Here is a 259,598-nt window from a genome sequence, read left to right on the forward strand (position 1 = left end):
ACCGCACAGCACAAACAAAGCTGGAATGGAGGTCCTTGTGATCTTGTCTTTCCTTAAGGAGCTTAGTCCCAAACAAATTCTGGTAATGGAAGCATGGTGCTTGCTGTGGTACTAAAGTATTCACTGTGAACTGCACAAAATGGCATGCCGCTACACTATTCCTCCAGCTAAACAAATGAGTCAGTCAAACTCTCTACAACATCATTCTCAGACACGCTACTGGAACTTAACTCGCCACAAAACTGAAGCATTATTGTGCATTTAATTTACTTGTTTTATTCAGGATGCATTTTCCCTGACACTGGCATAAGGCAGGGAATGTGAAGGAGGTAGGAAATGTTTTAGGCCCTCTACTTTTTCACAGCTTTGGATGCAAATTGAAGATCAGCATTTCCCTAAATTGCAAGACTAGGACATGGTACAAACCAAACTTGTCTCATAGAATCAACTTACTATACCAATTTTTTTTGAAAAAAAATGGCTCTTTGCGTATATCACAGCAGTTTCAGTTTATTTTACTTTTCGCCCTTTTCCTGACACAAACCTGTCTTATTACATAAAACACTTTTACTATAGCATATGACTTGCATAACATCAGCTACTACATTTAGAAGCTTTTTCGACTGCAATGAAATTGCATGATAGAGCATTGCATTTACCCTGCAAATAACCGAAGTACGAGTCCTAAAATGCATGTATGTCGACATGTGATCCAAAAGAGTTATAGAAGTGCTACAAAATGACATGGTTGTTTCAGCAATCAGTCACATTTGCTTTTTATGACATGATCAGTTAGGTTTACCTTTAAGATTTAGGGTGGAGAAATTGGTTTTATAGAATTAAAACTGGATAGAGCATTAACCTTAAAAACATCATCTGTTTGGGAGAATATTTAACTCGCTTTTAGCGCCACACAGTGGACATTTCACCTCAAAACTCATTTAGCAAAAATGTCACCACGGTCACAGCATTTTCATGAGATTAGGCTTGTACCAACACACAATGCACTCAGTACAAACACATGCAGTAACCGCAAAAATTATTTGTACACTATTAAAATCAAGTTTTTTACATACAATTTTAAACCCATTTTGAAGAAAAATATCACAAACACTTTCAGCTAAATATTTGACAAGTTTTTTGATTTAATATTATAAAACAATTGATATATTGTTCAAAAGACCAAAAGTATTTGGACACTTTCTGGTTGTCAACCGTTGGTGGAATTTCTTCATAGTTAATGTGATGGCCTACAGCTGTGGTTACTCTGCAAGACACCTGTGTGACCTTGAGGGGAACTGACTTCATACTGCTCAGCAACTAAAAACATCCACTCATAATCTTTCTTGTGCTCCTCCTGCCTCCCTTATTCACATTCATGGATCTAGCATGCTCCTTGGCCTGGTGTAAAATAATGTGGAACCTATGGTTAAACATGCCAGTCATGCAGAATACTTTGGTTAAGGTTTTATGTTTAATTCATACAGATGAGGATGCAAACATTACTGAAGTATTGTTATTATTATATAGTGTTACAAATATAACACAATGCTAATGGACTGATCCCTCTCAGAGAATGTCATCATACTGTAGCATTAGACTGTAATCAACAGCAAAGTATAACCTCAGCCATAAAGGGCAATAGTATCAATCAAATGCCCTTGTCTCTTTTCTACTCTCCCCTCCCCAATTTTCTCTCCTCCCTTCCCTCATTTCTCTCTAAGTAGACTGGCAAAGACCTGTGTATTGAGTAAAAAAGTTTCCATCGAGACCAAAGCTGTTTATATATATATATACATATATATTTTTCCCCAATACCATCTGAAGCTCAGCATTTGCTAAAAGGATTGAGCTGATTTTGTGAATCTCACCCATTATCTCACTCAAGGGTCAGGGGCATAGATTCCAGGGGGATGAGAGGGTGGTAACCCAATCAAAACAAGTAAGTTCAACCCCCCCAAATGTTCAAGCCAAATCTACGCCCCTGATCTCGCTGCAGGTTGGGATGCTAAACTGGCCAGTCATGTGACACAATCCAGACATCTCTCCACTCCGTTCATCAGGCACAGGGTCCAAGTTACTACATACGCACACATAAATTCTTAGCACAAAGAATTTCCGAAATCATCTGAATAGGGAAAAAGTACCCATGTTCCATATTGGAATAATTAGTAACCTTGCCTATATGGTCTGCAGGTTCATTAATTAGCAGTGGACCATATGCTAGATACATATTCCAGAATGCAAGCACTGATTAGTCACAGGGTCAGGTACTTTTTGAAACTATAAAGATTATAAATGTATTATTATCATGTAATAATACAATTATTATATATTTGTTGAATCTTTTCATTAAATGTCACATAACAATTCAATTATGTCTTAAAATATAAATAAGTCTTTGCTCCACCAACATCAGTAAATTACTTAATGAAATATTCCATGTTTAATACAAGTTGCATTCAATCAACAGCATTCATGGCATAATGTTGATTACCACAGAACAACTCATCCCTACTTTTTTAAATAAAAAATAAAATAAAATGTGGTGTAGCCATAGGTGTGCCAGGGTTTGTATATATACCACCCAAAATATTGATATGATGCTAAAATTTTGATACGCCTATAACAGAATTTGATAATCAGTTGTAATTAATATGTAGTTACTATAATGGGTTACAAAGGTCATCTCAGATTATATGCACACTTTTGCAACAAGTACGGACCATGAGACTGAGGAAACAAACACACACATTTGTATTTTCTTATCGTTATTAATACTGTAGCTGCATGCATCCAAATGCTAATTGTTGTTCCCTATTATGATATGTTATCCTATATTATGCATATTAAAAATTATAGGAAGAATAAACTTGGAAAAGTACTGTAACGTGCCTTTTAATCACTATTTGTTCATAACATGTTATAGGCCTGTGTCATTAAGTTCTTAATTCTGTGACCCTGCTTCATTTAAAGAAGAGATTGAACTGCTTATATGGCAGATTTCATTTATATTTCAATTATTGTTTAAGTAAATATTTCAATGTAAACATAGTATTATTTTTCTGTTTGCATCTGCTGTCGTTTTGTGTTTGTTTGTTTGTTTTTCCACTGATGTTCATCTGAACATGTTTCAAAAGAGATACAGACTAAAGGACCGGTTCAGCAAGCTACTGACAGATTTACTTGTAGAGATTGAATGGCAGCCAGAGAAATAATAGTTTGAGATTTTAAAAATCAGCATTTAATATGTTTAATAACTGTATGTATAGTGTCTAATAATGCACTGCAATGTACACTTGAGTTTCTCTTGCCAACAAAGATTGATATGAATTGAATCTGCCCATTTTATTCTGTTATTTAAAAAAGTCCACTGGAAAATGGCAGAAGATTTTGCCCAAATTGTAATTACAAAATGTCCACTAATTTTTGGCAAGTATACATATGCTTGTATAAAAATAAATACCTGTAAAACCTTGTCTAACAAAAAAACAAAACAATTACATTTTAATATGTACACTTTTAAATAATTAAAAGAAATTATGACTAAAATTTTGTTCTTTTTTAAGGAGGAACAATTCAAAATTAATTTTGTAGTAATCAACATTATGCCACAAATGCTGCCGATTGAGTTTAACCAGAGACTTTGGTTTTACTTTTATTGAACCTGGAATATTCCTTTAATCTGCAAAGGTGACAGAATGAATAAAGATTATATTTATTAAAATAGCTAATAATAATGGTTGCATCTTGCTGCCAGAATACATACTTTTTTTATTCAGGAATCAAATAGTTATTGTATTTCTTAACTGTACTACCTTAGGCACTAATATATCTGCATTAATACGTTTCCTTTAGATCTTTTTTGTTTTCATTTCAGAGCAGAAGGTGGTGGGTAGCATTGTTTTCCCATCTTTCTTATTATTTCTTATTATTCTACCAGAGACTCTCCTTTTATTCTGTCTTACACTCTTCTCCTCACGACTAGCACCACGGAGGCAACTGTGTTTCTGCCGCCCTACTTCAGCGTGCTAACCTGAAGTGCTTGAAACATTTCTTTAATTCATGAAGTCTTTAATTCATACTGTGCACCTCCAAGAAACCACCAAAAATGTTAAGAGAGAAAATCAGGTTTTAAAGGCATGCTATTAAAAACATATATGCACAGTATGTTGCATTGTGTAGAACTCTGCTGTATGAAGACATATTACAGACAAGGGGCGTGTCCACAAGGGTGGCACGGGGTGGCAGCTGCCACCCTAAAAAATAGCTTTGCCACCCCATTTGCCACCCCAGATGACAGCTCGGATACGGAGGGGCGTCGGCTTAACTTCCCCCATCTTAGGCTACTTCAATCGATTGGGTCACGAAAAGTACTTATCAAATATGATCTATAATTCACAATAGTTTTAGTTTTAAGTCTGATGTCTTTATTATGTAGATAAAGTGCATTTCTGCCCCTGCAGCAGGCTAGTGTAAACAGCAGATCAGTAAATCCACGGGTGACGGAGCGCAGCGAGCGCTGCTGCAGTAGCCTAACTGGAGTGCGCGCGGACTCGTCTCGGAGGAAGAATGCGCTCGTCTTGTCCAGAGTGGACTCCGAGTAGCCTATAGTTGTGAGAATCTCCACGAATACGAAAGCAAATTTTCCATTTGAATCGCATATTCTGACAGGTGTAATGGTATTGAAATTGTCATTCAAATCACAGTGATTTCAGGAGACAAAACTTGACAAAAAAAGCATGTGGAGAAATTATATGTGTTAACTATATAAATGTTTTTAAATTAATATATTAAAAGCTTTTTATTTAATTTTACATAAACATAATTAAAACATATATTCAACATTTAACATATCTCCAAGATGATCTTACTTGGTTTGGGATTAATTACTAATTGCTATTAAAATGTAAATGTATCAAAAGCAAATATAGCCTAAGCAAATATTAAAATGGCAAAGCAATAAAATGTCTGTGCAAACTAAATAATATTTATTGGGACAGTGTTCGTCATATAGTGATGTCACTGGCATATCTTAAGTTCACCCCTCCCCCATTCTTTAATCATTTCACCGAAACTACAACATGTAGCAGGCCCGCGACCACCAGGCTGAAGCCGTTTAGACTGTTCTCTTTTTAATGCACAGAAACAGGTAAAGTCAATCATGTGTCTATCTTGCTCGTTAATCTACAAAAGTTACCTGAGTGGTGGTTGTTATAATGACTTATGTAAATTTTCAATCAATGCAAAGTTGCTATCGTTAGCTCATTAGGCCTACGACGACATTGTCCGCGGCGACACAAGTGGATTTTTTTGAAAGGGCAAGTAAGTAAAAGACATTTACTTGCCTGACCGGACAAGTAGCCTGATTAAAACTTCAGTGAGAAAAATAACTAGGAGAAAAGCGAGAACGGTTCTGATTTTATTACATTTAATGTTAGACAGCGATTACAAATGGATAACAGTGTATTTCTGGTAAAGCTGAGGCCAGCGCAGCCTGTCTCTTTGTGAGAGACTTTAGTGGAGAAATCAAACCAAATGAGCATAACAAAACTCACAGAAGAAACATACATTCTAAATGTTGAGTTTATTATTAATAACATGACTATGTTTTGCCGAATATTATTACGATTGCAAATGTTACATTGATTTAAGTTAAATAAACAAGTAGTTCATATTAATTACTTGCATTTTAGACACATTATTAACTGTTTTTGTTCTATTTTACCATCGAAAATAGTTCTAAACAAAGAAAAACAGCACTCAACGGTGTTTTACTAAATGATTCATCGTTTTGAATGAATCGGGTGAATCAATGACTCAGTTATTAGACTAAGTGACTTGCTGCCACCTACTGGCAGTTTAGTTTGATGTTCAAAAGTATCATACATTTTTTCCCAAAATGTCTTATTTGTATATTCAAAGGTTAAATTAAAACATTAATCTTATAAAATTATTTATTGCATTTGTAATTTCGAAGTATACATTATTTAATTTGATTGGTATATTGCTATAGTGTGTTACTATTAACACGTGATTTATTGATCAAATGTAAACATTTGACATGAAAGATAATGCATACATTAAATAAGGTTTTAAAACTGGCCTTCATAAAAATAATTACCGCCATTGGATAAATATAAAAAATATGCACATTTTCAGAAGTAAAAGCTGATAGAATACTGATGGGGATATTGCTTTAGAAAAAATTATATTTACACCACCAAAAATACCCCGTTACTTTAATGGAATTCACCAGGTTTCTTGAACCTTTTAAAGAAGTCTTCTTTGAGCTTTTCCGTCTTGCAAAAATAGCTGTTGTGCTACCTGTGAGTAGTGCCTCATGTGAGCGCAGTTTCTCTACGCTGAATCTTGTTAGAAGTAAACACACTTGCGCTCCACTATGTCAGATGGTAGGTAGATTGAGCAATTTGTCAATACTTAGTATTGAGTCTGAGCGGTCAAAGGCTATAGACATAGATGTTTTCCTTAAACGTTTTTGTGCACAGCATGGTAACCGGCGAATTCAGCTCTTCTGATTTTTTGGGTTCTCATTTTTGACTATTTGTCTGAGTCAGTCTGACTAGTTTAACTGATTAACATAATCATTTACAGTAGTATTTCTACTTCTCTGTGTCATATTCAGATTTTTTTGTACAGATAATGAGTTAATGGCTGCTGCCTTACATGTTTGACTATTTCATATTTGAGTCTGATACTGTTTTGCTACTCTGGTTGCTCTTAGCTTTGCTGTTTTTATTTGTGTTTTATGTGATGTTATGCAGGTATTATTTTCGCATTATTTAGGCTATCTGGTTGTTCTGTAAAGAACTTTGGTCCGCCTAGTGGCTGTTGTAAATCAGTTATCAGTAACTGTTGTAATCAGTTACAGTAGTATACTGCATCTTGCAGAATATGCATAATTTAATTTAATTTAATTTAATGCAAGTTTTATTGTTTGGTAATCAAAATATTCTGGATTCCTTATCTTTTTGATCAATATGAATAAATAAATGCACTTTGAGTACAAATTAAGGAATCAATTTATTTTAATTACAAGTGTTTGTTTCTACCAGTAATCTCCACTAAAGCAAGGGCATTTTTTCCATGATTACCCCATTAATATGCTTACACACACATTTTCATGCACACACATTATCACACATACACTCATACACACTCTCTCACTCTCTCTCTCTCTCTCTCTCACACACACACACACACACACACACACACACACTCAAAAACATACTCCTACACACAATGTTAGAAACAGATTGAAAACGATTGTACTTTAAAGATTTCTTATCCAACGTTAGTATTACAGCCTTCATCTTTCAGTTGAAATGGCTGATAGTTCAGTATTTACTGTTAGCCCTCTCTGAACATCAGAAATTCATTAAAATAAGCACATGTCCCTCATAACCAGTATAAATATTTTTTTTTTTTACATATATCATGGTAAGCCTAGTTGCCACCCCTCATTCAGCTCTTGCCCCCCCCCCTTTGCCACCCCAAATATAAAATCCTGGACACGCCACTGATTACAGACATGAAGGAAAAGGGAAAAGGGAGACACCTTAATCAGAGAACTATTCTGGAAATGTAAGTGCAGCATAGTTCTAGCGGGAAGACTCGCTGCTGTACATCATCGCACCATTATCTAGGTAACTCCTAGCCAATCAAGTCTGCTTACAATCTATCACATTGCTGTTTCAGTGTGCCAACACAGCAACCTCCACTTCCCCACCGCCTCAGGTTGAGTCCTGTCCTGCACGGGGGTAGGCTCCTCATCCCTACCTCCTATCTCCGGCAGGATCTGATGGTTCTGAGTATAACTTCTTCAGACCGCAATACAGGGCTTCCGCCAAAAAAAGACATTACATTCCTGTTTCATATAAATGTTATCTTAAACTCTAGTCTGCAAGTCTTCGTGATAGAAATTTAATTTCCACAGTCACACTGAATGTAAGATGCCATGCCCATACAACAGTAAAAGGAAAAGGACAGAAATAGTTTTTCTTGTTAATCACTGTGCCACTCTTACTGAAAGAGGTAGTTTGGCATGCAAATGCAAGGGAATGAAACATCTCTTAAAATATTTATAATAATAATTACATATTTCAATATGACAACTTAAAACTCATTTATATTGCACTTACGTCTTTAATATAATGCTAAACTACTATTTCCTTAAATTGAGTGTATCCTCTGTTGTATACATGTGCCCTGTTTTTTGTTTTAGAATATCTGAATATCTGAAGCCGGTTCAGTCCTTGCCAGGTCAGCAGTGCCATGCCACAGTGGATCTGACAGGATAAAAAAATGAGAATGAGGTGCCTGAACCACACAGCACATAATGACAAGATCAAACATGAAAGATGCAGAGGAGAGTGGAACGAAACCTCAGGGCCCATGTTTCTCTGTCTAATATTTCTAAACTGAATGTTAAATAAATTCCTCAGTACAGTGCAGTGGAACCGCGTCAATAGAGCAGATGGAAGGGATGGCAGCTGGAATGTGGTTTGGCTAAGAGGGACAATGAGGAGGAAAACAACGTCCTTACACTTTCATGCCGTTCATATTCTCTGATACACTGCTCATGAAGTGTTCTGCATCTGTGTACTGTGTGTAAGTCAAAATAAAGCACTAACCTTTTTTTAAAGCAACTACTCCACCTTGGATAAACCTACTGTTGTCCATAAACAAAGTGTCTAGACTCCCAACTCAAAATATTGGTCTCTTAGGTACGTTTTCTGTACTCTAGACTATACAATGGCAAATACGCAGGAATCATGTGAGATGCCTATGTCCGTTTGCCAAATGTTTTCAGGCGGACAATATTTGAAACCAAATCGACAGCAACACATATTAGAGTATCACATCACAATGAAAAATAAAAGACAAAAGTTTCCATTCACATAAGCAATACGGTGTTTTAAAATTGACCTCAGAATGGGCCTTATGATTTACAAATGACCATCTGTAACACAAAACCTCAGCTCTCTTTCAGAGTCTCCTTTTTTTATTTGCTGAGCTGCTATTAGTTCATCCATCTTTTTGTCTGTAATATATCAACACCAAATGCTTCCCTCTTTGTTTGTGTCATTGTGTATTTTTTGTTATGTTGTAATGCACACATGCATTTGCATATGTAATTGCATATGTAAACTTGACAGGCAATGTGGCATCACTATAGTGGCCGAAGGACTTTGCCAATTGGTATTTTAGGGCAGTGATCATACACAAGTCTGCTGCGGTGCTAAGATGCCTTCATAAATCTGATTGCTGATGAACACTTTCCACAGGCAGGCACCAGGACTTTCGTGCGCCGGTTTGATCTCTAACTCATTCATTTCTAAACATGTCTTCGTGTGTTTGTACTTTTGATATAACCCTGATGTCTGGATTTACACTCCACGACAGGAGACTTGTGGTCAGCAGAACAGGAGTCACTTTACAACACATTAAGAGAGCTGAATTCTCTTTAAGCACGGGGAAATTTAACACGCAGGGTGATATTTCAAATATCAACAGAATAATGGGTCCAAAGAAAAGAACTAGAGTTTGGTAAAGGCCTTATCTCTAAAGTAGTCTCTTTGACAGTCAAACAGTTTTTCAATTACACACACAGTCATCAAACAAAAGAGGTTAGTTCTCTGGGGAAAAAGGAAAATTGAGCCAGACTGCAACTTTTCCACTGTTTTCTTTGTTTTTCTCCTGGAAAATGATCGATTGGCCAACATAATTGAATCAACATTGCATATATCTTTATGCACATACACATCATATTACAAATAGGGCTCTTGCTCTCTGTCGTCTATCCAAAGCAATAAAAAGACAATAAAGTAGAGAAATGTGCCTGGGAATCGCTCTGTGATGGTAATATATGTCTCTCTAGATCCTCTGGCGTAGACAGCCATTCACTGAAACACTCCACTTTCCAGTCAAACAATTGCTAACCATCAAAGGTCCTATGAGGTCTCCACTATACTGTTACAGATGGCCAACTGCAGGCCTAAAGATTAGACAACTACTGGACTTATCAAAGCCGACAGGATAATGTGAGTTTTTCCCTCTTTGGAAAACAACAGCCATTGTTCATGATCTGTTTTACATTCTGAATACTTGTTTTTGACATTTGAGATACTAGAGAATCTCAAAAGTGTTGAGATTTGATTAAAGATGAGAACTGGTCTGATGTTTAATAGGGCATTTGAAATTAACCTTGTCAAAGCAAGTGAAAAAATACAAAGTATTAAAAAATAAGTAATGGTTCTGTAATCCGATTTTTTTTTCAAACATCTGTGTTTTTCTGAAACATATTCCATTCATGTTCTGCTCCTGTGCTCACATAAACCAAAATAAGTGTGTTAGTTTAGAAAACTTTTCCACCCAAATTCGGACTCGATTTTCCAAATTCTGGCAGAATTATAAAATAATGTACAATCCTTTTTTTCCTACCATGACAATACATTTGCAAATAAGTAAGTGAAAGTATGCTGTTTTGGTCTCAGTACTGTTAGGGTTAGGTTTAGGAGTACTGTATATTAATGGCTGCTTAAATGTTTCTGAAAATGTGATGCACTGTGCCTTTCATGTCACATCCAATCAAAGAAGTAAGTTCTTGTACTTGCGAGGTCCGTTGCACAAAGGTGCTCATGTGAACATCTGTACTTCCAGCTTTGGCCACTGAGGGCAGTTCAGAAATTCGGAAAGCATAGACTAATTTTAGCAGAAAAATCATTCAACCAAACAAATCTAAATCAGTCTCATTAAAAGTTTAAATCCTTAAATGAAGAAATGTTGGCATGAATAGTGCAGAACAATCTTTTATTATTATTTCTCAAAAAATAATCAGTGAAATCATTTTGTTTTAAAAAGTATTAATATTTGAAAAACTTTTGTTCACCAAATTAGTCATTTAGTTTTGTTGCCTTGTTTGGGCATATGTTTCTGTCTTTTACATAAACACAAACACATGTAAGCAAATGCATGCACATTCAACTTACATGCTTTTAGATCAGCCAGATACAGTACACAGGTAGAAAAACAAAACGTTTTCAGATATTTTTTCTCTAGTCAAGTTGCTGGCATTTGTCATGTTTGTTATGATGCTAATCCATATTAAAATACTTAAAGATGTATTGGGTGTTTGTAGGGGTTTTAGAAAGTAACTTAAAAGTAAAGTAATCAGCAATGTGGTTCCTTTTCATGTTAATTTAATTTACTCAAGCAAACATGCAAGTGAATTGAGGTGAGAGCAGGTGAAGGACGGATATCAGCTACAGGGCCCACCTAATTTATTATGTTCTGCAACTGCCTGGACCCTTTTAATAATACTGTTGATTGCAGGACTTTGTGAGCCGAAAGCACTCATGACCTCACTGAAGTGCAGGTGCTACTGTCTGGAGCTTGATTGGTCAAATGTAAACATTTTAGTATTTAACTTTTCCAAAGGTGAAATCAGACATGAGACCTCCAGCAGCATAGCCAAAACCACCTAAAAGCAGGACTGCTGTTGCACTTTCAAAGCCAGATGTGTAAGAATGAATTACTCGTATTCACAATATGCTCTAGAAAGCATTATTCATCCTTAGTACTTTCTTGTATATTTGTACTGTGAAGAGTAAAAAATTTAAATGAGCCAACAAATCATAGTTTGCACATTAATGAGTTCACTAAAGTGAATGGTGTTTAAATCTCATGTAGTTAAATCAGATTGGGCTGTTAGTGGCGGTAAGTAAAAACAGACAGGTTATCCACAACCTGGGACAGACAAGTAAAAACATTATGGTGATTTACTGCTACTTTCAAGCCCATCAAATATAGCAGCAATTTGATATATTTCAATGTTTTCCACATTATGTTCCAACAGAGGCAATAAAAAAACACCAAAGAAATTCAGCTGACCTTTGTATTATTTGCTATTGAAACAACCATCCATAACATTTCAGGCAGTTCTGCATGTATTCAATTCACTAGCATGCCTACGTCAACCAGATCTGAGAGTCAAAAGACAAATAAACACAACAATTATTTCACAAGGCAAGATTATTTACACTCAATAAAGAATCTGTTATTGCGTGTGCCAATCATCCGACCCATAGGACCGCCAGACTGTTTTCATCTTTTCCTTTCATTCCTTAAGAACACAGAAAGGGGACTGTATCACTGAAACATGCGGTTTTTCCATGGCACTGCCTCATCAGCTCAAGGAAAGCTTACACCCTCCATGTGTTGATACAATGTGATTAGTTTATTACAGAACGCTGTGGCTACAGCACTCTATACTGTAGTAGTAAATCTGGTAGTCTTTATCTGTGTATGTACATGTGTTGTGAATGACAGAATGCAACAGGAATCCCAGTGAGAGGACCTGGGCCAACGGTATGTCATACTGGAGCCCTGTGAAATCCGCAGATCTGCTAAAGATGAATGAAGCCACTAATTCATGCTCTCGCCTCCCATGTGCCCAGTTATTTCTGCTAAAAACTGACTTAGAGATGAAAGAACCTTCTAACCAAAATGTGAGGACCAGATGATGGATGGCCATGGTCATGTACTAGACATGGCATTTTAGAATTTAGACAGCATTATTACATTTTCAGTTTCTCTTTGTTGATGAGGAAGGTGCTTCTGCCCATCAGAAGTCTAAAGAACAAAAGACAAAGGAAGGAAAGCAAGCAAAGAAAGGTGACAGGACATCAGAGTTCTGTCAAATACAGAAATTGGAAAATTAACGCATCTGAAAGAGTGGACAGCCCTGACACATATAAATTGGGTGCAACCGATTTTACAGCCAGGACTGTCATCCATCAAGAACAGAAAGCTGGAATTTAAAAGTATGTTTTACAGATTTAAGTCAGGGAGTGACCAGACAGTGAGCTTCTTCATACATGCCAGGACTCTGATTGAGGCGAGAAACACAACTGCTTAAAATTGCATTAAAATATTGAGACACAAACTTTAAAATAATGTCATAAATCAGACATTCTGATATCACTCAAAAAGCCACAGAAAGCTTGTGAGCCATGGGTTTGTAAGTACCAAGGCTCATTTCCAACTTTTCGGAAAGGAAAATCATCTTGAGCACGGACTAAAAATGGTTCAAGTAATGAAACCGAAAACGGGAACAAAGTCCCTATCAATTGTTCCACAGTGAAAATGTTCTTTATAAATTTTGGTTACTGGTTCATAACATTCTCATTTCGTTTTGAGGATAAACGAAAGGGTTTATCACAGTTAACTTTTGGAATTTCACCAATTCCTGTAGACTGAAAAAATTAGGTTTCTCTTTTTATTTCATTACATTTAGTCATTTAGCAGACACTTTCATCCAAAGTGACTTACAAATGAGACACATAGCAAGCAATTTGTCATACAAATTTATGGTTGAATTCATTGTTGAAAATGATAAGCATGTGTTTTAATTCTGAAGAAAACTGCTGCATTGAACATTTGTTTTTTGCCTAATTGCACGTTGTGGTTGCAGCCTTCTGTGACTAAAGAACTTTGACAACTATATAGCCTATAATTACTACACATAAATGCAGATATAATTTACCCACTTATCTTTTTTTAATAAGGAGGATGCACCATCTAACAATCTTTTCCTTAATTTCTCCTTTGCTGGGATTCAAATGTTATCAAATTTGCTTACTCCTGTATGAGACTTTGTGCTTGATTCTTTCATAAGTCTTTCATTTCATATTGGCAGTCCTGTTTTTTTCATCTTATTTTCAGAATACAGTCACATTTTAGACATGTATAATAAATAAATTGCTGATCAACACACCAAAAAAATGGGATTGCTTATTTTGGTTTTATTTCTCTTGCGAGATCTAGCGATGCTGCAACTGGTATCACCCACTCTTAGCATAGAGCACTTTCATAAAAAATAAAAAAAACTTTATTAATCATTACTTTCTTTCTAACATGTTACCAGTTGGAAAGGAGGCAGCATGGAAACTGAATGAATAAGTACTGTTTCTGCTCTGAACAAACCAAAACAAAAACATTTTGTTTTTAATTGCCTGATCTGGAGTGATAGGTGATTATCCTGGCAGTCAATGTATTTCCAACTAGAGAAATTTGCACAAGAGTATCACAAAAGATTACACATATTGCTACAGGCATAATCTACTTGGTACTTACATTAATTCCAAGTACTTCAGGCAGGGTCTCATTCTGAGTTTTTTCCAAGAATTGGGAAATGGAATTCCGCCAAGAAAATTGCTTTATAGACCAATGTCATGGTTAACTGACACTTCTAAACTAGCCAAATATGGCATCAATAGCTACAGAAACTGTGGTACAAAGAAACCCTAATATTTTACACCACGCTTAGCCACAGTTACCTTATAACGCTAATGAAAATGTTCATTTGGATTTATACATGGCACAATGTGATTTAAATGTCTCTCTGGAAAAAAATACAGATTAAGAAATGATTGCTATAACCATGACCCTTCATGCACTTTCTGCAAGCCATCTTCAGACCCACAACTGCTCTGGCCAACACAGCAAATCATTCAGACTGATAACGAGAGCTGAAATGAGAGTTTGAACAGGCCAACTGCACTGACATTTGGGGAACTTGACACCTTATGAAACCACCACTACCTTCTCATAATTATCTCATAGGTGATGAGCCCACAGAAAGGTTGTCTGAGGACTGAGACATGCACTTGAGGAGGAGGATGAAAGCATAACAGGCCATGGTTAATATGACATGTGCCAATGGCCTATGCACAAATGTACAGATGTAAGCCCCCAGTTTGGTGCATCAGAGAAAAAAAAGAATTGAACATTCTGGAAACGAGAATACCCAGATCTTATTCAGTCTGCCATTGGCATGCCCTTTTAGGTAAGAGTGTGTATTCTCGGCTCTTTAACATATTTTAACATTGTTTTAAAAATCAGTCAGCAGATTCTGTCTGGGGCTGGCCATTAACTTGAATGTAACGCAAATAATAAATACAGAATAGGTACCACATACAGTATTAATTATTTTTTTATCCAAAAAGTTGTTGACAATATCATGGACATTGCAAAGTGCCATTGATGATTGATCAAGACATACTTTCTTCAAATAATTCTGTATTAAATCCAAGATGATGTTTCAGCTTAGCCTTCATTTGTCAACAAGGAATTACGCACCTACCGGTCAAACAGATCTGAAGATAGATGCTTTGTGGAGAAATCTGGGCAATCACTATGGTTACCAGACCTGCTTGTTTACCCAAATGCAATCATTTCGATTCATCACATCGGACAGGGCCAGAAACCATACAACGATGGCATTTGAACACATGAATAAGCAAACACTTATTCCACTCACAACAGTATTCACACAGAAATGTAACGGGAAATGGCGAAATCGCAGAGGCCTGGAGATACATTCCTGTGTGATGGGTCATATTTAACAAGAACTCACTGCTGGTAAAAGAATGAGAGAGAAAGAGAAAGAGAGAGAGAGAGAGAGAGAGAGAGAGAGAGAGAGAGAGAGAGAGGGCGAATTGGGTCAGGAATCATACATTCTTATTTCTGGTAAAATCATAAAGTCATCACTTAAAATCACAAGCTACAACATTCAGGGAATGTTTTCTGCTGCTTTTGGAGAGAAAAAAAGCAAGAACCCTGATTTTGTAAATATTGTATATAGTTCAGATATCATAATATTACTTGAGACATGGAGACGGACCCCAACTCTGAAAAAATCTAGAAAATGACTGCAGTACTGGGCCTTACCAATATACATGGACAAGTCTAAAGTCATTTTTCAAAAGAAAAATTGTCTTAAAGACAACAAATATGTTTTTACATTTGGGGGATAAATTATTAGCCATGTTACCAGTTACAGTTATTTAGGACTGACAATCTTGGCTTCTGGACAGTTTGACATGGCTGTAAAGGACCTTACAGACATAATTCCTAAAATAAAAATGTATGAAGTAAAATGTATTTACTGATTCAAATTTAACCTCCAAATCAAACTGTGGCTGAAAATATTTGACAGTGTCAAACCCACCTTTCTGTATGGCAGTGAAATCTGGGGACCCAAATATAAACTAAATTATGACTCCTGGGACAAAAGTTAAATTGAAACTTTCCACCTTGAGTTTTGTAAAAATATCCTGGGAGTTCAAAGAAGTGCTTCTAACCTGGGCAGAACTGGGCAGATTCCCTCTCTTGACTGACAATCTAAAGAGAGTAAATTCTGGTTCCACCTATCAGACTCTTCCCCAGAAAATCACCATCACTATGTGTTTATGCAGAGAGAAGCACACTGTGACCCTTTAAAGTACTGTTACTCATTGTTCTCTGTAGTACATTTTCTTTACATTTTGTGCACTTATCTGTATGAGTATTATTCTTTTATTATTTGACTTTATGTAATACATGTTTTTTTTTCTGTTTGTTTGTTTTGTTTTTAGTTAATGAATGGCAACATTGTACATTGTATATGGTCATGCCAATAAAGATCATTTGAATTGAATTGGGAGAGAGAGAGAGAGAGAATATTCAAAGACAAAATATTGTAATTTCAAGTGCAGCATTAAAGTGTAGAGAGTCAGTGGAGCAGAAACATCAACATTACAATTTATTTATGAAGAAGTCCATTACCATCAAATATTTACATGCAGCCATTTATGTGCAATAACAGTATGCAATATTGCGAAAACGCATTCTTGTGAATTATAGTCACTGGAATAAACTGATGAGCTTTCAAAATCAACATTCAAATATGCAAGAATAACAACGACTTAAAGGAGACCTATTATGCCCATTTTTACAAGATGTAATAGAAGTCTCAGGTGCCCCAGAATTTGTCTGTGAAGTTTCAGCTAAAAATACAACATAGATCATTTATTATACCATGTTATAAATGCCTCTTTTTGGGTGGAATCAAAAACACGCTGATTTTGTGTGTGTCTCTTTAAAAGCAAATGAGCTGCTGCTCCCCGACCCATTTCCGGAAGCAGGCTGCGTCTTTACAGCTCCTGCTTAGGATATTACAGCAACAACAAATCAGTACCAATATGACTGACAGCGTAAATACCGGAGTTCAGACAGGCCTGGACTGGGAGTTTACATAGCAAGTGGCCCAAAATTTGAGGGAAGTTGCTGTCCTTTTCTGCATATCACTGCGTCGTTTTGTGGTCAGTTCTGTGGCGGCTCATTTTAGCTTATTGCAGCCCATTCGGCCCGTTTTGAGGCTGACCCACCGACCCACTCGGTTCTCCCGATGGCCAGTCTGCCCCCGATTGGCCCCAAAGTGCGTCTGCCCACCGGAAAAATGCCCGGTATGCCAGATTACCAGTCCAGCCCTCAGCCATATATATATATATATATAAAATAACTGATCTCAGAGAATACAATCAGAGACAATGATAACTTTAGCTGCATTAGCTGTGAAATCAACTAACTAGCACATTCAGAAAGGCGATTTGCAAACATTCATATAATATAAAGTGCGATACATACATCTTGAGGATATAAAGCTGGAACACGAACAATTGGTACTGATCCATACTTGAGAATAACATTTTAGAAAATCCTGCTTTATATTGACACTCATTCACAAAGCAGTCTGGTGTAAAATTAATTGTACAAACATACAAGAATTTCTGTATGTTTTGGGGCACATTTCCTTCAAAAACTAAACTTGTCCACTGCGTCTTCAGTGGCTCTGATGCCGGGAGTACATGAAGACTTTTATATTCACTTTTACAGCCAACAACAGAACACTTATGATGCTTATGAAGCTGAGACATTATTCTTCTCACTGTATCTGCTCCAGCTCGGAAAATAATGTCAGACTGTGTGTAGATCACTCAGAGCAGGATCTATGATAATAGGGTGGAGTCTGTCACCAGTCGTGGGCGAGGCCTGCTCTAACGTGATGTCACTTTAGAGCAGAAACGAAAAACATAAATTTTGACACACTGTTTTTGATTAATAGAAATAAGAGGAGTGGGTGGACTTTTAACATTGTTGGTTGGTTGTGGACACACACTGCCGACTCACATTTATGTACAAACACCATGTAAAAGTGAATTTTGCATAATAGGTCCCCTTTAAACAAAACAAGCTCTCGTGTCAATGTTATTAACTGTATCACATGGGATGATTCTGATAAGCAGTGAATGGTCAAATAAAAATAAAACAATACACAATGTCTGTCATCAAACTGCCTTGAAAAACAAATGCTGCAGAATAAGACTGTTACTATGAAAATAGAAAAGAAAATGCACAAATACCTAACATTGCAAGCAACTGAAAACAAGATAAAATATAAGCTTCAATATAAACTGATTTGCATTTTCAAAACAAGTAAAAAATATGAATACATACAGTAATCCCTCAAAACAGGACTTCCCTGCGTGTCTACATACTGTCTGTGTTTCCAGACACACAGTGTGAAAATGCTATAACTGAGTTTGATGCTCAGCTGAACTTTACCAGCCAAATTTTAAGCAATGAATATAAGACTAGACATCTGGGACCCCCTGAATTTTTCTCTAAAACAAAAACCAAGACTTCTGGAGACTTCCTGAAACTAAATTGCCCTCTCTCTCAATCACACACAGCAGCAAGCTTATGCTAAAAACTGGCCCAGATTAAACCAGGAGAATGGAAATACTTATTTTTCATCAGTATCAAAGCCACTGTTCACCCAAAAAAACATTCTGGCATGATTAAATTACATGTCGTTCCAAACCTGTATGTCTCTTTTTCCTCTGTAAAACAATCAAGGAACTGTTAGGCAGAATGTTAGCCTCAGCCACCATTTACTTTCATTAAAGAGCAGCACAAACATTGTTTTATAATTCTTCTTCGCTTGTGTTCAACGTAAAAAAAAATGTCATACGTGATTTGGAACAACCTGAGGGTGATTTATTGATGGTTATGCCTTTAAGTGTCATATCACTATTTCTTAAGTTTGAGGGGGAAAAAAACATTTGAGTATTTCTAAATTTGTCCTTTTGTTCAATATCTCTCTGCTGCCTATAGTCACACACTAATGATTCACTCAAATTAGATTAAAACATGGACATAATTTACACCATCTTTCCTTTCTCATAAACAGACTGACATGTCAGTACAGTAAGTGTTGGTACACTGTACATGAGGCTGCATGTGAAAGTTCCCATCCAAATTAAAGCAGCTAGAAAGGAAAGAAATTGACCTATTCATTCTCTATTCTATTTATTTTAACCCTCTTTTTATTTGTATATTGAGTCATTGTGGCAATCTGTATGATAAACCTTGCAAAAACATGTTTATAAGTGGCTGGTCCAAGTCAATAAAAGCACTAATCCAAAACCTTGGTAACTCAATTATTCTGTAAAGAGAGAGAGGACATGAAACACTGCGTGAAAACACAGAGACGGTAAAGGGGAAAGTGATAGCACTGAATTGGAGACAGATAGATTTAGAGAAGAGAAAGTTAACAATAGTGACTGACAGAAAGAAAAAATGGGATAGAGAGATCGCCAAATAAAGATAAACTCGATTGCACATGCTGCAGACATCAAGCGAGGGCATGTCAATGGAAATCTGTTGTACTGAAGTCTCATTCCACCAGTTTGAAAGGTTGTGTTAGGCTGATGCGTTAGGCTGATGAGTGTTTACCTCTCCCTAAATAAGAAACACAGGCACTGGGACAAAACAAAGTAAAACACTAAAGGAAATATACAAACTGGGAAGCATACTGATCAGAGGTACAGCGGTGTAATCAAGTTTGCCCCCTCCTAAACAAAAATGATGAGCATGTCTTAAAAGAATTCTTTAATTATATTTCCTCACTAAAAAAAATGGAAAAGTTTCCTACTAAGGCTTATCTGTTTTTCTTTTTTCTTTCAGCAGTTGTCATAACAATAGTCAACGCTGGGGATGGTACAGGCAGGCCCCTTTAAATGATCGATGCTTAGAGCAATCACCACTGTACAGGAAGCATGTCAAATGACTGCTCTTATGAACATCTTGCTTGTGCGTTTGCATAAGTGCATAAACCCAAAAAAGTGCATCGATCTTGTGTATTTATGTGTTTCTAAAGTAATCTAACCTGGACTGTTTACATACTGGTTTGTGTGTTAGACAAGTGAGCAATATGCGCCACAGCCGCCGTGATCAGTTTGAGAGAGTTCAGTCAGTTGAACTCCTCTTGTCTTTTGCACACTCTCCCATAAGCCAGGAGTCTGCAGGATTTTCTCCACCAGCTCCTCAAAAGCACATTGAACACCATCCCTTGTTTTAGCACTGGCCTCTGCATGGGAAAAGAGAGAGAGAGAGAGAGAGAGAGAGAGAGAGTAAAACACAGTATCCTAACCAGATGTGGCATGATACAGTGTCATGATAAGCAATGAGCAACAAGGCATTTTGTCAAATGTTGCTCTCGATTTCAATCATTAACTCTGAATGTTCTGAATGTTCCAAAATCCTGCTCCTAATAACTGTACATAAAACATCAAATACATTGCCAGTAATTGTGCCACGTCACACAGTTGAGTGTGGACAGAGAAATTGTTTGAAGCCAGACGTTTGCTCCAGAACTGATAGCAAGACCACTCCATCCCCCGGTGGAGGGCCGGGAGGAGAATCCTCAGTTCTCCCTTTTTCTTTCGCCTCCCTTTGGGCTGCGGTACCCAAATTATCAATAAAAGAGCAATTCCCTCACTTCCTGGGTCCTCCCTTGTCAGGCAGGATCTACCACTGCACCATGTCCACGGGTGGCTTGACAACCACCGTGTGTATTAGATTCAACTTTATTGTACAGTACAGGTACAGAGCCAATGAAATGCAGTTGTTTTCGCATATTCCAACTAAGCTGGGGTCAGAGCGCAGGGTCAGCCATGAAACAGCACCCCTGGAGCAGATAGGGTCAAGAGTCATGCTCAAGGGCCCAACAGTGGTATCTTGACGGTGCTGGGGCTTGAACCCCCAACCTTTTGGTCAGTAACCCAGAGCCTTAACCACTGAGCTACCACTGGCCCCCTCGAGGGTCATCTGTTCTACGGGCAAATTATTTGTAATATTAATTTGATAATATTAATAGTCTAATAATAATAATAATTTAACAGATTAATGGGAAAACGAGCCAAATATCATCATGACATGGTCATAGTCATCAGCTATTTGTGATCACTCTTACCATCATTGATCCCGAGATCATCGTCTGTTTGCTCAACCCGAATGTGCATTTCTCTCTATAAATTAACAAAATGTTCCGACAGTCACTTCCTGTTTTTTTCTGACACATTCAGAATCATTACCGCTTTTTCTGGTGTCGCTGAGGCTCGCTTCATGCGTGCCGGTTTTTCATTATTATAGTTTAGTATTTCTCTTTAATGTAGAACAGTGTTAGCAATGTTACTGATAAATGGAAGTGGAGCGTAGTTCTAGCGGGAAGACCAGCAGGTGTACATCATCACATCATTAGCTGGATAACTCCTAGCCAATCGCACGTAAGCCATTGCTTTATATGTCTGCTCACAATCTATCACATTGCGGTTTCGGTGTGCTAACACTGCAACCTCCACCTCCCCACCACCACCAGTTGAGCCCTGTCCCGCAGGGGGGTAGGCTCCTCGCCCCTGCCTCCTATCTCCGGCAGGACATGACGGTTCCGGGTATAACTCCCTCGGACTGCCGGACGGGGCCTACGCCAAAGAGAGAAACATCACCTCCCGTTTTACATCTATCAAATAAATGCCATCTCAAACTTCACTCAAGCCTGCATGTCCTCCCGATAGAACATTCTTTCTCAGCCCTGGAACTCAAACCATTTTCTGATACTAGTGTTTTTCCTTGATGCCTAAACATAGCCAATCACCAGCACTTTTAGATTTAGGCACATCTCGCATGCTACATGTTTATCACTGATGTTGACGAGATTAACCCCTTAGTTATCGAATTTGGTACCGAACGACAAGGCAATTTGGTCAGTGCCTAAAATGTATCGAACTCAATACCTGGCCCTATTGCATGCACATGCTTTTTCAGTTCTGCCCACACATCAGATTGAGGTCAGTGCTTTGTGATGGCCACTCCAATACCTTGACTTTGTTGTCCTTAAGCCATTTTGCCACAACTTTGGAGGTATGCTTGGGCTCATTGTCCATTTGGAAAACCCATTTGCGACTGAGCTCTAATTAAGATTAAGTGTATGTAAACTTCTGACTTCAACTGTAAGTGTTCAAGACTGTCCCATGTCTAAAACATGCCAAAGCTCAGTGCACTTAACCCACACTAAATCCACACTATAGCAAATTCCGCTTCGGAGCGGACTTTCAGGCTAAGTGTATCCCAGAATTCATCACGTTCAGGATCACACCCTGCCTACCTGAGCGATCTGTGTATTTTTGCCATAATGACATCAAGGAAAGCTTTTCAATATAGGTTATTTATTATAATCAGATAGTAAAACTTAAGTGAAGCACACAATGGCGGCCAAAAGTTTGGAATAATGTACAGATTTTGAACTTATGGAAAGAAATTGGTGCTTTTATTCACCAAAGTGGCATTCAACTGATCACAATGTATAGTCAGGACATTAATAACATGAAAAATGTTCTATTACAATTTGAATTATTTTTTTATTTTTTTAAATTCAGAACTTCTTAAACTACTTCAAAGATGTCTCATTAAAAAAAATCCTCCACGTGCAGCAATGACAGCTTTGCAGATCCTTGACATTCTAGCTGTCAGTATGTCCAGATACTCAAGTGATATTTCACCCCACACTTCCTGTAGCACTTGCCATAGATGTAGCTGTCTTGTAGGGCACTTCTCACGCATCTTACAATCTAGCTGATCCCAAAAATCTCAATGGGGTTAAGATAACACTCTTTTCCAATTATCTGTTGTCCAATGTCTGTTTCTTTGCCCACTCTAACCTTTTCTTTTCTTTTTCTGTTCCAAAAGTGAATTCTTTGCAATTCTTCCCATAAGACCTGCACACCTCAGTCTTCTCTTTACTGTTGTACGTGAAACTGGTGTTGAGCAGGTAGAATTCAATGAAGCTGTCAGCTGAGGACATGTGAGGCATCTATTTCAAAAACTAGAGTCTCTGATGGACCTATCCTCTTGTTTAGTTGTACATCTCTTTCTATCCTTGTTAGAGACAGTTGTCCTTTGTCTTTGTAGACTTTAGTGTACACCTTTATATGAAAGCTTAATTTCTTTGGCAGTTTCAAGCATTGTATATCCTTCATTCCTCAAAACAATTATTGACTGATGAGTTTCTAGAGAAAGCTGCTTATTGTTTGCCATTTTTTACCTAATATTGACCTTAAGACATGCCAGTTTATTGTATACTGTGGCAACTAAAAAACAATCACAAAGACAATGTCAAGCTTCATTTAACAAACCAAATAGCTTTCAACTGTGTTTGATATAATGGCAAGTGATTTTCTTGTACAAAATTAGCAATTTATCATGATTACTCAAGGATAAGCTGTTGGAGTGATGGCTTCTGGAAATGGGGCGTGTCTAGATTTTAATAAATTAATTTTTTTAAATAGTGATGGTGCTGTTTTTTTACATCAGTAATGTCCCGACTACACTTTGTTATCAGTTGAATGACACTTTGGTGAATTAAAATACCAATTTCCTTCAGAAAATCCAAATCTGTACATTAATTATTATACTTTTGGCAGCCAGTGTAAATTTATTTGTGGATATATGAATATATTCAACATAAAGCGCAATATAACGTTTACAAATGTTTGGGATGACTTAATAGCAGCATCATAATTACAAAATATTACTTATGTGTATATTCCTTCTCGCCCAATAATCACCTTATTTTGTTTGTTCTTGCTTAATACTGCTGATGATTTTGGTAATTTATCAGCAAGTGTGGCATGCAATATACGGGCAAGTAAATGTTTTAAAATGAAAAATGTATTAACTACTACTATGGTTTATTTCTCATTTTTATGTATTTAAAATATATGTTTAATACTTTTTATTTGTTGTATAAACCACATACTCATAAGTTGTGTAAAGCAGTCTTTGGTTGTCTTATGTAAATGACAAGCCAAAGCATATCATTTAAATGGTTTGTATTATTAGCTATTAATGGATCGCACAGGTTTAAAGAATCAAGTTTTTTGGGTCAAATTTTCAAAACGTATTTATTATTTTAGGCTATGACAGTCACCGCTACCACAAACAAAACAAAATCAAAATACAAAAACAGTTGTCACAACCAGCACCAACATTGTGGCCAAAACACCTGAAATACGTAAGACAACTGGTAAGTAGGGGTATTGGGACAGGGCCAAATTCACCATCCGATGCATCCTCCATATTTTGACCTGATCAAGAACACTTCCGAGTTATTTTATGCATTCTCGGTACTTGCGTTCTTGAGTATTGTAATGCTAATTTGGCAGTGGTAGAATACATTAAACGAGTCCACGATAATGTAAGAACACATAAGAAAATTGAGAAACAGCCACAGTCAACGGAAGTTATGTGCGTTGTTGAGTTTCGAAATGTCAGAATGCAATTCATAACGAAATGTAAGTATGTGTTGCATTCCCTGCATTAGCCACTATAGTGACTGTCATGACGGACTAAGAATTTGAAGATAATCTTGTTGAACAAGTTGACATGTTAAAAGCTAGCTACCTAAATAATAACACATCTGGTTTAATGGCACAGACATTTCAGTGTAACTTTATTGTTCCATTGAGTACTGAGATTTTTTTTCCACCACAAAAACGCAAGAGCACACATAAGTACTGCATGTTCAACTAGACTGCACACTCGCAATGCGTTGGCAAAGAAAAAGTGCAAGCATTTATGTTGTGTGTTTTATATTTCAGGCCTAACAAGTGTACATACAGTACAGAACAACTTGAAACAAATAGACCTCAACCTAAATGCAATACGGAAGTATGACTGCACAATGCGATGTTAAAAAATAAAAGTCTTCAGGAAACGACTGCAAAAATGACAATCCATTTCTCCAAGTATCCACACAGTGGAAAAAACACTTGGCATTGTGAAGATTTTCAGATGAAAGGAAAAGGTAATACAGCACGCATGCTGTCCATCTGCACATTTCATTTGGTGTGATGGGTTTGCGGCTAATTCAGACAGATCGCTGCTAACATACCCACTCATGAGGTGTGTCACGTGATTTACAAGCCAAATCCACAACGCAGAAGAATGCAGAATGACATATACAGGACTGGAACGATTAAACAAGCTCAAATGAGAAAGAAATTGGACCCTTTGAATTTGCTGTCATAACAAATTAATGCTCAAGTTGAACAAATAATCCATCTTTCAATTAAATAACATAATGATTGTTTTTAGCAAATGGGCCTAAGTTTTTAAAAATAGTCGCCTGTGTGTATTATGGCAGTTGAATAAACTAGCTTACGTCAAATGTCTGATTTTTCCATGGGTGAAGGTGACGAATCTTGAAATGAAATATGGGAACACAAAAAAATCAAACCCAAGTAAAAGGGCAATGGATTCTCCTTTCAGGTTCTGAAATATGAGGGTTTCAAGCACTTCTACTCAGGATGAACAGAACAACCAATGCAACTCACCTATGAAAAGCATGGAATGTTTTCTAGCAAATTTCAGGCCCTGGTCTCGCTCTAGTTCACGGTCTTCCTGCACAAAAAGAGAGAAAATGACTCTAAATGACTGCCCTGAGAAACGACAGACGATTTGTCATTAGACTTACAAAAACAGGATGATTCATCCATGCTTACACCAGCATTTTGTATTTAACAAAGCAGTACTATTATTATGAAGAGATATATGGAGTAATGCAAAAGACTAATGAGAAATAGCAAATATAGACCAGATCTATCTGACAGGCTTTAGGAACTGGGTGCAGTCAGGAGTTATAAAGAGTTAGTTCACCCAAATATTTAAAAATTATGTCTTCATTTACTCACCCTCATGTTGTTCCAAACCCTTATGACTTTCTTTCTTAAGCGGAACACAAAAGAAGTTATCAAGCAGAATGTCTAGGCTGCTCTTTTCCAACTAATGAAAGTCAAAGGTGACCACGGCTGGTACCCACCCACTTTCATTATATAGAAAAGAGCAGCTTGGACATTCAGCTAACTATCATATATTTAAATTTTTTTGAGAACTATTCCTTTAAATATACTGTATGAGTGTGAATGCAATGTATAAAAAAGTAGGTGCATAGAAAGGATCTTACCTTATCTATTTTGTTTCCTACAAGCATCTTGACAAGGTCATTTCTCGTACAATATGTCTCTAGTTCAACCAACCAATTATCCAGCTTAGCAAATGTCTCTCGCCTAGTGACGTCATACACTAAAAGACACAACATATTACAATATATTCGAGAGTAACACAATAGAATACATTTTTAATACACAAATCCAGTTTACCATAGAATATCCCATGGTATTATAACATCACTGGTCTAATATTATGCTGGTTGCATAAACATCTTGGATTATGATGTGATTGTAAAAGACATGGGTCTTTCATAGTTGCGAAACCTGTTTTGTACGCGTTTTACTTGTTTACCTAGTATGACACCTTGAGCTCCTCTGTAGTAACTTGGTGTTAATGTTCGAAACCGTTCCTGGCCTGCTGTGTCCTGTAAACACAAATCACAAGCACTGCATTAGAATTATTAAAGTCTGATTAAAGATTTTAAATGGAAGTAAAATTGTGTGCATATATGTAAGAATGAATATTATGAATTAACAAGACATGCATCATTTTTTTTAAATAATAATAATAGAGAATTGCCTTCCTTAAAGAAAAAAGAAAAGCATGAAAGGATCAACACTCCCATCTTCTGGTATATTAGTGAAATACAGACAAAAGCGTTATAAAGGGCTACCGCATCTTTCCCATGCAGTATGTCCAAATTATGAGCTGATTGTCCAGAAAATGGTATGAGTGTAACTAAATAAAAAAAACTAACTTTCCAAGACACAAACCATCTCTGCTCTAAACTCTATCTAAGAAAAGGGGAAAACATTGTTGATTCCTCACCCAGATTGCTAGCTTTGCTTTGTTTCCATCCACAGCAAGGGTTTTCACCTTGAAATCTACACCTTAATGGGAAACAAATTACATGTTTTAGAACATATTACAAGCAATCCTTTTAAATCAGATTCTGAATATTCCTAATATCAGTGGTACATTATTTATTCTTTCTTTTCTTTCTAAGTCTAGCATATGTAAAAGGGCAGGTAAACTATTCATAAGGATTCAAAAGAAGTCTATGGAAATACATTCTAGATGTTTAATAAAGATTATGGTAAAACCATATATACAGTAATTTTTGATAGCCCCAGATAATTGTCAGGCAACAATCCCAGAGCACCTAAAGTCAGAAACTCCTGAATGTACAACTAAATAGGGAATTGTGGGTTTATTACATACAGACAAAAACAAAATAGGATGACTCAACCACCTGTCTCATCACTCAACAGAGCCACACCACTTACAAACACAAGTGATTTACATCCCATAAAGAAAAATATAGAAAATAAAGTATGTGTAAAGATGACATGGGAAGACTAACAGAATAAATCTCTCAGCACTCTGTAAATGAAAGAGCGGGAGGCATAAATTATTCTGAATTTCAGCATAGCACTGACAGATTTACCAGAGGAAATCTATGAATGAGATCTGGACTTGTTTAGTTTAGACTGATGGGCTTTGAGAAGAATATGGCAGTCAAGCCAACTCTCCATGTGCACATCAACTATGGTAAGTCGCCATCAAGAATGAGGAAGAATTTTGCCTGTGTCCACATGAAACCTCCATTGAAAAGACAATTAAATATATTTATAACTGTGAAACAGGATTTGACATAGATGCATGTATTTTTCAATACTTCTAATTTAGCCCAACCACTGGCTGTCCAGAATGTCAACAATTCCAAAGCTACTTTTCGAGTAAAACCGGCAGTAGAGCAGCAATGCGTGACTGATTTAGGCCTTAGTTTGTGGTGTATTTTTTTTTTAATCTCTTTTCATTACATTACTAAGAGATACAATATCACACACTAAGTAGACTAACCATGAAACACCAGACACTCATAAATAGTATATCTCATAGATAGATAGATATATAGACAGACAGACAGACACGGTTGAAGTCCAGATGTTTACATAAACCTTAGCCAAATACATTTAAACTCTGTTTTTCACAATTCCTGTCATCTAATTGTAGAAAACATTCCCCGTCTTAGGTCAGTTAGGATCACTACTTATGTTAAGATTGTGAAATATCAGAATAATAGTAGAAGGAATGATTTATTTCAGCTTTTATTTCTTTCATCACATTCCCAGTTGGTCAGAAGTTTACATACGCTTTGTTAGTATTTGGTAGCATTGCCTTTAAATTGTTTAACTTGGGTCAAAGTATTTAGGAAGCCTTCCACAAGCTTCTCACAATAAGTTGTTGGAATTTTGGCCCATTGGTCCAGGAATGGTGTAACTGAGTCAGGTTTGTAGACCTCCTTGCTCGCACATGTTTTTTCAGTTCTGCCCACCAAAAAATCGGATTGAGGTCAGGGCTCTGTGATTTGTTGTGCTTTAGCAATTTTGCCACAACTTTGGAGGTATGTTTGGTGTCATTGTCCATTTTGAAGACCCTCCTGCAGCAAAGCACCCCCACAACATGATGCTGACACCCCCATGCTTCACAGTTGGGATGGTGTTCTTTGGCTTGCAAGCCTCACCCTTTTTCCTCCAAACATAACGATGGTCATTATGGCCAAACAGTTAATTTTTTTGTTTTGTTTCATTACATTTCTCCATAAAGTAAGATCTATGTCCCCATATGCACTTGCAAACCTTTTACTGTGGATATAGATACTTGTCCACCCGTTTCCTCCAACATCTTCACAAGGTCCTTTGCTGTTGTTGCTGTTGATTTGCACTTTTTGCACCAAACTACATTCATCTCTAGGAGACAGAATGCGTCTCCTTCCTGAGCGTTATGATGGCTGACTGGTCCCAATATTACTTGTGTAATATTGTTTGTACAGAAGAACATGGAACATTCAGGCATTTGGAAATTGCTCCCAAAGATGAACCAGATATGTAGTGGTCCACAATTCTTTTTCTGAGGTCTTGGCTGATTTCTTTTGATTTTCCCATGATGTCAAGCAAAGTGGCACTGAGTTGAAGTTAGGCCTTAAAATACATCCACAGCTACCTGTCATGTCTTGCTTGTCCTGTCTTGTCATGTTATGTCTCACTTCTGTTCTTTCCCTCTACTCTGTCTCCCTCTGTTGGTCATTCTATGTTACTTCCCTCTCCTTTACTCCGCTCCCAGCTGTTTCTTATTTTCCCTGAGTTCCTCGTTAATCCTCTGCCCACCTGTTCCCTCTTTCCTCTGATTAACTCTCTATTTCTCTCCTCTCTCTCGCTACATTCTCTGTCGGATTCTCACTCAGTTATACTACCCCTTAGAAGCAACTACTGCCCTGTCTGTCTCTGTCCAGAGTCCTGTCCTGCTGGCGTATACCATTATTATACTGTTCTCCACTAAGGACCTTCTCCGATCTCTGTGCCCAGTTACCTGACGCCACGAGCTAGTGGCACTCTACAGCTACCCGCTGCCTTGGGAGAGACCCGCTGGCTGTTATCGCTTCTCCACTCACCCGGTCAACTACCTGTGGACCACCACCGCTCCAAGGGAGCGTTTGTTTGCTGTTTTTGTTATCGTCCTCTCTGCGGACTGTTTTTATTTGTATTCCTCTCAAGGAGAAGACCCTGTGTTGACTTTTTACTGAGCTTCATTAAAGAATCTGTTTGTTTCTTACATTGCGTTTGGGTCCTCACTTACCTTCATAACACTACCCCTCCAATTCAGTACACCTCCTATCAGAAGCTAATTGTCTAAAGGCTTGACATAATTTTCTGGAATTTTCCAAGCTGCTTAAAGGCACAGTTAACTTAGTGTGTAAACTTCTGACCAACTGGAATTGTGATATAGTCAGTTAAAATTGAAACAATCTGTCTGTAAACAATTATTGGAAAAATAGATGTCCTAAAAGAATTGTCAAATCTATAGTTTCCTAATATTAAAACTGTAGAGTTGCCAAAAAAAAATGTTTTAATGAATTCAACCTGTGTATGTAAACTTCTGACTTCAACTGTAGACAAACAGACAGATACATGATGTATTTTGGCTATCTAGACTTACCAATGGTTGCACCAATTTCTGGATCAAATGTATCATCTGTATATCTCAATAGAAGACTGAAAGAGAGGAAGGGAAAATAGGAAAGGGTAAGGCTGTTATAAGCATCTATAAAGCGTTAAAATGAGAAAGACTATTTTCCATCTTAGTACAAAAATACAACAAATACATAAAACACACACCATCATTCAGTACATTATGGGAGTTTGAGATCAATAGATTAATACTTATAATATTGTTGAGTTGATGGTATTACGTAAACTATATATGATCATTAACATTTATACAGACATATCAAGGTACATTGAAGGAATAAAACACATGTAGTTCTACCTAAAATAACATTTTCTAAAGGCGCAAATAAACAAAAAAGTTTTAATAAACAGATCTAGCAGTGTGCGTTGTTGATGTTCTCTCAACTGACGTCTGTAGACTTGAACTTGAGTCTCATACCTGGATTTGCCCACTCCGCTTTCTCCAATAATCAGTATTTTCAGGGTGGTAAGAATATTCTCATTCATCTTTACCGCGTGATGTCACTGTTTGCAAATAATGTATGTATAAAATTAAAATGTAAAGGGGAAAATGTAAAGAAACTAATAATTGAGGGCTAAACTATGGTCTCTTCTTCGTTAAAGACACTTGCTGTGTATAAACAAGCTTAAAGAGGTTCTGCCCTCTAGTGGTTTAAAGAGACACGACAGACTTTTTGAGTCTCAAGTTAAATTTCAGGAATATGTTTGGTCTAAGTGTGCCGCACAATCCCTCAAAGTGAAGCCAAAACGTCTCGATCGCTCACCCACACCTATCATATCACTTCTGAAGACATGGATTAAACCACTGGAGTCTTATGGATTACATTTATACTGCCTTTATGTGCCTTTTGGAGCATTAAAATGTTGGCCTACAAAATTTAAATATTCTTCTAAAAATATGAATTTGTGTTCTGCAGAAGAAAGAAAGTCATACTCATCTGGGATGGCATGTGGGTGAGTAAATGATGAGAGAATTTAAATTTTAAATCTCTTTAAATTGATTTGGCTAAGCCAAAATGTAATATGATGTCATTATTTCTACCCTCATGTTGATCCAAACCAGTGTGAGGCTTTGTATTATGTGGAACACAAAATATGTTAGACAGTCTCAGTCACCATTCACTTTCAAAATATATATTTAAAAAAAACATTCACTGAAAGTAAATAGTGACTCAGGCAAACATTCTGTCTAATATCTCCATATTGTGTTGTATGGAAGACAGAAAGTCATACAGGTTTGGAACAACATGATGGTGAATGATGACAGAATTTACATTAATAATAATAATAATTCTGTAGTTAATGCACAAATTAAGATTTTTAGAAAAACAGCTCTGTTGATCCACATAGTGCAAGTGATTGGTGACCAGCTTTTAAGCTTCAAAAAGCACAAAGGCAGCATTAAAGTAATCACAAAAATATATTTTGGTGATTCACATTCTTCATGCATATTGACATACTGAGCAGGGAGTAGAATTTATAATAATGAATACTTAAATAATTATTTGTTTCTCACCCACACCTATCATATAGTGTCTGAAAACATGGATTAACCACTGGAGTCGTCTGGATTACTTTTATGCTTCCTTTATACTTTTGGGGCTTCAAAGTTCCGGCCACCATTCACTTGCATTGTATGGACAAACAGAGCTGAGATATTCTTTAAATAATCTTAGTTTGCGTTCAGCGTAAGAAGAAAGTCATACATATATGGGATGGCATGAGCTTGAGTAAATTATGAGGGAAATTTCATTTTTGTGTGAACTATCCCTTTTAATTCAGACAGAAAAATGTATTTTGTTTTACCAGCATGCATAAGAGGTCGCCAGTGTTCTTCTAGAATCACTGGTTTTTATAGCGCGAACATAACTTTGGGCATGGAATTTGTTAGTCAGAATTAAAACAAACCTTTCCATCTCTTTCATATTATATGACATCTTTGGCTAAACCTATGTGAAACACAAAAGTCAGGCCTAGAGTGGCCAGTCTACTATTTTACAAACTGCATGTAACAACATATAGGTGGACTGTGCGACAGGAGTCAGGACTAAGAATAGCACAATCATTTCTCTCTAAACTGTAAATCATTGCAGTTTTATAAAATCCAGGAAAATGTTGCCAGTTATGGTGTAATACTCCATTTACTGCATCACACTAAATTATAAACACATTGAACATATAGTCAAACACAAGCTTAATTTTTAAAAGCAGTTTAATAATTTCTATGTACAATCCATTTGTTGCCAAGTTGACAACAGTCATCAGCAAAATAAAATGTATAAGGTGCAAAACATACAATGGTGTTGAAACCTCTTCGCTTCCACCTTCTCCCTCCCTCAAAGCAATTTGACACTTGAAGCAAAATTGTTCACATTCCACATTTGACCTTTATTTCAGTGATAAAGGAAATTGCCTCAACCTAGAAGATTTTACTTTCTCAGAAGTTAAAAACAAACAAACTTGATAAGAATGTGAATTACCAAAAACAAGAATGTGAAAGAGGAGATTGATAGTAAAAAAGGACTTAAAACATTGATCTGTTTCTCACCCATACCTATCCTTCTGAAGATCTTAATCTAACCACTGGTGTCTTATGGATTACTTTTATGCTGTCTTTATGGGGTTTTTTGGAGCATAAATATTTTGGTACCAATTCACTTTCATTGTGAGGACCAACATAACTTCTAAAAATATTTGTTTGTGTTCAGCAGAAAGAAACACATTTGGGATGCATGAGGGTAAATAAATGATGAGATCATTTTACTTTTTTGGGTGAACTAATCCTTTAAGAGCAAGAGACATTACTTAATTCCGAAAGACACTTTTCTTTGTGAGAAAAAACAACAAAAACCTACTGATACCAAAGTTTCACCCAATGCTGACTTTTACAAAATGACTGGACAAAGATAAACTCTGAAAATCTATGGGCCTGAGTAGAAAAAGGAATTATATTTACACGTGTTTCTGAAAAATGACCGAAGCCTGTTGGCAACATAGCTTGAAAATGTGAAGCCTTAAATCAAAAGCCAAGCTTCACTGCACGATAAACAAGCATTTATAAATGTGCCTTGAATATGAAAGTCTAATCACCCTCATGTCTAAATTAAGCACCAAAACTCCCTAATCTTGCTGAATTAGGAGTGAACCGTTTAAGCATTGCTTAAAAGCACCATTGAGGTCAGGTGGATGGACTTGAAGTGGTCACAGTGGTATGGGCAGGTTTCTACCAAAAAACAACAACTTATATTAGAGCCTGAACTCTTTAAGAAATATTCTGACTTTTAAAAGATCTCTGTCAAACATTTGTTCAACCAAACATTACTTTTAAGTAAACAGATTACTTAGTGCTTTTACCTGCACATGCAAAGCTATTGAATTTGAACCTTTAAAATGACTTGACACATGACATTTCACATGTGTATTTTTCTTTCTGTTACCACACAGTACTATAACTGTCAGTGTATTGATGCATCGCAGTGTTCTGGTGATGTTGTACATATTCAAAAACATGAACACAGGATTGCAGTGTGTGTTCGTTGGAGCATTAAAGGAAAGCATAGCAGAATTTTCAGGCCCAGTTTCCAGAGCAGTCAGCCAACCGAAGGCCACACCCTGGCCTGAGCTGCCTTGTTCCCCATGGGCTGCTGTTGCCATAGCAACCTATCCAGTCAAAAATAATGGGCCAGACACCAAAAAGGAGACAAGGCTGGTGAAATACTTTCATACAGATTGCACTTATTCTACAGAACAAACTTGGAATGATAATTTTCTGTAGTTTACATATACTAAATGACATTTATCCCGTTCCCAATAGAAGCTGCTCTCTATGACTAGCATGAAGCCAAATGAAAGCCATTGCTAAATATCAAAACAGACAAACACAAAGAGGCCTATATTTACTTAAACATTTACAAATAAATATATGGAGATTTTCGTCTTACATTGATGGCTTCTTGTTGGAGAAAGAAACAGACTTTTATAGACACAAGTAATTACAGACTGAGACCAGGGAGCTTCCCACACATCTTACGAGGTGCACCTTTACATTGTAGTTAAGGACCATGTTTAAGACAGGATCTGTTTAGTTAACAAATTTGTATTTTTCTCTTTTGTTCTGTATTTTAATTTTGCTCTAGCTGTGTACTATTCCGGGTTACTAATGAAATTTGGTATGAACCCCTTTCACATTTCCGGGACTGGAATGTGTAAGTAAACTATAGCAGGTTACACTTCTGTAGTGGTAAAGGAGACTCCACAGTAAATATTATTTTTGCATTTCTAACAAAACATTTTTTTTTTATCATGACATTCAGAAGCAATATTTGAAACAGCAGATGTACTTGAAACCATACTGCAGCAGTTTCAACTAGTTTTTTTATGCCGAATTAATACAACACAAACAAGAATGTTCTAAATTTACAGAAAATAAGAAAATAATTATAAAATGTAACAAGTTTGCTATATTTACACTGCTAAATAATGCAGAAATGTCCATCACAGTCTGTGAAAAGGGTCCATTTTTAACTAAATAATAATATAAATATTATTGGCTTTTATATGACAAATTGCTAGCATTTTCCCCCAGCTGTACGTAGTTTTGGGTGAAAGAAATACAGTATATGTAAATGCACAAATTAATATCTGTGGTTTAAATCATGGTCCAATGATAATGCTTGGATGACAATGGTAAAATAGCAGGTTACTCAGTCAAAGTCTTACAAAATTGATTTCAATTCTGGAAAATAGTAGGCCTATGGTTCAGTCAATTAAATTTCAACTCAACTCCGATGAGGATAAAATTAAATAAATAGATTCAATGAAAGTGAAAGGATGGTGGAAAGGAATTTATGTGCCAGACTTCATCTCCCATTCCTGCAAAGAAAATAAAAACATTAGAAAGGCTGCACAGGAAAAAATCTATGCACTGTAAACAACCCAAAATAAATGGACAATGTGGCAGGGTGGAGGGCGGGCCGGGTCGTGATCCTACACACCCGGTCCCGTATTAGGCTAACGATCTCTCTCTCCCGCACGGCCCTCTGCAGTCAGCCTTTAAACCTCATGGAGGCATAATTAGCCTAATACGGGACCGGGTGTGTAGGATCACGACCCGGCCCCGCCCTCCGCCCTGCCACAGACAGTTTATGCAAGATTGTATTGAAGGCATTGTTCACCCATAAATAAAAAAATATGTAATTATTTACTCACCCTCATGTTGTTCCAAACTCATATGACTTCCTTTCTACAGTGAAACACAAAAGGAGATGTTAGGTAAAATGATAGTCTTAGTCACCATTCACTTTCATCCCTTTTTTTCTCTCCATAAAATGAAAGTGAATGGTGACTGAGGCTAACAGTTCAGAACATCTTTTGTGTTCCACAGAAGAACAAAAGTCATACAGGTTTGGAGCAAAGCAAAGAAAAGGATTAATACTTTTACATGAGAATTGGCAGATGTTACTTGCTATTTATATCTGGTGTGATGCCTAAAACAAGTATGTATATATGCATGTGGATCCTCACCTTGGCTTTCCTGAGGACGTGTCCTCGCACAGGTGAGGCTTTCTGTTGCGTCTGTCGGCGCAGCAGAGAGGCGCTGTTGACTGGCAGAGAGCAGGTCTCGGTGTCGCTGGTGTCACAGCTGGAGATAGGTGAGTTGTCCACCGTTCGCCTCATTAACACTGGAGACTAAGGACAGACTTGCGTTTAATATATCATCAAAAACTGAAAGTAACATAAACCTACAGTTAGCATGACATAATTTCTATTATAGAGCTCTCAAAATTACTGCTTTTTTTTAACAGACCTGTGGGCTGGAGCTGCCCGTTTTGGGTTCAATGGTCAAGCCCAGAGAGACGCCTCCATTCAGGGCTTTCTTCAGACTTTCCTTCACCTCTGTCATCTCCAGCTCCAGATTCACTCGCTCTTCCTCTTTCAGTTTACATTCTTCCTCCACTTTCTTCAGTCTCTCTGTCAGAGATGCCTGAGAACGCTTACCTGGTTGGAATAAACAAGAGATTAATTTATATCGTTCACTTAAAACATTCTTTTTGAAAAGGTTTTGATACAAATACATTAATCCTTAATGAACAGCTATGTGGAGTGGGTTTTCACCAATTATATTTTGCTGTGGCTGGGGCTACCCAGTGCATTGATGTAGAAATACAAACCAGTAGTCACAGCTAGTTAGGACAAAAACTCAGATTAACATGAAGGAGATCAATTTGATAGCTTGTCACTTTATGAAAAACTGAGACAGATGAGATCCAAGTTAGAAATTAAAATTCAGAACATAAATGCCATAATATTGCTGGCATCCTTACCTGTGTTGTTCTCTATAGCAGTACGCAGGTCCTTCCTGTCTTTTTTCAACTGGATCAGGCGGTTTCGAATTTCCTGCTTCCTCTTCATCAACTCCTCCTCTTTCAATTGGAGTTTCTTTGCATCTGCCTCCACTCTGTTTTTCCCGTACTTATACTGATCCACACCTATGAAGATTAATGACGCATTACGATCAAAGTTAACCATTAGACAATCTCTCCATTTCAAACTTTTGGATTTGGTTCAGTCTTGCATTAAAGGCCTGTGAGACCACAAACACAGATTAAAAGACTGAATTTATACCACATCCAAATATTTGGTAGTCCATGTAAATAGGCCACTGAATGGTTAGAATGTCTGAGTGTGTTCTGTGTGGACAGGCTATGACTGACTGCCTGTCTGAAATGGAATTTGGGGTGACTGAGTTTACAAAGGAGCATGTCAACAGAGCCACTGCTGTCTAAAAGCACTGCAATTTCCACATACCGCCATTCTCCACAAATCTGTGTGGCTTCTTTTTCCTTGAAAGAAATTAGTGGTGTAATAGCAAGGATTATGGATGCAGACTTAATGTCTGCTTAGTTTAGTTTCAGCTGGACGTCCACTTCAAAAAAAAAATTTTTATAAAAGAGGAAGGACTTATTTTAAGATTATCTATTACTCGTGCGTTCCCATTTAATGTTTTAAAATCTCTTACTAGAATTATTTCGTTTCACTAGCAGAGTGCCGCTTGTTCCATTGGCCTTTTTGGGCTGGCTCTTGTCCAGCTTCTGCTTCGCAGTGATCCCATTGGTGGTCAGGGCTTTCTTTCCCTTCAGCTGATTGGCAGAAAGAAACAGCTATAAGTGCATAAGTAGCAGCTAATTCAAATGAGCTTTTTCACACATAAAAATTAGTTTACACTAGCAAACATCTGATATTTAAGGACTTTGATTTCACTATTAACACCTGTTTTTTTCCATTCAAAGACTTAACACTTCTTCAAACCAAATTCACCTAAACCACAAATGTGGCTTGACTAGTAGTGTCATATGTTTTAGTTATACCATAGCTGCCAGAAACACTTTTTCTGACTCCAACCCTGGCCAATAAAATATAATCCACAGCGAACAAAGGCCTCTGTAAATCCATGTAAGGCCATGGCCGCACACACACACACACAGCCATGAATATTATATAGATCACAAACTGGAGCTGGGTGGTCCATAATGCATACAATACACATACTGTACTTGTAATATCAGAGTCTGAAGTTGTTTTATAGTGTGATACAGTGAGAGAGACCCATGATATGACCCATAATGTCAAACATCCCATATCAGCACTAACATAAAGAGTGGATTCAAACCTACACATGTTGTCAGTTTTGCAGAGACAAGCTTAGTGGTAATGTTTTGAATGGCAGGGTGGGTGGTACCACAAAAAAAAACATACGATTATATTCATGCATTCTCTCTCTCTCTCTCTCTCTCTCTCTCAAAAACCCACCAAGCTTTTGAAGATTGCTTTATGTTTGTTCATGTTAAATTAAAGTAGAAGTGAGAAGCACTAAAGCAGTGAAATCAAAGGATATTCAGTGTTAGACAAACATCCTCGGTTAGTCACCTGAGTAGTGTTAGTATTAGCAGTTGAAGAAGAAGAGCAAGAGGAGAGAGATTTGGTGCAGATCGGTGTGTTGTAATGCCCAGTGGAAGACAGGCTTGACTTGAGAGAGTAGCGGGCTACTAGTTTGGAGGAAGGCAAGTTTTCGTAAAGATCTGTATTCTCATTGTGATTCTCCTCTTTCCAACGGTGACCTCCTGAGGCTGGGGAGGAGTACTGCACATCTGGTGCCTTCTGTATCGCAAGCGTGCAAGCAAAAGCAGAGAAATTATAAGAGAAGGTGATGAAAAGAGGAGAGGAGTGGAGTTAGGCAGGCCCAGGAATGAAAAGGAGTGGTGAGAATTTGTTAATAAAATTAAAGCGATAGTTTGCCCAAAATGAAAATTCAGTTTATTCACCATTTACTCACCCTATTATTATTCCAAAATTCTATGACTTTCTTTCCTAAATTGAACACAAAAGATGTTCGGCAGAATGTTATTATCAGTCACCATGCACTTTCATTGCATCTTTTTTATACAGTTCAAGTGAATGGTGACTGAGGCTGTCATTGTCTAACATTCTGTCTGACAGCTACTACCTTTCTGTTTCTCGGAAGACAGAAAGTCATACTAGTTTGGGACAACAAGAGGGTGAGTAATAGATTACTGAATTTTCATTAAGTGAACTGTGCCTTTAATGCACAAATGAGTTCCATCAGGAACATATAGCATATAGTAGTAAGATAGGAAACCCTATACAAACCACTGTAAAAGAAACATTCAGGGTTCAAGTTAAGCTCAATCAACAGGATTTGTGGTGTAATATTGATTACCACAAAAATTATTTTTTTTACTTGCCCCTCCTTTTCTTTAAAAACAGCAAAAATCTTAGTTGCAGTGAGGCACTTACAATTGAAGTGAATGGGGCCAATTCATAGGCATCAAAATACTCACTGTTTCAAAAGTATAGCCACAAGACATAAACAATACGCCAGCAAACATGATTTTACTGTGATAAAATCACTTACTAATCTTTTCGGTGTAAAGTTATAGTCAATTGTACAACTTCGATGCCATGACGATGCAATGTCAACAAACCTGTGAGGAGGAGGAGGAGGCGGGCAGTGACTACACACACCCAGCCCCTAATCGGGCTAATCAGCCAAGGAGAGGGATAAATGCAGTCGGATGCGGCATTTGTGTGTGGCTCTATCTCCTGGACTGCCACATCCGGCTACATTTATCCCTCTCCTCGGCTGATTAGCCTGATTGTTGCTGGGCGTGCATAATCTTAAAACCCCAAAATGACTGTAAAAATTACACTTTAAACAACTTTACAGCTCAAATAATACATGAGTTTTAACAGAAGAATTAATCTAAGTGCTTATATAAAATTATAAGCTTCACATTTCTGCATTTAAATCCTCCAAAAATTGTCTTCCATTGTAACTGGATCTCTGTAACCTCGATTTTTGCTTCTTTTTTTTTAAAGAAAAGGAGGGATGAGTCTAAATACATTTTTGTGATAATCAACATTATGCCACAAATGCTGTCTACTGATCTTAATTTGTGTTTAACCTAAAATATTCCTTTAATAGCAGTAGCGCTTTAATGTGTAAACATATGCATCTTTGTGTAGTCTGTGAAGTGTACCGTTCCATTGATGCAGGGTACATCATCATAATGCAGAGCAACCCCTGTGGGGCATGCGTAACCATTGACCGGGTTATCCAGGTATGGGTTTGGAGAAACTGCACGCTTAATGGTGAAACTGAGAACACATATATTCATTACTACAAATGTGAAACAGAGAAGCTGAATCAGCATTGTATAAGTTTGACTGAAAATATTCTAGTAGTACAGAGTGCTCACCAAAATGACTGCTTGGCCAGCTGAATGACATTAGCAGTGGTCTCCACGTCAATGTAATCATAGTGCAATGCAGCAGGATCTGTTGTGGAGCCTGTTTCTGCCAGCAAGACCCCCAACCATCTCCCCATACTCTCAGAGGAGGATGCCTAATGAGAAAAAAGAGTGAAGGAAGATGCAATGAACGAGTGTCAGTGGAATATGAGAAGTAAAGCACTAATCTATGCAATCTCTGCAAATCTACTCAGCACAGATACAGCAATGACATCATTACATGAGCCAGCCAACAATCTATCTAATCCTTGCCCTGAGGCCCTGTCTCAGACACATGAATTGCCCTGCAAGAGCTGAGGGCCTAGGTCGGTACCTCTAGAACAGCCACCTCCTGTCCGTTGCGCAGCAGACGGAAGGCGAAAGGATGTTTGGAGTCCAGCCCTGGAATAACCTCACACCCCCGCAGCGGCAGAGAGGCAATGTGCGTCTTCAGATCTGCCCGGTCCTTGTGCAGCAACAGCTGGTTGTCTTTCAGCTGGCACCAGCGCTCTCTCCAGCGGTTATTGGACAGCACATTCAGATAGCCTGTTAATGAAGGATTGCCCAAGAGATTTATCAGTCACATGCAGAACTGTATGGAAAGGCGTTGATAGTGTCATTTGTTTTACTGTGGTCACTCTGTTAGGGCAGTTTGTGAACTTGAGGGGAGCTGACTTCATAAATCAACAAAAAATGTGAGCAAATGAACATGGGAGCAGTTGATTAAAAGTAATTTTATAAATGGCTCAGAAAGGAAGTGAACTGAAAAACAGGTCTAGCAATGTTTGTTTGCAGATGGTATTTGATTTGATGCTATGTTATCTAAAGCAATGCACTTCATATATTTTAAACTTAAAATAATAGTTCACCCAAATGAGAATGAATGAAACAGAATGAAAATTCTGTTACACACCCTCATACTGTTCCAAACCTGTATTACTTTCTTTCTTCTGTGGAACACAAGATAACAGCCTCAGTCACCATTCACTTCCATTGTATGGAAAAAAAGCTGCAATGCAAGTCAATGGTGACTGAGAATATCTTACTGCTTAACATCTCCTTTTGTGTTCCATGGAAGAGTGAAAGTTGTACAGTTTTGGAACCACATATTGGTGAATAAATGATGACAGAGGATTCGTTTTTAAATGGACTATCCCTTTAAGTGCCAAATACTATTTTGGAGCCACTGTATAAAACCTGCGTATGCTTTTACACTGATAAATAAATATACAATTGCAAAAAATGTATTCAGTAGACAAACTAAGGCTTGTAAGTTACAACAGAATGATTTTGGACATGAATAAGCAACCAGTGTCAAACCCCACCCACCTACACTGAGAATACTGTATATGCTTTCCTGGAAACTTATTTGGATTGTCTTATACAGTTGTTTTAACCCATTCATGAAGCCCAAATCATCACTGAACATCTATCAGAAAGCAGTGCTTGTAACCGCTCACCACATGTTGGGACATCCTCCTCCGCCGATGAGGTCTGTTCATCAGTAGATGGCTTCTTCTTTCCCAGACTGATGATTTTAGTGATTTTCTTCCCTGTCACCCGTCCCACTGTGCCTTTCTGCTCTGATTTAGAGTTTTTCTTGCCTTTGGCTAGAAGAGTACATTAGTGTAAATTAGTGTCAGAATGTGAAATATGTTTGTGATATGTGATTTTATAATGTAATATATCATTGAGTAATGCTGGATACATAGAGACTCGCAGTAAGATGTCGCCACTGATGGCTGCTTCGGTGTGAAGCTCAAGCATTTTTGTTACTTTTGTTTGTTTGTCATGTTTTTTTGTCACACTTTCCCGATTAGTTTCACCAGGGATGAACTGCTGAATTTTCGGCAGAGAATTCCTGAAAATTATTTGCCGGTGTTTGATTATTCTGACGTTTTCTTAGTTGGCACAGCGCAGCGGTGTTCTACAAGTGCTACAAGAGAGGGAAGCGCATTGGCGTGCTTGGGAAGCTTTGTCAATGCGGCTTTTAGACTCCGCTGCGAGTATACACCTGGCAAATGGCCGCTCCCACACCAACAAAATGGACGAACTGCTTCTGCTCTCTCAAACAAATAAGGACTTTTCTAATTCTAAACAGCACTGTGGCAGCAGTGGAGTCATTCAGGTTCCTGGGCTCTACCATCTCTCATGACCTGAAGTGGGACACCCACATAGACTGCATTGTGAAGAAGGCTCAGCAGAGGTTGTACTTCCTTTGCCAGCTGAGGAAGTACAACCTGCCACTGGAGCTGCTGACACAGTTCTACTCGGCCATCATTGAGTCTGTCCTGTAAACATCTGAACAACTGTTGGGGTCACACTTTATATTAGGTGGCCTTAACTACTATGTACTAACATTAAATACATATAAGACTATGTATTTACTATGTAACTACATGTTATTCTGCAAAATTCCCACATTTACTGCTACTGAGGACGAGGTATGGGTAGGCTTAGGGTATGGTTAGGGTTACAATTAGGGGTTAGAGATAGGTTTTGGGGTATACGTTGGGGGTAAACTTAACAGTGTAACTACAAATGTAATTAAATGCAAGTACTTTAAATGTAATTACAATGCAACAAAATGTATGTATATAATAAGTACATTGTATCAAATGATTAAGTACATGGTAGTTAAGGCCACCGAACATAAAGTTTGGTTCAGCCACCAAATCAGACAGAAGGAAACTACAACTGATAGTCAGGACTGCTGAGAGGATTATTGGTGCCCCCTCCACGACCTGTATGTATGTGATGAAACGTGCTGGTAGAAACCACTTCAATTACAGGTCAGGCAGGGGTGTGGATGATGCGACAGGCACCCTATTAAACATAATTTTTACGCACCTTGAGGGTGCATAGACCTTTGTACGATTCGTTTTTATTGATTCTTCCTCAGCTTTTAATTGTCTCCTGCCTCACATTTTAGCAGAAAGGCTAAAGAGCATAAACAATGTTGATCCTGGCCTGATATGCTGGCTGGTGGATTTCTTAACCGAAAGGTCACAACGTGTGAAGGTTAACATGTCAGATGCTCCTTTTTCCTCCACCGGATCGCCCCAGGGGTGCCACCTTTCACCTCTTTTATATACAATGAGTGCCAGGGCCAATATGAGAGGTGTCACATTATAAAGTTTGCCGATGATTTGGTGATCGTGCCTCTCCTCAGCAGTGAGGATTCTGATAATGGTCTTGTAATGTCAGAATTCACTGACTGGTGTAAGTCATTCTTTTTAGACATTAATGTGTCTAAAAATAAAGAGATGATAATAGATTTAAGGGAGAATCCTATGGTCATCTCTCCTTCAGTGATTAATGATCAGGCCATTGAGGTTGTGTGGCAGTATAAATATCTTGGCATTGAAATTGATGACATGTCCATGCTATGTGCAGGAAAGCCCATCAGCAAGTACTTTTTTCATAAGTTTAAATGTTGACAACCCCTTCATGAAAATGTTTTAAATTGTTTTATTGAATATGTTCTTGTTTTCCTTTATCAGCTGGAACAGGTCATTCAATCTCAAAAATAAAAATTGATTGAAGAGCATTGTTAAAGTGTGCAGCAAAATTCCTTCCAAAAAAGACCTTCCATGATTTAACATGTTTGTCAAGGTCAAGTCAGTGAAGAAGTTCCAGTAAATTCCCCTGTTAGGAGTTTAAGTTGCTTCCATCTGGCCACAGATATAATCTGACAATTAGACTTAAAAACGTTTTTGTCTCAGCTGCCATTCGTTTCTTAAATATTTCAAACGGATTCTTATATTGTAATTAATGTTTATTGGTCTTACAATTATTATTATTATTTTATTTCCCTGTTGTATTTATTGTCTATTTATTATTGTTCGTCTGTTGTGTGTAGTTACTGCTGTCTGTAACTTGAATGGCAACTATAATATGATGGGTTTGAAAAAATAATTGTTTGTGGGGTTGATTTCATGAAAAAACTGAAAACTGAATAATGGACAATGAGGAATCTATGCAGCCAGTGAAATTAATGTAGAATAATAAGTAAATGGAACTAGATGGAATTATTGTTCACTTATAATTTTAGTACAATCCTCAATTCTTATGGACCTTAAAGAAATAAGCTAAATACACAATGACATGTCTCCAGAGAAACTACCAGAGTTATAACACAATTCCTAAACAGTGCGTGAAATCCACTCCATTTCTTCTCAAAGTTGTTTTGATGATTTCCCTTGACAAAGTGAGGAGTGTGATCCATGGTGGTTAATGTTGTGGTATGAAAACAAAAACTCTTGTGGAAAAACTCTGCACAGATAGTGAGAGGACACATTACAGAAAATTGTCCAGGTCACATACTATTCCAAACCAAAGGAGGCCAAAATGAGCAAACCAGCCATTTGAGATCTGGTCTGGGTTCAAATATGTAGAATCTTTTAACTTTGAAACAAATTACATGCTCTTTCTTCTTCTCCAATAGGCCTTTGCTTCAAGAAGCAGCACAGACAGGCACAAAGATAAATAAAACATAGAGTCACAGAAAATAGACAATGAAACTCTCACCCTTCAGAAGGTTTGACTTGGTCTAAGCTCCATGGCAGAAAATTACATCTTAGTTGGCGGATCTTTTAATTAAAACTAAGCCTTTCTGAGCACAGGGTCCTCTAAAGTTTATCTGTCTCTGTGCAGCAGCCTTTTGGCATGAGGCAAAAACCAAAACTACAGATGCAAAAACCACTGGCTCTTTTAAAGGACTTATACTGTACATATATATTTCTTCTTTATATCATGAGGGGAAATTCTGTGATCAGGCTAATTTGATTTCACAGTCTCGGCACTTACGAGAGCTGGAAAGAATTTGACTAATCTGCATGGCTCTTTTCGTTTTTTTCCTTCTTTCTCCTCTCATCGAAGAGGTGCAGCAGTTGGGTGCTGGTGTGATGTGATGTGGGAATATCAGAGGTTTTTGTTACAGACAGCAACAAAGAGTTGTTTTTAAACATCTGTGATGAACTAAAGTTGAGGAGTTCACAAGATATACAGCTGTATAATCTGAAGCAAGAACCTTTTCAGGTAAAAGACCCCTTGATGGATATAGAAACTGTTATATATTGTATAAAATAAAGTGTTTTATTTTAATCTTATATAGTTAATATAAGCTATATTTATTTAAAATAGTACTATATTAGTGTTTTTACATACTGTACTTTATTTCCGTTACTGCCATTATTTAAATAAAGATATAAAATCATATACTTTTTTTACTTAACACATTTTATTGTGTATTAACACTTTAGATCTTTAAGCTATTATTATATTTGTACTTTTTTTCCCCACAAAATATAGTTTGAGATCAAACAATACTTGACTGACCCTCTGCAGCACCCCTGACCTGTAATCCTTTACTCAGTACCTTTCCATATTCTCACACTTATACACAAACTATTATTAAAACTACAATATAACATAACAAACACAAATCTCTTTAGATTTATCAGGTCAGCTGCCATCAGTCATCTGAAAATAGTACAGCAGTTATTGTGGTTGTGAGGCAGAACAATCAATCATACAGGTTTACAGATGCAACAGTCTTGGAATCTGTTCAAATTAGGCAATTTTCTTTTCCAACATGTCTTAGGAAAGACAGTGCTCTGTTTTAAATTGAAAACAAGTGGGGAAAAAAGGAATTCCACATACCTGAAACAGATGTCCTGAAAAGTTAAATCCCAGAGTGAGACTGTGTGGTGTAAATACTGGATAAATAATCCTATTAGATTACTTAAAAAGGGTCTCTTTTTTTCTCTTTGGCACTGTTTGAACAATGAAATTGTTCACATCAAATAAACAACTTCATGGGATTAAATTAAATGATGAACAAAACACTGTTGTTTTACAAAATAGTTTATGCACAAATTACTTAAAGTTCACTTCAGGACTTAACAATGATTACTCCAGACATTAATAAATAAAGAGTGTTGTTGGTGTCGCTTGAACTTCTAGAATAAATATTGTTTTGTAATTGATAGACAGAATTCTGAGTGCAATTCAGTTAATCCGGTCAAAACCCTTATTTTATCGATCAATTACTTTTATACTTAGGAATACTTTGCAAACTCTGTCTCCACTGATTGGGACCAAACAAAAGGAGTAAACACGAAGAATGGCTTGCCTGGATCTTTGCCATCTGAGAAGCCGTTTTCATGGCAGGGCTCTCCATCTGAACTGGGTCTATCAAAGGACAGCTTCTGCATAAGAAGAGAGGAGTTATGTAGTAAATACTCATTACATCATAAGAATGGACAAAGAACTGCACAAACAAAAGTGCATTAATTTTTATGTTTACTGACAATTTGTTTATAGACAGGCTCTAAAGAAACTCAGGCATTGTATACTAAAGTGCATACTCTTAAACTTCTCCAGTCTACCCAAACAAAAATCAGTGAGCATATGTTTAGAATTAAGTGTGAATAATTAGACTAGGCTCATGCCTGCTGTGCCAGTTTAAGAGGATTGACATTAAAACCCCCTTAGAGCTGTCTTAAAAACATAATGTGCACATAAACCAGTGCAACATGCACATAATGTGGACCACAGCAAAAATAACGTGACAGCATACTAAAAATGTGTTCATAAAACAAGATAAGATCACATTTCCTCACAGATCTATTTCACTTTTTCAAACATCCGTGGCAAGATGGAATTTGGTATGCACATGCAGCTTTAATAGCCCTTCATGCCCTGGCAGCAGATTTACTAAGCAGGAATACAAAGAGAAGGCGCCTGTGCAGGGAACTGAGGTGTGGTGTAGTTGGCATGCATACCCGCTGCCCCACATACTCACAAACCTGCATGTAGGTAGACCAGCATGTATGGTGCAAGCATAATAAATTCACACACACGAGTATTATACATAAATATTGTTATGGGTTTGCACCTTTTCCAGCTCTGATTTGTGAACAGGGGATCCAGATCCTGCTCTGTCACAGTCCACTGCTCCGTTTCCATTACAACAGACTTCCCTCATCACCTTAAAGGGAAGAAAGATCAAAAATTAAACTGCAAATATCACAGGGAGAAATTTTGGACCTCAAAAGGGATAGTTCACCCAAAAATGTAAATTCCAAACCTGTTCAAATCTGTTTGACTTACAATCTTCCATGGAACAAGGAAGTAGATGTTCGGTAGAGTGTTAGCCTCAGTCACCATTCACTTTTATAGCATCTTTTTCATGCAATGAAGGTCAATGGTGACTGAAGCTGTTGGTCCCTAACATTCTGCATTACACCTCCTTTTGTGTTCCTCAAAAGAAAGTAAGTCACGCAGGTAAGGAATAGTGTAATGGTCACTTACAGGGATTACGGTAATTATGGGGTGTGATACAGCTGCACAGAGAGAGCGCAGGCAGAGAGAGTAAGAGAAGGGTGTGTAAAATGGAGGACGTGAGGAGATAGTTGCTCTCCACTTGTATTTTCTTTTTGTTTTCCGTTTATTTTGTGTGACTCATTTTATTAAATACAGGTTGAAATGCTAACACCTGTTTGTCTCATGTGTCTCCTTCTCATGTGAGTTATATCTATTTTCCCTCCTTGAGACACCTCTAACATCCAACCTCCATTACAATGGGCGTGAGAAAATGGCAGCTGTTTTTAAATTTTTGGTTGAAATAAACTTAGAATATTCCACATTGAATGAGGATGCTCATTCCATAATACCTAAAGCATAACACTGTGCAGAAATCTTGTTTTCAATTTCTCAAAGAAACTGACATTATTACAGTAACAATTTTACATATTAAAGAATGTTATTTCTATTAGGTGATCTAAACATTGCATGGGAGCATCACTAATTGCAGGGTTTCCACACCTTTTGACTGATGAATTTCTGGATTACTTGATACAGATTTTCAAATTCATTTTATACTAGAAATTGCACTCAAATAATAATGTCCAGATATATTTTCTGATATATTTTATATACCAGTATAATCATTTCAGAGCTTGAAACTATAACAAAATATACTAGAAAAACACCTCAAAAAATTACATTCACGATGGAAATTCCCTTGACTTATGAAAAATGTTATTATTTCCCATTACGTTTCCAGGCCTGTATATACCAATGTAATTCCCTGATATTTTCCATTAATGTGAAATAGTCAATCAAAAGCTTTCTTTGCAGCCAATCAAACAGATCCCACAAAATTCTTCATTCTGTCCATGTTATGCCATGCACATGCACTCAAATGGATTCTGCACGTCACATGCAGTTGGACCAGCAGAAGGCAGCTGGAAGGCTGTTCCATGCATCATTGCTCTCGTTTGTGTGCTGTGCACTCACTCTGAATGAGATATCCAGAGATCTCCAGACTGCACAGACTCCTCGCCGCCACATACCAACGTGACCTCACTTGACCTGTGGGTTATGTCCCAGAAACCCAAAGCCAGCGGTGTAGAGTCAACCAGACAGAAACAGAGGGCCGTCACAAACAGAGGAATTTACCCTCAAACACTGCCTCCCACACACACACACACACACACACACACACACACACACACACACACACTATTCTGCCCCTTCTCAATCTGCCCTCATGCCAAAGACCAATATATAACCAAATATCCCTTTTGTTGAGTTCTTCTAAATTAAGTTGAGTTCTGCCGTAACTTGACGCAGCACGTTGGGGTTTGGCAACCGGTTTGTATAATTGGGCTCACAGGGAAATTGTAGGCTGTGGCCTCGCTCTTTGGCTTTGACTGCAATGAAGTGGGTTTCTGGGATACGCTTGGTCAAAAAGAATCTTTTTTGAGAGAAAATCTTAAGGACTCTGCTAATACGCTCTCATTAACATATATTTCCATTTAGATATTTTCATTTAAAGAGCTAATATGAAGAACTATTGCATACATGCAACAAAAGGACTGTGGTCTTAAATGCCAAACAAACTGAGGTGAAAATGTCAAATCAATGAGTGTTTTAAGAAAGTGTTCAGATAGAGACAGATTTTATTTCAAGTGTACTTCCATCTGCCTTGCTTAATAAAAACACTGATACAATAAAAAATGATGAAAAGCAAAGCTAATGACCAGTATTCAGCACAGGCAGTCATTAACAATTCCAAACTAATACATCCACACACACACACTGGTCCCCACAATGTAGGTAAAATCTGACCCACACACCTACACTCTCAAAGCCCGATATAGTGCTACAACAGTGGACAACAGAAAGCAGGATGTGGGTTTTTGTGACAGGAGGAATGAAAATGTCTACATCACAAAGTGGTCATATGAAAATACATTCATTATACTTGCAGACAAGCATAAAGAAAACGAGTGAACAAAAACACTCCATATCTTACCATTCTAGCCCAGAGTAGAGGAGAGTCAGATGATGAAAAATAAAGAATATAAGAAGAAAGACATGAGGTGGAATTTCCCCAGGCCTGTCCAGAGGATCAGAAAAGAAGAGCTACAAGGAGAGAGCTATTCAAATAAAGACTGGAAGAGAGAGAAACAAAAAAATCACTAAAACACTAAAAACAATTAAAAGTGAGTCATGGACTACAGCAGGCCAGAACTGTCTATAAAAAAAAAAAAGAAATTAGTGAACAATCACTGGATAAAGCATTAATGGACCACACAAGTGTCTGGCCTTGCATAAAGCTCCACGATTTGAAGACATGATGTGTTCCATTAAAGACCAAAAAAGTTTCCTTATCACCTAATATTAAGTACACGCTATTATTATTATTATTCCATCTGATGGCTCTTATATAATATGTCATATTTCCAGGCTCCCACTTTTAAAGTACAATACAAGAATAATTACATTTGAATTATCTGTGCAGTAGAGCAAAAGCGAGTGATATACACTGGTGGCCAAAAGTTTGGAATAATGTACAGATTTTGCTATTGCGGAAGGAAATTTGTACTTTAATTAAAGTATAGTCAGGACATTCCTGATATAAAAAACAGCACCATCACTATTTGAAAATGTCATTTTTTATCAAATCTAGAAAGGCCTTATCCTTGAGTAATCATGCTAAATTGATAATTTGCTACAAGAAAATCACTTGCCATCATATCAAATACAGCTGAAAGCTATTTGTTTCTTTAAATGAAGCTTTGCATTTTCTTTGCATTTGTTTTTGAGTTGCCAGAGTATGCAATAGACTAGCATGTCTTAAGGTCAATATTAGGTCAAAAAAGAGAAAAAAGAAACAGCTTGCTCTAGAAACGTCAGTCAATCATTGTTTTGAAGAATAAAGGCTATACTATGCTTGAAATTGCCAAACACTGAAGATACACTACAGTCTTCAAAAGCAAAGGACATCTGGCTCTAACAAGGACAGAAAGAGATGTGGAAGGTCAGATGCACAACTAAACAAAAGGATAAGTACATCAAAGTCTCTAGTTTGAGAAATAGATGCCTCACATGTCCTCAGCTGACAGCTTCATTGAATTCTACCCACTCAACACCAGTTTCATGTACAACAGTAAAGAGTAGACTGAGATGTGCAGGTCTTATGGGAAGAATTGCAAAGAACAATCCACTTTTGAAACAGAAAAACTAAAAGAAAAGGTTAGAGAGGGCAATGAAACACAGACATTGGACAACAGATAATTGAAAAAGAGTGTTATGGATCTTAACCCCATTGAGCTTTTGTTGGATCAGCTAGTCTGTAAGATGCGTGAGAAGTGCCCTACAAGTCAGCCACATCTATGGCAAGTGCTACAGGAAGTGTGGGGTGAAATGTCACCTGAGTATCTGGACAAACTGACGGCTAGAATGCCAAGGATCTGTTAAGCTGTCATTAATGCAAGTGGAGGATTTTTTGTTGAGAAATCTTTGAAGCTGTATTGTCCATAAAAATTGTAAAAGTAATTTTTCATGTTATTAATGTCTGGAACTTTCAAAGTTAGGATTTCTTAAAAAACAATTATGACATAGATAGTTTTCATTCATCAAGTAACATCATACAAAGTCCAGTAAACAGAAAAAGAGCTAAATCAAAATTTGGTGTGAATACTTTTGCCTTCAAAACAGCACCAATTCTCCTACTTACACCTGGGCACAGTTTTTCTTGGTTGATGGCATATAGGATGTTTCTAAGAGTCTTAGAGATTTCACCACAGTTCTTTTATTATTTTGGCTGTCTCAATTACTTCTTTCTTTTCGTGTAATCCCAGACTGACCCACTGTTTAGTGGGGGCTCTGTTAGGGTCATGCCATCTGTTGCAGGGCTCCCTGTTCTTCTATTCTATTCTATTTGCAAATGGAATGTTTGGAAGTATAAAATAGATCAACAAATCAAGCCTTTCCTCATTATGGCAACCCAATATCCAAAAAACTCCCTAAACTTTTTAACTGGTTTTCTTTTTCTCCCAATTTGGAATGCCCAATTACTACTACTTAATAGGTCCTTGTGGTGGTGCGGTTACTCACCTCAATCCGGGTAGCTGAGGACAAGTCTCAGTTGCCTCAGCTTCTGAGACCGTCAATCTGCACATTTTATCACATGGCTCATTGTGCATTACACTGCAGAGACTCACAGCATGGGAGGCTCATGCTACTCTCCGCAATCTACGTACAATTTACAAAGGACCCCACAGAGAGCGAGAACCCCTAATTGTGACCACAAGGAGGTTGCCCCATGTGAATCTACCCTCCCTAGCAACTGGGCCAATTTGGTTGCTTAGGAGACCTGGCTGGAGTCACTCACCACACCCTGGATTCCAATTTGCGACTCCAGGGGTGGTAATCTGTGTCAATACTCGCTGAGCTACCCAGGACCCTAACCGAGCCATGTTCTAATAACAACCTCAACTCAAAAGGAGTGTTTCAGTGGAATAAATTATTTACTGATTTATTAATGATCTAGAAGATTGAGTGAATGTGCTTTTTATTCTAGCTCTAATCATTCTGAAAACGGCATGAACAAGGCAGTCCTTGCGCACCCTTGATTGAAAGAGTTGTTGGATATACAGTGTGTTTGCATGAAAGAAACAGAATACAACAAAGCACCTCATGGTAGGATGGTTTCTGTTTATCCCAAGCTAAAATCAATTACTCCAGTATGTTTTTAGTACAAATGACACCTGACCAAAAAGCGCCAAACTCTGTCCATTCCTAAACAGCAATAACGGCTGTTGTTGCTTTCCAGAGCTGTATATTTGCACTGTCTGACGTCCATGCCCGCTTGAAGTCACTGCACGTGCCTTCCTTCCCGCAAATCAACAGAAGCTCATTACCACATGGAAACATGTAACAGAATCAGAAAATCTCAAATGGCACACATGTATAATAATTTTAAACATGCCTGTCTTCATAAAACTGGGAGGGGTGCAACTGGTGCTCTCTTTTGAAACTGAGCCATAAGCAGTGAGCTATTTCCATCAATCTTCTGTTAACTGCAGCTTGTCTTGATGATCTTTGTGCAGTTTAAGTTGTTTTCAGGTTATATATTCGAATATTGTTCACACAAGAGCCCAGGGACATTCAGGGAGATGCTATGCACTTTTTTTCATTTTGTGAAAACCAGATGCAGAGCAAAATAGCTTTAAACAGACATACAATAAACTATTAGAGTAACAAGTTATCAACAAGTCCAATCTTCAGAGCCATTAGGAGGCACTGAATGAATCTTTTCAGCTGAGACCAATAAACACTTCTTAGATGTTTTGCTCACACTAAACATGAGCGGAAGTGGAATGAACTGTAGCCTGACATAAAATGTGTAAATATATTGATGTCCCGAAGAGAAAAACAGATTATTGTTATATTTAGTATCCACATGGCACACATTTTTTTAACCTAAAAAACCCAGCTGAACACAGACAATGAACAATTTGACCTGAAGATTGTCAATATTTGCAGGTGGTATTAGAGGAAGGGACATTCTCATTCTAGAGAGCATCTGATTGGACAAAAGTCTGTGTAATGCAGAATAAAAATTTTAAACGCATATATTGTTAAACATTTAATAACAACTATGAGTACACTATCATATAGATGACCTGAAAGCTAACCAGCAGAAACTTATAGCCACAAAATGTAAATTTTGATTTCATAAGCAGGGTCATTAACCTGCTAATAAGACTCTGTATACACCTGGTATTAAGATGCATCTCGGGTGATATGAATACATATGGTCAGATGAGGCACATCACTTTTTAAACCTGATCGCTTTAATGCATCTCCTGTGACCACCTGTGATCGGATTTGGAGGGGAGGGACTCTGTTTCAAGTCAACATACATTAATACGTATGTCAGTGTGTTACTGCATGACACTAAATTGCAACATATCAGAAAAGACAAAGAAAGAGCAAAAAAAACACACAAAAAACTGTGCGCTATTTCTCCCAGATTTATCTGAAATGTAATCTAAACACAAAAACATTTAGAACAGAATTTTCTGCGGTTTTAGTGGATTACCTGTATTAACCTTAAGCAGAAGTTTGTCCTTCTGATAAATTCCTGAATGTTGATTTTAGACACACTGAAAATCCGTGAAGTTCTCGTGTTTGTGTCCGTTTAGTTTTTTTCTGAATGGACGGTTATTTCCTTTTAAACCGCTCATAACGGCAAAGTTTAAACTCTTATTTTAGCGCAGCGGTTCATTGATGAGTGATGGGTGGTGATTCGCTGCAGCCCATTCGCAATCTGGACAGATTTACATATCATATGTGATGCAGTCATATGTGATTTTGACCACATTTAAATGTGTTTTTTGTGACCCAATCACAAAACATTTTAGACCTCGTTTAGACCTGTATTTAGCATTGACCACATGCATTTGCATTTGGTCCGATCACCAAAAATGCATCTTAATACCAGGTGTAAACGGGGTCTAAGCTGCTCCAGATTTTCATCTTCTTGCACAATCCAATGAACAAAAAAGCATATCATATAACACTGCATTGACATGCATGCGACACAGAATAATGTCTAGCATTTTCTAAGCATTGATCTGGTTACCTTAAGCCACTCTTCAGCCTGTTCTTTGCTCTGGACAGCCAGCACCAGAGCATCAGCACCCTGATGGACAATCTTCAGTTCATGCTTTTTTTTCTTGCCATCTTTGGGAATGTGAGTAATACTGCAACCAGACAGGAGGAGCTCCATCTGCGGAGTCTGGTCTTTAGAGGACTTATAGCACTGAAAGTAGGAGAGTGACACATAAGAGAAAGAGCTCAGCTAACCAAGTCAAGTTAAGTAAGTTGTTCAGCTATAAATAATTTCCTAAGAAATCATTGTTGTTTGCTAAAAGCGAGCACTGAGTCACAAATTAAGCAGATCCTGCAGAAATTGAAGATAGTGTATGTGTTTCTATCAGTGTTTATGTGAGCTCACCAACAGTTTGTTTTCCTTTATGACACAGAGCAGTTTGGTCCACTGTCCAAATCGTTTCTTTCGTAACAAGAAGGCACAGATTCGTGCATCCTTCACCAGGTCCATGGATGCCTCCTCAGAAGGCCACTGGTGATGCATCTTCTGTCCCTTCCCATCCTCCTCTTCTTCATCATACGACTCATACGAACTGCTCATGGCATCAGAGTCATAATCTAAAAAATAATTGGGACTTCTTTTCTTTCTTTTTGACTTTTCTTTTTCTTTCATTTTAAGATAATGAATGACTAACTAACTGCGGATTATCTTGCTTATTTCATGGCAATTTACCAATGAAATCAATAAATGTAATTGAAAGATTGATGAGTTGAAAATATTTCATTATTTGAAAAAAAAAAAAAGAAACAGCAGAGGTCTACGAGAAACAAGAAAGTAGATGAATGGTTGCCAGGGACAGTTGTAAAATATAAATTTTAGCAATTATAGCCATTTATAGACTATCGACTATTTATAGACATATAGACTATTAGCCATTATATGAAAAATGTTTGAATGCAGAATACAGTGACTGACCAATCAGAATCGAGTATTCAAGAAAAAAACATAATATACTTTACATACTACTATGCATACATAATAGTTTAATGTTAAAATGTGTGTCCTCACTTGAGGTGATGTACTCTGGGGCTTTCCCAGGGCTCAGCGGTACAGCTTCCTCATAATAACCTTCAGGAAGAGAGGAGCTCGGCAAAGGAGGAGGCCCATTGTCTGGAGGCTTTGGGGTAGAGGAAAAGAGAGAGAAAGAAAAAGTGGTCAGCTCAACCATTTAGCTTGCTGGATTACAGTGCTCTTTTTGTTGTCAGGACAAAAAATATTTGTGATCTAACAGATTCACTGGCTCCAGTGAATGTTTTCAATCATAAAACTTCAAAGGCTAAAATATGAAAATAACTAACAGGGCATTATACAGCTGATCTGAAGTCTATTGTGGAGTTTATCTATTTGTACAGCACTGACATCTTTGTTTTCAGCTTTGTTGGACTGCCCCAGAAGAAAGCACATCACAGTGGGACCAACATAAATCAACCAAAGGTGTACAGCATCAACATCTGTGGCAAGAGGCAAAAGGGAACGTGAAGAATCAAAACAAATTACAAATAGTAGGATTTTAAGGTAAAAGTGCAGTTGATCATAGGTTAAAGAAAGACAGACATGAACGAGACAAAAACGAACAAATATAAAATAGGAAATGAGATTGTTAACTTCTATCAAGGCTTGAAAGGCTTGCTAAAAACAACCGTAGTAAATAAAAGCAATACCTATCAATCTATACTCACATTTAGTTTGTAGATGTGCATTTTAATGCGTGTTAGAGTTTCTTAAAATGTATGCTTATTAGATACCACTGTGTTACCTCATAACCAGCAGGGGGGCGTGGGCGGGCCGTGGGGGCATGTTTATAATTTTATTACCTTTGTTTTATAACAAATATTCAATCAACTATCATAAACTATGCATCATTTGAAAGCTAAAACACTCAAGAATCACGTTCTGAACTTGTTATTGCAATCAATACACCAGAGAGGAAAGGGTTAAATTAAATGCTGACAGACCGACCCTGTAAATATGAACAAAATGAACGGCAATACTTATCTTTCATCTCCTATGGTTCAGATCAGTTCGGACGAATCCAAGAAACACCAGCATACATTTCAATGTAAGGGTCTACTCTTCAAAATGCATCCCACTTTTTAATCCAAAACAACAAAAAAATAGGGAAAAAAACGAAATATCCTCCTCAGTTTTCATGAGCGCTTCCAGTTAGAGTAATCCATCATGTTCACTTTCAATGAAATATCGATTCTAATTTGTATTCCAATGTTCAAAAACCATCTCTCCCCGTAGTTTGGACTGTTTCCGATAAAATGAGCCATTCCCTGTTTCTCTCCTTCAATCACAGGCTCTGTAATGACCAAAATATGAAGGGAGCGCAACAACAGGCTCGTGGACCTGTCACTCTCGCACCTCGGTTTTTGACTGGATAAAAGCCACCCAATGTCTGGTCAGCAAAATTTTGATGGATGGGAGTATTAACCAACTAAAACACGATTGCAGTGATTGACAGTTTGCTTAGTTTACCTCAGAAGATCTGTCTAATACATAGGTCTAATACAAGTGCGTCCACTCGTGCGCTCTTCGTCATTTTACGCTAGCAGCGCACAGTTTTTACCATTGTTTTGCTACACGGAGCTCGTTTCAACGCGGATTTATTCTAACATTATATCTAACAATCTACATCATGGATCGTCGACTGAAGAGGAGTTTTTGTGGTGTTGAGAGTGTTTTGGAGGAGGTAATGAGGAGTAGCGACGAAGAACAGCAGAAAGATGCAGAAACAGACATCTTAGACAGAGAGAGCACGGTGTCGAGTGTCGATTCGGCTGAAGAGGAGATGTTTCTCCATGGACTCGATCCCGTGATAGATCGGTAAGTTGAAACACATCGGCTTGAGTTTTTATGTTTATGAAGTATTGGCAGTTTTTCTGTTCATATCATGTTTTTGATTATAAAATGACTAGCAAAGACACGAGGCTACACGAGTAGCTAGGTGATAGCTGTATATTATACATAAAGACATAATATTTATATCACACACACACATTATATTTATGATGCATATAATATAACAAAAATGGAAGGAAAGGATTACAAGAAGTCAGGTGAAGATGGTTTTGATTATAAAATTACAGTGGAGAAGACTAGCAAGATATGAGATTACAGTTCTAGGTGTATATGAATAAATGTTTTGTTTGTTCCTGCTATAGTGAGCTATCATATGCATTTATTCTATTTGGACTTTGTTTGTTCTGCTTGGTTTTGTTCTGCTTGTTTGCTCTCTCTTTCTCTCTCTTTTGCAGTGGGTGTCTTCTGATTCGGCGCCATTGGAGCAAACATAAGTACTCACACATGCATACAGTGTTGTAATTTTATTTGTTTTGCTTACACACTTTATCTTTCCTGTCTTTCAGTGGCTTTGGTTTCCAGTTGGTAACAAACCTTGTTAGTGACTGCCTTGGATCAACATAAATACTGTAAATACTGTAATTGCTTTTTTTTTTCTTTAGTAATTGGATATTTATTATAATTATCAGTTTATTGTAATTTATTTGAGTAAAAAACACTGTTGCAATTACAAATGTTGTTTTCTTTTTATATAATTTATTAATTAGTTGTAAAACGATCACTTTTGAAATGCATACATGAAGTGAGTTTTTTTTGTTTCACTGTTTTTGCTATCAGAGTTGTTCAAAATAAAGAGTATTTTGTTAAAATGTTAAAATGTTGTGCTGAAATCATTTTTTCTTGTGTGGTTTGATGAGCAGAACAGTTCTGAATTGATATACATGTACGTAGTATGTAGTGTTTACTCCTTATGTCATTTGGTTACCAGATGTCCATTTGGAGTCTCCAAATGGCCTTTTGGAAAGGACACCTAGACTTTCCCTGAATAAAAGCTTACAGAAACTACATTTTTGGGAGTATCATCTTCAAATTTGAATCAGAACATGGTCAGACATTCAGTTTTATCTTTATGGTGTTTTCAGGCCTTTAACATAAACGTCTGATACATTTTTCCCTAAATGAAGTTCATTCATAGAAATCGTGAGTCACTTTCATGTAAATTTGACCTTGTTTTACTCTGTTCCTATGCTACTTTTGAATTAATATGACTCTTGGGTAACAAAGTTTCAAGTGTCTAGTTTAAAAAAATATCAGAGTTATGAATGTGGACCATATGGTTTAGGAGCTACAGACATTTGTATTTGGGTATGTCATTTTCAGAAAATTCTCAAAAATAGGGGTGCTGGTTAAGAGGTTAACAACATGCTAACACCAAACTCTAGGTGTGTCCCAAACTGCACACTTCTGCACTATTTTATGGCAGTATGTTTAACTCTAAAAATGCAACAAAAAGGAGTGTACAAGTACCCGGATGATGTCCTTCTTTAACCGTATAGTCAAAGTGTGGAATGTGGCTTGCCGTAGGTTGAGGAAGGGCAGAGTTGCATGGCTGTGATGCTGGTCTGAAAAAACTATTGTAAATAATGGACAATGTGGCAAACAATGAATCTTTAGTGAAGCCAGCACCTTACCAATGTCATTTGAATGCTTCACCCCCCCCACCCACACCAATATGTTAATTATTTGTGATATAAGTGTTCAACTAATATGCTAAAGCTAGCGGCAACATGGCTGAGTGCATAGTGTATTGTGTATAGGGTATAATTTAGGACACATCTCTTATATAAATTAATTGTGACTTGAGTCACCTGTATCCTTAGTGTGAGAAGTACAAGTGTGTATAAGAGCATACATAGAACATACCAAATCAGTCACTTTGGAGGTTTCAAATAGAATCCTGCCTACGGCAAGCAGTGGCCTGTTTAGGCAGCATACAGTATGTGAGCCTTTGTCTTCAATATCTGTGCCCACACACACACACACACACACACACACACACACACACACACACGTTGGTACAGCTATCCTTATGAGGACTGTCCATAGACATAATGATTTTATACTGTACATACATATAGATTCTATCCCTTAACCCTACCCCTAAAACTAACCCTCACAAAAAACTTTCAGCATTTTTACATTTAATAAAAAAACAGTTTAATGTTTTTTAAGCAATTTTAATTATGGGGACACAAGAAATGTCCCCTTAAACCACATTAGTAGCATAATACCTTTGTAATTACCAGTTTGTAAACTTAAAAAAAGTCCTCGTAACAAGTCCCCCCCCCAACACACACACACACGCGCACTTTCTTTTGGTTAGACCCCTGGTGTCTATGGTCAATTACCACACTATATAACCTTGTTAAGAGTGCGTGTGTGATTTTTTAAATTAAAATGTTTGGAGAAATTGTGTGTATATGCGCAAATGGGTGTGCATGTTAAAATGTGTTTAAGACCATCTGATTTGGGTCTCAGTTGGGAGGCTGGCAGCACATGTGACAACTTGATGTTGTCATGACAACATGGGCCCTCCAGAGCCTCCCTCAATTCACAGACTGCATGTAAACAATTATGACTGATGACAAAGTCATATAAACGCTTTTCACTTTCGAATTTTTTTTCTCTCTACCCATGGAAAGTCTGTCTGTTTTTCTTTTTCTTTCATTTCAGCTCACAGAAAAAGCTGTAATTTTCCAGTGCTTTTCAGGTGGGGGGACTTAAAACATTTTTAAGAGAAAGAAGGACCAATAATCAAGGTTGCCACCTGGAACACTTTATCACCATGGTAACCACAATGAGGTAGAATAATAACACAAAACATGAAGAACTATTTATATGAAAAACATATAAATTATAATAATATACATACATCTGCAGGAGGAAACATCTATTGGAGAAAATGTAAAGCAGATGGAAAAGAACAATAGATAAGAGCTTTCACTTGTGCTGAGTGTTTTGCTCCATTTCCCTGTCACAAAGTACAGATCTGCTCATAAGTCTACAGTACATACCCCTTGCAGGACTTGCAATATATTAATCTTTTTTTTTATAAGAGGGATGATAATTTTTCTTTATTTTATTGAATAGTACCCTAATTAAGCTATTTGAAATGACAGTTTACACATACTCCACAAGATAAAATAATAACTGAATTAACACAAATTATCCTTTTCGAAAGTTAACATACCTGTGGCAGGGCAGAGGGCGGGGCCGGGTCATGATCCTACACACCCGGTCCCATATTAGGCTAATTATGCCTCCATGAGTGATAAAGGCCTAATACGGGACCAGGTGTGTAGGATCACGACCTGGCCCCGCCCTCCGCCCTGCCACAATACCATTCACTTAATATCCTGTGTTGTTAGCATCAGTGACTGTTTGTATCTTTTTGTGACAGTTGTGCATGATGCCCTGAAGTGAACTGCCAATGAAGCTGTCCACTGTTTTTGACAAAAAAAAAGCCTTAAAGTACAAAATGTTATTTGGTTTCCTTGCATGCTTTGCATGAGTTCCCTCCCACAGTGGCTCAATGATGTTGAGACACAGCTATGCCACAAAATGGCAATTGAGGGACACATACACACCTATCACAAATGCTGCAAACAGTCACTGATGCTCGAGAAGGCTAAATTAGAGCCAAGGGTGTGTACAATTTTGAACAGAATCATTTGTGTAACTTCAGTCATTATTCTGACTTTGTGGCATGGGGGGCATGGTCATGTGTCAGTCTGCAGGAGAGAGAGAGTGGTAAGGTTCGTCACCTGGTTCACAATGATCTTGAACACCTATCTCTATCCCGCAGACTGACACATGACCATGCCCCCCATGCCACAGACTTGTTGAATATACTTGTTTTGTAGGTTCTTCAGGGCAGTACTGAAAAAAAAATGTTTTTCATAATCTCTCTTATTTAAAAATGTGTAACATCTTACAGATTTTATAAGGGGTATTTACATTTATGAAATTGCAATTATGATCAGGCCTTCTATGTTTAGACCTTACCAAGAAATAACACAAACTCCTTCAATCACAGAGATTAATCTTTTCAACTCTTAAATGGTGAATGACGCTCTCTCTCACTCTAACTGCCAAACTTTCCCTTAAAAAAAAAAAAACTCCCTCCGTTCCTTATATTTTCCCTCTGTATCTATAACTCACGCTATGGACACACACCTAAAGCCTTGAACATCTCCCCTGAGATTCTTGGACACACTTGCTCTGGAAACATATGGAAAGAGGCAGGGCCAGGAAAGGATGTAAACTGAAAAAAATGGAGGCCATAGAATAATAGAGAATATAACACAAAGGCCAACAGCCTGACAGGCCAACAATGGCTAATTTGCTTCGGTGTGGTGCAGACTATTTGTGTTGGCCAAAACAGGATTTTTCTGCATGGCCTAACACCCACCCCCAGTATTTAATCAAAAAAAGCAACAGCATTAAATTGTTTGTGTGCTGGCACACAAAAGAAGGGTGTGTTTCAGATCTGACTGAGGAAGAGGAGGATATTTTATCTCAGCACTAGTCATTACAACATAGCTTCACATATAATAAGGACCATAACAGACAAAATCCTCCTCCTTATTCTCTTCATCTGAGTGGGTGGTTAAGAGAATATGTAAATGTCTGCAGACATAAATGGCAAAAACAAGACTTGGACGCTCCTTTCATCTTTTTTACTGTTCTCTTTTATACTTTTCTCTGACCTACTTTTAACAAGGCTACAGAAAATGGTTTATTGTGCTAGTACCACGTACATTTCATACATTTCTGGAAAAGTGATTACTATTAATTATGGAAAATCGAGAAGGCAATATTTAAGGTTATCGTTTACTGTCTAACATTTCCCCAAAAACAGAATCAATATTTATCTGTTCCTTCCTGGCACCAATAATGTCCCATCAAATCATAAACTGCTCAACTATACACAGAAGAAGGCTGTGTTACTGCCTGTTATGGTTTTGTTTCATCCGGGCATCTAAGCCCAAAGGGAGGACAGAATTCCAGGCAAAAACTGCAGTGTGAAGAGTCTTGCTGAAGCAGCGTTCGGAACCAGGGCAGCTCAAGTATTTTTAGGCATAGTTCCACCACTGATCTGATCTGGAAATCTGAATGAAGCCTACTGTATCTGCAGCAAGAAAAAAAATCACTTCCACCCATTCATGTAACATCATCCATCATTATGTCTGTACTTACAGACATGTGTTCTATTGGAGATACTGTATATATTGTATATAGTATTTTTTCAAGGTACATACTTGTCCTAGATTGAAAGAGATAAGAAATAAGAAACAGGGAGTGTGATTTAAAAAAAAGGGGTCCATGAGTGTCAAACTGTAATTCACACTTCCTCTCTTTCTCTCTCCCAGACAATTTCACCTCACAGTATACTACAAATGCCTGTATATTATGATAGTGTGGTGTGTGATAAAAGTGCTAACAGTCGTGTAGAAGTCTGGGTCAGTCTGGGTCTATTGTATTGGGACTGCTCTATTGCAGGGTAGCCAGCAGAACACTCTCATTCCAACAAACATTTAATCTTTCAACCTCTACATTTCCTCTGTTGGCAATCTTGATTGTACTACATTCAAGCACACACTTAAACACTATTCGGCCATACAAATCCACAATGTAGTAACTATGGTAACAATAAAATTGAGAATGTATAGCCAAATGTGGATTATCACATTTTCAACACTCAATTTTAAAGGTGCACTTAGTAATATTATTACATAGTAATACAGTTTATGCTATTTTGACACCAAGTGGTAGGTTTGCCAGTTTTTCGGCACTTAATTACGTGACGTTTGAGCATTTTGCAATTCAGTACGGAACATTTAGTCTATTTGGGGAGCATTTCACTGCCTAAGCATGGGACAACAGGAGTCCCATTAAGTTTACCTTCTTTTCGACCACAATACAGGATGTCCCAGGCTACAAGCTGGCCAAACACCAACTAGGAAAAGATGGTGTCCCCCTAGGGATCTGGTGCCCTACACAGCCAAGCAGAGCCAGTAGGATATGCTGCTCGGCAACTACCAAATACTTCGGAAAGTAAGCCCCCTGATATCCAACAAGTTAGAAAAGACTTCTAATTGGTTCATGAGTGGTTCCTTAGCAACATCTTAAACCCCCATCCTAAAGAACAATGCAAAGATGAGAATTTAAAGACATTGTTCTAACTAAGTACTTTAAAATATGCAAATGTTCCACACAGAGAAGGGATGTTAGCCACACTGTGTGGGCCCCCTCCAATCTCATCAGCCAATCATAACCCTGAAACAAGAAGCCTCATCAGGAAGGTATAAAACTATCCTCCAGAAGACCACACCTTTTCCCCCGAGTCCCTGTTCAGAGGGTCATTAACAGGATAGCTCTGGCTGGCAAACCTTCTCTTCAAATTTCGTGCATCTGCGTATTTCAGATTGCAAGAACCCTCTCTGTGGCTCCAGGAGATTAGCATTTCTCAGCTCTTTTGTGTCTAAGGCTGTTGAAATGGAATCCAGCACCTTCCCCACTGTAATGTGGCCCTGAGCCCCAGTGGAAGAAGTTGCCATCACCAAACTCATCGATCGATCAAGGAGAACGTAAATATCACTACTTTCCAGAGACCTTGGCATTAGTGTATACTATCAGTTTATGATTTTTTATTAAATTACATAACCTGTGTATCACAAGTCTTGCAAATAACCTTTGAGTTATTTGTTTAAATAGAAATTTTAAATTAACAGAGAAACAGCCACTTATCTTCCATAAGATAATAGTTGTACTTTGCCATTGCTACATCCAATTCAACCACGTGCATCTTCTCATACTATGCACTTTATTTACCTATTCATTTATTTGATCTTTTTGCATATTAGTACCATTTCATAGTTTTTGTTAATTATTCTTGTTTATCTTTTTGTAAATAAAACTTTATTACTATTTTATTACAACTGTGTGTACCTAGTGTTGATGATACAGAAGAGCTCTGAAGGGTTAGGCAAATTTTACACATCCTTCATATTAATCAGATGACTGACTTGCTCTAATTTACATATTCCTTTTACTGTTAAGGTGAAACTCCTTAGCTGATCTCCATCTTTTTTCTTGACTAGATCTTTGCAAAACTTTCCATCATTCCACACAAAAGCAGTTGAACCCACAGCTCATTTTTCTGATTCATCTAAACTATATAAACTGTCACTTCTTATAACCAACAAAAGATGTTCAGAAGGGTAGAAATAGGCATCTGTATTGGTATTTCCATGGTAATGGATAAAATGCATTGTTGTGCATGAATCATAATTCATTTTCCTGCTTTTGTCCATGACACAATGAGGGATTAGGTCATAGCATTCCAGACTGCGGTTAACCCTCCATAAAAGGGAGGGGGGATCCAGTACAACCCTTTGCTTTAGCACAATATTGGGAACACTCCACCGTCTGCCACTGTAGGACTAGAGAAAAAAAAATACAAAAGTACCTGATTCTCCTGCTCTGCTGGACTCTTTGTCATAAAAAGTCACGGATAGCTCAAAGAAACTTCATGCATCTTGAAGAATGTTTGGGAGATTCAGAGTGAGAATGGGAGACAAGATAAAGGAGAAACTATGAAGTGGCCTGTTCATAAATAAGGAGGTTAATCTAAAATAGGCTGCCCTTTGGTTAATTTTCACAAAGAGGAGACAGATAATGAGCTTGTCTGTGTGTGTTTGTGTGTTGGGGTGCAGATTAGGAAACTGGGGGATGCTGGTGGGGAGGAGCAGAAGCCAACATCAACACAGATGGAAGTCATCATTGTCCAAATGGAGTCTACAATGGCTTCCTCATATTTTCTTTCAAAACTCTCTCTGTTCAGCTACGACTGTTAGTTTGTAAATCCGCGACCAACAAGGCATTTTCGCCCACAGGACTGCCGCATACTGGATGTTTTTCCCTTTTCACACCATTCTTTGTAAACCCTAGAAATGGTTGTGCGTGAAAATCCCAGTAACTGAGCAGATTGTGAAATACTCAGACCGGCCCGTCTGGCACCAGCAACCATGCCACGCTCAAAATTGCTTAAATCACCTTTCTTTCCCATTCTGACATTCAGTTTGGAGTTCAGGAGATTGTCTTGACCAGGACCACACGCCTAAATGCATTGAAGCAACTGCCATGTGATTGGTTGATTAGATAATTGCATTAATGAGAAATTGAACAGGTGTTCCTAATAATCCTTTAGGTGAGTGTATATATATATATATATTAGGGCTGCACAATTAATCGAAATAAAATCGAAACCGCGATATGACATAGGGCTGCGATTTAATTAAATAAACAGTCTGCTCCCTTCAAAGTTTATTTGCGCTGCTCTGTCCAGTCTATATTACGTTAGAGCATTATTAAAGTGTTTTTAGAGCAGTTCTGTGCTCCACAACTCCCTCTCATGCTTAGAGTAACAGAAGTGCTCTGAGTTCGGTTCCATGAAGCTTATGTGCACTAAACGCTTTATTTACACTAAACTGGCGCATCCTGCGTGAAGCCTTTTAGCAGCATTTCAGTGTCCGCAAGGCACAGGTTTCATAATAATAACGCTGAATACAAGATGGGGTATAATTCAAACATCTTTATTAAATGATTACTGAGCAAACAGCATTAACAGGAACAGCTGCAGCGTCCTCCAGACATATTGTTTAACTCACGAGAGAGCGTGTCACCCTTACTACACTCCCCGCAGAAACAAGTGAAAGCGGAACTAATAGTACCAACATCCAACAAAATGAAAAGGAAGGAACATACATATAATAAATCAATCAAATATTGAGTTGCTATAATATAATGCATTGCTAAATTAAGTATAATAAAATTATGAATAAAAATAATTAAATGAAATGGTGACAAACTAACCAAAATTTTCATTTTAAATTTAAATACACCAATGGGTTATCAGTTCAACTTCAGTTTGACATTAAGCCTCATTCTTTAGGACTATCTTATATACAGTAAAGAATCATTTGTATAAGCCAACTTGTTTTTAAGGCCTAGAATAAAGAGTTACATTTATATTTTAAAATTATATTTTGTGTATACAGAATTATTCAATCACCCAACATTCTTTTTGACAGCAAAAACTAGGCAACAACTATGGTTTTACCAACAGGGAAATTGAGTTAACAGTGACATTGAGCAGAAAGCTTACATATAACCAGTTTTGACAGAGCTGCTGATAAAAGTTAAATGATTAGCATCGACTGATGAGATGAAAAGAAAATTGGAGATCGGTATCGGATGTTGAAATCCTGATTGGAGCTTCCCTAATATTCAAGTATATAGACAAAACAGGTACAAGTTGGATGGTAACATTTGGATATGAAGAAGACTTATTTGTATGTGGTTGAACTGAAAAAAGGTCTCGGTTTGTTTCTTTTAAATAGGGCTCAAGTGTGAAAACCCCAGTAGCCTTTTTGCAGTTAAATATGTGGAAAACATTACCATCATAAACGCAGTTCAAATCGCAATATTTTTCAAAATACTGATTTTTTGTCCAAATCGTGCAGCCCTAATATATATATAAATACTGGATATAAAAGCAAAAATCACAGTTAAAGTCAGGCACTAACAACAAAAGTAAATAGGGCCTGTCCACACTGATTCAAAAGTATCGCCACAAGACTTAAACATTATATATGTTAATACGATTTTAATGTTATAAAAAAGGACTTACCAGCATTACTGTATTTACTAGATTACAGGGTATATGTGTATGTTATGTCAACATGACAACAAAGTTGTAATATTGGATATAACTTGATTTAATGATTTTATCACAAAAAAACATGTTAACACGTAAAATGTTTACATCTTGTGGCTATACCTTTGAAAATGTGTGTATTTAGCATTAATGGACTGGTCCCATTCACTTCCAGCATAAGTGCTTAATTGTAATTGTGATAATTTATTTTTTCTTGTGTCCATTAAATCATATATGGCTGTGTTGCCAGGAAACTTTAAAGACTCAGGACCCTGCATTCTGTTCCATGTGTACACACAGAATGTGATTTTGAAAGGAATAACACATTCTGTGAGTACACCCCCTAATTCTATTGAGCTCTTTTACTGCCGCAGACTGTCACAATACATCAGTCACCAAACAATGCTGATGCACACTGCTGTCTGATGAATCAGAATGCAAAGTACCATTAATAATTAATGACGTAAACAATCACAAAATTTAAATGCATCACCTTTTTGCCACATTTGCCAATAGTTCTTAGTGGGCTTTGATTTGTGTGAAATGTTTTGAAGTCAACTTGCAACACGCAACTATTGTGTTTTCATGTTCGGTCATTGCTGTGGCTTCCGGGTACTCGTGCTCACCCCAACTATAACTACTAAAGTAATAGATGGCATTGAATAAATAAAAACAATGTAATCTGTTGAATTAAAAGAGCGCAAACTCAGTGCATATACTATATACACAGTATGTGTGTGTGTGTGTGTCTGTGGGCAGGTATAAGTGGTTTACGAGGACTTTTTTTAGGTTACAAACAGGTATTTATGGGTATTATGCCCATATTATACTATAAATGTGGTGGATAAGGACATTTCTAGTGTCCTCATAATTTAAATCGCTTAAAAAACACACTAAACAATGTTTTATTGAAAATGTAAAAATGCAGAATGTTTTTTGTGAGGGTTAGGTTTAGGGTTAGGGAATAGAATCTGTAGTTCGTAAAGTATAAAAATAACTATGTTTATGGAGAGTCCTCATAAAGATGGCTGCACCAACATGTGTGTGTGTGTGTGTGTGTGTGGTGAGCGCAACTTTTTGTTGTCTATCAGTAATAGTCACTTTTGGTTGAAAGGAGCAAATTAGCACTTAGCAAGCTATGCATCGACAGAAAGTCCTCCCCTGGGTTCATTATAGTACATGTACTGCCAACATTTAATAAAACTCAAAGCCTCAAACTTCAATTCAACACAAACATACACTTCCACAGTAAGTATCCAGTCACAATTCTTCCCCTTCTGTACAGTGGCATCTGCTGTCCTGTCCATGGCCCTATCTTAACACCCACATGCCAAGCTTCTTCAATCCCTCTGCTTCTCTCGCTCTGCAGTTTTGACCACTCCACTCATTAGGGCCATAGAAGGCTCTAGCACACACACACACACACACACACACACACACACACACACACACACACACACACACACACACATTGATTTTGCAGAATTTGGTCTGGCATGAATATGACAGGGAGTCCGTTTATAACCCTGGCTTATTGACACAATACTAAATAATCACATAGCTGGAGAGAGAGAGGAGAGATGGAGCAGAGGGTGTGGTTGATGGAGAGCAGGATTAAGAAAAACTAAACACTGCAATGGAACTTTTACGTTCTGCCATTCCTCGAGAAGTTTTTTGCAAATTTAGCAAAAGTCAGACCTTGGACTGTAGAAAATGGATATTTCTCTCCAGTCCTTACTCTCCCTGATCTCAAACACTCTATCCCACAACCCACCACCAACACACACACCTTCCGGGAAAGGTAAAAACCACCCCCTCATACACAGATGCACACACACTGGGGTTGCACGGAAGACTTAGAGTTAGAAAAGATGTTTCTAATTATACTGTGTGCTGTAAAGTGCTGAGTGTGTTTTGAAGAGTGTGTGAAGGCTGGACTGTAAAACAAGGGATGGGATGTGTGTGTGAAAGTGTGTGTGTGTCTTTGAAAGTGATCAACTGCAATCCATGAAAACCTGCTATTTATCACAAACATCTGCTGCTGCCAAAAAAAGTTCATTGTTGCTCTAACTCACACATTTGTTGCTCAAATACACACACACACAAGCGTAAACTGTTTCATGTGTGACAGACAAAACCACATCAGGGTCATGTGTCAGCAACTATGAGGTCATGACATAGAGCAAACTGATGTGAACACTTCCTGCTGCTGTTTTACAGAGCTCATAGAAAAACATTGAACACTTCACAAAAAAGAGATCATCAAACAACCAGCCAGTGGTAGTTAGAGTTCAGACAATATCCATTCCAAATTTAGGACAGTACTATTTTTGTTTCTGGACTAAGATGAATTTGTAGAGATGATCAAACAAACTGTTAAATCCCTAAACTAACTATAAAGAAACAAACATTTTCTCTTTCGACTTTTAGCAAAACTTTTTGGTAATAGCAAAAAGAACACAATACCAGAAAGCTTAAAAGCCAAGAAAGTGAGGAGCAAGAGGTAAAAACCTGGATAAAAGTTATTTCTTCACTTGATGTGATTAAATGTGAAGAATGTAATTTTTGCACAATGAGCAAAAATGCAATCTGTTTGTTTAAGCAGCTGGACATGTTTGAGCAGTGCCAGACATAACAATTATTTAACAAATAATTGGGGTGGGACTGCCAGTTTGTCAAACAATGTTTAAACTAGTGTGAAATCAGTCCGTATTTTGCGAATATTTTTTATTTTAATATTTTTTTTTCTGTTTGGTGCCACTAGTGGTGTAGAAAACACACATGGTATGATGCAGATCTTACCATCCAGGGGTGAGGAATTTCTGGCAGAGGCATCTGAGGAGGGGCCGGGAGAGAGGTGTGAATCTCTGTCTTACAGGAGGGTTCTGAGAGCACAAAACACAAATAGTAACATGCTCACTACTGAAAAAATGTAAATCGATACTGATATTGAGAATATCTGAGCTATAAATGAAGAGATAAAGTTGAAGTGGGGAGAGTCGGGTCATCTGAGCAGCCCAAGTAGGCTTGTGCTTACCTTTAGTGGCAAGAACTTTGTGTAGGATGTTTAAAATTCGCTGTTTCTTCTCCCTCACACCTGCGGTTAAATACTCTCTGTCCAACAGCTCCAGAAAGACCCGCAACTCTGCCAACAACTCCTCCATTGCTGTAAAAACACATACAGAACACTATCAGGTATCAGTGGATTTGCTAAAATTTACCAGTGGCATGAAAATCTTTTTTTAGTTTTGGATTTTCTCCCCAAATTTGGCATGCCCAATACCCAATGCGCTCTAAGTCCTCGTGGTGGTGAAGTGACTCGCCTCAATCTTGGTGTTGGAGGACGAATCAATGTTGCCTCCATGTCTGAGACAGTCAATTCATGCATCTTATCAAGTAGCTTGTAGTGCGTGTTATCATGTAGACCTAGCCACGGCATCCACGCACAACTCACCACGTGCCCCACAGACAGCAAGAACCACATTATAGCGACAACAAGGTGGTTAACCCAATGTAACTCTACCCACCCTATTGGTTGCTCAGGAAGACTTACTGGAGTCACACACTGGATTTGAACTTGGGACTCCAGGTGTGGTAGACAGCATCTTTACTTGCTGAGCTACCCAGACCCCAGCATGAAATCGTTGAAAGATATTAAAAGATTTGTTTGAGGTACTTAGTGGCGAGTAAACTAGATATTTACAAAAATGTACGTATATTTAGCTTTCTTTTCATCAGTGAAATAAGAAATACCTAATACTTTTGCATAGACAGAAATTCAGATTACAAAGTCAATACTAAGGCTGAACAATAATTTTTTTTAAATATTGTGATTGCGATCTGAACAGCAATATGATTCACATAAAAAGTGTTTACTTTACACCAAAATTAAGGCATTTGCAAACATGCCATAACATCTACTGCCAATAGAAAAACTGTTCAAGAAAGTGTTCAATCTGAGTTCTCTTAAAAATCAAGAATAAAGTGAAACATAGAGAAGGAAATATCTAAATCTATAATAAATAAGCATTTGCAAGCGAACATGAATGAGTGAATGCGGAAAATGATTATGGCACACCAGTGCATGTGACAGCTGATCTAATATCAAAGGTTATTAATTTATTGCTGCCTAACATCAGGATTAAAGCTTTCTTATGCATCTTGCCTCAATAACAAACTGCTTTTCAAAGAGGTCCGCTAATTATTTTTGCATTAAAATAATTTTTCTCACTCTCACACATGGCCGTGAGCGCTCTCCTCTCCACCTTTCTCTCTTTCACGTGCACGCAGACACCAAAACACAGTGAAGATAAACCACCTAAAATTTGATTAAGTTGACTTTATTGCTTGTTTTTTTATGTCAAAATGACGGTCAGTGTTTTGAATAATGACGAATTGATGGATGTATTAATAACCTTGTGCTCACCTGCAAGATTCTGAGAAAAGTCAAAGATCTATAAAATCCATGATACCTGCATAACAGCATATCAGCATCTTCGTCTTACACAATACGATAGAAGAAAAATCTAACCAGAGCCTCTTTGCACAACTGTGTGAGGATGAAGCGCAAAAATTTACCAAACATATTCTGCTTCTGATGGCGGTGCACTGGCTGAAGCTTGGTGAAGTGCTTGTGGGATTCTTTTCCTTGGATCTAAAAATGTACTGAAATTCTGCCACCTCTTAACCACACACTGCAAGATTACAAAAGCCTTTTCAAATGGCATACATTGTTATCGTCATGAATTGAAGGATAGGATCCAAACACAAGAATGCAATTGAAAGGGCTTTATTGAAAAGAACAATATACAAACCAAAATCTCTCATGAGGGAGAAAACAGAATATATAACACATACAAAAGAAAAATTCTCTCAATGGAGAAAAGTCTAGAAACAAAACAATAAACAAACAGAGAAAAACAAAGACCGATTGATAAAGGGAATGAGGGAACAAACAGACCAACCGAGGTGCAGGGCACATGCACTCCAAACATCCAAAACAAACTGGCAGGGGACACGAGACAAAGAAGAACTTAAATAGAGAGGGAGGTAAGGGGAAACAGGTACTGACGATCTACTAACGAGCAGTGAAATCAGCGCTGTAATGGGAGTGCCAACTAGGAGTGTGGCCAGGGAACCAATACAGACCCGGCACACTGCCAGAGATCCAGGACAGACAAGGTGGGGGCCAGGGGAGTAGGATAGACCAGGCGGACGACCAGGGAAGCAGGAGAGACTAGTTGGACGGCCAGTGGAGCAGGACAAACCAGGTGGAGCAGACCAGTGAGAGTCTAGCTGGACCAGCCAGGGGAGAGGATCCAGGACAAGGTTCAGGCCAGGTGACCGAGGAGATGGGATGAGGTCAGGCCGATGGCCAGAGAACTAGGGTGGACGGCCAGGGAACGAGGACAGATGGGGCAGAACTGGCATGACAGGCGAAGGTGGAACTGGCAGGACAGACCATGATGGAACCGGTGGGAGGGACCAGGGTGAGTGAGAGGGAACATGTAGGAGGTTTAAGAAAGGCAGAGGGGTACAGTGGCCAGGGAGAAAGCTCCAAGAATCTTTACCCGAAGACCACGATGAAATCTGAGTGGCAAAGGACAGGTAAGACCAGGCAGGGCCCCCGAAGGGCTGAACAGATTGGGCAGGGGTCCCAGAGGACAGGACAGTCTGGGCAGGAGCCTCAGAGGCCTGGACAAACTGGCCGTTGGCGGTTGCAGGGAGTCGGGCAGACTGGTCATTGGCAACAGCAGGAAGCTGGGCAGACTGGTCGTAGGCGGCTGCAAAGGGTGAGGTCCGTGGCAGCCGCTGGACAGAGGTCAGAATGGGAAGGTGATTGCTGGACAGGGGTCCATTTAGGTGATGGCCATTGGAAAAGGGGCAGTTCGGGAAGCAGGTACAGTCTGGAAGGCAGCCGCAGGACGGGTCAGTCAGGGTGGTGGCCATTGGCGAAGGCTCAGACTAAGTGGTAGCCACTGGTGAGGCGTCAGACAGGGCAATGGTCACAGGGAACTGGATGATCTCTTTGGCGGCTGCAGGGAACTAGACAGACTGAGCAGCAGCCGCTGGGAACTGGGCAGTGGCCGCTGATGAGGGGTCAGTATGGATGGAGGCCATTGGGGACTGGACATGCTCATCAACGGCCACAGGGAACTGGACAGGTTCGTCGACGGTCAGTCTTGGGGAATACCCGCTGATGAGATAGATAATTTGTTGGTTGTCTCCAAGGAAACTGCAGAGGATATGCTACTGACTCACCTCCTGGCGGTCAGTAGCAGGCTCCCCCGCCTCCTTGCGGGCTGCAAAGAGCTTCCTCCTCCTAATGCAGTGAGAAGCCTGAGAAGAGCCCTGGAAGGACAGGGCACGGGCACGGAGGAGTGATCAGGATGGGAGTTCCAATGGCAACGCTGATTGCGTCTGTAGACAACACCTGTGAGACTCAAGAGGTAGAAAGAGGGAAACACAAACCCATACACCAGACAGACAGAGGGAAAAGGGAGGCTTTTCAGCCAGGACTGTGACAGTTATAATGTTCACACCTTATAATAACAAAATAACAATATATTATAATCATCATATTATTTTTATCCGTCATTATATTTTTGCTTTGCATTTCTCACGGCTATGGATGATTGCGTTCTAGCTCGCACACGCGCCATGGCTATGATACAGACTTTTTGATGTATAAGCAGAGGGGGTTTTAAGGTAAAAATTAGGGATGCACCGATACCACTTTTCCTCTTCCGATCCGATTCCGATATCGGAAATCTCATCGGCCGATGCCGATCCCAATATGAGTGTTGTTTTTTTGCATAATCAGTTTAGAATATCTTTAAATTATTGTGTGGAACTAATCTGTTGTGCTCTTTAAGTAAAGAAACACAAACCTCTAACTACACATTATTATATTCATAGACATATTAAGAAAAACTTTATTATTAACTAGTATACTGGATAATGTGGCAGCAAAATTAACAGCAATTCCAGTATAAGTCATCAGGAAAAGAAGCCTTTTTTTTTTTTTACTTGTATCTGGACTTTAAAGGATTCTTATCTCTTTATTGTTAAATTTAGTTGTAAGATATCAGCTCACTTTTCATTCACACAGTAATTTTTTGGGAATCCATTCAACTTAAATATTATTATCATTTGTAAACAAATAATAATATATTATAATAGTAATATATCTCAATCGTGCACCTTTAACTTTTAAACCCTCATGCTTTTATTTTGACATTCTGATCTCTCCAGGAAGTCCTGTATGTCTGTTTGTAGGCAAGTTCACAGTAGTTTAATTCACTTCTTATTCAAATTCTGGTAAAATGCACCTCCATTGCCATTCTAAATGCACATTACAAGTGAACTGAAGTATTGAGCATCTACATCTGAGATGTTATTCGTGAGTAGCCCTCAAATATTGCGCACCGCATGAAGGCTAAAAACAGCCACAAGTGTGTGTGTGTGTGTGTGTGTGTGTGTGTAAACAGTTAAAAATAAAAAAAATGAACTCTGACTGAGCCCCTACATTTTTGACTGTGCCCCTAAACATTTTCGCTTATGGGCACAAGTGTTCCTTAAACAAAACTTTTAGCGTAGAGCACTGTTTTATTGGGCAAGCAAATTTAGAATAACACAAATGTACAATAAGTGAATCTACAGCACTGTAAATATAACTTCCTCAGCTCATTAGCCTCATGTGTGCTTTGAGTATGTGTAATACACTAGCGTTGTCAAAAATACCGGTACCCCGGTACCAAGTCGGTACTCAAACAAAAAATTATTTACGATACCAGAATTTCTGAAGGTACCGGGGTACCGAGTACCACGTCTACCCGGTACCCATGCAGAGGCAGAACTTTTGAACGCTCACAACAAGCAAAAGATTGCAGCAAGCAAATTAGATGCTGCTCAGTCTCAACCGAATCATGTCGAAATGAAAAGTGGAAAAAGCCAGGTAATTTGAGGCTGATGAAAAGGGAAACATCATAGATCAGCAAAAACCTATTTGTAAACGCTGCTTTCGAGGGAACACATCAAACTTAACAAAGCACATGAAAGACAGACACTCGGATTTATTCAAGCAAATAAAGCAGGTGAGTTTAAACTTTCACAGTTTATTTTATGTATTTCCCAAAGTATTAGGGAATGGAAAAAAAAAGTACATTCAGAAGCATGTACCGTTGTGGAATAAGCGGAGGCGGAGCTCTTTAAAGGAAACATCCCGGCATTAAATCTTAAATGCAGTCAAATGTAATGCGTTATTGCTTTATTAAAGTTCAAATAATACAGACGCAGATCATGTTAATAACAATAAACTCAGAAACTGGCATTTCTCTGTGTGGTCGGTGCCTCTTCTATGAGTTGTGCGAATGTCCGATCTAAGAGGGAGAGACTGAAACTGCTCCCGGCTGAGAGAGACTCTGCCTTGGGGAATTCATCCCTCGTGTGCGCACACTTAATGCAGCTAGATTAGAACGCGATGGCTTGCGAATTTAATCATAATATGATATATCTAAATATATGTCCATATGCATTTCTTATCATGAAGAAAAATTGCAAAATGCAGCTTTATTAATAAGAGAGCACTTTGCAGATTAGTTTGGAAATAGTTTTTTATTAATTCTATTGTATGCTTGTTTATTTAGGTTTTGTTTTTTAGTACTTGGTAAAAACAAATTAAAAGTTGCAAAAGTTGAAGCAAATCTTATATAAGTGTTCAAAAATACTTTAGGCATAAATTGTTCAGTTTTGTTATAATTAAAAAATAATATATTTAAATTAAAGTGTTGCTCAATGGCATATTTTTGTTCTTAGTTCTGCTGCTAATGTTTTGTAGACTTTGTTATTAAAAGAGTGTTGTTCAGAAACCTGTTTTTGTGTTTTGCTTTGGTACCGAAAATGGTATCGAGTACCGTGAAATTTCACTGGTATTGATACGGACTACTGAAATTTTGGTACCGTGACAACACTATAATTGTCACGAACCCCGCTCCTCTGCCCCATCTCCGCGTTCGCGAGCATGCACACATGCACTCCGCGAGCGTTCTCGCTTCCCGCTTCCTCGCTCCGCCTCCTGGAGCTCGTACGCTCTGTTTCCTCCCTCGCGAGCTCACACGCTCGTTCTGCTATTACGAGCTCTCGCTCGTAAACTCTCTCCCCCCTCTGACTCACATGCTGGCTTCTCACGCGCTTCCAATCTGCCAGAACAATATGACCACCTGCAATCACGCGCTTCTTATCCCCACACATTAGTTACACCTGCCACAGTCCCAATCACCTGTCATTGTTCAGACCTGCACTCGCCCCTATATAACTCACTAGCCTTTCGTTTGTTTAGTGTTGGTTATTGTATTTAGTTCCCCGTATCGTTGCCCTGCTAGTCTCGTCTAGTTTTGACCTCCCTACTGTTTTACCTCTTAGCTTGCCAACTTGTTCCCCTGTCTCCGTTCCCACTTGTCCCTAGTTGTTAACTGTTTTCCCGTCTTCGACCCTCTTGTTTATATCATTGATTCCCCTGCTCCGACCTTACGCTCCCCCTTGACCATTCTCTCTGGATTAACCCTGTTTGTACTTCTGCCTGCTTTTATTACGAATAAAAGCAGTTTTTCATCACATTGTGACTGTCTCAACTTGTGTGTGTGTACTCGGGTTACAATAATACACTACAGAGAACAGCTCTGCACACATACAGTAAGCAAAGCGAGCAGAATGTGCAGACTATTTATTTAATTAAATTGCAGCCTTTGCGATTTCATAATCGCACATGTTGCGATTAATCTTCAGCCCTATTCTATACTCATCCAACTAATTTCTTTTGTGTTTTCTGTACAACTGTTCATAGACACTGCTGCAAAATAATTAAAAAAACCTCCATGCTATGTATTACTGGGATATCATCTTTTTCAGACAAACCTACTCCTAAATGCAAGTAAAGCAGGTAAAAGCAAAACAAACTGTGTCTGGTTGTTTTACACAGTCTTTTCTTGTTTAAGTGGACGGTTCTTTGCCAAAATATGCTGGAAAGTGGACCAGACTTTTCACATGCTGATAGTGAAAAGTCTGGCTCTACAGGACCGTCATTGATATATCAGCAATGCCAATAACGCAAGTTTCCTTTCTCAGCTTAAGAAACATCTGGCACATTTGCTTTGTTGTTTTGGTCATATTTTACATTCTAAAGATGGGCTGTGTGCCTCGCTCTGCCCTGAGATGTTGGCAGGCTTGTGGCAAAAGGAGTGAATTATAGGTATCTCTTGGCTCTGCACCTGAGGAATATCAAAGGCTATCAAATGTGAATTGCAGCCCTGGAAAACCAGGGGTCTATAAAACAGCACTACAATGGGCCCAGGCCCATACAAACACATAGCTGTGTGTTTATATAACACAGAGTTTGTGATGGCTGCTGTAGGGTATTAGGCAGAGAATGGAGCTCACTGATTAGAGTGTGCTATGAAGCGAAATGAAGTGTAGCATAGCAAATTGAGTGTGTCAGTGTTGTACAACTGTTGGTCTTGATTCCAGCCCTCAAGACTGCTACACTAAAGGGGCTTTTCCACTGCATGGTACAACTCGACTCAACTCGACTCTGCTTACTTTTTGGGGGTTTTCCACTGTGGATAGTACCTGGTACCTGATACTTTTTTTAGTACCACCTCGATCAAGGTTCCAAGTGAGCCAAGCCGATACTAAATGTGAAGTCAAAATCCTGCAGATCACTGATTGATCAGGGAGAATCGTCACTACCAGCATCACTGGATTTCCAACATGCGACATCAACCCGCTAGATTTAAAGTTAGCAACAGCGATAACAGTACCATTTGTTCATGCACCTTTCAAATTGCGAAAAAAGTAATGGCTATGCACAAAACCCCGCCATGGTCAATAAACTAGGTGCAGACGGTCCACTCATTACCGATGAGCGAAACGAAAATGTCGCTTAGGAAGTGTCTCAGCTGTTGGCCGCACACGGCTACCACTGGACCTACAAACAGTGTAGGAAAAAGTAAAAAAAACGTAAAAGTGAATACAGAACCATCGAGGAAAAGTGGAAGTGGTTCGACCAAATGGATGCTATCTAAACCGGCGAGCAATGGGAGAGAAAGTGCCCTGGACTCGGCCACGATGGAGGATGGTATTTTATGTTAACTCTATACTCTGCTCGAAAGCTTCACTTTAGTTAGTTGACCAGCTACTGGAAGCTTGCTTCTAAAACAACTAGGCCAATTTAACTGTTACATGTGTGTAAAATCACCATGCAACAACTGCTTTATGCAGCACAATGAACTAGTAACTAACAGCTAGCGGTTGTGTTATTGTTTTGGTCAGTTTAAATCGTGTTTAAGATGATGTCACGGCAGTAGAGGCGGCACAACTATAATCCCACCCACGTTGAGGGAACTGCACTCGAAATGCAAGCTCAGAAAAGTAAAGTGAGAAGAGTTGAGGTGAGTCGAACCGTAACGTGCAGTGGAAAAGTGCCATAATATATGTGGATGTGAGCCAATCTTTTACAAGTTGGTTATAGTTAATTCGAATGCGTTTTCCCTCAAGTAAAAATATACAGTATATATATATATATATATATATATATATATATATATATATATATATATATATATATATATATATATGTATATACACTCACCTAAAGGATTATTAGGAACACCATACTAATACTGTGTATGACCACCTTTCAGCCTTCAGAACTGCCTTAATTCTACGTGGCATTGATTCAACAAGGTGCTGAAAGCATTCTTTAGAAATGTTGGCCCATATTGTTAGGATAGCATCTTGCAGTTGATGGAGATTTGTGGGATGCACATCCAGGGCACGCAGCTCCGTTCCACCACATCCCAAAGATGCTCTATTGGGTTGAGATCTGGTGACTGTGGGGGCCATTTTAGTCAAGTGAACTCATTGTCATGTTCAAGAAACCAATTTGAAATGATTCGAGCTTTGTGACATGGTGCATTATCCTGCTGGAAGTAGCCATCAGAGGATGGGTACATGGTGGCCATAAAGGGATGGACATGGTCAGAAACAATGCTCAGGTAGGCCGTGGCATTTAAGCGATGCCCAATTGGCACTAAGGGGCCTAAAGTGTGCCAAGAAAACATCCCCACACCATTACACCACCACCACCAGCCTGCACAGTGGTAACAAGGCATGATGGATCCATGTTCTCATTCTGTTTATGCCAAATTCTGACTCTACCATCTGAATGTCTCAACAGAAATCGAGACTCATCAGACCAGGCAACATTTTTCCAGTCTTCAACTGTCCAATTTTGGTGAGCTCTTGCAAATTGTAGCCTCTTTTTCCTATTTGAAGTGGAGATGAGTGGTACCCGGTGGGGTCTTCTGCTGTTGTAGCCCATCCGCCTCAAGGTTGTGCGTGTTGTGGCTTCACAAATGCTTTGCTGCATACCTCGGTTGTAGCGAGTGGTTATTTCAGGCAAAGTTCCTCTTCTATCAGCTTGAATCAGTCGGCCCATTCTCCTCTGACCTCTAGCATCAACAAGGCATTTTTAGCCCACAGGACTGCCGCATACTGGATGTTTTTCCTTTTCACACCATTCTTTGTAAACCCTAGAAATGGTTGTGCGTGAAAATCCCAGTAACTGAGCAGATTGTGAAATACTCAGACCAGCCCGTCTGGCACCAACAACCATGCCACGCTCAAAATTGCTTAAATCACCTTTCTTTCCCATTCTGACATTCAGTTTGGAGTTCAGGAGATTGTCTTGACCAGGACCACACCCCTAAATGCATTGAAGCAACTGCCATGTGATTGGTTGATTAGATAATTGCATTAATGAGAAATTGAACAGGTGTTCCTAATAATCCTTTAGGTGAGTGTATATATATTAGGGCTGTCGATTTAACACGTTAATTCAGTGTGATTCATTTTACAAAAAATAAAAGCTTTAAAAAAATGAAAGCAATTAATCGCATGCCCACGGACCATAATAAGGGAGATTCCTGAGAAATGCAAGCTTGTAATACCACCCGTTTACTCCAGAGGGCAGAAAGTGAAATTTCAGCTGTATGAGCAACGCGTTTATACAGTGAAGAAAACAACACTTCAGTAGGCAGAACAACAAAAACACACTTTACGTTCTTGCGTTCAAAACACTTGAAGGTGCGCAAATCCGAACTAAGAGATCTCAAGATGTGTTTAAAGATTGAATTTTAAACTATATTTAACTTGACACTGTGTCTGTGACCTAAACATATTATGTTTATGACGCAAAGCACCCGAGAAACTACACAAGCATGTCTGACGCAGGGTGTGGCTGGATTGAGATGGTGCAAAATTTGGAAATTACTCCATAAATATTTAATCACGAATAAAATCAAAGAAATTTCCTTCAAACTTATTTACAGGTAATACCCCACTAATTATTTTCGAGCAAATAATTAGTGCAAAATTTGGAAATTACTCCATAAATATTTAATCATGAATAAAATCAAAGAAATTTCCTTCAAACTTATTTACAAGTAATACCCCACTAATTATTTTCGAGACTCATCAGACCAGGCAACATTTTTCCAGTCTTCAACTGTCCAATTTTGGTGAGCTCTTGCAAATTGTAGCCTCTTTTTCCTATTTGAAGTGGAGATGAGTGGTACCCGGTGGGGTCTTCTGCTGTTGGCCCATATTGTGATGTCGATACATGTATATTCTGTACATTTTGTGGTCTGCAGGTGGAAAAAAAATGTCATTTATTTTGGAGTTGTCCTTACTCCACTCGACTGGTCTGATTTCTGCAAGATTGTTAGAGATCATATCATTCCCAGCTTTCAACTTTGTTTTGAAAATGTTTTATTCTGTATTTTTTTTTAGCTATGACATGTCTCTTCATAAGGAATATTACTTGATTAATTTTCTGCTTTTGTTGGCAAAGTTTAGTATTCATAAATGTAAGTATGGTGGTTATAAACCATTAGTTTTAATAAACCACTAGAGGTTCAGCAATACCTAAGAACAATTTCCAATTTGAGTAACAAGAAAGCTGTTAAGTGTATTGAAATATATAAACAATTTGATATTTTATTTAAACAGTTTATTTATTTATTTTCCTTTTTGTTGTTTGTTTTAATATACCTCTTGGCTCTAGATGTAAAAGTTTTGTAAGCATTAATCAAAAACATATTAAAAAAATGTCTGACGCAGGTGTAAATTGACAAACTGATTGACAAATTCACTTGTGTAATGGATTGCTGTGAACTGTATGCCAATGATTGACTTATGTTCAATAATATGCTAATAAACAATACATTGTATTCTAAAGCCACTTTTTGTATCATCTTATCAATGATGAACTCTTCTGCCACAAAACTGTAATGCATTTGTTTTTTACTGGGCCCAAGAATTTCTAAAAGGACCCCTGCTGTAGCCTATACAAAGCAAATTTGAAGACAGTATCTGTGACCTACAATTAAGAAGCTTTTGGATATCTGCATCTGAAACAATCTCGTCTTAAGTAATACTAAAGTTGATGTGTGTAATTTATTGTAAAAGTCTTGTATCCCAGCTTTATATGCAGAATCTATAATTAAGCCACTTAATTATAATTGCAAATTGCTTTTGCAAAAAAAGTGTGCCGCGGTGGCATTATCAAAACATTCCTTTGTTTGAGCCCTTGTACAGCCCAACAGAGCAACATTGGTTCAACAAATAGTTTGTTAGTTAAATAGTGTTATATCTCACGATAAAGAAAATCAACGATAAGCTTTTGTGGAACTTTCGATATTTACTGCGTGTCGCTAAAACACAAGCAGTTCAGCCTTCTCAGGCTGCGTTTCCACTGGGGCAGACGAAATCCACTCAAAGGCGCTCACAGCATTAGGAGAGTGCTTGCTCCACATCGCTGCCAATCCTACGATCCACCTTGCCAGCATGACGCTCAGCTTTCATAGGAATTAATTGAAAACGCTCTCAGCTTCGCTCACAACGCGCCAGTGGTAATGTAGTATCAGACTGGATGAACTTGCTAATGCTAGCTGCCTTGCTAACAATTAGTTTACGTCGGACACCGGATTGATTCCATTGACTTATTTAATTTTTTTAAGGCCAGAGTTAAACTGATTGCCAGAGCATTTATTGATTTAGGAGGCCATTATAGTGTCCTTACATAAGGACATCTAATTGAATCAAAAGAGTTCTTGTTGATTTATTGGCTAATTCAATCATATGTTCTTGTGCTAGTCTAAATAGACATTTTCAGGCTGTATCCTTGAACTGCTCCTCTGTAACATTGATGGTTAACCATCCAGCTCCAGCTCAGCAAACTGAGTCATAATATGTATGTCATAATGCAAGTGCACCATATAAGACATAGGAATTCTGAATACTAAACACCACAAACCCCATTTTTAGTGGTGCTTAGGGCTGGCCGATAAAACGATATCAATATTTATTGCGATAAATAAAATCCATGATATTGATGAATAATTTGCAATATTTAGCCTGTTCTACATCTAGACATGCGTGTTGATAAAAACACTAGCAGCTTGGCTTTCTGAGCGCTTTCAATTCCTTCCTATGGAATCCGAGCATCAAGCTCACAAGCTGGATTGTAAAATTGACAGCAGCGCAGGGCAATCGGTTCCCTAGCGTTGGGAGTGGCTTTATGCGGATTTCTTCTGCGTCAGTGGAAACGAAACCTCAGACTGTATGAAGTTGCTATTGCCCCCACTACGCAGGTCACCACGTTCTGGATCCCAGATTGATTCCATCTTGACTGCAAGACATCATGATGACGCACCCTCTCATCGTTTCTAATGAGCAGCGCGACAAAACAAAAGTGCCGGTTACATCATATCTGATCTTTCTGCTCTGTATTCTTGAATATTTTTCTCTAGCACTGAAACATGCTTCACTGATGCCATGTCCCAGGCCGCATCCTCTTTTCCCCACATGTGCGTAAACATGAGGTGCGTGTTTCCAGAGTGCCTTTAGACCATAACGTTTTTTATTTCTAAATTTAGTTTTATTAATCAGCATGTTCCAAGCCTTTAATAATAAACAAACAGATTTCTGTTCTAATTTTGTGAAATTATTCAGATGTCATCATCTCTGACGAGGATGAAAGACAAAACAATTACTAGTTTGTAGCCTGGTCTTTCTCACTTTAATATTTAATATATATATATATATATAGTATGATTCAAAATGAACAGATAATCTTATAACATTCATATCCAACTGCACTCAATTGATAAACTCTATAAAATATTGTAATATTTCCATAGAAGATCCCTCAGACACCACTGCATTGGCTGTGTCTGGGCCCCCAATGCAGTTTTGTAAGACTATTTAGAATTTTTAGGATTTAGTTTTCTCTTCTTTTTTTGGGAATTCAAAAACAAATTGCAATGTGCAAATGTGATTCAATATTGTGATAAATATTGATATCGAATGATATGAAAAAGAATATCGTGATAATATTTTTTGCCATATCGCCCAGCCCTAGTGGTGCTTTTTACTAGAATTATGAATTTAGAGCATAATTAATATAACTACTTTTCACAGAAAAAAAAAAAAAAACCTTGAGAAATAGATTTTGGAAGAACAGTCTTACAATCAACCATTAGCTTGAATAATCTTGTAATGTTTCTGGAAAACTTTAGGCTATATGGCCTATTTCACCTGAACATAATATGCTTGTATTCACATCAGGCAAGGAAAAAACAGTACAAAAGAATTAAGTATAAAATAACTACAGTAAAATATATGTCCAAATAAACAAAAACAATGTGACAAATATTTTTGTAAAAAAACAAAAACATTATCAACAGCTTTGATGGGTCTTGTATCTCATATTGCTGTGCCAATGCTGCTATGTGTAGCCTACACAATTTACAGTTGTTCCAGTATCATTACCTGTCCAATAGCTTGCACATATCGGAGCAAATAAAGCTAATGAAGCACTTTCAGTGATGGTGGCCAAACAACATGAATGGAAATATACTTTAAAATCCAACCGAGTGAACCAAATCTACAGAAAAGAGCACCAAGTGCCACAAAGAAATGAGGACCACCTTCAAACTATGCTTGGGGGCAAAGTCAAGGGAGAAGGAGTAAGAAAGGAAGGAGAGGGAGAGAAGGAACAAACTTTAAACAATCACAACCACCCACACTCTGAACTCTCAGACTCCTATTCCCCCTCATTCATACACTCTCAATTGACAAACCCTTGTGTAAACAAGACTTAATGATGAAAGACAGCAGACAATGCTTCCAAAAACACAAAGCCAATCTTAAGTGACACGCTTCATGCTTAAATGTTGAGGAATGTTCAATTAAGCAAATGTTAATGCATCCAGACCAAGACACAAAGGCCTCAAAAAGGACATAGGGGCCTTATGGTGGTTGGCCAAAATAGGTTTTTATAGAGGATTTTAGCCTTGTTTTGCAAATACCTGACCAAATTTCTAGAAAGAGACTAATGCCAAGTCAGAAGGTTTTGATGGCAAGTCTGATTATGGTTTTCAGTTTAGAGGTAGTGTAGGTCCAGTTTGATATCTGACCCACTAAACTCTCAAAATCAACATCATCCAGAGCCTCTGCAGAACAAATAAGGACATTGTTCCACTGTCCTTACCCAAATTCAATAACAAGCAGGGATGTGGTCTGCAAAACCAATTGTGATGCCTCCAGGATGCAAGAAGTAATATTATTTGCCTGATGATGTACAGTGCGTGTATGCATTTGTGTAGGTGTGTACAGTGTGTATATGTGGTTATGGTCTACCACCCAGGCTGCTGAGAAGCAACAACATCCTTGAAATTCACCAACCCTGAATACCAAAGGAAATGTGTGTTTGTATTTGTGCAGATTACAGAGTATCTTACTCTGTCCGCACTGTAATTCTATCCAACTCTTATGTCAGATCTTAGACCAGTTCTCTTTAATGAACTGTTCAAATCCATATGCACATACATGATCTACAGTATGACCTACTATATATATATAATCAGGCTTTTTGAGGGGTTCAAATCCCATACCAAGGTTCTGTGGAGTACCCAGCATCCCACACTCATTATTTTTCCTCCTTTTATATCTCTCTCTCACTCGCTCTTCTGCTTTTCTGTTTCTAAACCCCATACATTTTTCTCTTGTCACAAGGGGAAAGATAAGACAGCAGACACATAGCCATGGAAAAAAGATAATAAACCACCTTTTTTGCTTTGCCAAGAACATAAACGTGAACCTCTTTCTCTACTCTCCTCCCATTTAGAAAAGCAGACTGCTCATCCAGTGTACTGCTTTAGGGCCGCAACGACGCCTCGACGTCATCAATTACGTCGACTATGAAAATACGTCGACACGAATGAAATGCGTCGACGCGTCACATTCATTATTTACGTTTAAATATCGAGTAATGGCGGCTTCTGCTCCAGCTCATGGTGAAAATGACAATCTGGCTTTATCACATAAAGCCAGACTACGATCATCCAAAGTATGGGAATACTTTAAACTACAGCCGAACAGAAAGGTGCTTTGTTCACTATGCAAAGCGGAAATGTCATACCATGGCAGCACAACTGCTATGAACGAGCATCTTAAAAGGAAACATCCTGTGACTCTGCGAACTCAAAGCGACGAGCCAGCTGGGTAAGTAGTAGGCTTTATTACAGTGAGTTTTTGGAGTTGTTGTTGCGGTCATACCTTCTTTTTTCAGCTATTACAGCTTGTGTGCTAGTTAATAGTGTTAATTGCTAACGGTGCAGATGTAATTTATTGGCCCATTCAGCGACAATAAAATGGACTTTCATTTATAACTTCAACTTAAATCTGTCAACGAAGCCTTCAGTGCATTTAAATTGCCCATTTTTAAAAGTTGTGTATGCACATGTAGACTAGAGACATGCACTCCGCGGGACCCAACACAACAGAGTGCGGCGCGGATCTGATGGCCGAAGTCGGGCGCTGGCGTAATGCACTCGTGTGTGTGCTGGTTCGTGGAGAATAAAGCGATTCGCGGGACTCCGCAAAATAGAAATCTATAAATTGAACATCTCAAAACAAATAAATTGTCATTCATCTGTTGCACAAAAGCAACAAGAACAACTAAAACTAAATAGATAGACCCTGGCCTGTAAATCGTTTCTATGTATAACATGTTTGCAGCGTTTAACAATGTAGCCAATCACAGACATATGTGTTGATTTCTTGAACGCAATGACCAATCAGAAGCATTTAAGATGGAATCTCCTCACCGCTCAAAATGGACTTTTTGTTCAGTGCTGAATTCTGCATACTGGCAAATCGATATAATGAAAGATTCATTGTGCAGTCAGTTTCATTGATAATAACAGAGATGTCCGCTTTTTAGGAATTATTAAGGGAGAAATCCGTCCCGCACATGTCTCTAATGTAGACTTTAAAAACAAACAATAACGTTACATTTACATATTAACAGTAGCCTAGGCTGTAATCTAGTGTATTTATTTATTTATTGTTTATTTGAATAGGGACAGATACAAAAAAAATTCAGAAAATGAATTAATAAAAGTTTGAAATACTAATGTAGAAGTTGTACTTATTATTTATTGGAAAGTTTGCCAATGGATAAAACGGCTAATCCCAAAAATATGCATTAGATTAATCGGAAAAATAATCGTTAGATTAGTCGACTAATCGAAGAAATAATCGATAGATTAATCAACAACAAAAATAATCGTTAGATGCAGCCCTATACTGCTTCTCTTTTATGTCTGCTGACATGATCCAGGTAGAGAGCTGGTGATGTCTGAGACACACCACAAGCTCCTCCATGCTTTAGTCCAGTCTTAAAGTCCAGAGTATACTTTGTTTTGCATGATGCATGCAAATTTCGTCCTCAACACGCGGACAGTCTTTGTTTGTGAGAATTGTTGGCACATGCACCTGGATGGCTGCACTAAAAAAGTACTGCAAAGAACACCATCATATTTGTTCGTGGTCAGAAGGGTATACATCGAAATACATGAACATAAAATATTGATATGTAATTATGTGAGAAGAAAAAAATAGCTGAACAGCTGAAATCCTCCTAAGGTTTGCATCAGAGTTCTATTGGTGCTTATTTTGTTATAATTCTGACCTCTCATGATGCATCTTATTACAAGACTACTTGCCAAATAAATAAATGCACATGAAACATTGATCTGAGTTGATATGTGGATGTGCAGTTATTACTGAGCAATCACAGACCGCTAGATGGCACCAATGACCAATCGGAATCAAGTATTCTAGACAGCCGTGTAATAACAATAAATATTGTATCACTAGGTTCTTTCCCTACTATATAATCTTAGATCTGAGAAGCACTGGGAGCCCAGAAAAAACCTACTAGTGTGTGATTTGTGTGAACCTGGTTTACGGTTTGGCCTCATCATGGTTACTCCTCGCTGCCACAGATAGGGCACACCAAAGCACCACTAAGGCAGTCATGCTACACATACCTAGAAAACTGTAGAAAACTACAGGAGAGCAGAAAACATTGAACATATTCTCCACTGTTCCACTAATGATGGGCTTCGATACCACCAAATGTGAAGTCACATAAATCACAGTGATCATCAATAAAAGAGAATGCCTCAGTTACATTATGACATTAATCTCTGTGTTTGATTTAGTGTTGCGGTACTTCAGTACCAAGTCGATACAAAAATAAAAAAATGATGTAACATACCAGTGTTTATGCAGTACCGGTAGTACCGAGCACCAACTCTATCCGGTACCAGCGCGTAGTATGACTGACACACGACTGCTTTCAAATTCTAACAGGCTTATTTTGAACGCTATCTCTGTTACTTCATGTACACTGACATTTTTTTTTAAGAATTGATTGATTAGACACCATTTTGATGATGAAATTTAATGAAACTTGAAAATGAATAATGTATTACAATGTATTAAAATAACTAAAATAAACTATAATTATTAAAAATAATAAAAAAATAACTAAATGATGTGTTCAGTAGCACATTACAATATTAGCATATTTTTCCTGTGGTATCGAAATTGGTATTGAGAACCGTGAAATTTCAATGGTATCGATACCGACTACTGAAATTTTGGTATCGTGACAACACTAGTTTGATTAAATGTGTAGTTTGTGTCTGTCTTTTGAGTGTTTCCATTAACATATAGGGCTGAAAAGATTAGTCGACATTATCGACAACGTCGACAATAAAAAATTGTCGACAAAAATTTCCGTTGTTGAATAGTCATTTGATCTCATTTAACGTAACATGAGGTCATAATAAACTTTTATGATGGCACGCGAGAGCAGCACTGCAGTTTGCGCCTGACTGAGGAGAGGAAGAATTACACAGATCACAGTCCAGATGCACTCTAAACTTTCCAAACAGCTTCAGGTGATGTAGATCCCAAAGCGGAGCAGGGGGCTCTTTAAAGGAAACACCCCAGCGTTACATCTTAAATGCAGTTTTAATGCGTTATAGCTTTATTAAAGTTCACATAATACAGAAGCAGATCATATAAATAACAACAAACTGCGAAACTAGCATTTCTCTCTGTGTTCAGTGCATCTTCTATGAGATGCGTGAATGTCACGCTCTAAGGGGGAGATATTGAAACTGCACCCGGCTGATGCGCACACTGTCACGGGGACGCTTGTCCCTCAAGCTTAATATATGTCACTGTGCATTTCTTATCGTGAAGAAAATGGGAATATGCAGCTTTACTAATAAGAGAGAGTTTGTTTTAGTGAGTTAAAGACGGATTGAAGTGAACAGAAAGGTGAGAGAGGTTAGTCTTCGCCCCTTTATACACCGCAACAAATAAAAAATGTCTCCTTTAAAACAACATACATTTACTTAAGCAGCTATACAGCAGAATAAAAAAAAATGAGAATGTTAAATATAATATTAAAAATGCTAATCTTTTAAAATATCTAAAAATCTTTTTAAAAAGATGCATACATCTGAGAAGCAGCATATAAGATATTTAGACAAGCTTTTAGAGAATAGATCTTGAATATAAGTATATTTAGTCTTTACTGCATTCAGAGAATTATAACCAAGTGCAAAAATACACTTACTGTATATTTAAGATACATTTTCTAAGATACAAGTCTAAATATCTAAGTAAGTCTAAGCGTGTAGCAATAATGTTGCTTCCAAGTAAATGTATCTTGTTTTAAGGATTTTTAAACTATTTTAAATGGTAAACAAGACAAAAACACTTGATAACAATGTGATTTTTTGTAGTGAATTTCTTTACTGAATTAAACTAAATAAAAAAAAATTCCCATTAATTCAGAGAATGTCATTTAGAAATATTTTAAAAAGATGATTTTGTCCTCTTTATTGTTAGCAAGCAAATTGAATACAACCTTTTAGTTCGGGACACAAGCTGAATAATCGGTTAAGAGCTAATGATTAATCTTTGCAATAATTTGCGAATAGTCTAATAATCGTTCTAATAATCGTTACATTAATCGATTATCAAAATATTCATTAGTTGCAGCCCTATTAACATATGAGGAAACACTGAGGTTTCAGATACTGTATGAAAGACTGTTTGAAATATGCATCCATACATGTGTACTACTGTGATTATGAGTTTGTGTATGTAATTACAGAGCACTAACTCTTAACAGCAGTGGACAGAGAAGTGGGAGCGAGGGTCCACTGATTACAGAAACCTTTAAGAATCATCCTTAGATGCAGAGGAGACTGAATGGTGCCTAGGAAACTGCAAGGAGAATTGTGTGTGTGTGTGTGGGCAGGTTTAAGTGGTTTACGAGGACTGTAATTTAGGTTATAAACTGGTAATTACAGTTATGCTATGAATGTGGTTTATGAGGACATTTCTAATGTCCCCATAATTTGAATCACTTAAAAAACATACTTAACAATGTTTTATTGAAAATGCAGAATGTTTTTGTGAGGGTTCAGTTTAGAATTGAATATATATAGTTCATACAGTATAAAAATCATTATGTTTATGGAGAATCCTCATAATGATAACTACACCAACATATGTGTGCATGTGTGTGTGTGTGTGTGTGTGTGTGTGTGTGTGTGTGTGTGTGTGTGTGTGTGTGTGTGTGTGTGTACAATATTTAAAAATCTGAGTTCCATACTGTTAGACTTCTCATTACCCCATTGATCTGCATTAGGCTAATTATTCCACCAGCCATCACCAAACCATACACTTCACTCAAATAGCACCCATGTGATAAAATGGGTACTTCCAAAATGTAAATGTTGTGCCAATTTGTTGGCACTCTCCACATAGGGACAATGTCAAGGAGATTGGGGGAAGAAGTTGTTACACAGTCTGGCCGTGAGGGCCCGAATGCTCCGGTACCTCTTGCCAGACGGCAGGAGGGTGAAGGGTATGTGAGGGGTGTCGTCTACAATGCTGGTTGATTTGCGTATACAGTGTTTTTTGTAAATGTCTTTGATGGAGGGAAGAGAGACCCCGATGATCTTCTCAGCTGTCCTCACTATCCTCTGCAGGGCTTTGCGGTCCAAAACGGTGCAAGTCCCAAACCAGGCAGTGATGCAGCTGCTCAGGATGCTCTCAATAGTCTATAACAGTCTATACATTCTATAGAATGTAGTGAGGATGGGGGTTGGGAGATGTGCTTTCCTCATTCTTCGAAGAAAGTAGAGACGCTGCTGGGCTTTCTTGGTGATAGAGCTGGTGTTGAGGGACCAGGTGAGGTTCTCCGCCACGTGAACACCAAGGAATTTGCTGCTCTTGACGATCTCCACAGAGGAGCCATCAATATTCAGCGGAGAACGGTCACTCTGTGCCCTCCTAAAGTCAACAACCATCTCTTTTGTTTTGGCGACATTCAGAGACAGGTTGTTGGCTCTACACCAGTCCGTTAGCCGCTGCACCTCCTCTCTGTATGCTGACTCGTCGTTCTTGCTGATGAGACCCACCACGGTCGTGTCATCAGCGAAATTGACGATGTGGTTCCAGCTGTGCATTGCTCCACAGTCGTGAGTCAGCAGAGTGAACAGCAGTGGACTGAGCACACAGCCCTGGGGGGCCCCAGTGCTCAGTGTGGTGGTGGTGGAGATGCTGTTCCCGATCCGGACTGACTGAGGTCTCCCAGCCAGGAAGAAAATGTGACTCACAGGGTGAACTCAGCTCTTCCCAAGCCGACAGAGACGGTAATGTTACCTTTAAAAGGTAATGCACAATACCATGGCATAACCACACTTGGCTCTTGACATACAAAACTCTAAAGGCAAAGATAAATTCTGCACTCAGATACCATTAAACCCCTCCGGACAATAGGGCAGATCAGATCATATCCAACTGAGTGCAGAGTCATGATGCATGTACAGGATACCTGATACCTCGCAACTGCCAGCCAGCCAACTTATCACAGATATCCTGCCTATATAACTCATGTTATGTTTTTGAAAGTGCAGACTTCTGTGGCAGACAGTGTTGCCAGATTGGGCAGGTTCCTGCCCAATTGAGCTAGTATTAATTTAATTGAAAATTTGGACAGGCTTTGAATTATTTTGGTGGGTTTTAAAATGTATAAAGTTGGGGCCTGGGTATCTCAGCAAGTAAAGATGCTGAAAACCACACCTGGAGTCTCAAGTTCGAATCCAGGGCGTGCTAAGTGACTACAGTCAGGCTTCCTAAGCAACCAGTTGGCCCAGTTGCTAGGGTGGGTAGTCAAGTTGGGTTAAACCTCCTCGTGGTCGCTATAATGTGGTTCATGCTCTCTGTGGGGCGTTTGGTGAGAAGTGCGTGGATGCCGCGGAGAACAGCCTTTAATAATCAGTCTTTTTAATGTTAACGTCTTTATTAACCGACATTAGAAGAGCAGCGCGGGAAACGGAAGAAAATGTGACTCTCAGGGTGAACTCAGCTCTTCCCAAGCCGACAGAGACGGTAATGTTACCTTTAAAATATCCGTTTCATGGGGGGATTTTTATTTGTATTGCCTATACTGTTCAAATTCATTTTAAATGAAAAATCTCATTTTGTCAAACTTTTTCTTATCTCAACGCTTGGGGATATTCCAGGAGGTAGCGGATGCATAACTCAATAGTTGCATATTATGCTCAATGCTAATAATTATATTACCACTCAATGTCTGCTCTGATACTGCGTCTCTCTTAAGACATTGTTGTTCCATGAAGTATAAATAAAACTTGTGGACAATGTAGTATTAAGCGGTGTGTTCGAAGCGTTCAACAATGAATTTACTCATGCACATATCGGCCGGTCACTCACCCCTCGAGGCGAAGAGTATGGGGTCGCTCCGCATCTTGAAGTCAAACGCATCTAACTCGGGGTAGGTAGGGGTGGCAGGCGTCTGTACGACAGCTGCTGTATTTCATTAAAATCCGCCCAACAAGAGCCGTCTCTGTTTCCCCTTCTTTTTCCCTGTGCGAACCAACAGACCACCTCCGCTCGGGAATGCCTAGTTTCCTCTAAAAATTTCCCCACGATCCTGACACAGAACACGTCTGTTCGCCTCTGTTACAGTCTTTGGCGATCCCAGTCAACCGCTGTGCTTTCGAAGGGAAACTGCGAGAAGACTTAAAAGAAAACCTCTCACTTTCTTTCCATGTCGTGCTCGGTGAAAAGTGGAATCTCCCTCTTTTCCCCGCCCTGTAGCCCCACATCTCATATTCCACAGCTGGATAGAGCGTGCGCGTGCGCGTGTGTGTGAGCATGTATTTATCACTTTGTGGGGAACAAATGTCCCCAAAAGGATAGTAAAACACGACATGTTTGAGGTTGTGGGGACACTGTGTCGGTCCCCATGAGGAAAGCTGCTTATAAATCATACAAAATTATGTTTTTTGAAAATGTAGAAAGTTTTCTGTGAGAGTTAGGTTTAGGAGTAGGGTATTATAGAATCAATTCCATGCCACATATATTTGCAAAAATATAAAAGTATTGCAAAATAAAATAAAGTTTTGCAAAACAAAAAAATTGAGCAAACAAAAAAAAAAAAAAATTTAAACAAAAATTAAGTATCACAAACGTAAAATAAAGTATCGAGAGAAAAAAAAAGAAAGTTTTGCAAACAAAAATAAAGAATTGCAAAATATAAATAAAATATAGCAAAAACCAAGATGTAATTAATTGCAAAAATCAATGACTGTTGTAAAAGAAACTAAAGATCTTTTATCCTTTTTTATCTCTGCAACAGATTTTTAGGCAGCAATGATTTTGCCACACATCTTTTTCTTTGCAATGCCTACTAATTATTTTGCAATGCTCCTTTTAATCTGCATTTCCATCACGTGTGAGCTCGTGATACCGTTTTGCCTTTGCGCTTCACTTTTCTGTGCGTTTCACTTTATGGCAATGTTTTGACGTGGGGGTGGAGTCAGGGGATTGGGGCGTGTACAACGGGCTCAATGATGCCTCTCTGGAAGTTACGTCATTAGCTTGAGACACGGATCAAACATCATGGCTGAGCACAGGCATGCAGGTGGATCTCAGGTATATAAAGTTGATTGTTTAAGGAAACTCATTTTAAAATATTCAATGGGGTATAACCCGTCAAGTGAATTTTTAAGACAACGGTTTAATTTTGAAGAAAATGCCTGTACTTTTTGTCAAATTGACAGACAACTGATCATCTTTTTTCTTGTTTTCTTCAAATACTTTTTGGGAAAATATGTCTTATTGGTTGTAATCAAAGATTCACTCACTGCCCACTTTTGCTAGGAAACATGTTATGTTTGGAGTGCTGTTGGACGAGAAAATAAATGAATTTCTTATTAATGCAGTGTTGATACTGGGCAAATTTTTCATTCATATGTCCAAATGTATGAAGACGAAACCTTATTTTTCTGTATTTAAAAGAGAATTGATTTGTAATTTCTTTCCAGCGTTGGAATGTATGAAAAGTAAAAAGGCCCAGAAATTGGCTGGAATAATAAGAGACATTGAGCTCTTAAAAGAGGAATAAAGAGACCCCTCTGTATTTGTATTTTTATTTTATACATTTAATTTATTCATTTTATTTTAACTGATATGTGCCTTGCTTAATACTCATTTACCTGTACTTACCAATGTCATTGTAGATGTACATTCTGTTTTTTTGTTCTGTTCTTGTTGTTCAATAAAAATTTTTTTAAAAAAGTTGATTGTTTCTTTTTATTTAATTAGCATTAAATGTGCTTTAACAGCGTTTGCTTCAGATAAAGAAGTTAGAGATCAGTTAAAGCGGTGGATTTATTACCCATACTCGCTAACATAGCCAGCATCTGCAGTTTATTCTCTCTCAATTGATTGGACTATTGATTGATTCTTATGTTTACTTTATAGATTATAGTTGTCTATACCATAGTATGTTGTCTTCTAAAAAAAATGTAAACTCCATATTTAAAAATATATAAATAGATGTTACAGTATCACTGTTAAAGGAGACAATAAATAGATTACAAATAAAAAGTTAAACGATCGTAACAAATAAGCATCCCAGGAAACGATCTACAAACAATAAAAGAACATCACTTATAATGTTGATTGTGCAAAAGCAAAACAAATTTAACAGATTGATTCTTAAGAGTAGGTGCTGATAACCTGGTTATATCCTGCTGAGTATACTCGAGGCAGAGAAACAGCAGGAGAAAGCTGTTGTTGTTGTTGTTGTTGCTGCTGCTGACCCTGAGCTGCCTGAATATGACCGAAGCTTTGAGTCAGAACACTAATAAGATTCGTCACGACATCTGGATATTCTCTCTGCTAAGTGACATGGCAAATCATTACACGAGATGACCTAGATACACGTACATTTACTGTGAGCATTGTAAGAACTTAAGTAGCTTGTGAACAGGTTCATTGAGCAATGGAGGAGTCAGGAGACAGCGAAGCCGGTTTGAAATCAGCACTTTAATTTCTTTCACGAACATACGACGGTCACCGCCGTAGAAATGTGAACATAAACAAAACAATATCACACTCAGTCTGTGGAGCTTTCTGGATCCTCTCCCTCTCGACACTTGGCGTCCCTTTAAATGTCTTTCTCCGTATCACTACAACAAGACACAGGTGTTAGAGATAATTACAAACCAGGTGACAAGCCTTACCGCTCTCTCTCTCTCCCGCAGACTGACACACGACCACGCCCCCCACGCCACATAGCTGTATAACGCAGGGTTAAGAATACAGGGGATGTGAACATTTTATATTTCAAAACTTTATTTTTAAAGACAGAACACATTCACGTTTGTTACGATCGTTTAACTTTTTATTTGTAATCTATTTATTGTCTCCTTTAACAGTGATAATGTTACATCTAAATATGGATTTAAATATTTTGCAATACTTTATATTTTTGCAAATATATGTGGCATGGAATTGATCCCATAGTGGGGATATAATATAAAGTTTGTACAGTATAAAAACCATTATGTCTATGGAAAGTCCCCATAAAACATGGAGACCAAACGTGTGTGCGTGTGTGTGGAAAAGCACTTTTAAGGAGGATTACATTTATAGTGAGACCAGCAGCAGATTTAGGTTTGGGGGGTGGGGGTGCACGGGTTCTTTTCATCAGGATCTACAGATGTGTCAACAGTCAGAGCATTAAGATACAGTCTAAGTGTGTGCACATGACTAAAAATCATCAGGATATTGTGTCTGAAGACTGATCCATGTATTTGGCCTTGGCACAAACACCAGATGCACTGAATCATTGTGGGGAGAGAATCAAATTGGTATGCAGATATCCAGTCCACCTGAAGCCTGACGCACAGCGGGGAGCAATAATGCTGTTGCATCAGGCTGAGGTTTCATCACAGAGCCTGCATTCCTCACAGTATCATATTTAAAACAGTATCAGTTTTGCGATACTGTACTTATCAGCATTCTGTTTGTTTGTTTGGTTGGTTGGTTAGCTTTCCAGTATAACTTTATCAGATGGGGTATATGTCATATTTAACTTAGTTTACAGATATTTTGCTAAACATACAATACACACTGAAACACTATAAACTTCTTCCTATGGCATTACATCCTTTTCTCTCCCTTTTGGCCTTCAGTCCACTCTGAGATGCCGTTTTTGTCCAAGAAAACAGAGCTTTTGAAAACGCACTCCAAAGTGGATACATTTGAATACACAGTTTTTGCATTGTAGTGTGGACTGTGAAAATGGATATATCTGAAAATGATTAAGTATTTGTTGTCATGTGATGCAGTCATGTGATCTATCCAACCAAAACAATCAAGATGGCGGCCCATGTTATAGTGGCTCTGTTGTATACTCACTTTGATAGCGTTGTTAAAAAATAAATGTTACTTTGTACAACCATCACATTGCGTTCCTTCAAAGGCGAAGGAAAGTTTACTTGGAATTGTTGTCTGGTGACGGAACACAAGGACAATTGCATTTCAGACCGTACATGCGACAGGGATTTTCGCATGTGTAGTAACATGATTTAAGCTTTTTCATACATTTCGGTGTGGACAAGCAACTTTTTGTTTTCAAATGTATCCGGATTAATGTAGATGTAGCCTAAGGTTGTAAATGTTGTACTTTGGAATTATGGTTAAAATGCTATTGATTTTCTTATACATTTGGGCAGGTTAACCATTCGGCCAGGTTTTAAACAATCACTGGGATGGAAATCATTAAACTAATCTGGCATTACTGGTGACAGAAGGTGTCACAAAAGATATTCTCTTTTGAAAGTAAAATACGGTTCCGCTATAGTAATATTGTAGTCATATGACTGCAGTTAAACCATGGTTAATTTGTGTATGGATTTCATGTTTTGAAATGAATGAGAACAATTTGTTTCCTTAAAATATTTGTTCAAAAACATTGATTGGTTTACTTTAAAGATTAGTTTAAAACACGGATTCGTTCATGAATTAAACACCATGGGAAGGTCAGAGAGCACCTGTATCATCACTCTAGTAGACATAAACTACAAGTCCATAAAGCATTGCGAATGACATAACCAAATTAAAAACAAAGGAAAATATAAAACTTTTGATTTAAAGTTGCTGATTATAAATTTTGAAACAATATATTTTAATTATATTGCTAAATATGAAGATATTTACAAGTATATAATTAGTCCGAGGATATTGGAAGACCGATTGCGTCATTCATAGGACGTGATGCCAGTGGGCGGTCGCTGCAGCACTTTTTTGGCATGCTTTGCTCACCACAATTCTCTGATTGGTGGAGTGTTTCTCACTAGGATCATGGGTAGTGTTGTTCTTCACCAGGAATTCCGCTATAAAACACAATTTCTAAAAATAAAAAATTATAATTGATATAAGCAAATAACATCGATTAATAACCTCAGAGATCATGGTAGGTCTGTTTTTAAATGTTTAGAAGTTATCATTAAAACTAATTTGCCTATAGAGAAAATGTATGGGACTTTTATAGGAGGATGTATTTAGACATTTATAAAAAAAAATACACACTTCACCTTTAAAGCTTGGCACATCCTGCATAGGTCAGGGGAAACCTTTACATCATTCCTGACATGCAGAGAGAGTTATGTGAAGGAGATTAGTGGCAGAGAGAGAATAACGTTACGTTGCCACACAGAATTAGATTAAAGAGGCAGTTATAACTGCACAACACAATACAATCATGAGGAGGATACACAGAGTGATACCCTAGAGGAGCTGAGAGGAAGTGTGACAGTGTAGTTTCCTACATCATTGTAACTTCATTATATTTGTGCTAGGGCTGTAACAATACGCAAACTGCAACTGAAATCGTGATACAAACATCCACGTTCCTGTGTCATGGTTCCTGAAGACCGAACCGCGACACACGCCCCTCTCCAAACCCAGAAGTCTGCCAACAGTTACAGATGCAGCCCCTTGAGCTCTTTACACACACTACAATAAAATTCCACTACAACAAAATTCATTTTCTCATTTCACAGTAAACATTACATGTAAATCATGAAATTATTATGGAGGTGGCAGTGAGAGAAGCTGGGTTGTCTCCTCATATTAAGGGTTTTGCACACATTGAATCTTGCTTCGCAAGCAGGATTGCATGCTCCCTGTGTCAGTCGCTTGCTTTGTCACGTGAGAAAAGTCGTGGCTTTCTTTCACCGCAGTGCCACAGCAACAGCTGCTGCTCAAAAGATGCTTGAGATTGCATCACATAATCTTGTCATGGATGTTGTTACACACGATGGAATAGCTCAATGGAAATGCTGGAACGCTATCTCGAGCAACAAGCGGCTATAACGTCAGCCCTCTTGAGCACAGAGGTGCGCAAAAATGCCTGTCAACTCGATACTTTGGATAGCGCCGACATCAGTGATGCAGAAGAAATAGAAAACCTTCTTAAACCGCTAAAAAAAATCACCACGTCCTGTCTAATGAAAAGAGCACCACCCTGTCACTCATTGTGCCCTTAAAAACCCACGATCGAACAGAGCATGACGAGAAATACTCTACAACTATAGCTAACATGAAGATAGCATCCTGCAAAACCTCTCAAGCAGATATACAGAGGAACAGAATTATCTGCTAGAGAGTACTGCCTTGGACCCCAGATTTTGATCGTTGCCCCACTTACTCCCTGAACAACATGAAGAGGTTTTCCTACGGTTGAAGAACAAATCGAACCAGTTACAGTTATGTATGCATTACTAATTTTGTGAAAACCTGTGTATTTGCATTTGTGTGTCACTCCATTTGCATGTTGGTGTACTGTAACTCTAAGTAAGCTAAACAAACCCACAAGCTGTTTGTGTTGAGTTGAACTTACTTGAAGAGAACAATATTTGTTTTAATGTTTTGTTTTTTATTTTTGCACTTTTACTGCTTTAAGAATTTCTCTCTTAGGTGTCAGCTATTTATTAGCTTAATTCTAATTTCATGTTAAAATTCAGTTTTATTGTTCAGTAACACCTAGTCAATTGTTAATTTACATACAGAAGGTTAAAATACATCAAAGAAAGTTATTGAAAATTGTTAATGCTTTGGAAATAAATCTGTTATTTGAATTTGTTTAATTTTTTTAATTTTGTTCAAAATATCGTGATGCATATTGTATCGTGAACCCAGTACCGTGATACATAACGAATCGTGAGCTGAGTGTGTCGGTACACCCCTAATTTGTGCATAAGGGGTGCACAACCCCTTACATGGAGGCGAACTCAAACACCGAGTCAACTGAGCAACAGGAGCAGCTTGAACCAAAGAAAAACACAGTGTCCGTCGTTTGGACACATTTTGGCATCAGTCAAATGTAAACACTGCAGAAAAAACGTTTCAATGACCAAAGGTAATACCACCAATCTGTTTCAAAACTTGGAGCACAATCACATTACCGAATATGAACAGTGAATGGCTCAAAAAAAGAGAGAGACTGAAGTGCAGAGCAACAAGTGCCTCCACAAAGCAGGTGTCAATAACACAAGCATTTACAAACTCTACACAATATGAAAAGGATACAAGATGGAAATAAATAACTGACGCCATTTGTTACTACATCAAGAAGGATATGGCTCCCATAGCTACAGTGGAGCGCAGTTGGTTTAAACACCTCGTTAAAACTCTCAATGAAAGATACACTGTGATCCATCAAAACCATATTTTTCCCAAATTGCACTGCTTCAGATCCTGCCTGAAACATGAAAAGGTAAACATGCTAGTAAGAACCTAGAGTAAATATGTGCATATAGAGTGACAGTACAAGATCACTGAGAGGAAGATCACATGCAACAGCGATCATGAGTCAGCTTCAAATCTATAACGCTATGAGCACACAGCCTGCTAATCCATTAGAGGTGCCCTGTCCAAGCCCTGCTCTTGCTCTTAAAGGTGGGGTATGTGATTTTCATTTTTGACAATTTTTTCAAAATAACTTGAAATCCTATTCCTAACCCACTTACTGGCTGTAAATTAGAAGCACTGAAATGAAAATTAAGCAATTTAATCATCTGTGGAACGGGCAGGACTCGAAAAACTCCAGCCAATCATTTTCAAGACCATCTAGAATCATTGGACAGAAAATGTGTTAATCAAACGGTCGTACCATGCCCCCTCCCCCACCACCCTGGCGCGCGTGTCCGTTAGTGCGCATACTCAAAGCTTCGTGACCCAGTAACAGGAAGCGATTTTATTTATGTATGGAGAATAGAGCTTTTATAGTGCTAGTGGGGTTGTTCCACATTTCTATGAATCCTGTTTTGAATAGAAGACCGCTGTACAGACGCCAGGGCTGGCGATGTTCTTTTATTTTTTACAGTTATGAGAAAATCAGCTCTACACCTTTCAAGAGTGGTATGCGACCCCCTCCTCCTGCTGTGTCAACAATTTGCTCTGAAAAATTGTCTGACAGGTGAATGCACTGTTTGACTAGTGAGTCTAGAACACTGCGCATCTGAGTTTTCAGCTCATGCATGATTCTGGCGTCCATGTTTTTCGAATGGGTGGAGTCAGGGCCAGCGTTGGAGGAGAGAAGGTAGGACCTAGAGTTGTGTATTTTCAAAATCTGCCGGCCGTTTTGCAAATCACATACCCCACCTTTAATCAGCAGTGTTCCATTTACATTTTTGCACATGGCATTATTTAAAATATTTGTTTACAGGAGATGCAAGTTATTTTCTACTTTTTGACAATATTTAAAATAATTTATTTTCTTTGCAAAAAAAGCAAGTTAATTATTTTCTACTTTTTTTTTTAGGAATCTTGCTTTTTACACAAACTGAAATGTGACTTTTTTCATTAGACGTTTTCATTTCAAGCAATGTGTTCTTTTATTTAAATTGTTAGAAATATTCAATACATAACCATAAATAGTTTCAATTATTTTAAAATCACAAAGAGAAGAAATGCACTCTTTCATTAGAAAAAAATATCCCACCTTTAATAGTTGAGCATATTTAAAGGAGTGCAAAAAACTAAAACAAAGCAAAAAACTAAACAAAATAATTGTTCATTAATCGTAATCGAGGTAAAATGTTCAATTAATCGGGATTTTGATTTTAGGTCATATCGTCCAGCCCTACAATATATACAAATTTTACAATTACTGCTTTCTCCATGTGCATTTGCAATTATTCGTTTTCACAAATTCTGTGAGAAGCAACTGCATTCAGGGTCAGTGAAGACATATTATGGGTGAATTCGAAATTATATTTTTCCACCCTTGAAGGGCAGGAAGGAAACACCACACGAAGGGGCATTCCGCACAAAAGTGAGCAACTCAACCCCTCCACAAAGGGCCCTTTCACAAGGACATTAGTGGATGCGATGGTCACTTCAAGGAAGTAATTTTACCGTTTATGATCACGTGACCCAAGGTGGCCCAAGAATTCAAATTCATTTATAAATGTAAGTAGAAATATACAAATATATATATATATATATATATATATATATATATATATATATATATATATATATATATAAAATGTATATTATCTGCTGCCTCTCTCTTCAGGCTAAACCGATGCAGAAGCACTCAAGATGTCACATAGAGGTTCAGAAACCGTGTCCAATCAAATGCTTTTTTCAAATGCCGAACCAAAACGGACCATTCCCCTACATCTGCTCAGCCTGCCTGCCTGGCTGTGTTCTAACTGGTGCTGATAATGCCTTTGAAGGGAACACAATCCATGCTGTAGGTTTTTCAAAACAGATTTTCAAAAAATAATAATACTGTCTTTGAAGGGAATAGGGCATAATCACTTGTGAATGGGACAAGGCAACGTGGGAGCTGGACGCAAGAGAAGTTGCTGGAGTTTATTTATATTTTGTGTGCAGCTGGAGGTTTCTTGGGATTTACAGCACCAGTTAGTGTTCTTTATTCTATCTGCTTAGTGTATTGTAACTCAAAACATAGATATATTCTCTTTTACTCGTTTGTTTTTTGTTATTCATCTGACAAAACAGCTCCAGCATCGTCCAAAGCAAAGACCGCATTGTGATGTGTTTATGGGCTGGTTATGGATTAGTGCTGTCAGATCATAGTTTGGTTCAAAAAGTCAGTCGAAAAGCTGGCCAGTATTGTGATCGGCTCTCAAGCTTCCCCTGTAAGCAGCTCATAAGAGCATAGTGGAATGGGGTGTGTCTGTAAACTAAAGCCTATTGACTATTTTTAAAAGTGCTGTCAGAGTCAGGGTCAAAATAAAAGTTACGAGTCGATTGACATGTCCCGCCCCCACTTCCTGTTTCATTAGGAAATACATCAAAACACCAAATCGAACAGTGCTTGTCAAAGCACTTCTCGGGGCCTTTAAGTGTAGTTTTGGCATTTTCCTGCAAGTGTCTGCTTAAACCTGTCTCTTATACAATGCTCTTAGCTCATTACAATTAGGTACTCCACAGCACTCACATAAATCTACAAGCATTTTCAAGTACTACTTAAGTTACGATGGCTTTGGGAAACTTGCTGCAAAACTAAGATGAATTATAAGATGTAACAGGGTCAATCTTTTCTCCTACTAATGGCAGATGGAGAGAGTGTTTGGAAAACCTATTTGAAAACAGTGATTATTTTTGCAAATTCTGTTTGATAATGCCGAAACACTTGATAAACTTAGCTCTGCTTTTTTCATAACAACTTGGCTTATGAGGTTTTTGGGAAAGAGGCTCAGCTCTGACATGGAATGATATGACATATATTACTATCTATCAAATGCCATGAGGCAACATCTGAACCAAGGAGTTAGCAATAAGATAATTGACTATTGGCTGGTGAAGCGAAGTAGCCATTCAGCTCAGTTCTAATGAAAGGAATACAAATATTGTGGGTAGTAATAGAGGGAAAACAATATAATTTTTTTTTTTTTTTTTTTTGTCAGAAGTTAACCACAGTCACAATCTAAACTTTGATTAGTCCATTATCCACCTCTCCCCAGCTACTGACATGCCTGTCAAACAGAAAACAATTATGTGAGACCCCTCTGACATGACTTTAAAGCAGGTTGGAGGCCCTGTACTGGTAGACTGTTAGCTGTGAGGAGGGAATGTTAAAAAACAAAACACATAACTAATGAACCATTAAGAAGCCCAGTAACCAACGGAATGACTGCTTCCTCTCACAAGTTCCACTGCAAGGCATACATTGCTGAAAAGGCTGTTTTGTCAGAGCTGAATTCAAGGTCTTTAGAAGTGAATAGAATGTGACTGTGTCAGTCATCAATGCTTATGTGTTTCTTTGTTTCCAATGAAAGTTTTTCTTCCATTTTCACTGAAACATCTCATTTCTAATGTGGTTAACCTCAATGGCAAAATACTCAAGTCAAATTGTTTGTGTCTGCACACCACCTGCAAGATAGTTTGTGATTACAAGACCCCAGAATTAGACTGTAGTTGTCTGGGGCAGAAGTAATAGATTGAATACCATGGGCAAATTAATTTGAATTCTCAAGAGTCCTGACTCAATCATAGTAACTATTTTAAAAACTAGCATTTCTAATCAGTGCACTGAATGAACCCTGGGACTTAGTTACTTTCAGCTCTTAAACTCTAAGGACCTCTTTAAATGCTGGATGATATTTTTCAGAATTTTTGGAATGCTGGCAAGTATTTTTGATTCATCTGAATCCAATGAATATCAGCTCTGCAATCTGCACCCCATCTCAGTATCCAAACAAAAGTGATTAAGATATCAAAGACAATTGGCTGTCCACTAAAGCACAAATTATACTTCAGCCAGATGTGGACACTCACACATGACACAAATCTCGTCATCAGCAGAGTGCTCGAGCACTGAACGCGCACAGCTTGATTTTTCTAACTGTGTGTCTTTGAACGCACAGAATGTGTATGCGCCTGTATTTATTTGCACTAATTAGTGGGTACAGAAGGTGGCAAACCTAACATTTGAGCCATTGTATTCACAAAGAAGAACTAGAAGATGTAATCGCTAGTAAACAACAGTAGACGAAGGTAAAAACATCATCAGTGTTTGTGCATGTCAAGAATGCGTGTGTGTGGGGAGGTCAGGAAATCCCTTTGATAACTCCAGTTTGAAGTGTTACGTCCAGAGACGTATTCCTAATGGTTGGTCTTAACTGTGTTTTCTTTAATGTGTTTGTGTGCTTTTTTCCTCTGTTTTTCCTTTGGCTCCTCTCACTCAATCTCAGGTAACTGATTGTCTTCAGCTGTGCCTGCTTACCAGTCCAGACAGAGGTAGCATAAAAGCAGAGAAGAAACTGCCAGCGGGGAAGAAACATTCCCACAAGAGCTTTCTCTAGAGAGCATTGTCTTTGTCTTGCACATCTTGTTGTAGCAGTTTGCAATCTAGTTGTTGAACATGATAACAGCTTAACTTTCTACACGTGGTATTGTATCACTATCTTTATTTGATTTGTTGCGAGTATCTAACATATATTATTTTATGTTTATATGGAAGCTGTAGGGAGGTGGGTGCCATTTTTGTTGTACTCAGTTTTCTCCTGTTTTGGGGCTAGGAAGGGAGCTAGAGTATTATTGTGTTATTAATTTTTCTTTTCTTTGTAGCTTAATAAGAGGTTTACTACTTCAGTTAGGTTTGTTATTTTGGCCTTGCCCTCTCCTGAAGCCATTGCTTCCCTTTTCTTGTTTATTACAATACCTTGTCCTTATTTCTTTAACTGTATATAAATACCTTGACAGTAATTTGTTTGCTTGTGGTGCTGTGGCAGTGCTCAGACTAATGCTCTTTAAACTTTTTTTTTTTTTTTTTGTTGCGTCCGTTTATACCCCGAGACTTATTTCGAGACGTAACAGAAGGAATTTAAATCCATCTTTATGGGTCTAAACTCCTGAAGATGCCACTCAAGATCTGATCAGCTGCACGTGCTCCAAATGAATGTAACCCGTTAAAAATTCGGAAACTGATATAAACATCTCCGTTACTATTGTCATCCATCATGCATGTGCTGCATTCGCCGGCTTATGACCGTAACTTGTTTCGGCATGCGCATGTTGATGAACGGTCTCCTTTCTTTTTACTCATAATAAAGCGTGAGTTACATGACCTATCAAAACATATATACATGAGTAGGCTATATAGTAGAATCAAAGGTCCACCACTCCTTTTGCCATAATGATTCAGATGTATTGCTAATTATTGATTTGTTCTGTGACGTGTTTCAAGTGAACTGCATGATCTATAGCCAACATTTGGCAAGCGATCATTATGACAAACTTTGTGGGTTGAATTGTAATGATATAATATTTCATATTGCTGATCTACTCAGCATGTACCGCTAATGGGCGCGTGCATCTCTACCTGCAGGGGTTTGTGTTTATCCATATAAATTTGATATACAAAGTACATTATAGATAAACGTGATCATTTATATAGGATTGAATTCTAGATAATGTTCTAGGAAGACTTGGTTAATAAAATTAATACCTAAATGGGCTAAGAAGTATTTAGCAGTTTTCTTATTTTATTCTATTATTTATGAACATCTGGGTTTATTAGATTTGAATTTATTTTAGATTTATACCATGTTGACAAACATGTTGTGCATTTTTCTTGCACACCTTTTGTTTCCTTTAATGAAAATGACTTTGATTTCTCTAGCAATGTAGTCTTGCATTTTAAGAAAGAACATGTAATTTGAATCATGTTGAGTACATTTAAAAGTTGAAAAATGGAATTGTGAATTGTCCATAACTTTGAAAAAAAGTTGCAGTGTTGACCAGGTTATCTCTTTTAATAATACCAAAGCATATTTGGTGCTTTGGACACTCTCCCAGGGGGGCGTGAGTAGGCTACGATGGAAGGGGAAAAAAAACGGGAAAAAAAATTATTTTGGGCACATTTTTTTTTATCACTAAACTACTGTCATAAAAAGTTATAGTTTTGTATATACACATCACTCCTGAATAAAAATTAAAACGTGTTTGGACTGATTTAAAAAAAAAGTTTTGAACAAATTTGATTGGTTTGTCGATAGTGAGCGCAAATGCAGGTGATAAGCATCAGCGGTTTCATTAAGCGATCATTGAGTCGTTCATTCAAACGATTCGTTCAAATGGCCAATTCATCAAGAATGAGACAGATGTTTGTGAATGGGTCATTGAATCTTTGACTCAACCGATTCGTTCACAACACTGAATCATTCAAAGCATGATTGAGTATTGCTGTGAGATGCGCTATGCTAAATAAATAACAATACATTGTTGTAACAGCAATATCTCCAAGTTTTGTTTTTCACTGTAAAAATGTCATGATTTGCCAATGCAAAGAGAGTGCCGCCACCTTTTCCCCCACTTCAAGCACTGATTATAACACAAACAAATCATCCTCCTGGCGCCTTTTTTTTTTGTCAAAAGCGACAAATCCAGCGACTTTTGTGGTGTTTGGAGACTCGAAAGCACGAATCACTCTGCAGTTAGTCTACTGTGCTCAACGAACAGCGGGTGCTGCCGTGAGCCCCTCTCCCGGGCCGTCCAAAAGCACTCACAGGCGGTCAGTCTGTCAGTAGCCTCGCGCAGCAGTCAGAGCAGAGAGGAGACACACACACCCCTCCGCGTCCAGGCTGGAAATGAATCGCGCATGGCCGCCGCCGTTCCTGCCCTGGCTTACAGAGCGGGGTATAAATGTAAATGTTCACTCACTCTCACACAAAAATAAATCACTGCATTTAAATTGACTCACGACATAGCTTTCCATTCACTCTAGTCTAGTCTCTTGCCAAGTTCGCTTGTGCCAGCTCTCGCTAGTCTTATCTATCTCGATTTACATAGGCCTTTACTACAAAACCCCAACAGTCTTTTTAAAGACTAAACCCACAAACATTCTTTTTTAAGATTAGATTAAATCTCAGCCCTAGCCAGTAGTTTTTTTTTAACTGCTAGGCAGTAGCTACACTTAGCTAAAACTACCCACACGACATGCATGGTCCATCGCGAAGCACTAGCTGCTAAAAAAATGCCGGTTCTCTTTGACTCCGTGCTGAACCAATCCGTGAAAATAATAAATCTCATCAAATCACGGCCGCTAAACTCTCGCTTGTTTGGGGTCCTCTGCCAGGAGATGGGGTCAGGGCACGAACAGCTGCTTCTGCACACTGAAGTTCGCTGGCTCTCCAGGGGGCAGGTGTTACAGCGGTTGTATGAGCTGCGAGAGGAGGTGAAGTGGTTTTTGACAGAAATCAGATCAGATCTGGCGAAGCATCTGGATGACACTATGTGGCTTGCGTCTCTGTCCTATTTGGTCGATATATTTGACTGCTTGAATGGCCTCAACCTGTCTTTGCAAGGCCGCGAAACTCATATTTTGCTCCTTGCAGACAAAGTGCACGCCTTCACACAAAAACTAGACCTCTGGCATGGCCGCATCAGTCGAGGGAACTGCGACATGTTCCCCAGCCTTGCAGACTTTATCACTGATGCAGGCACGTCACACGATTTCTCCTCCCTATTTCAATCAGTGTCTGAGCACCTGTCAGCAATGAGAAAACAATTTGCGACGTACTTTAAAGAGGATTATCGCTATTTTGTGTGGGTTCGAGATCCGTTTGTGTGCACAGCAAACGAGCTATCAATTGATATGCAGGAACAGCTTATTGAGCTGAAGAGTGACAGTAGACTGAAGGAACTCTTTAGCTCCTGCCCTCTTTCGTCATTCTGGGCAGCATTGATGCAGGAATACCCTGAACTCTGTGACGTCGTCTTGAAGATCTCTTTCCTTTCGCGTCGACATATTTGTGTGAGGCAGGATTCTCAAAAATGACTGCACTCAAAACGAAATACCGCAATCGTGCACAAATCGAGGATGATTTGAGGCTATGTTTATCAAACATTGAGCCAAGAATTGAGGATCTTTGCAAGGCAAAGCAGGCTCAGGTCTCACATTAACATCACCTACCAGCAACCTTCTGTAAAAAATGCAGATGATGCCTACTATTAGGCCTAGTAATAATAACAATAATAAAGCATAAATTAATATCAGAGGTCTGGTGCCAATTCCCAATTATAGCAATAGCCTAGTAGTGATAATAGGCCTACTACTACTCATAATAATAATAATAATAATAATAATAATAATGCCTGCAAACTCACATTAGAAGTCTGGTGCTACTGCCAATAATAATAATAATAACAACAATAAAGCGGGGGGCACTGGGGCCCCAACTGCAATGAACCAGCTTTGGGGGGGCCCAGCTTGCAAAAGGTTGAGAACCCCTGCTTTAAATGATTTGTCCCTTTTACTTCCTACTGTTTGAATTACTCTGTCTTAGCACCACCCTGTAATGTCCATAATGCAAAACAAAAGAGCATACACTCAATACCATAAGAGCATCAAACTCAGTGGCAAAAACTTTGGCAGCATTTGACTGGTCGCTCTACAGTGTTTCAGTGTGCAGTTTTCCCCTGAAAAGATATCACATGTGCACTTGTGGAAAGTTAAACTAAACAACGCACACACACACACACACACACACACACACATACACAGGCAGTAAATATGAATAATGTAAACTGACATCAAAAGTGATGAATCATAGTCAGATTTGTCATTACGTGCCATTTGGGGCAGAATGCATATAGTTTTACTATTTACTGCACTTTGTGGCCATGAATTGCAGCAGTTTAATCACACACCAGTGCTGTCAGAACAATGAATGAACAAGAGAGCAAGGTGCTGAAATAGACAGTCTGCAAGCATCTGAAATAAAGACAAGCAATTCGACTCGGCATGCACAGACTAACTTTCATTGCTACAAATTTAAAAGTCCCAAAAAAATTACATATTTTTTCATCTTGACAAAATAAAAAACAATCCTATTGTGGCAGGGCGGAGGGCGGGTTAAGGTCGTGATTCTACACAGCCGGTCCCTTATCAGGCTATTCAAGCCTCCGAGAGGGATAAAGGCCAACTGCGGAGAATTGTGCGGGAGAGATTGTCCATCATTTGTGTGTTTGTTGTCTTTTAAGTTTATAATTAAAATATTGTTTATAGAATCAAGCCGGTTCTCGCCGCCTCCTTTCCATTGACTGCTTTACACTGGTGCCGAAACCCGGGAGGGAGGAGGGATACACCGTAGTAGAGTTCTCGCCACTACCGTCCACCCCAACGGAGCAGCCGCGGCCATCTGCCGGGGGATGAGGAGCCTAGCCGCCTGGAAGTGGACAATGGCCGCCAACCGCGAAGGGGGGAAGGGACTCCTAATCGACCGCCTGGAGCGGTCAGGGCCGCTGCCAGGGGCGGAGGAGTCCCCTACCAGCCGCTGAAACGCGGCGGGGTCTGAGACCGCCAACCGCGAGCGGGGAAGGGCTCCCTGCCGACCGCCTGGAGCGGGAGAACCGCTGCCAAGGGCAGGGGAGACCCTTCCCCGAGAACGCCGCTGTCGTCCGTTAGAGGGTGGAGGAGTGGCCGAGGAACAAGCTACGGTGTATCGGAGAACTGGCGAGTACGTTTTTTTTTTTTTTCATCTCTCTCTCCTCTCTCTCTCTCACTGCCGCTCCGCGTTGGCCTATTCCCTCTCGTTTAAATTTTAGTGTTTTTTGGGGGGTACTACACTGTTACAGGAAGTAGCCCCCCATTTTTATTATTTCTGTTTCCCTCCCCTTGTCTCCTCCTTCATCCAGGTGGACGGGGATGACCTGCCGGCAGACGGGGTTCGGGCACGCCCTCCCCCAGGGAAAGGGGGGGGGGGTGTACGTCATGCCGAGGGCTCCCCTGCCTGAGAGAATGAGGGAGGAATGTGGCAGGGCGGAGGGCGGTGCCGGGTTGTGATTCTACACACCCAGTCCCTTATCAGGCTAATCAAGCCTCCGAGAGGGATAAAGGCCGAATGCGGAGGATTGTGCAGGAGAGAGAGATGGTTTACAGACATGTCCGTCATATGTGTGTTTGTTGTCTTTTAAGTTTAGAATTAAAATATTGTTTATAGAATCAAGCCGGTTCTCGCCTCCTCCTTTCCATTGACTGCTTTACACCTATATAAAAAAATTATAATAATCCTTTCTTGTGAAAATGTGTATTTAAATAATGGCACTTCAGTCTCAACAAGTGAATCCACAGAAAACACAAATAGCAGAGTCTATGTACAGCACTCAAAACCTAATGAATAAAGTTCTGCTTGTGGATACACACTGTAGTTGCTACTACATGCCTAAAATGAAACTGGATCTTTAAAAGATTTGAAATCACTAACCTGGCAATTCCAGTGATTATTTAATCTCAAAAGCGCTTGTTGTATCAAAGTGTAACCTTGTAAACAGAACTCTGTCTACAGGCAGAGTGAGACAATGTCCTGCATGCTTTTGCTCACTGAAGTTCTGTCAAAACAGCCAATCAGATTGGCGCTTATTAGATCGAGAAAGCTTTTTAAAGTTTTGTGCACCATACATCAGATAGGAGGTTGGGTTAGGGGGCACCCAATTAAGAAACCATTCTGCTTCGATACAAAATGTATTTGGCCCTTCATCCCAGATATGTTTCCACTGCTTTTTTTATCTGGTTCTCCCTCAAATACTGAACACCGCAATCACATACAAATCCTCAAAGTCCATGGCTGACATCATACAGTCCTATATTTTCTTGGATCCAGGCACTTTCTATCAGATGATTTTGATAAATGTTTCAGCCAGACTCAGCCAGAACCACAGACATTGATTTCCATCAGACCACAGGGAGGAAGTCCCCTGGAGACCTAACAGCATATACAGTATTTGTGCAGAGTGCTGATTTAGGATCAGATTTACACATTTTTTACCGGGGTTAAGCTAAGTAGAGCTAAGAAGCAGCTCTCATCCAGAGACGGCATTCTTGATATGTGATCTTGTATAGATGAGCCCTGGCCTCTCACAACAGAGAAATGAACCCAGACTTGATATATTGTCCATCTTTTCAACAAAGTATACAAAATGATACAGTAAAATACAGAGAAGAGAGCACTGCTGACATGGCCATGCAGACATGAGAGTTACTTTTTGTTATCTGTAAAAACTCCAACATGCATGCTCGCACTACTTCAGACCATTTAGATTGCTATACGAATGCGGAACAACACAATTGAGAAGGATATCATATTGTGAAAGTGAAAACAGTGAAGTTCATGTGAGTTACAGTGCCAGCCACAGAGTATATAGAGTACGCAGTTAGAGCAGGGCCAGAGGGAAGGTGAGAGTATGTGATTGCAAGGGAAGGAAGGATAAAGAGAATGACAGGAGGATAATGAAGTAGTTGAGTGATGAATAGAATGTAAGACCTCCACCTCACTTGCCAGACACAAATTACCAAGCCACGCCCCTGCTGTCAGAAAGCTGGCCAATCAGCTTTAAACATCCAGCCATCAGCCCCAAATATCCACACTGATCAGTGTCATCTAGGTAGAACTTTGACTCAAATAAAAGATGGCTGGATACAAAAGTTATCTTCTGACAGAGATGTCCAGCCTGATGTGTTATGTTGTTTTATGTTTTCACACTAAAATGCTGGTTATAAAATACTGCCTGCTTTGTTAAACTGATAATCCATTAGCAATACATCTCTTTAATAACCGAGGCCTGAGTGGCTCAGGCTCTCTATTTCTTGATCTTTTTATTTTATTGTGAAACAATATTGGGAGCTTTTCATATTTCACATTTCACTCTTTGAAGGTCGTTGTGAAGAAGGTTCACCTAACTGGCCCATTTATTAACAGGTAGATTGTTTTGTATTGCCTTTGTTGTGTTTTTATTTATTAGTTAGTTGTGGTTTGTTTTTCTGTGGTTGCCTTTTAAGATTCTCGCTTGGCGCTGATAAAATGTGCTCGCGCAAAAAAAAATCCCATAGACTTATATTACAGGAGGGACACATACTTTCACATAAAGTAGTGACCAGAATGACTTTGACACTTGAAGGTGGTCTCTTTTGATTTGGGCCAGTAAGCAGCCACCTAACAACCACTCAGAACAACCTAACAACCACATAGCAATGCATTTAAATCAAATAAGAACAAGTAACACAAAGTTTTTTGTGTTACTTTTTTGTTCTGTTTAATATACATTTTTTGTTACTTTTAACAGGTATATTGTTTTTGTTTTATGTAATAAAGCATGTGTGTCACCATGTATTCTTCTGATGATTTTCTGGTCTCTCTTTGTAAACTGTTACCTCATTCCTTTCTTTTTGTTTTGGATTTTTAAACTAGGCAAATGTCTACTCATTGTCTGTGAAGAAAGCATGGGAGGCGGAGGTTCAGTGAGCAGCCTATGGCAGTGCTGGACAGCACAACTGAGAAGACAGATTATGGAACAAGCGTTCCAAAGAAACATCTGCAAAGCTTCAAGTGTAAGAGTGCTGAATGACAGCGACAACAAACAGTTATCATAAACACACTGGAAAAAAGGGAGAGGGGGAGATGAGAAGTGGAGAAGAGGGGATGATGGGGTGGGTGTTGACGTAACTCACTCTCTTGAATTCTTTCTCTCACATACATTTTATCGCTCACTCACCGCAGAGACACAAAATATACAGTTACACACATCAAAACAGATGCATTTACATGTATCACATTCTCTTTATTACAGGGTTAGCCAGTGGTGATGTGCAGTTGTTGATCCCTAACTCTGTTGTGAAGATATCATATGTAGGAGAGGTGTGTGAATATGTTTGTTTGTTTGTTTGTTTGTTTGTTTGTTTATAGTCATAATGTTCAAACCATTTATTAATAACTTAAAAAACATTTACTTAAATGGCGTTCAAGGACAATATCACATCTAGACAATGTAAAGCAGCAATTGCCTCTTTGCATGTTTCTGTTCATCTACATTGTGCGGTTTAGTCCCAGAGAGAATGCCATAATTTTACTGCTCACATCTCTGAGAGAGTTCTGCTTTGAAAATTTGCATGACCACAAAGACAGGAGATTTACAGAAACCTCAGAAAGAAGCTGCTGCTAAAGGTGCAATAAGCATGCATGCATATACAGACACCGGAAATGGAGCTTTATGGAATTTCCTTTGGATCAAATGAACCACCTGTTTCAACACAAAACGTAACAGCAAAACACTGAAGATTGCTGTCTTTGGAACAGTCATTGTTTCATCCACATAAAGGGAGCAATGGTCAGTTGAGAGCGCTATGGTGAAAGCAACTTGGCTGTACCATTCTGTAAGGAATGACCAGCTTTTTCCCTGAATGAGCTGTTTTGGGTATGTACAAGTCTGTTGAATGTGTGTGCATTTGGCTTTAATCAAGAGCAGTTAAAATTGAAATTTTGCAAAGGCAGTTACTCCAAGACATTCTTTTTTCATATTTACAGAATTGTTATATGATCTTCTGTTTAAATGTGCTATAAAACACAAATTAACATACCTTGACATCATGGTGCATTGGCAGAACATGAATGGGGGGATGTTGCACTTAGTAGTATTTAGGGGCACAGTCGGTGTTCTGGTTAATACAACTATTAATGTATCACAACAGAGCATGCATGCATTAAAAATGACTACAGAATTCATTAACAAAAGATTTTTCATACATGACAAAGGTCGTCTTCTCTGATAAACCTTTTTCAAATTATTATTTTTTAAATGAACCTTACAGGCAGCACCAAACTACAGCAGTCCTGACAGATCTCCTTAAGCCATTAATAAACTAACTAGAAAAAGTTCGTCGAGACAAACTTTAAGTTGGCTTGTGAAAGTTTGGACCAGAAAGTTTGAAGTTTAAAGTAGTTTGAAGTTTAAAGTAGTTTGAAGTTTAAATTAGTTTAAAGTTTAAATTAGTCTAAAGTTTAAATTAGTCTAAAGTTTAAATTAGTTTGAAGATTAAATTAGTTTGAAGTTTAAAGTAGTTTATAGTTTAAATGAGTTTAAAGTTTAAATTAGTTTAAAGTTTAAAGTAGTTTGTAGTTTAAAGTAGTTAAAAGTTTAACTTAGTTGCTAGATAGATAGATAGATAGATAGATAGATAGATAGATAGATAGACACTCAGATAGATAGATAGAGAGATAGATAGATAGATATTTACACACGTTTTTAGCATGTTTTAGCACTTCGCTAGGCGATGCTAGCATGTGTTAGCATGATGCTACCACGTTTTTAGCATGTTTTAGCACTTCGCTAGGCGATGCTAGCATGTGTTAGCATGATGCTAGCACGTTTTTAGCATGTTTTAGCACTCCGCTAGGCGATGCTAGCATGTGTTAGCATGATGCTAGCACGTTTTTAGCATGTTTTAGCACTTCGCTAGGCGATGCTAGCATGTGTTAGCATGATGCTAGCGACGCTTTTAGCATGTTTTAGCGACTTCGCTAGGCGATGCTAAGCATGTGTTAAGCATGATGCTTATCACGTTTTTAGCATTTTTTAGCACTTCGCTAGGCGATGCTAAGCATGTGCTAAGCATGATGCTTATCACGTTTTTAGCATTTTTTAGCACTTCGCTAGGCGATGCTAAGCATGTGTTAGCATGATGCTTTATCACGCTTTTAGCATGTTTTAAGCACTTCGCTAGGCGATGCTAAGCATGTGTTAAGCATGATGATAAAGACGTTTTTAGCATGTTTTAAGCACTCGGCTAGGCGATGCTAAGCATGTGTTAGCATGATGCTGATGACGTCTTTAACATGTTTTAACGACTTCGCTAGGCGATGCTAGCATGTGTTAGCATGATGCTACCACGCTTTTAGGATTTTTTAGCACTTCGCTAGGCGATGCTAAGCATGTGTTAGCATGATGCTACCACGTTTTTAGCATGTTTTAAGCACTTCGCTAGGCGATGCTTAGCATGTGTTAAGCATGATGATAAGCACGTTTTTAGCATGTTTTAAGCACTTCGCTAGGCGATGCTTAGCATGTGTTAACATGATGCTAGCGACGTTTTTAGCATGTTTTAACACTTCGCTAGGCGATGCTTAGCATGTGTTAGCATGATGCTTAGCACGTTTTTAGCATTTTTAGCGACTTCGCTAGGCGATGCTTAGCATGTGTTAAGCATGATGCTTATCACGCTTTTAGCATGTTTTAGCGACTTCGCTAGGCGATGCTTAGCATGTGTTAGCATGATGCTTACCACGTTTTTAGGATTTTTAGCACTTCGCTAGGCGATGCTTAGCATGTGTTAGCATGATGCTTACGACGTTTTTAGCATGTTTTAGCGCTCGCTAGGCGATGCTTAGCATGTGTTAGCATGATGCTTATCACGTTTTTAGCATTTTTAGCACTTCGGCAGCGATGCTTAGCATGTGTTAACATGATGCTTATCACGTTTTTAGCATGTTTTAAGACTTCGCTAGGCGATGCTAAAATGTGTTAGCATGATGCTTACCATGTTTTTAGGATTTTTAGCACTCGCTAGGCGATGCTAGCATGCGTTAAGCATGATGCTGCTGACGTTTTTAGCATGTTTTAGCACTTCGCTAGGCGATGCTTAGCATGCGTTAGCATGATGCTTACGCGTTTTTAGCATGTTTTAGCACTCGCTAGGCGATGCTAGCATGCGTTAGCATGATGCTATCACGCTTTTAGCATTTTTAGCACTTCGCTAGGCGATGCTAGCATGCGTTAGCATGATGCTTATCACGTTTTTAACATGTTTTAGCGCTCGCTAGGCGATGCTTAGCATGCGTTAGCATGATGCTTACCACGTTTTTAGGATTTTTAACACTTCGCTAGGCGATGCTAGCATGTGTTAGCATGATGCTTACCACGTTTTAGCATGTTTTAGCACTTCGCTAAGCGATCTTAGCATGTGTTAGCATGATGATAGCGCGTTTTTAGCATGTTTTAGCGCCGCTAGGCGATGCTAGCATGTGTTAACATGATGCTTATGACGTTTTAGCATGTTTTAACACTTCGCTAGGCGATGCTTAGCATGTGTTAGCATGATGCTTAGACGCTTTTAGCATTTTTAGCACTTCGCTAGGCGATGCTAGCATGTGTTAGCATGATGCTATCACGCTTTTAGCATGTTTTAGCGACTCGCTAGGCGATGCTAGCATGTGTTAGCATGATGCTTACCACGCTTTTAGGATTTTTAGCACTCGCTAGGCGATGCTTAGCATGTGTTAGCATGATGCTTAGCACGTTTTTAGCATGTTTTAGCACTTCGCTAGGCGATGCTTAGCATGTGTTAGCATGATGCTTATCACGTTTTTAGCATTTTTAGCGACTTCGCTAGGCGATGCTTAGCATGTGTTAACATGATGCTTATCACGTTTTTAGCATGTTTTAGCACTTCGCTAGGCGATGCTAAAATGTGTTAGCATGATGCTTACCATGTTTTTAGGATTTTTTAGCGCTCGGCTAGGCGATGCTAGCATGCGTTAGCATGATGCTTGCTGCGTTTTTAGCATGTTTTAGCACTTCGCTAGGCGATGCTAGCATGCGTTAAGCATGATGCTTAGCACGTTTTTAGCATGTTTTAAGCACTTCGCTAGGCGATGCTAGCATGCGTTAGCATGATGCTATCACGCTTTTAGCATTTTTTAGCGCTCGCTAGGCGATGCTAGCATGCGTTAGCATGATGCTTATCACGCTTTTAACATGTTTTAGCGCTCGCTAGGCGATGCTAGCATGCGTTAGCATGATGCTTACCACGTTTTAGGATTTTTTAACACTCGGCTAGGCGATGCTTAGCATGTGTTAGCATGATGCTAACGACGTTTTTAGCATGTTTTAGCGCTTCGCTAGGTGATGCTTAGCATGTGTTAGCATGATCTTGCTGCGTTTTTAGCATGTTTTAACACTTCGCTAGGCGATGCTTAGCATGTGTTAAGCATGATGCTTAGCACGTTTTTAGCATGTTTTAGCGCTCGCTAGGCGATGCTTAGCATGTGTTAGCATGATGCTTAGCACGTTTTTAGCATGTTTTAGCACTTCGCTAGGCGATGCTAGCATGTGTTAGCATGATGCTACCACGTTTTTAGCATGTTTTAGCACTTCGCTAGGCGATGCTAGCATGTGTTAGCATGATGCTAGCACGTTTTTAGCATGTTTTAGCACTTCGCTAGGTGAAGTGAGCCTTAGCATGTTCTTTTAGCATGTGAGCCTTAGCATGTTCTTTTAACATGTGTTAACATGATGCTAGCACGTTTTTAGCATGTTTTAGCACTTCGCTAGGCGATGCTAGCATGTGTTAGCATGATGCTAGCACGTTTTTAGCATTTTTTAGCACTTCGCTAGGCGATGCTAGCATGTGTTAGCATGATGCTAACACGTTTTTAGCATGTTTTAGCACTTCGCTAGGTGATGCTATGATGCGTTAGCATGATTCCCAAACAAATGACTCTAATGAGCCGGTTCTTTTGAATCTACAGTGTGAAACATACAGTGTGACCAGTGTAGTCTGATTCCCAAATTAATGACTCTAATGAGCCAGTTCTTTTGAATCTAAAATGTGTTAACATGATTCCCAAACAAATGACTCTAATGAGCCGGTTCTTTTGAATCTACAGTGTGAAACATACAGTGTGACCAGTGTAGTCTGATTCCCAAATTAATGACTCTAATGAGCCAGTTCTTTTGAATCTAAAATGTGAAACATACAGTGTGACCGGTGTAGTCTGATTCCCAAATGAATGACTCTAATGAGCCGGTTCTTTTGAATCTACAGTGTGAAACATACAGTGTGACCGGTGTAGTCTGATTCCCAAATGAATGACTCTAATGAGCCGGTTCTTTTGAATCTACAGTGTGAAACATACAGTGTGACCAGTGTAGTCTGATTCCCAAATTAATGACTCTAATGAGCCAGTTCTTTTGAATCTAAAGTGTGAAAAATACAGTGTGACCAGGGTAGTCTGATTCCCAAATGAATGACTCTAATGAGCCAGTTCTTTTGAATCTACAACGTGAAACATACAGTGTGACCAGTGTAGTCTGATTCCCAAATGAATGACTCTAATGAGCCGGTTCTTTTGAATCTACAATGTGAAACATACAGTGTGACCAGTGTAGTCTGATTCCCAAATTAATGACTCTAATGAGCCGGTTCTTTTGAATCTACAATGTGAAACATACAGTGTGACCAGTGTAGTCTGATTCCCAAATTAATGACTCTAATGAGCCAGTTCTTTTGAATCTAAAATGTGAAACTTACAGTGTGACCAGTTTAGTCTGATTCCCAAATGAATGACTCTAATGAGCCAGTTCTACAGTGTAGTGTTAAAATAGTTTAACTTAGTTGCTAGATAGATAGATAGATAGATATTTACCCTTAGATATATAGAGAGATAGATATAGATAGATAGATATTTATCCTCAGATAGATAGATAGAGAGAGAGAGATAGATATTTACCCTCAGATAGATAGATAGATAGAGAGAGAGAGAGAGAGATAGATATTTACCCTCAGATAGATAGATAGATAGATAGATAGATATTGACCCTCAGATAGATGCTAGCACGTTTTTTGCATGTTTTAGCGTGTGGCTAGGAAGATTTTAGGTCATTACTTTTTGGCTGCTTGATAAAAGAAATCCTCTGAGGGAGAGAGAGAGGGAGAGATGCAGGGCTGACAGGCCCTTTTTGTCTGTGTGTGTGAAAATGTCAGTTGGAATTTGAATTTCTGAACATTCCGCAATGTTAAGTCAATGGGAGTTTTTTCCGAGTTTGATCGTCATTTTTAGGAAAACCGTAATTCCGATCAGTTAGAAAAAATATAGCACACTGATGATATACTGATGACATAATATACTGATGAAACTTTATACATTCATTTGCCATTAACAAACATATACTGTAAGATTATTAGCTAGTTCATCAACATTTTAATCATTCAAATCAAACTTTCATGACATTCATAACATGAATATATTTTCAGTTTTAACTGTCTATTAAGCATTGAATAATGCTTAATTGGAAATTCATGAAAGTTATACAATGTTAATATATTTTATATAATATAAACTAACACAAGGAAGCCATTCTGCATCTGTATATGCTGTTTTTTTATGATTATTTTTCAATGAAAATATGCACCAGACCACTGTTTCTCAACCTTTTTACCTTAATAGCCCCTTCTACTTATTTATAATCTACACATACAGTACATCACCACCATGGATGCACGCTCTCTCTTCTCGCACTGAATATGTTTGCTCGTGTGTGAGAGAGTACTATCATCAATGGCCATGAGAAATGCAAAATTATGATTATAACTCAGCGATTTATGGGAATGTGCATGGCATATTGCATAACCACGATAGACATGATACGTGATCCATTTCCAGCTGTTGACATTTCTACTGCTCTATTACAAATTGCCGCATAGCCATGCAGCTGCTTGATGGTCTTGTTATAAAGCATCAACAAGGTATGACATTTTAAGGGGTTGTTACAGTCCTGCAGTGCGTGGTTATGATGTTATAGAATGTTAATGACCATTGAAGAACCAAGAAAAAGAAACCCACAAGCACTTGTCCACGCGACAGCCAGCACACTTGGGTTAGAAATTTGGTACGTCATCCTCACGCATTTGTGCAAAGAGGCTGTTATTGGTAGAGTGACATTTCATTATTTTTTAGATGTATTTTTTTATATTTGAGATTTTGCTTACCATGTTGCGTTAGACTAGGACACTGACATAGCCTACTGTTTACTGTTATCGATTCACACATTTTAATTTGACTCGCTATTTTTCTCAGAATCTTGCGTGGGCGCGTGAGATTAATTCGTCATTTTCAAAATGCTGTCAGGAATTTTGACATAAAAAACAAGCAAGAAACCATCTTCACGTGGTATATCTCTCCCTTGGTCTCTGCGTGCGCATGAAAGAAAGAGGTAGGGTGAGGATAGCGCTCGCATCCATGTGAGAGTAAAAACAATTGCGCTTTTAATGCAAAAATAAATAACGCGCCTCTTTTCAAAGTATTTGGTATACGAGGGAAATACATTAGGGAGTTCTCTTACGAGAGGTTCTCTCGTATTGCGTAAGCTAGCTTACGCTACGGGAAAGATTAATCTTTTCTGAGATATTGAAGCCAAAAAATTATCCTTAATTTTTGTATCCATTGTCAACGCAGTGCGGCAGCTGCAGACCTTGAGCGGGCTAGCTAGCGAGCTCATAGGTTGCTCTGTGGCAACTGCTGCAGCCTATAGACGAGCTTGGGCGAACTCGCATCCAATGAGAGGCGTCCGCACGCTCACTGCAACAAAGCCCGCCAAAATGGGCGTGACTAGAGTGCATATAAGCGTAGTTACGTAGGCTGGAACCCTGATTTTCATCTCTTCAGCGAAGCTCTTCGCATCTCTGAACTGGAAGCCGCGTCGCCGTTCGAGGGGCATCATGCAAGCTTGGACAGCGCTCAAAGAAGCCGGCCGTCTTCGCCACCTTCAGCCATCCTGCGAGCTACGCCATCCGGCGACGTATCCTTTTAAAGCAAGCTAGTTCTTATGAACTTCACAAAAAGTCTGGCGTCTTTTTAAAGATGCCTCGCTCCACTTGCGCCTCATGCGCGCCCCTCTCAGCACCGGAGACCGCCACGTCATCTGCGCTCTCTGCCTGGGACTGGGGCATGCAGAGCTCGCCCTCGCTGAAGGCGGATGCGATCTCTGCGAGGAGCTTCGATGTCGACCCTGCGGGCTCGACTTCGAGCGCTCAGGACCGAGCCGCCCGCCGCCTTCCATTCAGCCGCGCAGTAAAAAGCGCCGCTCTCAAAGGCTGCCGGAACCAGTGGTAGAAGCGATTGCCTCGCCGGAGCCCCTCCCTCGAGCATCGCCTTCGGCTGCTCTGCTGCCATCTCGGACGAAGAAGCGGAGGATAAGGGCTGTTCCATCATGGCTTCGGACAGCGAGGAGTGGTCAGGCTCACACGCCTCCTCCTCGGCCCAGGAATCCAGCAGGACCAGCGCCCGAGTCGAGGGGAACTAATCGCCTCCTCACACAGGCCGTCGACCGCCTCGGGCTCGAGTGGTCACCGCCCCTGAACAGGCTCCCAACAGACTCCACGCCGCACCTTTGCCCGCCCTCCGCGAGATGGCGGTCTAAGCTGGTGCTCCGTCTAAGGCCTGCAGAACTACTTCCGCCTGTGTTGGCCGCACCTATACCGCCGCCCGGCCAAGCCGCATCTGCTCTGCATTCCATGGCCGTCTTACAGACAGAGGCTGTTTCAGATCTGACTAGCCGACTTGGGAGAAGCTGAGCGCACTACGGCGCGCTCTCTCTGTCCGGTCTCTTCGGTTCAGCGGTGAGTGGCATTGTTGACCGTTCTCGAAGCCCAAGCCATGAATCTCTTTCTGCCTCGTCGCGCTAGCTCCTCTGCAGGCCGCCCACGTGACCAACCTCCTGCACGAGCCTCTTCACAGCGCCCAGCTCAACAAGCCAGACTTCTCAGCGTCGACAGGGCGGCCGCCCTCGATCAGCGCTCAGACAGCCGCCCCCTGCGGGCCTCGGCCTAAGATTGTACTGAAACCTGAGCAACCGAAGTCCTCCTAAGCGTTGTTGAGAAAGCGGCGGCTCAGTCCCGCCACGGCCGGACCACCGTCAAAGCTTCGCCCCTGTCAGTCCCCTTCTCTCAGGCTACTGCAGTGGTGGATTCAGCAGCCAACAAGCCGGTGATACTACCCGTTTGCCTGCACTCAAGCGCCGTTTTCACGGCGACCCAAAAAATCTTGTAAAGAGTAAACATGCCTTATGTGTAGAAAATGTGCCCACAATCCAGTGCTCACCCCTACACACAAGCATTACACATCCGTGTCCCTATCAGAGCACACTCACATAAGCGGTTCACGACCGCTCGAGTGTTAGAGTTAATAACGCGCCCACGAGCCCGTCGCGTATCCCTCCTCTGCCCGCTCTGTCACCACGGCCAGCTGTATGTAAGTCCCGTGCGCCCCTGTCAGTCCCTTCTCTCAGGCTACTGCAGTGGTGGATTCAGCAGCCAACAAGCCGGTGATATTACCCGCTTGCCTGCACTCAAACGCCGTTTCCACGGCGCCCAAAATAAAGCCTTATGTGTAGAAAATGTGCCCACGATTCAGTGTTCACCCCTACACACAAGCATTACGCGTCCGTGTCCCTATCAGAGCACACTCACATAAAGCGGTTACGACCGGCTTGAGTGTTAGGGTTAATCAGCGCACCCACGAATCCGTGCGGCGCCCATTCTCTGGCAGCTCTGTCACACGACCAGCCTTATGTGTAGAAAATCTGCCCACAATCTAGTGTTCACCTCTACACACAAGCATTACACGTTCCGTGTCCCCATCAGAGCACACTCAAAAGCGGTTACTGAACCACTCGAGTGTTAGAGTCAATAAATGCGCTCATGAATACGTCGCGCGCCCATTCTCTGCCGGCTCTGTCACACGGCCAGCAAACACTTCTCTGTATGTAAGTCCCGTGCCCGTGGCTATGCTTGCGCATCACTTAACAGGCGTGACTCTTTCCCCATTCACCTCAATCGGAAGTCACTCACAGAACAGCCTGTCCATGCTGTCTGCGAGCAGTCCAGCATAAGCACAGTAAGCGCTCACACATTCTGTTCAGCGGCTGTGTGCGGCAATCAGAGCGATTTGGCCATTCACCCTCTAACATTACGCTTCAAAGCGTGGGAAGATATTCCAGGGATATCCGAATGGGTGTTAAGCACAATAAAACAGGGCTATTTGCTACAGTTCGATCGCCGTCCTCCTTGCTTCAGAGCGCGGCTCGAAACTACTTTGAACACGGAAGCAGCGTGCATGCTTCGTTCAGAAATAGCAAACCTTCTGTGCAAAAGGGCCATAGAGAGTGCCGCCTCCCTGAGCTGAGTCGGGGTTTTACAGCCGTTATTTTCTTGTCCCCAAAAAGACGGCGGCCTCAGACCAATATTAGATCTCAGGGTTTTGAACAAAGCGCTTGCAAAAGACCGTTCAAAATGCTTACAACCAGCAAACTCCTCGCACATGTGCGCCAGGGGACTGGTTTATTTCTCTCGATCTGAAAAATGCATACTTTCAGATTCAGATAAATCCCGTCACAGGCCATTCTTGAGATTCGCCTCGACGGCCAGGTTTATCAATACACCGTCCTTCCGTTCGGCCTGTCCTTAGCACCCCGTACTTTCACGAAGTGCATGGACGCGGCGCTCGCACCCCTGCGGAGTCAGGGTTTGCGAATTCTGAACTATTTGGACGATTGGCTGTCTCACAGGACAGTTCTCCTCAGTCATCTGAAAAAATCACAGTTTGGGCCTTGCAGTCAATTGGACCAAGAGCTCACTACAGCCCAGTCAGGCAATTTCCTTCCTTGGAATAGAACTAGAGTCAGTGGCAATGACGGCTCGCTTATCTACACAGCGCGCCGTGTGCAGCGACTAGCAGCGTCATTTCAGATGAACAGCCTCACACCTCTGAAGAAATTTCAGAGAGTGCTAGGCTACATGGCCTCAGCCGCAGCAGTACTTCAGCTGGGTTTACTGCACATGCGCCCGCTTCAGCATTGGCTAAACACCCGGCGTCTCGCCGGGCTTGGGCCACAGGCCGCCAGCCCATCAAGGTGACTCAGACCTGTATTTCAGCTCTGCAGCCCTGGACAGTGGCCGAATGGTATCAGCGGGGAGTGACAATGGGAGCTGTATCTCGCCGAAAAGTCATCTCGACAGACGCGTCCAACACGGGTTGGGGCGCGGTCTCGCGAGGGCTCTCCGGTTTTGGCCTATGGTCAGTTCAGGAAAAGCTCCTTCACATAAATTGTCTGGAAATGATAGCGGTCGATGCACGCTGCGTCGCTTTCTCCCGGTCATTCAGGGTCACCACGTCCTGGTCCGTTCGGACAACAGATCTGTGGTATCCTACCTAAACCGTCAGGGCGGTGTCAGATCCAGGAACCTCTTCCATCTGATGAAACGCATACTGAGTTGGTCCCAGTGCCACCTGCGCTCGCTGAGGGCGACGCGCGTGCCAGGCCACCTGAACGACGGCCCGGACAGACTGTCCAGAGACAATATTCCCCAGGGGAATGGTCCCTGCACGCTCAAACAGTCCAGACGTTATGGCACCTATTCGGCAGAGCGGAGATAGACCTCTTTGCGTCCAAAGAGAACTCTCACTGCCCAATATTTTTCTCGAAGCGAGGACGCGCTGGCCCAGGACTGGCCCAGGCGCCCGCTTACGCCTTCCCTCCCGTCTCACTATTGCCACAGGTAATGCAGAGGATCAGGGAAGCGCGTCACTCGGTGCTCCTCATAGCCCCGCGTTGGGAGAATCAGACATGGTTCCCGGAGCTTACGCAGCTGTCACTGACAGCGCCGTGGCCCATCCCAGTGAGAGCAGATTTCCTCTCTCAAGCTCGCGGCACAATTTGGCATCCCCACCCAGAGCGCTGGGCACTGCATGCGTGGGTGATCAACGACTACCCGTCGCTCTGCCAGAAGGAGTAATAAACACCATCATACACGCTAGAGCCCCTTCCACGAGAAGACTCTATGCGTCAAAATGGTCTGTGTTCTCAAAATGGTGCACCGACCGAGACCTGGACCCGCGGACATGTGGGGTGTCGTCGCTGCTCGTATTTCTACAAGAGCTGCTGGATAAGGGCAGATCCCCATCCACGCTCAAAGTGTATGTGGCGGCCGTTGCGGCGTTCGCTGAACCCCTGCACGGCCAGTCATGGGGTAAAAACGAGCTGGTCATCCGCTTCCTCAGGGGAGCTAGAAGGATGAACCCCCGCGCCTCCATCGGTTCCTATCTGGGATCTTTCTATAGTTCTCGAAACTATGAAAGCCCCCTTTCGAACCACTTCAATCCATGGATTTGAAATACCTTTCACTCAAAACCGTTTTCTGACTGCCCTGTCATCAGTCAAACGTGTGGGAGACCTTCACGCGCTGTCTGTCAGCGCCATGTGTCTTGAGTTTGGACCAAGTGACTCCAAGGTCATTTTAAAGCCTAGACACGGCTATGTTCCCAAGGTGATCGGTACTCCTTTCAGAGCACAGGTCATTTCCCTATCGGCGCTGCCAGACCCGTTAGCGAACGCGACGCCAATCTCCTTTGCCCGGTCAGAGCACTGAGATTGTATACTGCGCTCCGCCGCTTTCAGACGCTCTGAGCAGCTTTCGTTTCGCTCGAGGGCGCACCAAAGGTCTCGCCGCCTCGAAACAGACACTATCTAGATGGATAGTGGACGCTATTGCTGCTACATACGCGTCAAAAGACCTGCCATGCCCGTTGGGCATTAGGGCTCACTCCATTAGAGGCATGGCATCCTCGTGGGCATGGTCCAGCGGGATTTCCATTCACGACATATGTGTGGCAGCGGGATGGACTTCCCCCTCCACCTTTGTCAGATTTTACAATATGGAAGTGCCCGCTCTGCAGGCAAAACTACTAGCGGTTTAATACGCTACAGCTCCCCTGGTGAGCTGCACTGATGGGACACATTCCACACAGACCGGCATCGCCGCTCTGTCGTTCCCTTACCACTATGTGCTTCTGTATTACACAATCAATGACCCGCATTCTTGCTGGCCAAATATTATTTCCCTACTCATAAGGGCTCCCACGGGTCCCCCCTTAATTCCCTGGGGCTCATACAGTGGATGCTTGGCGCGACGGCGCTGACAATGGGTTCCCGTGAGCGTAAGCTAGCTTACGCAATACTGAGAGAACCTCTCGTGAAGAGAACGTGATCGGTTACCTAACGTAACCTCGGTTCTCTCTAGATGAGGGAACGAGTATTGCGTAGCTGGCCGTGCTCGCGCCACGAGCGACTTTTCGCTTCAGTCAATGAAAACCAGGGTTCCAGCCTATGAACTACGCTTATATGCACTCTAGTCATGCCCATTTTGGCGGGCTTTGTTGCAGTGAGCGCACGGACGCCTCTCATTGGATGCGAGTTCGCCCAAGCTCGTCTATAGGCTGCAGCAGTTGCCGCAGAGCAACCTATGAGCTCGCTAGCTAGCCCGCTCAAGGTCTGCAGCTGCCGCACTGCGTTGACAATGGATACAAAAATTAAGGATAATTTTTTGGCTTCAATATCTCAGAAAAGATGAATCTTTCCCGTAGCATAAGCTAGCTTACGCAATACTCGTTCCCTCATCTAGAGAGAACCGAGGTTACGTTAGGTAACCGATACGTTTTCTGCATTCACAAGCAGTAATTTTCAATTACAAATGTGAGAAAAACACTTGCAATCTAGAGCCCTGATTATTGTAAATAATTCACGAAATTTACCATATCCTATCCGTGCAAATAAAATAGAATTTGTAATTATTATATTTACTAAAATACAAATATTTGGGGACACCCCCCAAGTCTATTTTTGACTTATTATGGGACTTCTTTTTGTAACTCTAAATCGTGCTTCATGCTTCTAAATCAGCGATACGTGCATTTGACGTAATCCCATTGGCATTTGAAACGTGAGAACTGAGGCACTTGAGTCACAGCCTGAAGAGCAGCACTGTTTACGAGTAGTAGGAACGCTGTACAGTAGCTTGGTTGGTTTAGATCTGTATTTATCCGTTTCTTTACTCAAAATGGTGCGTTTGCCTATCCTGTATGTCCCAATTGAGTGGAAAACGTGAGATTACGTCTGTATCAACATGAATACGTCACACCTCCACCATCTCGTGTGACGTATTCATCATCTTACCGAAAGTGATGATTTAGAGTTACAAAAAGTACTTAAATATTTATATTTTTTCACACCAAAAGAGATCGTGTCACTTTAGAAGACATTCATTTAACATAGATGTCATTTGGATGACGTTTATGCTGATCACCATCCACTTGCATTTTAAGGACCTTCGGAGCTAAGATATTTTTCTAATTTCCTTCAAATGTGTTCTGGTGAAGAAAGAAAGTCATACACACCGATTAAATAATGAGATAATGTCATTTTTGGGTGAACTATCCCTTTAAGTGTGTTTGCACGCATATGTACAACTGCACACACACAAGCACACTTTGTTTTTTTATGTGTGCTGAAATTTGTGTGCTTTTATGGGCATTTGAACCCAAATACTGACTCACTTTTACTCCCTCTTTGACCTGACACAGGAAGTGATATCATCTATTAGTCAGTGTCAATATCCCTTGGACTGTAAAGTGATTCTTTAGTGGTCCTCTTCTGTTGTGTGCAGTTATGAATATGTGTGAGTGTACTTTCATTTCTGTTTCTATTCATCTGGCACATCAAAAGGAATGCAAGGAAATAGGTAATGACAGGAACAAAATAGGCAAGAAGAGGGCATGAAGTAAGAGAGCGGCAGAGAGAAAGAAAAATAGAATGATGAGAGGGCTGCCTCAGGCCTTAAATACCAGTTCTCAAAAAAATAAATCTGCAGGATCAATAACCCCAAAACACAGATGGTGTCTGTTTTCAGAACAGAAAGTATTTGGCCAGGAAAGGAGAGAGAGATGGAGATAGAGAAAAAGAAAGACACTCTCATTTGTGTTTAATCACTGACTGTCAGTGTGAGAATAAACCAACAAACACCATTATAAAGATACACAGGTTACTCTTAATTTCCTCTCAAGAGTACATTACATTGTGTGTTTTTGTGTCTTATCTTTATCCACACTTTTATTAGATGTTTGCACCCCAGGGTTGTTTCATAAACAGAGCTTTTAGATTGTCCATACCTCATATCTCTCATTCATCCTTCAGCAGGATAATGCTGTAACCCATGATCAGATGCATCTGCAGATTTTCCATTCCACTAATTGTGCATTTTTGAGGAAATTGTAAGGAATGAGTCAATTAAACAGAAAATCTTCAGAATTTGTGGCATCATGAATGGGTTTTATATTTGCACAAGTGTATGTGTAGATTCTGATTCTGCAATAAATGTAGAATATACTGTATATTGTAAGATATAATTGATTTATATACAGTAACATCTCTGTTTCAAAACCAAGTGAACTGCCTATCTAGACAGAATTGTAAGGCATGATAGGCACATTCATGCTGTTCCAAAATTGGAGATAGCTAGCAACCTTATATTGTCTTTTAAGGGGCCAATCACATTTTTGCATTTGTCTGTGCTGTTTTTCAATTGTTTTCCTATGTAAAGATAGACTAGACTGGCGTTCTTGACAGTTGCGCTGCCTCTCCTCTCTATCTCTTCAGCGTCTCTGCAGGAGCACTGCATTTTATAAACACAGAATCAGGTTAAAAAGCACTTTAACGTTTAAAAACATGTATCAAAAAACACCTGCGTTCAGTTCTATTTGTCGTCTCTTTGATAAAGTGAGATAAAGAGGATGATTATAAATACACTCAGTTATATTTCATTCTATATTGAAATCGCTCATATCAAAATATAGTTCAACTTCACAAAATCTGAGACAACAAATTATTAAATATATCCAGAAATATATCCAGAAAGCGATTAGAACAGTAAAAGCTAAACTGAAGCTACATCAACTAAAACGCTACAAACAATTACAGCACAGTGTGCATTTATTATTCATGTTAAAAGTTATAGCATCTGTTAGCTATAAAACAACCCATTACAGTAAGACTGTCACCTTGGTAGCACCAACAAATCCTAAACAAAAAATAATTACCCAACTTTTTTCACCCTGCAAACATCTACAAACCACATAAATCTAATGAGATTCCTCTCCTCCTGTGAAGTGGTAAGGAGTGTTAAGAACCACAGCAACTTTACTCTCCACATTTTCTTCTATATCTTTCCATTCGCTCTTTCGCTCTCTCTCTCTTTCAACTTCACACACAAATACACACATATTAGAACACTGTTAATCTGGATACTTGCAGTTGTTACCTTATAGTTAAGGATGGTTCATTATCTTTATGAATTTATTATTATTTAATTGGTGTAACTCAGTAAACCAGTAAAATAAGATGTTACCACATGAAGTGTATTTTTAAGTTACCTAAAAACATTTTTATAGTAAAGGGAGTGGAAAACAAAGGATAGTTGAGAATATGGAAATGTAAGTAATCCTTTACTTCTATAACATGATGCAGAGAATATCCATTTATGAGAGAAAGCAAGAGATAGAGAGAGCTCAAGATAAAAGATTTCTAAACAGCCCAAGGCATCGGCTTTCTCACACACTGACTCAGAGGTCTAGAGTTCACCTTGGTTTAAAGCACAGATGCCTGGAGAACACACACATACCTACTCTAATGGGAAATTTCAAGTACAAGCACTTTCTTTGTTAACACAAGCACACTTGAGTGTGTTGAGTTTCACACAATACAAAAAGTAAAGCCTTCATCCCCCTTTGGCTATGTTTCGATATGAAACCCTAATGGGACAACATACCAAAAGCTATAAAAGAACTGTAGCCAAGTAATACCAATTTTTCACATTTTACTTAAAATATTTGTCTCTCCAGTCCAGTCATGTTATAGAGCCTCAAGGAGCATGAATGACTGACAGCTCAGCTGAGGTAGCTCGAACCACAGTTGTGTGTAAATACAGAGTGTTACTTTTGAACTCACACACACGCAACAGGGGCCTTTAACAAGGGGCACGTGGCCCCTAGGGGTTCCACAGTGGTACTGCAGAGGGTCCCGGAATTAATGTTTGATCTCAAACTAATTTCAGTGAGGAAAAATTGAATATGCATTAAACTAAATAAATAAATAAATATATCTAGTTAGTTTCTACCAAAGCTAAAGTTCAGTTAAATGTTTCATATTCCCTCCCACATTAAAATGCACTGAGTAAAATTATAATGTAATACACAGGTATACAGTATGACTCTGTTGATTATTTGAATGGCTTTGCAATGTAAGCATTGTATCAATGTACTAAATACATTAATATGGTACTCTACGCATGTTGATATGGGCCAGGCTTAAAATGCAACATTTACATTTTATACAACATGTAACAAACGCTGAAAAAGATGGAAGACCCCTGACTATAGTCATATAATAAGTTATAAAGTTTAAAATAGTTTAAACATTGTTAAGTTCCTGTTTAACTTCCTCAACTTACAACCAAAAGTATAGATTATTATATAATTTCCAACATTGTACCTCAGACAATTCTTAAAGGGATAGTTCAACCAAAAATGAAAATTCTCTCATGATTTGCTCACTCTCATGCCATACCAGATGTCTATGACTTTCTTTCTTCTGCTGAACACAAATTATGATTTTTTTTCAGAGTATTTCATCTCTGTTGGTCCATACAATGCAAGTGAATATGTGCCAAAATGTTGATGCTCCATAAAGCACATAAAGGCAGCATAAAAGTAAGCTATACAACACTAGTGTTTTAATCCATATCTTTAGAAATTATGTGATAGGTGAGGGTGAGAAACAGATCAATATCGAAGTCCTTTTTTGCTAGACTTTTGCTAGACACCCAGCAGCAGGTGATATGCATGAAGAATGTGAATCACCAAAAACACAAGAAGAAGAATGTAAAAGTTAAAGTGGAGTCTGACTGAGCAGGGAGGAGAATTTAATAATAATAAGCGACAGAAAAGATGAAAATCAAGCATCGATAAACCTTCGTATCTTCCTTTATCCCAAACCACCAGCATCAGAGGTCAGAAAGTCATTAGGAATTCAACGCAACAAACAGAGAATGTATCCAGCTGCGTCTGACACACAAACACACTCATATAGACAATTGAGCTACATGCCACATCCTGAGGCAGATTAGTATAAACCCACTGAGGAATCTGTTCGTCAGTGAAACTATACTGAAAAAGTAGGATAGTGAAAAGAGACTACTAGACTAAAACCACAAGAGTGGAAAGTCAGCCTAGATGGCAAATTGGCTGTCACTAAGGCAAGGCAAAGAGACCCAAGAGCAGAGGAACAGTGATTTATAAAAAAAATAAATGATAACTTCAGAAGATCCAGGTGAATTGTGAAGATCCAGGCACTGACTGCAGTAGAAGGTGATGGGTGTGTTTGTCAATGAGTGTGCGTCGAGCGTGCAGAGAGCAGCTCTGTAAGGCATCCTTTGTGAAGAGTGTGTTCGTAGGCGAGCGTATGTGTTGTGTTAGTGAGGAGCAGATTCATGAGGAATACTCTGTTGAAGAGATGTGGATGAAGAGAACAGGCTTACAGCAAACTGGAAGGCAACCACACTCCCAAAACACAGGCAGAGACAGTCAACCAAAACAGATACATGAGACAGGACCAACTAGGCAGAGGGAGCGGTGTGAGTTACTTCAACACCAAACAAAAATCTAGCAAAAAACATGACACAACAAAGAGCTTAAATTGAGAGTGAATTAGTGGAGAGATATATGCTGTTAGCACGCTAATTATTTGCTTGATCAGCGTTCCCATGGGAACCATTGTGTTCCCATAGAAACACTGATCACGCATGCCAACAGCACCAGAGACACATGAGGGAGAGAAATAACAAAACAAACAGAACAGAGCGACGAACTCATCAGAACCGTGACACTGGTGAACACTAGGCTCCTATTAAAGAGAAAACTGTATTGGTAGGCTGATGGAAGAGCAGGGTGCACGTGTACTTAGCTGGCAGTGAGTTTCTCCTCAAACTCATCTGCCACAGGGCTAGGAGGAAGTCATCCAGGGAACACATCTTGTGAACACTACTGGGAGTCATGAGCGCATGTCTTCAGCTCAGTGGAGGTGAAAGGCGCTATGTGCAAGCGATACACCCAGCCAACTGTCCTGGACTTACCTGTTCGTTCAAAGGGCTCAAAGGGGGCTCTCCGTAGACCCCGAAGGACTACAGAGAGGTCCCATGAGGGAAGGAGGCGTGGTTTGGAGGTATTCAACCTCCTAGCGCCTCTCAGGAACCTGATGATCAGGTTGTGCTTCCCTAAGGACTTACCGTCCACTGTGTCGTGGTGTGCTGCTATTGCGGCTACATACACCTTCAAGGTGGAGGAGGACAGCCGTCCCTCCAACCTCTCCTGCAGGAAGGAAAGCACTGATGATCTCTGGGGGTCTTCACATCAGGAAGAACACCCTTAGTGAACAGACGCCACTTCAAGGCATACAGGCGCCTCATAGAGGGGGCCCTAGCCTGAGTTACTGTGTCTACCATGGCGGTGGGACCCTGAGGAAGAAGGTCCTTCTTCTGGGGGATAGAGTGGTCTGTTCACCAGCTCCAGAACAGCAGATCTCCTAATCCGAGAGACGTCCGGAGGGTGAGGTCGGTCACCGAGCGCAGTTCCTGCATCAATCCCGGGGTGGAACTACCCTCATGCAGCTCTTACAGCGCCTTGGCTTGGTGGAATTGCAGGAGAGCCATGGTGTGCAGGGCGGAGGTGGCTTGTCCAGCGGCACCGTAGGCTTTGGCCGCCAGGGACGGCGTAAACCTACAGGCGCTAGACGGGGGCTTCAGGCAACCGCGCCAGGCATCGCCAATTAGCCCTTGGCCACCCCACCATTGAGGGTAGTGAGGGAGGGGAGCCGAAAGATTGGGACCGGGCAGAAAAAAGAGCTGTCCACAATCTTCAGCTCCTCATGCACTTCCGGGAAGAAAGGAATTGGGACGGGGCGTGGCTGTAAGCGGTGCCGCGGGCCCAGGAGCCAATCATTGAGCCGCGAGGGTTCAGGGGAGAGTGGAGGGTTCCACTCTATCCCCACGCTCGCGGCTGCCCAGGAAAGTACGTCTGTCATTTCCACTTCAGCGTGTGACTGGGCGACCTCACCTGAAGGGGGAAGCCCAGCTGCGGCTTTCGCGTCCGACTGGAAGAGCCCACTCTCCGATGCTGCGCTCGAGAACTCATCACCTTCACGCTACAGAGATGGAAAGTGAACTAACCCCTGTAGCTACGGTCGCGTTTTTATTCCCTTTGAAATCCATGATGATATTAATTCCCTGCAACATGCTTCTAGAGTCAGTGTTGAACTGTCCTTCAATCTTGTCTCTGTATTGGCATTTTGCTACCTTTGTAATTGCGTATGGCATAACTTGCATTTTCCTGCTTACTTATACTCTAATACAGTTCCTTGAGTGCCCGGTCTGTGTCGGCTTCTGGGGGGATGTACACAGCTGTGATAATGACCGCTATGAATTCCCTCGGTAGCCAGTATGTTCGACACATGTGAAATTCCAGATCAGGAGAGCAGAAAGACTTGATAGAATGTACGTTCCTCTGATCACACCAGGATTTGTTGATCATAAAACATACACTACCTCCTCTGCTTTTACCTGAGAGGTCTTTCACTCTGCCCGCTTGGTGCACCGCGATGGCTGAGTCTGGAATCTCCACAGACATCCAAGTTTCTGTAAAGCAGATAATGCAGCAGTCCCTCGTCTCTCATTGGAAAGAGATCCGCATTCTCAGCTTGCAAAGCTTGTTGTCCAGAGAGACTGAAACTTTGCCAGAAGAATGCTGTGTAATGGGTCTGACGAGAACGCCGGCTCTCCTTCTTCTGCAGCCAGGCAGCTCAGACAACGGTCTGACAAGAACGCCGGCTCTCATTCTTCTGCAGCCAGGCAGCCCAGACAACGGGCTCCACTGTCATGTTTGAAAACAGCAGGTCGGCATTGAGGAATTTAAAGTCCAGTTTTCAGTGTGCTGTTGAAGAACCAATGTCGAAAAGTGTTTGTCTATCATATACAATAAGGCAGATGACATCCAAGACAAAAAAACACAAGAATTGTAGATAAAACAAACACAAAACTGCAACATTGGTTCGGAGTTCACAGCGCAACAGCAATACTCCACGCCATCATTATGGTCTGAATTCCCTCCTTTACCTTTCTATCTCTTCTCTTCCTTCTTACTTTTTTGTCCAACTCTCTCCATTACTTTTTAGTAACACTATCACAAACACACACTCACATGTACATATACTCCTCATTGTTTTTTGATACCGCCAGACTTTGTCAGCACAAACAATTGGCTCTTGGCAAAACCGGACAGAATAAAAAAAATGGAAAGCAGTTCTATTGAAAATATTAAACCAGTACACTTTTAATCAACTTATTACATTTATGTTTGGGATGAGAACATAATTATATTGTGTCCAAGTGATATTCAACAAAGTCATTAAAAATTGATATAATCACATTGCATTAAACGTTCAAATGGATTTAGAGCCCGACAGATATGGGATTTTTGAGACCGATACCAATGCCGATTTTAAATGGGGGGAATTCGCGATTAACAATATGATGGCCGATATAGTTAATTTTTGAACTTCAATGAAATCAGACATTTTCTATGTGGATTGTGCACTGATTATTCACTGATATGATTATGCAAAGGTACTAAGAAGGCTGCATTCTTAAACAAATATTTTTATCAAAGAATATTTTACATTATTATTATACTGTGGCAGGGGGGCGTGGTCATGTGTCGGTCTGTGGGAGAGAGAGTGCGGTAAGCCTTGACACCTGGTTCAAAATTATCCCTAACACCTGTCTCTCGTTATAGTGATGCGGAGGAAGACCAAACGGAACGCCAGAGCATCAGTGGGCAGAGAGAGAGCGTCCAGAAAGCACGACAGAGTGTTCTATTTAGCTATAAGCTCGTTGTCATGGAGAGTAAAAGATGGATGTTGTTTATTTACTTTTCAGCATTGCATCTCACCAACTAGGTAACACCGAAACGTGAAATCAACACTCAACGGACACAATCCACCACTGCACAGTTGTCTGCTGAGATGCAAAAAGATGCTCTGATGTATAAATTTCAATCTGCTATGTTACTGACTGCACTGACAAACTATAGCTGGCCAACATAGCAAACAGATGTGATAAACATTAGTGACATGGTTGTCAGGGACAGGGTTAACGTTATATTAGTTATATTGAAAAGGGAATATGATGGGGTCATTGTTTATTATCTTTCCAGTATGTATTTCACAAACTAGTTAGCAACTTACTGTGAAGACATTGCTTAAATTGTTATGACACAATTCTAAATCACCCCAAGCATCGTTTTCTTCATTATATGTTCTGAAAAAAGTTTTCATATCTGCGCATATCAGAAAACATCTACGCAGATACTGATATATCTGTGAAAGGCTAATATTGGCCGATAATATCATCCGACAATATATCAGCCAATATTAGCCTTTCACAGATATATAAATGGATTAATACTTCTAAAGGATGGTGTTCAATGTGATTTTTACTGCTTTCTCAATTAACTTTAAAATGAGCTATAGCAACACAATTCTTTAGCATTTGGTCTGAACTTAATTTGATTGTGTACAATCCATCATCATTCCATTGTGTTGGGATTACTGTATGTGAATAATATTTGTTGCATCAACATATTGCTGAAACCGGGCAGGGGATTTCCAGTTCCCAGCATTAGATGAGTTCAAAACATTCGAAGAGTTTCTGTCATGTTGGATTTTTTTGTTGGAGTTAATGCTTAGGACGAGGATGGGTGCATTACTACTTGAATATTACTGTATATTGCTTTTCACATGAAGCAAATACTGAGGGATCATCAATATGATGATTGATGCCATGGGGGTCTGTATTCTTTCAGTAACACCAAACTTGTCATACAGTACAAATACTTATAATATGTTTATGTGTTTGTTACTAGCTAGCAACTTAATGCAAGATTCAACTGAGTTACTTAAACAGATCAAATTTAAGTTATGTTAACTCAATACATTTAGGTTTTCTCTACACAAAGTATTCGAGTAGCGCCTACGTTTTAATTTCATATAAGGGAAACTCGTTTTCATTGTGTGGAACCATTGTCCACAATTTAATTAAATTAAACCAATGATTTATTTTTTCAGAGGAGTTCCCAAAAAGATGAGGAAATTTCAGCTTGGATGCTGATTATCTTATAACTAGTCAGCTAGATATCGAGACCAGTCATCCATTTTCACTAGCATGGCCTCTCTCTCTTACATACAGTACACATGATGCAACAATGTGGCCCCAGATGTGAACTAGTAATGATGTCATTGCATCCCATAGCAATCAGATATTGGACCACATGTATATACCAGTCATCAAGCTATCAGAGAAAATATCAAACTTGAACCTACTGTGTGTGGTTACTTGAAATAAACAAGCCTGGCATGCATTCTGATAATCAAAAACGGCTCTAATTTCTAGTCTTTGGTAGTCTGAATTGAAATATGTAAAGCATGAACAGGCTATGAGAAGGGTGCAACTTGCATGCTGTCTGACCTTAAATGGAATCAAAATCTGCCGATTGATGTGTTCTTTGTTTCATGGTTTTAAATGGTGTTCATTCTTTGCCAGATTGATATGAAACTGCTAGTAACATCAGCATTTACTTAATAATAGAAGGAAACATATTTATGAAGGGTGGGATTCAACAAGGCAAATGCACAGTATTCTGTTTCTGCTCTGATTAGGAAGCAAAACATCCTGAATTAAACCTCCTGTTTGTGTGATATTTTTGCAGTGAAAGTTAAGGTAGAGTCAGCGACCATCACCCAATCTACCCATCTACTGTAAACTCTACACTGGCTATTGATCAAAGGCACTACCCTGAGCTTTGTCTGCATGCTTATCTTTGTTTTTCCAAAGGATCATATTTCTAGCCAAGGATTGCATTTGGCCAAACACAACCTGTTCCATTACTTTCTTTCATATTTTCTTTACCTGGTTTGACTGTTTTGAGACAGTCTGGATAATGAGATATGAGACACAGCATGCTGCTTTGGTGGCCTTGCACGTATTGTTCATTACTTCCACATCTCATACCCAGTAAAGCCAACAATGCACAGGATGAAGATTCATTGTCAACTGATCCCTTAGGAAAACAGTTGACTGAATTGGAGGTGGTGGAAAAGACCCTTGACATGGTCCAAGACTCTTTATATAAATATATTCTCTCTGTCTCTGTCTCTCTGAGCGCATGCGCATGAGTGGTGAGCGAGTGGAGAGTGGGTGTTAGAGCGTTTGGCATACACTGATCTTTAGTTTATTTTTTCTCCTTTATTGTTTGTGTTGTATTGTTTAGTTTTTTACAATTTTCAATAGCTGATTCTGAGCGTTATAAATCCATTTTTGGGGGGAAACCATGGCGTGTACCTCAGATGAGGGTAAGACGGTGTTCTCTATAAAAAATGGATGCAAGTGTTTTTCCGATCAAGAGTTCTCTTGGCCAATGGGGACATTGTAGGTTCTGAAAAAATCATGCCAGCTTCTAGAATGAATTTATTTTTTCTGCCCCCACAAAAAACAGACAGAAGGAGCAAACGCAGAGAATAATGGCACAAATGAGAAGCACTTAGATCAAAGTGACATTAGGGAACATTCTGAACATGAAATAAGATCTGCAGTTAAGAAAAAATAACGTTTCTCTACCCGTTGAGACCTCGCATGTTGTTACGCCAGTTGACCAGATTGCTTCTGATGAGAGTTCAAAATAAGAGGTGAGTGTACTTAATATATTTAAGTGAATCTGAAATAGGCTGTGTAGGACAAAGTTGCTTCTGTTAGTTTCTTCTTTCAGCCAAGCACAATCAGAGTTATATTAAAGGGCACCTATTATGGCATTTAAAATGTTCCTAATATTGTTTTGGGAGTCCCCAACAACAGTTTTACATGCATGCAATGACAAAAAACACTTTTGTTGTCTTATAATATGCATTTATGTTTACCTGATTTGCTCACCGACTCCCAAATGATTCGTTCAACGACTCATTTTTCCAAACCCCTCCTTTGCGTGACGCTAATCTGCGGTGATTGGTCAGATGACCCAGTCAGTTGTGATAAGTATACTCTGTGCAGAGATTGTCGGAAACAGAACGCCCATCACCGCTTTGTAGTAAAAAAAATCAAAATAAGAGAAGGAATTTGAGCTGATTTATGTTAGCGATCATAGCCCAAAGTTCGGTGGTAAACACCCAATCAGTTATTGTTTGCGTTAGCCCAACGCATAAACATATTGGTAAAGCACTGCATTACTACAAGTTATTGCTCTATTCTTTATGACAACTCCAATAACATCAACAAACATTTCACATATTTCAAAAAAATTGACATTGGAGACCTAGAAGCTGCGCTGAGCGTAACTTACACAACACACACAAATACTTATTAAGCATGCTAAAAAACACATAAAAGCAACAATTATTAATAATACTTACAGGTTGTGATTCGTCGGAGGAAGCTGATGCAAATAAACTTGGTACTGAACCTTCCTTCAGTATCAACCGGCTCGCGAATCCACACTTGAAAGCATTCATGTTCGTAAAGCAATCGTCATTAAAATGACGCGAACACAGCACAAGGTTCGGGCTATACTTGTAAATATAAACTCTAGCCACTGATTCTTCACATGCTCGTCCCTGGGCAGTGAAAAAAAGGTCGCTTTTGATATGCACTTCGGAAAACAGCGTCTTGTTGTCGACAAGATGTTTTCAAGTTCCCTATCGAGAGGTCTCTCCTATTGCGTAAGTAGCTTACGCTATGGGAAAACTCCGTTTCTCGAGAAATATTGAAGTCTTTATGTAAAACGCATTGCAGCTGCACAGCAGACAGTAATGAGCGAGGCAGCTCGGTCATTGGCTGTGCTGCGGCAGCTGCTCGAACCAATGACGGGGCGACTCTGAACGCAGCGACCAATGGGCGCTACGCCGCGTCCAGCGCTCAGAGCCCGCCGAAATTAGCATAGCCAGGCTATATAATGGGCACCCCGTCATACGAGTTCCTTTAGATTTAATCTCCTTCAGCGAAGACCTCCTCTTCGCTGGATCCTCCGGATTGTTGGAGTCTTTCGCCTGCCGTTGACAAGCCTACAGCAGGACTGCTAAGAGGACGCCGGCGCCTTCAGCCGCCTTCGAAGCCTTCTGCTACGCCATCCGGCGCGCATCACTATATCCTTTTTACTAAGCTACTTTGCAAGTGTTCGCCTTTGCGACACTTTTTGTATTTAGTAAAAGAGCAAATTCGAGGCGTTGTTCCAAATGCCTTCGATCTGCGCCTCGTGCAGAGGCCTTCTTCCTAACAGGGACCATCACATTATCTGCACTCGCTGCCTGGGACCTGACCACGCAGAACTGCTTTCACTCGAGGCGGATGCCCCGAATGTGACTCCCTGGGCCTCAACGAGCCGCGTGCTCGCTTCGCTGCCTTCGCCGCGAACGAGCCTGCTACCACCGTGCTGCCGTCCCCTCTGTTCGAGCCGCGCAAGAAAAAAGCGCCGCTCACGGAGGCCGCCAGAGCACGCGGACTTCAGTGACGTCACGCCGGGCCAGTCCCCGCGTGCTTCACCACCACCCGAGAACTCCCCGCCGCCAGTCCAATTCACGCAGTAGGACCAGCACCCCTCCAACAGAGCGGTGGGTCTCATCTCGTTCGGCGCGCCAGGGGACGATGGTGAAAAGGATGACAGCCTTTCCAATTGGCGCTGCATCCGACGACTGGCCGGGCTCGGCCTTCGACCCCGCGCCATTGACATTAGCGGACACGGGCACCAGCACGGTAAGAGAGTTCGCTGAACGCTTCACTGCAGCGAGCAAAACGTGTAAAACATTACCCAGTCCCTTTACAGGCGGCTGGAAATGTCTGTACAGCAGTCAATGGGCCAGTCACAGAACTCACTCACCTGCAATCAAATGCCGTTTTAACGGCAACACACAGAAATCACAAGAGTCATTTTCTGCCTGTGTCACTAAGGGGTCACGTGTCCACACTGAAGTGCGCACTCCCACATATCAATACTGTCCAAACAGTGCCGAATACTTTCCCAGCTCGAGCTGGACGCCCCATAAATGTAGATCGTGTGCCTATTGTCATGTATGCACCACTACACACAAGCACTGTTCCCACAGTTATAAACACTTCCCCAGTAAAAGCGGGAAATACTACAAATGTAGCGCGCGTGCCTGCTGTCCTGCACGCACCCCTACACACAAAACACTGTATGAATGGCCAAAATCCCCGCCGCTAGCGGAGGCTTTATGAAAGTGGCGCGTGCCTACCACAGTAGATGCACCCCCACCCATAAGCGCTGCCCATACAGTTCCAAACAGATCTCTGGCTCACGCCGCGAGCATCACAGATGCGACGCGCGAGCCAAGAAACTCCCCACTAAGAGCGGGAAGCTTTATGGAAGTGGCGCGCGTGCCTATTACAATGTATGCACCCCCACCCGTAAACACTGTCGTTTCAAACATTTCTCCGGCTCTTGCTGCGAGCATTACGGAGATAGCGCGCGTGCCTGTAATCTCACACGCACCCCTGCACTCAACAAAGCTGCTCAGCGCGCGCCCGCGCCTCTGAGAGCTGTAAGCTCAGTGTTAGCACATTTTCTGCCTGTGTCACTAAGGGGTCCCACACTCCCACAGTTACAAACACTGTATGCATGAACAAAAACACCCCGCCGCGAGCGGGAGGCTTTATGTAAGTGGCGCGCGTGCCTATTACAATGTATGCACCCCCACCTGTAAACACTGTCTATACAGTTTCAAACATTTCTCCGGCTGCGAGCATTACGGAGATAGCGCGCGTGCCTGTAATCTCACACGCACCCCTGCACTCGGCACTCAACACAGCTGCTCAGCGCTGCCAGCGCCTCTGAGAGCTGTAAGCTCAGTGTTAGCACATTTTCTGCCTGTGTTACTAAGGGGTCACGTGTCCACACTAAAGTGCGCATTCCCACAGTTACAAACACTCCGCCGCGAGCGGGAGGCTTTATGAAAGTGGCGCGCGTGCCTACTACAGTAGATGCACCCCCACCCATAAGCGCTGCACATACAGTTTCAAACAGTTCTCTGTCTCATGCCGCAAGCATCACAGATGCGACGCGCGAGCCAAGAAACTCCCCGCTAAGAGCGGGAAGCTTTATGAAAGTGGCACGCGTGCCTATTACAATGTATGCACGCCCACCTGTAAACACTGTCTATACAGTTTCAAACATTTCTCCAGCTCACGATGCGAGCATTATGGAGATAGCGTGCGTGCCTGTAAGCTCACACGCACCCCTGCACTCGGCACTCAACACGGCTGCTCAGCGCGCACCTGCGCCTCTGGGAGCTGTAAACTCAGTGTTAGCACAAGGCAATTTGCCGGTGGGGCCCATACGTCACTGCGACACGCCCCCAGCCAACATTCAGCCCATATCTGTGCGAGCAAAAGCCTGGGAAAAAATCCCCGACATGCCAAAATGGGTTTTGAACATAATAAAACACGGTTACTCACTTCAATTCACTCGCAGACCACCCCGCTTTTCAGCGGTGGTCGAGACGAAAGTGAGGAAAGATGTGTCACATGTTCTACGCACCGAGGTGCTCGAACTGATAGAGAAGGGCGCTATAGAAACTGTTCCTCCCTCTATGAGCGAGGCGGGTTTTTACAGCTGCTATTTTCTCGTCCCGAAAAAGGACGGTGGCCTCCGCCCCATCCTAGATCTCAGACATCTGAACAAAGCTTTTATGATTCAGCTCGTTCAGAATGTTAACAACCAAACATATCCTCGCGCAAGTTCAGCCCGGGGTTGGTTTCTATCAGTGGATTTGAAAGACGCTTACTTTCACATTCCGATAGCGCCTCATCACAGGCCTTTTCTGAGATTCGCTTTCGAGGGACAGTCATACCAGTACACAGTACTACCTACGGGTATATTCCTAAAGTGCTCTCCACACCCTTCAGAGCACAGCTGATATCTCTGGCAGCGCTATCGTCCCCAGCAGACGAAAGCGACGCTAATTTACTCTGCCCCGTCAGGGCGCTCAGAGTATATTTGGAACGTTCTGCCCTGTTCAGACAGACGGAACAATTATTCGTATGCTTTGGCAGCCGCACTAAAGGTCTCGCAGTCTCAAAGCAAAGAATATTGCGCTGGATAGTGGATGCTATAGCGCTAGCTTATGAAGCCAAGGGCCTTCAATGCCCCTTAGGCGTCAGAGCTCACTCTACGAGGAGCATGGCCTCCTTGTGGGCTTGGTCGAGTGGGATACCCATTTAAGATATTTGTGCGGCGGCAGGCTGGGCCTCGCCTTCGACATTTATCAGGTTTTATAACCTACAGGTCCCCTCATTGCATTCCAACATTCTATCAGCCTGACTGTAGAATGGACTGGAGTATGTATATGCTGAGCATTATCTCCTCCCTTATAAGGTCCGTCTCTGACCGACTTAGAGGATTTTTTATGCATATCAGTACATAGAAAAATGCATTCCAACATTCTATCAGCCTGACTGTAGAATGGACTGGAGTATGTATATGCTGAGCATTATCTCCTTCCTTATAAGGTCCATCTCTGACTGACTTAGAGGATTTTTTTATGCATATCAGTACATTGAAAAATGCATTCCAACATTCTATCAGCCTGACTGTAGAATGGACTGGAGTATGTGTATGCTGAGCATTATCTCCTCCCTTACAAGGTCCGTCTCTGACTGACTTAAAGGATTTTTTATGCATATCAGCACATAGAAAACTCAGTACATAAGATATGTGCTTGTGTTTGTACTATGAGCAGCCCGCCATGGACCACCTTGGAAGGGCGCTCTATACTATCCCATTATGTAGCTCGCCGTTGGCCGGCTCGTGGAATAATCACTTTGCTTTAAGGCTCAGGCATCTGCCTCTGGCTTTATAGAGCGAAGTCAGCATGCACAGCGTTTTACATGGTGTTCCCATAGCGTAAGCTACTTACGCAATAGGAGAGACCTCTCGATAGGGAACAACTTGGTTACTAACGTAACCTCGGTTCCCTGAGAGGAGGGAACGAGTATTGCGTAAGCTGCCGTGCTTGTGCTTGGTCAGTTCGCTTCAGTCAATTGAACCTAAAGGAACTCGTATGATGGGGTGCCCATTATATAGCCTGGCTATGCTAATTTCGGCGGGCTCTGAGCCGCTGACGCTGGCTAGCGCCCATTGGTCGCGCATTCAGAGTCGCCCCGTCATTGGTTCGAGCAGTTGCCGCAGCACAGCCAATGACCGAGCTGCCTCGCTCATTACTGTCTGCTGTGCAGCTGCAATGCGTTTTACATAAAGACTTCAATATTTCTCGAGAAACGGAGTTTTCCCATAGCGTAAGCTACTTACGCAATACTCGTTCCCTCCTCTCAGGGAACCGAGGTTACGTTAGTAACCGAGTCGTTTTCCCCGGTGTCTATGCGCGCAATGAGTGGGCGCGGACAATTTGATAATTTTTCGTCTTGACGTCACAACGAAAAGGAAAATGACTCGTTGGAAAATCGATTCATTACATTGACTCAGAGTCGACTCCTACTTTTGAGAGACAATAACTTTTTTTACGGTGAACTTTCATATATAAAACTTTACAGGATGTTTTTGTTCACTTAAATCTATGTTACACACTACATGAAAGGTAATTTTCAAAATTCCATAATAGGTGCCCTTTAAAAAAATATCCTTTATTTCAGTAGCTGATTCAGTGGCAGAATGAATGGTACCTTCTTTGAAACCCAAAAAAGCGCATCCATCCATTAAAAAAAGTAATCCATACAGATCCAGGGGGTTAATAAAGGCATTCTGAAGCAAAGCAATGCGTTTTTGTAAGAAAAATATCCATATTTATGACTTTGTAAACTATAATCCCTGGCTTCCGGTAACAGTCGTCCACGCGTTCACGAGAGAGACAAGTTCCGGCGTATGATATAGGTGTAGTTTAAGCTCCAGTGAGAAGTGGTGAACGTGAAAGTGCAGAGGTTAGAGGAGGCCAGTGAACATGCAGATGGCCATTACCAGAAGCCTTTAAACTTAAGCACAATCATGTAGTGTTTCTGCAAGAGAATTACAGTGATATAAAAAATGAATCAGAGTGGGGTTTGTGGTGGAAGGGTGGTTGTTTTCTAAGCCATGGTACAAACTTAATTGCAGGGGTAGCTATTTTGTTTAATCCCATATTAATGTAAACAATATATCTAAAATGGAATTTGAAAAGGTTGTCTTCTGATTGTAAAAGATAGATAGAATTTCTTTGTTTAAGAAGTTCAAAGTTAAAAAGAGCTCTGCTTGTGATGATTCCTTGATTGTCGGTTTTGATTAGTTTTGATTTTATGAGGTGTTTCAAAAATGTCTTGATGATAAATTACTTCCCAAAATTTGTCAACAAGCAGTGCTGGCACTGTTACCTAAGAAAGGAGATTTTAGTCTTCTAAAGACCTGGAGGCCTGTAGCTATTCTAACAGCTGATTATAAGATAATAGCTAAAGTATTAGCAAATAGGCTGAAATCTGTTTTGACTGATATAATACCTGAAGATCAGTCTTAGTGTCACGTGCAAAGGGAAACACAAGAGCTGGATCTAGGCATGGTGATAATAGTAGAATAGTAGAGAGTAAACACAGGAACAAAGAAAACATCCACAATGGGAAAAAACTCAGGAACAAAGGAAACATCTACGATGGGTTCAGCAAATACACGGGAGGTCAAACACATAACAACTGGCAAAGGTAAAACAGACAACAGGGCAACAATGGGGAACAGCTGGAAGTGATCAGAACAAGGAATTATGGGAAGTGTAGTCCCTGAGGAACAGATGACAGAGGCAAAACACAGGGCAGACAAGAGTGAATCATAACATAAATTCATTATTTTAATCAAAATTCTACACACAATACCCCATAATGACAACTTGAAAGAACTTTGTTTGAAATATTTGCAAATATATTAAAAATAAAAAATTAACAAATTACATGTACATAAGTATTCGCAGCCTTTGCTCAATACTTTGTTGACGCGCCTTTGGCACCAATTACAGCCACAAGTAATTTTGTGTATGATGCTACATGCTTGGCACACCTATTTTTGGGCAGTTTCTCCCATTCTTCTTTGCAGGACCTCTCAAGTTCCATCAGGTTGGATGGGGAGTGTCAGTGCACAGCCATTTTCAGATCTCTCCAGAGATGTTAAATCGGGTTCAAGTCTGGGCTCTGGCTGGGCCACTCAAGGACATTCACAGAGTTGTTCCGTAGCCACTCCTTTGTTATCTTTGCTGTGTGCTTAGGGTCGTTGTCCTGTTGGAATATGAACCTTCACCCCAGTCTGAGGTCCAGAGCACTCTGGAGCAGGTTTTCGTCAAGGATGTCTCTGTACATTGCTGCATTCATCTTTCCCTCGATCCTGACTATTCTCCCAGTTCCTGCCACTGAAAAACATACCCACAGCATGATGCTGCCACCACCATGCTTCACTGTAGGGATGGTATTGGCCAGGTGATGAGCAGTGCTTGGTTTCCTCCAGACATGAGGCTTGCCATTTAGGCCAAAGAGATCAATCTTTGTTTCATCAGACCAGAGAATTTAGTTTATCATGGTCTGAGAGTCCTTCAGGTGCCTTTTGGCAAACTCCAGGTGGGCTGTCATGTGCCTTTTACTGAGGAGTAGCTTCTGTCTGGTCAGTCTACCATACAGACCTGATTGGTGGAGTGCTGCAGAGATGGTTGTTCTTCTGGAAGGTTCTCCTCTCTCCACAGATAAATGCTGGAGCTCTGTCAGAGTGACCATCGGGTTCTTGGCCACCTCCCTGACTAAGGCCCTTCTCTCCCGATCGCTCAGTTTGGCCAGGCGGCCAGCTCTAAGAAGAGTCCTGGTGGTTCCAAACTTCTTCCATTTACGCATGATGGAGGCCACTGTGCTCACTGGGACCTTCAATGCAGCATAAATGTATCTGTACCCTTCCCCAGATCTGTGCATCGATAAAATCCTGTCTCGGAGGTCTACAGACAATTCCTTGGACTTCATGGCTCAGTTTGTGCTCTTACATGCACTGATTACTATGGGACCTTATATAAACAGGTGTGTGCCTTTCCAAATCATGTCCAATCAACTGAATTTACCACAGGTCGACTCCAATCAAGTTGTAAAAACATCTCAAGCATGATCAGTGGAAACAGGATGCACCTGAGCTCAATTTTGAGTGTCATGGCAAAGGCTGTTAATACTTATGTTTATGTGATTTTTTTCGTTTTTTATATTAATACATTTGCAAAGATTTCCAACAAACTTATTTCACGTTGTCATTATGGGGTATTGTTTGTAGAATTTTGAGGAAAATAATGAATTCAATAAATTTTGGAATAAGGCTGTAACAACAAAATGTGAAGTGCTGTGAATACTTTCAGGATGCACTGTATATTGGATTATTCCAAACTAAATTGTTTAAATGTGGGCCTTTGATAGAGTGTACCATGGTTTTCTTTTTAAAACACTGCATGCTTTTGTGTTTGGAGATGTTTTAATTTCCTGTGTTAAACTGTTGTATATGAATGCTTCTTGTATGGTAAAAATAGGTGGAGGATTAAGTCAGCAATAAGAGTGCAGAGTGGCATTAGTCAAGGGTGTCGAATACAGTCATCAATTATATGAGAGTGCATTGCTGTGTAATGACAAAACAACAATGGTTTTACCAGCCATTCCAGGAAATGTCAAGTGGGAAAAGTCTGGTTTTAAATTTGTAGGAATATATTTGGGCTCTGAAGAATATAGGAAAATAAATTGGGAGGGTGTAAAGGATAAATATGTGCCAGGTTGTCTCACAGGTTTTGCTCAACTGTCCTATAGGGGAAGAGTACTGGTTATAAACAATCTAGTTGCCTCTACTTTATGGCACAAGTTAACTGTGTTGGATCCACCAGGGGATTTATTTGGAAGCATCCAAAGACTGCTTGTGCATTTTTTCTGGTCTGGACAACATTGTCTAAGAGAGTCAATACTGTATCTATGGATCCATGAAGGGGGTCAAGGACTTATAGATATCAGGTCAAGAGTGGCTGCTTTTAGATGGCAAACTGTTCAGAAATTACTCTGGCATCAACCACAGAGCTGGATGGTAGTAGCTTGTGCCCTATTGAACAGAGTGGGGCATTTGAATCTGGAAAGGCAACTTTTTTTATGAGCTTGAAAGAGATGGACCTTGGTGGACTCCTTTCTTTTATGCTTCAGTACTTCAAGCATGGCTGATTTTGCTGTGGAAAGGGAACAGTTTGACACATCTAGAGTTTGGAATCTAGAAGAATCTTTAATTTCAACCCTTGTCTGTCTAGTGTGTTGCTGAAATAAAAGATTGTCCGTGCATGTCTGGTGAGAGCAGGACTTCACAAGATCCTACCATCTCAGAATAAATGAGCAATGAATCAATGCAGAACAGCTGCTCCCCCACTGATCATTATCAAGCCTTTACACTGTCTTTGCTGACACTGGTCTAGCAAATAGTGGACCCCAGTGACATTCCAAGCAGGGGGGAGGTTAGCTGCATGCAATATTAAAACACTCCTTTCCCCCATAGGAAATGGACATAAAGCTCAGAACAACAGACTTTCTTCATTAATTTATAGACAAACCATACTATAAATTCACGTGTATATCCCCAGGACATTGTGTAGATGATCATTACTGTCTTTTAAAGTGTATTTGTTTATGTATACTGTTTTATGCATGACTTATGACAGGACTACCAGCTAATGTAAAATTATTTAGTATGATGTTTCCTATCATATGAATTCTTGTGTGACATCCTTTACAATGGTATATATATATGATTCTGACAGCATGAATTGTATGCTTTCTATATTAATCAGAGCATAAAGGGGCATAAACTAACCCCAATCATGCAAAGGAGTTAGCTTCCAAACAAAGGAACATGTTCCTTTCTCATTGTTCAAGCCAGACTCGAGAGGAGGGACCTCCATCAGAAGTTAAATGACACATCCCGCCTCTTACTCGCTCTCTTTTCCCCTGACTCTCTTCCCTCTGCTGATGTTCGTGTGGGGCCGGGACCATCCGGTCCAACCATGAGGTTGCAGGCCGGCAGGCCTCAACACATCAAGCCATGTGTAACTACCTCGACCATAGAGTCAATGAACACCACAATTCATCATAATTTCTTCATTCAACACGGAAGAAATTGATTGCAACTTGAACACCATGCACCTGCGACTGCATCTGGGCTCTCTCAACAGCCAAGGCAATTGCAAGTATCGTACCAGCAACTAACTGAACTTATGTTTAGTATAAGAGGTAAACCCCTTTGTAACAAAAGGTGCTTTAATATTAAGAAACGGATGGTCCTCTCAGATGGTCAAAAATGAATCTTTTCATTACTGCTTTTCCCGTAGTCTGTTCCGGTTTCATTTTATTTTCACTTTTCCCTTTCCCATGTATGATAGTTTCGTGTGTAGGTTTTTGTTTAGATTAGTTATGTGTTTGTATTTTAGTTAAATAAAGCTTTTGTGTACATTCTTGCAAGCTGATTGATGGTCTGCTTGTAAATCAATGTAAATTTAACGATTCGATCTCAGCTCAATGCTAAGGAAGAGTTATTCATAGTTCCCTTTTAAAGATATTTTGACTGTGGTATATTTTGATAAATACTCTCATCCCTGTTTCTAAAAGATTGTGCTTCAAAGCTATACCTATATGTGTCATATTATTGTCAATAAGCCATGAGAATAATATTACTCCAATAAGAGAATTAATCATAATTCTCTTAATAAAGCTAATTCCCAACAGTAGAAATTGTGAGCTGATACATCGAGACATTGTATTATGATTTTAATGGTGGAGAATTTTATTCAGACAAATAATCTATTTATTTAAATTATAACAGTTGTCAAATGCGACTGATTCCATTATAAATTTCGTTACATAGTAATGTAGAAATAGGACCATTTAATTTAATTCCTAGCTCACACATACTGTTTTACTAACAAATGACGGTAATGTACACGCCAATTTAACCTGTGCAGTGTACATTTATCGTACCGAATTTGCTACATATATCGGTGTGAGAATCTGGGCACTTTAACTGATTACTGTTTATTTGTGCATTGTGGAACGCACTGACGTTCATATGCATCGATGAAACTGTTTTCATTAGTGTTGACCATGATCACAAATCACTGGTGTTGGTTGCTATGCGATGAAAGTTCACGGGAAGTCCTAAAGAGATTCTTCCGGGCAATTTACCGTGCATGCGCAACCTGCCGACGCCATATTGTAAACACAGTACAGCTAAGCTATTAGCATAGCACAACACCGCTAAACTAACCCCTAAATATGCTACACTTGCTGAGTTAATGAATAATACTGATTTTACACTTGCTGAGTTAATGAATAATACTGATTTTTTTTCTTCTTGTGGTGTACAGCAGGTGTGTTATGCCAAGCCATTGAAAAGAGCGGTTTTGATATATTGTTATGAAATTGTGTAATATTGCATATTATTTGGGTATATTTTATTGTTATTGAGGTTTTTTTAACGTTTTTTTATAATGTAATATTTATATTATCTTTTAGGTTTTATTGTAAATAAAAGAGGATTTAAAGTTCAAGGGCTCTCTCTCTCTCTCTCTCTCACTCTGTCTGTCGGTCTCTTGGTCTCTGAGCTTGCTAAACATTCCCACCTGAGAACAATAGCCAAATTGTCAAACAAGGATAAGGGTCAACTGAGGAAAACACTTTAGAAATGGCATGTAAATGTTTCTTCGAGACATAGGGATGGAGACCAGCATAGTCTCATCAATGAGAATCTAATCTACAGTTCTGAGATGGCACTGACAACCGAAAAACCCCAAAATCACAAAAACGGAGTAAATGATGTAATCCAGCAGCACTTTCCCAGTGTATCATCAAATTATTAATTGTTTTATTCTAAATAATTTAGCTATACACTTCTCTCAGCGACCCTCTATCTAGTCCCCTCCCCCTCAGTATAATCTTTGGCCGAGTGCTAGAGACGCCAGCTGATCCCTGCACGAGACTCCTGCTGTTGCTCGCACTGCACCACAATTCATCAGGATGCGTCGTGCTTCTTTGTGCTCAGCCTCAGTTCCAAAACAAGAAAAGGGCTTGTGACAGTTCCAAAAAATTACTAGAATGTTACAGTAAAGCAGGTTGAGAACTTGCTATATGTTATATGTAAATTTAATAGAAAGCTAACTTTACATGGAACAATTATATGATGTTTGAAATTGGTTATTTTAATGAAAGTGTTTTCTCTCTCTCTCCCCAGACATGTTGGATAAAACTGTGGAGTGTAACAAAAGGTATGTCCATCGCTTATCCTTATGAAACCCCATAACGTGTCGACAAACTATTCAAATTATTTCAAATGACAAGAATCTTTCACAATGGACAAATAGAGAGAGAGCTATCTAATTTTTTTTTTTATCTAAGTTGGCTACAAGTAGACATCTTACCTTCCTCGCTCTTTTCCGTCATAACTTTGTTTTAAGATCATGGACATGTACTGTATCCGCATACACTTGGTGACAGCCTCCTCCGTTGTCACTCTGCACTGTCCGAGGCTCCAACCTTCTTCAGTTTCATATCTACGCTCAGGGGACCGCTGCCCACCTGTCAAATCAGCCCGAGATTGACAACCATATGAACCAATCAGGAAGCGCTGTACAATAAATTCCAACCAATGGTAGAGCTAGGAGGCGTTAACGTTTAGGATAGCATTTTGCAATCGGCACTTTTACATTATAATTAAAACAACAACAAAAACAAAACAAAAAGACGAAAGGGCTTAATTGATCTGTTTCTCACCCAGACCTATTATATCACTTCTAAAGATATGGATTTAACAACTGGACTTTTATGCTGCCTTTATGTGCTCTGAGAGCTTCAAAAATGTGGTACCCATTCACGTGCATTGCGAGTATCTACGGGGCTGAGAAAATCTTAATTTCTGTTCTGCAGAAGAAAGTAAGTCATACACATCTGGCAATCTGGGGTGGCATGAGGGTGAGAGAATTTTCAGCTTTGGGTAATCTATTCCTTTACCTAGTAGCCTTACTATGTATGGTACAAATATTATATTTCTTTAAGAATACAATACATGTAATTTTACTGTAAAACAATGTGAAAGAAAAAAAGAAGAAAAAAATTATGAAATGTATATTGTTTAATTAGACAATACATATGTATATATATATATATATATATATATATATATATATATATATATATATATATATATATATATATATTTATATTATGTATATGTGAAAAACTATAATTTGGCATTCTTAATATTACATTTAAAAGCAGATTTTGTAGTCCCAGTGAAGAATATTAAAATCATTTGAGTTAATATATATATATGCGTAGCGAACTGTTAAGTATACATGTTCCAAAGTGACATTTTATATATGCCTAAAACATTTACAGTGAATTTCTGGCAACCAAAGCTGCAAGTTTTTAACATACATTCAACGGGACCTTTTTTAAAAAAAATTTATATACAATTAATCACAATCAATCCATCCATCCATTCAAGTTCTTAAATTTGAGTAGTTCAGAAACTTTTTTCTTTGCAGAAAAACACTTAATTTGAATCAGCTGTATTTATTGAGAATAATATCAATATTTCTTGCAAAGCAAATCAAAGACATGTTGGATTAAAAGGCTGCATTTATATTTCCCAAAGTCATTACTTTTGCACAGTCAGAATCACAGTTATATGTAGTAATTACTGTAGTTTGCATACTTGTACAAAACCAAGCACACCCATTGGAAACCCCTTTGGTGTGACCTTGTGAACCATAACACAAAGACAACTTCAGAAATACATCTCAAACTTTCTAGATATAAAAGAAAATATTTTAGTGAATGCAGTCAAAGCTGGGCACAATCTCTCTTCATACTGTACGCAACATCACTGCTAAGGAAAACAACTCTCAAAAACTGCTGGGTCAGAGTTCTGTTGGGTCACAGTGCTGCTTTCATCCAGGCAAAGAGACTAATACTTAAGTGGACATTTGCATGACACACAGAGAAAAATACATGAAAGGTAAAATTTCAAAAGCAAACCATATATTTTAGAAAAACTAAAATTTAGCAAATGCAGATATGACCTGCAGTTAGGCTTTTTTTGTCTTGACTTGGGTCTGTTTTTAAGGGTTAGAACAGAAGTATGAAAACTGCTGAACACACTCTGATCTCACCTAGTCTGAACTATTGGACTGTTAAATCGAAGGCTAACACCACACACACACAAGCGCATGTTTCTACAGCTGTTCAAATAAGACTCACACATTTGTCCTCCAGCTCAATATGGTTCATCTGGGAAGGATCCCTCCTACGTACTCAGACACATTTACTGCGTGTATACACCAGAACACATCCATGTGTTTGAGACAAGCTTATCTGTACTGTACTGTATATTCCCCAGAACAACTGATTTTGGTATGACCAGTGAAGGCAAAATTTTACAGTATGAAGAATGCATACATTCTGGCCTAAAGAAAAGAAACATTTAGATATGTGCAACATTTTTGTTGGTTAGAATCATCATAATTTCAATCAACAATAAAAAAGAAGAAAAATAAAAAAACCTCTTGATATTGAACAAGATAGGCACAAGTTACACATGGTTATCATTAGTCAAAACTGAGTTTACTGAATGTGTTTTTTCTGACAGTTTCAGGTTTCTCTTATCTTTCAGTAACATATTCATATAACTAAATGTCCCTATTTTGAGTAATCGGCAGTAGCAGAAAACTAAAAAAACAAGTTCGATTTCATTGGAGTAAAATATCTAAAGCAAACTTGGAACAGAAGAAACTTAGGAATATGTCTGAATAAGCAAACACTGCTTTCATTCTTTTAAAAACTAAAAGACCTTTCAAGTCAACAAATCAAATCACTCACACAAAATGTAATGATTACACTCTAAAGTTAAATTCCTTATGAAGCTGTTACAAGATGCTTTTACAATATGCAGTGCATGCCTACAGAGTGACATGTTCAGTATAACAGACATTTATATCAATATACTGAATATACTGCACACATACGAAGAATCATCAAAAGAAAAATGCAATCAAATTTGGTTTTAAATGAAGCGCCACTGAACTGCAAGCTTTATTATGTGGTGTGTTGTATTAGCATTGTTAACTGCACCAGAATCTGTTATCTTTGTTATGGCTCCATGCTAAAATCAATGTTGCAATTATTGGCAAATGGTAAATAAGTATCTGGTTGAACTCTGTATTCTGAAGGGTTTGCTATGATATGATATGATTTATGATATGATTAGACCAAAGCAATGTCTGGCTTATGTATCTGATAAGATTATGGTAATAATATGACCATATACAGTATGGACATACATACTATGCACAATGTATGGTGAGAGTATGTGAAGTCCAGATATCAGTTCAGAACAAATAACAACTCTTTAAGTCTAATTGAATAACTGTAAAGTTCTGATAAATCTATGATAATGGACACACTGACCTGAAAAGCAAACCAATACATAATGTATTGTTCGGCTGTGAGACCCACAGCAACAGTAACTATTATTTAACATATAAACTATAAGGTGCTTTGTTGATCACAAGATAGTAGACTTCTTGCTCTGACTGGAACTTTGGCCTGTTCATGCTAAAGCCATAGATGAATGAGCTTCCATTAAGCTGATAATACTTATAGATTTTACAGTCCAAGAGGTGGCTGAGTATCATGAGGGACATGCAGGAAGAGACAGGTAGAGGGAAAAGACAGCGAGACACTAGGATGCGAGTGTCTCGCATCCTAGAGAGAGAGACTTTAAGCATACAGTATGAATGACGGGACAAGTTGGACAACATTCACAGCAGTCAAAAAAAAAACAAGTATGTTTTATAGAGCCATAAGGACAGAGCTGGTTGGCCATGTTTATCAACGGTATAAAATGCAGAGAAAGTGGCTTATATCTATATTGAGTGCTTTTTCCACAGAGAGAGTATACAACAAAGAAATCACAAAGACAGGCAAGGGAGTGAGATCAAAGAGACAATCAAAGAGAAAAACGAAGAGAGCCAAGGAGAATTCAGTTCTGACTCCAGTCTCTCCATCATCAGAGTAACATTCAGACCATGTTGTGTGGCATTCACACATGAAGCTAGGTGGTGAACATTGTTTCAGCATTGTGAAAGCATTCCAGCACACTCCCTCTTCCTCAGCATGATATGGGATGCCAGTTGCTATGCAGCAGAATGGAGGTGCATATATATTTCTCTCCTACTCATCCCTCCATGCACACAGGACAGATGAAAAGAGATTTTCTCTTTATCTTGGCTTTTATTAGAGAAAATTTGGCATGGTTTAAAACAAGCGAGCTTTCTTCTTTAGGTCATTTTTCTTCCACAAGGCCAAACGGTCAAACTGTTCAATGGTCATCCCAAATACGTTGAAGAAGTTCTCTGGTGACAGGTGCCTCTGAAATTATAAGAATTGCAATAAATGAAATGATTCGAATTTTAAACTTTATCTTAATCAATTGTTACAGAATACAACTTGTCACTGCACCAACACAATCCATAATAGAGATGAGTCACAATCATAGACTACTCAACTAGTTGTCCAAAACCCACTAGTTGATTAGTGTTGTCAACTAGTTTAATTTTGGTATTTTTAGCAGGTGGAGCTTTAATGTGCATGCTGTAGTGATTTATCTGTAAACGCGCCCTAAGAAACACGTCCAACCAGGGTCAGGGGAACTCTAAACTAGCTTAATTATACAGGGCTTCCCTAAAACAGATTAGTTGACTAGTCATTGAGGCAAAACCACCAAAAAGCACATTTTGAAAATATGATCATAATTTCAGCCTCAAAACTCTACATGGAACAAGCTGATATTTCGTTTGAACATGTATTTGGTTTAACCAGGTGTTTTCAAACTGGGGTGCGGGACCACCAGGGAACTGCAAAGGGATGCTAGGGGGTCTGTGGACATTTTCAAAGGAAAGTAAAAAACAAGTTTGACATTATGGAAGTTGAATGAAATCATAAGACTAAATCACAATTCTTTTATTCTATAGACACCAACAGTTTTAAACCATAAGAAATAAAAACAACGGCATACTGTATATATATATATATATTTGTGATTAAAATATTTATAGTACCTTTAGCTTGGTCACTGGAGGTTGTAAGGCCATATTCTCAGTAAAGTTGCTTTGGAACAATATTGTGGAAAAGTGCTATACAAATTAATTTAAATTAAAATGTTTCTCTTCAGATGTACACATCTAACTAAGTCTAACAGTGAAATATGATTAAACCAAGATACATTGCAAACTTAATAAAAATCAAATATTTCATATATCATGTATTAATAATTGATTTAGGATTTAGTAAAATGATGACATTAAAGCCAATTATTTAATTTTGATAACATGTCTTTATGATATCATTCATATTATTTTTCTCACATAGTAAAATTGGGTCTTTATAAAGTCCTTGGAATCAAAAAGTTTGAAAACCCCTATGTTAGACAATTGGCTTGCATATTTTATGCCCCAGCTGATAGGTCAGTTGACATGTAATTTGTAAGCAAATTAATTTACATACTCTGTCTAACATTTAAATTGCCTCAGTTATTTGCAGATACTGTAAGCTGGTTCACTACAACGCACTGCAAAACTTTTTCACTGAAACACTCCATGTAGATCTGCTTCACAAGGATTGTATATGTATCTTATTGTGCAGCAGCTGCACGTCCTACATGCTTAATACAGTGTGTCCTATGTATGTATAATTGTGCAGATGCATATCTTCCATGCTCAACAAAACATGTCTATGTACAGTATGCTCTAGCAGTTGCAAATCTTTGTATTTTCTCTGCAACAGTAGTGTAGAAGATCTAATCTCCCAAGACCAAACCTACCAACTTGTCATGTGCATTATAACAACTTACCTTTATTCTGAGAGCTGAAATGACTGCAATGCATTTTTGCACATCGGAACATCAACTATCCAGACACATTATATCTTAGTTACAAAAATGGCAATACTTTGCAAAGTTAAACAAATCAAGCAGGCAGAATAGCTCCATGCTACAGTCATCCAACTATAAAGGCCTAAAATAACAAAGTCAGAGGGCTAATCAAACTTTAATCAGAACAAACCCAAACGCCTCTGCCAGGATTCTAAAAACTGTGTTTATTCTGCTATCAGTATCTGCACAGAGCAAACGTCATTACGGATTAAAGAGTGAGAGAAAAATGACACAATATTGACAATAATTACAAACATCAATATGCATGTCACTTAAAACTATGCAGTTGTTGAAGCAGGATTACGAGCACCACTGGGGTGCTGTGAAAGTTTCATTAAAGGTTCTAATTAAATTAAAACATTCCAGAATGGATTTGTATAAATCTTTATGCTTTCAAGCCCTCTTGCCCAGATAGCAAAAAATGTCCGCACGGCTTCTTTTTGCCGCCGTCCCCAAGCTGTCGGCTATAGGTGCGTCCCACTGGCGGGGATGAAGCGTTTGCCGCCGAATTCGTCACTCCCATTTCTTGCGAGATGCCGCGCGGTCAGACGGCGGGCCGCCCGCTTCATTTTCTCTGGCGGTTGCCTCGCGTGCAATCGACCAGCGGCCGACGGCGGCAAGCCGCTTTGAAATAGCCTACAAGGACAGCTTAGACTCTCAAAATCGACCAGCCATGTTGGCTATTATTATTTTTTGCTCCAAAGCCATTAGGGTTTATAACAGATTCTTGACTCTTGATTCCATGATAAGGTAAGGTTTAGGAAATAACATTTAAATTACTTTGAAACTCTGAAGCGATTATACAGTAATATATGTAAAATATATTGAATTATTTATGCACAGGTGAAAATTGTTTACATTACTTTGATTGGTGCACATTGAGACATGCAATAAACCAAAAATAATTCCTTTTTGTAAAACTTACTTGGCAATAAATATCTTTCTGATTAGGTTTTAAAATAGATATTTAATACAGGGTATGAACAATTTAGCAGAATAAATTGATGAAGTTAGACTTTTCACCAATGCCTGTATCAGTGAACAGTGAAAGACATCTGCAACATGGCCAAAATATCGGGTTGTAACACAAAACAAGGAAACCAGCGTCAACTTAAAGGGTAAGTCTTTTTTTAATCTTTTCTTTAAAGGGTATGCAGAGACAGTCTTTGCTTCTTTTTCCCTCCTGTGCTCCGTCGCTCCTGCCCTTTTTATGCCGCTCTCCTCATGTTACTGCAATCAGAGACAGGTGTTAGTCATCATTTAGCTCAGGTGTGAGCGCCCTTACCGCTTTTCTCTCCCGGACGGGCGCTTGACCACGCCCGCTGCCACATACCCCCACCGCCCGACTCAGGCCGGGCGTCATCCGCCTGCCTACCACTCCCCATTTCTGGAGAGGAAGTCAGCGGCAGCCATCTGCACCCCCGGTCTGTGGACCACCTTGAACTTAAAAGGCTGGAGGGCCAGATACCAACGGGTGATCCGGGCGTTCATATCCTTCATGCGGTGGAGCCACTGCAGTGGGGCGTGATCCGAGCAGAGGGTGAAGGCCCGCCCCAGCAGGTAGTATCGGAGGGTGAGGACCGCCCACTTGATGGCCAAACACTCCTTCTCTACGGTGCTGTACTTAGTCTCCCTCAAGGAGAGCTTCGGCTAATGTACAGCACCGGGCGTCCTCTCCCTCCACCAACTGCGAGAGCACGGCGCCCAACCCTCTGTCTGAAGCGTCCGTCTGCAAAACAAAAGGGAGAGAGAAGTCAGGTGCATGCAAAAGCGGCCCCCACAAAGTGCAGCTTTAATCTCTGTAAACGCCTGTTGGCACTGCTCTGACCACTGGACCGGATCTGGAGCCCCTTTTTAGTAAGGTCAGTCAGCGGGCTGGTGACATCCGAATAATTAGGTACAAACCGTCTGTAATAGCCAGCCAGCCCCAGGAACTGCCTCACCTCCTTTTTGGTCTTGGGTCTAGGGCAAGTCGCAATCGCCGTGGTCTTGTCAATTTGGGGTCGCACCTGGCCATGACCCAAGTGGAACCCCAGATACCGTACCTCCACACGCCCAACCGCAAGCACTTTTTCGGGTTTGCCGTGAGCCTCGCCCGCCGCAGCGATCTCAGGACGGCCCTCAGATGTTGCAAGTGCCGCTGCCAATCATTGCTATAAATGATGATATCATCTAGATAAGCAGCGGCGTAAGCAGTATGCGGTCTGAGGATCCTATCCATGAGGCGCTGAAACGTGGCTGGTGCCCCGAACAAACCGAAAGGAAGCGTCACGAATTGGTGTAATCCGAACGGCGTGGTGAAGGCCGTTTTTTCACGGGATATTGGTGTCAAGGGGTTCTGCCAATAACCCTTCGTTAGATCCAAGGTCGAATAAAACCGAGCAGAACCTAACCGATCGAGCAGTTCATCAACACGGGGCATTGGGTACGCGTCAAATTTAGACACCGCGATTGACTTTTCTATAATCCACACAGAAGCGTACAGACCCGTCGCTCTTGGGAACAAGGACGACCGGGCTGGACCAATCGCTGTGAGATTCTTCTATTACTCCCATGTCCAGCATCGCGTCCAATTCTTCCCGAACTATTTTCTTTTTATGCTCGGGCAAGCGATAAGGGCGGCAACGTACCACTACGCCCGGCTCGGTCTCGATGTGGTGTTGTATGATGTCTGTACGGCCCGGTAGAGGAGAGAACACGTCTGCAAACTCCTTTTGTAGTTCGGAAACCTCTGCGAGTTGGCGTGGTGAGAGGTGGTCTCCACAAGGAACCGGGGTGTTAGGATCGCAGGCTTTGTTTACCTCCGGTCCGAGCTCCGCCCTCTCGGAACTACCGTTGCCAACGTCACAGAGGCCGCCTCTTCCCTCCACAATTTCAGGAGGTTGAGGTGATATATTTGACGCGCCCCTCTATCGGTACGTTTAACTTCATAATCGAGGTCCCCTACTGGTCGTGTGACCTCAAAGGGTCCTTGCCACTTGGCGAGTAATTTAGAGCTCGATGTTGGGAGTAATACAAGCACTTTATCTCCGGTGCAAATTCCCGTAGCTGAGCACCCCTGTCATACAGCCGGCGTTGGCGTTCTTGAGCCTGGAGCAAATTCTCCTGTGTTAATTGCCCCAGTGTGTGGAGTTTTGCTCGAAGATCAAGAACGTATTGAATTTCATTTTTGGCACTAGAAGGTCCCTCCTCCCAAGTTTCACGGATGACGTCGAGGACCCGCGTGGGCGTCGTCCGTACAGCAGCTCAAATGGGGAAAATCCCGTGGAGGCTTGCGGGACCTCTCGTACTCGCGAATAACAGGGGTCCAGCCACTTATCCCAATTCCTAGCGTCTTCGTGCACGAATTTACTGAATCATATTTTTCAGTGTTTTATTAAATCGTTCCACCAGCCCATCCGTCTCGCGGATGGTACATGCTAGTGCTGAATCGACTTAACGCCCAATAATTCGTAAAGTTCGCGAAGTGTTCGTGACATAAACGTAGTGCCTTGGTCGGTGAGGATTTCTTTCGGAACCCCCACCCGGAGATTATCTTGAAGAGTGCCCTGGCAACACTGCGTGCTGAGATGTTGCTCAGAGGCACTGCTTCCGGATATCGCGTTGCGTAATCCACCAGGACTAACACAAAGCGATGTCCGCGTGGCGTCCGTTCTAATGGCCCGACGAGGTCCATTCCAATTCTCTCGAAGGGAACCTCGATCAACGGAAGGGGCGCAAAGGCGCTTTTGGGGTGGCCGGTGGGTTTACCAGCTGACATTCGCGCACGCCGCACACCACCTGCGGACGTCGCCGCCAATGCCCGCCAATAGAAACGGGCTATTAGACGGAAAAGTGTTTTCCGTTCCCCTAGGTGACCGGCCATAGGATTATAGTGAGTCGCCTGGAAAACCATTTCCCGGCGGCTCCGTGGGATCAACAATTGTGTCACTTCCTCCTTTGTTTGAGCGTCCTGCGTCACTCTATATAACCGATCTTTAATAAGCGAAAAATACGGATATGAAATGGCGACACCGGCCGGAGTTGTTGACCATCGATTACTCTCACTTGGTCAAAGGCGTGCTTAAGGGTTTCATCCCGCGACTGCTCCAAGGGGAAGTCCCCTCAGGGAACTCCCTGAGAGGAGGGGTGACCCCTCGCCCCTTCCCTCGTCACTCGAGCAGCCGAGGGCGGCCCCGCTCCGCCTCCCTGCCAAAGCATCGCACATCACACACCTCTTCACTTTCATGCAGGACCCATCCGCACAAACTCCCTCTAATACATTTCTAAAATTCGGCCAATCAGTACCCAAGATTAGCGGATGGGTGAGGCGGAACTAACCGCTGCCTCCACACTATGTTTTTCTCCCCGAATTTGATTGCTAAAGTCACCATGGGGTACTTGTGAATATCCCCATGCACACACCTCACCCTCACCCGTTTAGCTGTGCCCAAAGCCCCGGGTTGAACCAAGCGTTGGTGGATGGTGGTCTGATTACAGCCGGTATCCATCAATGCTTGGTATGTACCCCCCTGGATCCTTACCGGGACCCGGTACGCTCCAGCCCGACCGGGGGCAGCCTGCGGGACATCGGAGACCCGCACCACCGTCCCCACCTCCATCAGCGGACACTGATCCCGGAAGTGGTCCGGGTCTCCGCACCTCCAACAGACCGGCCCAGGCGCCACGGCCGCACCCGTGCTAGGGGGAGAGAGAGAAAGGGGGGGAGGGCTCATCTGCCCTCGGCATCGCCGCCAGGTGGTCCTCCGCGAGCTGAACAGCTGCCTCCAGCGACGCCGGGCGGTGGTACTGGACCCATTCCGCCGTTCTCCTGGGCAGTCTTTGCGTAAATTGCTCCAGTACCACCTGATCGATGACTCCCTCGACGTCGCAGTCCCCCGGCTGAGGAGGCTCCGGATAGCGAGTCGGTCCTCTGCCTGAGCCCGCATGATCTCGAAGAACCGCCGATCTTGATCCTGCCGGAGCTCAAGCAGGGATTGTTGGTGGCCTTGATGGAGATTAGCGAGGGACTGGAGGATTTCCGCCAGCTGGGAGGACTCTATGGGGCGACCTTGTTCCATCATAAAGAAAAAAAAAATGGTCCCGGGTTTCGGCACCAATGTAACACAAAACAAGGAAACCAGCGTCAACTTAAAGGGTAAGTTTTTTTTTAATCTTTTCTTTAAAGGGTATGCAGAGACAGTCTTTGCTTCTTTTTCCCTCCTGTGCTCCGTCGCTTCCTCCCTCCTGTTATTTTACCTTTTACAGGTTTTGCAATTATGACCTGTACAAATGTTTAAGAAAGTGTTAAAGTCCCTGTAAAGGCAATAAAAAAATCTAAACGCATTATAAATGTTAAAAATGTATTTCTAAAACACATGACAAAGACTGAACTGTGAAGTTCCGCTGTCGCCATATCTGTTTCCGGTTTACTTGCGCGTCGCCCAAAATGTCTTTTTACTCGATGTCTCCAGAATCTTCCGAAAATACGCGTCAGCGATGTTCATCGCATTGTTGATGCCTGGTCCCCTGCTCCGACAAGCAAGAGGGACAAAGGCTTTAAACTCTACATATCGAGTTATCTGCACAACTACAAGGGTAAGTAGTTTAATCTAATGTGGTGTGCCGGCAGATAGCAGCTAAGCTAGTTCGCCACGTGTTCATTTTTAATGTAACGTTAGTATAGAAGCTTTCTTCATTTAGAAAAAACTAAATGTTTTTTCTTAGTTTTAAAGCAGACTGTTTGTTAATTTTTGTGATAATTGTGATATCAATTATATTAACTTGGTCTCCTCTCAGTTTCTAATAAAGATCAGGACACCGGTGATGTCACTGTCAGGGCATTGTGTTACAGGTCCATGAGAAAATCAGAATCAGCTTTATTGCCAAGTATGCTTACACATACAAGGAATTTGTCTAGGTGACAGGAGCTACCAGTCAACAACAATACAAACAATACCAAAAAACAGCAGCAAGACATAGGTAATAAAAAACAAAAAAAGAACACAAAATAAATAATTATACATATACGTACATACACTCACCTTCATACATACCCACATACACACACGTGAGTGCAAATCTAATACAATCTGTATATAAAGAACAAAAAACAGTATATTATGTACAGAGCAATGTAAGTAAAAGCAGATAAACCTCACAGTTTGAGTGTATGGTGAAGCTAGAATTAATAAGACCGCAGTTATAGGCTTGTTACTTTAATAGCCCGATGTTCCTGGGGACTCGGCTAAGGTTATTCATGTTTAATGTAACTCAAATCAAATGAAAACAGTTATTGTAGGCAGGTAAGTTTCCCTAGCTGGTCCCCTCTGTGTAAAATGCGTTCTTATTCAAGTTTTCAACTCAGTCATTCGTTTAAGACGCAATCTTGTGTTATAAGTATTAGGCTATCATGATTATACAGTGAGCAAGCTATATAAATAAGTATTTAATATAATAAAAGTGAAGAGCAACAACCGAGGGTGTAAGGTAAAGGCTGAATATTGTAGATTTATTACAATATGTTGCATGTTTGAATTAAAATACCTGTGGATATGCAACTTCCCACTAATGAAAGTTTTATTCAAAAGGAGCACACACTCTACAAAGGCCTGACTGGAGATTTGCCTGATCTATCCGGTCCTTCAGGTGAGTAGGGATATAACAATAGCACATTTCACTGTACAGTATGATATATCAACCAAAATCTGTATACCAATATTTCATTTTCTTTTTCCTCCCTTTTACAAACAAATATTCTGTTTCAAAGAAAAAAATGAAATTGATGTTATCATAAGGGTTCTTCATTATGAACCTGTATGCCATGCATAACATACTGTGGATAGAAATTACAGGGAAAGTTACTGGTATGATAATTGTGGTTATATTATATTACTATTATATTTAGTGTATTGCTAATCAATATATTGTTACTTCCCAGATGACAGCTGCTCACTTCAAGAGCAGGTGAAGCAAGTTGGGACAATGTTGAAGACATTTGCTTGCACTGGGCAATCAGGTACAACTTGCAAACAACACCTGTGGTTGTTGGTTTAATTCCCACTGGGGCCACCTGTACATGTAGTAGACCTAGATATAAATGTCATAGTTTAGTAGTTGAAGGACCAGGACTGACTACTTTATTCTTTTATTCTGGGAACCCCTGTAGGTGCAGATCAAACCCTAATGCTGCGACGTCTTGGAATTTGGCGATGTTGTGCGTAGCATGGACGACAAAATGCTATGCTGCAACATTTCAGTGCTAATGTGTCTGTTGGAGCGTTATCCCTGCCAGGGGATCTGTTACTCCCCCCTAGACACCCAGGAAGATTTGGCATTGCTTGACAACAGTTTGAGGCAGGATAAAGAGCTCCAGCAACGATTTGTAAGTGTGCCGATTTCGTTTATAACGGTATAGGGTAATCTAAAAAGTACAATTAAGATCGTACACTGCATATTCTACAGTCTGAATCCACAGCCTGTCACATTTTAAATTTATGAGAAGCTTCAGAGAAATGTAATTTGTAACATGTTTTTTTTTGTATTTTCAGCTTCGGTTTTTGGCAATCAAATGTGGGAGGGACCTAAAGACAACCGTGTGGCTGAATGCTTCAGAGTATCTTCTCTAATCACCTTTCCATCAATACAACCTGGACTGGTGTAGGGGATAAAGCATGTTTTAGAGACATGTTCCTGAAGACCATTGTTCAAAGTAAGTTGGATATTTTTTTATATTTAAGTAGATGTGTATGACCTTATGCCATTCAAATGGAATGACAGATCTTTATTTTCTACAGGAGCCATCCGGAAGAACCCGGCAACACAGGATGCCACTGATGAGGCGATCCAGGTTAATGTTACCTGAAAGGAGCATCTGAACATGAAGGTGGAAAAAGGCCGCGACAGCTGAGAGGGACCCACAGCCGACCCCTTAAACCTAGGCTGACTACTGACACCCCAGCATCGCTGACAACTGGAACCCTTTCTTTATCCTGCAGTCAGTAACATCAAGACCCCTAAAAAGCCTGCTAAAAGTGTCAGACTACACTCACCCAATCCACACTGTTCACTGTGGAAATTGCTCTTTTTTTTTTTTTTTTTTCTCGTGACCCTGCTTTGAGGGCAGCTCCTTGGATGAATATGGGATGGTTTGTCCTTTTATACAGGCGCACGAGGAATCACTGAATATATGCTAATTTGCACTGCCTCATTCTGGAGGTCGGTGAAAACCGGTGATTCTTAGCCCACTACGCCACACAGTCCCCAACCTCTCCAGACATTCTGATTGGCTGTGTTTTCTACAGCCAGATTTTATGCTGTTAATTATATTTATTCCCACTTGTTGTCATGTGTAAGTTGAATGTCAAAATGTATATTATACCTGTTATCCTGCACATTCCTTGATACCAAAGATCTCAATTATTTCATATACAATTTGCTGCTTATTTCATTGTTACAGTGCTTAACTACTCTATTTTTAAATATAGCTTGTAAATCCTAGATTATACATCTAATACTTGATATTTGCACATTATCTGGTATCAAATATTCTACTTACCGTGACTTTAGTATTGGCTTATTTCATTCCGTCAGTACTTAACAATTCTATTATAGTTTGTAAATCCTATTTCATACCTCTGATACTTGATATTGCACATTATCTAGTACCAAAAATTATACTTTCATTCCATCACAGTGCTTAACTGTTATTCTATTGTTACATATAGCTTACAGTTACAGTTATAATGGTATATTCTACTCCAGAGCTTTACTCTAAATTATTACCACTTAACCTATTGTTAGAAATGACTTGTAAATATGAAGTTATACCTCAATTTATTTGGTATCCTGCACTTTCTTTGGTACCAAATATCCTCATTGCTTGTGTTTACTGGTAATTCTTTTCATCCCAGAGCTGACCTCTTTATATTATTAACAATTATTGTAAGTGTTACAATAGTGTTTTTTAAAAAAAAAAGAAATTGGAAACCTGCATGTTCTTTTGTGTGTGTGTGTGTATATATAATGTTTGTATTTTTCTGTTATTTATATTTCAGTGATCTGACATCTTGTTTCAATGACAGTTACTGTACTTTGAAATGTGGAATTAAAACGCCAAATGGAAATTTGTCTGGTTTGATCAATCATTATTCTTGATAAACTGCATGCTATAAATATATATATATATATATATATATATATATATATATATATATATATATATATATATATATATATATACACAATAAGCAGCGGCAGATCGCTCGAAAAAAGCGTTTGCCTCCGGCGGCGGAGCGGCGGCTGGCCAGCGGGCCGTCCGCGTATCGAAGGCGGTAGGAAGGCGGCTGCCGCTTTTAAAAAGCGACTGCCGCCGGCGGACCGCCGTCAAACGTGTTTGCGATATCGCCATTCTGCCGCCGGCGCACCTCCAGCGGACCGCCGACTTATTGCTATCTGGGTGTATGTGATAATGTAACCCTTGCAGATGTGTGGGTGTCTTGCACTCCAAACAGATGCTGAACTTCTCTTTTCTATTTGGGTGTTGTAAGTGCCTCCCACTGGGAGAATGACTCCAATTGCTCTCAGTTCTTACAAAGGTGACAATGATCTCTCATATCAGGAGAGCAGTCATTTTTATAGACGCATTGTGAGGTATTGCAATTGAACTTAGCATCTCTCCTAACTCACACTGAAGTTAAAATGAGGCAGACATTTCTCCTCCCTTTTTTATTTAAACCCACTAATAACACTGTGACAATGCCCAGGAACACAGAGGATATATTATGTGTTGGCCGTGAGCAAGTGAATTGTGGACATCTGTAGCATAAACCCGCAAACATTCAAACACAGGCAGACTCTAGCATACACACACAAAAAAAAAAAAAAAAAGTTTGAAAATGTTTCGCCTTACTGCATTCTGCTGTACTTTAACCCAGTTACAGATTAATGTTAACAAATGTATAATTAAACGTTGAATAGCAATAGCATCACAGGAAATATGTAGACCCAAGAACTGAACAGCAACCTGCAGTCCATAATAAAAAAACTAAACTAGATGTAGATTACAAATCTATCATCAATCACAATCTTTCTCCATAGTGCAAACCAGTCAAACTCAATATAAACAAAAGAAAACCCTCTACACATAAACAACACTCAATTGAAATCATCTACATTGCATAAAAGCTTGTTAAGATTGAGGGTTCTATTTTCGTAACCACGCTAGGCACTGTACAACGTGCAAAGGCTTATTTAAGGGCAATTTTCATGCTGCCATGGTTGGAAGTATTTGCGCGCAAACTGTGGGTGCATATTAATAGTGGCCCAAGAAATAGATCATTCTTGTTCTGAGAAATAGATCATTGTGCTAAGACATTTCAGATCACCTCTATTCTCAGCGCAAAGTCTTAACTTAATTCCAGCATTTGTAGCTTGGAGATTCCACCAGCAGGTAATAAAGTTCATGTTCAAACTCTGAAAATATAGTGTATCATCAAAAAATGTCCCTGACAATCATTGTTGTAGTCATTTTCTGAAACAAAAATGTATTACATTTGTGTTAAACTTTCTTGAGGTCATGGTTGTTATTTCAATTATTATTACTATTGTTTACATTTACAATTGAATTTATGATCAAATGTATATTGGTATTTTTCCACCTGTTGTCATGGAGTAATTTTTAATTCACTGCAAAATGTTTAGATTTGGGGAGATGGTTAATGTATATATGATTTTTTGAGCACTTTGTTATTTTAATTATATATTTTTTAGTTTGAATGTAACTTGAATTTAGAAATATTTTTGGTTTAATATGTTCATGTTTCAATAAATTAATTACATTTTTAAAGCAGAATCAACTGCTAGAAGTGAAGTGCATGACCCCCGATATAATCACTATTAATACTAGCCATGATTTCTCAATGATTTAGAGAACCACATTTTCTATGCATATAAAAGGAGCATGTCACTAGAAATATGCATGACATTCAACAAGGACGCAGTTAATGCACAAAAGAACACCAATATTTCTATTCTTCTAAATCATTGCATACAGCCCATTTACACAACCAATTTCTTTGTCTATATCGCTGGTGCTTGACAGGGACTGGACTACATAATAGGGCGCTGACATTGCAATAACCGGAGAAGAACTTCTTAAATTGCACTTACGCCTAGACTTAGCACATGCTTGCAAAGAAATACCAAAACTTCAAGGCCATGTCCACTGACTTTGCAAGAATGATAGAAGTGTGTACCACACTTCTTAAAATAAGGACCTCAATCAGAAAACAATAGAGAGGAAACAGAAAAGGAAAGACATGAGAGAGAAGAAAGTATGAAGTTCTAATAAAATATTGCCTTTACCTCAAGTCTGGTGCGGTCCACATCACGTGGTAATTTTACTTGGGCTTTGTGAGTCACAGCTAGCATTTCATAAGGGTAGACCTGGAAAACATGTGCATGCATGCGAAAGAAACTCATTTACACAGATCCACATATATATTCTATTTGTTAACATTAATAAATGCATTAGGTATCATAAACTAGCAATATACAATCTTTTTTTTTTTACAGCATATATTCATCTTGGTTATTGTTAATTTATGAAAATACATTTGTTCATTGTTAGTTCATAATACATAATTCAATTAATGCCAACAAATACAAATTTTAATTTAAAAATGGTTTAATATATGACACTTTGAATGAAATGAACACTAACCTAGATTAATAAGTGCTGTAAATGTAATGTTTACTGTAAGTTCATGTAAACTACTGTAGTTGATGTAACATATTACAGACAAAGTACAGATACAAACAAAATTGGAAAAAAGCTAAAGTTTGCAAATATCTGCATTGCTTATGTGTTGGCACTTTTAATATTTCTTCATTCAGCACTGTGTATTCTACAAAATGGGATAAAGTCTAACCATTGTGTAATAGAGTTAATTAAAATCAGCACATCGGCATCAGACTTGATTATAAACATAAAACTTACCTTGTACTCTGTGAAAGGAAGGGAAAATGGGAAAGAGGTTGATAAAAAAAGAGAAAGATAGAAAATGACCACTGTTAATCTGAGTTCTTGGGTGTTACAAACACAACTCATCTTTTCATTTTCAATATGTAAGTATTCACTCACCTCTCATTCCACCCCAGCTAGAGTCATGGTCTGCATCATCCTCAACAAGATCAGCCGCCTAGTAAAAACCAAGGCATGACATTCTTCAAATTGTATACTGTGCACACACTTTGAAGCAGTATTGTTCAGTCATTGCACATTCATCAACATGAAGAAAGCATAGCAATCTCATATTGCCAATCCTTTCACACATAATACTAAAACAATGACTTAAAGGCTAAATATCTTTCTTTTATACAAGCTATGGTTTACGCAGAGAACACAAAAACCAGAGACATTAACAATATCATGTGTGAACAGGGCTCTAACATAAAGACTGGTTGCAGTAACGATGAAAGTTTTTCTTTAATTTCCTGAGGTTAAAGGTTAAAGTCTAGCACAGACAGCGGCTTGAATCCTTGAAACATTGATCTATGACTAGCTTTCTGTTTCACATGTCTTTGTGATTTCTTGTTGAAAGTAAGGGTGAAATATGAAACTAAATCAGACCAGATTAGCAATCAAGAAAAGGTCATATTTTTTGTCTTAAGTAGCTTATTGTCCTGGGAGTTGGCCACAAAGAACAGCTGTAAAATACTGCCACCTTGTGTATACGGAAAGCTTCAAGACCACTATCAAACAAAGATATTACCATCAGAGCAGCATCAAAGATGAAAGATCTAAACCAGTTGTTTAAATGAAGAGTGTGTATGGACTTTCTGCTATTGCAACACATTTACAGAGAATATTCCAGTAAACCGACCTGTGTGAGGGGGCCAGATTTTAATATATAGATCAAAGTGAATGTGGAAAACTGCCAGAGGGTGGGGAAACAAGACTAAATGCACGCAAGCATATTAATACATACACACCCTTCCAGCATTATGGCTTCCTCAGCTAAATCTTTAGACTAACTGTGTCATCCATCTATCCATGTGTGTGATTCCGTGTCCCAGCAGCTGGATTTGACAAATCAAACTAGGATCAAACAAGACTATTAATTTCTTAGAGAGGGAGTGACAGTATTCGTGACCACAGCTCGCATATGTTCCAAAACATGCGGAGAGAAAGATCACGGACAGATGGAGAGTCTGAAATGCGTGCTGTTTTTGTGTGCGATTTTCATGATGGGGTCTTGAGTATGGAAATGATCAATTTTGATTCCAGTTCCATTAACAATTATATTAGTACTTTTGAGGAAGAATTCTCGCTTTCCATAATTTGCTCTAACTTTATACTGAAAAAAAAATATATACTGAATAAACACAGACATAATTCTTGGTTTGAGTTGGACACAACAAAAATAACATCCTTTGGTTCAATGGAACCGGTACTGAATAAGAACCTTTACTCGATTCCCAACCCTAGTCTTGAGCTCTTATTCGTGTTCACCTTGTATATGCCATTCCGCCCATATCCTGGCAGCGAAGCAGACTTGTTGTATGGAAAGTCTGTAAAAGAGAGTTGGGTAGACAGATATACAGCATCTGCAATGTATAGAATTCTCCTCAAGCATCATGTTATAGGGAATAAGGTGGAGGAATCGGATTGACTACTCACTGGGTTGAGACATATCAGTGGGCAAGCTGTGGGTGGAGGTCCTGGGGTCGATGTCTGGAGACTGTCCATCAATCTCACTCTTCAGGTTCATCCAACTTGTTCTGGTCTATTGACAAACACAACAGTCATCAGATATAGAAAAGCTTGTTATATTTAAATAAATAACATAATGAAAAAATCTAGGGATTTACAATGGTCCCAAAAAGTATTCAGACACTTAAGTATACTTAAGCCACTCTTAAAAATATATTAATTTCATTTGATATTTAACTAAATATCAAACCAAGTGGCTTCTGCAAGCAAATTATGCTTGGCTTTTCCTCAGAACTTCACATTTCTAATTATTACTTTTTTTTACTGCATTAAAAATAAATGACATGATCTCGACACATGAAACTTTGGCAACCAGAAAGCATTCAAATATTTTGATCTTAATTGTTCAAATTTAAACCTGACTAACTTTGTGAAAAGTTTTGCTTGAAAAGTGTGCCTATGCTATCTTTAAAATTAAAGTAATTTGGTTTGGTATTTTGTTATTTCATACAATGACATTTGTACATTTTAACAAATAGCTTAAATACTTTTTCGGGCCAATTAATGGGATGTGCCAGATATATAAGTTTGATTAAATTAACAACAGACCTTTAATATTTAGATTAGATGACTTCACAAACTGATGTTTATATAAATCAATCAATCACCTTTCTGTCTATGTCATCACCATCTTGCCAGGAGGTTCTGGAAGCTGCAGCACAGTAAGACAGTTTAAATACATCCTAAAGGACGTTTTTCACTTTTTGAGGGAGTGACACTGATTTGAAGGCGCTGCAAGTGATTTTTTTTCTTGGAAAAGTATGCAAAATGTCCTATTCCCTTAAAGATATTAATGGAATAAGTGTCCTGAGATATCTCACCATTCTCTGTGACAGCTGTAGACTTTGTAAACAGCAAACAAAAATGTGTCCACGGACATTGACGCTTTTCACCTGTTAATCATTTTGTTTGTTCTCATTGGGTGTGAATATTTAATAGTTCAATAGTTGAGGGCGCTATTGTGCCACTGTTGAATTTGACAGGCACAGGAACAAACAATTAAGGCTCGTTCGAGATGAGCAAAATCTGTGCAGCACCGCGAGGTGCATGTCGGTTAGAAATTTGTCCGAGTGTGGTCTGACTTGCTCTGATGTCATCATACCTGTCAACATTTGGGTACCAAAATCCGGGAGACCTCTGAGCGGGGGGTGGGACTGGATGGCAGAGCCAGGCTTAATACATACAAACTGTGCTGTTATGATTCAATGTGCCTCAACGTCATTTTTCCCATTGTGTCCGATATTAAAATCAGTGACGCATTTTGCAAAAGGCGTGGTCATTGTCAATATGGCTACGACATATGAAATTAAATTCTTCCGTCCAGCTGTTGTTAAATGTACGTGATTATTTAGGTTGTTTGTTTGTTTGTTTGTTTGTTTGTTTTTGCGGAGCACCACCTGTGTCTTCTCCTCCCATCCCAGTGATGCTTGATTCAACTTCCTGCGTCTACAACCTGCACAGATATCAACAGCGCAACTGGGTTATAGGTTGCCAGGTTGAGGTCACAAATGAGTTGAAATTTGTATGATGTGTCGATTGTGTGAGTAGGATGCGTTTCATACAAGATCTGGCAACTGGACAACTTTGGAATAATATATTGATGTGATTATTCATATAACGAGGTTTGGTCCATACAAATTACGGGTGTTTCTCCTCAGAAATAACAAAACGGGAGGGGGGCTGGAGATGGGTGTGAAATACCGGCGACTCCCGGAAAAAAAAGGGAGTGTTGGGAGTATGGATGTCACGCTGTTATGGCAAAAAACCTTTCCTGATTGCGGGGCAACCATGCCAGGCGGTGCAGTCGGGCGCAGTTGCTCTCCCCCAACTGTGCTAACTAAAGGCATGATGAAACGACTTGCTGACGACAGGTTATTGCTCATTGGCTTAAACAACCATGATGATTTGTTCTCTTCTGAAAGGTTTGATTTTTTTTTTTTAAATCTCTAATATCATGTTGTGTATGTATAATTTATATGTGAATTTTTCCCAACACTCGGATATGTGATTTTTATCATATTTCTGAAATATCTCAAATATGTGTCTTTATTAAAAAAAAAATAAAAAAATATGGAAAGACACGTCTTATTGGCAAAATTAAATAACGGGTACATTGTTTTTTTTCATCATATTTTAAATTAACAGAATTTGAACTGAATCCACTTTATCAGCAACAGCACATGAACGCGAATCCCGCAATATCTGACTTTGATCTCGAAGGTATCTTATCCTCAATGAGAAGTGAGAAATGTCTGACTTGACAGCACGCATTTCACTCTTCCCTTGAGTGCAGTCATCTCTGGTCTACCTTTTAAGGTGAGGTGTTTGGCATCTCGAACAAGCCTGTTGCTGCTCTTTTGCTTGGTTTTGGTCTCAAAAATCTTGATTCTGGGTTTTGGAATTGGGGGGCATGGCTAATTCAACAGCTCAGTCACGTGAAAGCTCCAGAATGCTAAATCGCTTACAGCACCTTTAAATACACCATGCAAGGAACCACAGTGGACAAACAGCAAACATTTAAATATTGTTATATACCCATAAACCATATATTATCAGTGTAGCCATGATTTTAGAGAGTGAAAAAAAATCTGAACTCCGTTGATTAAGGGAGAACAACACATTTTTGAACAGAACAACAGGCAAGTGAAAAGTGACAATTAAACACAATGTCAATCCAGTGTGCAAGTTCAGGACCAAAGGTAAAATGATACAGGTCAAGTGATCCAATCACCACCCAATCACAATTAGCTATTTGGATGCATTTAAATCAGTCACAATGGGTTACACAAATGCCATTGACTTTTCACCCAACCAATGAGTTACACATTCACCAAACATTGTCTACCATCGAAATCACAAGACCACAGATGAGACACTGTGCTGCAACTGACAAATGAGTATGTATGAATGGAGATTACAAAAAGAAAATAAAGAATATATCTGACTGCTGTTTCATGTCAGGCTAAACCAATACAAATACCACAAATGTAGAAAATAAATGTATAGGATGCTGTTGATCATATCAAAGGCATTATTTACATTAAATGTAACATAAAAATTTTATTTGGCATTACTTGGCACAGCCCTTCTGGAATTTTAAGCTGATAGCTGTGATTTGTAACATGGTAGCAGTAGCTGGTTTCTAGCAAGTCAAAGATGGTATTTTGCTGGTACAAGAAGACCATTAGCAGTAGACCATATTGGAACAGCAAAAAAAGATCACATCATGATGAATGGTGAACCAGCTAATGACCAGCTTAGACCAGTTAGACACCAGCTACCATGTTCCAAGACACAGCTACCAACATAATCTCAATTTTCCAACAAGGTAGTAATGAATCGGGGCAAACAGCTAGAGACAAAATAAACTACTCAATAAACAGGGATGCAATATGACACTTAGATCATGTGATCAAGACGTCTGCAAATGTGCAACAAGAAATCATTAGGTTTTTGACTGGTGCATAACAAGCACCTTGTATAACCATAACCTATTTTGGGGGGATTTGTAAAACTCCTTTTCAATGCTTACTGTTAGGAGCTGAAATGGAAACCAGCAGACAGCAGAAAGGTCAAATGTAACAGGGTTCCATGACAACAGGTATCATGGTGACATGCATTACAGCATGCAAAGATACATGGCTGTATGAAGACTGAACTGTACCATGCTGTTTGTAGATAGGGGGTTTTCTATAGATATTATCTTTGACTTTAGTCTCTGAGAATGGAAAAGAGAAAGAGAGCGTGTGATAGGAGCAGTGGATAGAGGAAAAGCAGAAGAGAAAGAAGTTGAATAAAGAAGCATGATTTATTAAAGGATGGAATCAGGGCAAAAGAAAGGGCAGCAAATGTATTGAGCAAGATATTCAATATATATGCACTTAATCTCATAACCGTCATGTCCTGAAATGTTTGTGGTCAGCATGCAACAATCAAACCATTCTTGAGCTTTGAAGCAATGGATTTCAAATATGTATTTTTCTGCATTCTGAATCATTTGTTCCGTGTCTGTCACTCACACTAGGGGTTCGCTCTTGAGAGCCCCAATCACCTTTGAATTATTCAGAAAAGGCCAATGAAAATTGGTGAGTGGAATTTGCATGCCATTCTCCAAACTGGACATAGGGGTATAAAAGGAGATGGAGTGCACCACTCATTCAGATTTGTTCTTTGGAGCTGAGTGCACATGTGTGTTCGTCCTGTCACCAAACCTTTGCTGCTGGAATTACAGGTGAAACTCGAAAAATTAGAATATCGTGCAAAAGTTCATTAATTTCAGTAATTCAACTTAAAAGGTGAAACTAATATATTATATAGACTCATTACAAGCAAAGTAAGATATTTCAAGCCTTTATTTGATATAATTTTTATGATTATGGCTTACAGCTTATGAAAACCCCAAATTCAGAATCTCAGAAAATTAGAATATTACATGAAATCAATAAAAAAAAAAAAAGGATTGTAAATACAGAAATGTCGGCCCTCTGAAAAGTATAATCATGCATATGTACTCAGTACTTGGTTTGGGCCCCTTTTGCATTAATTACTGCCTCAATGCGGCGTGGCATGGATGCTATCAGCCTGTGGCACTGTTGAGGTGTTATGGAAGACCAAGATGCTTCAATAGCGGCCTTCAGCTCTTCTGCATTGTTTGGTCTCATGTCTCTCATCTTTCTCTTGGCAATGCCCAAGATTCTCTATGGGGTTCAGGTCAGGCAAGTTTGCTGGCCAATCAAGCACAGTAATACCATGGTCATTGAACCAGGTTTTGGTACTTTTGGCAGTGTGGGCAGGTGCCAAGTCCTGCTGGAAAATGAAGTCAGCATCTCCATAAAGCTTGTCTGCTGAAGGAAGCATGAAGTGCTCTAAAATGTCCCGGTAGACGGCTGCGTTGACTCTGGACTTAATAAAGCACAGTGGACCAACACCAGCCGATGACATGGCTCCCAAAACCAACACAGACTGTGGAAACTTCACACTGGACTTCAAGCATCTTGGATTGTGTGCCTCTCCATTCTTCCTCCAGACTCTGGAACCTTGGTTTCCAAATGAGATGCAAAATTTGCTCTCATCAGAAAAGAGGACTTTGGACCACTGAGCAACAGACCAGTTCTTTTTTTCTTTAGCCCAGGTAAGACGCTTCTGACGTTGTTTGTTGTTCAGGAGCGGCTTGACAAGAGGAATACGACATCTGAAGCCTCAGTCCACTCCTTGTGAAGCTCCCCCACACATTTGAATGGCCTTTTCCTGACAATCCTCTCCAGGCTACGGTCATCCCTGCTGCTTGTGCACCTTTTTCTTCCACACTTTTCCCTTCCACTTAACTTTCTATTAATGTGCTTTGATACAGCACTTTGAGAACATCCAACTTCTTTTGCAATTACCTTTTGAGGCTTTCCCTCCTTGTGGAGGGTGTCAATGATGGTTTTCTGCACAACTGTCAGGTCAGCAGTCTTCCCCATGATTGTGAATTCAACTGAACCAGACTGAGAGACCATTTAAAGGCTCAGGAACCCTTTGCAGGTGTTTTGGATTAATTAGCTGATTAGAGTGTGACACTTTGAGCCTACAATACTGAACCTTTTCACAATATTCTAATTTTCTGAGATTCTGAATTTGGGGTTTTCATAAGCTGTAAGCCATAATCATAAAAATTATATCAAATAAAGGCTTGAAATATCTTACTTTGCTTGTAATGAGTCTATATAATATATTAGTTTCACCTTCTAAGTTGAATTACTGAAATTAATGAACTTTTGTGCATTAATTTCACCTGTACAGGCGCGTATCAGCGGTCACTCTCACACGGTCGAGTGTTGTGCTTCCCCTGGATGCTTTGGCGGCTGAGTCCACAGGTGTAAAGAGTAAAATCTTAAAAAAGTACATTTTCTCTAAAAGAGCTTGCACAAACGATTGGTGTCTTTCCAGTCCTGGTACTCGTGGTATGGCCCTTTTCAGGTGAGCCTGTGTACTTGGGCTCAGTGCTCCATATGTGTTGATTTCCCCCCTCGGTTATCTCGTAGGATGTCTTTCCACTGTTCAGTTTCCCTGTTGGTGAACCCTGTGTCTACCCGTTCTGCCTCAGCCATTATGGCTGTGCACCCTCTCTACAGATAGGGTTCTCCCCAGGAGTTTCGTTCCATAAGCGAACTTCCCGGTTAGTAAGTCCATGTGAGGTGTTCTCCACATGTTAAGCAGCGCTTCGATTCTATCAGGTGCTCGGTGGGAAATTGCTTAATACAAAAATCAGGAAAGGCCACTGCCTGTAGCCTCCTCGGGTAAGTGCCCTCCTCCCACCCATAACAGGACCAGGGTGGTGCCTTATCTGACATGCTGAAATGTCATGACGTGGCTGAGTGCTCGCTGCGATGCATGCAGCTGCTTGCCTATGTCCATTCATATAGGCATTTGCTTACTTCAATAAAACATACATGTACATTGATACAAATTCAATTAATTAAGAGCACAAAATGACCAAGGGTAGGTTGCAAAACTGATGATCCAAATGCTGTTGTAATAAATTATATGTTAGAGGTATACCTGAAGCTAAAGGGTATGAATTTTAGCAAAGCGACAAGCGGGCCTACCTGGGATGTGGAAATGGCGTGGGGCAGCAACATATGTAGAGGAAGGAGATTTGCCATCAGAGTAGGTGGACAGACTGGGGGTACTTCGTCCACTTTCACTACCTCCGGGAGAGAAGGTAACACCAGACAAAAAAGAGAAAAGAAAAGAAGGGGGAGTTGCAAAAAACTAGAATTAAACTTTTTTCAGTCACAAACCTTTCAGATTTGATTTCTACAAGCCTCACAATACAGCCAGCTAAAATTCAATGAAAACAAATGTGATTTTGCATTTGAGATGAAAGTATGTTGCCTTTACAGTGATGACATCTGTTCAGCAGACAATAGACCGTGAATAGAGCAGGTAAAAGTGTGGTCACACACTAGGCGTTAACAGGGTTGGGGAGTAACTGAGTACATGTAACAGGATTACGTATTTAAAATACAAAATATTAGTAACTGTATTCCACTACAGTTACAGTTGAAATAATTGATAATCAGAATACAGTAACATTCAAAAAGTATTTTGATTAATGAAGAGATTACTTTGCATTTTATTTAAAAAAAAAATCAATTTAATGTTTAGAAAATTCAGTTGAAAAACATTTATCCATATAAACGTTGCAATCTGAGGAGCTTTCGAACTGCAGTGAAACACTTTCTTAAGATGTGTTACATTCATACAAGTTCATACTGTTGTGAATGAAAAGGTGGATATGATGTAATTGAGGAATTGTCCCTGGGAAGCTTAATAGAGGAGCTACATCACGTTTCTACAGCTTAACAAGAAAACTGTTAGAAACGCTTTGACAGATGAAACAAAAATCCAATAAATACACTATTACATTCCTTGTCAATGTTTTTTATGAGGTTAGGTTATTTTTACAAGAAATGCTAACCAATGTAGCCTTTAACATCGTAAAGAAAGCTACAACCAATATATCTATGACGAAAATGCACATTGGAGCATGTTTTTTTTCCTCTAGTAAGATGATATTAGAGCAAATATGTACTGCAAAAATCGTATTCTTAATGAGAATTTAAATATAGTTTTTTTCTGTGGGGCTTGGGTAGCTCAGCGAGTATTTTCGCTGACTACATCCCCTAGAGTCGCAAGTTCAAATCCAGTGTGTGCTGAGTGACTCCAGCCAGGTCTCCTGTGCAGCCAAAATGGCCCAGTTGCTAGGGAGGGTAGAGTCACATGGGGTAACCTCCTCGTGGTCATGATTAGTGGTTCTCGCTCTCAATGGGGCGTGTGGTAAGTTGTGTGTGGCTCGCAGAGACTAGCATGAGCCTCCACATGCAGAGTCTTCATGGTGTCATGCACAGCGAGCCACGTGACAAGATGCACATCTCAGAAGCAGAGGCAACTGAGACTTGTCCTTTGCCACCCGGATTGAGGTGAGTAACCTTACCACCACAAGGACTTACTAAGTAGTGGGAATTGGGCATTCCAAATTGGGAGAAAGGGGATAAAATAAATATTAATAACACCCCCTTGAATGGGGGAATATAATTTGAGGATATGATGCCACACTCTTCCGTTTTCAATAAATAAAACATAAATACCAAGTAATAAGACATTAAAAATGATTTGCTATCTACTTCACTTTCCAGCATCACTGCAAACCATGCAGCAAATAAGTTTGTATCTTTTGTATTGAGCCAAGAGGTTAATCTGTGACATTTTGAAACTCTATGGGTCAAAGTCTTTTTTTCATATAAATTGGCATGGTCTATTATGAGTTCACCAAATCTCCTGCTTTAACCTGCGTATAAATGGAAGTGAATGAAGCCAAAGTTTAGTGTGATCGCACTTCAAGTCACTGAACGGATCTGAATTTACACTCACTGGGAAAAAAGACAGCAATTACTTTCATCGGCAGGCTGAGCCATTAAGTTATTAGCATCTTTAGAGGAAGAGATTAACTATTGATAATCACATTCAATAATCATTAGAGTAAATGAGAGGAAGAGAGATAATCTCTAATTCAGCTTTTCAAAAATAGTGTTCTACATTGTATATGTGAGAATTTGTAATAAATTGCGAATAAGAGATAACTCTTTTACTGTTTATTTTTCTCTTTCACACACAAACACACACACACACTTGCAACTTTCCTTCAGACACATGTACACGCCATTAAATACACAAAGTGCTGTTAGTTAAAATTCACCCTCTATCAGGTTAAAATCCACACATCTGGAACTGGGAGAATAGGAAAGTGTCATAAATTGACCAAACATACACATATCACAAGACTGGTGCATATTGTGGAGTATGAAGATTATCAGTCTTCTCTCAAAGCTATTAAAGTAATTTCTCATCAAGAAATCTTATATCTTAATTCATCACATACTTGTTGGATTTATTAAAGGGATAGTAAACCTCATCCCACAATATTAATTGAAACATCTAATTTTGTGTACCGCATTATAAAGTCATTCAGGTATGGAATGACATGAGGGTTAATAAATGATGGAAGAAGTTGTATTTTTGCAATTCATCCTGTAATGTCACATTTTGGTTTCACACTTGCTTTCAAGCATATGAAGAGACACACAGCAGTCTCAAGGTAATCAGTGCATTGTGTTTTGAGACTATATTAGCCCTGATTGCACTAAAGCAGTATACTTTGTCATTCCTACCATCCCATGCACACATGTTTCATCACTTGCACCTATTCAAACAATCTTTGCAGTCTTTGCAAATTGTAAGGGAGACCCAAATTTCCTCTTATAGTTTACTTATCTAGTCCTTCATTTCTAGAGTGCACACAAACCCCTAAGCAGCTCAACATTTTTAAAACTATGTCTAGATATGTGGTTCACACGTTGCAATCCAATACCAACAGCACAGGATCCATAAATAACACTATGAAAATGAACTGCAACATTACTTGGTTGAATTGAATCTTGTGCATTTTCTGACCACTTTAACTGTAGAAGAAAATTTAAGCAGAAGTTTATATAGGATGCCTAAAGCTATATTTTTCTCCAGAACTCTATGTGGCAACAAATATGTGGAAAATTCCTTATTAATAATAATAAAATAGATGTAGATGAGAGTATTTATGCTGTGAGTGTCACAATGACCTGTGCTGTTTGTTGTAAATATACAAAGGAAAAATGGCTAATACATTCTCTTGTTATAGGGACAAAAAATATACAAAATACAGTTTCAAAGGCAGTACATTTTCTCAATTCACCAGCTATTGCCAGGTGTGGAAAAAAGTTAATTTAGGACCCTGCGACAGCAGGAACCTCAAGCAGCTGTGACATTAGTTGTTTAAAACTCATTTTCAAAATTCTTCATGCTGTCAGGGGAAGTCAATGAAATAGTCAATCTTTTACCAATCAAACATTCCAGGCACAAATTTCAGTGCACTGCATTAAAGTTCACACAAGTGCATCATGTGTTGGATTGATACTGAGCAAAAGCCTGCAGGCAGAGCAGTGCTACCTCTGAAGTAAGGGATGTAGTTGTGCTGTTGGAGCATGGCCAGGGTGGTAGGGTTGAGAGGCAGGGCCACACCACTGATCCCTGCCTGTGGAGTGTTTCGACCACTGCTGCTGTACAAAGGTAGTGGGGAGGACTGTCTGGCAATGCCATGGGAGCTATTCCTACCTGAAGTTGGTACAATCAACGTGTTGGAATAGTCTGGATGGGTGATATATTTGACACCCAGGTATTGCTCTGAGCAAGAGATCCCATCCAGTCAGGGAAGAATGGAAGCAATATGAGATTAGCAACTATGCTGAAAACAATATTATGTTTGAGTTACAGTACTTTTATATTTTAGATATTAGCACATAAAGTAATTTTTTTAGGTTAATATATTTTTCAGAGACATACGTTTGCACCAAAATACTGTACAGTTACTGTAGAATTTCCAGCCTTTAACATCAACAAAATTTGAAAGGTTTTCTCCTTTTTAAACATTAATAAGCCTATTAATTGGGCTATCCTACCTGTGTATGACTATATTGTTAGCTGTATTGTATTATTTGCATTTAGCATTGATTTTTCCATGCAACTCTACAGAACCAATGAGAACCACTGGTATACATGACAAAGCAATAACATTTTTAAAAATCCACCCAGTTCACTGAAAAGACTTAGACATAATTACACAGTTACTCTGAAAGTTAAGAATGTTTGTGTTTCTAACTGAGTAACCATGTGAGAATCAACGTGTAAGTGGAGGGATACCTGGTCTGCTGTAGGTTTGTGGTGAGCGGGAAGGGGTATAGCGGCCATAACCCCCTAAAGAGCTGTTGGAGCTGGGGCTGGAGGGCCTCCACTGGCGGGGTGACTTTTCTCCATCTCCCTACAGAAAAAGAGGCATCATTTCAGTCTAAGATTGCAAGCAATAAACATTAGCCAATAAATAAAGTTAAATGGTGATCAGTAGTGCACACAGGAGGTGACTATCAGCCTGGAAAAGAAACACAGTCTCAGTCTTCTTTCTCTTAACTGCTAATAGACTGATCATTGAGTGATCATGCAACAAAGCTTTCAAACAAACTAAAGATGATTAAAAACATACAAAACAATGCTGTTCATGTCACCAAACCAAAACAACCGATCACAAAATTGAAAGAATATGAGGAAACAGTGACACAACAGGGCCAGGTTCTTCATGTCAGATCTGCTGTAAGTTGGAGTAGGAATGAGTTGCAGGGGTGACTGTAAACAAAGAAATCAAATGAGTAAGATGGTCTGGACATGTTAATGAAAAGAGTGGAGACTTTCTCCCACAGTTGATCTGCATTGCTGAAACTATACTGTAATCTTCAATGAGTTAGTAAAAATGTGCTTTTTAGCCAAGCCTTGTTGGAGTAATACTAGATGTGATGATGAGAGTTAAAATATGCTTAGAATTGAAAATGACAAAGATGTAGTAACATACAGTAAGTACAAACATGCTCAAACTGGTGTATTTTGAAATCTTTTTCATTTTTTTTTTTACTTTTTCTTTAGAGTCACCTGTAAAAAGTAAGAACTGTAAAAAAGAAACGTCAAATTGTGGACATAAGTAAGTTACTCCAATTTGTGAGTGTGTGTGTGTGTGTGTGTGTGTGTGTGTGTGAGCGTGTATTTATCACTTTGTGGGGACCAAATGTCCCCATAAGGATAGTAAAACCCGAAATGTTTGACCTTGTGGGGACATTTTGTCGGTCCCCATGAGGAAAACAGCTTATAAATCATACTAAATTATGTTTTTTGAAAATTTAAAAATGCAGAAAGTTTTCTGTGAGGGTTAGGTTTAGGGGTAGGGTTAGGTTTAGGGGATAGAATATAAAGTTTGTACAGTATAAAAACCATTATGTCTATGGAAAGTCCCCATAAAACATGGAAACACAACATGTGTGTGTGTGTGTGTGTGTGTGTGTGTGTGTGTGTGTGAAGGTGTTTATACCTCTCCAAAAGTTCTGTCCTCCAAAGGGTAGCTCACATAGGGGGAATATGAGAGCATATCAGGCCTCTCAATGTTGTAGATCGCTTTGATTTTAGGAAGAGCAGCCAGATCCTTGTAGTCCAGATGTTCATCACCCAGTTTTGCCTTTTGATAAAGGGGTCAAACAGGCAGACATCAGAAAGGACCATTATGAAATAAAAGCATTTTCCATGCACATGTTTTGCTGCCCACTGGTGGCAAATTAAAAAAATTAAAGTTGTAATAAGATGTATTATAAAGCAGTGGTTCTCAGCTGGTGGGTAGCGACCCAAAATGGATTGCAGGTCTGTTGTGGGCAAAAATACATTTGCATTTTATTATTTGCATTGCTAACCACATAATTGTATATACTTAGAATAGCAAATCAAATAGGTTTATCAACATTAAAAAGGGAAGAGAAACTTTTTTTTTGTATTAAAATCAAAGGCCATGCATCCAGTCGCTACAGCATTTTGCCACAAATGCATCACTCACTTAGTAACTAGCCAAATTATGCAAAAAATGACATCTCTAAAAACCATGAACAAAACTGCATTTCAGTCAGTATCAGAATGACTAAGCAAGTTAATATGGGAATGTCAGGTTGTTAGAATTTGGTCTTGGAGGACTAGATCTGCTATGCTGCAAGAGACTTGCTACTGCTAGAACATACACAGACATACAGTATTGTGTTGAGCATGTGGACATGCTGCTGCTGCACAACTAGACAAACAAGACATTGCGCATTGAGCATGATGGAAATTCTACTGCAGACATACAGAGAGTACCCATGTAGCAGATCTAGACCAGTGCAGCTGGGGTGGAGGAGTGTCTCAGGGAAAAACTCTCACAGCACGCTGCAGTGAAACAAGTTTATCTGCAAAACTGAGCAATTTCAATGTTAGACTTACACCATGCAAGCTGATTGGCTTAATGCATTATGTGTGAATGAGCTGATTTGCTAACAGATAACAAGTTCAAAGAACCTATCAGCTTGCGCCGTGTAGAGTTTTATAACTGAACTTCAAAAATACGAGTTCACTTGCAACAAGGGCAAGCAAGGTTTATGCTGACAACAATGGTTTGTACGATGAATAAAAGCCTGTGGAGAGCACAAAACCAATGAAATTCAATAAACAATTTTAAAACCAAGCACTTAAACTATAAATACATAAAACGAAAAATTTTCATTGTCAAAAAGAATTCAGTGATCAATGTCATAATCATTTTGCATGATAAGTTCAAGGTAATATTAATCCATTTCAAATATTAGATTTTAAAATATTTTTTTGTTTAGTTTTGTATGATAAACACTTTTATTGGGTTGCCACTTGATGTCTAATTTAAATTGAGTGTCCTGAAGTAAAACCTGTTGAGAGCCACTGCTTTAAAGCTGCAGTTCCCAATGGGGGCCTCATCAAACATCCAAGAGGGCTTCAAGATGTCTTCAAATTATTTAAAATAAATGTATTAAAAACAGCAAAGAAATCAAGATTGTAATTTAATCTAACTTACTCAAACTAAACTCAAAATGAGTAGCTGAGCGCTTCTTTCTGAGGGACAGGACGGCCTGTGAATATTGTTTTAGTTAGTTGGGGGGGGACACAAACTTGGAGACTAAAAGTTTGAGAACCACTGCTTTACTGTTTGGAATATTTTTTAAGATTTGCACTTACATAGATAACTCTGCTAGGGGAGCCTGATGCATTGGACGCAGGAGCAGAGGTGATGCTTTCAGAGGAGGTTCTGGTTACCTGGGAACAAAGACAAAGTGATGAAAACAAATAAAAAGACACTAAACCATAAGACTACAACAAAATAAAAGAAAAACATTGTACATTTCTAGTGCATTTTGTCCCCCACTTGAATTCAATTTAATTTGTTCCCCTGTATCAAGTGAATATCATTTATGGGCCCAGCTATGAGTGAATATAGAACAATTTAAGTGTGGCTGTTTGGATGCAACAATTGTTCATTAATAAGTCTTCAATTTTGTAATGAAGGATAAATCAGAAAAGAAGATTAAAATTTGCTAACAGAAAAAATGCTTATATCAGTGTTTTGCCAAAACTGCTTGTTGTAGGACAAAGGATGGATTACTTGTTATGTGTTAACAAGTATATATAAATTACATGTCATAAAGAAAAAACAAATTATTTCAAAAATACCAACAAACACCAAGCAGACAAAACATCAGAGAGTCTAGAGTCGCGGCAGTCTTCTTCCAATATTATAAAAGATTGGCCAATTCATTAGTAATGCATTCATGGCTAATCAGTGTTTCTTTAAACCTGTGGACTAGTCATAATCAGTTCACAGCATCTGTACACATGATGTTAAAAACGTATTCTTTGACTCCTGATTACTTTAATCAGGATTTGGTGGGTGTGCCGGTAGCCTGGCAGTGGTCTGGCAGGCCCAGTTTGGACCTAAGTGAGCATTGTATTAAAGCTGAAAGCAGGTCTGGAGGTAAGTCCATGCAACGGGGAGGGGCCGCATAACACAAACCTGCTCAGGTACATTTGAATGGAGATCACTGAGCTGAATCCGCACCTGTTTCTGCATGGAAAGGGTTATTACAGTGAACGGCTACCACAGACTTCATATTACCTACATTTAAGGTTGGCATTTGAAGAGTTAATGTTTTTTTCATTATATATTTCAGAGCATGTCAGGCATCTAAACCAGTCATGCGATGTGTCAATTCAAAATGCCTTTGTAAATTAGGATAAGCTATTATTAAAGGAGACCAATTATGCCCCTTTTTACAAGATGTAATAGAAGTCTCAGGGTCCCCCAGAATGTGTCTGTGAAGTTTCAGCTCAAAATAGCCCATGGATCATGTATTATACCATGTTAAAAATGCCTCTTTTTGGGTGGAATCAAAAACATGCTGATTTCGAGTGTGACAATAAACCACTTGACTTGACTTGACTCTTTAAACGCAAATGAGCTGCTGCTCCCGACCTATTTCCGAAATCAGGCTGTACCTTTACAGCTCGTGCTTCGGATATTACAGCAACAATAAATCAGAACCAATATTACTGACAGTGTAAATACTAGAGTTCAGCCATAATGTATGAATATATACTGTATATGAATATATATATATATATATATATATGTATATAAGTATATCTGGTCTCCGTGAATACAATAAGAGACAATGGTAACTGACAGTAAGCGTATTTGGGTTAAAAATTCAAAATAACTTCATAGCTCTGGTCTCTGTGAATACAATCAGAGACAGTGGTAAATTTAGCCGTGGAATCAGCTAACTAGCACATTCAGAAAGGCGATTTGCAAACATTCACATAATATAAAGTGCGATACATACATCTTGAGGATATAAAGCTGGAACATGAACAATTGGTACTGATCCATACTTGAGAATAACATTTTTAGAAAATCCTGCTTTATATTGAAACTCATTCACAAAGCCGTCTGGTGTAAAATGATTTGCACAAACATACACATATTTTTGAAAGTTTTGCGGCACATTTACTTCAAAAACAAAACTTGTCCACTGCGTCTTCAGTGACTCTGATGCCGGGAGTACATGAAGACTTTTATGTTCACTTTTACAGCCAACAACAGAACACTTATGATGCTTACGAAGCTGAGACATTATTCTTCTCACTGTATCTGCTCCAGCTCGGAAAATAATGTCAGACTGTGTGTAGATCACTCAGAGCAGGATCTATGATAATAGGGTGGAGTCTGTCACCAGTCACTGGCGAGGCCTGCTCTAACGTGATGTCACTTTAGAGCAGAAACGAAAATTCGAAAACAATCTGTTTTTGATTTAAAGAAATATAAGAAAGAGGAGTGGGTGGACTTTTAACATTGTGGTTTGGTTGTGGACACACACTGCTGACTCACATTTATGTACAAACACCATTTAAAAGTGAATTTTGCATAATAGGTCCCCTTTAAATTCTACTGCTGTGCTGACTGTCATTCTTATGGGCTGTCACTGATTCAAATTGTTATGAAAATGACAAATTCTTCATAGACTTTGGGCTTGAAAAAGATCTGTGCTTCCGAGAAGTCTCTGTAGCACTATGCTCACAATCTATTCTATTTTTATATTTTTACCTTACTCTTTTCCTCTATACGTGCTGCATGTCTACAAGGAGGATGCCAAATGGTAGAACCTGTGAAAGAGAAATATGAAAATAACTCAAAATACATTTAAATAATACCTCAGTTTAAAACAGTGTATCTCACATTTTCCTGCATGTTCTATTTAGTTCATTTAAATTAGCTAATATTTCAATTTTAAATTGAAATATTAAAATATTTCTGAGCGTCCGTGGGCGGGACATAATCACAGCATTTATCCAATGACCGTCTATTTTCGGAGCACTGAAAAAACTGTTCAGAGCAGCCCCATTGAAGTCAATGGACGCTCGGCTTCAACAGGGAAATGCACTGACGCTACGGGAATGTATGAGAAGTAAATCGAGTCAGCTGACCTGCTATATGTAATGTAGCTGATTCTGAATGAACTCGTCTTCGAGATGAACGTGTTCTAACGCATTTTTAGTCAATAAATTGTTTACACAATAGTACATATTCAGGACTTGCATGTGACTGAAGTGAGCAGGTTAACTCATTACAATTGTCCATTACTCAATTATTAAACTACAAAAAAAAAATCCTTATTTATCTTAGCTAATACTTTCATCGCAATTAACATGTTACTCCAAAATACATTTTTTAATTCCTTCATAAGATCTGGCTAAAGAACAAACATGACTTATACTCTTAATGAACAAATACTTTTTAATAAACTTTACATTGAAAAAACTAAATATAATTTTAATATTTTAGGGCTATTGTTTACAAATTATTACAACTGAGGAGAAACATTTAGATCTGCTAAAGCCCTCTTACAATATCAACCCACATACGAAATCAATGGCCTTATAGAAATTACATGTTCACTTGAGAATGCCTTTAAATGTAATTTTCTTTTTGTAGAAAAAAAGAGATAAAATGTCTATTCTTCCATTTTCTCTATAAAGTATTATCCTATTCAGTGAGGGAAAAATTAGTCCTGCAAAAATTGTGAAATTGCACACAATGTCCAGTGCAGGAGCCAGATTTTTGTGCAGATAATCATTGGCAAAACAAGAACAAACTGAGTTGGTGCTGTTCGTGATTGAGAGGAATAACTCAAAGCTGTATATAAAACCAAATATAATCAGGATACTTGCAGGTTCAGTTTCACGTTATCATTTTTTTCCAAGCCCAACAGACCTGGAACCGATGAGACACGATTGTTTGACACTTCAAGAATAGTGAATAAAAGCAAACTTTTCGGTTCAGTTTTCATAATCGATTGCTTTTGTTGCCTGAGATATTCATACGCGCTGACAACATTTCTGTAACAACTGCGATGATAATATTTTTATATCTGTAGATTTGACCGCACTCCACACAACTAAACAATTTTATATAAATACATTTGACTGAAAAAGACACTATCAACTGCTCACCTAAACACCTAAACGGTGTGATCCATGCTTAGAAAAGCAGTGTAACTAAACTATTGAATTAATCAATCTCTTTTTCTTCATGGGGTGGCTGTGGCTCAGGTGGTAGAGCGGGTTGGCCACTAATCGCAGGGTTGGTGGTTCGATTCCTGGCCCACATGCCAAAGTGTCCTTGGGCAAGACACTGAACCCCAGTGCCATGGCAGGCTATCGCCTTGCATGACAGCTCTGCCATCATTGGTGTGTGAGTGTATGTGTGAATGGGAGAATGGGACAAAGTGTAAGGCGCTTGAAAACCGATTAGGTTAAAAAAGTGCTATATAAGTACAGATCATTTACCATCATGTAGATTTTATTAAATTTAACTTACCCTGCAGGTACATCTCCTCCCCTTCCCCAAACATCTGGTCACAACGTGCACATCTGGCGCATGTGGGATGATAGTGTTTTTCTCCTGCCTGCAAAGATAAACACAGCTCTGATTACAAAGCAGTTACTAGTGGGCACACATCAGTCAGTAAACACAAAATGTCACTCTACGTCTGTGTGTTATAGATAGGTTCCTTATCACCCAAGTGACTATAAGGGACGGTAACTTTATGACCAATAAAAATTTGTCTTAGCATGCCTCCCGATAATGTAAATAAATAAATGATTTATTCCCTACAAAAGTCTATGGGACATAATCTGCATTAGCTCTGTTTGAACAGTAGAGGGACCACAGACAGAGGCACTGGTGAGGCAGTACTACCATACTTTACTTCTACTGAGAAGTGATGATGGCCATGTCGATTTAATCTGAAATCATAATGGCTTTGTGTATTGTTTGAGTGGGCTTGAGGGTGAAATCACGAAAACTTTCAGAAATGTTTGGGTCATATTTCACCCAAATTCATAAGAAACAAATACATATTTATATTGTTTAGAGACAACTAAGTCAATGTTTATGACTTTCAAGAGTTTAAGCATTGTAACATTATTTTACTGAAAGTTAAAATGATAGCTCTCCCAAAAATAAAAAATTCTCTCATGATTTACTCACCATCATGCCATCCCAGATATGTATGACTTTCTATCTTCTGCAGAACACAAATTAAGATTTTTAGAAGAGTATTTAAGCTCTGTAGGTCTTCTCAATGCAGGTTAATGGCTGTCAATATTTTTAAACTCCAAAGTCAACATAATGGAAGCATAAACGTAATCCATACGACTCCAGTGGTTAATTTCATGTGTTCAGACAATATATGATAGAAACAGATATATGGGTGAGAAACAGATCAATATTTAAGTCATTTTATTGGTCATAAATTCTACTCCCTGTATAGACCTAAAGAGCTGAAAAATTACAAAAAAAATATTCGATTGTGTTCAGCAGAAGAAAAAAAGTCAGACACATCTGGGATGGCATGAGGGTGAATAAATGATGAGAGCATTTTCAATTTTGGGTGAACTATTCCTTTAAGCACAGCACTCCAAAAGTTTTTTATAATATAATATTAAATTACATTTCTAAAGTTTATTTGTAAGTCTTAATGCTCCTATCTATAGGCTTCATTTCCTTTATGCAAAATGTAAATAAAGCCAAGATATGTTTTTTCTTTTGATTTTGGGATGAACAATACTTCATTTCTTTGTGACATTTCTTTGTGAGATTCACTCAGAGACACAAGACAGATATCAGAAATGAAGGTATGGTCTTACATTCTCCATCAACACCAAAGGATACAGACAATGGTCACTCTGTACCTCATGCTCTCTTTAATCCTCATATTTTTCTCAATTTAATGATTTCTGAAGATTAATCCACAGATTAATGTCAGCTGTATTTCATCAACATTCATTGTCTTGAAGGGCTCAACTATTTTACTTTCGGAAATGTTTTGCACACTGTGTCACAACCCTTTTACTGTTCAACACAGCTGTTGACTTAATTTCATGTGCATCATGAAATCACTTGCTATGGAATATCCATGCAGCCCCAACTATCCAAAGCTCCTCCCTTTTAATAGCTGTTTGCTTTGAACAAAGTTATAGTCCTTCCACTCTAAATGTTGTGACATTTCAGGTTCAGATATGATTGCAAATCAGTGCTTCAGAGTGCATTGGACACAAGAGCTACACTTTCTCCAACTCCTTTCATCTAGCATGTAAGATTCTACAACAGATGAATAGAACTGACACTATAAAAACCCATTAAAATACATATAATTAAACAAATTGTTCTGACTCTAAAATCTGACTGGATGAGTCACATTTGAAGCTGTTGTACAACGATTGTTTAATGTTTAATCAATATCTGTCTATTGATCATTGGTTTTCATACTGCTGTTACCACTGTTTTATTAAAACAATAAGCCAATCGAGTGCATGCTATAATGATTTTGCCATATGCAAGTGTGTTTTAGGCACCGTGCAAAACCTTTTATCTCATGGTAAAATCACTAAAATTCATGGCCTGCTTTAATAAAAAACTAAACTATTACTCCTTAATACCCATTTACCCCAATACTTCCCAAGCTGTCTAGGCTTGTGAAGTATCATTATTCTGCCAAGGTAGGAAGTTTTCTTGCTTACATCAGGATGCCTGTATCAACAAGTCTTCAATTTGTGATACAAATATTGCTGAGGGCAAAAGAATTTTCTAAGATACTGTTCAGCATCACTTCATTTTAGATCTGCTCAAATATCTTGGAATGACTAACTGTAATTTAATTCCTGATTGTCATACCCCCGGGTCTTTAATGCAGGTGTGTGTTAGCCAAAAGACAGAAACACTATGGCACTTCCTACACTATGATGCCACATGGTGACTCATTCTAATTTGGGGTTACCAAGAGCACACGGCAGCGCCAATGGGACAGAGTCACTATAGCAACAGTGCGCAACTGACAAACAGTTGGCATAAACACACATACACAGATACACATACTTTAAGGGATTTATGGTACACAGAGCTTTAGATCTTTAGGTACAGCATATGTGACTGATACTACAGGCATATATCACTTGCTGTTATACTAGCAATATCACTATAATTTGAAATAAAATAAGAGTGAGCAAACACAAAGAACCACTGTGTATGACAAATATGGACAAGCTACAGTATTATGATAAAAAGTTTGCATCTGAGCAAAAGAATGAGTAAACAAAGCAAAAAATTGAGGGGGAGACACAATATAAAGAGTTAAATTGTTCAACTGTACCGTAATTTCCGGACTATTGAGCGCACCTGAATATAAGCCGCACCCACAGATTTTTAAATAAAATATTATTTTGAACATAAATAAGCCGCACCTGTCTATAAGCCGCAGGTGCCTACCGGTACATTGAAACAAATGAACTTTACTCAGGCTTTAACGAAACACGGTGTGGCAGCGGGGGCCGGGTCAAGCGCCCGTCCGGGAGAGAAAAGCGGTAAGGGCGCTTGCACCAGAGCTAAATTATGTCTAACACCGGTGTCTAATTTCAGTAAGCATGGGGAGAGCGGCATAAAAGGCAGCAGCCACAGAGCTGAGAGAGTGACACACGTCAGTCTAGTGTTGGCGCATAGAAGAATTGAGAAACTTTATAAAATTGATTGTAAACATTGCTGTGGCCATTAAAAGCCTTACCTGGAACGTCAAGTGCCCTGCTGAAAACTGTCACACTGGTGCCCGTGTGACAGTTTTCCCAAGAAGGACACGTGAAGCAGGGCACTTGAAATTAGACACCGGTGTTAGACATAATTTAGCGCAGGTGTAAGCGCCCTTACAGCTTTTCTCTCCGGACGGGCGCTTGACCACGCCCCCGCTGCCACACACGGCTTGTAATAAAACATTTGCAGTAAACAGTAGCCTACCAAGTCATTGGTCACTATCTTCCTCGTCCTGTGCACTGAAACCACTGAAGTCATCTCCTTCGGTGTCGGAATTGAATAGCCTCAGATTTAGTTGTCTTTTTGCACTGAGTCAATTCCTCACGCTGCTGTTTCCAGCGTCTTATCATCGACTCATTAAGACCAAGCTCCCGTGCAGCAGCCAGATCAATCGCCTTCAACTTGAAAGCAGCATCATATGCGTTTCTCCATGTCTTTGCCATGGTGAGGGTGACAAAATGACTACCGTAATCAGAATGATGGGAAGTTTGAGCCTTCGATTTAATCTAAACAGTAAACAAAAAAAGTTGTTTTGACCTTAACCCGTTCGGCAATTTCATTGGTCTAATGAAAGCTTCACGCCGCCAAAAAACTGAGCACGTCACAGAATGTTTTTTTTTTTTATTTATTTTTTTTTATAAAATTTGAAAGCGAGAAAAATCCATATATTTGCAGCGTCATTGTATAAGCCGCGAGGTTCAAAGCGTGGGAAAAAGTTGCGGCTTATAGTCCGGAAATTACGGTAATAACACTTCATTCAGTGTGGTTGTAAACTGGCTGTCTGAGATTCTCTTTGTAAGTGCCCACTCAGCTTCTGCCCCCTCCAACATGCCAATTGGGATTAAAGAGTACCAGCCTCAAATCCTCAACTGGGAATACGAGTCTTAGATACGATAATACAAAGCCAAATCTTGGAGGTACCGACATTAAAGTCAACATGAAACGACATTCACAACCCATTTTAATTCCCTTATGTGATATATTTATGAGTGAAACGTATTCAATGAGAAAAACATGCAGGACGGGACATGGCCAAAATTGAGGACAGACCTGAATGCAAGTTTGCTCAAACAATGCCTAAATGCAATTTGGATTTTAGTTAACATTAGTTTACAATAGATAGATAAATAATCGATGAAAGATATTTAAAAAATGTATTAACACCAGTACATTAAGAATGTAAATTGGGTCACTCTTGGGTCTCACAATTAATCCATCCATTTGTCCATCCATTTAAATGAAACCATTTAAGGACAACTGAATAGTAGTAAAGATTTTGTTCAAACCTCAAGTACTTTTCCAGTGATGTATTTCTTGCAGGTCTCACACTGGATGCCATACATAGCATGGTAATCTACTTCACAATAGGGGATGCCATCCCTGCAAGACAGCAAGATACACAAATACAATGTTATTAAATATACATAAACTCTAAGATGGAAAGATGGTGACAAATCTCTGTTTGCCCCGGGATCATCCACACTGTTCTTTCATATTAGTACCAATGGAGTTGAGTCATTACAGATGGTTCAGCAGACTTGTAGATCATGATATAATCCTACTATGAAGATTGATGAAACACACAACCAAGCATCCATCAACACTAGGGATGGGAATCATAAGGAGTTTAACTATTCTGATTCTGATTCCACTTTTGGTTCCTTAAGAATTCTATGAGCTATACTTCTAGTACTTTTGAGGATGCAAGTGAATTAACATTGTTGACCGATAACATGAGATTTACATTGATTTGTGAGTTTTCTTGTTTGATTCATTAAAAATAAAAACAGACAAAACTCATTAAACGCATAATTTGTCAGCATAACAGACCACAGTTATCATGCTGTAGGTTTGTTATTGTGTGTTTGCTGTGGCACTATAGATTTAGTAGAGGCACATGATGTTATTTTAGTGTTCTGCCCACTTCAGTAGAAGAATGCAGACGTGTGAGAGCCGTAAACAGACCCAAACATCATTCAAATCATTCGGTTTGTGTATTTTTTGAAAATTGGAACCGTTCAAAATAAGATTTCCATTCTTATCATTCCACACGTTTGCACACAGATATTAAGAACGGAACTAACTTGCTGATATACTCTGCATTGAGCACTTTGTTGCACACTTTGCATTTGAAGCAGCCAAGGTGCCAGTGCTTGTCCAATGCCACCAGAGATTGCTCATTTTTAAACTCCTTTCCACAGCCACAGCAATCTGCATAGAGAGAGAGAGAGAGAGAGAGAGAGAGAGAGAGAGAGAGAGAGAGAGAGAGAGAGAGAGAGAGAGAGAGTGGGAGACAAAAGTGTAGTGTGGTATTAGTAATATGGTAGAGAATCTTAATGTATAGAGCTGTCATTGTAGAAACGTAGGAATGAGAATGAGTGTATAAAATAGAATGGAAGAGATGACTGCAGAAAAACAGAGTGCTCACTGTGTACAGCCTGTGGGGGTGCCATGCTGTTGAATGGTACTGGCTGAGTGCATTTCTCACAAATGCACTCCTTTCCATTAAACGTCACACGGTCCCCAGCTGGAAACGGCTGTCTGCCAGAAACAAACACACAGTGGTCACTCATCATTACCCCATCACCAAGGTTAGAAAGTCACTTTCAATTGTGAATGAACTTTAATTAGTTACACAATCCACTTTTTTGTTTTTGCCAAACACTGTAAAAACTGTATTACAAACTTCGATTGAATCACTGTACTGCTTTATTTTGTATTTTTTAAACCATACTGAGCTTAAGAAAGACAGATGCACTCTTAAAAGCAGAGTTCACCCCAAAATTAAAATTCTGTCATTTACTCACCCTTATGTTGTTCATTCAAATGCATATGACTTTCTGAATTCTACAGAACATAACAGGATAACTCAGCAGAATGTGTGATACTCTTTTTTTTTTTTACAATAAAGATGAATGAGGATGGATGCATTCGTCCTACAAAAATTGTTTGTATTGTCTATTGATCATCTTTGGAGTTCAACAGCATTAGTCCCCATTTGTTTTCTTTATATGAGAAAGTGTAGCATGAATATTCCATGAAACATCTCATTTTGTGTTCTACAGTAGAAAGAAAGTAATACAGGTTTGAAACAACATAAAGGCAGCATTCCTATAACAAATGTAATCACATATATTCATTCTAGACACTATCACACAATTGTTGTTGATGCTATTTTGGCTTTTTTTTGTATGTATTATCGTTAGTATGAAATTAATTCAGTCATGGTGTTCCTGCTGAAAAAATAAAAGCCTATGCTGGTTGGCTGGTCATAGCTGGTCTCCCAGTCTGGTAAAGCTTGTTTGTTGGTTGGTTTATAGGGGTTTTGATCAGTTTTCAGCAGGTAAGGCTGGGAGACCAGATTAAACCAGCTAAGATCAGCCAACTCTGAGGTTTAAGCAACTCAAATCTAAAGGCTAGTTTCAGACAATTCTTTTTATAAAGAAGTTCATACTTTAAGAGCAAGAGCTACATTTCAGACCTCCTATTATGCCTACCACCAGCTTGAGCCTACCACTCTAGGTATAATAGTAGCAGCAATAATAATTACTAACTGGAAAAGGTAAGACAAATTAGATATTTAAGAGGTGATTTAAGATCCCGTTGCACCATAGGGACAAAACTGGGTACACTGAGTCCAGAGAAACATGGGCATTGCTATGGAAATGTAGAAAGCACTCATCCTAATCCATGTCACATGCACACACGCACACACACACACACACACACACACACACACACACACACACACACACACACACACACACACACACACACACACACACACACACACACACACACACACACACACAGAATACATTCAGATACTAAGGGACATCCTGCACCACTCTGGAAATAAGTGGCCTGGGAGCAGGTTCCAACTCTTTTCAAGGCACAAATTTCCAGGACATTTCCAGGACATTTTATGCACCCAACAAGTGTAATCTTGTCTGTATGTGCTGCACACTTCAGAGTGCTCTCTGTCTCTGTCATCTCACACAAGAGCACGAATTCTGATCATGATGAGGTGTTTTCAGTGTATGAGAAGCCGGCTCTACATATTCATTTTGAAGCGTGCATCACTTGCAAATTATTTATTTATTCAATTAAATCAGAGACCTTTTAATTTGAATTATCACAATAGGAATTGTACATTCAAACATTATTTTCCATCCAAATATGTCATTAGGGTTGGGCGATGTCCCCTGAATTGGCAGTTGACGATGTTGACAGTAAAACTGTCAATCAGTTTCCGTTCATGGCAAGATTAGCACGGAAATATCTGTGCATATGCTACCAGTACTCCATCAGAGCGGGTCTTCAGCCCAGCGGGTAGTGTAGTTACTCCAATCCGCAGCTTATTAAAACCAGATAAAGTGAATATGTTGGTATTTCTGGCCAGAAACATCGAAATTTAAACATGGTCTATGGTGAAAGATATTAGACTTCTTTACGCATTTTTCGCCATCCGCTATGGAGCTATTCGATTTTGCATATTATTTTTTAAACGCTCATTTGTGTAGTTCATATGACCACTTTACAATATTTCAATAACATAATTTATTTTGTAGCCTGTGCTGAAGTTATTTGCGCTGCTAATTATAAGTGAAATGTTAATGCCGAAGTTTCGGTCTGAGTGTTGTTCCCGCTTCATTTGTTGTTCTTCTATGTTTTAATAAATGTGTGTTATTCATATTCACCTTGTTTCTTTCATTTGATTTGACATTATGGATTTATGGCCAAGGAAATTTTTCTTTAAAAGTACTAACCAGACAAAAGTTATTTGACGCTCGCTGGTCTGGGTTTATCTTAAACTGCCGCTTCAGTGTATACAAGAGCTATGTGACAATGAGCAAGATTTTCTGAGACACTACAACTACTAATAATTAATTAATAAAGGCTATTTTCTTGTAGCCTACAACATAAAATATTTTAATCTAAATGTACAGTGTAAGACATGTAAAAAAAAGACAAGAAGCTAACAATGTCAAGATCAATATTTGTGCAGCCTGCCTGACACGGTATTTTCACAGACTACACGCCACGCCTCTGGCATATACTACAGTATTTAAAATAGCATATATGCATTAGTTATATTCTCAATTTAATTTACAGAGCAATCCCTGCAAAGTTTTTAGGTTAACTATAGAAGAGACTAGGATTAGTGAGTCACACTAGCAAGACTCGCAAAAGGGGGCGTGGCATCACGATGGTGGCTCTACATCGTGATGTTGGTCAGCCATCACGATGGAGGATGATATCGTCCATCGGCACAACCCTATATGTCATATTCCATGACATTCTGCGTTTTATTCCTAATGCCATTTTTATGACTAGACTCTGTGTTTTCCACATACTACATGTGGTACCTGTGGTATAAGCTGACTCCAATTGTTGAATTATTGAAAATTAATTTACATCCTGAGGTATTAAGGCAGAATCACCACGCTTTAAAAAGTAGTGATCCGACTGTCATTGTTGTCTACATTTTATAACTCACAGGGATGCAAACTCATGAGGATCGAAAAAGGTGAGACAATCACTGATCCACAGACATATTTTCCGGGGTTATATTATTTGAAAGAATAAGGCAAAAGTGCCAACTTAAGCTATTTCAATGTTTCAATTATAGAAAATGATCAGCACATTTGTGCAGAATTAGCTGCAAAAGTAAGGGCACTTTGTTGTGGCTTGACAATTTGTGGTTTCACAAATGTGTTCATTTTCATTAATTGATTAGTTGATTAGTTAGTGACCACTTCTGGAGATGCCACTAGGTGGTGACAAATGAGTGTCTTATGTGCAATGAGTATGCGATTCATTGAATCATTTTGTGATGTTCACCGAAATCTCCCAAGAGACATTATAGTATTTAAACAATTTCAGAACAAAGCAGATCTATAAATTCTGTTCAGTTTGTGAACTGCTGAGCATGAAGTGTCACCCAAAAAGACAACAATAATAGGCTAATAATGAGTATCAATAATGTCCTTACCTTCTCCTTTATTAAAATGTGCAAATAAAATCAACTGACTTCTGTAGAATGTTTAAGCAGTATAAGAACAAAGCAGATCTACTCTGTCGTTTTCTTACAGTATTTAAATTGATGGGCATGACTTTTATCATAAAATCAAATAAAAGCCTAATAATAATAATTTGGAGTTTCAATAATGCCTTTTGTATCATTGTAAAGTGGATTTCATGTGAGTTGAGGCCTCAAGGCTTCGCTCAATGCCAGTGTCAAGCGGCACTTTTATGGAGCCAGATTTTTGCCAAAATCAACAAACAAATAGAGGCCATTTGAGAGAAATTGAAAAGTAGTTGTCCTGTACATATATAAAAAAAATGGTTTCATATGAGCCTACACCATATTTCACAAATAAATACAATTTATTCTCCAAAAGGCGTAGCAGCCGTGGGAGATGTGGAGGACTCTTTAAAACACTTGCAACTGCACTCTTTAATGTGATTTGGTGATTTGGTCCCCCACACTTTTTCAAGTTAAACAGACACCAAGTCCAAATGGTGGATTTGTATACAGTATGTTTCAGAATTCCTTGCATTTTATTACTCTGGGCTGATTCAGTGACCGTCCAGCCAATCACAGGTGAGTTTCATGAGCCGAAACAACCCTTACATAATAGTCCGTCAGTCAGAGAGTCTAATCAACGCAGCTCTGTTCATTTCTACAAAGTTGCTTTCAGCAATGCTAATTTATCCTTGTTTTTTATTTGCATTTATATTGATCTAAATTAATAATCTAGTGATGAGGAACACACAAATGAGAGTTATTTATTGGCATATTGTATGTTATTGGCAGCATTACGTGAAGTACACTGTAAAAAAAAAAAAAAAAAATCCGGACAATCGGACAATCCGTCTTTTAAGCACGAATTTTAAGTGGCATTTATATCGACGTATGAGTCTTCATTAAGTTATGCTTTTTACATTGTCAGTTAGGTAATAGTTTGATCGGTTCTTTTTGCCAATTTAAGCAGATTACTAGATTTGTGTTAAATATGTAATGCTATTTTTAATATTAGCTCATGTTTTTTACCTCTATGTTGGTGTGCACTTGATTTTACTGAAGTGAATAGATATGTAGACACGCTTTTTTATACATGAAATCGTATGGATGTTATTGAAACTCATAATAATTATTATAAGACTATTTGTAACGCTTGGTGTGGGAGCAGGACAAGACAGACGAGAGGTGCGGATCCAGATCCGGTTTTATTGAACATTAAAGTTAACACAAAACAAACAGGAACAAATGAAAAGCTCCACATGGGGAAAACAAAACTAAATCAGGAAAACATCGAGGGTACACAGAACTGGATGAACAAACGGGAAGACAGGCAATGGCGCAAAACATCAACATTGATCAAACAACGATCGACAAGGACTGAAGGAAGAACCAGGGTTAAATACAAGAGGAACAAACAAGGGAATGAGGGACACCTGGGGGAAGCAATCAGGGAAGGAGAAGCAATCAGGGGAACACCAATCATAAAAAGAAACTACAGAGGACTACAAAGACCAAACAGGAAACAGGAACTAAACTAAACTTCAAAATGACAGCACAAAACAAAAGACAACAGTGAACGTGACACTATTATTGTTGTCTTTTGATAAAAGTCAAGCTCAGCATCTCACAAACTGTAGGGAAATCATAGATTTGCGTTGTTCTTATAATGCTTAAAACCTTAATGTCTCTTTGTAGGTCTGTACACACACATTTTAAAGGATTCAAATTACTTTTGATCATTGATTCAGTAACTAACTAATTTCACACAAGACACTCATTTGTCATCACCTTCTGTCATCACCAGAAATGGTCACTGAATCAATAAATGGATCTGAGCGAATTTTGGTGAATTTAGTCAAAACACTTCAGCCACTTGGATACACTTAAATCCCACAACGCACATGCACAGAGTCATTATTGTAATTGATTAAATAATTTATTCAGGACCAGCTTGTGCTCAGTCTTTTATTGTCATGTGTGAAACAGAAGCAAGTGCTCCACAAGATGCCCTTTATTTTTGCAGCTAATTTTGCAATTCATTTGCAATATTTGAATCTTTAAAATACTACAAATACTACAAGTATATAATACTTATATATTAATATAATACTTATATCATACTTATATATATTAATATATACTGTAATATATTAATACTGCACTGTAAGAGCCACCTACAAACAACTGTGAACCCCCCCTCACATTTAAAATGACTCCTATGCCCCTGCTCACACACACACATTCAGTCGCAGAAACATAACATGATGGAAGGAGGCTATATGAGCTTTCATGAATACACAACCATAATTTTACATCGCTTAAAGCGTGATTGCGTCACTCAAGGCCAGCTAGAAGGCCTGGACTGGGACATATCCTAAAGACCACACCCAGCAAGAACAAATAAATCAATCTGATTGGCTGATGAATCTGACAATCTGACTTTAGTTGCTCATTCAGTTGCACTGTTGAGGGATTCTGTGGAAATTCTGAAGGCCTGACTGGGTGGAGCTCAGACTCACGCGCTGCTTCGGGCATGTGATTTGTGAAACAGCTTTTTGTGAAACAAACTTTGCTTGTACGCATTGAGGAATAAATTCTGATTGGATAAACTTTTTGTTTTTTGCTATTCGTTTGTAGATTATTTAGGAGTGGAAAGCGATTGTAAATACATAGGCAAAAGGGTCAATGAGATGAAAATAATATTGATTTATTAGGCAAGTTATGCCAACAGAGAAGGCTTTGCTGGCCCTGACAAATAGCCACTGGCTAAAACTGTTAAAAGCACTGATGGTGAATGTGTGTTCGTGTGTTTGTAAATTATGTGTGTCTTACTTGCAGATGGCACAGACAAAGCAGCGAGGGTGGTATGTCTTGCCCAGGGCGGACACAACTTCTCCTTCAATGAACTCTTCACAACTGAAGCAGCAGGTGCCATAGAGGCGCTGATAATCCAGAGTGCAGATATACTCGCCCTGTCGCACAAAAAAGCCTCCCCGAGCCAAGTCACATCCACAAACTAAGAGTCAGAGACAAGAGAGAGACAGTTACAATAGATACAAAGTTACAAAATGATTGTATCATCTTCAGAAGACTTGAATTATAGAGCAAAGGTTGCATAAAACACTTTTATGATACTTTTATAATGCTTTTGCACAATTTTTTTGAGCTTGAAAGCTCAAGTCTCCATTCATTGTAATAACATGGAAAAGACTGATAAGTACATTCTTCAAAAATCTATTTTTCTGACAAAGAAAGTTTTATGTCTTTTGATATGAGGGTGAATACATGAGGGTGAATAAATGATAACAGAACTTTTGGATGACCTATTCCTTTAAGCTGGAACATCTTAAAAGCCCATTGTTTAATAAAATCCATAATGATTGCCAGCAGCGCACATTTAGCCAAATCATGTGTTTCGGTGTGTGTGTTTCCTTTAGGTTATGTGTACAGGGTAATTGTTGTGTATGTCCTGATAAGTATCAGCACACCATGACATCATCCAGAGGATGGAGACTGGGCAGGTGCATGAGTGGACTGGACAAAACACACTGAAACGCAACCTTTGCCTAATTTTACCGTTTCCATTTCTCCTCTCTCTCTTTCCTTTTCTCCCAGTCCTTTTTCCACTAAAACAGGAAACATATCAAGAACATAACACACACATTTAAAAATGCTCAGATGACATCATTGTCAGGACCAATCAATTTTCCACCTCCTCTGAGGTAAATGATAACAGTGGAATTTGGGAGAATTTATGGGAGTATGGGAGAATTTATTTTTCTCCCATACTTTTGTCTTTCTATTATGAGCTGAGATATAATGCTCTGAAAATTACACCAAATAAATCTAGGAACTCCTTCTTTATAAAGTTCTTGTTTTTGTCTGCTATAACTACTAACAAGCAAATACAATGACTAACATGTAAATACATTTGTCCTGTAATGACCTAATGTAATTTAGTTAACTTTTTCATTACAGGGGGACATTGTCAATACATTAGAAAGGGAACTGTGTATAGGGAAACTGCTGTCAAGGAGCCCATTGGAAATACAAATCAAAATTGACATCAATATAATATAATAACACTATAAAATCTTTACACTATATACAGTATATCACTTTATACTATGTATTTTTTATAATATCTCAGTTGGTTCTCCAGACAGCCATGACATTTCAGCAGTTATTTAAAGTGATTTTAAATTTCTTTGATTTTTCTCCTGAGAAAAATATCCTAGTATTGAAGCTCTCATGCGTCTGCTTCAGAGTTTCAGAAAATATTTTAACAATGTCTCAAACTGTGCTTATAGATTTGCCAAGACACCAAAGTTGGCAATCAAAAGTCTGAGTCATGTTAGTATGAAGTATTGCTCAAGACCACATCACCTGGGCTATTCTAACCACATTTATAATACATAGCCTAATTTTATAGCTCTATACTTATATTTTACGTTAATAATTGTCTTATTTTTGTCCATATTTATTTTCCTAAGAAATTTTAGGAGACACAGAGATGAAGAACTCCACTAAGTCTCCAAAAAAGCAATCCCAGAGCAATATTTTTCTCTGTTGAGTCCAGTGGTGTAGCCAAGGGTGACCCAAATTAGACCCAGGCCCACCTAGAATATTAAAGATTATTCTTTGACTTCACATATATATATTCATAAAATAATGTAATAAATGCATAAATGCTGATTTCTGAAAGTATGAAAGAACTGTTTGTATGCACAGCTTCTCTGTTGTTTAGGAAAATTTGGTAAAAAAAAAAAAATTAATTGGGCAAAAACTTCCATCCATTTTTAATGAGGCCAATCCAAAGTAATTAAAATTGTTATTTACAAAAATGGTTACTTAACGAAAGTGAAAAATGTTTTGCTATTGAAAGTGAACAAATGCTAACTAATCTTTATATATATAGTATACGGTATATTTCTATAAATTGTATATGTTTATATATATATATATATATATATATATAGTATACAGTAACCACCCCATCTGGCACCAACAATCATCCATGTGATGACAGCCAAACAGCCAATCTTGTGGCAGCAGTGCATAAAATCATGCAGATACGAGTCAAGACCCTTAGTTAATGTTCACATCAACCATCAGGTATTCAAAGCGCTTTACACTGACTCATTCAACCATTCACACACAGGTGCTAGCCTGCCATTGGGAGCAACTTGGGGTTCAGTGTCTTGCACAAGGACACTTCGGCATGTGGAGTCGTGTGGGCCGGTATTTGAACCACCAACCCTGCGAATAGTGGCCGACCCACTCTACCAACTAAGCCACAGCCACCCCTTGATCTCAGTTATTTGGACCGTGGCATGATTGTTGGTGCCAGACGGGCTGGTTTGAGTATTTCTGTAACTGCTGCTCTTCTGGGATTTTCACACAATACAGTCTCTAGAATTTACTCCAAATGGAACCAAAAACAAAAAACATCCAGTGAGCAGCAGTTCTGTGGACGGAAATGCCTTGTTGATGAGAGAGGTCAACAGAGAATGGCCAGACTTGATCGAACTGACAAAGACTATAGTAACTCAGACAACTGCTCTGTACAATTGTGGTGAGAAGAATAGTGTCTCAGAATGATTGTGGCTAATATATACAGGTTTAGGGAGTAACGAAATACATGTAACAGGAATACATATTTAAATTACAAAATATAAGTAACTGTATTCCACTACATTTAGAGTTTAAATGATTGGTAATTAGAATATAGTTACATTCAAAAAGTATTTTGATTACTGGAGAGATTACTTTGCATTTTATTGTCATTTGTTTCATTTAATATTTAGTCCTTTCATATGGAAAACATTTATACATATAAATGATGCAATCCAAAGTGCATTTGAACAGCGGTGAAACATTTTTTATGATGTGTTACATTCATACGAGCAGACAGAGAAGTAATTTTGGGGCACAAGAAATAGAAATAAACCTTGTGTAAATTGTCAGCTTTACACTAAGCTAAAATACTATTTCTAGCCATTTTGCAAGCACATGTTACCAGGCTCGATCACATTTGTTTATCAAAAAAATTCATGTTGAATCATAGTTTTATTTTTTCTAGTAAAACCTTTGATAGTAGGGCAAAATCTACCACTGCTGAAGAAGTAATCCAAAGGATTTAGAAAACATTATTGACCTTCAGTAATCTAGCAAAATACGTTACAAATTAAAGTAACCCTCCCAACTCTGTATATATATATATATATATATATATATATAAATATAAGCAATATCACACGAGCAAGAGTGTGATATGGCCCAACATTGGCACTGCTGTGATTCGGCCGTAGGTAATCGTAGGTAATCACAGCAGTGCTGATTTAAGGCCATATAGCTGAATTGCGAGTGTGATATTGCTTATATTCAACAGTTCAATGAACAGGTAAATGTAAAAAAAATTGGAAAAACTGAGTAAGGTCATAAAAACGCATTTGTGCATGGAACTACTTTCTTGAGGCGGATCAGAATCTGCCGTTGCTGTTCAAACCAAATGATGCGTCCAAGACTTCGTTAGTAATTCAAAAATGTCACTTCAGAAATAGTATCACGGCTTGTGCTGTTTTGAACAAGTTATTTGATTAACAAGGATGTATGTGTACGTGTGTGTGTGTGAGTGAGAGAGAGAGAGAGATAGAAAGAGAGACAGACGGAGCTTGTGCGATCACCTGTTGCCACTCCAAAGTAGAGATGCTGTCAGCTTTCTAATCAGCTTTCTCAGTGGAAAAAGTGCGTCCAAACAGGGGTATTTCTCCCTATTTCACAGTAGCCGGTACACAAGAGTCGATCACTATAGAAACCGCAATGTCCTCCGCCATTATAAACAGCACCCATTGTGTAATTAATCAGTCTATTGTGTCTCTCAACTGTGATGAGCCGTAATGCTGAAGTTGTTCGTTTAAAGCTGTTTAAAGCTATTTCCTAGCTTTAGTAGTAGTAATACAAGTGATCACGAAGAGCTGTTTTATGTAAACACTAGCTGACGTGGATTCACTTCACGTCACCAAACAGGCTCATATTGCACACAAAAAGGGTCTTTAGCCTCCACCTGCTGGCTAACATATGTAATGTAAAAAAAAGTACTATAGTGAAGGTATTAACATCTTGAATGATGTAAACACAAAAACAAAACACTATCTATGCTAAAGAGTAAAATACATATAATGTGCACATCTAATACTGTCATTGGGGGTTGAGCCCCCTATTAAGATTGAAATCATAGAATCTCCCCTGCCCACACCCAGATGGATATACAGTAGCCTACATGTACGATGTGTACAAAATCTTGTTTTAGCACACTAAAATGAACCACGCACTAACACACAACACATTCGTTCAGGTCGTAATCAAAACCCAAACAATAACATTGGAATGTTGCTCAGGAAATGGCAGACATATTTTCCAAGGCTGCTCTAGATTGATTGCTGGTTTTAGTGATATGGAAGGCTAACTATGTTATGAATATCCGGTTTTATTGTGTGACAATGCCTGACTTCAGTCCCAATTTTTTTCTTTCTCCTAAAAACACAAACACTCACAGACAGAACCTACAAGTTAAGATGGCAGCACATGTCCAGCGCAAGGTTGTTGGTTGTTGTTAAAAGAAAATGGCAAATATTGGTAAAAGGCCCCGGGGCCAATCATCTTCAAGGGCCCCAAGGTGTTTTTGTTTTCATGGCCAAGTTGTTGAGCCGGGGGGTGGGGGGCTGGTTATCTTTTTGACCAACCAATGGCAGACAGTGGAAGTATTCAGGAAAATAAAATAAAAATGTTTATATTTTTGTCATTCCGTTTGGTGAACCTAGTGCATCAGTTTTTACATTTCCTGTTTATTCATTGGTATATGTGTATTAGATATTGTTAACTTTATTAACTGGCACCATCATCATTTACACCTGGTATTATGCATCTCTTTTGTGTTTGGATTTTGAGTTGAGTTGAGGGTATCTGATGTCATAACTGCATGCATCATTCATTACTTCAGTGTGTTAATGCATGATAACAAAGTGCAAACCGCATAATAACAAAAAGAAAACACACACAAAAAAAAACAACACCAATGCATCATTTCAGCCAATAATACATGCATTTAATAAGTGCAAACATCACGTTAAGAGCAGAAATGTCCATTATTTTAGAGGAGTAACTGTTAACTGAGCTTCACAGATGTGCTTCTCTTGTTACACATTACATTAACATCAGGGACTATGAAGTTCTGTGAACTTGTGCATGTGTGTATGTGCTTTAACTAGCAAAGTTTAAAAACCTAATTTTAGTGCAGCGGTTGATTGACAGGTAGAGGTTTCATACTAGAACTCATTGGTATCACTTGACTCAAACAAGGTGAGTCAAAAAAAGTCATTTATGTGCCATTATAATGGATGCAACGTCCCTCAATGCCCTAGTACTTATAAAATGAAAACAAGTATGACTGATAAAAATAGATCATAACAGAAATTTTACAGACAGTGACAAATAAAGACATTTTTCTAGTGCAACCTCTGAACATGATGCCACACAAACAGCCCTAATAATTTAATCTCAGCACAAAACACCATTAAGACATGCACATCCATGTCAAAAAGCTCAACTAAACATGAAAGTAAACAATAAATAGGCAAATCGTCAAAGGGTGTGCATATTATCTCACTAACTCGAAAGAACAGCATAAAAAAAACGAATCAAGAAACGAATGACAGATTCCTAATATTTATCAGTCATTGTTATCTAATACAAACCATTGCACCAACAACACAACACCTTAACTCAATGGCCTACAATTCATTGAAATGATGAAGGGTGCAATTTAACTAATCCAACCAGCAGCCCATTAGAAAAAAATGTGCGTTTAAAACTTACCAATGAGTAACTAGGTCTACTCTGCACCCGGTAACTTCCGATGCTCATGTCAACAGCTTGACATAAATATGATCAAAGCTTTTGATTGGCTCAAGGGCAAAGGCAAACTAGCCCCTCAGGCCATCGTTGAATGCTCGTTGCACATGGGCATGATGTTCTCAAGATCTCCGTTGATTAACATTGAGGATGAAGGGCTAGCCCACGCATAGCAAATGAGAATGATTAAATGGCTTTTAAGTAACATACCTTAATAACAATAGAATTTCTCAAAAGAATATATAATTTTTTCTTGTATAATGGATATAAAACATGTTTAAGTTGTGGAAAATGTATTATTTCTTAAATAAATGTATGATTCATGCAATTTGCACAACAGTACCACCTCTGGTGGGGCATAGACCCACTTGCCCTTAATGTACTGTAGAGACATGGCTGGTTGTGATCAAACACATGCCACATATTAACCATCAGTCCCTACTGAGCCGAAAGCTAATATATGCAAGTTATAATGATTTGTAATTTTGCTATTCAAAAGATGTTTTCATCAAAACAACATACACTAGAACAATTCCAGGAACAGCGCCCCCTGAGCAACCAGGGATTCATTGCTCCAGAGGGACCCCCAATCATCACCTTGGGAATTAACATGTACTCTTTGTTGACTGAAGAGTTGGACCAAAAGTGAGTGTAGGTTCTGGACATGGAAAGCAGACAAATTATAATTAGAAAATTAGAAAACATAAAATAAAAAAGAGAAGACAGCTGAAAGGATTAAATATGAAGCACTAAAAAGAGACTGAGTTGGTCTGTAGGAGAAATGGAACATGGAAAAATTATAGTGGAGGGAGATAAGAAGCCCCGTGGAAAGAAAATGGTGAGAAAATAACTTAAACCAGCCTAAGGTGGCTAGCAGCCTGGCCAAGTGAGGTTTTTGGACACATGCCAACTGGTCAGGCTGGGATTTTAGCTGGCTGACCAGCTAAACATCAGGTTAGCCAGGCTGGGAGGCCATTTAGACCAGCTGAAGAACAGCTTCGCCAGTTTAAACCATCTAAGGTCAGTAAACCACCTTAGGCTGGTTGAAGACCCTTTTTCAGCAAGGAGACAACAGAAAAAGGAAAGAAAGTGAACCAAAGAAATTGGGAGGGTGAAGAGCAATTGAACATGGAAAAGGGGATTGCCTTGATACTGGCCTCCAAATCAAATCCACTGGGTGGACATTCTTGACAAGTCTGACCCTCTGAAACCAACACATTGCAAAGCAAGAAGAATGTGTAAACATCTTGCTACATTTGTGCAGTGCAAGATTATGACACGTGTTATGCTGAGACTAGCATTGTGTGTTCCAAACCAATTCCTTGGTACATTCGTACATTATCTGTAAGGTATTGCACAGTTTTCTGGAACAATCTGAGAAGCTCTATGTGTTGGGCCGATCAATCAATCTACTGAGGTAAATATGTTTCCTCAAGGCCAGAGAGTCTAGCTCCACCAACATGTAACAGAAGGAAGCATTTTATTCCTAAAGGGTTATAGCCCTTCAACACACTGTAAGCCAACACAAGTTAGCTACAGTGCTTCAACTCTATCTTAAATGGAGCTGGATTGCGTGCTATGAGGGAGCTGACTGGCCAAAAGTCAGGGTCTGCTGTTTCTCCACACGAGGAGATATGCATTTTTTATTGTATGATATAGAGGTTGATCGTTTTATCATTTTTGCTGTTTAACCAGTGCCGATAGTTGCTTTTGGAACAATGACATTAGATCACTAATAGTTTTTGTTTCCATGTGGCCAGCGGTGGAGGGTTCTAGAGTATGACCGCAGACTCTGGTGAAAAAACAAACAAAACTGACACCACTTGAGGATTTGCTGTGTCAGTATCTGTTGTAATTGACAATATTTATTCATATTTATGTATATTTTAATCCTCACTTGTATGCATTGTTTTAAGGTACGTTTTGATCAATTGAAGCAAGAGCATTACAAAACATTTTTTAAATATATGGACACATGCCCATACATGTCTTCAACTTAATCTAGAGAATATTATAAAAAAAGATATTTGGTGAAATTTATAAAACCATAATTTTTTTGTATTGGATGAATGCTGCTTACATGTGGCATATTTGAACGGAGCAAAGTCTCTATCACTGTTCATTAACTAATACATGATTATTACAAAATGTCATAAAAAAGACATACTGTATATGATGCATAGCAATTATTGAATGTTCATTTAATAACCTATTGAAGGGGTGGATTTTCAAAATTCTTTTATTTATTTTTACAAGTTATACCTTATCTTTTATCGTCCTCATTTATTGTTATTACATTAATACATTTTCAATCTTTTACTATAAGGTACAAGTAATATATAAGTGATTTAAGAGGTGACTGAGGGTCTGGCCCATGCCAGGAGTGCAGTAACAGTGATTAATCATTTAGGCCTCCAGAGAATGAGCATTTTATGTTGTGTTGTATTTATTCCATTTCTATTTCTATTTTTATTACATAATGAATCATAGACCCTATTGAACTACATGCCACAATAGTGTGCTCTCTTGTGCAATGGAGTGCCCTTTTGTTTCTCTCTGTGCTCTGTCCTAATGTTTCACAGATGATGAGGCCCGACATTCCAGCAAGTTTTAGGAGGAGGCCTCCATTCCGGAGGAGAAGATAGCACTGATATACTGAATGACTAGATAACTTATGTCTCTAAATTATTTACGGTTACTGTGCCCTCTCAAACATGACTTTACCATAGTCAAAAACAACTTCCATGGATTTTAATTGCTCTCCTTGGTACCCCTTTGACGTAAAGAAATATGGAGTAGCCATAACTGATAGCTAACCTCTGATTTCTGATCATACTGTATGTTTGTCTCAACCGAGGATGGTACCTCAATTCATGTTGTGGCTAACAATTATTGTTTGCACGAAGCTGGAAACAGTCCATATTTGGAATATGTTCAAATGTTTGAAGTAGTTGACCTACCAGAATGCTAGAAATTGTGGTACGATGACACCTTTAATGTAATTTGCATATGACTATAATTGCTTTGGAAAGTTTGTAAAACTTCACTTCAACTTCCTGTCTTTCTAACTGCTGTATCTCATCGACTCATGAGGCCTATTGAACCTGTAGAGAACAATCAGAGTAAACTCTCTCATTTGATTATTGCAAAACTTTACTCTGAGTTTAATTCTTCGATGCACTTATTGAGGACCCAGCTGTTATCCCCCAACACTTTATTGATTGTTCCTGTTGATTTTGACTGAGGGTGTACCTAGAGAAAATGGAAAAAGTAGATTATAGAAATACTGGACATGATGAGCTGTGTGTAGGTGCAGTGTGCAGGTGGGAGCAAAGACATTTCAAAATAAGTGTCTCCATTGTATTTCAGGCTTATTTATAGTTAAAAGTCCAGTTTTATTCACACAGTCTTTTTTTCTGTTTGCTATTATTATGACTTTGGTAAAACTGCATATAGTATTTCAAAAATGTTTCATCATTTTAAAGAACTAGCCAATTAATCAGTTTGTGACAGGGCGGAGGGCGGGCCGGGTCGTGATTATACACACCCGGTCCCTTTTCAGGCTAATTAAGCCTCCGTAAATGATCTCTCATCGCACCACCATCCGCAATCGGCCTTTATCCCTCTCGGAGGCTTAATTAGCCTGATAAGGGACCGGATGTGTATAATCACGACCCGGCCCCGCCCCCGCCCTCCTCCCTGTCACAAAGTTATATACTTTCTTGCAACACCTTTGCGTTATTGCTAAAATCCAATATAAGTAGACCTCTAGAATGAGATCAAACTTTCATCGAACATCCAGCAATTGGCTACTGATGAAACATCTGCTGTATCTGCCTTAGAAAAACAGAGTATAAAACTTTATACTCTGTACAAACATGCCATTAGATTGCAAAGAATGCAGCTGCATCAACAAAGAACAGTGGAAAACTTTGATCAATTTACATGTTAGCTCTAGCCACGGGCTTTCCTGTACTTTGTCACTGGCAAAACGATTTATTTAACTGACTCACATCTTCATTGTTGTAAATTAAATAATTTCTCAAAAGCAAAATTGGCAGCTGATGGGTATTTTTTGCAAGTTCAGTGGCTTTAATATGAAATGGTGTCAAACTCTGATATAAAAAAGAAACCCTTTTTAAACAAAGTTTTTTTTATCACTACTACTCATTTATGTTTTTTATTTGTTCAAGGACCCAACAATTCTATTTCACTACTGTGTACCACAAGTAACAACAGTAAAAGAAACTTCATGTATTATTTACATAATACACAGTATCTACATAATATATTCTTTCTCAAGTGAAAAGAAACATGTAGCTTTCTAAGCTTAACAGATAGACATGACAATAAATTAGTGACATGTGTTACCATTTATATCACAGTTTGCAAAACAACTTAGAGTAAGTATAATGGCATCAATAAATAGTATGGGTTGTGAACAATAACAATAAGTATATTAATAATTTAAAATATACATATTGCATATGTTATTAGTATATTTTATGGTTATTGAGTTGCTAATGTGTCAAAAAAGCAGAAATAAAACAATAATAAAATATTCATACTGCAAATGAGTTATCGCAAACTTAAAATATTGTTTATATCAGCATCAGTCTTACAAAAAGCAATCCTAGCTGATCTCTATTTATTTTGCCAAAAAAAGCCTGACAATAGGCCTCATTGATGGTCCTCTGATTCACCCCTACTCTTCTCCTCTGGCACAAGATGAGATAAAGATTATTTGCAAAACCTTGTCTGGGCAGATGCTATGAATGTAACCATCCACAAGCCATATGAGCTAGCATTCTTTAGATTTCATAATCTCACTGATTTGATAATCTCCAGTTTTCTAATTTCACTACTCCTCAACACACTGTAAACACATTATAACAATGCTGGAACTGAAATGATGCAGAAAACAACACTGTTAAGTGTCACCAGACCAGACCTTTGGCAATGAGCCTCTCATTAATGGCCTGATGAACAATAACAGAACAACACTCCAGCATCATCACTTTTATTTGGCAAATGATCACTAGCTTGAGGCATGACAATCACCTTGAGAGTCCTGAGCATTCACTCCACATACAGCAGAGTGTTCTGTTCCACCTGCTGCTAAGTGTCTCTGATGACCGTGCAAGTACATATTGACTCAATCAATAAATAACACATGAGCGCAAATTGGTGTGCACCAGAACAATTAATGAAATATGTAAATGTAGCTAATTGACTGTCTACACAGCACAGAGAATGGAATATGATATGAAAAAACGAATCTGTGTTTTCTGAAGAAAATAAAGGAATATCCATGCCACTGCACATGAAAAGCCTGGGCGACTTGCCAAACTGAACTGAACAAACTTCAGAAACAACAACAACAAAAAAGAAACACTCACACGATGGAGACTAGGTAGAAGAGTTCCAGTGACAAGAACAGAGCAAAAAGAAATGTGTTTATTAGAGATGGGTATTGGTATTGATAGTCGCCTACAGCTTGCTCACTGGGGTTATTAATACAATTATCATTTAATTATTTTTAAAACACTATTAAAGATCTTATTTTATCTAAATTACACAATGATGATTAATTGACTTTATATACATTACAGTTTTATCGTCTGTTAATGCTGATCTTCTGTAAAGCTGCTTTGAAACGATGTGTGTTGTGAAAGGCGCTAAACTTGACTTGACTTGACTTGACTTGATACAGGTTTTCCAATCTTAATTCCGATTAAATATCAATTCACATGAGAATATTATAATGTCCATTTGGCTTTCATATGAAATTATTTCCCAGCTAATGATGTTAATTATACAAGGGACCCTCTAACTAGGTACATTACTAAGATATTATTTTACAAGTTATATTTTATTAGTTTTCCATCATTTTGGTCACCTTTTCTTTTTTTAAATGCACAAATCCATGTTCTTGATCATTTTTGTAATGTTTTCCTGTAAAACTAAAAATCCTTAAAACAAGAACAATTTGATTCATCTTGTTTTAGAAACAATACTGCATATTTAGGTTTTTCAGAGAATGTATTTTTAACATGTGTGTTTTGTCTTACTGTACTGGAAGAGTTTTTATAGTCAAAACAAGAGAAAAAAATCAACCAGTGCTGAAGATGTAATCCAAAATATTTAGAATACGTTACTGACCTTGAGTAATCTAATAGAATACATTACAGATTACAATATAAAGCATGTATTCTGTAATCTGTAGTGGAATACATTTAAAAAGTAACCCTCTCAATCCTGGTCATATATCTGTTGGCACCTTTTACTACAAAGTACATCAAAGAACAAATTTAGGGCTGGGTAGCTCAGTGGTAAAAATGCTGGCTACCACCACTGGAGTCCATGAGTTCAAATCCCAGGGTGTGCTGTGTGAATCCAGCCAGGTCTCCTAAGCAAACAAATTAGCCCAGTTGCTAGGGAGGGTAGCGTCACATGGGGTAACCTCTGTTTCATCACTATAATGTGGCCATCCACCAGGGGACGAAGATGCCGCTGCCGGCGTCAGGAAGCGGAGAAGCCTGCTGACGTCTGCCGGGGGGCGGAGGAGCAGCTGACGACTGGGTTGGCGGCGTGCCTGCGGGAGCCAAAGAAGAGTCTTTTCGCTCTCTCTCTCTGTCTCTCCCGCTCTCTTTCTCAGATGGGGAGTTAGTCAGACCGGTGATGCCCTGGCCTGAATCGGGGTGGGGAGGAGTGTGACGAGGAGGAGGACGTGGCCGGGCCGTGATGGAGCATGGCTGCCACTGAATCTGCTGATCAGTGGGAGAGTGAAATAAGAGAGAGAGAGAGAGAGAGAGAGAGAGAGAGAGAGAGAGAGAATCGCAAGTGGCCGCGTTGAGTGTGTTTGTATGTTTTATGTTGTTTTAAGTTGAGTTTTACATTAAATCTTACATTTACTGTTCAGCCTTTTCCTGCATCCACATTGCTCATCCTTGAACTGTTACACAGGAATATATAAAACTATTGATTTTAGGTTGTTGATTATAAGTATAGAAACAATATAGTTTACTTTTATTGCGAAACATTCCGATAAACAAATTATATAAGCAGTTTGAGAGTGCAGTAAGATTGACTCATTTGTGTTCTTCAGAGTGCGTTGGCTGTGGTTCTCTGATTGGTGAAGCTTTCTCTGCTGGATCATGGGTAATGTAGTTGTTCAACAGGAATTCCACTATTATATATGATTTTAAAACAATGCAGTTGAAATAACGCAGACGGTTGGCTTCAACAGAATCATATACCATTGAAAAACAACCTTGTATCTCAAGGTAGGTCTGTCTTTAAAGATTTATAAGTTAGTGTTGAAAATCAATTTGACTATGGAAGAAATTAATAGGATTTTTACTTTCGGCACCAGACTGTTGTGCTCTATAGACGTGCTGCAGCTGTTATAAGCCTATCATTAACATTAATCAAACAGCAATATTGACAAGAAAAAGAGAAAAGCACTCGTTGGCTGGATACCTTCAGAAGCTTTAAGCCCAATACATTTCAATAACAGCCTGCTTTACTGTCAAACTCTGACTGTATTGAATCTTTATTAATGTATATCTAATAATCACATAGTACATTTGTTCTATTTTTCATTGAATTACTTTTTTAATGTTTTTATTTCACAATTTGTAGCTGCTTTTCATAAAAAAAACTTTAACTCACTGTTTATTATTTTTTCTATTTTATTACTAGATCTTGAATCATTACTTTAAAAACGTTGCAATGTTTCAGAGAAACACTTGACAACTACATTATTTTAATTTAATTTGTTAATATTTATTGTTAATAATGTTTAATATTAAACATTTAAAATAAAGGAGCGTTTTCAATCACAGATTTTGGGGGAAAAAACACTACAAAAGTGTGCAGCAAATAAAAAAGTTTAGGAACCACAGCTTTACTCCCTATAGATATTCAATGATTTTGTAACGTATAGTACTTTGAGAGGAGTCGCAGGAGTATCTTTATACAAATATTTAATAATTGATGTTGGAGTGGATGATATCAAACAAGGACTCACTACAACACAACATTGCAATACAAGAACTCACAAGGAATGAACAAAACGGGAGGGTATTTATATGTATTTATAGGTATTTATACGATGAAACAGAAGACAGGTGAAGATGATGAGGAACAGATGGAAGTGATGTGAATTCTGGGAAATGTAGTCTGGGGGGAAACTTCAAAATAAGAGTCCTTGGGAAACGTGTGGGAGACAGACTGTGACAGATTACCAAGTAATTCTCAACCGTTCGTAATCCAATGTGCCAGAATGGATTAGAGTGTCATCATTACTCATGTGCAGCCAATAATACATCTAATAGAAATGTCTGCTAATGGGGGAAATCCATGTTTGTCATTTCACTATCTGTATATTGAAATCCAGGATCACAATGCACCATTGCCTGAGTTTTTAATGCTAGATTATGAATAGAAAATTACTGGATATTGAGGCTAGATTTCCTTGTTGGCTGCTAAATAAAGTGTGTCACTTATTAATTCTGATTCCTACTGGATTCAAGGCATTTTCCACAGCTGGAGGTCTTATATAAGGTCTCACTGTAGCTGAAAAGTTGCGATGGGAAACAGGTCTCGAGTTTGAATAAAGAAACTCAATGTGGCCTTGAGCAACAAAACACATTGTGCTTTGTCCTTCAGTTGGAAACAATTTAATTTTGAGTGCATTTAGAGGCAGTTTAGCATGATAATGTTATAGACATTGCATTCACAAAGAGCATTCTTTTTTACAACATATTTTGGAGCGGAGAAGCACTGAAATGTACAGTGCATTCATAAAGTATTCAGACCCCTTCATTTTTTTCACATTTTGTTATGTTGCAACCTTATGCTAAAATGCTTTAAATATTTTTTTCACATCAATCTACACTCCATACCCCATAATGACAAAGCAAAAATAAGAAAAAACATCATGCTTTTTAATAAATGTACAAATTTATAAAAAATCTGGTTTTTGCTTTGTAATTATGGGGTATGGAGTGTAGATTGATGTGAAAAAAAATTAAGGGGGTCTGAATATTTTATGAATGCACTGTATATTCAATATACACTTTTCTCAGATTTTTCCAAGACATAGGAATAGTTCACCCAAAAAAAATACATTTCGTGCTTATTTACTTTATTTACCTTATTTTCAGGCTCCAAACCAGTTTGACTTTAATTCTTCCATGGAACAGAAAAGGTAAATTTTTTTAACAAGTCTTCACAGAGTTTAGTTACAATAATGACTAGTGAATAGTGACTCCAGTCTATCATATTCAACAAAGAAAGGAACGACAAACCAGACTGGTTTTCAGATTCATGATGATGTCATATTGCACAGCCGACATATCTGATTTTAGCTTTTACAACCACTGAGCTCTTTATTAGGAACACTATACTAATACTGGCCTCAATTCTTCATGGCATGGATTCCACAAGATGTTGAAAAAATTATTTTGACATTCTGGTCCATGTTGACATGACTGCATCACGCAATTTCTGCTGATTTTAAGCTGCACATTCATGCTGCAAATCTCCCGTTCTACCACATCCCAAAGGTGTTCTATTGGATTCAGATCTGGTGACTGGGAAGGCCACTGAAGAACAGTGAATATATTTTCATGTTCATGAAACCAATTTAAGACGACTTTTCCTTTGTGACATGGTGCATTACCATGCTGGAAGTAGCCATCAGAAGATGGGTAAATTGTGGCCATGGAGGGTGCACATGGTCAGCAACAATCCTCAAATAGGCTCAGGCATTCAAACGATGATTGATTTATATTTCTGTCCCAAGTGCGCCAAGAAAATGTTCCCTACACCATTACACCACTGCCACCAGCCTGGACTGTAGACATAAGGCAGGTTGGCTTAATGGATTCATTCTGTTGGTGCCAAATTCTGACCCTACCATCTGTGTGCTTCCAGTCTTCAACTGTCCAGTGTTGGTGAGCCTGTGCCCACTGCAGCCTCAGCTTTCTGTTCTTGGCTGACAGAAGTGGAACCTGACATGGTCTTCTACTGTTGTAGCCCATCCACTTCAAGGTTTGGCCTGTTGTGCATTCTGAGATGCTATTCTGCTCTCTACAATTGTACAGAGTGATTATCTGAGTTACCGTAGCCTTTCTGCCACCTTGAACCAGTCTGGCCAATCTACGTTGACCTCTCATCAACAAGGTGTTTCCATTCATAGAACTGCTGCTCACTGAAATATTTTTGTTTTTAGCACCATTCTGAGTAAACTATAGAGACCGTTGTGAAAATCCCAAGAGATCAGCAGTTACAGAAATACTCAAACCAGCCCATCTGGAAACAACAATCATGCCACAGTTGATTTCACTGAGATCACATTTTCCCCCATTCTGTTGGTTGATGTGAATATTAACTGAAGCTCCTGACAAGTATCTGCATGATTTTATACACTGCACTGCTGCCACATGATTGGCTGATCAGATAATAGCATGAATAAGTACGTGTACAGGTGTTCCTTGTAAAGTGCTCAGTGAGTGTAAATAATGATTTTATTTAATGTGAAAGTGAATAACAACTTCAATTTTGTTCTGTTTAGTGTTTATCACACAAAGTGAATGTGGGTTTATAGTGTTTTCTGTCCTTTTTTGGGCTTGAAAACTTTTTAAAAATTCACATTTTGTGTTCCATGGAAGAAAGTAAGTCATTCAGGTTTTGGACCGACGAGTTCGATTTGGGTGTACTATTACTTTAATGAAAATTTGATAACCTGGAAAGACTGAACAGCATCATTTACTCAAAGCATGTGCAATGACTGCCAATACAATACAAAAACATATGTATTTATTCCATACTCAATGTACAGTTTATCACTGTGCAACTGTTTATATTACATATTCAATGTACATATTATTATTACTGTGCCACTATGTTGTGTATATATAAGCATTGCTGTATATATGTTGTAGGCCTATATATAGGTATGTTGTATATACGTATGCTTATATAATATTCAGATACATCACTCACTGCTATACTTTTTGCATATACACTATATACAGTTGTATCATTCCACTACTACTAACTTTTTCTAGATTGTCCTATTTATTGTCTGTTTACGCCCTGATAATGTTTATTATACTGTATGTCTGCAATATGTTTTCTGAAGGAACTATATATCAATCTTAACCATTGCCCTGCAATTTTAAAAATGACAAATTAATATACTAAAAAATAAAATAAGATTCTTTGATTAGTTTAAGATTTACGCCTTTCAATTTCATAACAAAATTGAATTAAACTGAATTGAGTACTCTTTAATAGGGATGTGCCAGAAGCCGAATGCCTTATTCAGAAAGGCACGAATAATGACTTCAAAACGAATAACGGATTCATATGAATAATATAAAAAATATTCGTATGACTAATTATCCAAGAGGCACAAGGAAAAAGTGAATTTTAAATAAACGTATACAAAATTGCAAAGAATCAGATCAGATCAGATCTCGACTCCGTTTGCAGTCTCTGTTAATTCTGCGCATCTGGAGCTTATCAAGTGTAACTAAGATACAACATCGTATACACTATCCACTTCTTGAAATGTCTTTAATAATGTATAACACGATTCACACGTGATTCCCATGTGTTCATTTATAGCCTAAACCTTCCTGATCTGAAGTGATGATTTCATGTCAGAGCCCATCTATTTGTCTTTTAAAGTTGACTACATACATATCCATATCAGCAATAAAGGAAATTATCTGGTTAAGACTTAAAAAAAGTTAAAATGCTCCATAAAGGTTTAAATTCTCCATAGAGTATTCATCTATTATGAATATTCCTCCTTATGTAAAACAAAAGAAACTGAAACATGCAAAAAAAAATTTTAACTGTGCTGCCTCTGGTAAGGTGGTATATAAATTGAACCTTATTATTATTATTATTTAACTAAATAATGGTGTCTTATCATAAATGTCGTATCGTAAATCATAGATTTACATGACATTCACCTGTTTGTTGGCTATATTATTTTTATTTTTATTTATTTTAATGTTTGTATTTGTATTGATTATTTCATATTTTGCTGAAAACATACTGCCATAAGAATAATGTTGTTACACATGCACAGACGAACAAAAATTCTGTTTCATGCAGATATTAATATCAGAAATACCAGGAGAAACCAAAGATAACAACAGTATTCTACATTTAATGTAGCCTACAAATTCTGTTTCACCTGGTAAGAAAAAAAAAAAAAAAAAACATTATTTTTATATATATATATATATATATATATATATATATATATATATATATATATATATATATATTAAATAATAGTTATATAATAATAATAATAATTATTATTATTATAATGAAAAGGCATATACAAGGCATATTTTATTAATCGAAACCATAAATGTAAGATTAACGTCTAAAAATTAACATTCATTTAGTTGACACACTTCCTGTTTAAGCCCCGCCCACATCCAGTTCTATCCGAATACAGAGACAGATACAGATACAAATACAGATAATAGCTTCACTGCACATTCCTACTCTTTAACAAAATAATAAAAAAAAAAAATAAAAAAAAAAAAAAAAAATAAGTAGTTTAAGTTTTATTAATTTAACTTTTTTAAACATTACGCAAATCAATTTGAAGGAATTTGTTATGAAATTGAAATGTGTTGCCTAAATCTTAAAAATAGCCAGTGTCTGAAAGCGTGTGTCACATTGTTAAATATATACAGTATATGAGGCTCTTAATGTTTCTTCAGTATGAGAGTTGAGCCTTAGTGCTCTGGCCGGAGCAGAGAGAGGTGAGCAGCACAGTCTGCCTTTTATCAGTGCTGAAAAAATATCCACCAGTTTTAGAAATCTCTGACTTTATTTGAATTTGAATGAGATCATTTCAACATTTCCCCCCAAATGAGGTATCAGGATTCAAGACTTGGTGTGTGTGTTTGTTTGTGTGTGCGTGCATGTGTGTGTGTGTGTCTTTGTGTTGAAAAATAAAGTCAGTAGGGGATCTGGGCAAACAAAAGGCAGCTGTGTTGGGGTGTTTTTAGTAGGTCTAGGTCACACATTTCGGTTGGACGAACACCCACCCACCCACACAACACACACACACACACACACACACACACACATACAGTATAACACGTGTGTACTTCAAGAGGTCCTTAAATTACTGCTATATGATATGCAATGCTTTATTACTACTGATTTTGAGCATGTTTTGAACATGCTGTCTCTTCCATTAATATCATGCAATATTCAATTCCAATAACAGAAATGATGGAACAAGTGTGCATTTAGACTTTTTATAATGTTATTCCTTAAAAATGTTTCCTTTCAATCAAATCCTGGCAAATATAGCAGAAGACTTACATGTACTACATATATTTGTATTCATAAATATGAATATTTTGAATAAATTATATAATGGTTCAAGTCTACGCTCACATGTTTGGAACAAGCATTGGGCGTGCTCAGTCCAGCCTTCATGGAGCAATGAATTCCCCACAGTGCCGAAGAGCATTATCATGTTGTCATGGTGTTCAGGAAACAAATACAGGCAGTTCTATAATAACTCTATTCCCCCACGTGTCTCTGTCTTCCATCAGACCTCCATGTGAAGGCTCCAAAACATCTTAGACTGAAGCAATATCAGCTGGTTTGTTTGATGTTTTACATAACAAATGATTTAAGGGGGTGTGACACTGAGTTTTGGAAAGACACACACACACTTCCTGTAAAAACACACACACACACACCCACGCCAACATAACCGATGTTTTTCGTATGACTCATATAAAGAAGCACTATAACATTTTTATTCACCAAAGCGGCATTCAAATGATCACAATGTATAGTCAGGACATAAATAAATTGAACAATTACTGATGAGTAATTGTTCAACAAGTGTTGAGCGGGTAGAATTCAATGAAGCTGTCAGCTGAGGACATGTGAGACTCTGATGTACTTATCCTTTTGTTTAGTTGTACATCTGACCTTCCACGTCTCTTTCTGTCCTTGTTAGAGCCAGTGGTCCTTTGTTTTTGAAGACTGTAGGGAACGCCTTTGTATGAAATCTTCAGTTTTTTGGCCGTTTCAGGCATTGTGTAGCCTTCATCCCTCAAATCAATGATTGACTGACGAGTTTCTAGAGAAAGCTGTTTCTTTTTTGACAATTTTTACCTAATATTGACCTTAATACATGCCAGTCTATTGCATACTGTGGCAACACAAAAACAAACACAAAGACAATGTTGAGCATCATTTAACGAACCAAATAGCTTTCAATTGTGTTTGAAATAATGGCAAGTCAATTTCTAGCACCAAATTAGCAATTTATCATGATTACTCAAGAATAAGGTTTTGGAGTGATGGCTGCTGGAAATGGGGCATGTCTAGATTTGATCAAAAGTGACTTTTTTCAAATAGTGATGGTGCTGTTTTTTACATCAGTAATGTCCTGACTATACTTTGTGATCAGCTGAATGCCACTATGGTGAATTAAAGTACAAATTTCCTTCCAAAACAGCAAAATCTGTACATTATTCCAAACTTTTTTAAGAGCAGGTAAGAGACAGAACAGACAAGTGTAGTTCACACTGTTCTTTAAACATGGAAAAACAGTTTGTAGTTGCATTCCTTAAACAATGTAAATTATCAAACTCTAATATGTTAATATGCAACATGCTAAACATGTCAAAATTAATCACTGAACCTTACATTTGCTGTACTAAAGCTATATGAGAACTATAAATAGAGTTAAGAGAACTGATAAGTCATGAAATTAGGTCAAATATAATAGAACAGATATGAAAGATAAAAGGATGGAAATAACACAAAATAAAAGAAATATATCTCTTTCAAGTGCACTCTTCAAAATTCCTAACATTTTATTGGATTAGTTGTATTGTATGTATCAATTATATAATGTATTAATGGATGCATTTCCTTTTTTATTTATTTTAATTTAACTTATGTTAATAAATATCTTCTTACCTGTAAATAATTAAATAATTAATAAATTGTGAATTTGGAAGCTCATCCTTTTTTGCTAGGTTTGAAAAGGTATCCATTCCTTTATCAGTGAACAGTTTGCGATATCTTTCAGACCTCTATCTGCCCAAATCATAAATGTATTATATAATCTATTTGGCATGAAATCAGGACCTTCACCAATTTCTTGTAAATTAACTATATCTTTCTTAATTTTACTACATTTCTTTTTTCTAACCAAATTCTAAAAGTACTATAAATACAAATATTATTTATTGATTTAGATTTGTTGCTTTGTTTGGGTACAGGGATATACTGATATATTCCCCATTTGATAAACTTCCATCTTCCTTCCTTGAATTTGAGTAGCTTTATAATAATTTATTAAATTTGGGAATTCTAGTCCCCTAAGCCTTTTTCACAACTTAAGAATTTTAAGACTAATTCTAGGTTTCCTATTATCCCATTGTGATGAGGAGGAGGGCATGGCCAGGCCATGATGGAGCATGGCAAGCACTATATCAGCTGATCAGCAGGAGAGCGAGATAAGGGGTGGCCAGAGACGCCGGTTTGAGAGAGAGAGATGCACAAGGCCGCGTTGCATGTGTGTCTGTGTTTGTTTTAAGTTAAGTTCAAACTCCTTGCCAGTCCTTGAACAGTTACCCATTTATATTTACAAAGTAGTTTATTCCATTGTCTAAAAACACTTTTTGATATACTAACTGATAGATTTTGAAAAATGGAAATAAACTGAATTATTTGTAATAGTTTTGAATGATATATAAAGTTTTTAATTCAAATAAATATAAAAGCTTTTATATTTAAAATACATTTAAACTTTTAAAATGAATAACCCTGTGTGTTCTTGTTGTGGGCCAATAGGAATTCACTTACGCATTGATATACCAGCTATCATTATCTATTATTTATCACATTAAGAATTTTTCTGCAGCAATCCTCTTGAGCTCTCGTAGCAGCAGCTGTTTCTTCTTGTTTTGTAAGTGTCTTTAATTACTTCATAATTTTACAGTTATCCCTTGTACTGTGCAAATCATGTGTTTAGTGTTTCATGATTTCATGCTGAACTCTTGAGCAGTCTAAATGCATTTTCATTTTTATATTTTTAAAATAATGCCTTGTGCACAGTTTATATGAATTTAAATTCTTATTTTCATAATCATCAGCTTTCACCAGGGAGGTAAATCCCACTGCGAGAAGTGAATAACGTTCTGTCACACAATTGGTTGTGCGCTGCAAACGTCACTCATTCATGTGTACGAGTGCATAATCTAATCTTAAAATCAGGATCGAAGCCTGAGTTGACAGACAGAGAAAGTTGATGAGCTGCATCATTGTACCAATTAAGCCTGATTGGATTTGTTTCAATTTGTCAACCTAAAACCAATCCTGAAACCCCGAGTTCATTCATCGACCTTCATGGTACAGGCCTATGGTCTTGCACATACATAAGCACACAGGCACACATACTACTGTGATATACTCACAGACAAAACAGGAAACAGCAGTCAACCCTCTATGATTGGCTTAAATGTAGCCATCATGATGAAATCAGATAGCAAACCCATGTCAAAAACAAAGTTACCCTAATAAACTTCCTCTTTGTGATTTTGAGTACACCACTATCAGCCACCACAACATGCACCCAGCACTCTACAACCACTGAGATGTTTGAGTTTATTAGTGTGACACCAGTCCCATGCGTGACAATTACAAATCTAGTGTGTTTACTGGTCTCAAATCTGAACTTGACATGTGTATCTCCTATTTTTTGTGTTGGCAGGTTCTAGTAGGTGTACATTGTAAGTATAAGTTTCCTTTACTATAAAACCTATTATATAACTTTTAGGAAACTGCCACACAATACAGTATGAATATAGATGAATGGACTGGCATTTGTCTGACATGTTACCTTTACAAACAAAGCACTTGATGTGGAAGTGTTTGTTCTGCACCCGGAGCACCTCGCCTTTGCAGGGCTTGCCACAATTTTGACATGGGATGGGGCCACTCTGCCGCTGTCCATTCTGTTGTTCATGGGGACTGTGAACAGCCTGCTGGTGAAACGCTGCAGAGAGAGAAATAGTTTATAAGTCACAGATAAACTCCAGAGACTTGTCAATAACAAGTATCCTCACCCAAGGATGTAAACAAATATTTTAGGTTTTTACGTTTAGGGCTGATAGTACAGTAACAAAAGCCACAGTCAAACTAGACTTTGAGCATGCAAAATTATTTTGGACCATGGAACAAAGGATATGATGTAATGCTTTAAGGGAACTTTCTTGACAAATAATATTATAATCAAAATGTTAAAATATATCATCTTCTCCACTTCCCTATGACATTTATATAAAAAGCAGCTTTGCAATATGTATTCTTTGTATTGAGCCAAGAGGTCAATCTGAGAGATATTGACCTATGGGCGGCTAATCGCAGGGTTGGTGGTTCAAGACACTGAACCCCAAGTTGCTCCCAATGGCAGGCTAGCACCTTGCATGGCAGCTCTACTGCCATTGGTGTGTGTGTGTGTGTGTGTGTGTGTGTGTGTGTGTGTGTGTGTGTGTGTGTGTGTGTGTGTGTGTGTGAGTGATACCATTAAGGTTAAAAAGGTGCTATATAAGGGCAGACCATTTACCATGATCTATTATTGGTCACACGTTGTCCTATCATTCAAATTTGCAGGTAAGAGTTCACAAAACTTGAACGTTGGTACGCAGCAATGCGAAATGTCTGCATATTAGCTTGTGTTTCTAGTCTCCTATCTTGGGATTTGTGTGAATGGAGTGTAAAGTTTACATCATGATGTCATCATAAAATTGCATGCTATGAATTCTGGCATTATAACAACTGAGAATGTAATCTGAGCATATTGAGAACTGTAAGTTTTTTATGTGCAATAGACAATGTCAAATGTGTGGAAAAATAAAGCTAATTTAATTTAAAATATTACAGTGTGAACTTTTGCCCTCTTTACCCAAGAATGATCATTGTTCCATAGACATGATGTCAGTGCTCTGCTCTCCTTTGTACAATTTTAATCTGTTGTTTGTGTCTGTTTGGCACCCAGCCTTACTCATTACAAAGGTGTGCAAACTCAACCAAACACTTCATATTACAGTCCAAGACATAGCTAGAGAAAGACCTATAACATCTTGTTTTAAAAGAGTGTGTAGAAAACCATTTCTGTTGGATATCCCATTCCATTCTGTAGTGGGATTTTGACTTTGTGTTCACTTTTAAAAAAGTCTAAAGGCGAAATTGCAGTAGAGAAATGTGTTTCTGCTTGTTCTCAGAGGCTAGGAACATGTATTTGTGCATCGTTCCTTGAGAGGTTTCTGGGAGCTGCTGGTTTCAGCTCACTCACAGACTTGCTGAAAGCTTTTGACTCAAATTAGATGAAAGTACGTGTGTGTGTGTGTGTGTGTGTGTGTGTGTGTGTGTGTGTGTGTGTGTGTGTGTGTGTGTGTGTGTGTGTGTGTGTGTGTGTGTACGGAAAAAAGCTGCAATAAGGTGAATGGTGATTGAGACCCAAGTACCGATTTGGGCTGGGGGGAACAGTTTAAAAAATATGCATTGCATGTCAATGTATTACAGCCGGTACAGCTGAAAACAACTAGCTTTTGGTGGCCTTACACTGACGTTTCACCTGAAAAATCAATCTCACACATGCCCAAAAGCCTAAAAACACTTACTCTTTGGACACTGTGGGCTGAGTTTACAATTTCGGTAAACACAGAACGATTTCAGTTTTCAGCTACAGTACATTAACAGATTTTGACATTCTGGAATATTTTTAGACTGACACTTTAAAAAAAAAATTTTTTATTATTATTATTATTATGTTATTATTGGTGTTTTGTATTTTGTCATATTTTTTAAAGGGTTTCATTTTTATACTGTGTTCAATGACACACTTTTTTAAAGTTTGATCCACAAAAAAACATTTGCCTGCTCCAACATCTTATACGACCGATCGCTGCATGCATGTGCACTGAGAAAATCTTGATTTCTGAAATAATTCTACACTTTTAAAGAATATTAAACTGTAATACATTTGTAGTGTAATTCTTGGATTAAAACCTATTTATTCGATTATGGTAGCAAATTAACTTGTTGAAAATTAGTTAATACAAGTTTGTAAAGTTCTTTTTTAAATTAGCCTACATCAATTCACTTTTAAATCAATAAGCATCCCAATCAAACTTGAAACGACCCAGCATTGATTTGACTTTAGTGAAAATAAATTCATCAGACACATCCCTTGAACTTGCCTCATGACAAATTCATGTCGGTGTGGGACTGCTTATGTGCAGGTTCAAACAGTTTGGTTTTAGATTAATTTTACAGTGGCAATGCTTATTAATTATGATTCAAGTTTGCAGTTACTGTATGCCGACTTAACAAAACAAACCAGGAGTATGCTTGCTCTTGCCTTCCTTAAAATAATGATCAATATGAGTAGTATTGGCATTTGTGTAATTAACAATAAAAAAATTATAAATCTTTGTTTATTAAATTGAAAAGTTATATTAGGGCTGATTACAGATGAACATTTTACCAAAAGACCAATCAGTCTTTCTGGCTAGTACTTACTGATACATATATTTTTCCACCAACTGACAAAATCCCAGTACTAACAGTGTTAAATATTCTGTTATCTTGAACTGGTTAATCAAGAATGACTATTTGTTAAAATAGTAAAAGTTTATTTGGCATTATCGACATATAACCAAATTCATATTAATGAGTTCCCCAACCCTTAATTTAGATGCTGTGGTAATCCTTTTTCTTTAAAATATTTCACCATATAAATCACCCTTTTGCCTTCACTATCTCATTTCAAATGTTAATATGAGCTGAGCTATCATAAAAGCTGCATTCATAATAATTATAACAGAATTAATAAAATGCTGTTTAAAACTATTTTAGATGGTAGTGTAGCATGTCTCACTGCAGGTCATGTCAACTTTTTTAAAGTATTTCAAATCCACTACTTACTTACATAAGCAGCACTGTAAATGTAACCCACAGCCAGGGATGGATTATGACTTGCAAAAGCCCTGGGACCAATTATACCCAAGGGCCCCCCTCCAAAAGTTTTGACCGGGTGTGGGGGTTTTTGTTTTCATTGTTGATGAGTTTTCAAGTGGGGGATCACCAAATCATACAACCTTAAAGCCCAAAGCACCCCCGGGCAGTCAAGGGCCCCTGATAGTCAAGGGCCCATGGGCACTGGAAAACATGAGTAAAAAACATGAGTACATTTTGTTTAGCAGGAAGGTGTGTTTCCAATAAAGAAAAGAATGCTCGCAGGGCCATCAACCACCATAAAGAGGGCAATAGTATCACCAGAGCAAGCTACTATATGAGAGATACAAAGAGCTGTATGGTGACAAGAAGAATAACATTTTATCATATGTGACCAGCATTAAGTTGATGTGAGTGTCACTGTGTACAATAAATCCAAATTTATGCTCACCTATGTTGTATAAAAAGAGTTTATGGAGGTCAAAACTTCCATAAACCAGCAAACCACAGTGATGTAAGAGAGAATGTATGTATTTTCATAAGCCTAACCACAACTTCTCTGATAAGAACATGATAAGTCAAATACAGGGTGGATCACAGAAGTTCTTGTAAAATCCAGTATGTAAAGGCAATCTATGTTTTCCAATCCTATGATTCCTTTCAACTGGAGCCAAAGATCTGTGGTTAGGGAATGGAGGAATAAAGGAATTAAGCTGTAATGCAGTGGTAAGATTCCTATCACCATGACTTACATGTTTAAGATTTCCACATCATATATCAACAAAATTACTGTAAACTTGACCAACCAAAGGTCATCCTAAGGGAGGAGTTTGTTCCACATGTTCCTAAACACAGACACACACAAAAGTTCTCCAGCTTGCTGGTTTGTAAAGACAGAGTCATCCATCTTTAAGCAGATTTTCCATAAATAGAGCCTGTACTGAACCCGTGGGGATTCCATTATGCCCTGATACATACTGCTAGAGGTTAATGTGCATGGCTGACATGTCTGTATGTTTGAGGGTCTCAGATGTCCACCGCAGGATACATCTGCCACTCACCTTACCAAAATCACTCGCCATTCACCTTTCATAAATGCATTAAAGTGGATTTTGGAATAAGATTGTACTGTACAATAAGAATCCTCATAAATGTCCATTACTTTTGCTTTGTTGCATAAATTATTATTGAAGCATGCCGCTTTACAGTACTTCCATGCAAAGGAAAAACACAGTAACACAAATATTTTGTCAAAATTCTGTTATGACCGAATTGGGGCCTCTTTAATTATGATTTGTCAAAGGGGTTGGCTGAACTATGACAAGTGTGACATTTTTATAATTCACATTTGGCTAGACTTTGAAGCCATTTTCTCAGTTTCAAGGTCGGTGTGGTTATTGTTTTTGCCTTGTTTGTAGGGCAGTGTACATTTATATGTTATATAAGCCCCTCAAATATGACACTGTGCATACACAAGCTGGTTGGTTTTTCTATTAGCCCAATGGGGAGGTGCACATTTGCACCTGTCTGTATTCATCTCCTGTTCACTACACCTTCACTTCATTCACTCCCACTGAAGCATATCGGTTCATGAATACATGTGAAGGTATGTCTGGCATTTAACCTCAATATGGCCAAATAGTCAATCGGATACTTTCTGATGATCCGTCAGCAAATTGTTACTCAAAACGTTTACAGGCTATGCAAGGTGACAAGAGCAAGAAAAGAGAGAAAAGAAGACAAGAAAGAAATAAAGAGTAATACTGTAGAGAGCTGTCAACAAATGCAACAAAAGATTCAAGACAAACCTGTTTATGTTTCCGTCATATTCAGCCAGTCATAATAATAATTTAAAGCAGCATTGACAATCGCTTCAGAACTGCACCAAAATACTGAGAAAGGCATTTACAATAATACTTAGTAAAATAACAATAAAAAATCAAGTCAAACTGCAATTTTAATGCGTGAAAGCATAACCTGCAAAACCACTAAAATATATAGAGCATATCCTTTTACTGTGCAGTTGCTAATCATAGTTATGAACTACTGTCTGTAATATCTGTAAGTAAATGTCTACAATGTAAATTAGATAGTTCCTGTTAGTTCCTGAGATAAATTTTCAGAGGATTGAGTAAGAGCAATACTGTGAGGAAAATCCTGCTAAATGAAAATATGTTGTAGGGTTGTCATGATATCATAATCATATCTTACGATACTATACCAGCTAAAGTATCATGTTACCAAGTAGTATCATGATACCACATAATAGTGTTAATTCTTAACACAGTTTGCCATTGCATAGGTTGTTCTTTGAAACTAGCCATTCCACTTGTTGTGCTGGAAGTGGTGAAAATAACTTACGGATGAACTGGGAGAAGGCTCCCATGGACTAACTTGTTACCTAATACATTCAGTTTGATGTAAAATAATAATTTTATTTTTTTAATCTTTGCCGCATCAATACAGCCAGTTTAAACGGCAATGGCTTAATAATTAAACTGAAATAATTCCATTATTTCTTTGATTATTTGATCGTTGTAACATAAAAATAAAGATCTTGTAACGTTGAAAAGACAGTTTCAGCTGTTTGATAATAGACCTTTTTCACAGACTGTGATGACGCGTTTCCTCCTTATTTAGGCAGCGTAAATCTAGCAAACTTTTTTATATAATAATTTGATTAAATATTGAGTGTAACAATATTCTTTATGTTATATTACCCTGGAATTATAAAAAAAATAATAATTACCACAGCTGAGAGGGGGTTTCGATTACAGCTGCTGAGAGAGTGACTGTAAATTTGTCGTAGATTGGTCTTAATCCACCACTCTCTCTTCTGGAAAGTCATTCAAACGTAAGAGTGGATTTTTTGTTTTGGCCTTGGAGCAAATGGTAAGTGAAACAAATATATTTGATGTGATCTCCCATTCACTCCTGTCAAAGTTTACCCTGCAATCATTTATTTCCATGTTCTAAACAGCATTATGTGCTCTTAGAGGGCACTGAGTGAAGGGGACGCCACTCGAAAAGATCATATTTTTTATGTTATTGCAGATATAGGTCTGATTCAAATGAAGGTTTTAGCGAAAATAATATTTATTACTGCACATACAACATAACTTGCGGTACTACCGTATTGACGGTACTATCATTTAAATAATACTGCGGCACCGGCAGTATTTTGAAGCTTTAGTATCACAATACTACCGTAGCACTGGTCTACTTTGCATCCCTAATATGTTGGAGTTAAAACCACAACAAAAATATAACTAGATGCTTAAATCTACAGAAGAAAGCGCATATTCGTCCACAAGGCATGCAGCTGTGTGTGTAAATGAGGATGATCCTTGGACATGGCAGGCTGATTAAAGGCATTTAAAGCAAATTACACAGTTGTAAGCATGGAGTGCCCATTTTGAGGCAACCAGAGACGACTGCATTTCAGAAGATTTCTGCCTGGGAGGAAGAGAACAGGAACTACAGGGACACAGTAATAGATTTTAAGCTATCAATCTAAGTCACTCTTAGTGGAAAAGAAAAGGTAAAATAAACAGCCCACAGGATTATATTTGTTCACTTACATTTATTGATCTTTAAATTTGCACTTTGAAGGACACTGTGAAACTGCATTACCTCTGTGTGTTCAATAGCACCTCTGAGGCAACATCAGATTTCATAGAGCAGAAATCAAACTTTAGAAATCCATCTGCAAATCTACTTACAGCCAGAAAACCATTATGTCATATTTCATTTTTCCATCTTGTTTTTATTTTCAAATCCTGCATTACAGAGATTTTGTTTACTGTCACAGCGGTCAATGCAAGTGGAATTTCTACAGCTGCTGAGAGTCTTCCAACAGTTATATCATGACCTGAATGTGTTGCCCTTTAGGATGTGTGACAGTTAGTCCCCTCCACCAGCAGTTAAGAGTGTACACTACAAGAAAAAATATTCTTTGGGGTTCTATATAGAGTCCGTGCCACTGATCAAGTCCTGAAGAAAGAACCTCTTGGCAGGACTTCACTGAAGTCCTTCATGCATCTTTTGTAAATCAGCATTTTACCACATAAGAATGTTAATTCTTACAAGCCTGCTGTGCAGCCAGTTTTTCTCCTTGTTGACGCTCCACTCAAATTTCATATAATTTCAACTTTGTACCCATTGCCACCGAGCTTTTGAAGTGTCAGCTCGTGATCACCGGACAGTTCAGATGAATTATCTTTATATTAGAAGTGCCAGCGCTAAAAGCAGAACAAGATGAACTATTCATATGGAGTTCAACGCGACGCTTGATGGCCTTACACGAATCTTGTGCATTCCATATCTAAAGTGAAAAGACAGCCTGCCGACTGATTAATATTACATGAGGGTTTAATGCGCATTGCAATGAATACTAGTTCTTTTAATCAGTCAACATCCCACTTAGACTATGGTAAATATTTAATGTTAATCGAATTGGAGCTATTTAAGTGAATTTATGTCTTTATACTGTGGAGTTTCGAAAATGTTCATAAAGCATCTTTGTTTCATACTGTATTGTTTTGTTCAATTTTGTTGTTCTTTCCAAAGAACAAATAAACGCATTATGACAAACAATTATACATAGAGTCAAATTGTACTACTTTTAAAATCTGAGATTAATTGCGTTTAACTATGGAAATGTTTTAGATTAATTGTGATTACAATATGTTTTGAACAATCATAAAGTGATTTTAATCTACTGACAGCCCTAATAAAAATGTGTGTTTAATTGCAGCATCTAGGAGTACATCTCAATTAACTATCACATACTTTATCTACTGGCATTATATTGGTCATTGGCCACTCCGCTCTCTCCATCGACCACTAGTCTCAACAACACCTGTGATGTAAGGTGACGTAATCACCAACTTACTTTTGCATGCCACAAATCTTACTGCCTGCTGAACTAATTAAAGTAATTAACGTTCTTTGTTTCAGACATTCAGACTTCATTGCAGTAGGATTGCAGCGGTATACCGGTTTCACGGTATACCACGGTTTGAAAATTGACGGTTATCATACCATGCACATTTGCTTATCTACGGTATTGAGAAAAAAATGCAACCGGACGGAGATTCTCACATGCGTGTGCGCATCTCCTTTCCTTCTCGACTGTCTGTCAGACTCATCAACTTGCGCCACACACACACACACACATGCAGCAGATGTCAGAGAGAAGCGAGGGGAGGGGGTCTGACATGAGTGTGTGAGTTAAAGCAGTGTTTCTCAACCGGTCTATTGGGACTGGGTCGCGGACAGCAGTTAAATAACAATGCCATGGTAACTTCATAGGACATTACTTTAAAAGCTCACACAGCTGATGTTATTTTTCATTTAGTAGTTAATTTAACATGCTATGCCAACATGTTTATTTATATTACATGTTATAGTTAGGCCTACATGCTATTTTTTTATCGTGTTTATAATTCGGTTTATAATTATAATTCTGTTAGCTTTCTTATTTATTCTATTTACAAAAATGAGACTTTTTTTTTTTTTTTTACACATACTTCAATAAAATAAATGGTTTCAAGTTTCAATTATAATAAAGTGTTTGCTCAAAAATAAATAAATAAATAAATAACCCTTCTGTTTTCACTGATAATAGCTAGGGGCCTACTAATTGTGTAATACCGTGATACCGTGAAACCGTGATATTTTCTGAGACGGTTATCATACCGTGAAAATGTCTTACCGTTGCAACCCTACACTGCAGTCTAAACATGCCAGTCAAAAGAAAACTTGCCAACATTGCTCTTTTAACCTCACATTACTAGACCTCAAACAATAATCAAGGGCTCTTAAACGGCGATGGTCACCCGTGAAAAAAACTATTATGTGTCAGCAAGAATCTCTCCCCCCTCCCTTCTACTTTCTCACTCTCTCCTCACACACACACACAGGCAGAATCATATAGACTGCTATCCAAGGAGGCCAGGTTGCATCTGAGCTCCTGGAGAGCAACAGTGTGCCCTTCTGCCAGAAATACCACTATTCTGGGTGGGCTGTTTTTATTGTTGTTAATAGACAACCTAGAAAATAATGTTCGTTGCAGAGCCTCATCTAACAAAATGCAAGCTCACTATCCTTCACAAGCATCATATTTTAAAATCTGACAATACAAATCATTTTATCATTATGAAGTTGTATAACAAGACACAACTGATGTGCAAGAATCTCAATTGATGTTGCATGGAATGCTCCTGATAATTACCTGCTAATTAATCAAATTAGCCGATGCCATTCTGATGGTGAACCGACTGCATATATTATAATATTTATAGTGCTTTACATGTATAATATTACAATTAAAATAAGAAATCATTTTAATGGAACAGTCAAAGGTGCCCACTGACAAAATAGCAAAACACCCAACTGGAATAATAATGACCACCAGAACGTCACAGCACAACATACCTTTTTCTTCAGGCATCGTCTCGCGGAAGCAATGTCACGTATGTTTCGTAAATACCGACCAATGAGAATATCGACTGGTGTTTGAATTAATATCCGACAGAATATCAGTGTACCACAGCGATCTGATGCATTGTCAGTTCCTCTCGCTAGGAGCGACGGAGAAATGTGCAGTAGAGGTGCAGCTCGTGTCACAGCTATACTATAGGAATGAACGGCAGGTCATATGATTCCGCCTCATCGCCTGACAGAGCGCACCGACAGGCTATTACAGCAATCCATTATAAATAGAAGCTTCACGATCAAAAACATGACACCCCTTCCCAAATATCTGAAGGCGTTCACCGTATTTCTAGCAGAACTACACTGGAGCCCGGTTTGGAAAACAGTCCGATTCGGGCATATGAAATAACATGCTAAAAACATGTTAAACATACTATAGATTTACGTAGACTAATTGAATGAATGAGGACAGGATGACATTTTCTGTGTCAGAATGCAAACTGTTGAAAACACAATCTAATATTACAGTACACTCAAAAAAATAGATGTATCCTTTTTAATTTAATAACAAATATCCATCTAATTGAATACCCTAATCTTTAACCAAATAAAATGTATAAATCTTAAAAAAAAAATATATTAATTACATTTTCTTCAAGACTATTCAATTCAATTAGATGGAAAATTGTTATTTAAATTGCAATGGATACATCTTAAAAATAGGCTAAAATATTTTTTTAGTGGCTAATTAATTCAGTAAGCCCTACCCAGGAAATTTAGCATAAAAGCAGGCATAATGCCAAAAAGTTAAACAAGTTTAAATAATTTCAAACATTCACATTTATTCAGCATACAATGTTTCAGACTTATTCTGGCATATAAATGAGGAACACAACACAAGTGATTCATTCTTTGGAGACTTAACATAAGAAGTGGCACAAAGTATCAAAATTGCTTCGAAAAGTATGATTAATGCGCAGTGTGACATAGTGATTTGGAAAATTTTGCTAAGATAATCTTGGCTAAACACGTTCTGCCCACCTGACTCTGACAGAACCCTATATTCTATGGTTCCGTTACAGTATATGGCCTCCTTTTGAATGCACGATTCATGTAATTGTATGTGAATATTTTGGAATAAAATCTTAAATTTCAAGCTCTATTATGAAATTGAGCTCTTAAATGTACACCAATCAGCCAAAACATTAAAACCACCTGCCTTAAATTGTGTAGGTCCCCCCTTGTGCCACCAAAACATCAACAAGGCATTTCCGTCCACAGAACTGCCGCTCACTGGATGTTTTTGGCACCATTCTGAGTAAACTACACTACTGAGGCTACACAATATTAGGCAGGTGGTTTTAATGTTGTGGCTGATCGGTGTACATTGACAGTTAATTAATAAATTAATACCAACTAAAGCCTTAATCAGCCAAATACATGGACACTGCATCTACATGCACTTCTGCAAACAATTTGGGATGGAATTCATAGACACTTAATAATTAATCTAATAGTTCATACAAAATCCTTTAGTTTAAACACTGGCCATCAACATCTTCTCAGTTTACTTACTTAAAACAAGACTTATATTACACGTAGAAAACATATACTGGCATTATATATGTGCACAGTTTCATTGTGTACGAGGTCAGGAGGCGTTGAATAAGTTACTCTGAAGTCAAAAAATGTCCATCCAAGACTGCATCCAAATGCGAGACCCAGAACAAAAAAGCAACGCTCCCATATATCCATGTTTGTTTACATCTTTCATGTGTCTCATTGAACAGGGCATGTGTTTCTACTTGAGTTTGTGATTGGATCGAGCCAGAGTGATCCTCAGTCGTTTAGTGTGTGATGCCTAATTTTTGTCTGCAGTCCTTTAACTAATCGGTAAGTGTGTGATACCTACAATTTTTAGATTCTGTTCAGATTTGACAAGTGGTGTAGTGTAATCCAGCCTAAAATAATAAAGAAATTTGTTGTCTGATAAAATAACAAACTACCTCAGAGTTTAACAACATTTTGGTGTTGATATGTGAATGGTTGCAAAATGGAAAAAAGACCAAAAAAAAGACTTTTAAAGGCAATCCATTGATTTCACCAATGATTTTACTGCAATACTAGGTTGTATAGTTTCCTTATACTGTCCCCTGTGATGAACTAGACTCCTGTAAGAAGAACAGAGTTCCATTAGCAAGGCCACAATTGAATGCAGTCGCTCTAATGAAAGTTCTGAAATACAAATAGCTATGACAGGCTGAGGAGGCATTTATGAACCACAGAACTTTTAACACACCCAGTCCATTTAATTATAGCATTTCTGATGGTTTAGAGAGGTCAGAGGCTCAAATATTTTTCAATTTAAAAGACCTACACTCTCACTCTAGCTCGGTCTCTTTAACACATTTCCTCCTTTGATGTTTAATCAAAGATCATGAGTCAATGTCATAAATCTCTCTCTCTCTCTATAAGTCTTGCATAATAATGATCAGATCTGTGAAAGGGCCGCTAGCACCTGTCATAAGGCTTTGCAACAATAACCTCCGCAGGGAGGATCCATTTTAATGATGGTGTTGCCAGAACTTTCTCACATCAGTACAAACTGATGTGAGAATCAAAAAAATGAATATATACATTCATTTATTTATCAGACACTTTTATCCAAAGTGATTTACTTTAAAATGAGGAATACAAGAATGTGGGTGCAAAACATTGTTGCAGAATGTTTTTCCCCTCTCAGCAGCACTTTTTCATTAAAGAACCTCATAGTAAATGTGTTTATAAGTACAAACAAGTATTATTAACTTTTCACTGTGATATTTAAAATTGTTTTAAATTTGCTGTCATAAGCGTAACAGGCTCCATCATCTGTCAACGTTATTCAATTTGGTTGTTTAGACACTGCTGAAAATCTCTGCTTGCAATTCATGAAAAAAAATTATGAAAGCAGCATTGTTCTAAAGTGAAAGATGGAAAGAGAAAAAAGAATGATGCAGAGAGAGAGCCAAAGAGAACACGGCCGTCAAAGAAAACACATTACATAATATCCCTTGTATGAATTTTGCAAGATAGAGAACATGTGCCTGACTAATCTAGCTGCATACATTTTTCTGTCTATCAAGATGATTTAGTATCAAAGATCTGACACCCCATGCTCCCTCTCTGCAGTGAAATGTGCTCTCACAACTTTCCATGCAAAAACTACAGCACAGTTTCAGGCTATTTATCAACTGGAGAACAGGATCAGTTAAGATGACAAGATGGTCAGAGGCAAATTAATTCCAAACCATCCAAATAACTAATGCATCATCAGAAATGCTTTGAACTCCCAGTCAACCTTACAATTATGCATTTTTAGCAACACACATATGTAATTTCTTCAGAATATATTCATGTAAACATATATTTTTATTATTGTTTAAAAGTAAGAAAAAATTAAAGCAGAAATGTTTTTGCAAGTTGTGCTATTGCCAGAGAAAGTTACCTAAAATTAAATACATGTGCAGACTATTATAGCTATAAAATACATTGTAATATGGGACCGTTTTACTGTCCTTGGTTAATTACTCAACCAGTGCCCGCATCTGGCCTCTTGATTGTCTAATTTAATCAGTTACTAGAGGACCATGTCCCTTCCTATAAGAACTGAAAAATATACAGAACTATAAAATCTTCTTTTAAAGTCTTTGGGTTTTTGTCAAGTCAAGTTAAGTCATTTTTATTTGTATAGCGCCTTTCACAACACACATTGTTTCAAAGCAGCTTTACAGAAGATCATGTATTAACAGAAGATAAAACTGTAATGTCTATAATGTCTATGAGTCATCATTGTAATTAGATAAAATACAATTGTGAATTGTGTTTAAGTAATTAAATAATAATTATATTTATAACCCCAGTGAGCAAGCCGAAGGCGATTGTGGCAAGGAACACAAAACTCCATAAGATTTTTGTAATCATTCTGTCATACAAATGCATAGTGTTTATATTCTGTAAAACATTTATTGATTCACAGTTTCTTATCTAGTTTAAAACTGCATCTTATCCCCAGAAAATGGTTGGAATTTTGCTTTATCCTTGAAAATACTACAGACAATGCAACATCCACCATCCTGACCCAATAAGAAAGAGAAAGAGAGAGAGAGAGAGAGAGAGAGAGAGAGAGAGAGAGATAGTGTGTGTGTGTGTGTGTGTGCATGTTTATGTGATTTACGAGGACAATTTTTAAATTACAAACTGGTAATTACAAGGGTATTATGCTATAAATGTGATTTATGTGGACATTTCTAGTGTCCCCATAAATTAAATCGCTTAAAAATAAACAATGTTTTATTGATATTGTAAAAATGCAGAAAGTTTTCTGTGATGATTAGGTTTAGGGGATAGAATCTATAGTTTGTACAGTATAAAGATCATTAATCAGTCTATGGAAAGTCCTCATAATGATAGGTAGACCAACATGGGTGTGCGCGCATGCGTGTGCATGTGTGTGTGTGAATATGAATTAATTGGACTGAAGGTTTGGCTACTGAAATCGGTCTGTGCTTTCCGAAATTAGAATCACTGCTGCCTAGTGTCCGAAGATGGAAATGTTGTGGAATGTAACACTTTGTGTACACTGGATGCAATGGCTTGATGCACTCTACACTAGATGCTGTCTACATTCTAAACCGTTCAATTTGTGTAGTAGTGCCAGCGCATGCAGGGCAAAATGGAACGTGACCCCCATTTATTGTCAGCGCGACGGACATGCAGCAACGGACGCTTCCAGTGTAGACAGTATCATTGATTATGATGGGGTTCTATTGCTTTTGATGCAACGTGACGCTCGTGTCCGGTATAAACAGATTGTAGGGGCACGTGTCAACTCAGTCTCCACAGAGTGATCCCAAAAAGCAAGTTGTATTTTTAGTAGGGCTGTCAATCGATTAAAATGTTTAATCGAATTAATTACATGGTGTCCCGATTAATTAAACGCTATTAATCACATATACAAATATTTGCTGAGAAAGCCCCTCATATAAATATAATTCAATATATAATGATGAAATAATGATAGTTATCTTTAAATATATATACATATATAGATATAAAACAAAATAAAAAAAATATTCCGATAATTAAAATGCATTACAGTCTTGTGGCAGAAGAGTTAATCGTTGATAAGACTATACAAAAAGTGGCTTTAGAATACAATGTATTGTTTACTACCATATTACTGAACATAAGTCTAACATTGGCATACAGTTCACAGCAATCCATTTCACAAGTGAATTTGTCAATTTGTCAATCATTTTTTAACCATACCCTAACCCAAAAACTAACCCCAACCCTAAACCTAACTATCGAGTGAAACATTTTACCTCTTAACCATTTTTTATATGTTTAATGGTTAATTTAACCATTGTTTGTTTATGTGAATGCGATTACTTTCTGGTTCACACAAGACCAGAACTGATGTCTGATGACTGATGAAGTTGCTTGCCCAACAAGCTAAAAGAATCACTTCACTGCAAAAAAAAAAACGTATTTTCAAGAAAAAAACAATAACAAACGTTTGGCCAATGGGATGAGAAACAAATGATTACATCAATCTTGAATAAGGGTTATTTTTCTTACTCAATCATATGCAAACAGTTTTTTCTTGTTTCAAGCATGTATAAGCTTACTTCATACAGATATTTTCCATGAAAATAAGTCTTAATATCTTACCCCATTTTGAATAAATGTATCTTGTGACAGGGCGTAGGGCACGGCCGAGTCGTGATTTTACACACCCGGTCACTTATCAGTCTAAGCATCCAAGAGGAATAAAGGCTGACTGCGGATGGTGGTGCGATAGAGAGAGAGATTGTTTACAGGCAGCTGTCCGTCATGTGTGTGTTTGTGTCTTTTGTTTAAGTTTTTCATTAAAATATTATTTATATTGTCAAGCCGGTTCTCACCTCCTCCTTTCCATTGAAATCCTTTACATATCTCTTTAAGGATGTTAAGATATTTTTACAGGAAAATGACATATGAATTCATAATTTTTTGCAGTGTGGAGGAAAAGGTAATCACATTTGGAAAATGTCTGATGTTAAAAAAGATAAACTCTCAAAAACAAACACTCACTCTCTGTGGTGTTCTTGTGAAATGGAATACTTCCATTGTCAAAAAAGTAAATACATTTAAAATACTCTCTCTGGACATTACTGGTCCTATTACTTACATTTCATCATATACGGTATATGCTCTTTGCTTGGCCTTTGATGAGCTAATGTAGAGAGGATGGGGATATACTCTGCTCACTGCTCAGACACTTCAAAAAAACTGCAGTTCTGAATAATTTACTAGTGTCCTTTTCTCTCCTAAAGTAACCTGAGACTCCTTTAAGCACAGCAGCAGTACTCAGGAGTCAAATCTCAGCACTATCCAAAACACACACACACACACACACACACTACTAAGGGTGCCAAGCAGACAATTTTATTGTTAAGATGTTGCTCTTTCATAGCTCAGTATAATAAACTGAGATATCAGTTATGTTACATTTACGTATCAACTTCATCTCTGATGTTTCTCCTTAACATATTTACCAATTGGACAATTGTTGATAATATACAGTAAATCTTCAAAAATTAAAGTGGATAACATACTGTAGATAATTTGGTCTTGGAGGAATTTGAGGAGTTCATATTGAATCTCCTTTTGAAATCTCTTTTGCTTGCAGTATTTGGCAAATCTGAACCCAGTCGCTGGTTTGTGATCTTAAACCATTCCAATGCAGTTTCCTCTCCTACAGTCAAATGCCAACACAAACATAGTTAAAAAGCCTTGAAAAACAGCAATGGAAAGCTTTTGTTCTTTCCGCATATTTACGGCTCCTGAGCTGAGAACACTGACCCCCAATAAATCCAGACCTGACCTACCAGTTTAGCAGAGGGATGCAACATTCTAGATGTGTCCAATAAGCTCTACACTCTTTAACCTCTTACCATGGCAATATGACACAGGTGATGGCTAGAAAATCATCACACTATACTGTTACATTCTCTTCCAGCCCTAAGAAATGTCACCAACACACACATACTGCAACATCAAACGAAAACAGAAACGAAAGATCCACACAGCCACTACAGAACCCATAGAGGGAAAAAAGAAGACTGCTAAAACAAAGGTTCTGCAAAGAACCATTAATTATTTTTAAGAGTGAGATCTGAGCAAGATTTTGGAGTTTATAAGAACAGATTCCTTAGAGTATACTATGTTTATTACTGTGACAGTTCAAAGAGTTTGGTTATTTCTAAATTCCCAATTAAATGCATTTTAAGTTTCTGTCTTGACTTTTCAGACAAGAATGGCAAGGTTTGAGCTCAATTTAGACTGAAGAGATCACCGATATTCAAAGTGAGCAAAAGAAGAGAGGGAAAAGTGTACATGCATGCAAATTGTTTGCAAGTTGATTTTGTTGCAATGCAACACATAACATTTTGGCAACCAAACTTAATGAACCCAGAAAAGGTGTAAAACTCCATCTGGTGTGTTGTGCATACTGTGCATTCTTGAACACTTCAGAACTTTATTTAGCATTGCTAGCCTGTATCTTCAATGATATCAAAGTGTTCTAAGCAAAATGTTGGATCATCACATGAGTTTTTTACAATTATGCACATGCTGTGGTAATATCATTAAACACATAACAACAAAACAACTCTATCTGATATTTGAAGTATTTTAAGCCTTATCTTATAAGTATTATTTATCAGGTGAGAATGTGCACACGGACATCCACACAATTGTACTTTCTAAATATGGTACGTTGGCAGGTCATCTTTCGCAGAATCATTGCCTTTAGAGTATGATAAACAGAGGCCTATTTTGCATGGAAGAGCAGATAACTGGTCTTATTAACAAATACTTGCCTTTGAGTGAGTAGTCAGCTCTAACCAAATATCAGATCACTGGAACATACAGTATGTGCATGTAATCAAATGCTTTCAGTGGTAGAAGTGTGAAAAGAGTTTATCTTAAAAACAAGCACACTGAACACAAAATCTGTGATTTCCATTTAAACATACATATTAAAGTACGATTGAGGTGTATATGATGACATGCATCTTACTTATGAAAATATTATTTATCACTTGGAAAACATTAGGACATTAATCATATATTTCGTGTATGCATTATGCATAACACAGTATTTGTAGGAAGTGCTATGCTGTTCAAAATATTCTGTAAACTATTGGCATGTTCTGAATACATTCTGTGGATACAGTAAGTCAGGGCATGCTCAGTATTAACTAAGTATTTCTGAGCAGACACACTAAGGGTCAGTGATGTCAAAGGACCAAAAGGCAGTCACGTGGATGTGTTTTTTGCTGCATGAAGCATGATGTTGTGCATTTAAAGGGATAATTCACCCAAATATAAACATTTTGTCATCATTTACTCATGTATTTCCAAACATAAAAGTAGATGTTGGGCAGAATGTTCATTGTATGGAAAAAGATGCAATACATCCATTGAGTAAATTATAACAGAATTGTCATTTTTGGGTGAACTATGCATTTAAAGAAATTTGGTCTGTGTCTAGGAGAAACAGATGCCGTTCTTGACATGCCCTTCCAAACACACACCTGCTGCTGATAATATGGCATTCTCCCAGCATGTTTCTAACCGAGGCTCAATTAATAAAACAGCAGGGTTCATACAGAAGGCAAAGGTGTAATTTTCAAATATGCTTACATACATGTACATCAGATGAAATGCACTTAGTTATTTTTGTCTCCCATTGTCTGTGTAACTATGTAGGCAGACTGAGGACAGAAACAGATGATGGTGATGTGAGAACCCAAGTGCAGTGTTTCTTTACAACATGAATATCCAACATGAACAGAAAAACACACATAAATGTTACAGTCTGCAGGTCAGAAATGCACATTAAATATCTGAAAGCAACTCTTATTCATTACTAAATTATTATTTATTATCTGAAAAATGAGCCATGCTAGCCATTGTTTAGTAATTTCCTCATTAAAAAATATGATTTACATCCTTACATTTTTAGGTTGCTCTTTATTTTGTCCCTACCATTGCTAGTGTTTGATGTATAAGCTGGAGGCCATTCCTGTCTGTACCAATAAAACCAGGACAAGGAAAATGTCACAGACCCACTCATGAGTTCAGGGTAATTACTAGTGCCTTAATAAGATACATTTCAGTAGTTATTCGCTATTTGATCCAAACAGCTGTGAAATCATACATCTAGTCCATAATAAAAATGAGCTGAAGTTCTTGCACAATTCAAGTTGATCCAAAAATACCCTTTGCATGTTATATGAATGGGTTGTGTCAATTATGCTTTTTGTCTATACATTTCCAAAGGTACTGTATTTTGGATAAGGGAAATAATGGAACATTTCACAAAACTTCAATATGCACTTCAGGAACATGCCAGCACAGAGAGGTCACAGAAGCCCATTCTCTACATGAAACGTGGTGTCAGCACATGCAGCTACAGACAATATTGATCAAAGTCAAGATATTGACCACCTTTACTGCAAAATCAGTTAATGCCTAGATCTTGTGGAATACCCTGCTAATTACCAGCAGTTGATCCTTTAAACCTTTACTGTTCACTTAAACTACTACATGGTGATTAATATGTTCCTTCTATTCCTATTCCTACTATTACTATGCTAATATATTGTTACGCTTGAGTAATGAGGCTGACGAGGAGATGCGGATCCAAACGCAGTTGAACTTTATTTAACTGAATAACAGGGCAAAACACAAAGCAACAACCCACGATGGGGAAATGAAACATAAACTGAATGAGCTGACCAAGGTTGACACGAACAGGGAACTCGGGAAGGAAAGAAACATCAGGTTAAACATCAAACGACGATTGACAAAGACTGAACAAAGACACGGGGTATAAATACACAGACAGGGAAAAAGGGACCAATGGAAGAACAGAACTCAAACAAGATAACAATGTGATTAACAGAAACCAAAGGCAAATTAACAAGGGCAGGTGAAAACAATGAACAGAGGAAAACACGAACGCTAACAAAGAGACTATGGAATTACATAAGGGACTAAAGTGAAAACTGAGAAATGCAAAAGTGACAACAAATGGTAAACAAAAGGGCAACAGAGAAACAAGACAGGGTAATCGTTACATAGCCCCCTTTAAAGATCGGATTCCAGACGATCCTAAAAAACACACAACAAAAGACAAAAGTCCATAAGAACAACATGAGGGCACCAGGGGCAAACAGACAGTACAAGTGGGCACATAGGTAGACGGGCAGACCAGGGGGGAACACTGGGCAGGCAGGAAGTCCGGGGGGCCACGAGGGAAATGAGACAGTTCACGGGGTACAAGGGGCACTGCGACAGTCCACGGGGGCCATTAGGGCAGTCCAGGGAGGTGGAGAGGGTAGACAGGTAGACCATGGAGGCCGAGAGGGCAGGCAAGCAGTCTATGGGTGTGTGTCAAGGGACCAGGGTCAGGTGGCCTGGTGGACATCCACTGGGTAGGGACTAGGTCAGGAGGCCAGGAGAGAGGACTCAGGACGGGAACAGGGGCAGGAGGCCTGGGTGGAGGCCACAGGACGGGAACAGGGTCAGAAGCCCTGGGAGGAGGCCACAAGACAGGGACTGGGTCAGGAGGCCTGGGAGGAGGCCACAGGATAGAGGCCGGCTCGGTGGCCTGGGAGGTGGTCGTGGGCCAATGGCCGGTTCAGGGGACCTGGGAGATGACCACAGGGCAAGGGCTGGTTCAGGGAACCTGGGAGGTGTGGCCACTGGGGAGCTGGCGGAGCCGCGTGAGGAGGAGCCAAGGAGGACCTCTGAGGTGGGGCAGTCGAAGACTTGGGTGGCGGCGCCAGAGGAGGCATAGGCAGGGCCGCAGGAGACCCTGGGGCGGAGCAGTAGAAGGCTTGGGAGGCGGCGCCGTGGAAGGCTCGGGAGACGGAGCCGAGGGAGGCTCGGGAGGTGGAGCCGGGGGAGGCGATGGCGTAGAAGGCTCAGAAGGCGGAGCTGAGGGAGGTTCAGGAGGCGGTGCCGAAGGAGGTTCTAGAGGCGGAGGCCTGGAGGGCTCTGGAGGTGGAGCCGAGGGAGGTGGCGCCGTAGGATGCTCTAGAGGCGGAGCCCTAGAAGGCTCTGGAGGCTCTGGAGGCGGAGCCGTAGGAGGCTCGGGGGGCGAAGCCCTGGAAAGCTCAGGAGGCGGAGCAGAGGGAGGCTCTGTAGGCTCAGGAGGCGGAGCTGAGGGCGGTGGCGCCGTAGGCAGTTCTTGAGGCGGAGGCCTGGAAGGCTCCGGGGACGGAGCTGAGGAAGGCACAGGAGACGGAGCCAAGGAAGGCTCAGGAGACGGAGCCGCAGGAGGCTCTGGAGGCGGAGCCGCAGAAGGCTCGGGAGCCGTAGGAGGCTCTGGAGGAGGCTCGGAAGGCGGAGCCGTGGATGGCTCGAGAGGCTTGAAGGGTGGAGCCCTGGGAAGCTCGAGGGGCTTGAGAGGCGGAGCCCTGGAAGGCTCGAGAGGCTTGAGGGGCGGTGCCCTGGAAGGCTCGAGAGGCTTGAGAGGCGGAGCCCTGGAAGGCTCGAGAGGCTTGAGGGGCGGAGCCCTGGAAGGCTCGAGAGGCTTGAGGGGCGGAGCCCTGGGAGGCTCGAGAGGCTTGAGAGGCGGAGCCCTGGAAGGCTCGAGAAGCTTGAGGGGCGGAGCTATGGTAGGCTCGAGAGGCGGAGCCCTGGAAGGCTCGAGAGGCTTGAGGGGTGGAGCCCTGGAAGGCTCGAGAGGCTCGAGAGGCGGAGCCGTAGGAGGCTCAAGAGGCTCTGGGGGCGGAGCCGTCAAAGGCTTGAGTGGCTCGAGAGGCGGAGCCGTAGGAGGCTCAAGAGGCTCTGGGGGCGGAGCCGTCAAAGGCTTGAGTGGATCGAGAGGCGGAGCAATCGGAGGCGCTGGAGGCGGAGCCGTAGGAGGCCCCGTAGGCGGAGCTGCAGGAGGCTCGAGAGGCTCTGGGGGCGGAGCCGTAGGAGGCTCAAGAAGTTCTGGGGGCGGAGCCGTAGGAGACTCGGGGGGCGGAGCCCTGGAAGGCTCGAGAGGTTCAGGAGGCGGAGCCCTGGGAGGCTCGAGGGGCGGAGCCCTGAGAAGCTCGGGAAACTCGGAAGGCGGAGCTCTGGAAAGCTCGGGAAACTCGGAAGGCGGAGCTCTGGAAAGCTCGGGAAACTCGGAAGGCGGAGCTCTGGAAAGCTCGGGAAACTCGGAAGGCTGAGCTCTGGAAAGCTCGGGAAACTCGGATGGCTGAGCTCTGGAAAGCTCGGAAAACTCGGATGGCTGAGCTCTGGAAAGCTCGGAAAACTCGGATGGCTGAGCTCTGGAAAGCTCGGGAGGAGGAGCCCTAGAAGGCTCGAGAGGTGCTGGCTCTAGGATGGGCACGACCACTGGCGTTGGCTCTTGGATGGTCATGGCTACTGGCACTGGCTCTTGGACGGTCATGGCTACTGGCGCTGGCTCTTGGACGGTCATGGCTACTGGCGCTGGCTCTTGGACGGTCATGGCTACTGGCGCTGGCTCTTGGACGGTCATGGCTACTGGCGCTGGCTCTTGGACGGTCATGGCTACTGGCGCTGGCTCAGGGACGGTCGAGGCTACAGGCGCTGGCTCAGGGACGGTCGAGGCTACAGGCGCTGGCTCAGGGACGGTCGAGGCTAACGGCACTGGCTCATTGACGTTTGAGGCTAACGGCACTGGCTCATTGACGCTTGAGGCTACAGGCACTGGCTCGGGGGACGGTCGAGGGCTCAGGCTCGGCTCACAGTGACATGCGTGGGCTCTAGCTCGCTCACCGTGACATGGCGTGGGCTCTGGCTCGCAGACCGGGACAGGCGTGGGCTCTGGCTCGCAGACCGGGGCAGGCGTGGGCTCTGGCTCGCAGACCGGGGCAGGCGTGGGTCGGGAGGCGGAAGCCTGTCTTCTCCTCCTCCTCCGGGCGGACAAAGTGGACTGTGCAGGTTCAAGGGGAGCCACTGTCATGGGGGGTTGCTCGCTGACAGGTGAGGCTGGTGTGACAGGGTGCGGTGAGCTGCACGCTAGTAGGGTCATCTCCAGGTAGTCGCGGAGAGTGCTGCCGGGCGTTGCCTGTGGCACCCGCTCCCTCAGCGAGGGATTTAAGCTGTCCCTGAAAAAGATCATCAGTGCAGAGTCCGGGAAGTCAGTAGCGTTCGCCAGGAGGAGGAAGTAGTGAGCGTGGTCTACAAGTGGGTAGTGTTCTTGCTGCAAGTTGAGCAGCCGACATTTGGCCCGAATAGCTGCTGGATCCATGTGTGGTCAATCGTTCTGTTACGCTTGAGTAATGAGGCTGACGAGGAGATGCGGATCCAAACGCAGTTGAACTTTATTTAACTGAATAACAGGGCAAAACACAAAGCAACAACCCACGATGGGGAAATGAAACATAAACTGAATGAGCTGACCAAGGTTGACACGAACAGGGAACTCGGGAAGGAAAGAAACATCAGGTTAAACATCAAACGACGATTGACAAAGACTGAACAAAGACACGGGGTATAAATACACAGACAGGGAAAAAAGGGACCAATGGAAGAACAGAACTCAAACAAGATAACAATGTGATTAACAGAAACCAAAGGCAAGTTAACAAGGGCAGGTGAAAACAATGAACAGAGGAAAACACGAACGCTAACAAAGAGACTATGGAATTACATAAGGGACTAAAGTGAAAACTGAGAAATGCAAAAGTGACAACAAATGGTAAACAAAAGGGCAACAGAGAAACAAGACAGGGTAATCGTTACATATATATATATGAGAGGAGAGGAGTGTCTTTGAGAAGCAAATAATCATATTATAGCAGACAAGCATTTTCTGCAAAAAAACTAAATGTAAATATTTTTTCCAAAGAGACAACATATGAATGCAAAAAAAACTGCACAAGGTGTAAATAGCACCTGCCACGTTGTGCGGCTATTTGCACTCAAATAGTCTGGTGGAAACGAATCGGTTACCTAACGTAACCTCGGTTCTCTCTAGATGAGGGAACGAGTATTGCGTAAGCTAGCTTACGCTACGGGAAAGATTAATCTTTTCTGAGATATTGAAGCCAAAATATTATCCTTAATTTTGTATCATTTGTCAACGCAGTGCAGCAACTGCAGACCTTGAGCGGGCTAGCTAGTGAGCTCATTGGTTGCTCTGCGGCAACTGCTGCAGCCTATAGATCGAACTTGGGCGTAACTCGCGTCCAATGAGAGGCGTCCCGCGCTACTGCATCAAAGCCCGCCAAAATGGGCGTGGCTAGAGTGCATATAAGCGTAGTTCGTGAGGCTGGAACCCTGGTTTTCATTGAATGAAGCGAAAGTCGCTCGTGGCGCTGAGCATGGTCGGCTCCGCAATACTCGTTCCTCATCTAGAGAGAACCGAGGTTACGTTAGGTAACCGATTCGTTCTCTTACGAGAGGTTCTCTCGTATTGCGTAAGCTAGCTTACGCTATGGGAACCCATTGTCAACGCTGTGCGCGCCAAGCATCCACTGCATGAGCCCCGGGGTGGGGGACGCGGGGAGCCCTTGTGAGTGGGGAAATAATATTTGGCCGGCAAGAGTGCGGGCCAGTGTGTGTGTAATACATAAGCACATAGTGGGAAGGAACGACAGAGCGGCGGTGCCGGTCTGTGTGGAATGAGTCCCATCAGTGAAGCTCACCAGGGGAGCTGTAGCGTATTAAACCGCTAGTAGTTTTGCCTGCAGGGCGGGCACTTCCAGATTGTAAAATCTGACAAAGGTGGAGAGGGAAGCCCAGCCCGCTGCCACACATATGTTGTGAATGGAAATCCCGCTGGACCATGCCCACGATGAGGCCATGCCTCTAGTGGAGTGAGCCCTAATGCCCAACAGGCATGGCAGGTCTTTTGACGCGTATGCGGCAGCAATAGCGTCCACTATCCATCTAGACAGTGTCTGTTTTGAGGCGGCGAGACCTTTGGTGCGCCCTAACGAAACGAAAAGCTGCTCAGAGCGCCTGAAAGAGGCGGAGCGCGCAGTATACAATCTCAGTGCTCTGACTGGGCAAAGGAGATTGGCGTCGCATTCGCTATCGGATGCTGGCAGCGCCGATAGGGAAATGACCTGTGCTCTGAAAGGAGTACTGATCACCTTGGGAACATAGCCGTGTCTAGGCTTTAAAATGACCTTGGAGTCACTTGGTCCGAACTCAAGACACGCAGCGCTGACAGACAGCGCGTGAAGGTCTCCCACACATTTGACTGATGACAGGGCAGTCAGAAAAACGGTTTTGAGTGAAAGGTATTTCAAATCCACGGATTGAAGCGGTTCGAAAGGGGGGGCTTTCATAGTTTCGAGAACTATAGAAAGATCCCAGATAGGAACCGATGGGGGGCGCGGGGGGTTCATCCTTCTAGCTCCCTTGAGGAAGCGGATGACCAGCTCGTTTTTTCCCAGTGACTGGCCGTGCAGGGGTCCGCCACATACACTTTGAGCGTGGATGGGGATCTGCCCTTATCCAGCAGCTCTTGTAAAAACACGAGCAGCGACAACACCCCACATGTCCGTGGGTCCAGGTCTCTGTCGGTGCACCATTTTGAAAACACAGACCATTTTGACGCATAGAGTCTTCTCGTGGAAGGGGCTCTAGCGTGTATGATGGTGTTTATTACCCATTCTGGCAGAGCGACGGGTAGTCGTTGATCACCCACGCGTGCGGGGTGATCTGGGTGGGGATGCCAGATCGTGCCGCGAGCTTGAGAGAGGAGATCTGCTCTCACTGGGATGGGCCACGGCGCTGTCAGTGACAGCTGCGTAAGCTCCGGGAACCATGTCTGATTCTCCCAACGCGGGGCTATGAGGAGCACCGAGTGACGCTGTTTCCTGATCCTCTGCATTACCTGTGGCAATAGCGAGACGGGAGGGAAGGCGTAAGCGGGCGGTTGGGCCAGTCCTGGGCCAGCGGCCCTCACTTTTCGAGAAAAATATTGGGCAGTCAGAGTTCTCTTCTGACGCAAAGAGGTCTATCTCTGCTCTGCCGAATATGCGCCATAACTTCTGGACTGTTTGAGCGTGCAGGGACCATTCCCCTGGAGGAATATTGTCTCTGGACAGTCTGTCTGGGCCGTCGCTCAGGTGGCCTGGCACGCGCGTCGCCCTCAGCGAGCGCAGGTGGCACTGGGACCAACTCAGTATGCGTTTCATCAGATGGAAGAGGTTCCTGGATCTGACACCGCCCTGACGGTTTAGGTAGGATACCACAGATCTGTTGTCCAAACGGACCAGGACGTGGTGACCCTGAATGACCGGGAGAAAGCGTACAAGTGCGTACTCGACCGCTATCATTTCCAGACAATTTATGTGAAGGAGCTTTTCCTGAACTGACCATAGGCCAAAAACCGGAGAGCCCTCGCAGACCGCGCTCCAACCCGTGTTGGACGCGTCTGTCGAGATGACTTTTCGGCGAGATACAGCTCCCATCGTCACTCCCCGCTGATACCATTCTAGTCTAGTCTAGTTCTATTCCAAGGAAGGAAATTGCCTGACTGGGCTGTAGTGAGCTCTTGGTCCAATTGACTGCAAGACCCAAACTGTTCAGATGGCTGAAGAGAACTGTTCTGTGAGACAGAAGCTCCGTATGTGACTGTGCCATAATCAGCCAGTCGTCCAAATAGTTCAGAATTCGCAAGCCTTGACTCCGCAGGGGTGCGAGCGCCGCATCCATGCACTTCGTGAAAGTACTGGGTGCTAAAGACAGGCCGAACGGAAGGACGGTGTATTGATAAACCTGGCCGTCGAGGCGAATCTCAAGAATGGCCTGTGACGGGATTTATCTGAATCTGAAAGTAGGCATCTTTCAGATCGAGAGAGATAAACCAGTCCCCTGGCGCATATGCGCGAGGAGTTTCCTGATTGTAAGCATTTTGAACGGTCTTTTTGCAAGCACCTTGTTCAAACCCTTGAGATCTAATATTGGTCTGAGGCCGCCGTCTTTCTTGGGAACAAGAAAATAACGGCTGTAAAACCCCGACTCGCTCAGCTGAAGGCGGCACTTTCTCTATGGCCCTTTTGCACAGAAGGTTTGCTATTTCTGAACGAAGCATGCAGGCTGCTTCCGTGTTCACAATAGTTTCGAGCCACGCTCTGAAGCGGGGAGGGCGGCGATCGAACTGTAGCAAATAGCCCTGTTTTATTGTGCTTAACACCCATTTGGATATCCCTGGGATAGCTTCCCACGCTTTGAAGCGTAACGCTAGAGGGTGAATGGCCAAATCGCCCTGATTGCTGCACACAGCACGCTGAACAGAATGTGTGAGCGCGCTTACTGTGCTTATGCATGACTGCTCGCAGACAGCAGGGACAGGCTGTTCTGTGAGTGACTTCCCGATTGAGGTGAATGGGGAAAGAGTCACATCTGTTAAGTGATGCGCGAGCATAGTCACGGGCATGGGACTTACATACAGAGAAGTGTTTGCTGGCCGTGTGACAGAGCGGGCAGAGAATGGGCGCCGCGACGTATTCGTGAGCGCGCTTATTGACTCTAACACTCGAGCGGGCTGTGTCCGCTTTATGTGAGTGGGCTCTGATCGGGACACGGAAGTGTAATGCTTGTGTGTAGAGGTGAACACTGGATTGTGGGCACATTTTCTACACATAAGGCTGGTCGTGTGACAGAGCTGCCAGAGAAGGGGCGCCAGCACGGATTCGTGGGCGTGTTTATTGACTCTAACACTCGAGCGGGCTGTGTCCGCTTTATGTGAGTGGGCTCTGATAGGAACACGGAAGTGTAATGCTTGTGTGTAGGGGTGAACACTGGATTGTGGGCACATTTTCTACACATAAGGCATGTTTGCTCTTTACAAGATTTCTTTGGGTCGCCGTGAAAACGGCGTTTGAGTGCAGGCAAGCGGGCAGTATCACCGGCTTGTTGGCTGCTGAATCCACCACTGTAGTAGCCTGAGAGAGGGGACTGACAGGGGCTGAAGCTTTGACGGTGGTCCGCCACGGCGGACTGAGCCGTCGCTTTTTCAACAAGGCTAGGAGGACTTCGGTTGCTCAGGTTTCAGCGCAACCTTAGACCGAGGCCCGCGGGGCGGCGGTCTGCGGCGGCTGTCTGAGCGCTGACGAGGGCGGCCGCCCTGTCGACGCTGAGAAGTCTGACTTTGTTGAGCTGGGCGCTGTGAAGAGGCTCGTGCAGGAGGCTGGTCACATGGGCGGCCTGCAGAGGAGCTAAGCGACGCCGCAGGAAGAGGTTCATGGCTTGGGTGGCTTTCTGGACTTCTGAAAAGCGGTCAACAATGCCACTCACCGCTGAGCCGAAGAGACCGGTCGGAGAGAGCGGTGCGTTGAGGAACGTGGACCGCTCTGCTTCTCCCATGTCGGCTAGCGTTAGCCACAGGTGTCTCTCGGTCACAGTCAGCGAGGCCATGCACTTCACTATAGCTTGGGCTGCAGCTTTGGTAGCGCTGAAGGGCGCAGGTCCGCCACGCTTCTTAGATCTGTAACAGCCTCTGGGTGCCTGCCTTTCTCATCCCACTCCGAAGAAGGTCCGCTTGGAGGATCTGTAAGACGGCCATGGAGTGCAGAGCAGATGTGGCTTGGCCGGGCGGCGAATAGGCGCGCCAACATAGGCGGAAGTCGCTCTGCAGGCCTTAGGACGGGAGCACTGGCTTAGACTGCCATCTCGCGGAGGGCGGGCAAAGGTGTGCTGCTACCGAATCCTCGACCGGGGATGGAGGAGTAGCCCTTCTCGGTGGTGCCGCCCACCGAGCGAGAGGGGTGGAGACGTGGGAACGGATCCTGGCCGAGAAAGGCGCTGCTCCACGACTTTGCAAGCTCAGTGTGGAGTTCCGGCAGGAAGGGAGCGCCCGGCCGCGGGTGTTGGCAAGCGACAGCTCTGAAGAAAGCAGCCGTCGAGTCTGTTGGGAGCCTGCTCAGGGGCGGTGACCACTGAGCCCGAGGCAGTCGACGGCCTGTGTGAGGAGGCGTGTTAGTTCCCTTCGACCCGGCGCGGGTCCTGCTAGATTCCTGGGCTGAGGAGGAGGCGTGGGAGCCTGACCACTCCTGCTGTCCGTAGCCATGATGGAACAGTCCTTATCCTCCGCCTCGCCCTCCGAGATAGCCGCAGTGCGGCCGCTGGGCGGCAACTGCGCGGCCCCGGGGCGGGAGGGTGAGAGCGATGCTCGAGGGAGAGGCTCCGGCAAGGCAGTCGCTTCTATCACCGGTTCTGGCAGCCTTTGGGAGCGGGCGCTTTTCCTGCGCTGGCGGAATGGAAGGCGCGCGGCGGTTCGGTTCTGAGCGCTCGAGTCGAGCCTGCAGGGTCGACATCGGAAGCTCCTCGCAGAGGTCGCATCCGCCTTCAGCGAGGGCGAGCTCTGCATGCCCCAGTCCCAGGCAGACAGCGCAGATGATGTGGCGGTCTCCGGCGCTGAGAGGGGCGCGCATGAAGCACAAGTGGTGCGAGGCATCTTAAAAAGACGCCATTACTCTTTTGTGAAGTTCGTTAAGAACTAGCTTGCTCTAAAAATGGATACGTCGCCGGATGGCGTAGCTCGCAGGATGGCTGAAGGTGGCGGAGACGGCAGGCTTCTTCGAGCGCTGTCCAAGCTTGCTAGATGCCCCTCGAACGGCGACGCGGTTCAGAGATGCGAAGAGCTTCGCTGAAGAGATGAAAATCAGGGTTCCAGCCTACGAACTACGCTTATATGCACTCTAGCCACGCCCATTTTGGCGGGCTTTGATGCAGTAAGCACGCGGATGCCTCTCATTGGACGCGAGTTCGCCCAAGTTCGTCTATAGGCTGCAGCAGTTGCCGCAGAGCAACCAATGAGCTCGCTAGCTAGCCCGCTCAAGGTCTGCAGTTGCTGCACTGCGTTGACAAATGATACAAAATTAAGGATAATTTTTTGGCTTCAATATCTCAGAAAAGATTAATCTTTCACATAGCGTAAGCTAGCTTACGCAATACGAGAGAACCTCTCGTAAAAGAACAGAAATTTAAGACAAACTCCACCCCTAGTGACTGTGCAGTGGCATGGGATGTAATAACAACCCAGGTTCAAAATCCACCTTTTGTCACATTTTCCCCCATCCTGTTTCTTGTCTCCACTCTTAAGCTGCACTATGGAACTTTGTGTTCTCTACCGAAATCTGTGGTTGAAACTGAAAATTGTAAGCAATTTGCACTGCTCTTCTAATGAATGAATCTCATAATCTGAGTTTACCTGGACATCACCTGTGTGTGCTCATGATTGGGAGATATTCAGACCTGGAGTCATTTGTTCGACTTTCATGCTAATATTATGTTATTATATTAAAGATTTAAAACCGAAACATTACTGGCTTTTACAAAGATAAACACCACTTGTATTTACATATTTGAATGGATGAATGAATTTTACACTTCTAGTGCTTTTCTGACACTACACTTTATCAGGGAATTCACCTTAACCACCACAAGTTACCGTATTTTAAATTATTGTTTATCAGTCTACTACAAATGTTTGTATTTTACTAGACTTATCAATTTAAGAGGTGAAACTCATGATATGGCTGATTTGAATTCAATGGAAGACTATTATATATATTATATTGTACAGCCTCAGTTGATAATGTAAGAAAAACCATAATACTACAATAGTATGTCTATGCACTGCACACAATGACACTGTAAACTAAAACATTAAATGATGATTCAGTAATGATGGGGATGATATATACTGTATTTAACAAGACAAAAATAAGCAGATATTTGCAATATAAAAATTAAAATAATACTTTTAATTATTCATTTCTTCAGCAGTAAAGTTGTAATAGATAGATGGTTACACACTATACAAATGAATCAGTACATTATTGTGCTATGAAACTGGTACAGTTTAAACAACTTGAGATGATCATACATTGTAAACAGACAGACTATCTGCTAAAAGGACAACAAGGGATAGCTTGTGCATTTCTGCGACTGGTGTAATAGAAAAGAGAAAACAATGGCACACATACTCTTAGGGAACATGGAAACTACAGCAATGTTATAAAATACTCAGAAGTCATGAATATTAGTAAACATGTTACAGTAACTTCACCGGACAATGAAGATACATCACATTCTGTTAACTCAAAAGTTCAAACATGCGAGCATGACAAGGTATAAGCTTCAGCAATCCTAACAGACAACATTTTCAAGCATTATAGCAAGTAAAGAACCTCGAACTGTGTGAAAGTGACTGACTGAACTGAACAGTGTAGTTAGTTTCTCCAGCTGGAACACGTGACAGCCAGTAATTATTTTCTGTGTTTACGTAATGACGTAAGAATAAACGACATAAGCCTGTGATTTTGCACCACATCCGACAAGAAAGCTCAAAAAACAAAAACATTTTGTAGGCTTACCGCAGTGAATCAGGGTAAGATAAGGACATATACATAGTACATATAAGATTTATATGTACTTAATAATGGCATTTTGTGCAATTTTACCAAAAAATCTTCGATGGTGCAGCTTTAATATTTCCTGTAATACTTCTTATAATAATAAATAAAAGGTAATAGAAAGGTTGATTTCCTCACAGTGAATGTCTGAAAGAAGGTCCAGAATTGTAGAGAAATGTTTGATCCGGGTAAAATTAAACATGGTTTTACTATAGTAATATTGTAAAACAGGTTTTTTTTTTTTTTTTTGGCAGAAATCATAGTTTTAGTCCAATGGTGTTACTACAGTCATATGGTGTTAATATAGTAACCATGTTTAACATAGTGTTGTAAATCCATGGTTAATTTTTGTAAGGGAATTTAGGGTTAGGTTTAGGTGTCTGTTGGGCTATAAATAAACACAATAAACATGCTGCACTGACGCTCCTATACTCTTATGTTAGTAATTAATTAGGAGTGCAAATAGTATAATTGCATTTAGTGCAATGAAGATGCTTTTTGTTGCTTTTTACGCTTATTTGCACTTCTACCAAGAAAGAAACAGTCAGCTTCAAAATGAATTGTATCGTATAGATAAACAAGGGACCAATCAAACGCCATAATAATGTCTTCAAGTGGGTCTGATTCTCGGTTTCAGTCTAAGTCCACTTTGGATTTCCACTGACATTTCCCTCAGCCAAAGAGACAACCCCTGCAAACCTTTGACAGTAGCCTATATTACGCAGTTCCGTACTAAAGGACTGCAATGCAACATAATGAGAGCAACAACAGAGCTGGTGGGTGGGTGGAACCAGGCTGCCATGCAGAAAAAAATGTACGTGGACAAATCGTATGACTTAAACGAGGTTATTATATCATGTGTGATGTACACGCAAGACTTACCGGTGCTCATTGTTGTCCGCAGACCTCTTTAGAGTCCAATGTCATGTATGCCTCTGCCTAGATCCTCATTGAGCTGCGCACCTCTGAGCCATCAGTCCGCTCCAGATCGTCCACTCCCCCAATGCACAAGTGCTCGTGCCAGCCTGGTAAGTAAGAGAAGATCAAAAGTGTGCACCTTTCAGCTATGATTGAGGACAATTCGGTGTTAGATATGCTGTAGAAACGCTTTAAAACGTAGTGCGCAGCGTCGTTGTGAGCGCATGCACGAGCGGGGTGTTGCCGTAAGACTGCGCTTGAGCGTTTGCCTATTTGCCTCAGCACCATTCCTGACATGAGCCACAACCCACAGTGACAGCTACATGCAGCGACAACGGGCATCTGGGAAATTGAGTTTATGTGCGTGAACGACAGCTTAGCAGAGGACAAACTTAAGGAGAGGATTAACTACAATAATAATGATCAAATTGACCAAAGTTTTTTTTATGGCGTCAATTAATCAAAATAATTCAGATCGCAATAAATATAAACTATAATACAACTAGACACCGGGAAAATATGTGTTTCATTAAAATGTAGTTTGCTCGTCAATTCAGTCTGTGTCGGCCTCGTTCCCCCAACAAAAATATGTTTAGTTATTATTTTAAGATAATTACTTTAATCCATTCCCAGCTTGGTAAATTACATGTAAAATGTATAAAGTTATGCGTCCAGTTATGGAAAGAAAAATGACGAGAGACACTACATGGTCACATTTCAGTAGCCTACAGGGACTTAAGAAACTAAAGTGCTCTTAAGAAGCAGTTGCAAAGTGCAATATTTGGAAATGCACGTGATAAAGAACGTTCGTAACTTCACACGTAGAGAACCCCTTTAAGAGCTATCGATCGTTTTAACAGGTTGCGTGATTCTTTGTCTCGCTCTGCTGGCAACTTCTTGGGAAGAATGTTGGGGTGTTGGCTATCCAAAGGGTTTTTGCCATACCCTAGGCTTTGTGAAACGCTAGTTTGTAGCCTGTAGTCAATCAAAGCAAACAATAACTGAAAACGTTAAATTAATGATTTATGATCTGAAAATGGCAATTTATGCTGAACACTTGCTGAAAATATATATTTTTTTTACTGATATAAAAAGGTCACATACTGTATATACATACAGTATATTCAACATATATTTCAAAATATGCCATTTTCACATAACGTTTTTTCTAAACACTTCTGGAATTCAAATTTGTGCATAAATGCTCAAATATGTGAACTCTAATTGTATTTGTTCGTATATGGCCCTATGTACTATTTCAATATCAGAAAATGTAACAATTGCAACAGGCCTAATGAATCCTCATTCGTATTTTAAGTTTACAGATTCATTGCAAGTTTTTTATTTTTTTTTTTATAAAAAAACGTTTCTTGCATTGTCTGGGGCAGAACTTTTAATTAAAAAATAATTAAGGGTCTTCCAATACCCACAGGTTTCACCTAAATGTATGGTAGCCTATTTTTGTGTGTAATTATAATTATTTTTTCTTGCTGTGAACTAATTTCAGTTATTGTGCACTAAAATATTTACATGTAATTGTATTTACATGTAATTAACACAATTACAGAAGTATATAATGATAATTAGTTTTATCATTAAAGTTTTCACTGCAAAACAACCCCAAAAAATGCAGCAAATTGCATTGCAAAATTTGAGAAAAGCCGCAGCAATTTGTCATTTTAGGCAGCAAAATCAGAAAAAGTGCCAAAGTCCTGGTGGGACTGAATAACAATAAAACAACTTATACTTAAATCTAAAGATTCAAACAAAGGCTGCTGAAGAGTAAAATACTAACAGGGCAGAGAGTAAAGCCTAATTTTTTTTCACTTAAGCCCCACCCATTCCAGCGGAAAAGCTGTGTGTCTGGATTGAGAGGGAGACACAAATAATTGTGACGGATCGAGAGGGAGACACAAAAAATGGTGTCACATCGAGAGGGAGACACAAAGAACAGTGAGGCATTGAGAGAAATATGCAAAGAATGGTGACACATCAAGAGGGAGATGCAAAGAACGGTGATGCATCAAGTGGGAGACGCTACTGTGACACAATCGAGAGGGAGAGGCCAAGACCAGTGACGCATTGAGAGGGAGACGCAACTAAATGTGATGTATCGAGAGGAAGATGCAAAGAACTGTGGCGCATGGAGAGGGAGATACATCTGTGATGCGTCGAGAGGGAGACGCAAAGACCGGTGATGTATCGAGAGAAAGATGCAACTAACTGTGATGCATTGAGAGGGAGACGCAAAGACCGGTGATGTATCGAGAGAAAGATGCAACTAACTGTGATGCATTGAGAGGGAGACGCAAAGACCGGTGACACATCGAGAGGGAGATGGAACTAACTGTGACGCATCAAGGAGACGCAACTAACTGTGTTGAGAGGGAGATGCAAAGACTGGTGAAACATTGAGAGGGATACGCAACTAACTGTGACACACTGAGAAGGAGATGCAAAGATCGGTGATGCATCGAGAGGGAGACGCAAAGACCGGTGAAACATTGTGATTGAGACCCAACTAACTGTGACACATTGAGAGTGATACGCGACTAACTGTGACGCATCAAGAGGGAGATGCAAAGACCGGTGACGCATTGAGAGGGAGACGCAAAGACCGCTAACCCTCACAAAAAACTTTCTAAATTTTCAAAAAACATCATTTAGTATGATTTATAAGCTGTTTTCCTCATGGGGACTGACTGATTGTCCCCACAACACAACCTGGTCGTTCTAGAGCGGCATATATTGCTGACCCTCATGGAGATGAAAAACTTTTCACTCTGTTGAATGGTCCAGTGTCTCCATGCGGCCTCTTACGTGGCGCAGTGAGTAAGTTTGCTGAGTGTACGTCACAACTTAGCAGCAGTCACAAGCTATAAGACGCAAAAGGAGAAAAGCGCAGACGGCTCGCCCCTACTCTGTGTCAAGCCAGCGTCCGGCTAAAAGACCCATGCCTGCTAACTCAGCGCCAGCGCCAGCACCTGCCCCCGTCAAGCCACCGGTGAGGCCACGCAAGCCGTGGCCCAGACAGAAGCAGCCGTGCCAGCACCCACCTTGCACTGACGGGAGGAACTCCCCTGTGCAGCGCAAAGCTTTGAAGCGGAAAACGGAGCCCGTGGTTCCCTCCAGTGCTCCAAAGAAGGCTTGATTAGAGACACAGAACACTGTTCCCCACTGATGTTCATCGGGAGAGGAATATTGTTGCTCTCAATGTTTTGCAAAATGTTGTTCCTGTGTCCTATACAATAAAAAATGCATTACAAAATGCAATAAAGAATACAGCACTTGTTGCAAATGCACAAGATACTCATACATTCTCAAAAAAGAGCCCTTTTCCTCTTCAAAGCACACACATTAAGCGCAACATCTTCCCAATGGTGAGCGACGCATTATATCATACGGTGAGCAAACCAAATTGCCCCCTGTCCCATTACGTGGACAAGCCCTAACGGGCATTTCAGAATGGGTGCCAAAAAAGCTCGAACATGGTTATACAATCCAATTTGCATGCCGGCCACCCCGTTTCAACTGCGTTCTGTCTTCCACAGTTTCATACGAAGACGCGCCCATGTTACGAGCCGAAATACACAGTTTCATCGTGAAAAATAGAGATTGTGCCAAATTGTCAAGCACAAAAAGGGTTTTACAGACGCTATTTTCCTGGTCCAAAGAAAGACGGCGGACTTCGGCCAATCCTAAATCTGAGACATTTAAATTTATAAAGCACCCATTCAAAATGATTACGCCGAAACTGATCTTATCGCATATGGTTTGCATCGATAGATCTGATTGGTTTGCATCGATAGATCTAAGGGATGCATACTTTCATATCCAAATTGTACGACACCACAGAATATTTTAGAGATTCGCGTTCGAGGGAACAGCATATCAATTCAAAGTCCTGCCCTTCGGGCTGTCTCTGGCTCCTTGCACATTCACAAAGTGTATCGATGCGGTTCTCGCCCCTCTGAGACTGAGCGAGGTATGCATCTTAAATTTCTTAGACAATTGGCTGTTACTGGCGCAATCAGAGGCTCTGTTATGCCAGCACAGAGACTTACTGATTCAGCAACTAAACAGCTAGGGCCTCAATGTAAACTGTGCAAAAAGCACGCTCTATCCCAGCCAAAAAAAAATCACCTTTTTGTGAGTCAGCCTCAACTTCACAAGCAGGCGCACGCATCTCACGAGCTTGTGTGTTCAGGCCATTCTACAGTGTCTGTCTCGGTTCAAACTGGGGAGAACACTTCCTCTGAAGCTGTTTCAGAAAGCATTGGGACTTATGGCGGTGGCATCAGCCAACATCCCATTAGGTCTCTTACACAGAAGACCTCTTCAGTGCTGGCTGAAGCACAGTGTGCCACAACATGCTTGGTGCCAAGGGCACATGCGCATCACTATATCCCGCCACTATATAGCTGCTTTAGTCCATGCACCTGCATTTTACCAGAGAGGTGTCACGCTGGGGTAAATTATCAGGCAGAAAGTGGTGACTATGGATACTTCCAACAAAGGTTGGGGGGGCGGTGTGTGATGGGTGCCTGACTTTTGGCACCCGGACAGGTCCTGGTTCGCTCAGACAACATGACAGGTGTGGCATATATAAACCGACAAGGTGGAATTCATTCACCGCCACTGTTGAGACTGACACGTCATCTCCTCTCCCTGAGAGCGACATATGTCCCAGGCATCCTGAATTACAGTGCAGACCTACTGTCACACCAAGGGGTGATACCGGGTGAATGGAGACTTCGTCCTCAAATGGTGTTGAGGATTTGGAAAATATTCAACAAAGCAGAAATCGATGTATTTGCCTCAGTGGAGAGAACCCACTGTCCCCTTTGGTACTCGAAGTCCCAAGCCCTGGTGGGAACGGATGCAATGGCACACAAGTGGCCAGCGAAACACAAATATGCGTTTCCTCCGATATGCTTGATCCACTTCGTCATATGCAAAGTCTGAGAGGACAAGGAAACGGTGCTATTAGTTGCACTGAAATGACCCAACCAGCCATGGATTCAGGAAATGATGGAGATGCTGTGCAGCTCAACATGGGAAATACCACTGAGGAGGGATCTCCTCTCTCAGGCGCAGGGCACAATCTGGCATCCCCAGCCCCAGCTGTGGAACCTGCATATGTGGCCCCTGAACGGGGCATGCTACATGGGCTGCATTTAGGCCGTTATATTTACCATAAAGTCACAAGCACTTTCATTATAAATAAACTCCCTTCCCGAAAGGTTCATAAGTTAATTATACTATGACTATAGTTCATATATTCGTTATGAGTGCTCTCCTCCTGGCCATCAACAGGATCACTTACTGCAGCATGCTCATATCGGTTGTCATCCCATAAGACTGTGCCGCCATGATTTGTTGTGACATTACTACGCAATGTCAAGTGGACTGAGTCATAAGGAACGTCTCGGTTATGTACGTAACCTCGGTTCCCTGAGACGAAGGGAATGAGACCTTACGAGTGCTAGTCACACTACAAGTCTGAAGTACGAGCGATGCACTCCTTGTTCTCAGTCTGAAATTCTGAGGAATGTCTGTGCATCTGTTTTTATAGCGGTCAATTTTGTGCAAAAACAGGCGGGGCTCAAACACCATAGCCAATATTAAAATATTGCCATTATTATAGAGAGAGCAGGTGCATGCTGTACAATTTATAATAGTCCTTTACGATTGTTGCTTGTCAGACTGTACGATATGAACGCATTGATATCGCCGTGGTGCACTGTGCGACATTATGTCAGACTGCACGATATACATTGGGAATAAACGTGAGTGTGGGAGGTAGCCTACTAATGAGCTTCCAGAAGCAAATATTAATTGTGGAAATAAGCTCTCTGCGGACCATGGCTTTTGCTCTGAGATGCAACTAAGAACTCCTTGACCGAACTCCTTGGTTTTCCAGCCAACCCTGCTGTTG

General features: G+C 39.5%; 3 protein-coding genes across 5 annotated transcripts; all 3 read right to left on the bottom strand.

Moving 5' to 3' along the window:
• Positions 1-16,561: 16,561 nt before the first annotated feature.
• rab18a (RAB18A, member RAS oncogene family) lies at positions 16,562-30,821 on the bottom strand. The gene is made up of 7 exons (XM_052112311.1): positions 30,643-30,821; positions 30,193-30,248; positions 27,022-27,083; positions 26,545-26,617; positions 26,207-26,325; positions 25,578-25,644; positions 16,562-20,275 (listed from the first exon to the last, which is right to left on the bottom strand). The coding sequence occupies exons 1-7, from the start codon at positions 30,708-30,710 to the stop codon at positions 20,103-20,105; spliced, it is 618 nt and encodes a 205-aa protein (XP_051968271.1). The 5' UTR covers positions 30,711-30,821; the 3' UTR covers positions 16,562-20,102.
• A 1,615-nt stretch (positions 30,822-32,436) lies between these two features.
• On the bottom strand, positions 32,437-149,533 carry LOC127633290 (actin filament-associated protein 1-like). Of its 3 annotated transcripts, none has more exons than XM_052112295.1 (18): positions 149,419-149,533; positions 69,629-69,757; positions 69,394-69,476; positions 55,014-55,122; positions 54,351-54,562; positions 53,976-54,155; positions 46,932-47,024; positions 46,167-46,242; positions 41,491-41,640; positions 40,365-40,576; positions 40,001-40,146; positions 39,782-39,899; positions 38,151-38,378; positions 37,243-37,363; positions 36,548-36,712; positions 36,031-36,221; positions 35,748-35,912; positions 32,437-35,096 (listed from the first exon to the last, which is right to left on the bottom strand). In XM_052112295.1, the coding sequence occupies exons 1-18, from the start codon at positions 149,438-149,440 to the stop codon at positions 35,070-35,072; spliced, it is 2,427 nt and encodes an 808-aa protein (XP_051968255.1). In that variant the 5' UTR covers positions 149,441-149,533; the 3' UTR covers positions 32,437-35,069. The 3 variants fall into 3 exon arrangements, with proteins under 3 accessions (XP_051968255.1, XP_051968254.1, XP_051968256.1); XM_052112294.1 differs by lacking the exon at positions 149,419-149,533 and adding an exon at positions 91,828-92,188; XM_052112296.1 differs by lacking the exons at positions 38,151-38,378; positions 149,419-149,533 and adding an exon at positions 91,828-92,188.
• Positions 149,534-150,304: 771 nt separating this feature from the next.
• LOC127633237 (actin-binding LIM protein 2-like) lies at positions 150,305-231,545 on the bottom strand. The gene is made up of 20 exons (XM_052112174.1): positions 231,306-231,545; positions 221,749-221,904; positions 198,741-198,924; positions 192,309-192,421; positions 191,965-192,091; positions 191,167-191,260; positions 186,617-186,704; positions 184,844-184,902; positions 182,422-182,499; positions 180,728-180,871; positions 179,518-179,635; positions 175,329-175,430; positions 172,406-172,459; positions 169,350-169,393; positions 168,649-168,754; positions 168,481-168,539; positions 167,110-167,167; positions 166,966-166,973; positions 166,332-166,412; positions 150,305-153,427 (listed from the first exon to the last, which is right to left on the bottom strand). The coding sequence occupies exons 1-20, from the start codon at positions 231,319-231,321 to the stop codon at positions 153,314-153,316; spliced, it is 1,803 nt and encodes a 600-aa protein (XP_051968134.1). The 5' UTR covers positions 231,322-231,545; the 3' UTR covers positions 150,305-153,313.
• Between the last annotated feature and the right edge of the window lie 28,053 nt (positions 231,546-259,598).

Source organism: Xyrauchen texanus, chromosome 40 (assembly GCF_025860055.1).
Source record: "Xyrauchen texanus isolate HMW12.3.18 chromosome 40, RBS_HiC_50CHRs, whole genome shotgun sequence".
Taxonomy (NCBI): Eukaryota; Metazoa; Chordata; class Actinopteri; order Cypriniformes; family Catostomidae; genus Xyrauchen; species Xyrauchen texanus.

Coding starts and splice junctions, on each gene's coding strand:
- rab18a (XM_052112311.1), bottom strand. CDS start 30,710: ATGAATGAGAATATTCTTACCACCCTGAAAATACTGATTATTGGAGAA. Junction 26,326..26,544: donor AGCTCAAGGTGTCATACTAG/GTAAACAAGTAA, acceptor TGTGTCTTTTAG/TGTATGACGTCACTAGGCGA. Junction 25,645..26,206: donor TAGGAAACAAAATAGATAAG/GTAAGATCCTTT, acceptor CTTTTTGTGCAG/GAAGACCGTGAACTAGAGCG.
- LOC127633290 (XM_052112294.1), bottom strand. CDS start 91,861: ATGCGGAGCGACCCCATACTCTTCGCCTCGAGGG. Junction 38,379..39,781: donor TACCCTGCATCAATGGAACG/GTACACTTCACA, acceptor GCGATACAGAAG/GCACCAGATGTGCAGTACTC. Junction 36,713..37,242: donor AGTGAAACGAAATAATTCTA/GTAAGAGATTTT, acceptor TAATCTTCATAG/GTGTGGATCAGTATAAGTAC.
- LOC127633237 (XM_052112174.1), bottom strand. Junction 179,636..180,727: donor AGGACAGAACTTTTGGAGAG/GTATAAACACCT, acceptor CTTTTTCTGTAG/GGAGATGGAGAAAAGTCACC. Junction 175,431..179,517: donor ACAAACCTACAGCAGACCAG/GTATCCCTCCAC, acceptor TCTCTCCCGGAG/GTAGTGAAAGTGGACGAAGT.